Source organism: Pan paniscus, chromosome X (assembly GCF_029289425.2).
Source record: "Pan paniscus chromosome X, NHGRI_mPanPan1-v2.0_pri, whole genome shotgun sequence".
Taxonomy (NCBI): domain Eukaryota; kingdom Metazoa; phylum Chordata; class Mammalia; order Primates; family Hominidae; genus Pan; species Pan paniscus.
This window is the reverse complement of record NC_073272.2, coordinates 49,655,544-49,942,740: the sequence shown is the minus strand read 5'-3', so window position 1 is coordinate 49,942,740 and position 287,197 is coordinate 49,655,544. Positions and strand designations below refer to the sequence as shown.

Sequence of the window (287,197 nt, the reverse complement as noted above, 5' to 3'; positions counted from 1 at the left end):
ATAATGGTAACCTGAAATTCCAGCACCTGGCCTTAAAACTGCAAGTCTTGACTCATGCCTATAATCCGGGCACTTTGGGAGGCTAAGGAGGATGACTTGAGGCCAGGAATTTGAGACCAACCTGGGCAACATAGTGAGATCCTGTCTCTACACAATATTTATTTATTTATTATTTATTTATTTATTTATCTATTTATTTAGAGACAGAGTCTTGCTTTGTTGCTCAGGCTGGAGTGCAATGGCGCGATTTTGGCACACTGCAACCTCTGCCTCCCGGGTTCAAGCGATTTTCCTGTTTCAGCCTCCTGAGTAGCTGGGACTACAGGCATGCGCCACCGTGCCCAGCTAATTTTTGTATTTTTAGCAGAGACAGGGTTTCACGATGTTGGCCAGGCTGGTTTCAAACTCCTGACCTCAGGTGATCCGCCTGCCTTAGCCTCCCAAAGTGCTGAGATTACAGGTGTGAACCACCGCGCCCAGCCCCAATTTTTTTTTTTAATTAGTCGGGCATGGTGGTTTGCACCTGCAGTCCCAGCTACTCAGGGAGGCTGAGGTGGGAGAGTTGTTTGAACCTAGGAGTTCAGGGCTGCAGTGAGCTGTGATTGCACCACTCACTCCAGCCTGGGCAACAGAGTGAGACCTTGTCTCAAAAAGAAAAAAAAGCAAGTCTTCATATTTAACAGAAACCCCAAAAAGAGATGAGGGCAATGTCCCTACTCCTAGCATCAGCAGAAGATGAATTTTTCATTTTGATTATTACACTTTTAAACTCCAGAAATTTCTATTTGGTTCATTTTTTATATTTCTATGTCTGTATTGATACTCTCTATTTGGTGAGATATTGTTTCTATACTTTAGTTCTTTAGACATAGTTTCTTTGAGGTTTTTGGACGTATTTTAAATAGCTAATTTAAAGTCTTTTTATTAGAAAACCCAGCATCTGGCTGGGCGTGGTGGCTCACACCTGTAATCCCAGCACTTTGGGAGGACAAGGCGGGTGGATCACTTGAGGTCAGGAGTTCAAGATCAGCCTGGCCAATATGGTGAAACCCTGTCTCTACTAAAAATACAAAAAGTAGCCAGGTGTGGTGGTGGGTGCCTGTAGTCCCAACTACTTGGGAGGCTGAGGCAGGAGAATTGCTTGAGTCTGGGAGGCAGAGGTTGCAGTGAGCCGAGATTGCACCACTGCACCCCAGCCGGGGCGACAGAGCGAAACTCTGTCTCAAAATAAATAAATAAATAAAATAAAATAAAATACATTAAGAAAAAAGGAAAACCCAACATCTGGGCTTTCTCAGGGACGGTTTCTATAGGTGGTCTTTTTTCTTTATTCTGTGGATGGGTCGTATTTTCTTCTTTCTTTGCATGTGTCATAATTTTTTATTGAAAACTGGACATTTCAAATAATATAATGTGGCAACTCTGGAAACCAGATTCTGTCCCTTCCCTAGGGTTTCTTGTTGCTGTTTTGTTTGTTTGTTTTCAATGTTTGTTTAGGCTGAGCTCGGTGGCTCATGCCTGTAATCCAAGCACTTTGGGAGGCCAAGGCAGGAGGATCATTTGAGCCTAGGAGTTTGAGACCAGCTCGGGCAACAGAGTGAGACCCTGTCTCTTAAAAAAGAAAAAAAAATTGGCCGAGCGCGGTGGCTCACGCCTGTAATCCCAGCACTTTGGGAGGCCGAGGCAGGTGGATCGTGAGGTCAGGAGATTGAGACCATCCTGGCTAACACAGTGAAACCCCGTCTCTACTAAAAATACAAAAAAATTAGCCAGGCGTGGTGGTGGGCCCCTGCAGTCCCAGCTACTCGGGAGGCTGAGACAGGAGAATGGTGTGAACCCGGGAGGCGGAGCTTGCAGTGAGCTGAGATCGCACTACTGCACTCCAGCCTGGGCGACAGAGTGAGACTCCATCTCAAAAAATAAATAAATAAATAAATAAATTAAATTAGCTTGGCGTGGTGGCGCATGCCTATAGTCCCAGCTACTCAGAGGCTGATGCTGGAGGATTGCTTGAGCCTGGGAGATCAAGGCTGCAGTGAGCCGTGTTAGTGCCACTGTACTCCAGCCTGAGAGACAGAGCAAGACCCTGTCTCAAAACACAAGTTTGTCTAGTTTTTTTCCTGAACAAATTCTGTAGTCTCTATTCCTTGTCCTCTGTGGCCACTGAAGTCTCTTGGTTAGCTTAGTGGCCACTAATGATTGAACAGAAATTTCTTTAAATGCCTGGAACCAGTATGTCTCCCAGTCTTTGCCAAGGGGATCTGTGTATGTGTTGGGACATACCTTCTGCACTCAGCCTGGCAGTTTACAACGTTGCCTTATCTTTCTCTTCCTGCTTGCTCAGAGCCTCGAGGTCTGCAGAGGTGAGAGATTAAAGCCTACTTAGTTCTTCTGTGGGCATTCGCCTAGCTGCGGCCCAGGGCGTATGTGTGTGGCCTTCTAGATTCCCAGGCATGTGTTGGAGTTATTCAAGCCCCATTTTCCAGCCTTTCCTTCTTCTTCTTCTTCTTCTTCTTCTTCTTCTTCTTCTTCTTCTTTTTTTTTTTTTTGAGATAGAGTCTTGCTCTGTTGCCAGGCTGGAGTGCAGTGACGCGATCTCGGCTCACTGCAACCTCTGCCTCCTGGATTCAAGCAATTCTCCTGCCTCAGCCTCCTGAGTAGCTAAGATTACAGGTGCACACCACCACACCTAGCTAATTTTTGTATTTTTAGTAGAGATGGGGTGTCTAGTAGAGACCATGTTGGCCAGGATGGTCTCGATCCCTTGACCTCGTGATCCACCTGCCTCAGCCTCCCAAAGTGCTGGGATTACAGGCATGAGCCACCATGCCTGGCCTCCAGCCTTTCCTTTTAAGCTTGCTGGTTGATGTATTGTTTGCCCCAACTGCTATTCACTACCCCAGGTTGTAGCGTCAGTTTGAGTGAGGTCAAATGAAGACAAGCCTTTCAAGTGGGTTCTTCCAGGGAACCACCAGACAAGTCAAAGCAAACAACTGTAATTCTTTGTGAATAAGGTCCATTCTTTTCTCTCTGGTACTGGTACCTGTACTGGGAATGCGGATCATTGTCTTCAGGGCTACCACCAAGCTGGGAGCAGGAGATGGGACAAGGGTAAGTTAAAATACCACAAAGCTTACTGTTCTTATGGAGATTCAGCTGGTTTTTCTCCTTCCTTCCTTCCTTTCTTTCTTTCTTCCTTCCTTCTTTCCTTCCTTCCTTCCTTCCTTTTTCTTCCTTTTTCTTTTTTGACAGTCTTGCTCTGTTGCCCAGGCTGGAGTGCAGTGGTGCCATCTCAGCTCACTGCAACCTCCACTTCCCGGGTTCAAGCAATTCTTGTGTCTCAGCCTCCTGAGTAGCTGAGATTACAGGCACGTGCCACCACGCCTGGCTAATTTTTGTATTTTTAGTAGAGACGGGGTTTCACCATGTTGGCCAGGCTGGTCTCGAACTCCTGACCTCAGGTGATCTGCCTGCCTTGGCCTCCCGAAGTGCTGGATTACAGGCGTGAGCCACTTAGCTGGTTTTTCTTGATTAAACATTCCTCTGCTTGTTATAAGCTTTCGGTTAGTTTTCAAAGTTCTGAAAAAGTTGATCCTGACAGTTTTTGCCAGTTTTTTCACTGATTTTTATAGAGGCATAGATTTTTGGAGTTCTCTATTCCACCATTTACTTTGTGTTAGCAACATTAAACATTTTAAATATCATTACTTGACATTAAAAGGTTTAAATTTGATGATAACTTTAGTTTCCATTTTCACATGTCCTTTGATTACTTTAACTCTAATCTCCTTCTCTTTCAGTGTTTGTGTTGTTGTGGCCTAGAACTTTATTTTTGTTGCTTTTTCTTTCTTTTTCCACATGTTCTAATGTGGCCTAGTATTTTAGTACCACTTCAAATTTATGATCCCCAAATGCTCCCAATCAATATTTTTCCAAATGACATCATCTTTATGAACACTGGATTATAATTAAACTACATTAAAGCAGCATGTGTTTTAGCGAATAATTCCTTAAATAATAAAGTAATAGGTCTGGGTGAGCTCACATAAGGAGCATTGGTGCTTTTTACCAAAGCTGGAAAATTCTCAGCCATTGTTCCTTTGAACATTGTTCTCCATAAATCTTTCTATTCTCCCTTTCTAGAATTTGTGTTCAATATATGTGAGCTCTTTTCATTCTATCCTCCATATCTTTATATTTTCCATTTCTTTTTTTTTTTTTTTTGACACGGAGTTTCACTCTTGTCCAGGCCGGAGTGCAATGACACAATCTCGGCTCACTGCAACCTCCGCCTCCCAGGTTCAAACAATTCTCGTGCCTCAGCCTCCTGAGTAACTGGGATTACAGGCATGCATCACCATGCCTGGCTAAGTTTTGTATTTTTAGTAGAGATGGGGTTTCACCATGTTGGTCAGGCTGGTCTCGAATGCCTGACCTCAGGTGATCCACCCGCCTCAGCCTCCCAAAGTGCTGGGATTACAGGCTTGAGCCACCATGCCTGGCCTATTTTCTGTTTCTTTATCTCTAATGGTGTGTTTTCCTCAGAGCTATATTTTCGTTCGCTAATTATTTCTTCGTTTGTGTCTAATCTGCAGTTTAATAAGTTTATTAATTATTTAAATCACCATTTTCACTTCTAGAAGTTGTATTTGGTTATTGTGCAGGTGTTCAGATAAGCCTGTTGTTTCTCATCCTGATCTTTCATTAAGAAATGTATTTTTAGCTTGGGCAATATAGTAAGACCCCATCTCTAAAAAAAAAAAAATAGGTGGGTATGGTGGCATGTGCCTGTAGGCCTAGCTACTTGGGAGGCTGAGGCAGGAGGATTGCTTGAGCCCAGGAGTTTGAGGCTGCAGTGAGCTATAATTGCCCCACTGCACTCCAGCCTGGATGACAGGGCGAGACCCTGTCTCAAAAAAAATTGTATGTTTTTCCCTTTTTACTTGGGAATAATATAGATTTATGGGAAATTGCAAAAATAGTACAGAGATGTCCCATATACCCTTTACTGAGTTTCCTCTATATTATAGTAGTGTAAAAATACTATAGTACAATATCAAAATCAGGAAATTGACATTGGTGCAATAGTGTGTATAGTCCTATGCCTTTTTATCCCATGTGTAGACTCCTGTAACCAACACCGTAATCAAGATACAGAACATGGCTGTGCTTTGTAGACAGTGTGTGTCCCGGGTGGTCCTCAGGCACTGTCAGGAGATTTTGGACTCTCTGAAGATCATCCTTGGATCTTGGGTTAAAAATCTGTATTCTAGTCTGAACCATGGGAAGAAAAAAATAGTCTATCTGTGGTTTTTCTACTTGAAGGACACAATGTTTTCCAAACTAGCACCTTTGCAGAGGTTTGCTGTACTTAGTCGTGGAGCTCATTCTTCAGTGGCTTCTGCTACATCTGTTGCAACTAAAAAAAAAATCCAGACCGGGTGTGGTGGCTCACGCCTGTAATCCCAGCAATTTGGGAGGCCAAGGCTGGTGGATCACCTGAGGTTGGGAGTTCGAGACCAGCCTAGCCAACATGGAGAAACCCCATCTCTACTAAAAATACAAAATTAGCCCGGCATGGTGGTGCATGCCTGTAATCCCAGCTACTTGGGAGGCTGAGGCAGGAGAATTGCTTGAAACCGGGAGGCAGAGGTTGCAGTGAGCCGAGATTGTGCCACTGCACTCCAGCCTGGGCAACAAGAGCAAAACTCCATCTCAAAACAAAAAGCAAACAAAAAAAACCCAAAGAAAACAGTCCAAGGCCCTCCAACCTCTGACTACATTTTTGAAAGGGAATCTAAGTGTGGTGCGCACAATTACCATCCTTTACCTGTAGCCCTGGAGAGAGGAAAATGTATTTTCTTATGGGATGTAGAAGGCAGAAAATATTTTGACTTTCTGAGTTCTTACAGTGCTGTCAACCAAGGGCATTGTCACCCCAAGATTGTGAATGCACTAAAGAGTCAAGGGAAGAAATTGACCTTAACCTCTAGAGCTTTCTATAATAACGTACTTGGTGAATATGAGGAGTATATTACTAAACTTTTCAACTACCACAAAGTTCTTCCTATGAATACAGGAATGGAAGCTGGAGAGACTGCCTGTAAACTAGCTCATAAGTGGGGCTATACTGTGAAGGGCATTCAGAAATACAAAGCAAAGGTTATTTTCGCAGCTGGAAACTTTTGGGGTAGGACGTTTTCTGCTATCTCCAGTTCCACAGACCTGACGAGTTATGATGGTTTTGGACCGTTTATGCCTGGCTTCGACGTCATTCCCTGCAATGATCTGCCTGCACTGGAGAGTGCTTTTCAGAATCCAAATGTGGCTGCATTCATGGTAGAACCAATTCAGGGTGAAGCAGGTGTTGTTCCAGATCCAGGTTACTTAATGGGAGTGTGAGAGCTCTGCACCAGGCACCAGGATCTGTATATTGCTGATGAAATACAGTCAGGATAGGCCAGAACTGGTAGATGGCTGGCTGTTGATCATGAAAATGTCAGACCTGATATAGTCCTCCTTGGAAAGGCCCTTTCTGGGGGCTGATACTCTGTGTCTGCAGTGCTGTGGGACGATGACATAATGCTGACCATTAAGCCAGGGGAACGTGGGTCCACATACGGTGGCAATCCACTAGGCTGCCAAGTGACAATTGCAGCCCTTGAGGTTTTAGAAGAAGAAAACCTTGCTGAAAATACAGAAAAAAAATGGGTATTATCTTGAGAAATGAACCCATGAAGCTACCTTCTGATGTTGTAACTGCCGTAAGAGGAAAATAATTATTTATTTATTTATTTATTTATTTGAGTCAGAGGTTCACTCTGGTTGCCCAGGATGGAGTGTAATGGCACAATCTCGGCTCAATGCAACCTCCACCTCACGGGTTCAAGCGATTCTCCTGCCTCAGCCTCCTGAGTAGCTGGGATTACAGGCACGCACTGCTATGCCCAGCGAATTTTTGCATTTTTAGTAGAGATGGAGTTTTGCCATGTTGGTCAAGCTGGTCTCGAACTCCTGACCTCAGGTGATCCAGCTGCCTTGGCCTCCCAAAGTGTTGGGATTACAGGCACGAGCCACTGCGCCTGGCGAGGAAAGGAATTATTAAACGCTATTGTTATTAAAGAAACCAAAGATTGTGATGCTTGGAACGTGTGTCTACGACTTCAAGATTATGGACTTCTGGCCAAGCCAACCTGTGGCGACATCATCAGGTTTCACCTCTGCTGGTGGTCAAGGGGGATGAGATTCGAGAGTCCAGTGAACTCATTAACAAGGCCATCTTAGCGTTCTGAGGGTAGCAGCTGTTTTCAATGGTCCCTGGGAGCCGGCTGGAGACAGGTGGTCCTGTAAAAGCTCTGCTCTAAATGTAGGCACATTCCACTCCCATGTGCCGTCAAAATCTTTTTGTGTATATATGTTTTTTTCAGTTGATACATAATAGAAGAACGTTTATGAACCTGCCGTTTGCTTTTGTAATATAAGTAAGAGAATGTAGTGGCATCTATATTCAATGAAAGTGTTTTGATGTGCATATGTACTTTCTAAGGTGAAATGCATCTATGTATACAAACAGCCTTTAAATCACATCCTTCAGTATAATTTATATATGCTTTCATAATTTCCTTGCTGGTATAAATGTTTTGTATTTGAAAAAGTTATCTCTAGCATATTACATAAAAGGCTTCACCTTATAAAGTCAAATCTTTGTTATCATTGAATTTTAGGAAGGATGAATGGTTAAGCATATATAAAATACTAATATTAAGTAAACTTCCTGTTGGCCAACATCAGGATGTATTCTACGGATGTCATTATTTTCAATTAAGAATTAGTGTTTAAAATTCCTAAATTGTTTGAGTGCTTGATTATAATTTGTAAAAGAAAGTTTAATATTTCTTTGAATTTAAAATAAAGCTTATATTTCAGAAAAAAAAAGATACAGAACATAGCTGGGTGCAGTGGTTCATCTCTGTAATCCCAGCACGTTGGGAGGCTGAGGCAGGCAGATCACTTGAGGTCAGGAGTTTGGGACCAGCCTGGCCAACATGGAGAAACCCCGTCTCTACTAAAAATACAAAAATTAGCCAGGCATGGTGGCACGTGCTTATAATCCCAGCTACATGGGAGGCTGAGACAAGAGAACCACTTGAACCCGAGAGGCAGAGGTTGCAGTGAGCAGAGGTCATGCCACTGCACTCCAGCCTGGGAGACAGAGCAAGACTCTGTCTCAAAAAAAAGTTACAAACCATTTTCATCACCACAATGCTATCCCTTGTGCTACTCATTTTTAGTAATACCCACTCTCCTCCCATCCACCATCCCTAACCCCTGGAACCACTAATCTGTTTTTCATTTCTACAATTTTGTCTTTTCTACAATGCTGTACAAATGAAATCTTATAGTATATAACATTTTAGGGGCTTATTTCACTCAGCATAATTCCCTGGAGATTCATCCAAGGCATTAATATTTATGTATCAATAGTTCATTTTTATTGGTGAGTAGTAATTCGTGGTATGGATGTACCACAGTTTGACCATTCACTTATTGTTGGACATATTGATTATTTCGAGCTTCTGGCGATTACAAGTAAAGCTGCTATGAACAATTATGTATAAGTTTCTGGATGGGCATAAATTTTAATTTCTCTGAAGTGTAATTGTTGAATTGTGTGCTCATTGCATGTTTAGTTTTATAAGACACTATCAAACAGTTTTCCATAGTGGCTGTAAGATTTTACCTTCCCAGCAGCATTTTACAAGGTGTCCAGTTTCTCTGCATCTTTGTCACCATTTCGTGTTGTCACTATGTCTTTTATTTTAGCTGTTGTAATAAGTGTGTAGTGATACCTCATCATGGTCTTAATTTGCATCTAGTGAAGCAAATTAGTGTTGAACATCTTTTCATGAGCTTATTTGCTTATTTCCTCTTCAGTGAAATGTATGTTCATATATTTTGATCATTTTCTAATTGGATTGTTTGTTTGTTTTTTACCGTTGAGTTTTTTTTGTTGTTGTTTGTTTTTGAGAGAGCCTCTCGCTCTGTTACTCAGGCTGGAGTGCAGTGGCATGATCTTGGCTCACTCCAACCTCCGCCTCCCAGGTTCAAGCGATTCTCATGCCTCAGCCTCCCACGTAGCTGGGATTACAGGCGTGAACCATCATGCCTGTCAATTTTTGTATTTTTAGTAGAGATGGGTTTTTGCCATGTTGCTCAGGCTGATCTCAAACTCCTGCCCTCAAGGGATCTGCCCTCCATCCACCTCGACCTTTCAAAGTGCTGGGATTACAAGCGTGAGCCATGGCCTACTGTTGAGTTTTGAGAGTACTATACATATCCATTATACATTCTGGATGTGAGTCCTTTCTTGGATATGTGGTTTGCAAACATTCTCTCCCATTCCATACCCTGTTTTTTCATCCTTTTAACAGGGTTTCTTGCAGGGCAAAAGTTTTAAATTGGATGAAATCTAATTTTTTTCCCTTATGGATTATGCTTTTTGAACTGTTTACTATGCCCTAGATCTCAGATGTTTCTCCTATGTTTTCTTGTAAAAGTTTCTGTTTAAGTTTTATATTTTAGATTTAAATCTATGATCCACTTGAGTTTTTTTTTTTGTATAAAGGTATGAAGATTAGGTCTTTTTTTATTAGCTTATGGCTCTGCAACTTCTCCAGCACCATTTGTTGAGCAGACAATCCTTCCTTCTTTTTGTCACTTTGTAAAAAGTCAGTGTGGGGCTATTTCTAGGTTCTCTATTTTGTTCCAGTGATCTGTGTGTCTATTCTTCGCCCCATACGACACAGTCTTGATTCCTGTAGCTATATAAGAAGTATTGAAATATGGTAGAGCCATTCCTCCCACCTTATTCTTCTTTTTCAAAAAGTGTCTTAGCTATATATATATATATATATGCATATGTATATATATTTTTGAGATGGAGTCTCACTTGTGTCGCCCAAGTTGGAGTGCACTGGGGTAATCTCGCCTCACTGCAACCTCTGCCTCCTGGATTCAAGCGATTCTCCTGCCTCAGCCTCCTGAGTACCTGGAATTTCAGGCGTGAGCCACCACACCCGGCTAATTTTTATATTTTTAGTGGAGACGTGGTTTCTCCATATTGGCCAGACTGGTCTTGAACTCCTGACCTCAAGTGATCTGCTAGTCTCGGCCTCCCAAAGTGCTGGGATTATAGGTGTGAGTCTTAATGGTCTCCATTCACACACAATGATTTTAAAATAACTCCCCTCTGCCTTTCCCTTCCCCAGAAATGTTCCCCTCTGCACCGTGCAGTGGGACCTGTGAGAAAGAACTGTCCCATTCCCAAATCACTGTCCCCACCCCAGCCCCCAGGCCCTTCGTTGGTGAGACCCTCGATGGGCAGTCTCATGCTTCTGTCCAGGGGACTTTCCCACCGTTGCTCCCCTGCATGGAGACTAAGTGGACTCTTCTATTCCCTGGCCATCACAGAGTCTACAGTGCACACATCTGCCTGATTCCTCCACGTTCCCCAGATGACGATTTCATCTGTGTCTCCTCCCACATACTCCCAAATGGACCATCCCAGACCTTGAACCCGAAAATGGTTCAGAGAGTGAAGGCCAAGATGCCCAACCACATGCTGCAGAATCCTGCTCCAGGACTGAAGTGTATAGTCTCTATCAAAATAAAAACTGGAGGCCAGGCACAGCAGCTCACCCCTGTAATCCCTGCATTTTAGGAGGCCAAGGCGGGAGGATCGCTTGAGCCCAGGAGTTTGAGACCAGCCTGGGTAACATAGCGAGACTCTCTTGACAAACCTAAAAAAGTTAGTGGGGTGTGATGGTGCATGCCTGTAGTCACAGCTACTCCGGAGGCTGAGGAGGGAGGATCGCTTGAGCCCAGGAGTTCAAGGCTGCATTGAGCTATGATCATGCCACTGCACTCCAGCCTGGACAGAGCACGACCCAATCTCTAGAAGAAACAAACAAACACCCAGCAACTGGAAACATCCTCCTCTAGAATGGTGGTCAGGAACATCTGTCTGCCTTGTTCCCTGATGTCTCTCCAGCACCTAGAATAGCGCTCAGCACGAGGACACACTCATTAGGGTTTTGTTGAATAAATGACTCCTTTGACACATCAATTCCACTTCTAAGAATCTTTCCTAAAGAAATATTCACACACGTGCACAGAGCTGTGTGCACAATAATGAGAGGAGCAAACAACTGGGGAAAGTTTGCAAAGGTTTATTAACTGGCAGTGACTGCTACAGGGGAATCGGATGAGGGGAGTACATGCTGAACAGGAAACAGAGTGAGGGGGGCTTGACCAGGACGCGTGGCAATGGAGAAAAGCAGATGGGAGATGCTTATACTGGTACTTGGTGTGTGTGTGTGCATGTGAGGTGTGTGTGTAAATGCAGAGGAAAAAATCAGAAATTAAACACTCAGACCTGATCTCAGTAGTCACATCTGGGAAGAGAGGAGGGTAGTGCTGTTCTATGGAGAGAATACCTGACAATACTTGTTTTCTGAGGTAGGTGCATGGATACACAAGCCGAAATATGCATTAAGCATGTCTTGCTCATCAATGAAAACGCTGTCTAACAGAATGGCACACTGCAAGAAAATACAGCGGAAACGCCAACATCGAACTCTTGGCACACTAAGAAAAATGACGCTCAACTTTTCACTGTTGTGAACACTTGCTTTCACTTGCTATGCACCTGATGACGAGGGGTCCGCAGCCATGCCCATGTTCGTGAAAGGTCACCACGTTCTGCTTCTCATCATGGGCATGTGTCATATTCCCTGAGGCTGAGGCAAGAAGAGGGAAGGAAAGTAAGTGGCAGTGAGTTCCCACCACGTGACAACTCAATCTCAACTCCTCCTGACCTGCAGACCCTGCCCACTCCGATTCTGCCCTACCTCAGGACCTGCACACACCTTCCACGGTTCCTCGAAGTGAACCATCTGTTCATGCCACAGTGACTTCCTCGCCTAGGGTATCAATTCCTAGGCTAGAGGAAGGTGTGGCCTGCATATCAGGGCTGACCTGGGGTTTGGGAGCCCACAGCATCCTGGGTAGGGAGCATCCCTGGACCTACAGGCCAGGGAGTAAAAAGAGAATGTGAAATCGGCCGGGCGCAGTGGCTCATGCCTGTAATCCCAGCACTTTGGGTGGCCGAGGTGGGCCGATCACGAGGTCAGGAGATCCAGACCATCCTGGCTAACATGGGGAAACCCCGTCTCTACTAAAAATACAAAAAAATTAGCTGGGCGTAGTGGCAGGCCCCTGTAGTCCCAGCTACTGGGGAGGCTGAGGCAGAATGGCGTGAACCCAGGAGGTGGAGCTTGCAGTGAGCCGAGATCGCACCTGGGCGACAAAGCGAGACTCCATCTGAAAAAAAAAAAAAAAATACGAAAGAGCATGGGAAATCTCATCATTCAGCCTCAATGCTGTACCCTAGAAAATTATGAGAAGGGAATGGTTTGGGGAACAAGTGATAAGATGGGATACCAGTATCATAACAGAATAGCACATCTGCAGGGATGTGAGGGGTGAGCCGAAGGTTCACTTATGGAGTTACTCGTCATCTTCCTCAGGGTCGCTGATCTCTTCATAAATCACCAGCTGCTTTCTCTCACGCAGTCTGTGGGTCCAGTCATGTTTCCGCCTTTTGGGTCCTATGATGAATAGTTGGGAGATGAGGGTTGGGTAGATTGGAGAGTGTTAGGCTCTGTTTTCTCCAAAAAAGGAGATGCCTCCCCCCTCCCAAGTGCCCAGGGCCTTCTTTATCCAGTTTTTCACATTCTCTGGCTTAGAGAGGCTGAGACCTTAGATCCACACCAATACAGGCCAAATGCAAACTAAAATTTTAGCTTCTGGCTCCTTCCATTGTGAGGTTTAGATTCCCAACCTCTTCACTTACGGGAACATTCACCGATACCTCCTTTCATTCAGCAAGCATTTGTTAAGGGCACACAGGCACACTTTTTTTATTGCTCCTCATTTTTATAGTGCTTCACAGATGCTGCAATTTTTTTTGGAAATTCTCACCAATTTTATACTTTTCCATTATTATTATATCTGTTATGGTGATCTGTGATCAGTGAGCTTTGACATTATTACTGCAATTGTTTTTGTTGCTTTTTAGTCTTTTAAAATAATTTTTGTTCTTTATTTTGTGGGTACGCAGTAGGTGTATATTCTTATGGGGTACGTGAGATGTTTTGATACAGGCATGCAAATGCGTAGTAATCACATCGTGGAAAATAGGGTATCCATCCCCTCAGCCATTTATCCTTGTGTTACAAACAATCCAATTACACTCTATCAGTTCTTTTTAAACACACAATTAAGTTATTATTGACTATAATCACCCTGTTATGTGTAATTGTTTTGGGGGTACCATAAACTGCACCCATAGAAGATGACAAACTTAATGGATTAATGTTGTGTGTGTTCTGACTGCTCCACCGATGAGCTCTTCCCCATCTCTCCTCCTTTTCTTGGGCCTCCCTATTTCCTGAGACACAGCAACACTGAAATTAGGACGATTAAGAACCCTACAATGGCCGCTAAGTGTTCAAATGAAAGGAGGAGTCACATGTCTCTCACTTTAAATCAGAAGCTAGAAATGGCTAAACTTAGTGAGGAAGCATGCTGAAAGCCAAGACAGGATGAAAGCTCGGCCTCTTCCACCAAACAGCCAAGCTGTGAATGCAAAGGAAAAGTTCTTGAAGGAAATAATAGTATATAATGTAAAGGAAAAGTTCTTGAAGGAAATAATAATACTAATACTCCAGTGAACACACGAATAAGAAAGCAAAACTGCCTTACTGCTCAAATAGAGAAAGTTTGAGTGGTCAGGATAAAACATGACACCAGCCACAACATTCCCTTAAGCCAAAGTCTAATTCAGAGCAAGACCAGAACTCTCTTCAAGTCCATGAAAGCTGAGAGAGGTGAAGAAGCTGCAGAAGAAACATGTGAAGCTAGTAGAGGTTGGTTCGTGAGGTTTAAGGAAAGAAGCCGTCTCTATAACATAAAAATGCAAGGCGAAGCAGCAAACCCTGATGGAGAAGCTGCAGCAAGTTATCTGGAAGATCTAGCTAAGGTCACTGATGAAGGTGGCTACACGAAACAACAGATTTTCAGTGTAGATAAAATAGCCTTCTATTGGAAGGAGATGCCATCTAGGACTTTCATAGCTAGAGAGGATTGACTCCAACTTTGAAAGAAGTTCTACTGTGGGTAAAATGCTATCCAATAGCATCACATACTACAGAGAAATCCTTCATGAAAGGGAGAGCTAATTGATGTGGCAAATTTCATTGTTGTCTTCTTTTATGAAACTGCCACAGCCACTCCACCCTTCAGCAACCACCACCTTAATCAGCCAGCAGCCATCAACACCAAGGCAAGACCCTCCACCAGCAAAAAGAGTGTGACTCACTGAAGGCTCAGAAGATTGTTAGCATTATTGACAATGAATTATTTTAAAATTAAGGTATATATATTTTTAGACATAACACTATTGCACACTTAGTAGACTACACTGTAGTGTAAACATAATGTTTTATGCACTGTCAAACAAAAAACAATGTGTGTGACTCACTTTATTGCAGTGGTCTGGAACCGAACCTGCAATATCTCTGAAGTACACGTGTATTGGGTATCAGGCATTGAGCTGAGTAAGATATGATCCCAGGTTATCACAGATAGAATTGCTTGAGCACCTTTCATGTCATCAGGCCTTCTAGATTAAATTTAATGCTTCCAAACAATTTATGAACTATGATTCTTTATTTCCATCTTATGGACTAGGAACCTGGAGCTGAGGAAATTTGGGAGACTTGCCCCAAGTCACATGTTTTTTTTTAAATTACACTTTAAGTTCTAGGGTACATGGTCACAACGTGCAGGTTTGTTACATATATATACATGTGCCATGTTGGTGCGCTGCACCCATTAACTCGTCATTTACATTAGGTATATCTCCTAATGCTATCCCTCCCCCCTCCCCCGACCCCATGACAGGCACCAGTGTGTGATGTTCCCCACCCTGTGTCCAAGTGTTCTCATTGTTCAATTCCCACCTATGAGTGAGAATATGAGGTGTTTGGTTTTCTGTCCTTGCGATAGTTTGCTCAGAATGATGGTTTCCAGCTTCATCCATGTCCCTACAAAGGACATGAACTCACCCTTTCTTATGGCTGCATATTATTCCATGGTGTAGATGTGCCACATTTTCTTAATCCAGTCTATCATTGATGGACATTTGGGTTGGTTCCAAGTCTTTGCTATTGTGAATAGTGCCACAATAAACATATGTGTGCATGTGTCTTTATTGCAGCATGATTTATAGTCCTTTGGGTACATACCCAGTAATGGGATGGCTGGGTCAAATGGTGTTTCTAGTTCTAGATCCTTGAGGAATCCCCACACTGGCTTCCACAATGGTTGAACTAGTTTACAGTCCCACCAACAGTGTAAAAGTGTCAGATGGGTAGATTGCAAAAATTTTCTCCTAATCTGTAGGTTGCCTGTTCACTCTGATGGCAGTTTCTTTTGCTGTGCAGAAGCTCTTTAGTTTAATTAGATCCCATTTGTCAATTTTGGCTTTTGTTGCCATTGCTTTTGGTGTTTTAGTCTTGAAGTCCTTGCCAATGCCTGTGTCCTGAATGATATTGCCTAGGTTTTCTTCTAGGGTTTTTATGGTTTTAGGTCTAACGTTTAAGTCTTTAATCCATCTTGAATTAATTTTTGTATAAGGTGTAAGGAAGGGATCCAGTTTCAGCTTTCAACATATGGCTAGCCAGTTTTCCCAGCACCATTTATTAAATAGGGAATCCTTTCCCCATTGCTTGTTTTTGTCAGGTTTGTCAAAGATCAGATGGTTGTAGATATGTGGCATTATTTCTGAGGACTCTGTTCTGTTCCATTGGTCTATATCTCTGTTTTGGTACCAGTACCATGCTGTTTTGGTTACTATAGCCTTGTAGTATAGTTTGAAGTTAGGTAGCATGATGCCTCCAGCTTTGTTCTTTTGGCTTAGGATTGTCTTGGCAATGCAGGCTATTTTTTGGTTCCATATGAACTTTAAAGTAGTTTTTTCCAATTCTGTGAGGAAAGTCATTGGTAGCTTGATAAGGATGGCATTGAATCTATAAATTACCTTGGGCAGTATGGCCATTTTCACGATATTGATTCTTCCTATCCATTAGCATGGAATGTTCTTCCATTTGTTTGTGTCCTCTTTTATTTCATTGAGCAGTGGTTTGTAGTTCTCCTTGAAGAGGTCCTTCACATTCCTTGTAAGTTGGATTCCTAGGTATTTTATTCTCTTTGAAGCAATTGTGAATGGGAGTTCACTCATGATTTGGCTCTCTGTTTGTCTGTTATTGGTGTATAAGAATGCTTGTGATTTTTGCACATTGATTTTGTATCCTGAGACTTTGCTGAAGTTGCTTATCAGCTTAAGGAGATTTTGGGCTGAGACGATGGGGTTTTCTAGATATACAATCATGTCATCTGCAAACAGGGACAATTTGACTTCCTCTTTTCCTAATTGAATACCCTTTATTTCTTTCTCCTCCCTGATTGCCCTGGCCAGAACTTCCAACACTATGTTGAATAGGAGTGGTGAGAGAGAGCATCTGTGTTTTGTGCCAGTTTTCAAAGGGAATGCTTCCAGTTTTTGCCCATTCAGTATGATATTGGCTGTGGGTTTGTCATAAATAGCTCTTATTATTTTGAGATACGTCCCATCAATACCTAGTTTATTGAGGGTTTTTAGCATGAAAGGCTGTTGAATTTTGTTGAAGGCCTTTTCTACATCTAGTGAGATAATTATTTGGTTTTTGTCTTTGGTTCTGTTTATGTGATGGATTACGTTTATTGATTTGCATATGTTGAACCAGCCTTGCATCCCAGGGATGAAGCCAATTTGAGCATGGTGGATAAGCTTTTTGATGTGCTGCTGGATTCGGTTTGCCAGTATGTTATTGAGGATTTTTGCATCGATGTTCATCAGGGCTATGGGTCTAAAATGTTCTTTTTTTGTTGTGTCTCTGCCAGGCTTTGGTATCAGGATGATGCTGGCCTCATAAAATGAGTTAGGGAGGATTCCCTCTTTTTCTATTGATTGGAATAGTTTCAGAAGGAATGGTACCAGCTCCTCTTTGTACCTCTGGTAGAATTTGGCTGTGAATCCATCTGGTCCTGGACTTTTTTTGGTTGCTAGGCTATTAATTATTGCCTGAATTTCAGAGCCTGTTATTGGTCTATTCAGGGATTCAACTTCTTCCTGGTTTAGCCTTGGGAGGGTGTATGTGTCGAGGAATTTATCCATTTCTTCTAGATTTTCTAGTTTATTTGCATAGAGGTGTTTATAGTATTCTCTGATGGTAGTTTGTATTTCTGTGGGATCGGTGGTGATATCCCCTTTCTCATTTTTTATTGCGTCTGTTTGATTCTTCTCTCTTTTCTTCTTTATTAGTCTTGCTAGTGGTCTATCAATTTTGTTGATCTTTTCAAAAAACCAGCTCCTGGGTTCATTGATTTTTTGAAGGGTTTTTTGTGTCTCTATCTCCTTCAGTTCTGCTCTGATCTTAGTTATTTCTTGCCTTCTGCTAGCTTTTGAATGTGTTTGCTCTTGCTTCTCTAGTTCTTTTAATTGTGATGTTAGGGTGTCAATTTTAGATCTTTCCTGCTTTCTCTTGTGGGCATTTAGTGCTATAAATTTCCCTTTACACACTGCTTTATATGTGTTCCAGAGATTCTGGTGTGTTGTATCTTTGTTCTCATTGGTTTCAAAGAACATCTTTATTTCTGCCTTCATTTCGTTATGTACCCAGTAGTCATTCAGGAGCAGGTTGTTCAGTTTCCATGTAATTGAGCGGTTTTGAGTGAGTTTCTTAATCCTGAGTTCTAGTTTGATTGCAGTGTGGTCTGAGAGACAGTTTGTTATAATTTCTGTTCTTTTACATTTGCTGAGGAGTGCTTTACTTCCAACTATGTGGTCAATTTCGGCAAAAGTTCAATGTGGTGCTGAGAAGAATGTATATTCTGTTGATGTGGGGTGGAGAGTTCTGTAGATGTCTATTAGGTCCACTTGGTGCAGAGCTGAGTTCAATTCCTGGATATCGTTGTTAACTTTCCATCTCATTGATCTGTCTAATGTTGACAGTGGGGTGTTAAAGTCTCCCATTATTATTGTGTGGGAGTCTAAGTCTCTTTGTAGGTCTCTAAGGACTTGCTTTATGAATCTGGGTGCTCCTGTATTGGATGCATATATATTTAGGATAGTTAGCTCTTCTTGTTGAATTGATCCCTTTACCATTATGTAATAGCCTTCTTTGTCTCTTTTGATCTTTGTTGGTTTAAAGTCTTTTTTATCAGAGACTAGGATTGCAACCCCTGCCTTTTTTTTGTTTTCCATTTGCTTGGTAGATCTTCCTCCATCCCTTTATTTTGAGCCTATGTGTGTCTCTGCAAGTGAAATGGGTCTCCTGAATACAGCACACTGGTGGGTCTTGACTCTTTATCCAATTTGCCAGTCTGTGTCTTTTAATTGGAGCATTTAGCCCATTTACATTTAAGGTTAATATTGTTATGTGTGAATTCGATCCTGTCATTATGATGTTAGCTGGTTATTTTGCTCGTTAGTTGATGCAGTTTCTTCCTAGCATCGATGGTCTTTACACTTTGGCATGTTTTTGCAGTGGCTGGTACCGGTTTTTCCTTTCCATGTTTAGTGCTTCCTTCAGGAGTTCTTATAAGGCAGGCCTGGTGGTGACAAAATCTCTCAGCATTTGTTTGTCTGTAAAGGATTTTATTTCTCCTTTTGCTTATGAAGGTTAGTTTGGCTGGATATGAAATTCTGGGTTGAAAATTCTTTTCTTTAAGAATGTTGAATATTGGCCCCCACTCTCTTCTGGCTTGTAGAGTTTCTGCCAAGAGATCCGCTGTTAGTCTGATGGGCTTCCCTTCGTGGGTAACCTGACCTTTCTCTCTGGCTGCCCTTAACATTTTTTCTTTCATTTCAACTTTGGTGAATCTGACAATTATGTGTCTTGGAGTTGCTCTTCTCGAGGAGTATCTTTGTGGTGTTCTCTGTGTTTTCTGAATTTGAATGCTGGCCTGCCTTGCTAGGTTGGAGAAGTTCTCCTGGATAATATCCTGCAGAGTGTTTTCCAACTTGGTTCCATTCTCCCTGTCACTTTCAGGTATACCAATCAGACATAGATTTGGTCTTTTCACATAGTCCCATATTTCTTGGAGGCTTTGTTCATTTCTTTTTACTCCTTTTTCTCTAACCTTCTCTTCTCACTTCATTTCATTCATTTGATCTTCAATCACTGATACCCTTTCTTCCACTTGATCGAATCGGATCCTGAGGCTTCTGCATGCATCACGTAGTTCTCGTGCCGTGGTTTTCAGCTCCATCCATAGAGAAGGTCTTCTCTATGCTGTTTATTCTAGTTAGCCATTCGTCTAATGTTTTTTCAAGGTTTTTAGCTTCTTTGCGATGAGTTTGAACATCCTCCTTTAGCTCAGAGAAGTTTGTTATTACCGATTGTCTGAAGCCTTCTTCTCTCAACTCATCAAAGTCTCCATCCAGCTTTGTTCCGTTGCTGGCAAGGAGCTGCGTTCCTTTGGAGGAGAAGAGGTGCTCTGATTTTTAGAATTTTCAGTTTTTCTGCTCTGGTTTCTTCCCATCTTTGTGGTTTTATCTACCTTTGGTCTTTTTTGATGGTGACGTACAGATGGGGTTTTGGTGTGGTTGTCCTTTCTGTTTGTTAGTTTTCATTCTAACAGTCAGGACCCTCAGCTGCAGGTCTGTTGGAGTTTGCTGGAGGTCCACTCCAGACCCTGTTTTCCTGGGTATCACAGCAGAGGCTGCAGAACAGCAAATATTGCAGAACAGCAAATGTTGCAGCCTGATCCTTCCTCTGGAAGCTTCGTCTCAGAGGGGCACCCAGCTGTATGAGGTGTCAGTTGGCCCCTACTGGGAGGTGTCTCCCAGTTAGGCTACTCGGGGATCAAAGACCCACTTGAGGAGGCAGTCTGACTGTTCTCAGATCTCAAACTCTGTGCTAGGATAACCACTACTCTCTTCAAAGCTGTCAGACAGGGACGCTTAAGTCTGCAGAAGTTTCTGCTGCCTTTTGTTCTGCTATGCCCTGCCCCCAGAGGTGGAGTCTACAGAGGCAGGCAGGCTTCCTTGAGCTGCGGTGGGCTCCACCCAGTTCAAGCTTCCTGGCCACTTTGTTTACCTACTCCAGCCTCAGCAATGGCGGGCGCCCCTCCCCCAGCTTCACTGCCGCCTTGCAGTTCGATCTCAGACTGCTGTGCTAGCAGTGAGTGAGGCTCCGTGGGCGTGGGACACTCTGAGCCAGGCACAGGATATATTCTCCTGGTGTGCCGTTTGCTAAGACCACCGGAAAAGCGCAGTATTAGGGCGGGAGTGTCCCGATTTTCCAGGTGCCATCTGTCACGGCTTCCCTTGGCTAGGAAAGGGAATTCCCCAACCCCTTGCACTTCCCAGGTGAGGCGATACCCCGCCCTTCTTCGGGTCATTCTCCATGGGCTGCACCCACGGTCCAACCATTCCCAATGAGATGAACCCGGTACCTCTGTTGGAAATGCAGAAATGCGTCATTCATGCTGGGAGCTCTAGACTGGAGCTGTTCCTATTTGGCCATCTTGGAACCTCTCCCCTGTCACGTGGTTTTTTATATGGATGACAACTCCACCCTGTGTCTCTGGAAGTCAAGTCTAACATCTCATCTGGAGCTGAGCAAGCTCCTCAGCCCAGGCTGGACCCAGGCTTGTCTGGGGTCCATGCCACACACCCAGTCCACACACCTGAACATAGCCAGGGAAGCCAGAGGGGTTGTTCCCAAATTGTTTGCTCTTACCAGATGTCTTGTTAATCTTCTCAGGGGTACTTGGTTTTCCTGGGGGCACAGCTGTTTCCCATCGTTTTGTGGGATCCCATATAAGCTTGTAGACAGCTGCTGGGAGAGTAAATGTAAAAACATAGGGAGGGGACAAAACACTGTGGGGAAAGATGGTGTGGGGAGATGAATACAGGGACTGGAGAGGTAAAGAAATGGTTTGCTGAAATTAAACTAGGCAGCAAAGAAAGCAGTACCAGATCTGGCATACCACACTACCGAGGCATCAACATTGAATGTGGAATTAAGTGAGATGGTACCCATACCAATTCTGGTTGCATTGGGATATGTCACTGACCAACAATCTTAAGCTAGTTTTTTTTTTCTTTTTTTTTGAGATGGAGTCTTGCTCTGTCGCCAGGCTGGAGTGCAGTGGCACGATCTTGGCTCACTGCAACATCCGACTCCTGTATTTAAGTGATTCTCCTGCCTCAGTCTCCAGAGTACCTGGGACTACAGGCAGGTGCTGCCACGCCAGGCTAAGTTTTGTATTTTTAGTAGAGACGAGGTTTGACCATGTTGGGCAGGACGGTCTCGATCTCTTGACCTCGTGATCTGCCCACCTCAGCCTCCCAAAGTGCTGGGATTACAGTTGTGAGACACCGCGCCCAGCCCTTAAGCTACTTTTTATTCAGCTTCCTCACTTATGAAATAGTGAATAATACATGTAAAATAGGCTAAGGGAAAGTCCTCCCTGAGCTTGTAAACACTGTTTATGTGTAGTAATAGTAACAATTAATACCTTTCATGATCCTTCTTTGAATTTGGCCTCCATACTGGCAACCCAATCCCAGATCCCTTTACCCTCTAAACCAGAGTTGAATCTGCACTTGTGGGGTCACTCATTCAGGGGCCTCCGAGGATCCCCTGGGCTGGGACTGGGGCTTCTCAGATGCCCCAGGTGCAGACAAGGCCCTCAAGGAGCTCACAGTAGGGAGGGGCCAACAGTCAAAGCGATTCCTAAGCCATGTGAGTGGCCCCGGTAACAGAGCAGAGGCCAGCTGGTCCTTCTTGTTGCGAGAGTGGGTGTCTCAATGGAAGCACCAGGAGGCCCTATGGGGTGAAGCCCTAGTGAGCAACATCTGAACTTCATAAATAAATGCAAACGTGAATGAGCTTTAAATGGCTTGGAGCTCTGGATTAGACTACCACTGCCACTGTGCCCCAGGAAAATTCTTTAACATCTCTGTACAATGATAGCCTCATTTTATTATTATGCTGCTGATAACTATGATCTAAAACATGTCCAACATGGTGAAACCCTGTCTCTACTAAAAATACAAAAATTAGCCAGGTGTGGTGGTAGGTGCCTGAAATCTCAGCTATGTGGGGGGCTGAGGCAGAAGAATCACTTGAACCCAGGAAGCGGAGCTTGCAGTGAGCTGAGGTCCTGCCGCTGTACTCCAACCTGGGTGTCACAGCAAAACTCCGTCAAAAATGAAAAAAAAAGTAACAACAACAACAACAAAACAATAGAAAGACTGGAGAGAAGGCACTACTTAAAGAAATAACATTCTAGAATTTTCTGAACTGAACAAAGACATGAATCTTCAAACTGAAAAGAGCCATCTAGTTCTGAGCCTGATTAACACACATGTGCACACACACCTGCGTGCATGCACACACACACACACCCTCGGAGTAAAATTTCTAGGATAGAGATAAAATCCTGAAAGGTCCCAGAGAGAAAGAGAGAACAGAGAATGCAATGGAGAAGTTTTTCAAGGAGCTGATTAAAAATAAGTTTGGGCCAGGTGCAGTAGCTCACGCCTGTAGTCTCAGCACTTTGGGAGGCTGAGACGGGAGGATTGCTTGAGCTCAGGAGTTTGAGACCAGCCTGGCCAACACGGCGAAACCCATCTCTACAAAAAATACAACAAGTAGCTAGGTGTGGTGCCACGTGCCTGCAGTCCCAGCTACTTGGAAGGCTGAGGCAGGAGAATCGCTGAGTCCAGGAGGTGGAGATTGCCATGAGCTGAGATGGTGCCACTGCATTCCAGCCTGGGTGACAGAGCCAGGCACTGTCTCAGAAAAACAAAACAAAACAAAAACAAACAAAAAAAGTTGAACCTAGATATCTGTATACAGCCAGGATAATCCAGAATGAGGGAAAAAATAGTTCAGAAAATTAATGACACATATACCCTTCAGAAATAATTATTGGTATACAGCCCTATGAGAAAAGAAAAGTAAATTTAAAAGGAAGGTGATTTCAATAAGCAATTGTTAGAAGAAAAATAGTAAAATTTATTAAACAGTGTAAACTTTTGATTGTAAACTTAAAAAATTATAGTCTTGAAATAAAATTCCCCAGTATTATAAACATGGAAGATGGGACGAGGGACAGGAAAAAAAAAGAGAAGTTCTTTTGTTGTTCAAGGAATGGATACCGACGCTAATGAATGATAGAATGGTAGAGTGGCTAAAAGCATTAGCATTTTATTTAGTTTTATTTTAGAGACGGCCTCACTCTGTTGCCCAGGCTAGAGTTCCATAGCACAATCATGGCTCACTGTAGCCCCAGCCTCTTCAGCTCAAGTGATCCTCCTGCCTCAACCTCCCATGTAGCTGGGACTACAGGCGTGCACCACCAAGGCTGGCTAATTAAAAATTTGTTTTTTTGGTAGAGAGAGTGTTTTCCTATGTTGCCCAGGATGATCTTGAACTCTTATCCTCAAGCAATCCTCCCACCTCAGCCTCTCAAAGTGGTGGGATTATAGGAGTGAGTCACTGTGCCCACTTACCGCTAGTATTTTAGAGTGCAAACTCTGGAGCCAGACAGCTTGGGTTCAGTTTCTGGCTTCTCAACTTATTAAGGTATGTGACCTTGTGTAACTCATATAACCTTTCCGTGTTTCAGGCTACTCAAGAGTAAACTGGGGATAACCACACTATCTAACTCACTTGATTGCTATGATTAAATGGGTAAGTATGTGTAAAGCACTTAGAATAGCGCCTGTCATGTGGTTAAGTTAGTATATATCTTTTAGGTGTTGTTAGTAATGACTTCAAATTACTTTTAAAATGTAAAGGCATATCTGGTTCAAGAAGAAGATGGTGAACCAGGAATAGCTGCTGGCTTCCTTCCCAAACCCAACCCTGCAGATGCCACAGAAGAGGTGGGAAGTGGTTGGAGTTCAGAACAGTTCCCAGTAACAAAACCCTTGATGGTTTAGCCCCACTGGGGGATGAGATGGCTTAGAGTGGGAAAAGGTCAGAGGCCACAGATGGAGGATCAGCCCAGGTGGAGCCTTCTAAGTTGCATTCTTTTTTTCTCCTTATTTTCTAGAAGGCTTATTACCTGTTCTGTAAACATACAGAGCAGAAACTTGGCAGGGCTGGCCCAGTGCTAGCCCAAAGTGGCCTGATAACATTAAAGAATAAGGGGCTTGGGAAGCTCCTAGAAAAAGTGCAGACTCATCAAAGCTGGTCAGTAACTGAGCATTCCTTTCCTACCTCTCCCTCTGCCCTCTGAGATACGCAATTACAACCAGTATCACTCACCCGTAGACTCCCTCCACGCTGTAAGGCAGAAATCCTGTAAGGGTCTCTGGGGGCTCATAGGCTAGGGACTGGAAAGAATTGGCTCAGCTCAGCTCTAGAGGCTCCCTATCCTACGACCTATCAATCTAGAAACCCTAAAACTCACATGGAGTGTCTGGGCTTACACATCTTCCCAGGAAGAAAGGGTTATATAGAAAAACTATCTGACAGCCCAGGCAGGGTGGCTCACGCCTATAATCCCAGCATTTTGGAAGGCTGTGGCGGGAGGATCACCTGAGGTCAGCAGTTTAAGACCAGCCTGGCCAACATGGTGAAACCCCATCTCTACTAAAAATATAAAAGTAGTTGGGTGTGGTGGTGCACACCTGTAACTCCAGCTACTCAGGAGGCTGGGGCAGGAGAATCACTTGAACCTGAGAGGCGGAGGTTGCAGTGAGCCGAGATCACACCATTGCACTCCAGCCTAGCCAACAAGAGTGAAACTCTGTGTAAAAATAAATAAAGAAAAAAAGGCCAGGTGCGGTGGCTTACGCCTGTAATCCCAGCACTTTGGGAGGCTGAGGCGGGTGGATCACCTGAGGTCAGGAGTTCGAGATCAGCCTGGCCAACAAGGTGCAACCCTGTCTGTACTAAAAATACAAAAATTAACCTGGCATAGTGTCACATGCCTGTGGTTCCAGCTACTCAAGAGGCTGAGGCAGGAGAATTGCTTGGACTCGGGAGGCAGAGGTTCAGTGAGCCAAGATCGCGCCACTGCACTCCAGCCTGGGTGACAGAGCAAGACTCCATCTCAAATGAATAAATGAATAAATAAATAAATAAATAAAAAGAAAAACTATTGGATAGATTGGATATGAAAACATTAACTGCTCAAATAAATTATTCGGTGGAATAGATTGGATATTAAAACTGATAGAGTTGAAAAAGCAATTACTGAGCTGAGGAAATGCGTCTAAAGAATTCATGAAAGTAATCGGTAATGGATAGAGAAGAAGTAAATGAAAGAAAAGTTAATTAATAGGGAGGATAGAAGAATAAATGTCAAAACACATCTAATAGTAGCCTTATAAGAAGAAAATATAGTCATTAAAAAGGAGAGTGTACTTAAATAAGTAATCAATGAGAATTCCTCAGATTTAAAAAAATGACTTAAGATTTAAAGGTATTATAGTACACACACAGGAACAGTGAAATGTAAAATTGTGAAAGACAAGGAAAAAATATTTTAAAATGATCGGAGAGAAATAGCAGGTTACTTACAGAGGAAAATACAATGTCAAGCATGTAAGACTTCAGGAGATTGAAGACACAGGGAAATGTTAAAGCAAACAAGTATTTATTGCACTTATTAAAGACTGTAAGGAAGAGTCAGCTGCAGTGGCTCATGCCTGTAATCCCAGAACTTTGGGTGCCCGAGGCAAGAGGATTGGTTGAGCCCAGGAGTTCAAGACCAGCTTGGGCAACATGGTGAAACCCTGTCTCTGCAAAAAATAGAAAAATCCGCCGGGCACATCAAGTTCCTGCATCTGTAGAGAACTGAAAAAAAAAATACCTGGGTGTGGTGGTGCGTACCTGTAGTTCCAGCTACTCAGGAGGCTGGGGCCGGAAGATTGCTTGGGCCCTGGAGTTTGAGGCTGCAGTGAGCTAGGATTGGGTCACTGCCCTCCAGCCTGAGTTACAGAGTGAGACTTTGTCTCTGAAAAAAAAAAAAAAAGATCGTAAGGACGATTTTACTCAGAGGGGGGACTACTGTGATAGGCACAGGGACCACCGTAATGGGGTCTTGCGGTGGGAGAGTGATATTGGGATCGACTTCAACTCCACAAGGACAAGTGGGGATTTGTAGTCAGGGAGTAGGAGCCGGGGGTCAGAAGATGGGAAATTACTTGGAGGAAGCCTCAGGTGCAGGGGGATTCTGGCTAAACCGACTTGACAGGTTTTTTGCTGAAACAGGCTAAATGGGCAGAGTCCCTGGATGAAGGACAGAGCCTGAGGTTGAGACCTAGTCAGAAACAGGACTCAGAGGAGCCCGATTCAAGTTTGGTCAAAGGAGAGTGTCTCTGTCTGAAAGCATAAGCAAGAAAGTCAACAGCAGTAAAATGAATGGATCACAAAGGAGAATTTTTGTGCATTGCTAAGCAGGACTCTGCTTTAACCATTGTGAAAGAAGTGAGTCATTCTTTTTTTTTTTTTTTTTTTTTTTTTTTTTTTAGATGAAGTCTCGCTGTGTCACCCAGGCTGGAGTGCAGTGCGTGATCTCGGCTCACTGAAACCTCAGCTTCCTGGGTTGAAGCGATTCTCCTGCTTCAGCCTCCCGAGTAGCTGGGACTACAGTCATGTGCCTCACACCGGACTAATTTTGTATTTTTACTAGAGACAGGGTTTTACCATGTCGACCAGGCTGGTCTCGAACTCCTGACCTCAAGCCATCTGCCCGCCTTGGCCTCCCAAAGTGCTGAGATTTCAGGCGTGTGCCACTGAAACCCACCTGAATTGAGTCATTTTCCACATACACAACTAGGTCAGAGTTGAGTGGCTAGGGGAGAAACCAATCAGGGCACATTGCACCTGCTCCAAGAATTGAATTTTCCGCAAAGCTGGTGGCTGAAATGGCCTGCTGCCACCCTAAGAGCACTTTTACCTAGTAACTGCTGAAACAACCTGCAATGACTCTAAGGCTTGTTTTACCTATTGTCCACACTCACCAATCAGAGCTTCCAGCTCCTGAAAGCTTCTCTGGTGCCAAGGGACTTGCTTTAAAAAATATAGGTAACATTTCTGTTTCTAATAAAACTCTCAACTTTCTCGTTGTTCTTTGGACATACCAAAGACCAGCCAGTTTGTGTGTATGCTTCAGATTACAATTCTATGATTCTCAAATAAAATGTTTAGAGATTCACGGGCGTGGTGGATCACGCCTGTAATCCCAGCCGTTTGGGAGGCTGAGGCCGGCGGATCACTTCAGCCCAGGGGTTCGTGACCTGCCTGGGCAACATGGTGAAATCCTGTCTCTACAAAAATTACAAAAAATTAGCTGGATGTGGTGGTGCATGCCTGTAATCCCAGTTATTCCAGAGGCTGAGTCGGGGAGGCAGAGGTTGCAGTGAGCCGAGATTGTGCCACTGCACTCCGGGGTGGGCGACAGAGTGAGACCCTGTCTTAAAAAACAAAAACAAAAACCATAATATAACATCCTTAATATTGCGATTTAAAAAAGAGATTCATCTCCATAGGTTTTGACTTTGATATTTGTGGTGTCAGAAATCGGGTCCGAAGCTGACTCACCTTGGAGATATCAATGACCTCTGGAACTATGGCGTGAGGTCTGCACACTTGGTCCCCTTGAGCTTTTGCTTTTCTGGTTGCCTCTTTCCCCCCGGTGAGACTTTCTTGGATCAAACTGCCATTTGTTGGGGAGTTGAGTTCAGTTTTATTTGGGAATTTGTTAGGAAGGGTCTTTCTCTGTCTCCTGGTTATGAAACCTCCTCTTTTCTTTTCCTTTCTTTTCTTGTCTTGTCTTTTTTATCTTGTCTTTCTCTTTTCTTTCTTTTGTTTTTTTTTTTTTTTTTGAGACAGTGTTTTGCTCTGTCGCACAGGCTGCAGTGCAGTGGTGTGATCTGGGCTCACTGCAACCTTCACCTCCCAGGCTCAAGTGATTCTCGTGCATCGTCCTCCCGAGTAACTGGGATTACAGGTGTGCGCCACTACGCCTGGATAATTTTTGTGTTTTTTAGTAGACATGTGGTTTCACCCTGTTAGCCAGGCTGGTCTTGAAGTCCTGAGCTCAAGTGATCTGCCCGCCTCGGCCTCCCAAAGTGCTGGGATTACAGGCGTGACCACTACACCCAGCCAGAGACGGCCTGTTTAAGAGGGATTTTCTCCCTCCTGGTTATGAGGCCGGGTTACAGAGATTTTTCTGTTAGAGAAGGCTTCTCATGCTTCCTGGTAAGTTTGTACTTTATTTTCTGAATCGTTTGCATGCTTAGAGTTTAATTTGGCTTTTGTGTATTAGGCATTAAACCGAATCACCTAGATTAATTTATTTACACACAGGCTCTCAAAGTTCAAAGGCATGCCAACATAGTTCCCTCTTTCTGGGACGCCAGCTGGTAATATGTGCCAACATTATGGGGATCATTCACGCAGTCTGTTTTCCTCAAACTGAACTAAAATAATACAGTCCAAATGGGACTCCTATCTCAGTTGGTATCTTGAGGCTCCAGAACACATTCAAGACTCAAAGGCTGCCTCACTGCAAGATACTGTCTAAAGCTAGCTGAGATTTTCTTCTCCAACACCTTCCCCTCTCCTTCGTTTACCTCTTCCTCTTTATCCTTCTTTAAGCAAAACTCTTTTTCCAAAACTCCTCAGCTACTCTGGCATACTGACTATTAAAATAAAGACAGTTGAAAGACATCAGATACAAATAAAATAAAATCACTGACCTTTGTAGTGTTTCTTAAAAGCAAAAGATGAAATTCCCATGTAAAAGATCTCCTTCCTATACTAAAAGGGAAGACAACACTCTTATCTTCAAGGATGAGGAATTGAGACCAAGAGAACATTATACAAAGCTTATTGGAATACCTCTTATCTTTTGGGCCTCCTCACATAATTCAGTCACATTTTTACAGTTAACAATTCTTTGTCTAATTCAACATGTTGGTAACTGACTCAAACTGCTTTACCCAAAATTTGGGTCACCACCTTCATAAGATTACCTATTGAGGAGAAAAATCTTAAATAAAGTTTAGCCTTCTTCCATTTTGTCAGAAATATAATTTAGATCCAACGTCTTTTATAAATCGGTGAGTTTGTATGGTTTACTGTCCCATAATCAAAATTCTAAAATGAAAGTTATCTTTGTTTATGTACGTATCTGTGTTTGGGCGTATTCCTGCGTATGTACATGTGTTATGTTAAATGTGTCTACATGGTAAAATCCGGAATCGTTGGCAAACAATTATTTAAAGAATCCTATTCAGATTGGCTTAAATAGGTACTCATATAAATACACAGTAATTAACTAAAACGCATTTAGTTCATGCAACTTAATTAAGTAGTTGAAAAATAAGCTGGTTTTAAAATTGTTGGTAAAATAAAATGAGAAATGTTTTCAAAATTGTGACCACACATTTTTGGCTGAGTTTACTGGTTCTATATTTGTCTCTGTTGGATGTGTTAAGGTTATGAAACATAAACCTAACCTAAAAACAGAATGGTCTTTTATGTGAAATTCTTTGATAAGTAAGACTAATTTAATATTGTGAGTGTAATAAAACAGCTGTATTTTCTGAGTTATTGGCAAAATACTCATATATTTAAGGTTTTTGCTCGGGTGGATACCTGACATTTACAGGCTATAATAATGTTTTAATAGGAAAATAACTCCAAATGACTAGCTTTATTTATTTATTTATTTATTTAAAAAATTTTTTTTAGAGCAGAGTCTCCCTCTGTTGCCCAGGCTGGAGTGCAGTGGTGCTATCTCGGCTCGCTGCAACCTCTGCCTCCCAGGGTCAAGAGATTGTCCTGTCTCAGCCTCCCAAGTAGCTGGGACTCTAGGCGTGCGCCCCCATGCCTGGATAATTTTTGTATTTTTTTTTTTTCTTTTTTTTGAGACGGAGTCTCGCTCTTTCACCCAGGCCAGACTGCAGTGGCCCTATCTCGGCTCACTGCAAACTCCGCCTCCTGGGTTCACACCATTCTCCTGCCTCGGCCTCCCGAGTAGCTGGGACTACAGGCGCCCGCCACCACGCCCGCCTAATTTTTTGTATTTTTAGTAGAGTTGGGGTTTCACCTTGTTGGCCAGGCTGGTCTTCAACTCCTGACCTCAAGTGATCTGCCCTTCTTGGCCTCCCTAAGTGCTGGGATTACAGGCGTGAGCCACCGACCCCGGCCGACTGGCTTTGTTTAATATGTCAGTTTTCATAGGTAATCTAGGTATAACTGTTAAAATGAATAAATGAGGTAACTGTGAGATACATGTTTATAAGTGAACTTTTCATGTAATTTGAAATGTTTTTTCTCTTGCTCTTACCATATGGAGATGAAATATTAAAGTTGTGTTATGTTAGATTAAGTAATAGGTACTCACTAAATGCTGGGATCATTTCCAACTAAGAAAACAATGGATCCACCTGCCTAGGCCTCCCAAAATGCTGGGATTAGAGGCGTGAGCCACCATGCCCAGTGAGGAAAAGAAGTATTAAACGCTATTGTTATTAAAGAAACCAAAGATCGTGATGCCTGGAAGGTGATTTTAAGACTCGAGATAATGGACTTCTGGCCAAGCTAACCCATGGTGACATCATCAGGTTTGCGCCTCCACTGGTGATCAAGGAGGATGAGATTCGAGAGTCCAGTGAAATCATTAACAAGACCATCTTGTCTTTCTGAGGGTAGCAGCTGTTTTCAGTGGTCCCTGGGAGCTGGCTGGAGACAGGTGGTCCTGTAAAAGCTCTGCTCTAAATGTAGGCACATTCCACTCCCATGTGTCTTCAAAGCCTTTTTGTGGAATATCCATTTTTTTCAGTTGATACACAATAGAACAACGTTTATGAAACTGCCTTTTGCTTCGTAACGTAAGTAAGAGAATGTAGTGGCATCTATATTCAGTGAAGGTGTTTTGATGTGCATCTGTACTTTCTAAGGTAAAACATATCTATGTATACAGAACAGCCTTTAAATCACATCCTTCAGTATACTTTATATATGTTTTTATAATTTCCTTGCTGGTATAAATGTTTTGTATTTGAAAAAGTTATCTATGGAGTATTACATAAAAGGCTTCACCTTGTAAAGTCAAATCACTGTTATCATTGAATTTTAGGAAGGATGAATGGTTAGTCATATGTAAAGTACTAATATTAAGTAAACTTCATATTGGCGAACACCAGAATGTATTCTATGGTTGTCATTATTTTGAATTAAGAATTAGTGTTTAAAATTCCTAAATTGTTTTGAGTGCTTGATTATAATTTGTAAAAAACGTTTATTTTTAATATTTCTTTAAATTTAAAATAAAGCTTATATTTCAGAAAAAAAAAAAAAAGATACAGAACATGGCCAGGTGCAGTGGTTCACGCCTGTAATCCCAGCACATTGGTAGGCCAAGGTAGGCAGATCACTTGAGGTCAGGAGTTCGAGACCAGCCTGCCAAGACGGTGAAACCCCGTCTCTACTAAAAATACAAAAGTTAGCCAGGCGTGGTGGCACGTGCCTGTATACCCAGCTACATGGGAGTCTGAGACAGGTGAATGGCTCAAACCTGGGAGGCAGAGGTTGCAGTGAGCCGAGAGCCTGCCACTGCGTTCCAGCCTGGGTGACAAAGTGAGACTCAGTCTTGGAATTAAAAAAAACAAAAAGGTACAGACCATTGCCATCACCACAATGCCATCCCTTGTGCTACTCATTTTTAGTAATACTCACTCTCCTCCTATCCACCATCCCTAACCCCTGACAACCACTAATCTATTTTTCATTTCTACAATTTTATCTTTTCTACAATGCTGTACAAATGAAATCTCATAGTATATAACATTTTAGAGGCTTGTTTCACTCAGCATAATTCCCTGGAGATTCATCCAAGCTATTAATATTTGTGTATCAACAGTTCATATTTTTGTTGTTGTTGTTGTTGTTGTTGTTGTTGTTGTTGTTGTTGAGATGGAGTCTCACTATGTCGCCCAGGCTGGAGCGCAGTGGCGCGGTTTTGGCTCACTGCAACCTCTGCCTCCCGGGTTTAAGCGATTCTCGTGCCTCAGCCTCCCAAGTAGCTGGGACTACAGGTGCACGCCACCACGCCCAGTTGATTTTTGTATTATTAGTAGAGACAGGGTTTCACCATATTAGCCAGGCTGGTCTCGAACTCCTGACCTCATGATCTACTTGCCTCCTGACCTCATGATCTGCCTGCCTCGGCTTCCCAAAATACCGGGATTACAAGTGTGAGTCACCGCGCACGGCCAATGGTTCATTTTTATTACTGAGTAGTATTACATGGTATGGATGTACCACAGTTTCACCATTCACCTATTGTTGGACATATTGATTATATCCGGCTATTTGGCTATTACAAATAAAGCTGCTATGAACAATTATGTACAAGTTTCTGGATGGGGATAAATTTTAATTTCTATGAAGTGGTAATTGATGAATTGTATGGTCACTGCATGTTTAGTTTTATAAGAAACTACCAAACTGCTTTCCAGAGTGGCTGTAAGATTTTACCCTCCCAGCAGCATTTTACTAGATGTCCAGTTTCTGTGCATCCTTTCCAGCATTTCGTATTGTCACTATGTCTTTCATTTTAGCTGTTGTAATAAGTGTGTAGTGATGCCTCATCGTGGTCTTAATTTGCATCTAGTGAAGCAAGTAAGTGTTGAACAGCCTTTCATGTGCTTATTTGCTTATTTCCTCTTCAGTGAAATGTATGTTCATATATCTTCATAGTTTTCTAATTGAATTATTTGTTTGTTTGTTTTTACCGTTGTTTTGTTTTTGAGACAGAGTCTCGCTCTGCTACCGAGGCTGGAATGCAGTGGCATGATCTTGGCTCACTCCAACCTCTGCCTCCTAGGTTCAAGCGATTCTCATGCCTCAGCCTCCCGCGTAGCTGGGATTACAGGTGCGAACCATCATGCCTGTCTAATTTTTGTATGTTTAGTAGAGATGGGTTTTGCCATGTTGCCCAGGCTGGTCTCGAACTCCTGGCCTCAAGGGATCTACCCCCCATCCACCTCGACCTCCCAAAGTGCTGGGATTACAAGCGTGAGCCACCACGCCTGGCATACCGTTGAGTTTTGAGAGTACTATACGTATCCGTTATATATTCTGGATGTGAGTCCTTTCTTGGATACGTGGTTTGCAAACATTTTCTCCCAGTTTACACCCTGTTTTTTCATCCTTTTAACGCGGTTTCTACAGAGCAAAAGTTTTAAATTGGATGAAATCTAATTTATTTTTTTCCTTATGGATTATGCTTTTTGAACCGTTCACTATGCCTAGATCTCAGACGTTTCTCCTACTCTTTCTTGTAAAAGTTTTTTTAGTGTTATATTTTAGATTTAAATCTATGAGCCACTTGAGTTTTTAATATATGTGTGTATATATATATATATATATATATATGAAGATTAGGTGTTTTCTTATTGTTGTTTGTTTGTTTGTTGTTGTTGTTGTTGTTGTTTTGTCTATGGATATGCAACTGCTCCAGCACCATTTGTTAAGCAGACGATCCTTCCTTCTTTTTGTCTCTTGGGGAAAATCAGTGTGGGGCAATTTCCAGGTTCTCTATTTTGTTCCAGTGATCTATGTGTCTATTCTTCTCCCAATACTACACAGTCTTGATTCCTGTAGCTATATAAGAAGTATTGAAATATGGTAGAGCCATTCCTCCCACCTTATTCTTCTTTTTCAAAAATTGTCTTAGCTACATATACATTTTTTGAGAAGGAGTCTCACTTTTGTCGCCCAAGCTGGAGGGCAGTGGGGTGATCTCGGCTCACTGCTGTCTCTGCCTCCCGTGTTCAAGCGATTCTCCTGTCTCAGCTTCCCAAGTAGCTGGAATTTCAGGTACCCGTCACCACACCCAGCTAATTTTTGTATTTTTAGTAGAGACAGTGTTTATGTTAGCCAGGCTGGTCTCAAACTCCTGACCTCAAGCGATCCACCCATCTCGGCCTCCCAAAGTGTCTTTGTTCAGTTCAGAAAATTCTAGAACATTATTTCTTCAAGTACTGCCTTCTCCCCAGTCTTAATATTCTTTTTTTTTATTTTTTTCATTTTTGTGACGTAGTTTTGCTCTGTCACCCAGGGTGTGGTGCAGTGGCAAGACCTCAGCTCACTGCAACCTCCGCTTCCCAGGTTCAACTGATTCTCCTGCCTCAGCTTCCCAAGTAGCTGGGATTTCAGACGCCCGCCACCACACCGGGCTAATTTTTGTATTTTTAGTAGAGACAGGGTTTTGCCATGTTGGACAGGCTGGTCTCGAACTCCTGACCTCAGGTGATCTGCCTGCCTCAGCCTCCCAGAGTGCTGGGATTACAGGCGTAAGCCACTGCGCCCGGCCCAGTCTTTCTATTCTGTATGTCTGGAACTTCTACTAGATGAACGGTGAAACTTCTGGGATCTATTCTCCATTTCCTTTATTATTTTACTTTCATACTTTCTATTTCGTAATCGTTTTCTACTATACAGTGAAGTAGTGCCGTGCCTGAAGTTTTCCACTGGGTTGTTCCAATTTCTCTTATGATATGCAAAAGCTTTGTCATATATTAGAGATGGTTACTTTTACTGCGGATGCTTCACCATTTTCTCCAAAATTTGCCTCTTTACACAGTTGTTTATGGTGTCTTTTGACTTAGATGATACTTTAATTTTTACATCTTTAAGTATGTCAGATTCATTGTTCATAGCCTTGGTGTAATGTCAGGAAGTGCCTATGCCAACTCAAAATGTCTTACACTGTAATATTTTCCTAAATTTTCGTCTAGTTCTTTATGGCTTCACGTTTTCACATTTAAGTCAGTGAATTTTTAGAATTTATTATTTTATGTGGTTTAAAGTAAGTATTTTAATATTTATTTTTTCAAATGGATAGACACTTGTCAAGCAATCGTTTATTGTACAACCCATCTTTTGCCCAGTGTTTGGAAATGCATGCTGAATTTTGCACATAACTTAGTCTGTTTCTTGACTTTCTATTTTTTTTTTCACTAATCTGTTTCTATATGTATTCATTTTTTATTGTTGCTGTAACAAATTGTCAATAGCTAAGACAACGCTGGGCTGGGCACGGTGGCTCACGCCTGTAATCCCAGCACTTTGGGAGGCCGAGACGGGCGGATCGCTTGAAGTCAGGAGTTCGAGACCAGCCTTGCCAACATGGCGAAACCCCGTCTCTACTAAAAATACAAAAATTAGCCGGGTGTGGAGGTGCACGCCTGTAATGCCAGCTATTTGGGAAGCTGAGACAGGAGAATCCCTTGAACCCGGGAGGCAGAGTTTGCAGTGAGCCGAGATCACCCCACTGCCCTCCAGCTTGGGTGACACGAGTGAGACTCCATATCAAAAAAAAAATTATATAGCTAAGACAATTTTTGAAAAAGAAGAATAAGGTAGGAGGAATGGCTCTACCGTATTTCAATACTTCTTATATAGCTACAGGAATCAAGACTGTGTAGTATTGGCAGAAGAATAGACACATAGATCACTGGAGCAAAATAGAGAACCTAGAAATAGCCACACACTGATGTTTTACAAAGAGACAGAAAGAAGGAAGGATCGTCTGCTTAACAAATAGTGCTGGAGCAGTTGCATATCCATAGGCAAAAAAAAAAAAAAAAGACCTAATCTTCATAACTTTATACAAAAAAGTAACTCAAGTGGATCATATATTTAAATCTGAAATATAAAACTAAAAAAAAAAGCTTTTACAAGAAAACATAGGAGAAACGTCTGAGATCTAGGGCATGGTGAACAGTTCAAAAAGCATAATCCATAAGGAAAAAAAGTAAATTAGATTTCATCCAATTTAAAACTTTTGCTCTGCAAGAAACCCTGTTAAAAGGATGAAAAAACAAAGTATGGACTGGGAGAAAATGTTTGCAAACCACATATCCAAGAAAGGACTCACATCCAGAATATATAATGGATATGTATAGTACTCTCAAAACTCAACCGTAGGCCGGGTGTGGTGGCTCAGTCGTGTAATCCCAGCACTTTGAAAGGTCGAGGTGGATGGAAGGCAGATCCCTTGAGGCCAGGAGTTTGAGACCAGCCTGGGCAACATGGCAAAAACCCATGTCTACTAAAAATACAAAAATTAGACAGGCATGTTGATGCATGCCTGTAATCCCAGCTACGCGGGAGGCTGAGGTACAAGAATCGCTTGAACCTGGAAGGCAGAGGTTGGAGTGAGCCAAGATCATGCCACTGCACTCCAGCCTGGGTAACAGAGAGAGACTCTGCCTTAAAAAAAAAAAAAAATAATAATCATAACTCAAAGGTAAAAAAAACCCAAATAATCCAATTAGAAAATTACGAAAAGATATGAGCATACATTTCACTGAAGAGGAAATAAGCAAATAAGCACATGAAAAGATGACCAACACTCATTTGCTTCACTAGATGCAGAATAACACCACGATGAGGTATCACTACACACTTATTACAATAGCTAAAATAAAAGACACAGTGACAACACCAAATGGTGACAAGGATGCAGAGAAAATGGACACCTCATTAAGTGCTGCTGGGAAGGTAAAAGCAGTTTGGTAGTTTCTTATAAAACTAAACATGCAGTGACCATACAATTCAACAATTACACTTCAGAGAAGTTAAAATGTATGCCCATCCAGAAACTTGTACACAATTGTTCATAGCAGCTTTACTTGTAATAGCCAAAAGCTGGAAATAATCAATATGTCCTGCAATAAGCGAATGGTTGAACTGTGGTACATCCATACCATGGAATACTACTCCGTAATAAAAATGAACAATTGGCCGGGCGCAGTGGCTCACGCATGTAATCCCAACACTTTGGGAGGCCGAGGCGGGCGGATCACGCGGTCAGGAGATCGAGACCATCCTGGCTGACACGGTGAAACCCCATCTCTACTAAAAAATACCAAAAATTAGCCGGGAGTGGTGGCGGGCGCCTGTAGTCCCAGCTACTCAGAAGGCTGAGGCAGGAGAATGGCATGAACCCAGGAGGCGGAGCTTGCAGTGAGCAGTGATTGCGCCACTGCACTCCAGCCTGGGCGACAGAGTGAGACTCTGTCTCAAAAAAAAAAAAAAGAATTACCCGGTCGTGGTGGCACGCGCCTGTAGTCACAGCTACTCGGGAGGCTGAGGCAGTAAAATCTCTTGAACCTGGGAGGCAGAGGTTGCAGTGAGCCGGGATCGCACCACTGCACTCCAGCCTGGGCAGCAGAGTGAGACTCCGTCTCAACAACAAAAACAACAATGAACTACTGATACAAAAATATTAATATCTTGGATGAATCTCCATGGAATTATGCTGAGTGAAATAAGCCTGTAAAATGTTATATACTATAAGATTTCATTTGTACAGCATTGTAGAAAAGACAAAATTGTAGAAATGAAAAAGATTAGTAGTTGCCAGGGGTTAGGGATGGTGGATGGGAGGAGAGTGGGTATTACTAAAAATGAGCAGCACAAGGGATAGCACTTTGGTGATGGAAATGTCCTGTACCTTTTTTTTTCTTTCTTTCTTTTTTTTTCCCGAGAGGGATTTTCACTCTGTCACCTAGGCTGGAGTGCAGTGACACGATCTCAGCTCACTGCAACCTCTGTCTTCCTGGTTCAAGCTATTCTCCTGTCTCAGCCTCCCATATAGCTGGGATTACAGGTGCGTGCCACCATGCTTGGTAAGTTTTGTATTTTTAGTAGAGACGGGGTTTCTCCTTGTTAGCCAGGCTGGTCTCAAACTCCTGACCTGAAGTGATCCACCCACCTCGGGCTCCCACAGTGCTGGGATTACAGGCGTGAACCACCGCACCTGGCCATGATCTGTATCTTATTTTTTTCTGAAATATAAGCTTTATTTAAAATTTAAAAAATTATTAAAAATAAACATTCTTTGGCCAGGCGCGGTGGTGGCTCATGCCTGTAATCCCAGCACTTTGGGAGCCCGAGGCGGGTGGATCACGAGGCCAGGAGATCGAGACCACGGTGAAACCCCGTCTCTGCTAAAAATAAATAAAAAAATAAAAATAAAAATAAAAAATAAACAAACATTTTTCTACAAATTTTAATCAAGCACTCAAAGCAATTCAGGAATGTTAAACCCTAATTCTTAATTGAAAATAATGACATCCATAGAATACATCCTGGTGTTAGCCAACATGAAGTTTACTTAATATTAGTATTTTATATATGCTTAACCATTCATCCTTCCTAAAATTCAATGATAACAATGATTTGACTTTATAAGGTGAAGCCATTTATGTAATACCCCAGAGATAACATTTTCAAATACAAAACATTTATACTAGCATGGAAATTATAAAAACATATATAAATTATACTGAAGGATGTGATTTAAAGGCTGTCAATACACATAGATGCATTTTACCTTAGAAAGTACACATGCACATCAAAACATTCATTGAATATAGATGCCATTAAATTCTCTTACTTACGTTACAAAGCAACGGGCAGGTTCATAAACGTTGTTCTAGTATGTATCAACTGCAAAAAACATATATTCCACGAAAAGGTTTTGAAGACACATGGGAGTGGAATGTGCCCACATTAAGAGCAGAGCTTTTACAGGACCACCTGTCTCCAGCCGGCTCCCAGGGACCACTGAAAACGGCTGCTACACTCAGAACGACAAGATGGTCTTGTTAATGATAACAATTGACCCTGGAATCTCATCCTCCTTGACCACCAGCAGAGGTGAAACCTGATGATGTCGCCATGGGTTGGCTTGGCCAGAAGTCCATTATCTCGAAGTCTTAGACACACACTTTCCAAGCAGCACAATCTTTGGTTTCTTTAATAACAATAGCATTTAATAATTCTTTTCCACACCGGGCGTGGTGGCTCACACCTGTAATCCCAACACTTTGGGGGGCCAAGGTGGGTGGATCACCTGAGGTCAGCAGTTCGAGACCGGCCTGGCCAACATGGTGAAACCCCCGTCTCTACTAAAAATACAAAAGTTAGCTGGGCATAGCGGTGCGTGCCTGTAATCCCAGCTACTCAGGAGGCTGAGGCAGGAGAATCACTTGAACCCAGGAGGCAGAGGTTGCAGTGAGCCAAGATCGCACCATTGCAATCCAGCCTGGGCAACCAGAGTGAACCTGTGACTTAAGCAAATGAATACATAAATAAAATAATTATTTTCTTCTTACAACAGTTACAACATCAGAAGGTAGCTTCATGGGTTCATTTCTCAAGAGAATACCCATTTTTTCTGCATTTTCAGCAAGGTTTTCTTCTTCTAAAACTTCAAGGGCTGCGATGGCCACTTGGCAGCCTAGTGGATTGCCACCGTATGTGGACCCACGTTCCCCTGGCTTAATGGTCAGCATTATGTTATCATTCCACAGCACCGCAGACACAGAGTATCAGCCCCCAGAAAGGGCCTTTCCAAAGAGGACTATATCAGGCCTAACATTTTCATGATCAACAGCCAGCCATCTACCAGTTCTGGCCACTCCTGTCTGTATTTCATCAACAATAAACAGAACCAAGCTGGGATCATGAGATGGGACGAGGGTAAGTTAAAATACCACAAAGCTTACTGTTCTTACGGAGACTCAGCTGGTGTTTCTTTCTTTCTTTCTTTCTTTCTTTCTTTCTTTCTTTCTTTCTTTCTTTCCTTCCTTCCTTCCTTCCTTCCTTCCTTCTTTCTTTCTTTCCTTCCTTCCTTCCTCCCTCCCTTCCTTCTTCCCTTCCCTTCCTTCTTCCCTTTCCTTCCCTTCCTTCTTCTCTTCCCTTCTTCTCTTCCCTTCTTCCCTTCCCTTCTTCCCTTCCCATCTTCCCTTCCTGTCTTCCCTTCCCATCTTCCCTTCCCTTTCTTCCCTTCCTTCTTCCCTTCCCTTCCTTTCCCTTCTCCTTTCGCTTCCCTTCTCCCTTCCCTTCCCTTCCCTTCCCTTCCCTTCTCCTTTCCCTTCCCTTCTCCCTTCCCTTCTCCCATCCCTTCTCCCTTCCCTTCTCCCTTCCCTTCTTTTTCTTTTTGACAGTTTTTCTCTGTCACCCAGGCTGGAGTGCAGTGGTGGGATCTCAGCTCAATGCAACCTCCCCTTCCCGGGTTCAAATCATTGAGTGAACCCAGGAGGTTGAGACCAGCCTGGGAAACATAGCAAAAGGCAGGGTGGTGCAGGCCTGCAGTCCCGAGGCCGAGGCGGGAGGATCACTTGAACCCAGGAGGTAGAGACCAGCCTGGACAACATAGCAAAACTGTCTCTACTAGAAAAATTAAAGATATTAGTGGGGGCTGGGTGGTGTGTGCCGGTGGTCCCGAGGCCGAGGCAGGAGGATTGCTTGAGCCCAGGAGGTCAAGGCCAGCCTGGCCAACATAGTGAAACCCCATTTCTACTAACAAGAAGAACAACAAAAAATAGCATGGGCAGGGTGGCTCACCCCTGTAGTTCCCAGGCTGAGGTGGGAGGATTGCTTGAGCCCAGAAGGTCGATACCAGCCTGGTCAACATAGCGAAAGCCTGTCTCTCCTAAAAAAAATTATCAGGGCAGAATGGCACACGCCTATGGTCCTGAGGCTGAGGTGGAAGCATTGCTTGAGCCCAGGAGGTTGAGGCCAGTCTGTGCAACATAGCAAAACCCGGTTTCTACTGAAAAACAAAAAAAATACCGTGGGCAGGGTGGTGCATGCCTGTGGTCCCCAGGCTGAGGAGGCGGGAGGATCCCTTGAGCCCAGGAGGTTGAGGCCAGCCTGGCCAACATAGAGAAACCCAGTTTCAACTAAAAAATAATAATAATAATAACAAAAACAAACCTGGGCAGGGTGGTGCATGCCTGTAGTCCCGAGAACGAGATGGGAGGATTGACCAAGGCGGATGTAACCAATACCACAATCACATCCCATAAGTAAATACATTTTCCTCTCTCCAGGGCTACAGGTAAAGGATGGTAATTGTGTGCACCACACTTAGATTCCCTTCCAAAAATGCGGCACTATTCACAATAGCAAAGACTTGGAACCAACCCAAATGTCCAACAATGATAGACTGGATTAAGAAAATGTGGCACATATACACCACGGAATACTATGCAGCCATAAAAAATGATGAGTTCATGTCCTTTGTAGGGACATGGATGAAATTGGAAATCATCATTCTCAGTAAACTATCGCAAGAACAAAAAACCAAACACCGCATATTCTCACTCATAGGTGGGAATTGAACAATGAGATCACATGGACACAGGAAGGGGAACATCACACTCTGGGGACTGTTGTGGGGTGGGGGGAGGGGGGAGGGATAGCATTGGGAGATATACCCAATGCTAGATGACGAGTTAGTGGGTGCAGCGCACCAGCGTGGCACATGTATACATATGTAACTAACCTGCACAATGTGCACAGGTACCCTAAAACTTAAAGTATAATAATAAAAGAAAAAAAAAAAAAAAGAAAACTACAAAAAAAAAAAAAAGAAAAAAAAATAAGAATAAAAGAGGTTGGAGGGCCTTGGACTGTTTTTTTAGTTCCAACAGATGTAGAAGCCACTGAAGAATGAACTCCACGACTAAGGACAGCAAACCTCTGCAAATGTGCTAGTTTGGAAAACATTGTGTCTTTCAAATAGAAAAATCACAGATCGACTATTTTTTCTTCCCACGGTTCAGACTAGAATCCAGATGTTTAACCCAAGATCCAGGGACGGTCTTCAGAGAGTTCAAAATCTCCTGATGGCGCCTGAGGACCACCCACTTTGTCGCACAAAGTGTGGCTGGAGGAGGCGACAACATTCTGCAATGTCACTGCCCAAGGATGATGGAGCAATCAGGGCAGTCAGTGAACTCCATCTGGCCAATTAGAAGTCAGAACAGTAGGCGGAACAAGCGAAGCTGATGTGGCGTCTGTCAGTCCAGGCTCTAGGGACAGAACCTTCCCAAGGCGGGGGGGAGGGGAGACTCTGATTTTCCCGCCGAAAGCGTCCCCTTGGATTGGCTACTTTAAATTCGGAGTACGCACACTCCGATTTGCTCTTTTGATTCTTCCACAATCAGGGTAAGCATGCGCTGATTTTCTCTTTCCATTCTTCCTACCCCTCCCCTCCCCCGTGGTGCATTTCTTATCTAATTTTAATAATGTATTTATGTGAGGCAGGTCGCCATCTCAAATTCTTCCTGTCAGTTTCTAACTTTTTCAGGTATGGGATTTTTCCTAGGAGCTCTGTAGTAACTTAAAAAATCTGGGCTGGGCGTGGTGGCTCACGCTTGTAATCCCAGCACTTTGGAGGCCCACAGGTGGTGGATCGCTTGAACCCGGGAGGCGGAGGTTGCAGTGAGCCACGATCGCACCACTGCAACACAGCCTGGGCAACAGAGCGAGACCCTGTCTCAAAAAAAAAAAAAAGCTCACTCAAATCATTCCTCCTGGGCTCAAGCGATCCTCTCGCCTCGGCCCCGGGACTACAGGGGTGCACCACCCCGCCCAGAGCACCAAAGGTCCTGAGGCTGGAAAGACTCAGGCTGTTTCTCTCGCAGGTGAGACTGCTCCCAGTGCCATGAACGGAGACGACGCCTTTGCAAGGAGACCCAGGGATGATGCTCAAATATCAGAGAAGTTACGAAAGGTGAGGTGACCTGGAGGGGGCAGGGTAGTGGCCCAGGAGACAGTGTGGGGTGACCAGGTTTCTGAGGAGGGGAGGACAGAGGTACTAGGGACAAGGAGCAGGGTCTCAGGGGAGATTTGGACCCTTGGGAGCCTCCCACCCTCGCTCTGTCATCACCTAGCATCCCTGGAGACAAGTCTCTGACCTTGCACTTCATTTGGTGACTCCCACTCCATTCTGGAAGGTGGGAAGAGAGCCAGCCAGCAGCATTAAAGCCCTACTGTGTGGCGGGGGAGAAGCTAGGGAAGTTCCCTCATGTTCTGTCAGTTAGCCATGGCATCAACCAGGACAGACTATCATCCCCACTTCTCAGATCCCGCACACAGGAAGCGGCTCCAGCTGAATGGCAGACATGCCTAGCTGAGTCACTGCCAGAATTCCTTTTTTTTTTTTTTCCAGGCCTTCGATGATATTGCCAAATACTTCTCTAAGGAAGAGTGGGAAAAGATGAAATCCTCGGAGAAAATCGTCTATGTGTATATGAAGCTAAACTATGAGGTCATGACTAAACTAGGTAACAGAAAGTTCTAGAAACAGACAAGTCTGGGGACACATGAGCATCCCTTTTCCTGTTTTGGCTACTTCTTAGGCTGCAGAAAGTACCCCACATTTTCCTTTTGTGCAGGGAAAAATCACAAGGCAGCTTCTGGGTGTTCTCCTCTTCTGTATCCTGTCAGGGCTGAGGGCAGGGACTGGCCACAGTGGAGCTCATACCTGGATCCTGCACGTTTCTCTCCCATAGGCGTCTTTTCTGATGAGCCCAACTGTCTCTGTGGCATCCCGGCACCCCCTCACCCAACACGCACACCGTCCCTTCCTTCTCTTGGCTTGTCTCTCTCTCTCTCTCTCTCTCTCTCTCTCTTTTTAAGTCAGAGTCTCACTCTGTCACCTAGGGAAGAGTGCAGTAGTGCAAGCATAGCTCACTGCAGCCTCGAACTCCTGGGCTCTAGCAATCCTCCTGCCCAGCCTATGGAGTAGCTGAGGCTACAGGCACGTGCCACTATGCCCAACTAATTTTATTTTATATTTTGTAGATATGTGGGTCTCTCTATGTTGCCCAGGCTAGTGTTGAGCGCCTCGCCTCAAGCAATCCTCCAGCCTCAGCCTCCCAAAGGGCTGGTACTACAGACATGAGCCACCGTGCCAGGCCCAAGCTTGTCTCTTAAGAAATAAACATTTTGCTCCTTTCTAGGTTTCAAGGTCACCCTCCCACCTTTCATGTGTAGTAAACGGGCTGCAGACTTCCACGGGAATGATTTTGGTAACGATCGAAACCACAGGAATCAGGGTGAGTAGACTGGAAGGGGCTGGAAAGGGTCTCCTCAAGCCCAATTGCTTTTCAGCTCAGCTACCTGGGAAAGATCCTCAGGCATTTGTTCCCTCATACACATCGGGGCTGAGTGAAAAAAAAAATTGCATGCAGAAAGTTAACTACAGAGGCCAATCACATAAAATTCTAAAACATGCAAAACAAGAAAATATATTTTTATGGATAATAAGTAAATGGTAAATGTATACAAACATGAATGTGAATAAAACGCCATCAAATTAAGGTGACTGGCTGTAAGTGGAGGAGGGAGGGAGGGCAGGGATTGACGAGTGCTGCACAGACAGCTTCAGCTGTGACTTGCTGATAGTGTGTTTTGTGTTTTTTGTTATTGTTATTTTTTTTTGAGACAGAGTTTCACTCTTGTCACCCAGCCTGGAGTGCAATAGCAAAATCTGAGCTCACTGCAACTTGCACCTCCCAGGTTCAAGCAATTCTCCTGCCTCAGCCTCCCGAGTAGCTGGGATTACAGGCGCTCGCCTCCACACCCAGGTAATTTTTGTATTTTTGGTAGAGACGGGGTTTCACCATGTTGGCCAGTCTGGCCTCAAACTACCTGACCTCAGGTGACCCACTCGCCTCAGCCTCCCAAAATGCTGGGATTACAGGCGTGAGCTACCACTCCTGGACTGTTTATACTATTGCTAATATTCTGAATAAATAAATCAGATCTAAGATAACTGTGGGGTAATGTTGAGACCCGACTGTACTCAGTTTTGTTCCCCATACTTTTCTGTGTTTTTGAAATATTTCTTTTTTAAATGACATGTTGTTCTTCCTAAGCACTGTTAATGAATCAAAGGACATTTAAGAAAATGTGAAAAGTGAAAAAATAAAAAAAAAGAAAATGTTAAAACTGTAGATCCGCCAAAAACTTCCAGAGTTTGTTTCATTAACAGCATGTAGGTATTGGATAAGTATCTTAGGAGTGAGGGTGATGAACACATTATGTAATAAGCACTGCTGTTTCCCTGTATTTTATCAAAACCAAATGGTCCTCACATTCCCCAACAACCCCAATTCTCCGTGATGAGCTTGGAAGAGAGTTTGAAAGAGTGATCTCTCATCCAACACACAGAGAGCTTTCCCACTTCTCAGTGAGCAGAGATAATATAGGGTGAAAAAAAGACAAGTTTCGCGTAGAGATCTTTGTGCATTTCAGGAATATAAAGGGGACATATGTGTTTACTTGCTCTTCTGCTCTGAGAACACAGTTACAAGACAAGGTCAGAATGTCCAAACTGTCTCCCATAGACCTATTACTTCCCAACTAAACAGGCCAGATTCTACGATCTCCCACAATCACTATAAGAGGTCTGAAAATCCAGTGCTTGAGTATCTGCCAAGTTTTTGACATTAAATGAGTGCCAAATATTTATACTGAAAATATTTCAGAGCCACTGGACTAAATCATCGATGGTTCATCACACAGTTAACAGCTTAATTGACATACCATAAGATTCACCCATTTGAAGTGTACAGTGATTTTTAGTTGTTGCACATCTTGAGTGATTACAGTTTAGATTCCCAACCAATCAATTTAACTATTTGGGAAAAAGTAAAAGATATGTAATGGAATAAGATGAGACTGTGATGGGGTTTAATACCCATGTGATAAACCACGAGATGGAAAATTCTGAATTGATGCCACAGATAAATGCACCAACCATGACTAAACATAATTCAGAAGCAAATCTCAAATAACTCCTCAACAACGAGTGGACTCACAACCTCTGCTGCAGAATGCCCTCATGCGACAGAAGTCTCTCTAGAGTTTGGAAATCTTTACCAACAAAGAAAAATTCTGATGTATTCTCTTTCAGTTGAACGTCCTCAGATGACTTTCGGCAGCCTCCAGAGAATCTTCCCGAAGGTGAGTGTCTCTCAAATCTAAAGGACCAGAGAACGTTTGTCCCTGCACGGATGCGAACACTGATAAGAGTGGGAGAATATCAAACATGCCCTCACTGCCTCCTTCTGCCCATGTCTATCACAACAACTTATGTGGCACCGACGGCTTGCTAATATTAACAGTTGTGATCCTTAATACTTCTTTGGTTTTCATAGTGATGCCAGATTACTATTTTAAGCAGTTCACATGGGTTAATTTATTTAATCCTTAAGAAGACCTCTATGACGATGTTTCTATTACTATCTCCAAATACTATCAAGCCACACACTTCAATTGTCACCCATATAAAAGACATGTAACTTGGTGCAAATCTTCTAAGTTCTCTGAGATCCAGACTCCTGGTCCATGAAATGGAAGTAAAGAATCATAGTTCATGTTTTAGATCATAGTTATCAGCAACATAATAATAAAATGAGGCTATCGGGGTACAGAGATGTTAAAGAATTTTCCTGGGGCGCAGTGGCAGTGGTAGTCTAATCCAGAGCTCCAAGCCATTTAAAGCTCATTCACGTTTGCATTTGTTTATGAAGTTCAGATGTTGCTCACTAGGGCTTCACCCCATAGGGCCTCCTGGTGCTTCCATTGAGACACCCACTCTCGCAACAGGAAGGACCAGCTGGCCTCTCCTGTTACCGGGGCCACTCCCATGGCTTATGAATCGCTTTGACTGTTGGCCCCTCCCTACTGTGAGCTCCTTGATGGCCTTGTCTGCACCTGGGGCATCCGGGCAGCCCCTGTCCCAGCCCAGGGGATCCCTCGAAGGCCCCTGAATGAGTGATCCCACAACTGCAGATCCAACTCTGGTTTGGAGGGTAAAGGGATCTGGGAGTTGGGTTGCCAGTGTGGAGACCAAATTCAAAGAAGGATCATGAAAAGTATTAGTTTTTTATTATTACTACATTTAAACAGTGTTTACAAGCTCAGAGAGCACTCTCTCTTAGCCTATTTTACATGTACTGTTGACTATTTCGTAAGTGAGGAAGCTGAATAAAAAGTAGCTTAAGGGCCGGGCGCAGTGTCTCACGACTGTAATCCCAGCACTTTGGGAGGCTGAGGCGGGTGGATCACGAGGTGAAGAGATGGAGACCATCCTGCCCAACATGGTGAAACTTTGTCTCTACTAAAAATAGAAAACTTAACGGTGCGTGTTAGAGCCTACCTGTAGTCCCAGCTACTCTGGAGGCTGAGGCAGGAGAATGGTTGAACCTGGGAGATGGAGGTTACAGTGAGCTGAGATCGCGCCACTGCACTCAAGCCTGGCAACAGAGCAAGACTCCGTGTCAAAAAAAAAAAAAAAAAAGGAAAAAGAAGTAGCTTAAGGTTGTTGGTCAGTGACACATCCCAATGCAACCAGAGTTGGTATGGGTACCACCTCACTTAATTCCACATTCAATGTTGGCGCCTCGGTAGGGTAGTATGCCATGTCTGGTACTGCTTTCTTTGCTGCCTAGTTTAATTTCAGCAAACCATTTCTTTACCTCTCCTGTCCCTGTATTCATCTCCCCACACCATCTTTCCCAGCAGTGTTTTATCGCCTCTCTATGTTTTTACATTTACTCTCCCAGCAGCTGTCTACAAGCTTATATGGCATCCCTTGTATTTTATAGAAGCTCTTTCTTTTCTAGACCTTGTGAATTCTTAGAATGCTATTCTCCAAATCTTCTGTATACCAAACTCTCAATTAAATGGAGATTTTTGCTGTTTGCAAGAATGTGAGTCTTAAAAGAGTGTGAAGATAAGCATTCTAGCCCTGGAAAGCCCATTCATTTAGGCCACTCCTTTCCCTTCTAACCTCCCAGGTTTCTCCTAATTTAGGCCTGTGTAACTCTCCCAGTCTTGCTGAGAGCACTGAATAAGCTAATGCACGTGAAGACCCTTTGTAAGCTCTAAAGCACTGTAGAAATGTCACTGATACTGTTTATCTGCGACCTTCACATTGTAAAGATCATGCCCAAGAAGCCAGCAGAGGAAGAAAATGGTTTGAAGGAAGTGCCAGAGGCATCTGGCCCACAAAATGATGGGAAACAGCTGTGCCCCCCGGGAAATCCAAGTACCTTGGAGAAGATTAACAAGACATCTGGTAAGAGGAAAGAATTCGGGAACAACCCCTCTGGCTTCCCTGGCTGTGTTCGGGTGCGTGGACTGGGTGTGTGGCATGGACCCCAGACAAGCCAGGGTCCAGGCTGGGCTGAGGAGCTCGCCCAGCTCCAGATGAGATGTTAGACATGACTTCCAGAGACACAGACTGGAGTTGTCATCCATATAAAAAAAACCACGTGACTTGGGGAAAGTCTTCCAAATTTCCTCAGCTCCAGGTTCCTAGTCCATAAGATGGAAATAAAGAATCATAGTTCATAAATTGTTTGGAGACATTAAATTTAATCTAGAAGGCCTGATGACATGAAAGGTGCTCAAGCAATTCTATCTGTGATAACCTGGGATCATATCTTACTCAGCTCAATGCCTGTTACCCAATACAGGTGTGCTTCAGAGATATTGCAGGTTCGGTTCCAGACCACTGCAATAAAGTGAGTCACACACATTTTTTTTTTGTCTTGCAGTGCATGAAAACATTACGTTTACATTATACTGCAGTCTACTAAGTGTGCAATAGCATTAAGTCTGAAAATGCACGTACCTTTATTTTAAAATAATTCATCGATAAAAAATGCTAACAATCTTCTGAGCCTTCAGTGAGTCACACTCTTTTTGCTGGTGGAGGGTCTTGCCTCGGTGTTGATGGCTGCTGGCTGATCAAGGTGGTGGTTGCTGAAGGGTGGAGTGGCTGTGGCAGTTTCTTAAAAGATGACAACAATGAAATTTGCCACATCGATTAGCTCTCCCTTTCATGAAGGATTTCTCTGTAGTATGTGACGCTATTGGATAGCATTTTACCCACAGTAGAACTTCTTTCAAAGTTGGAGTCAATCCTCTCTAGCTATGAAAGTTCTAGATGGCATCTCCTTCCAATAGAAGGCTATTTTATCTACACTGAAAATCTGTTGTTTCGTGTAGCCACCTTCATCAGTGACCTTAGCTAGATCTTCCGGATAACTTGCTGCAGCTTCTCCATCAGGGTTTGCTGCTTCGCCTTGCACTTTTATGTTATAGAGACGGCTTCTTTCCTTAAACCTCACGAACCAACCTCTACTAGCTTCACACGTTTCTCCTGCAGCTTCTTCACCTCTCTCAGCATTCATGGACTTGAAGAGAGTTCTGGTCTTGCTCTGAATTAGACTTTGGCTTAAGGGAATGTTGTGGCTGGTTTCACGTTTTATCCTGACCACTCAAACTTTCTCTATTTGAGCAGTAAGGCAGTTTTGCTTTCTTATTCGTGTGTTCACTGGAGTATTAGTATTATTATTTCCTTCAAGAACTTTTCCTTTGCATTATGTACTATTATTTCCTTCATGAACTTTTCCTTTGCATTCACAGCTTGGCTGTTTGGTGGAAGAGGCCGAGCTTTCAGCCTATCTTGGCTTTCAGCATGCTTCCTCACTAAGCTTAGCCATTTCTAGCTTCTGATTTAAAGTGAGAGACATGCGACTCTTCCTTTCATTTGAACACTTAGCGGCCATTGTAGGGTTCTTAATCGTCCTAATTTCAGTGTTGCTGTGTCTCAGGAAATAGGGAGGCCCAAGAAAAGGAGGAGAGATGGGGAAGAGCTCATCGGTGGAGCAGTCAGAACACACACAACATTAATCGATTAAGTTTGTCATCTTCTATGGGTGTAGTTCATGGTACCCCAAAAACAATTACATACAACAGGATGATTATAGTCAATAATAACTTAATCGTACATTTAAAAAAACTAAAAGAGTGTAAATGAATTGTTTGTAACACAAGGATAAATGTTTGAGGGGATGGATACCCTATTTTCCATGATGTGATTATTACGCATTGCATGCGTGTATCAAAACATCTCACGTACCCCATAAGTATATACACCTACTGTGTACCCACTAACATAAAAAACAAAAATTATTTTAAAAGACTAAAGAGCAACAAAACAATTGCAATAATAATGTCAAAGCTCACTAATGACAGATCCCTATAACAGATATACTAATAATGGAAAAGCATAAAATTGGTGAGAATTCCCCCCAAAAAATTGCAGTATCTGTGAAGCACTATAAAAACGAGGTGCAATAATACAAGGTATGCCTGTGTGCCCTTAACAAATACATGCTGAATGAAAGGAGGTATCGGTGAATGTTCCCATAAGTGAAGAGGTTGGGAATTTAACCTGACAACGGAAGGAGCCAGAAGCTAAAACTTTAATTTGCATTTGGCCTGTATTGGTGTGGATCTAAGGTCTCAGCCTCTCTAAACCAGGGAATGTGAAAAACTGGATAAAGAAGGTCCGGGGCACTTGGGAGGGGAGAGGCATCTCCTTCTTTTGAGAAAACAGAGCCTAACACTCTCCAATCTACCCAACCCTCATCTTCCAACTCTTCCCCATCATAGGACCCAAAAGGGGAAGACATGCCTTCACCCACAGACTGCGTGAGAGAAAGCAGCTGGTGATTTATGAAGAGATCAGCGACCCTGAGGAAGATGACGAGTAACTCCGTAAGTGAACCTTCCGCTCATCCCCCACATCCCTGCAGATGTGCTATTCTGTTATGGTACTGGTATCCCATCTTATCACTTGTTCCCCAAACCATTCCCTTCTCATAATTTTCTAGGGTACAGCATTGAGGCTGAATGATGAGATTTCCCATGCTCTTTCTTTCTATTTTTTTTTCCTTTTTGAGAGGGAGTCTTGCTCTGTCGCCCACGCGGGAGTGTAGTGGCGCGATCTTGGCTCACTGCAACTTGTGCCTCTCAGGTTCAAGCAATTCTCCTGCCTCAGCCTCCTGAGTAGCTGGGATTACAGGTGCACACCACCACACCAGGGTAATTTTTGCATTTTTAGTAGAGACGGGGTTTCACCATGTTGGTCAGGCTGGTCTTGAACTCCTGACCTCGTGATCCACCTGCCTCGGCCTCCCAAAGTGCTGGGTTTACAGGCATGAGCCACCGTGCTCTTTCTACTCCCTGCCCTGTATATCCAAGGTTGCTCCCTACCCAGGATGCTGTGGGTTCCCAAACCCCAGGTCAGCCCTGATATGCGGGCCACACCTTCCTCTAGCCTAGGAATTGAAAACCCAGGCGAAGAAGTCACTGTGGCATGAACAGACGGTTCACTTCGAGGAACCGTGGAAGGCGTGTGCAGGTCCTGAGGTAGGGCAGAATCAGAGTGTGCAGGGTCTGCAGGTCAGGAGGAGTTGAGATTGAGTTGTCACGTGGTGGGAACTCACTGCCACTTACTTTCCTTCTCTCTTCTTGCCTCAGCCTCGGGGATATGACACATGCCCATGATGAGAAGCAGAACGTGGTGACCTTTCACGAACATGGGCATGGCTGCGGACCCCTCGTCATCAGGTGCATAGCAAGTGAAAGCAAGTGTTCACAACAGTGAAAAGTTGAGCGTCATTTTTCTTAGTGTGCCAAGAGTTCGATGTTGGCGTTTCCGCTGTATTTTCTTGCAGTGTGCCATTCTGTTAGACATTAGCGTTTTCGTTGATGAGCAAGACATGCTTAACGCATATTTCGGCTTGTGTATCCATGCACCTACCTCAGAAAACAAGTATTGTCAGGTATTCTCTCCATAGAACAGCACTACCCTCCTCTCTCCCCAGATGTGACTACTGAGGGGAGGTCTGAGTGTTTAATTTCCGATTTTTTCCTCTGCATTTACACACACACCACACACGCACACACACACACACCAAGTACCAGTATAAGCATCTCCCATCTGCTTTTCTCCATTGCCACGCGTCCTGGTCAAGCCCCCCTCACTCTGTTTCCTGTTCAGCATGTACTCCCCTCATCCGATTCCCTTGTATCAGTCACTGACAGTTAATAAACCCTTGCAAACGTTCCCCAGTTGTTTGCACCTCTCATTATTGTGCACACAGCTCTGTGCACGTGTGTGAATATTTCTTTAGGAAAGATTCTTAGAAGTGGAATTGATGTGTCAAAGGAGTCATTTATTCAACAAAAAACTAATGAGTGTGTACTAGTGCTGAGAACTGTTCGAGGTGCTGGAGAGACATCAGGGAACAAGGCAGACAGATGTTCCTGACCACCATTCTAGAGGAAGATATTTCCAGTCGTTGGTATTGTTTGTTTGTTTGTTTCTTCTAGAGATGGGGTCTTGCTCTGTCCAGGCTAGAGTGCAGTGGCACGATCATAGCTTAATGCAGCCCTGAACTTGTGGGCTCAAGGGATCCTCCCACCTCAGCCTCCAGAGAAGCTGTGACTACAGCCACGCACCATCATGACCCACTAATTTTTTTAGGTTTTGTCAAGAAAGTCTCGCTATATTACCCAGGCTGGTCTCCAACTCCTGGGCCCAAGCAATCCTCCCACCTTGGCCTCCTAAAGTGCTGGGATTACAGGAGTGAGCCACTGCGCCTGGCCTCCAGTTTTTATTTTGATAGAGACTATACACTTCAGTCCTGGAGCAGGATTCTGCAGCAGGTGGTTGGGCATCTGGGCCTTTGCTCTCTGAATGATTTTCAAGTTCAAGGGCTGGGACGGTCCATTTGGGAGTATGTGGAAGGAGACACAGATGAAATCGTCATCTGGGGAACGTGGAGGAATGAGGAAGATGCGTGCACTGTAGACCGTGATGGACAGGGAATAGAAGAGTCCACTCAGTCTCCATGCAGGGGAGCAACGGTGGGAAAGTCCCCTGGACAGAAGCATGAGACTGCCCATCAAGGGTCTCACCAACCAAGGGCCTGGGGGCTGGGGTGGGGATGATGATTTCGGAAGGGGCCAGTTCTTTCTCACATGTACCATTGCACAGTGTGGAGGGGAAACAGGTCTGCGGAAGGGGAGCGCAGATGGGAGTCTATTTTCGAACCAACCATTGTGTGTGAATGGAGACATCAAGTCCTCCCGGTTCTCCCCAGCCTTGGAAGGAGGACACTATCATCTTTATGCTTATATGTTAGATGAGAGACGGAGTCCCAGCCAGATGGTAGGCGTCTTGTCTGAGGTCCCACAGCTGGCAGGTGCAGGAGGGGCTGAGTTTGGAGCTCACTGACTTCAGAAACATTAAGGAGGACAGGTGTGTGTGGTGGAGGGAGGGAGAATTGAACAAGCCCCGGCTTCTGTCCCCAGTCACAAGGTAGAGGTTGTGGGTTCATTTTCCCAAGACAAGGAGCCCTGGGAAAGAGAAAGTGCAGGGAGGGAGAGGCAGTCGTGATCACAGCAGGGACAGTGGGAGACAGAGATATGCAGGGTGGGCAGAAGAGGGGCAGGCAAAGAAGCAGGGGAGACCCAAGGCCAAGTGGGGGCTGCCACAGCCACCAGAGGGAGAGGGTGCCAGGAAGGAGGTTTTGGGGCTCCAGGAGCAGTAGAGGTTCCCCAGGTCTGTGAGCATGCCCTGCCTGGCACTGCAGGAAAAGGTGGCTGCCACTCAGGTCAGTGTGGACGTACCTCTACCTGTGTCTCAGAGGAAACAAATTCTATTTTATCCCAGTATAGTTCTGTATTACACAAATGTAACATTCGGCTACTAGATATTGAGTGCCTTATCCTCCATGCAAATACAGCAGAGGATACCCTAAAAGAGATACTGAAGCTTTTGATTTTTCTTTCTCCCTGGGATGATGGGATCCATAAGTTGGGTCCCCCAGCCCACAAGACAGGTGCAAGGAAGGGTGGTTGGAAGATTGTGAGTTATGACAGGGAACATTATTTCTTAGGTTCCTTGGGTATATAAAGCTCCCGACTATCTGTCTATCATGGATAAAGAGTGAACATGGTCCCCTCTCCACAAATGTGTTTTTCTCCTCGATTATTACTGTAAAGGGCTGAAGTTACACCAAGTTCTGATACATTACTTTTTCGTGTTATTTTTGAGACAGGATCACAGTCTGTCGCCCAGGCTGGAGTGCAGTGATGCAATTACAGCTCACTGCAGCCTCGATCTCCCAGGCTTAAGGGATTCACCCACTTCAGCTTCCGATCTAGCTGGGACTACAGGCACACGCCACCACACCCAGCTAGTTTTTGTATTTTTTTGTAGAGACGGCATCCACTATGTTGCCCAGGCTGGTCTCGATCTCCTGGCCTCAGGCAATCCTCCTGCCTCAGCCTCCCAAAGTGCTGGGATGACAAGTGTGAGCCACCTCGCCAGGCCTTCACTTTCTTTAATGAACAATTATCAGAGTTTCATCTTAGAGGCAAAAGTGGCTACTGCCAGCCAATCTGTCTGTGGTGTTGGAGGGGAATCTGGCTGATTCAGACGTTTCAGATGAACTTTTAAATTAACCTACATGATGATTATCCTAAGGCCGTTTCCTCCTCCGTGTTTTTCTGATTCAGGGTTTGGAGTTTTTCAGAGGCTTTGTTACAAAGAGCATCTCCTGGTCGGGCACAGTGACTCACGCTGTAGTGCCAGCACTTTGGGAGGCCGAGGCAGGCAGATCACTTGATGTCAGGAGTTTGAGACCAGCCTGGCCAACAGGGTGAAACCCCCGTCTCTACTAAAAATACAAAAATTAGCCAGCCGTGGTGGCGGGCTCCTGTGAATTCCAGTTACTGCAGGGGCTGAGGCAGGAGAATCCCTTGAATCTGGGAGACGGAGGGTGCAGTGAGCCGAGATCACGCCACTGCACTCCAGCCTGGGCGACAGAGTAAGTCTCTGTCTCAAAAAACAAACAAACAGCATCTCTCGCCTACAGTGATTTGAGCTGTGGTCTTGTCTCCTTGGGTTTCTCTATCAGTCTGACCCCATTTACTCTATCTCCCAGGAATGCCTCAATATTTCTGGTGGACCGCTGACACGCTTTCCTATTTTCCTCTACTGTCAAGAATTGACCCTTGAAAACATTTTCTTCCCAGTTCGATGGAATGTTGAGTAGGGCACGGGATCTATCTGCCATCTTGCTCCAATCATCTGGTTTTAGATATTGTATGTACTTTTGTCACTATATACGTGTAATTTTTCTCAATTTGGTTTTCTAAATGGTTATTATTGGTATGTAGAAAACCTATCTATTACTGTATATAATATTTTGTTACCTGTCTAGGTGCAGCCTCCCCTGCATTTTGGCACAAGACTCAATCTGTTTTATTCTCCAAAAGAAAACTGACAGGCTGGGCGCGGTGGCTCACGCCTGTAATTCCGCACTTTGGGAGACTGAGGAGGGTGGAACACCTGAGGTCAGGAGTTCGCGACCAGCCTGGCCAAGATGGTGAAACCCCATCTCTACTAAAAATACAAAAAATAAATTAGCCATGCGTTGTTGGTGCGCGCCTGTAGTCCCAGCTACTAGGGCAGCTGAGGCAGGAGGATCACTTGAACTCAGGAGGTGGAGATTGCAGTAAGCCGAGATCACCCCACTGCACTCCAGCCTGGGCGACAGCAATTCTATCTCTAAAAAATAAAAAAAAGAAAAGAAAAAGGAAAAAAGAAAATTCACATCACAGGCAATAGATAGCTATAAAAGGATACTTTATGAAAGATTTCACAGGAGAGACTGATGGAAAGAAAGAAGTATATATTTTACAGAGCTAAGCAGTTCACTGCAAAAATCAACAGAACTGCCTTTTTCTCCAAAAATAGTACCCCTAAGCTATATTACTACTGGTTCTTCTAGTCCTTCCCCCTATTCCAAATCCTCAAATTGTCCATTTCCTTATTGGGATAATTTTCCTCTGCCCAGATCTAGGTCCTCCACAACACTTAACACTGTCTTTGGGTGTTTGAATGCCCATTGTTTTTAGCTCAGGTTTCCAAGGAAACAGGCTTTGGGCCATACAGGACACATCTAGGCAGACTATACTGAGAAACCATGCCTGGAATGGTGCAGGGGGAGAGGAGAGGAGAGGCAATTTATGTAACTGACTCTCACTCCTGGTTCCTTTTCTTATTGGTCAAAATTTACCCCACAGGCATGAACTCCCCCACACTTCTAGACTGCATCATCTGCCCCTTTGACAGCTGTCTGGGAAGCCAGATCCCACACTTTGAAGTATAGTGTTTCATACAATCCCAAAGTGGTAGCAGAGGCCAGGCATGGTGCCTTACTCTGTAATTCAATGCCATCCCCATCAAGCTACCAATGACTTTCCTCACAGAATTGGAAAAAACTACTTTAAAGTTCATATGGAACCAAAAAAGAGTCCGCATTGCCAAGTCAATCCTAAGCCAAAAGAACAAAGCCGGAGGCATCAGACTACCTGACTTCAAACTATACTACAAGGCTACAGTAACCAAAACAGCGTGTTACTGGTACCAAAACAGAGATATAGATCAAAGGAACAGAACAGAGCCCTCAGAAATAATACCGCATATCTACAACCATCTGATCTTTGACAAACCTGACAAAAACAAGCAATGGGGAAAGGATTCCCTATTTAATAAATGGTGCTGGGAAAACTGGCTAGCCATATGTTGAAAGCTGAAACTGGATCCCTTCCTTACACCTTATACAAAAATTAATTCAAGATGGATTAAAGACTTAAACATTAGGCCTAAAACCATAAAAACCCTAGAAGAAAACCTAGGCAATACCATTCAGGACATAGGCATGGGCAAGGACTTCATGACTAAAACACCAAAAGCAATGGCAACAAAAGCCAAAATTGACAAATGAGATCTAATTAAACTAAGGAGCTTCTGCACAGCAAAAGAAACTACCATCAGAGTGAACAGGCAGCCTACAAAATGGGAGAAAATTTTCACAACCTACTCATCTGACAAAGGGCTAATATCCAGAATCTACAATGAACTCAAACAAATTTACAAGAAAAAAACAAACAACCCCATCAAAAAGTGAGCGAAAGATATGAACGGACACTTCTCAAAAGAAGACATTTATGCAGCCAAAACACACATGAAAAAATGCTCACCATCACTGGCCATCAGAGAAATGCAAATCAAAACCACCATGAGATACCATCTCACACCAGTTAGAATGGCAATCATTAAAATGTCAGGAAACAACAAGTACTGGAGAGGATGTGGAGAAATAGGAACACTTTTACACTGTTGGTGGGACTGTAAACTAGTTCAACCATTGTGGAAGTCAGTGTGGCGATTCCTCAGGGATCTAGAACTAGAAATACCATTTGACCCTGCCATCCCATTACTGGGTATATACCCAAAGGATTATAAATCATGCTGCTATAAAGACACATGCACACATATGTTTATTGTGGCACTATTCACAATAGCAAAGACTTGGAACCAACCCAAATGTCCAACAACGATAGACTGGATTAAGAAAATGTGGCACATAGACACCATGGAATACTATGCAGCCATAAAAAATGATGAGTTCATGTCCTTTGTAGGGACATGGATGAAACTGGAAACCATCATTCTCAGCAAACTATTGCAAGGACAAAAAACCAAACACCGCATGTTCTCACTCATAGGTGGGACTTGAACAATGAGAACACATGGACACAGGAAGGGGAACATCACACTCCGGGGCCTGTTGTGGGGTGCGGGGACGGGGGAGGGGGAGGGGGAGGGAAAGCATTAGGAGGTATACCTAATGCTAAATGACAAGTTAATGGGTGCAGAACACCAACATGGCACATGTATACATATGTAACAAATCTGCACATTGTGCACATGTAACCTAAAACTTAAAGTATAATAATAAAAAAATTAAAAAAAATAAAGAAAAGGTTTTCAAGGGTCAATTTGTAACAGTAGAGGAAAATAGGAAAGCGTGTCAGCGGTCCACCAGAAATATTGAGGCATTCCTGGGAGATAGAGTAAATGGGGTCAGACTGATAGAGAAACCCAAGGAGACAAGACCACAGCTCAAATCACTGTAGGCGAGAGATGCTGTTTGTTTGTTTTTTGAGACAGAGACTTACTCTGTCGCCCAGGCTGGAGTGCAGTGGCGTGATCTCGGCTCACTGCACCCTCCGTCTCCCAGATTCAAGGGATTCTCCTGCCTCAGCCCCTGCAGTAACTGGAATTCACAGGAGCCTGCCACCACGGCTGGCTAATTTTTGTATTTTTAGTAGAGACGGGGGTTTCACCCTGTTGGCCAGGCTGGTCTCAAACTCCTGACATCAAGTGATCTGCCTGCCTCGGCCTCCCAAAGTGCTGGCACTACAGCGTGAGTCACTGTGCCCGACCAGGAGATGCTCTTTGTAACAAAGCCTCTGAAAAACTCCAAACCCTGAATCAGAAAAACACGGAGGAGGAAACGGCCTTAGGATAATCATCATGTAGGTTAATTTAAAAGTTCATCTGAAACGTCTGAATCAGCCAGATTCCCCTCCAACACCACAGACAGATTGGCTGGCAGTAGCCACTTTTGCCTCTAAGATGAAACTCTGATAATTGTTCATTAAAGAAAGTGAAGGCCTGGCGAGGTGGCTCACACTTGTCATCCCAGCACTTTGGGAGGCTGAGGCAGGAGGATTGCCTGAGGCCAGGAGATCGAGACCAGCCTGGGCAACATAGTGGATGCCGTCTCTACAAAAAAATACAAAAACTAGCTGGGTGTGGTGGCGTGTGCCTGTAGTCCCAGCTAGATCGGAAGCTGAAGTGGGTGAATCCCTTAAGCCTGGGAGATCGAGGCTGCAGTGAGCTGTAATTGCATCACTGCACTCCAGCCTGGGCGACAGACTGTGATCCTGTCTCAAAAATAACACGAAAAAGTAATGTATCAGAACTTGGTGTAACTTCAGCCCTTTACAGTAATAATCGAGGAGAAAAACACATTTGTGGAGAGGGGACCATGTTCACTCTTTATCCATGATAGACAGATAGTCGGGAGCTTTATATACCCAAGGAACCTAAGAAATAATGTTCCCTGTCATAACTCACAATCTTCCAACCACCCTTCCTTGCACCTGTCTTGTGGGCTGGGGGACCCAACTTATGGATCCCATCATCCCAGGGAGAAAGAAAAATCAAAAGCTTCAGTATCTCTTTTAGGGTATCCTCTGCTGTATTTGCATGGAGGATAAGGCACTCAATATCTAGTAGCCGAATGTTACATTTGTGTAATACAGAACTATACTGGGATAAAATAGAATTTGTTTCCTCTGAGACACAGGTAGAGGTACGTCCACACTGACCTGAGTGGCAGCCACCTTTTCCTGCAGTGCCAGGCAGGGCATGCTCACAGACCTGGGGAACCTCTACTGCTCCTGGAGCCCCAAAACCTCCTTCCTGGCACCCTCTCCCTCTGGTGGCTGTGGCAGCCCCCACTTGGCCTTGGGTCTCCCCTGCTTCTTTGCCTGCCCCTCTTCTGCCCACCCTGCATATCTCTGTCTCCCACTGTCCCTGCTGTGATCACGACTGCCTCTCCCTCCCTGCACTTTCTCTTTCCCAGGGCTCCTTGTCTTGGGAAAATGAACCCACAACCTCTACCTTGTGACTGGGGACAGAAGCCGGGGCTTGTTCAATTCTCCCTCCCTCCACCACACACACCTGTCCTCCTTAATGTTTCTGAAGTCAGTGAGCTCCAAACTCAGCCCCTCCTGCACCTGCCAGCTGTGGGACCTCAGACAAGACGCCTACCATCTGGCTGGGACTCCGTCTCTCATCTAACATATAAGCATAAAGATGATAGTGTCCTCCTTCCAAGGCTGGGGAGAACCGGGAGGACTTGATGTCTCCATTCACACACAATGGTTGGTTCGAAAATAGACTCCCATCTGCGCTCCCCTTCCGCAGACCTGTTTCCCCTCCACACTGTGCAATGGTACATGTGAGAAAGAACTGGCCCCTTCCGAAATCATCATCCCCACCCCAGCCCCCAGGCCCTTGGTTGGTGAGACCCTTGATGGGCAGTCTCATGCTTCTGTCCAGGGGACTTTCCCACCGTTGCTCCCCTGCATGGAGACTGAGTGGACTCTTCTATTCCCTGTCCATCACGGTCTACAGTGCACGCATCTTCCTCATTCCTCCACGTTCCCCAGATGACGATTTCATCTGTGTCTCCTTCCACATACTCCCAAATGGACCGTCCCAGCCCTTGAACTTGAAAATCATTCAGAGAGCAAAGGCCCAGATGCCCAACCACCTGCTGCAGAATCCTGCTCCAGGACTGAAGTGTATAGTCTCTATCAAAATAAAAACTGGAGGCCAGGCGCAGTGGCTCACTCCTGTAATCCCAGCACTTTAGGAGGCCAAGGTGGGAGGATTGCTTGGGCCCAGGAGTTGGAGACCAGCCTGGGTAATATAGCGAGACTTTCTTGACAAAACCTAAAAAAATTAGTGGGTCATGATGGTGCGTGGCTGTAGTCACAGCTTCTCTGGAGGCTGAGGTGGGAGGATCCCTTGAGCCCACAAGTTCAGGGCTGCATTAAGCTATGATCGTGCCACTGCACTCTAGCCTGGACAGAGCAAGACCCCATCTCTAGAAGAAACAAACAAACAAACAATACCAACGACTGGAAATATCTTCCTCTAGAATGGTGGTCAGGAACATCTGTCTGCCTTGTTCCCTGATGTCTCTCCAGCACCTCGAACAGTTCTCAGCACTAGTACACACTCATTAGTTTTTTGTTGAATAAATGACTCCTTTGACACATCAATTCCACTTCTAAGAATCTTTCCTAAAGAAATATTCACACACGTGCACAGAGCTGTGTGCACAATAATGAGAGGTGCAAACAACTGGGGAACGTTTGCAAGGGTTTATTAACTGTCAGTGACTGATACAAGGGAATCGGATGAGGGGAGTACATGCTGAACAGGAAACAGAGTGAGGGGGGCTTGACCAGGACGCGTGGCAATGGAGAAAAGCAGATGGGAGATGCTTATACTGGTACTTGGTGTGTGTGTGTGTGCGTGTGTGGTGTGTGTGTAAATGCAGAGGAAAAAATCGGAAATTAAACACTCAGACCTCCCCTCAGTAGTCACATCTGGGGAGAGAGGAGGGTAGTGCTGTTCTATGGAGAGAATACCTGACAATACTTGTTTTCTGAGGTAGGTGCATGGATACACAAGCCGAAATATGCGTTAAGCATGTCTTGCTCATCAACGAAAACGCTAATGTCTAACAGAATGGCACACTGCAAGAAAATACAGCGGAAACGCCAACATCGAACTCTTGGCACACTAAGAAAAATGACGCTCAACTTTTCACTGTTGTGAACACTTGCTTTCACTTGCTATGCACCTGATGACGAGGGGTCCGCAGCCATGCCCATGTTCGTGAAAGGTCACCACGTTCTGCTTCTCATCATGGGCATGTGTCATATCCCCGAGGCTGAGGCAAGAAGAGAGAAGGAAAGTAAGTGGCAGTGAGTTCCCACCACGTGACAACTCAATCTCAACTCCTCCTGACCTGCAGACCCTGCACACTCTGATTCTGCCCTACCTCAGGACCTGCACACGCCTTCCACGGTTCCTCGAAGTGAACCGTCTGTTCATGCCACAGTGACTTCTTCGCCTGGGTTTTCAATTCCTAGGCTAGAGGAAGGTGTGGCCCGCATATCAGGGCTGACCTGGGGTTTGGGAACCCACAGCATCCTGGGTAGGGAGCAACCTTGGATATACAGGGCAGGGAGTAGAAAGAGCACGGTGGCTCATGCCTGTAAACCCAGCACTTTGGGAGGCCGAGGCAGGTGGATCACGAGGTCAGGAGTTCAAGACCAGCCTGACCAACATGGTGAAACCCCGTCTCTACTAAAAATGCAAAAATTACCCTGGTGTGGTGGTGTGCACCTGTAATCCCAGCTACTCAGGAGGCTGAGGCAGGAGAATTGCTTGAACCTGAGAGGCACAAGTTGCAGTGAGCCAAGATCGCGCCACTACACTCCCGCGTGGGCGACAGAGCAAGACTCCCTCTCAAAAAGGAAAAAAAATAGAAAGAAAGAGCATGGGAAATCTCATCATTCAGCCTCAATGCTGTACCCTAGAAAATTATGAGAAGGGAATGGTTTGGGGAACAAGTGATAAGATGGGATACCAGTACCATAACAGAATAGCACATCTGCAGGGATGTGGGGGATGAGCGGAAGGTTCACTTACGGAGTTACTCGTCATCTTCCTCAGGGTCGCTGATCTCTTCATAAATCACCAGCTGCTTTCTCTCACGCAGTCTGTGGGTGAAGGCATGTCTTCCCCTTTTGGGTCCTATGATGGGGAAGAGTTGGAAGATGAGGGTTGGGTAGATTGGAGAGTGTTAGGCTCTGTTTTCTCAAAAGAAGGAGATGCCTCTCCCCTCCCAAGTGCCCCGGACCTTCTTTATCCAGTTTTTCACATTCCCTGGTTTAGAGAGGCTGAGACCTTAGATCCACACCAATACAGGCCAAATGCAAATTAAAGTTTTAGCTTCTGGCTCCTTCCGTTGTCAGGTTAAATTCCCAACCTCTTCACTTATGGGAACATTCACCGATACCTCCTTTCATTCAGCATGTATTTGTTAAGGGCACACAGGCATACCTTGTATTATTGCACCTCGTTTTTATAGTGCTTCACAGATACTGCAATTTTTTGGGGGGAATTCTCACCAATTTTATGCTTTTCCATTATTAGTATATCTGTTATAGGGATCTGTCATTAGTGAGCTTTGACATTATTATTGCAATTGTTTTGTTGCTCTTTAGTCTTTTAAAATAATTTTTGTTTTTTATGTTAGTGGGTACACAGTAGGTGTATATACTTATGGGGTACGTGAGATGTTTTGATACACGCATGCAATGCGTAATAATCACATCATGGAAAATAGGGTATCCATCCCCTCAAACATTTATCCTTGTGTTACAAACAATTCATTTACACTCTTTTAGTTTTTTTAAATGTACGATTAAGTTATTATTGACTATAATCATCCTGTTGTATGTAATTGTTTTTGGGGTACCATGAACTACACCCATAGAAGATGACAAACTTAATCGATTAATGTTGTGTGTGTTCTGACTGCTCCACCGATGAGCTCTTCCCCATCTCTCCTCCTTTTCTTGGGCCTCCCTATTTCCTGAGACACAGCAACACTGAAATTAGGACGATTAAGAACCCTACAATGGCCGCTAAGTGTTCAAATGAAAGGAAGAGTCGCATGTCTCTCACTTTAAATCAGAAGCTAGAAATGGCTAAGCTTAGTGAGGAAGCATGCTGAAAGCCAAGATAGGCTGAAAGCTCGGCCTCTTCCACCAAACAGCCAAGCTGTGAATGCAAAGGAAAAGTTCATGAAGGAAATAATAGTACATAATGCAAAGGAAAAGTTCTTGAAGGAAATAATAATACTAATACTCCAGTGAACACACGAATAAGAAAGCAAAACTGCCTTACTGCTCAAATAGAGAAAGTTTGAGTGGTCAGGATAAAACGTGAAACCAGCCACAACATTCCCTTAAGCCAAAGTCTAATTCAGAGCAAGACCAGAACTCTCTTCAAGTCCATGAATGCTGAGAGAGGTGAAGAAGCTGCAGGAGAAACGTGTGAAGCTAGTAGAGGTTGGTTCGTGAGGTTTAAGGAAAGAAGCCGTCTCTATAACATAAAAGTGCAAGGCGAAGCAGCAAACCCTGATGGAGAAGCTGCAGCAAGTTATCCGGAAGATCTAGCTAAGGTCACTGATGAAGGTGGCTACACGAAACAACAGATTTTCAGTGTAGATAAAATAGCCTTCTATTGGAAGGAGATGCCATCTAGAACTTTCATAGCTAGAGAGGATTGACTCCAACTTTGAAAGAAGTTCTACTGTGGGTAAAATGCTATCCAATAGCGTCACATACTACAGAGAAATCCTTCATGAAAGGGAGAGCTAATCGATGTGGCAAATTTCATTGTTGTCATCTTTTAAGAAACTGCCACAGCCACTCCACCCTTCAGCAACCACCACCTTGATCAGCCAGCAGCCATCAACACCGAGGCAAGACCCTCCACCAGCAAAAAGAGTGTGACTCACTGAAGGCTCAGAAGATTGTTAGCATTTTTTATCGATGAATTATTTTAAAATAAAGGTACGTGCATTTTCAGACTTAATGCTATTGCACACTTAGTAGACTGCAGTATAATGTAAACGTAATGTTTTCATGCACTGCAAGACAAAAAAAAAATGTGTGTGACTCACTTTATTGCAGTGGTCTGGAACCGAACCTGCAATATCTCTGAAGCACACCTGTATTGGGTAACAGGCATTGAGCTGAGTAAGATATGATCCCAGGTTATCACAGATAGAATTGCTTGAGCACCTTTCATGTCATCAGGCCTTCTAGATTAAATTTAATGTCTCCAAACAATTTATGAACTATGATTCTTTATTTCCATCTTATGGACTAGGAACCTGGAGCTGAGGAAATTTGGAAGACTTTCCCCAAGTCACGTGGTTTTTTTTATATGGATGACAACTCCAGTCTGTGTCTCTGGAAGTCATGTCTAACATCTCATCTGGAGCTGGGCGAGCTCCTCAGCCCAGCCTGGACCCTGGCTTGTCTGGGGTCCATGCCACACACCCAGTCCACGCACCCGAACACAGCCAGGGAAGCCAGAGGGGTTGTTCCCGAATTCTTTCCTCTTACCAGATGTCTTGTTAATCTTCTCCAAGGTACTTGGATTTCCCGGGGGGCACAGCTGTTTCCCATCATTTTGTGGGCCAGATGCCTCTGGCACTTCCTTCAAACCATTTTCTTCCTCTGCTGGCTTCTTGGGCATGATCTTTACAATGTGAAGGTCGCAGATAAACAGTATCAGTGACATTTCTACAGTGCTTTAGAGCTTACAAAGGGTCTTCACGTGCATTAGCTTATTCAGTGCTCTCAGCAAGACTGGGAGAGTTACACAGGCCTAAATTAGGAGAAACCTGGGAGGTTAGAAGGGAAAGGAGTGGCCTAAATGAATGGGCTTTCCAGGGCTAGAATGCTTATCTTCACACTCTTTTAAGACTCACATTCTTGCAAACAGCAAAAATCTCCATTTAATTGAGAGTTTGGTATACAGAAGATTTGGAGAATAGCATTCTAAGAATTCACAAGGTCTAGAAAAGAAAGAGCTTCTATAAAATACAAGGGATGCCATATAAGCTTGTAGACAGCTGCTGGGAGAGTAAATGTAAAAACATAGAGAGGCGATAAAACACTGCTGGGAAAGATGGTGTGGGGAGATGAATACAGGGACAGGAGAGGTAAAGAAATGGTTTGCTGAAATTAAACTAGGCAGCAAAGAAAGCAGTACCAGACATGGCATACTACCCTACCGAGGCGCCAACATTGAATGTGGAATTAAGTGAGGTGGTACCCATACCAACTCTGGTTGCATTGGGATGTGTCACTGACCAACAACCTTAAGCTACTTCTTTTTCCTTTTTTTTTTTTTTTTTTGACACGGAGTCTTGCTCTGTTGCCAGGCTTGAGTGCAGTGGCGCGATCTCAGCTCACTGTAACCTCCATCTCCCAGGTTCAACCATTCTCCTGCCTCAGCCTCCAGAGTAGCTGGGACTACAGGTAGGCTCTAACACGCACCGTTAAGTTTTCTATTTTTAGTAGAGACAAAGTTTCACCATGTTGGGCAGGATGGTCTCCATCTCTTCACCTCGTGATCCACCCGCCTCAGCCTCCCAAAGTGCTGGGATTACAGTCGTGAGACACTGCGCCCGGCCCTTAAGCTACTTTTTATTCAGCTTCCTCACTTACGAAATAGTCAACAGTACATGTAAAATAGGCTAAGAGAGAGTGCTCTCTGAGCTTGTAAACACTGTTTAAATGTAGTAATAATAAAAAACTAATACTTTTCATGATCCTTCTTTGAATTTGGTCTCCACACTGGCAACCCAACTCCCAGATCCCTTTACCCTCCAAACCAGAGTTGGATCTGCAGTTGTGGGATCACTCATTCAGGGGCCTTCGAGGGATCCCCTGGGCTGGGACAGGGGCTGCCCGGATGCCCCAGGTGCAGACAAGGCCATCAAGGAGCTCACAGTAGGGAGGGGCCAACAGTCAAAGCGATTCATAAGCCATGGGAGTGGCCCCGGTAACAGGAGAGGCCAGCTGGTCCTTCCTGTTGCGAGAGTGGGTGTCTCAATGGAAGCACCAGGAGGCCCTATGGGGTGAAGCCCTAGTGAGCAACATCTGAACTTCATAAACAAATGCAAACGTGAATGAGCTTTAAATGGCTTGGAGCTCTGGATTAGACTACCACTGCCACTGCGCCCCAGGAAAATTCTTTAACATCTCTGTACCCCGATAGCCTCATTTTATTATTATGTTGCTGATAACTATGATCTAAAACATGAACTATGATTCTTTACTTCCATTTCATGGACCAGGAGTCTGGATCTCAGAGAACTTAGAAGATTTGCACCAAGTTACATGTCTTTTATATGGGTGACAATTGAAGTGTGTGGCTTGATAGTATTTGGAGATAGTAATAGAAACATCGTCATAGAGGTCTTCTTAAGGATTAAATAAATTAACCCATGTGAACTGCTTAAAATAGTAATCTGGCATCACTATGAAAACCAAAGAAGTATTAAGGATCACAACTGTTAATATTAGCAAGCCGTCGGTGCCACATAAGTTGTTGTGATAGACATGGGCAGAAGGAGGCAGTGAGGGCATGTTTGATATTCTCCCACTCTTATCAGTGTTCGCATCCGTGCAGGGACAAACGTTCTCTGGTCCTTTAGATTTGAGAGACACTCACCTTCGGGAAGATTCTCTGGAGGCTGCCGAAAGTCATCTGAGGACGTTCAACTGAAAGAGAATACATCAGAATTTTTCTTTGTTGGTAAAGATTTCCAAACTCTAGAGAGACTTCTGTCGCATGAGGGCATTCTGCAGCAGAGGTTGTGAGTCCACTCGTTGTTGAGGAGTTATTTGAGATTTGCTTCTGAATTATGTTTAGTCATGGTTGGTGCATTTATCTGTGGCATCAATTCAGAATTTTCCATCTCGTGGTTTATCACATGGGTATTAAACCCCATCACAGTCTCATCTTATTCCATTACATATCTTTTACTTTTTCCCAAATAGTTAAATTGATTGGTTGGGAATCTAAACTGTAATCACTCAAGATGTGCAACAACTAAAAATCACTGTACACTTCAAATGGGTGAATCTTATGGTATGTCAATTAAGCTGTTAACTGTGTGATGAACCATCGATGATTTAGTCCAGTGGCTCTGAAATATTTTCAGTATAAATATTTGGCACTCATTTAATGTCAAAAACTTGGCAGATACTCAAGCACTGGATTTTCAGACCTCTTATAGTGATTGTGGGAGATCGTAGAATCTGGCCTGTTTAGTTGGGAAGTAATAGGTCTATGGGAGACAGTTTGGACATTCTGACCTTGTCTTGTAACTGTGTTCTCAGAGCAGAAGAGCAAGTAAACACATATGTCCCCTTTATATTCCTGAAATGCACAAAGATCTCTACGCGAAACTTGTCTTTTTTTCACCCTATATTATCTCTGCTCACTGAGAAGTGGGAAAGCTCTCTGTGTGTTGGATGAGAGATCACTCTTTCAAACTCTCTTCCAAGCTCATCACGGAGAATTGGGGTTGTTGGGGAATGTGAGGACCATTTGGTTTTGATAAAATACAGGGAAACAGCAGTGCTTATTACATAATGTGTTCATCACCCTCACTCCTAAGATACTTATCCAATACCTACATGCTGTTAATGAAACAAACTCTGGAAGTTTTTGGCGGATCTACAGTTTTAACATTTTCTTTTTTTTTATTTTTTCACTTTTCACATTTTCTTAAATGTCCTTTGATTCATTAACAGTGCTTAGGAAGAACAACATGTCATTTAAAAAAGAAATATTTCAAAAACACAGAAAAGTATGGGGAACAAAACTGAGTACAGTCGGGTCTCAACATTACCCCACAGTTATCTTAGATCTGATTTATTTATTCAGAATATTAGCAATAGTATAAACAGTCCAGGAGTGGTAGCTCACGCCTGTAATCCCAGCATTTTGGGAGGCTGAGGCGAGTGGGTCACCTGAGGTCAGGTAGTTTGAGGCCAGACTGGCCAACATGGTGAAACCCCGTCTCTACCAAAAATACAAAAATTACCTGGGTGTGGAGGCGAGCGCCTGTAATCCCAGCTACTCGGGAGGCTGAGGCAGGAGAATTGCTTGAACCTGGGAGGTGCAAGTTGCAGTGAGCTCAGATTTTGCTATTGCACTCCAGGCTGGGTGACAAGAGTGAAACTCTGTCTCAAAAAAAAATAACAATAACAAAAAACACAAAACACACTATCAGCAAGTCACAGCTGAAGCTGTCTGTGCAGCACTCGTCAATCCCTGCCCTCCCTCCCTCCTCCACTTACAGCCAGTCACCTTAATTTGATGGCGTTTTATTCACATTCATGTTTGTATACATTTACCATTTACTTATTATCCATAAAAATATATTTTCTTGTTTTGCATGTTTTAGAATTTTATGTGATTGGCCTCTGTAGTTAACTTTCTGCATGCAATTTTTTTTTTCACTCAGCCCCGATGTGTATGAGGGAACAAATGCCTGAGGATCTTTCCCAGGTAGCTGAGCTGAAAAGCAATTGGGCTTGAGGAGACCCTTTCCAGCCCCTTCCAGTCTACTCACCCTGATTCCTGTGGTTTCGATCGTTACCAAAATCATTCCCGTGGAAGTCTGCAGCCCGTTTACTACACATGAAAGGTGGGAGGGTGACCTTGAAACCTAGAAAGGAGCAAAATGTTTATTTCTTAAGAGACAAGCTTGGGCCTGGCACGGTGGCTCATGTCTGTAGTACCAGCCCTTTGGGAGGCTGAGGCTGGAGGATTGCTTGAGGCGAGGCGCTCAACACTAGCCTGGGCAACATAGAGAGACCCACATATCTACAAAATATAAAATAAAATTAGTTGGGCATAGTGGCACGTGCCTGTAGCCTCAGCTACTCCATAGGCTGGGCAGGAGGATTGCTAGAGCCCAGGAGTTCGAGGCTGCAGTGAGCTATGCTTGCACTACTGCACTCTTCCCTAGGTGACAGAGTGAGACTCTGACTTAAAAAGAGAGAGAGAGAGAGAGAGAGAGAGAGAGACAAGCCAAGAGAAGGAAGGGACGGTGTGCGTGTTGGGTGAGGGGGTGCCGGGATGCCACAGAGACAGTTGGGCTCATCAGAAAAGACGCCTATGGGAGAGAAACGTGCAGGATCCAGGTATGAGCTCCACTGTGGCCAGTCCCTGCCCTCAGCCCTGACAGGATACAGAAGAGGAGAACACCCAGAAGCTGCCTTGTGATTTTTCCCTGCACAAAAGGAAAATGTGGGGTACTTTCTGCAGCCTAAGAAGTAGCCAAAACAGGAAAAGGGATGCTCATGTGTCCCCAGACTTGTCTGTTTCTAGAACTTTCTGTTACCTAGTTTAGTCATGACCTCATAGTTTAGCTTCATATACACATAGACGATTTTCTCCGAGGATTTCATCTTTTCCCACTCTTCCTTAGAGAAGTATTTGGCAATATCATCGAAGGCCTGGAAAAAAAAAAAAAAGGAATTCTGGCAGTGACTCAGCTAGGCATGTCTGCCATTCAGCTGGAGCCGCTTCCTGTGTGCGGGATCTGAGAAGTGGGGATGATAGTCTGTCCTGGTTGATGCCATGGCTAACTGACAGAACATGAGGGAACTTCCCTAGCTTCTCCCCCGCCACACAGTAGGGCTTTAATGCTGCTGGCTGGCTCTCTTCCCACCTTCCAGAATGGAGTGGGAGTCACCAAATGAAGTGCAAGGTCAGAGACTTGTCTCCAGGGATGCTAGGTGATGACAGAGCGAGGGTGGGAGGCTCCCAAGGGTCCAAATCTCCCCTGAGACCCTGCTCCTTGTCCCTAGTACCTCTGTCCTCCCCTCCTCAGAAACCTGGTCACCCCACACTGTCTCCTGGGCCACTACCCTGCCCCCTCCAGGTCACCTCACCTTTCGTAACTTCTCTGATATTTGAGCATCATCCCTGGGTCTCCTTGCAAAGGCGTCGTCTCCGTTCATGGCACTGGGAGCAGTCTCACCTGCGAGAGAAACAGCCTGAGTCTTTCCAGCCTCAGGACCTTTGGTGCTCTGGGCGGGGTGGTGCACCCCTGTAGTCCCGGGGCCGAGGCGAGAGGATCGCTTGAGCCCAGGAGGAATGATTTGAGTGAGCTTTTTTTTTTTTTTGAGACAGGGTCTCGCTCTGTTGCCCAGGCTGTGTTGCAGTGGTGCGATCGTGGCTCACTGCAACCTCCGCCTCCCGGGTTCAAGCGATCCACCACCTGTGGGCCTCCAAAGTGCTGGGATTACAAGCGTGAGCCACCACGCCCAGCCCAGATTTTTTAAGTTACTACAGAGCTCCTAGGAAAAATCCCATACCTGAAAAAGTTAGAAACTGACAGGAAGAATTTGAGATGGCGACCTGCCTCACATAAATACATTATTAAAATTAGATAAGAAATGCACCACGGGGGAGGGGAGGGGTAGGAAGAATGGAAAGAGAAAATCAGCGCATGCTTACCCTGATTGTGGAAGAATCAAAAGAGCAAATCGGAGTGTGCGTACTCCGAATTTAAAGTAGCCAATCCAAGGGGACGCTTTCGGCGGGAAAATCAGAGTCTCCCCTCCCCCCCGCCTTGGGAAGGTTCTGTCCCTAGAGCCTGGACTGACAGACGCCACATCAGCTTCGCTTGTTCCGCCTACTGTTCTGACTTCTAATTGGCCAGATGGAGTTCACTGACTGCCCTGATTGCTCCATCATCCTTGGGCAGTGACATTGCAGAATGTTGTCGCCTCCTCCAGCCACACTTTGTGCGACAAAGTGGGTGGTCCTCAGGCGCCATCAGGAGATTTTGAACTCTCTGAAGACCGTCCCTGGATCTTGGGTTAAACATCTGGATTCTAGTCTGAACCGTGGGAAGAAAAAATAGTCGATCTGTGATTTTTCTATTTGAAAGACACAATGTTTTCCAAACTAGCACATTTGCAGAGGTTTGCTGTCCTTAGTCGTGGAGTTCATTCTTCAGTGGCTTCTACATCTGTTGGAACTAAAAAAACAGTCCAAGGCCCTCCAACCTCTTTTATTCTTATTTTTTTTTCTTTTTTTTTTTTTTGTAGTTTTCTTTTTTTTTTTTTTTCTTTTATTATTATACTTTAAGTTTTAGGGTACCTGTGCACATTGTGCAGGTTAGTTACATATGTATACATGTGCCACGCTGGTGCGCTGCACCCACTAACTCGTCATCTAGCATTGGGTATATCTCCCAATGCTATCCCTCCCCCCTCCCCCCACCCCACAACAGTCCCCAGAGTGTGATGTTCCCCTTCCTGTGTCCATGTGATCTCATTGTTCAATTCCCACCTATGAGTGAGAATATGCGGTGTTTGGTTTTTTGTTCTTGCGATAGTTTACTGAGAATGATGATTTCCAATTTCATCCATGTCCCTACAAAGGACATGAACTCATCATTTTTTATGGCTGCATAGTATTCCGTGGTGTATATGTGCCACATTTTCTTAATCCAGTCTATCATTGTTGGACATTTGGGTTGGTTCCAAGTCTTTGCTATTGTGAATAGTGCCGCATTTTTGGAAGGGAATCTAAGTGTGGTGCACACAATTACCATCCTTTACCTGTAGCCCTGGAGAGAGGAAAATGTATTTACTTATGGGATGTGATTGTGGTATTGGTTACATCCGCCTTGGTCAATCCTCCCATCTCGTTCTCGGGACTACAGGCATGCACCACCCTGCCCAGGTTTGTTTTTGTTATTATTATTATTATTTTTTAGTTGAAACTGGGTTTCTCTATGTTGGCCAGGCTGGCCTCAACCTCCTGGGCTCAAGGGATCCTCCCGCCTCCTCAGCCTGGGGACCACAGGCATGCACCACCCTGCCCACGGTATTTTTTTTGTTTTTCAGTAGAAACCGGGTTTTGCTATGTTGCACAGACTGGCCTCAACCTCCTGGGCTCAAGCAATGCTTCCACCTCAGCCTCAGGACCATAGGCGTGTGCCATTCTGCCCTGATAATTTTTTTTAGGAGAGACAGGCTTTCGCTATGTTGACCAGGCTGGTATCGACCTTCTGGGCTCAAGCAATCCTCCCACCTCAGCCTGGGAACTACAGGGGTGAGCCACCCTGCCCATGCTATTTTTTGTTGTTCTTCTTGTTAGTAGAAATGGGGTTTCACTATGTTGGCCAGGCTGGCCTTGACCTCCTGGGCTCAAGCAATCCTCCTGCCTCGGCCTCGGGACCACCGGCACACACCACCCAGCCCCCACTAATATCTTTAATTTTTCTAGTAGAGACAGTTTTGCTATGTTGTCCAGGCTGGTCTCTACCTCCTGGGTTCAAGTGATCCTCCCGCCTCGGCCTCGGGACTGCAGGCCTGCACCACCCTGCCTTTTGCTATGTTTCCCAGGCTGGTCTCAACCTCCTGGGTTCACTCAATGATTTGAACCCGGGAAGGGGAGGTTGCATTGAGCTGAGATCCCACCACTGCACTCCAGCCTGGGTGACAGAGAAAAACTGTCAAAAAGAAAAAGAAGGGAAGGGAGAAGGGAAGGGAGAAGGGATGGGAGAAGGGAAGGGAGAAGGGAAGGGAAAGGAGAAGGGAAGGGAAGGGAAGGGAAGGGAAGGGAGAAGGGAAGCGAAAGGAGAAGGGAAAGGAAGGGAAGGGAAGAAGGAAGGGAAGAAAGGGAAGGGAAGATGGGAAGGGAAGACAGGAAGGGAAGATGGGAAGGGAAGAAGGGAAGGGAAGAAGGGAAGAGAAGAAGGGAAGAGAAGAAGGAAGGGAAGGAAAGGGAAGAAGGAAGGGAAGGGAAGAAGGAAGGGAGGGAGGAAGGAAGGAAGGAAAGAAAGAAAGAAGGAAGGAAGGAAGGAAGGAAGGAAGGAAAGAAAGAAAGAAAGAAAGAAAGAAAGAAAGAAAGAAAGAAAGAAAGAAAGAAACACCAGCTGAGTCTCCGTAAGAACAGTAAGCTTTGTGGTATTTTAACTTACCCTCGTCCCATCTCATGATCCCAGCTTGGTTCTGTTTATTGTTGATGAAATACAGACAGGAGTGGCCAGAACTGGTAGATGGCTGGCTGTTGATCATGAAAATGTTAGGCCTGATATAGTCCTCTTTGGAAAGGCCCTTTCTGGGGGCTGATACTCTGTGTCTGCGGTGCTGTGGAATGATAACATAATGCTGACCATTAAGCCAGGGGAACGTGGGTCCACATACGGTGGCAATCCACTAGGCTGCCAAGTGGCCATCGCAGCCCTTGAAGTTTTAGAAGAAGAAAACCTTGCTGAAAATGCAGAAAAAATGGGTATTCTCTTGAGAAATGAACCCATGAAGCTACCTTCTGATGTTGTAACTGTTGTAAGAAGAAAATAATTATTTTATTTATGTATTCATTTGCTTAAGTCACAGGTTCACTCTGGTTGCCCAGGCTGGATTGCAATGGTGCGATCTTGGCTCACTGCAACCTCTGCCTCCTGGGTTCAAGTGATTCTCCTGCCTCAGCCTCCTGAGTAGCTGGGATTACAGGCACGCACCGCTATGCCCAGCTAACTTTTGTATTTTTAGTAGAGACGGGGGTTTCACCATGTTGGCCAGGCCGGTCTCGAACTGCTGACCTCAGGTGATCCACCCACCTTGGCCCCCCAAAGTGTTGGGATTACAGGTGTGAGCCACCACGCCCGGTGTGGAAAAGAATTATTAAATGCTATTGTTATTAAAGAAACCAAAGATTGTGCTGCTTGGAAAGTGTGTGTCTAAGACTTCGAGATAATGGACTTCTGGCCAAGCCAACCCATGGCGACATCATCAGGTTTCACCTCTGCTGGTGGTCAAGGAGGATGAGATTCCAGGGTCAATTGTTATCATTAACAAGACCATCTTGTCGTTCTGAGTGTAGCAGCCGTTTTCAGTGGTCCCTGGGAGCCGGCTGGAGACAGGTGGTCCTGTAAAAGCTCTGCTCTTAATGTGGGCACATTCCACTCCCATGTGTCTTCAAAACCTTTTCGTGGAATATATGTTTTTTGCAGTTGATACATACTAGAACAACGTTTATGAACCTGCCCGTTGCTTTGTAACGTAAGTAAGAGAATTTAATGGCATCTATATTCAATGAATGTTTTGATGTGCATGTGTACTTTCTAAGGTAAAATGCATCTATGTGTATTGACAGCCTTTAAATCACATCCTTCAGTATAATTTATATATGTTTTTATAATTTCCATGCTAGTATAAATGTTTTGTATTTGAAAATGTTATCTCTGGGGTATTACATAAATGGCTTCACCTTATAAAGTCAAATCATTGTTATCATTGAATTTTAGGAAGGATGAATGGTTAAGCATATATAAAATACTAATATTAAGTAAACTTCATGTTGGCTAACACCAGGATGTATTCTATGGATGTCATTATTTTCAATTAAGAATTAGGGTTTAACATTCCTGAATTGCTTTGAGTGCTTGATTAAAATTTGTAGAAAAATGTTTGTTTATTTTTTATTTTTATTTTTATTTTTTTATTTATTTTTAGCAGAGACGGGGTTTCACCGTGGTCTCGATCTCCTGGCCTCGTGATCCACCCGCCTCGGGCTCCCAAAGTGCTGGGATTACAGGCATGAGCCACCACCGCGCCTGGCCAAAGAATGTTTATTTTTAATAATTTTTTAAATTTTAAATAAAGCTTATATTTCAGAAAAAAATAAGATACAGATCATGGCCAGGTGCGGTGGTTCACGCCTGTAATCCCAGCACTGTGGGAGCCCGAGGTGGGTGGATCACTTCAGGTCAGGAGTTTGAGACCAGCCTGGCTAACAAGGAGAAACCCCGTCTCTACTAAAAATACAAAACTTACCAAGCATGGTGGCACGCACCTGTAATCCCAGCTATATGGGAGGCTGAGACAGGAGAATAGCTTGAACCAGGAAGACAGAGGTTGCAGTGAGCTGAGATCGTGTCACTGCACTCCAGCCTAGGTGACAGAGTGAAAATCCCTCTCGGGAAAAAAAAAGAAAGAAAGAAAAAAAAAGGTACAGGACATTTCCATCACCAAAGTGCTATCCCTTGTGCTGCTCATTTTTAGTAATACCCACTCTCCTCCCATCCACCATCCCTAACCCCTGGCAACTACTAATCTTTTTCATTTCTACAATTTTGTCTTTTCTACAATGCTGTACAAATGAAATCTTATAGTATATAACATTTTACAGGCTTATTTCACTCAGCATAATTCCATGGAGATTCATCCAAGATATTAATATTTTTGTATCAGTAGTTCATTGTTGTTTTTGTTGTTGAGACGGAGTCTCACTCTGCTGCCCAGGCTGGAGTGCAGTGGTGCGATCCCGGCTCACTGCAACCTCTGCCTCCCAGGTTCAAGAGATTTTACTGCCTCAGCCTCCCGAGTAGCTGTGACTACAGGCGCGTGCCACCACGACCGGGTAATTCTTTTTTTTTTTTTTGAGACAGAGTCTCACTCTGTCGCCCAGGCTGGAGTGCAGTGGCGCAATCACTGCTCACTGCAAGCTCCGCCTCCTGGGTTCATGCCATTCTCCTGCCTCAGCCTTCTGAGTAGCTGGGACTACAGGCGCCCGCCACCACTCCCGGCTAATTTTTGGTATTTTTTAGTAGAGATGGGGTTTCACCGTGTCAGCCAGGATGGTCTCGATCTCCTGACCGCGTGATCCGCCCGCCTCGGCCTCCCAAAGTGTTGGGATTACATGCGTGAGCCACTGCGCCCGGCCAATTGTTCATTTTTATTACGGAGTAGTATTCCATGGTATGGATGTACCACAGTTCAACCATTCGCTTATTGCAGGACATATTGATTATTTCCAGCTTTTGGCTATTACAAGTAAAGCTGCTATGAACAATTGTGTACAAGTTTCTGGATGGGCATACATTTTAACTTCTCTGAAGTGTAATTGTTGAATTGTATGGTCACTGCATGTTTAGTTTTATAAGAAACTACCAAACTGCTTTTACCTTCCCAGCAGCACTTAATGAGGTGTCCATTTTCTCTGCATCCTTGTCACCATTTGGTGTTGTCACTGTGTCTTTTATTTTAGCTATTGTAATAAGTGTGTAGTGATACCTCATCGTGGTGTTATTCTGCATCTAGTGAAGCAAATGAGTGTTGGTCATCTTTTCATGTGCTTATTTGCTTATTTCCTCTTCAGTGAAATGTATGCTCATATCTTTTCGTAATTTTCTAATTGGATTATTTGGGTTTTTTTTACCTTTGAGTTATGATTATTATTATTATTATTTTTTTTTAAGGCAGAGTCTCTCTCTGTTACCCAGGCTGGAGTGCAGTGGCATGATCTTGGCTCACTCCAACCTCTGCCTTCCAGGTTCAAGCGATTCTTGTACCTCAGCCTCCCGCGTAGCTGGGATTACAGGCATGCATCAACATGCCTGTCTAATTTTTGTATTTTTAGTAGACATGGGTTTTTGCCATGTTGCCCAGGCTGGTCTCAAACTCCTGGCCTCAAGGGATCTGCCTTCCATCCACCTCGACCTTTCAAAGTGCTGGGATTACACGACTGAGCCACCACACCCGGCCTACGGTTGAGTTTTGAGAGTACTATACATATCCATTATATATTCTGGATGTGAGTCCTTTCTTGGATATGTGGTTTGCAAACATTTTCTCCCAGTCCATACTTTGTTTTTTCATCCTTTTAACAGGGTTTCTTGCAGAGCAAAAGTTTTAAATTGGATGAAATCTAATTTACTTTTTTTCCTTATGGATTATGCTTTTTGAACTGTTCACCATGCCCTAGATCTCAGACGTTTCTCCTATGTTTTCTTGTAAAAGCTTTTTTTTTTAGTTTTATATTTCAGATTTAAATATATGATCCACTTGAGTTACTTTTTTGTATAAAGTTATGAAGATTAGGTCTTTTTTTTTTTTTTTGCCTATGGATATGCAACTGCTCCAGCACTATTTGTTAAGCAGACGATCCTTCCTTCTTTCTGTCTCTTTGTAAAACATCAGTGTGTGGCTATTTCTAGGTTCTCTATTTTGCTCCAGTGATCTATGTGTCTATTCTTCTGCCAATACTACACAGTCTTGATTCCTGTAGCTATATAAGAAGTATTGAAATACGGTAGAGCCATTCCTCCTACCTTATTCTTCTTTTTCAAAAATTGTCTTAGCTATATAATTTTTTTTTTGATATGGAGTCTCACTCGTGTCACCCAAGCTGGAGGGCAGTGGGGTGATCTCGGCTCACTGCAAACTCTGCCTCCCGGGTTCAAGGGATTCTCCTGTCTCAGCTTCCCAAATAGCTGGCATTACAGGCGTGCACCTCCACACCCGGCTAATTTTTGTATTTTTAGTAGAGACGGGGTTTCGCCATGTTGGCAAGGCTGGTCTCGAACTCCTGACTTCAAGCGATCCGCCCGTCTCGGCCTCCCAAAGTGCTGGGATTACAGGCGTGAGCCACCGTGCCCAGCCCAGCGTTGTCTTAGCTATTGACAATTTGTTACAGCAACAATAAAAAATGAATACATATAGAAACAGATTAGTGAAAAAAAAAATAGAAAGTCAAGAAACAGACTAAGTTATGTGCAAAATTCAGCATGCATTTCCAAACACTGGGCAAAAGATGGGTTGTACAATAAACGATTGCTTGACAAGTGTCTATCCATTTGAAAAAATAAATATTAAAATACTTACTTTAAACCACATAAAATAATAAATTCTAAAAATTCACTGACTTAAATGTGAAAACGTGAAGCCATAAAGAACTAGACGAAAATTTAGGAAAATATTACAGTGTAAGACATTTTGAGTTGGCATAGGCACTTCCTGACATTACACCAAGGCTATGAACAATGAATCTGACATACTTAAAGATGTAAAAATTAAAGTATCATCTAAGTCAAAAGACACCATAAACAACTGTGTAAAGAGGCAAATTTTGGAGAAAATGGTGAAGCATCCGCAGTAAAAGTAACCATCTCTAATATATGACAAAGCTTTTGCATATCATAAGAGAAATTGGAACAACCCAGTGGAAAACTTCAGGCACGGCACTACTTCACTGTATAGTAGAAAACGATTACGAAATAGAAAGTATGAAAGTAAAATAATAAAGGAAATGGAGAATAGATCCCAGAAGTTTCACCGTTCATCTAGTAGAAGTTCCAGACATACAGAATAGAAAGACTGGGCCGGGCGCAGTGGCTTACGCCTGTAATCCCAGCACTCTGGGAGGCTGAGGCAGGCAGATCACCTGAGGTCAGGAGTTCGAGACCAGCCTGTCCAACATGGCAAAACCCTGTCTCTACTAAAAATACAAAAATTAGCCCGGTGTGGTGGCGGGCGTCTGAAATCCCAGCTACTTGGGAAGCTGAGGCAGGAGAATCAGTTGAACCTGGGAAGCGGAGGTTGCAGTGAGCTGAGGTCTTGCCACTGCACCACACCCTGGGTGACAGAGCAAAACTACGTCACAAAAATGAAAAAAATAAAAAAAAAGAATATTAAGACTGGGGAGAAGGCAGTACTTGAAGAAATAATGTTCTAGAATTTTCTGAACTGAACAAAGACACTTTGGGAGGCCGAGATGGGTGGATCGCTTGAGGTCAGGAGTTTGAGACCAGCCTGGCTAACATAAACACTGTCTCTACTAAAAATACAAAAATTAGCTGGGTGTGGTGACGGGTACCTGAAATTCCAGCTACTTGGGAAGCTGAGACAGGAGAATCGCTTGAACACGGGAGGCAGAGACAGCAGTGAGCCGAGATCACCCCACTGCCCTCCAGCTTGGGCGACAAAAGTGAGACTCCTTCTCAAAAAATGTATATGTAGCTAAGACAATTTTTGAAAAAGAAGAATAAGGTGGGAGGAATGGCTCTACCATATTTCAATACTTCTTATATAGCTACAGGAATCAAGACTGTGTAGTACTGGGAGAAGAATAGACACATAGATCACTGGAACAAAATAGAGAACCTGGAAATTGCCCCACACTGATTTTCCCCAAGAGACAAAAAGAAGGAAGGATCGTCTGCTTAACAAATGGTGCTGGAGCAGTTGCATATCCATAGACAAAACAACAACAACAACAACAACAAACAAACAAACAACAATAAGAAAACACCTAATCTTCATATATATATATATATATATATACACACATATATTAAAAACTCAAGTGGCTCATAGATTTAAATCTAAAATATAACACTAAAAAAACTTTTACAAGAAAGAGTAGGAGAAACGTCTGAGATCTAGGCATAGTGAACGGTTCAAAAAGCATAATCCATAAGGAAAAAAATAAATTAGATTTCATCCAATTTAAAACTTTTGCTCTGTAGAAACCGCGTTAAAAGGATGAAAAAACAGGGTGTAAACTGGGAGAAAATGTTTGCAAACCACGTATCCAAGAAAGGACTCACATCCAGAATATATAACGGATACGTATAGTACTCTCAAAACTCAACGGTATGCCAGGCGTGGTGGCTCACGCTTGTAATCCCAGCACTTTGGGAGGTCGAGGTGGATGGGGGGTAGATCCCTTGAGGCCAGGAGTTCGAGACCAGCCTGGGCAACATGGCAAAACCCATCTCTACTAAACATACAAAAATTAGACAGGCATGATGGTTCGCACCTGTAATCCCAGCTACGCGGGAGGCTGAGGCATGAGAATCGCTTGAACCTAGGAGGCAGAGGTTGGAGTGAGCCAAGATCATGCCACTGCATTCCAGCCTCGGTAGCAGAGCGAGACTCTGTCTCAAAAACAAAACAACGGTAAAAACAAACAAACAAATAATTCAATTAGAAAACTATGAAGATATATGAACATACATTTCACTGAAGAGGAAATAAGCAAATAAGCACATGAAAGGCTGTTCAACACTTACTTGCTTCACTAGATGCAAATTAAGACCACGATGAGGCATCACTACACACTTATTACAACAGCTAAAATGAAAGACATAGTGACAATACGAAATGCTGGAAAGGATGCACAGAAACTGGACATCTAGTAAAATGCTGCTGGGAGGGTAAAATCTTACAGCCACTCTGGAAAGCAGTTTGGTAGTTTCTTATAAAACTAAACATGCAGTGACCATACAATTCATCAATTACCACTTCATAGAAATTAAAATTTATCCCCATCCAGAAACTTGTACATAATTGTTCATAGCAGCTTTATTTGTAATAGCCAAATAGCCGGATATAATCAATATGTCCAACAATAGGTGAATGGTGAAACTGTGGTACATCCATACCATGTAATACTACTCAGTAATAAAAATGAACCATTGGCCGTGCGCGGTGGCTCACACTTGTAATCCCGGTATTTTGGGAAGCCGAGGCAGGCAGATCATGAGGTCAGGAGGCAAGTAGATCATGAGGTCAGGAGTTCGAGACCAGCCTGGCTAATATGGTGAAACCCTGTCTCTACTAATAATACAAAAATCAACTGGGCGTGGTGGCGTGCACCTGTAGTCCCAGCTACTTGGGAGGCTGAGGCACGAGAATCGCTTAAACCCGGGAGGCAGAGGTTGCAGTGAGCCAAAACCGCACCACTGCGCTCCAGCCTGGGCGACATAGTGAGACTCCATCTCAACAACAACAACAACAACAACAACAACAACAAAAATATGAACTATTGATACACAAATATTAATAGCTTGGATGAATCTCCAGGGAATTATGCTGAGTGAAACAAGCCTCTAAAATGTTATATACTATGAGATTTCATTTGTACAGCATTGTAGAAAAGATAAAATTGTAGAAATGAAAAATAGATTAGTGGTTGTCAGGGGTTAGGGATGGTGGATAGGAGGAGAGTGAGTATTACTAAAAATGAGTAGCACAAGGGATGGCATTGTGGTGATGGCAATGGTCTGTACCTTTTTTTTTTTTTTAATTCCAAGACTGAGTCTCACTTTGTCACCCAGGCTGGAACGCAGTGGCAGGCTCTCGGCTCACTGCAACCTCTGCCTCCCAGGTTTGAGCCATTCACCTGTCTCAGACTCCCATGTAGCTGGGTATACAGGCACGTGCCACCACGCCTGGCTAACTTTTGTATTTTTAGTAGAGACGGGGTTTCACCGTCTTGGCAGGCTGGTCTCGAACTCCTGACCTCAAGTGATCTGCCTACCTTGGCCTACCAATGTGCTGGGATTACAGGCGTGAACCACTGCACCTGGCCATGTTCTGTATCTTTTTTTTTTTTTTCTGAAATATAAGCTTTATTTTAAATTTAAAGAAATATTAAAAATAAACGTTTTTTACAAATTATAATCAAGCACTCAAAACAATTTAGGAATTTTAAACACTAATTCTTAATTCAAAATAATGACAACCATAGAATACATTCTGGTGTTCGCCAATATGAAGTTTACTTAATATTAGTACTTTACATATGACTAACCATTCATCCTTCCTAAAATTCAATGATAACAGTGATTTGACTTTACAAGGTGAAGCCTTTTATGTAATACTCCATAGATAACTTTTTCAAATACAAAACATTTATACCAGCAAGGAAATTATAAAAACATATATAAAGTATACTGAAGGACGTGATTTAAAGGCTGTTCTGTATACATAGATATGTTTTACCTTAGAAAGTACAGATGCACATCAAAACACCTTCACTGAATATAGATGCCACTACATTCTCTTACTTACGTTACGAAGCAAAAGGCAGTTTCATAAACGTTGTTCTATTGTGTATCAACTGAAAAAAATGGATATTCCACAAAAAGGCTTTGAAGACACATGGGAGTGGAATGTGCCTACATTTAGAGCAGAGCTTTTACAGGACCACCTGTCTCCAGCCAGCTCCCAGGGACCACTGAAAACAGCTGCTACCCTCAGAAAGACAAGATGGTCTTGTTAATGATTTCACTGGACTCTCGAATCTCATCCTCCTTGATCACCAGTGGAGGCGCAAACCTGATGATGTCACCATGGGTTAGCTTGGCCAGAAGTCCATTATCTCGAGTCTTAAAATCACCTTCCAGGCATCACGATCTTTGGTTTCTTTAATAACAATAGCGTTTAATACTTCTTTTCCTCACTGGGCATGGTGGCTCACGCCTCTAATCCCAGCATTTTGGGAGGCCTAGGCAGGTGGATCCATTGTTTTCTTAGTTGGAAATGATCCCAGCATTTAGTGAGTACCTATTACTTAATCTAACATAACACAACTTTAATATTTCATCTCCATATGGTAAGAGCAAGAGAAAAAACATTTCAAATTACATGAAAAGTTCACTTATAAACATGTATCTCACAGTTACCTCATTTATTCATTTTAACAGTTATACCTAGATTACCTATGAAAACTGACATATTAAACAAAGCCAGTCGGCCGGGGTCGGTGGCTCACGCCTGTAATCCCAGCACTTAGGGAGGCCAAGAAGGGCAGATCACTTGAGGTCAGGAGTTGAAGACCAGCCTGGCCAACAAGGTGAAACCCCAACTCTACTAAAAATACAAAAAATTAGGCGGGCGTGGTGGCGGGCGCCTGTAGTCCCAGCTACTCGGGAGGCCGAGGCAGGAGAATGGTGTGAACCCAGGAGGCGGAGTTTGCAGTGAGCCGAGATAGGGCCACTGCCGTCTGGCCTGGGTGAAAGAGCGAGACTCCGTCTCAAAAAAAAGAAAAAAAAAAAATACAAAAATTATCCAGGCATGGGGGCGCACGCCTAGAGTCCCAGCTACTTGGGAGGCTGAGACAGGACAATCTCTTGACCCTGGGAGGCAGAGGTTGCAGCGAGCCGAGATAGCACCACTGCACTCCAGCCTGGGCAACAGAGGGAGACTCTGCTCTAAAAAAAATTTTTTAAATAAATAAATAAATAAATAAAGCTAGTCATTTGGAGTTATTTTCCTATTAAAACATTATTATAGCCTGTAAATGTCAGGTATCCACCCGAGCAAAAACCTTAAATATATGAGTATTTTGCCAATAACTCAGAAAATACAGCTGTTTTATTACACTCACAATATTAAATTAGTCTTACTTATCAAAGAATTTCACATAAAAGACCATTCTGTTTTTAGGTTAGGTTTATGTTTCATAACCTTAACACATCCAACAGAGACAAATATAGAACCAGTAAACTCAGCCAAAAATGTGTGGTCACAATTTTGAAAACATTTCTCATTTTATTTTACCAACAATTTTAAAACCAGCTTATTTTTCAACTACTTAATTAAGTTGCATGAACTAAATGCGTTTTAGTTAATTACTGTGTATTTATATGAGTACCTATTTAAGCCAATCTGAATAGGATTCTTTAAATAATTGTTTGCCAACGATTCCGGATTTTACCATGTAGACACATTTAACATAACACATGTACATACGCAGGAATACGCCCAAACACAGATACGTACATAAACAAAGATAACTTTCATTTTAGAATTTTGATTATGGGACAGTAAACCATACAAACTCACCGATTTATAAAAGACGTTGGATCTAAATTATATTTCTGACAAAATGGAAGAAGGCTAAACTTTATTTAAGATTTTTCTCCTCAATAGGTAATCTTATGAAGGTGGTGACCCAAATTTTGGGTAAAGCAGTTTGAGTCAGTTACCAACATGTTGAATTAGACAAAGAATTGTTAACTGTAAAAATGTGACTGAATTATGTGAGGAGGCCCAAAAGATAAGAGGTATTCCAATAAGCTTTGTATAATGTTCTCTTGGTCTCAATTCCTCATCCTTGAAGATAAGAGTGTTGTCTTCCCTTTTAGTATAGGAAGGAGATCTTTTACATGGGAATTTCATCTTTTGCTTTTAAGAAACACTACAAAGGTCAGTGATTTTATTTTATTTGTATCTGATGTCTTTCAACTGTCTTTATTTTAATAGTCAGTATGCCAGAGTAGCTGAGGAGTTTTGGAAAAAGAGTTTTGCTTAAAGAAGGATAAAGAGGAAGAGGTAAACGAAGGAGAGGGGAAGGTGTTGGAGAAGAAAATCTCAGCTAGCTTTAGACAGTATCTTGCAGTGAGGCAGCCTTTGAGTCTTGAATGTGTTCTGGAGCCTCAAGATACCAACTGAGATAGGAGTCCCATTTGGACTGTATTATTTTAGTTCAGTTTGAGGAAAACAGACTGCGTGAATGATCCCCATAATGTTGGCACATATTACCAGCTGGCGTCCCAGAAAGAGGGAACTATGTTGGCATGCCTTTGAACTTTGAGAGCCTGTGTGTAAATAAATTAATCTAGGTGATTCGGTTTAATGCCTAATACACAAAAGCCAAATTAAACTCTAAGCATGCAAACGATTCAGAAAATAAAGTACAAACTTACCAGGAAGCATGAGAAGCCTTCTCTAACAGAAAAATCTCTGTAACCCGGCCTCATAACCAGGAGGGAGAAAATCCCTCTTAAACAGGCCGTCTCTGGCTGGGTGTAGTGGTCACGCCTGTAATCCCAGCACTTTGGGAGGCCGAGGCGGGCAGATCACTTGAGCTCAGGACTTCAAGACCAGCCTGGCTAACAGGGTGAAACCACATGTCTACTAAAAAACACAAAAATTATCCAGGCGTAGTGGCGCACACCTGTAATCCCAGTTACTCGGGAGGACGATGCACGAGAATCACTTGAGCCTGGGAGGTGAAGGTTGCAGTGAGCCCAGATCACACCACTGCACTGCAGCCTGTGCGACAGAGCAAAACACTGTCTCAAAAAAAAAAAAAAAACAAAAGAAAGAAAAGAGAAAGACAAGATAAAAAAGACAAGACAAGAAAAGAAAGGAAAAGAAAAGAGGAGGTTTCATAACCAGGAGACAGAGAAAGACCCTTCCTAACAAATTCCCAAATAAAACTGAACTCAACTCCCCAACAAATGGCAGTTTGATCCAAGAAAGTCTCACCGGGGGGAAAGAGGCAACCAGAAAAGCAAAAGCTCAAGGGGACCAAGTGTGCAGACCTCACGCCATAGTTCCAGAGGTCATTGATATCTCCAAGGTGAGTCAGCTTCGGACCCGATTTCTGACACCACAAATATCAAAGTCAAAACCTATGGAGATGAATCTCTTTTTTAAATCGCAATATTAAGGATGTTATATTATGGTTTTTGTTTTTGTTTTTTAAGACAGGGTCTCACTCTGTCGCCCACCCCGGAGTGCAGTGGCACAATCTCGGCTCACTGCAACCTCTGCCTCCCCGACTCAGCCTCTGGAATAACTGGGATTACAGGCATGCACCACCACATCCAGCTAATTTTTTGTAATTTTTGTAGAGACAGGATTTCACCATGTTGCCCAGGCAGGTCACGAACCCCTGGGCTGAAGTGATCCGCCGGCCTCAGCCTCCCAAACGGCTGGGATTACAGGCGTGATCCACCACGCCCGTGAATCTCTAAACATTTTATTTGAGAATCATAGAATTGTAATCTGAAGCATACACACAAACTGGCTGGTCTTTGGTATGTCCAAAGAACAACGAGAAAGTTGAGAGTTTTATTAGAAACAGAAATGTTACCTATATTTTTTAAAGCAAGTCCCTTGGCACCAGAGAAGCTTTCAGGAGCTGGAAGCTCTGATTGGTGAGTGTGGACAATAGGTAAAACAAGCCTTAGAGTCATTGCAGGTTGTTTCAGCAGTTACTAGGTAAAAGTGCTCTTAGGGTGGCAGCAGGCCATTTCAGCCACCAGCTTTGCGGAAAATTCAATTCTTGGAGCAGGTGCAATGTGCCCTGATTGGTTTCTCCCCTAGCCACTCAACTCTGACCTAGTTGTGTATGTGGAAAATGACTCAATTCAGGTGGGTTTCAGTGGCACACGCCTGAAATCTCAGCACTTTGGGAGGCCAAGGCGGGCAGATGGCTTGAGGTCAGGAGTTCGAGACCAGCCTGGTCGACATGGTAAAACCCTGTCTCTAGTAAAAATACAAAATTAGTCCGGTGTGAGGCACATGACTGTAGTCCCAGCTACTCGGGAGGCTGAAGCAGGAGAATCGCTTCAACCCAGGAAGCTGAGGTTTCAGTGAGCCGAGATCACGCACTGCACTCCAGCCTGGGTGACACAGCGAGACTTCATCTAAAAAAAAAAAAAAAAAAAAAAAAAAAAAGAATGACTCACTTCTTTCACAATGGTTAAAGCAGAGTCCTGCTTAGCAATGCACAAAAATTCTCCTTTGTGATCCATTCATTTTACTGCTGTTGACTTTCTTGCTTATGCTTTCAGACAGAGACACTCTCCTTTGACCAAACTTGAATCGGGCTCCTCTGAGTCCTGTTTCTGACTAGGTCTCAACCTCAGGCTCTGTCCTTCATCCAGGGACTCTGCCCATTTAGCCTGTTTCAGCAAAAAACCTGTCAAGTCGGTTTAGCCAGAATCCCCCTGCACCTGAGGCTTCCTCCAAGTAATTTCCCATCTTCTGACCCCCGGCTCCTACTCCCTGACTACAAATCCCCACTTGTCCTTGTGGAGTTGAAGTCGATCCCAATATCACTCTCCCACCGCAAGACCCCATTACGGTGGTCCCTGTGCCTATCACAGTAGTCCCCCCTCTGAGTAAAATCGTCCTTACGATCTTTTTTTTTTTTATTTTCAGAGACAAAGTCTCACTCTGTAACTCAGGCTGGAGGGCAGTGACCCAATCCTAGCTCACTGCAGCCTCAAATTCCAGGGCCCAAGCAATATTCCTGCCCCAGCCTCCCAAATAGCTGGGATTACAGGTACGCACCACCAAATCCAGCCATGTATATATATATATATATATATTTTTTTTTTTTAAATTCTCTACAGACCCAGGAACTTGATATGCCAGTCTAATTTTTGAATTTTTTGTAGCGACGGGGTTTTGCCATGTTGCCCAGGCTGGTCTTGAACTCCTGGGCTCAATGAATCCTCTTGCTTCAGGCTCCCAAAGTTCTGGGATTACAGGCATGAGCCACTGCAGCTGGCCCTTCCTTACAGTCTTTAATAAGCCCAATAAATACTTGTTTGCTTCAACATTTCCCTGTGTCTTCAATCTCCTGAAGTCATATGGCTGACATTGTCTTTACTCCACCGGTATAAAAATTCCTTTCTTTCATCGGGTGCAGTGGTTTGTGCCTGTAATCCCAGCACTTTGGGAGGCCGAGGCAGGCAGATAACCTGAGGTCAAGGGTTCCAGACCAGCCTGGCCAACATGGCAAGACCCCATCTCTACTAAAAGTACAAAAATTAGCCGGGTATGGTGGTGTGCGCCTGTAGCCCCAGCTACTCAGGAGGCTGAGGCAGGAGATTTGCTTGATCCCAGGAGGCAGAGGTTGCAGTGAGCTGAGATCATGCCACTGCACTCCAGCCTGGGTGAGAAAGCGAGACTCTGTCAAAAAAAAAATCATTTTTTTCAACACCTTGGAATTATTACACCATTGTATCCTTGCCCCCAGTGTAGTATTTGAGAGATCCGATGTCAGTTTAATTATTTTTCCTCTGTAAGTAACCTGCTATTTCTCTCTGTTCGTTTTTAAAATATTTTTTCTTTGTCTTTCACAATTTTACATTTCACTTTTCCTGTGTGTGTGTGTGTGTGTGTACTATAATACCTTTAAATCTTAAGTCATTTTTTTAAATCTGAGGAATTCTCATTGATTACTTATTTAAGTACACTCTCCTTTTTAATGAATATATTCTCTTCTTATAAGGCTACTATTAGATGTGTTTTGACATTTATTCTTCTATCCTCCCTATTAATTAACTTTTCTTTCATTTACTTCTTTATCCATTACCGATTACTTTCATGAATTCTTTAGACGCATTTCCTCAGCTCAGTAATTGCTTTTTCAACTATATCGGTTTTAACATCCAATCTATTCCGCTGAATTATTTATTTGAGCAGTTAATGTTTTCATATCCAATCTATCCAATAGGTTTTCTATTTACTTATTTATTTATTTATTTGAGACAGAGTCTTCTTCTGTCGCCCAGATTGGAGTGCAGTGGCACGATCTTGGCTCACTGAACCTCTGCCTCCCGAGTCCAAGCAATTCTCCTGCCTCAGCCTCTTGAGTAGCTGGAACCTCAGGCATGTGACACTATGCCAGGCTAATTTTTGTATTTTTGGTAGAGACGGAGTTTCACCTTGTTGGCCAGACTGGTCTCGAACTCCTGAACTCAAGGGATCCACCTGTCTCGGCCTCCCAAAGTGCTGGGATTACAGGCGTGAGCCACTGTGCCTGGCCTTTTATTTACTTATTTTTTCAGAGTTTCACTCTTGTTTCCCAGGCTGGAGTGCAATGGTGTGATCTCACCTCAATGCAACCTCCACCTCCCAGGTTTAAGTGATTCTTCTGCCCCAGCCTCCTGAGTAGCTCGGGTTACAGGCATGCACCACCAAATTCTATCATTCATTAGCATCTGTATCCATTCCTTGAACACCAAAACAGCTTATCTTTTCTTTCTTTTCCCTGCTCCCATCTTCCAAGTTTATAATACTGGGAATTTTAGTTCAAGACTGTAATTTTTAAATTTTTCAATCTAAAGTTTACACTTTTCAATAAATTTTACTATTTTTCTCCTCACCATTGCTTACTGAAATCACCTCCTTCCTCCTAAATTTAGTTTTCCCTTCTCACAGGACTGTATACCAATAATTATTTCTGAAGGGTATATGCGTCATGAATTTTCTGAAATATTTTTCCCCTCATTCTGGATTATTCTGGCTGTATATAGATATCTAGATTCAACTTTTTTATTGTTTGTTCTTGTTTTGTTTTTTTGAGACAGTGCCTGGCTCTGTCACCCAGGCTGGATTGCAATGGCACAATCTCGGCTCACTGCAATCTCCACCTCCCGGACTCAAGCAATTCTCCTGCCTCAGCCTCCCAAGTAGCTGGGACTACAGGCATGTGGCACCACACCTGGTTACTTGTATTTTTTGTAGAAGTGGGTTTCGCCTTGTTGGCCAGGCTGATCTCAAACTCCTGAGCTCAAGCGAGCATCCGGTCTTGGAGCCCAAAGTGCTGGGACTACAGGCATGAGCCACTGCGCCTGGCCCAAAGTTATTTTAAATCAGCTCCTTGAAAAACCTCTCCATTGCATTCTCTCTTCTCTTTTTCTCTCTGGGACCTTTCAGGATTTTATCTTTATCCTAGAAATTTTACCCCGAGGGTGTGTGTGTGTGTGTGTGCTCGTGCGTGCACAGGTGTGTGTGCACATGTGTGTTAATCAGGCTCAGAACTAGGTGGCTCTTTTCAGGTTGAAGATTCATGTCTTTGTTCAGCTGGGAAAATTCTAGAACATTATTTCTTCAAGTACTGCCTTCTCTCCAGTCTATTTTTTTTTTTTCATTTTTGAGATGGAGTTTTGCTCTGACACCGAGGTTGGAGTGCAGTGGCAGGACCTCAGCTCACTGCAACATCTGTTTCCCGGGTTCAAGTGATTCTCCTGCCTCAGCCTCCCAAGTAGCTGGGATTTCAGGTGCCCCCCACCACACTGGGCTAATTTTCGTATTTTTAGTAGAGACGGGGTTTCACCATGTTGTACAGGCTGGTCTCGAACTCCTGACCTCAGGTAATCTGCCTGCCTTGGCCTCCCAAAGTGTTGGAATAACAGGCGTGAGCCACCGCACCCGTCCCAGTCTTTCTATTCTCTACCTCTGGATCTTCTATTGGATGAACGTTGAAAGTTCTTGGATCTCTTCTCCATTTCCTTTATTATTTTCCTTTCATAATTTCTGTTTTGTAATCCTTTTCTGCTATACGATAAAGTAGTGCCATGCCTGAACACATTTTTTCATTGGGTTGTTCCAGTTTCTCTTATTGATATGGAAACGCTTTGTTATATATTAGAGATGGTTACTGTTAATTTATTGGGGATGCTTCATTTTCCCCAAAATTTGCCTTTTTTTTTTTTGAGATGGAGTCTTACTCTGTTGCTGAGGATGGAGTGCAGTGGTGCGATCTTGGCTCACTGCAAGCTCCACCTCCCAGGTTCACGCCATTCTCCTGCCGGGTTCATACCATTCTCCTGCCTCAGCCTCCCGAGCAGCTGGGACTACAGGCGCCCACCACCACACCCGGCTAATTCTTTGTATTTTTAGTAGAGACGGGGTTTCACCATGATAGCCAGGATGGTCTTGATCTGCTGACCTCGTGATCTGCCCGCCTTGGCCTCCCAAAGTACTGGGATTACAGGCATGAGCCACTGTGCCTGGCCTAAAATTTGCCTTTTTAAATAGTTTTTTATGGTGTCTTTTGACTTAGATGATACTTTAATTTTTACGTCTTTAAATATGTCAGATTCATTATTTATAGCCTTGGTGTAATGTCAGGAAATGCCTATGCCAACTCAAGATGTCTTACACTGTAATATTTTCCTAAAATTTCATCTAGTTCTTTATGACTTCACGTTTTCACATTTAAGTCTCTGAATTTTTATAATTTATTATTTTATGTGGTTGAAAGTAAGGATTTAATGTTTATTTTTCCAAATGGATAGACACTTGTCAACAATCCTTTATTACACAACCCATCTTTTGCCCACTGTTTGGAAATGCATGCTTAAGTTTGTATATAAATTAGTCTGTTTCTTGACTTATTATTTTGTTTCACTAATTAATCTATTTCTAAGTGTATTCATTTTTGATTGCTGCTGTAACAAATTGTCAATAGCTAAGACAACACTGGGCCCGGTGGCTCACACCTGTATTCCCAGCACTTTGGGAGGTTGAGACGGGCAGATCGCTTGAGGTCAGGAGTTTGAGACCAGCCTGGCCAACATGGCAAAACCCTGTCTCTACTAAAAATACAAAAATTAGCCGTTGTGGTGGCATGCACCTGAAATCCCAGCTACTCGGGAAGCTGAGACAGGAGAACCGCTTGAACACGGTAGACAGAGGTTGCAGTGAGCCGAGGTCACCCCACTGCCCTCCAGCTTGGACGACAAAAGTGAGACTCCATCTCAAAAAATATTTATATAGCTAAGACAATTTTTGAAAAAGAAGAATAAGATGGGAGGAATTGCTCTACCATATTTCAATACTTCTTATATAGCTACAGGAATCAAGACTATATATTATTGGGAGAAAAATAGACACATAGATCACTGTAACAAAATAGAAATCCTAGAAATAGCCCCACACTGATTTTTTACCAAGAGACAAAAATAGGGAAAGATCATCTGCTTAACAAATGATGCTGGGGCAGTTGCAGAGCCATAGGCCAAAAAGAAAAAAAAAAACCAAAAAGGCCTAATCTTCACACCTTTATACAAAAAAGTAAGTCAAGTGGATCATAGATTTAAATCTAAAATATAAAACTATAAAAGGCCGGGCACGGTGGCTCACGTCTGTAATCCCAGCACTTTGGGAGGCCGAGGTGGGCAGATCACGAGGTCAGGAGATCGAGACCACCCTGGCTAACACAGTGAAACCCTGTCTCTACTAAAAATACAAACAAGTTAGCCAGGCGTGGTGGCAGGCGCCTGTAGTCCCAGCTACTCGGGAGGCTGAGGCAGGAGAATGGTGTGAACCCGGGAGGTGGAGCTTGCAGTGAGCCGAGATCGTGCACTCCATCCTGGGCAACAGAGCAAGAATGCATCTCAAAAAACAAACAAACAAACAAAAAAACTTAAAAAAAAGTTTTACAAGAAAATATAGGAGAAGCGTCTGAGATCTAGGGCATAGTGAATGGTTCAAAAAGCATAATGCATAAGGAAAAAAATAAATTAGATTTCATCCAATTTAAAACTTTTGCTCTGCAAGAAATCTTGTTAAAAGGATGAAAAAATATGGTATGATCTGAAAGAAAATGTTTGCAAACCACATATCCAAGAAAGGACTCACATCCAGAATATGTAATGGATATGTATAGTACTGTCAAAACTCAACAGTAGGCTGAGCGTGGTGGCTCACATTTGTAATCCCAGCACTTTGAAAGGTCGAGGTGGACGGAGGGCAGATCCCTTGAGGCCAGGAGTTCAACACTAGCCTGGGCAACATGGCAAAAAACCCATCTCTACTAAAAATACAAAAATTAGACAAGCATGATGATGCGTGCCTGTAATCCCAGCTACTCGGGAGGCTGAGGCACGAGAATCACTTGAACCTGGGAGGCGGAGGTTGGAGTGAGCCAAGATCGTGCCACTGCACTCCAGCCTGGGTAACAGAGCAAGACTGTCTCAAGAAAAAAAATAATAAAAACCTCAATGGTAAAAAATACAAATAAATAATCCAATTAGAAAATCATGAAAAGATATGAACATACATTTCACTGAAGAGGAAATAAGCAAATAAGCACATGAAAAGATGTTCAACACTCATTTGCTTCACTAGATGCAGAATAACACCATGATGAGGTATCACTACACACTTATTACAACAGCTAAAATAAAAGACATAGTGACAACACCAAATGGTGACAAGGATGCAGAGAAACTGGACACCTCATTAAGTGCTGCTGGGAAGGTAAAATCTTACAGCCACTCTGGAAAGCAGTTTGGTAGTTTCTTATAAAACTAAACATGCAATGACCATACAATTCAACAATTACACTTCAGAGAAATTAAAATGTATGCCCATCCAGAAACTTGTACATAATTGTTCATAGCAGCTTTACTTGTAATAGCCAATAGGTGGAAATAATCAATATGTCCTAAAATAAGTGAATGGTCAAACTGTGCTACATCCATCCCCTGGAATACTACTCAGCAATAAAAATGAACTATTGTCAGGGCACAGTGGCTCACCCTGTTATCACAGCACTTTGGGAGGTCGAGGCAGGCGGATGATGATGTCAGGAGTTCAAGACCAGACTTGCCAGTATGTTGAAACCCTATCTTTACTACTAATACAAAAATTACCCGGGTGTGGTGGCGCGCACCTGTAGTCAGAGCTACTCGGGAGGCTGAGGCTGGAAAATTGCTTGAACCCAGGAGGCAGAGGTTGCAGTGAGCCGAGACACTGCACTCTAGCCTGGGTGACAGAGTGAGACTCTGTCTCAACAACAACAACAATGAACTATTGATACACAAATATCAATATCTTGGAGAAATCTCCATGGAATTATGCTGAGTGAAATAAGCCCATAAAACATGATATACTATAAGATTTCACTTGTACAGCATTGTAGAAAAGACAAAATTGTGGAAACGAAAAACAGATTTGTGGTTGCCAGGGATTAGGGATGGTGGATGGGAGGACAGTATTACTAAAAATGAGTAGAACAAGGGATAGCATTGCGGTGATGAAAATGTACTGTACATTTTTTTTTTTTCAAGAGGGATTCTCACTCTGTCTCCTAGGCTGTAGTGCAGTGGCACGCTCTCGAGCTCACTGCAACCTCTGCCTCCTGGGTTCGAGCTATTCTCCTGTCTCAGCCTCCCATGTAGCTGGGACTACAGGCGGGTGCCACCATGCCTGGTTAATTTTTGTACTTTTAGTAGAGACGGGGTTTCTCCATGTTGGCCAGGCTGGTCTCAAACTCCTGACCTCAAGTGATCTGCCCACCTCGGCCTCCCAAAATGCTGGGATTACAAGCGTGAACCACTGCACCCGGCCATGTTCTGTCTGTTTTTTTTTTCTGAAATATAAGCTTTGTTTAAAATGTAAAGAAATATTAAAAGTAAACTTTTTTTTACAAATTATAATCAAGCACTCAAAACAATTTAGGAATGTTAAACACTAATTCTTAATTCAAAATAATGACATCCATAGACTATATCCTGGTGTTGGTCAATATAAAGTTTACTTAATATTAGTATTTTAAAGGCCGGGCACAGTGGCTCACGCCTGTAATCCCAACACTTTGGGAGGATGAGGTGGGCAGATCACGAGGTCAGGAGATCGAGACCATCCTGGCTAACACGATGAAACCCTGTCTCTACTAAAAATACAAAAAATTAGCCAGGCGTTTTGGTGGGCACCTGTAGTCCCAGCCACTCGGAAGGCTGAGGCAGGAGAATGGCGTGAACCCAGGAGGCGGAGCTTGTAGTGAGCGGAGATCAAGCCACTGCACTCCAGCCTGGGCGACAGAGTGAGACTCCGTCTCAAAACGAAAACAAAAACAAAAACAAAACAAAAAAACTAGTATTTTTTATATGCTTAACCATTGATCGTTCCTAAAATTCAATGAAAACAATGATTTGACTTTATAAGGTGAAGCCTTTTATGTAATATGCTAGAGATATCTTTTTCAAATACAAAACATTTATACCAGCAAGGAGATTATAAAAGCATATATAAAGTATACTGAAGGATGTGATTTAAAGGCTGTCTGTATATACAGATGCATTTCACCTTATAAAGTACACGTGCACATCAAAACACTTTCACTGAATATAGATGCCATTACATTCTCTTAACACTACAAAGCAAATGTCAGGTTCATAAACATTGTCCTATTATGTATCAACTGAAAAAACATATATACACAAAAAGATTTTGAAGACACATGGGAGTGGAATGTGCCTACATTTAGAGCAGAGCTTTTACAGGACCACCTGTCTCCAGCCGGCTCCCAGGAACCACTGAAAACAGCTGCTACCCTCAGAACGACAAGATGGTCTTGTTAATGATTTCACTGGACTCTCGAATCTCATCCTCCTTGATCACCAGCAGAGGCGAAACCTGATGATGTCACCATGGGTGGGCTTGGCCAGAAGTCCATAATCTCGAAGTCATAGCCACACCTCCCAAGTATTACAGTCTATGGTTTCTTTAATAACAATAGCATTTAATAATTATTTTCCTCCCGGGCACAGTGGCTCACGCCTGTAATCCCAACACTTTGGGAGGCTGAGGCGGGTGGATTGCCTGAAGTCAGGAGTTCGAGACCAGCCTGGCCAACATGGCGAAACGCCGTCTCTACTAAAAATACAAAAATTAGCTGGGCATAGTGGTGCATGCCTGTAATCCCAGGTACTCAGGAGGCTGAAGTAGGAGAATCGCTTGAACCCGGGAGGCAGAGGTTGCAGTGAGCCAAGATTGCACCATTGCACTCCATCCTGGGCAACCAGAGTGAACCTCTGACTCAAATAATAATAATAATAATAATAATAATAATAATAATAATTCTGTTCCTTTTATGGCAGTTACAACATCAGAAGGTAGCTTCATGGGTTCACTTCTCACGATAATACCCATTTTTTTTCTGCATTTTCAGCAAGATTTTCTTCTTCTAAAACCTCAAGGGCTGCGATGGTCACTAAGCAGCCTAGTGGATTGCCACCGTATGTGGACCCATGTTCCCCTGGCTTAATGCTCAGCATTAAGCCATCATCCCACAGCACTGCAGACACAGAGTATCAACCTCCAGAAAGGGCCTTTCCAAGGAGGACTATATCAGGTCTGACATTTTCATGATCAACAGCCAGCCATCTACCAGTTCTGGCCAATCCTATCTGTATTTCATCAGCAATGAACAGAACCAAGCTGGGAGCACGAGATGGGACAAGGGTAAGTTAAAATACCACAAAGCTCCCTGTTCTTACGGAGATTCTGCTGGTCTCTCTCTTGCTCTTTCTTTCTTTTTTTTTTTTTCAGTCTTGCTCTGTCGCTCAAGCTGGAGTGCAGTGGTGTGATCTCAGCTCAATGCAACCTCGGCTTCCCAGGTTCAAATCATTGAGTGAGCCCAGGAGGTCAAGACCAACCTGGGAAACATAGCAAAAGGCAGGGTAGTGCATGCCTGTAGTCCCAAGGCCGAGGCGGGAGAATCACTTGAGTCCCGGAGGTAGAGACCAGCCTGGACAACATAGCGAAACTGTCTCTAATAGAAAAATTAAAAATATTAGTGGGGGCGGGGTGGTGTGAACCTGTAGTCCCGAGGCCAAGGCGGGACGATTGCTTGAGCCTAGGAGGTTGAGGCCAGCCTGGCCAACATAGTGAAACCCCATTTCTACTAACAACAAGAACAACAAAAAAATAGCGTGGGTGGGGTGGCTCACTCCTGTAGTTTTGAGGCCAAGGTGGGAGGATTGCTTGAGCCCAGGAGGTTGATACCAGCCTGGCCAACAAAGCGATAGCCTGCCTCTCCTAAAAAATAAATAAATAAATAAATAAATAAATAAATAAATAAATGAAAATAAAAATGAGCAGGGCAGAATGGCACACGCCTATAGTCCTGAGGCCGAGATGGAAGCATCATCTGAGCCTAAGAGATTGAGGCCAGCCTGGGCAACATATCCAAACCTGGTTTCTACTAAAACGAAACAAAACAAAACAAAAAATAGCTTGGGCAGGGTGGTGCGTGGCTGCGGTCCTGAGGCAGGAGGATCCCTTGAGCCCAGGAGCTTGATGCCGGCCTGGCCAACATAGGGAAATATGGTTTCTACTAAAAAAAAAAAAAAAAAAAAAAAAAAAAATCGTAGGCAGGGTAATGCATGCCTGTAGTCTCGAGGCCATGGTGGAAGAATGCCTTGAGCCCAGGACGATGAGACCAGCCTGGCCAATGAGACCAGCCTGGCCAACATAGCAAAACCTGGTTTCTACTTAAAAAAAAAAAAAAAAAAAAGCGTAGGCTGGGTGGTGAATGCCTGTAGTCCCGAGGCCGAGGTGGGAGGATCGCTTGAGCCCAGGACGTCAAGACCAGCCTGGCCAACACAGCAAAACCTTCTCTATTAAAAAATCAAAAAATAAAAAATATGAGTGGGGGTGGGGTGGTTCGCGCCTGTAGTCCCGAGACGGAGGCGGGAGGATTGGCCAAGGCAGATGTAACCAATACCACAATCACATCCCATAAGTAAATACATTTTCCTCTCTCCAGGGCTACAGGTAAAGGATGGTAATTGTGCACACCACACTTAGATTCCCTTTCAAAAATGTAAGCAGAGGTTGGAGGGCCTTGGACTGTTTTTTCAGTGGCAACAGATATAGAAGCCACTGAAGAATGAACTCCACGACTAAGTATAGCAAACCTCCGCAAATGTGCTAGTTTGGAAAACATTGTGTCTTTCAAGTAGAAAAATCACAGATTGACTATTTTTTTCTTCCCACAGTTCAGACTAGAATCCAGATTTTTAACCCAAGATCCAGGAACGGTCTTCAGAGAGATCAAAATCTGACGGCGCATGAGGACCACCCACTTTTTCGCAGTGGCGACAAGGTGTGGCTGGAGGAGGAGACATTATTCTGCAATGTCGCTGCCCAAGGATGATGGACCAATCAGGGCAGTTAGTGAACTCCATCTGACCAATTAGAAGTCAGAACAGTAGGCGGAACAAGCGAAGCAGATGTGGCTTCTGTCAGTCCAGGCTCCAGGGACACAACCTTCTCAAAGTGGGGGTGGAGACTCTAATTTTCCCGCCTAAAGCATCCCCTGGGATTGGCTACTTTAAGTTCAGAGTACGCATGCTCTGACTTTCTCTCTCTTTCGATTCTTCCATACTCAGAGTACGCACGGTCTGATTTTCTCTTTCGATTCTTCCAAAATCAGAGTAAGAATAAACTGATTTTCTTTTTCCATTCTTCCTACCCCTCCCCTCCTCCGTGGTGCATTTGCTATCTAGTTTTAATAAGGAGTGTATATGAGGCAGGCCGCCATCTTAAATCTTTCCTGTCAGTTTCTAACCGCCATCTCAAATCTTTCCTGTCAGTTTCTAACTTTTTCAGGTATGGGATTTTTCCTAGGAACTCTGTAGTAACTTAAGAAATTTGGGCCTGGCGTGGTGGCTTACACTTGTAATCCCTGCACTTTTGGAAGCCACAGCTGGTGGATCGCCTGAACCTAAGAGGCGGAGGTTGCAGTGAGCCGTGATCACGCCAGTGCACTCCCGACTGGGCAACAGAGCGAGACCCTGTCTGAAAAAAAAAAAATCACTCAAATCTTTCCTGCTGGGCTCAAGTGATCTTCTCGCCTAGGCCTTGGGACTACAGGCGAGCACCACCCCGCTTCTGCTAAATTTTGTTTGTTTGTTTGTTTTAGTAGAGATGGTTTTGCTACGTTTGTGAGCCTGGTCTCAAGCTCCTGGGCTAAGGGGATCCACCCACCTTGGCCTTCCAAAGTGCTGGGATGGTACAGGCCTGCTCCACCAACCCCAGCTAACTTTTTGTGTATTTTGTAGACGGGGGTTTTGCTGTGTTTCCCAGCTGGGTCTCGACCTCCTGGGCTCAAGTGACCTGCACGCCTCGGCCTCCCAAAGTGCTGGGATTACAGGCGTGAGCCACTGCGCCTGGCTGATTGCTGCATCTTGAAATGCCCCACATTCTCTCTAAGTGATGGCGGGCTCTTGTAGTCTCAGAAATTCTAGCTCTCTTCGTTCTAATAATTTACAAATCACCCAGTAATAGCCTCTGAACACGTTCATATTAGCGATGCTCATTTCTCTTCAGCAGAACAGAACCCCCCATCCCTCTGCCTGATCAGATCCATCACCAAAGAGACCACGTTATCTCTGGGACTAACTTCCCTTCCTTTATTTATTGAGCGGGGGTGTCAGCATGCCCCACTGAATAAAATTGCACAGTCATGTCCCTGCCTCCCCAACAAGGGTCCATACATCTTTCAGGGGAAGCCTAGCTCCAGGGAAACTACTAACAACATTAGCCAACCCCCTCCCAAAGACTCAAGGCTGCTTTGCCCATAGGAAACCTGTCATCCCCTATCAATACTTCTCCCAGAGACCCCTGGTTCCCGGTTTTCGTCTGATATCTCCCCATATCCTTACTCAGGGACAGATAAGCCCCGGATGGAGAAATGCAGCACCTGATTCCAGGTGACTGAGTGGCCGGCCTTCACTGATTTCTCCCTCCACAAGACCAAAGGTCCTGCGGCTGGAAAGTCTCATTCTGTTTCTCTTGCAGGTCAGACTACTCCCTGTGCCATGAACGGAGATGACACCTTTGCAAGGAGACCCACGGTTGGTGCTCAAATACCAGAGAAGATACAAAAGGTGAGGTGACCTAGAGGGAGCAGAGTAGTGACCCAGGGGACAGTGTGGTGTGACCCGGTTTCTGAGGTGGGGAGGACAGAGATACCGGAGACAAGGAGCAGGGTCTCAGGGGAGATCTGGACCCTTGGGAGCCTCCCACCCTCACTCTGTCATCACCTAGCATCCCTGGAGACAAGTCTGTGACCTTGCACTACATTTGGTGACTCTCAGTCCATTCTGGAAGGTGGGAGGAGAGCCAGCCAGCAGCATTAAAGCCCTACAGTGTGGCAGGGGTGAAGCTAGGAAGGTCCCTCATGTTCTGTCAGTTAGCCGTGGCATCAACCAGGAAGGATTATCCCCACTTCCCAGATCCAGCACACAGGAAGCGACTCCAGCTGAATCGCAGACATGCCTAGCTGAGTCCCTGCCATAATTCCTTTTTTTTTTTTGTAGGCCTTCGATGATATTGCCAAATACTTCTCTAAGGAAGAGTGGGAAAAGATGAAAGTCTCGGAGAAAATCGTCTATGTGTATATGAAGAGAAAGTATGAGGCCATGACTAAACTAGGTAACAGAAAGTTCTAGGTACAGACAAGTCTGGGGACACATGAGCATCCCTTTTCCTGCTTTGGCTATTTCTTAGGCTGCAGAAAGTACCTCACATTTTCCTTTTGTGTAGGGAAAAATCTCAAGGCAGCTTCTGGGTGTTCTGCTCTTCTGTATCCTGTCAGGGCTGAGGGCAGGGACTGGCCACACTGGAGCTCATACCTGGATCCTGCACGTTTCTCTCTCTTAGGCTTCTGTTCTGATGAGCCCAACTGTCTCTGTGGCATCCTGGCAATCACCCTACCCCCACCCCACACACACCCACTCTACCTTCTCTCGGCTTGTCTCTTTCTTTTTTTTTTTTTTTGTTTGAGTCAGTCTGAATCTGTCACCTAGGCTAGAGTGCAGTAGTGCAATCATAGCTTACTGCAGCCTTGAATTCCTGGCCTCAAGCAATCCTCCAGCCTTAGCCTCCCAAAGTGTTGGTACTACAGACATGAGCCACCGTACCAGGCCCAAGCTTGTCTCTTAAGGAATAAACATTTTGCTTCTTTCTAGGTTTCAAGGCCATCCTCCCACCTTTCATGCGTAATAAACAGGCCGAAGACTTCCAGGGGAATGATTTTGATAATGACCCTAACCGTGGGAATCAGGGTGAGTAGATGGGAAGGGGCTGGAAAGGGTCTCCTCAAGCCCAATTGCTTTTCAGCTCAGCTACCTGGGAAAGAGCCTCAGGCATTTGTTCCCTCATACACATCGGGGCAGAGTGAAAAAAAAATTGCATGCAGAAAGTTAACTACAGAGGTCATTCATATAAAATTTTAAAACATGCAAAAGAAGAATATATATTTTTATGGATAATAAGTAAATGGTAAATGTATACAAACATGAATGTGAATAAAAAGCCATCAAATTAAGGTGACTGGCTGTAAGTGGAGGAGGGAGGGAGGGCAGGGATTGCTGAGTGCTGCACAGACAGCTTCAGCTGTGACTTGTTGATAGTGTGTTTTGTTTGTTTTTGTTTTTGAGATGGAGTTTCACTCTTCTCGGCCAGGGTGGAGTGCAATAAGGCAATCTCAGCTCACTCCAACTTTCACCTCCTGGGTTCAAGTGATTCTCCTGCCTCAGCCTCCCGAGTAGCTGGGGTTACAGGCACGTGCCCCCACACCCAGCTCATTTTTTAATTTACGGTAGAGACGGGGTTTCACCATGTTGGCCAGGCTGGTCTCAAACTTCCTGACCTCAGGTGATCCACCCGCCTCAGCCTTCCAAACTGCTGGGATTACAAGTGTGAGCTACCACGCCCGGCCTGTTTGTAGTTTTTCTAATATTCTGAATAAATAAATCAGACCTAACATAGCTGTGGGGTAATGTTGAGATCCGACTGGACTCAATATTATTCCCCATACTTTTCTGTGTGTTTGAAATATTTCTTTTTTAAATGACATGTTGTTCTTCCTAAGCACTGTTAATGTATCAAAGGACAGTTAAGAAAATGTTACAAGTGAAAAAAAAAAAAAGAAAGAAAGTGTTAAAACTGTAGATCCGCCAAAAACTTCCAGAGGTTGTTTCATTAACAGCATGTAGGTATTGGATAGGTATCTTAGGAGTGAGGGTGATGAACACATTATGTAATAAAGATCGCTGTTTCTCTGTATTTTATCAAAACCAAATAGTCTTCTCATTCCCAAAGAACCCTGATTCTCTGTGATGAGCTTGGAAGAGAGTTTGAAAGAGTGATCCCTCATCGAAAACACAGAGAGCTTTCCCACTTGTCAGAGAACAGAGATAACATAGGATGAAAAACAGACAGGTTCTTGGGTAGAGAGCTTTGTGCATTTCAGGAATATAAAGGGGACATATGTGTTTACTTGCTCTTCTACTCCGACAACATAATTATAAGACAAGGTCAGAATGTCCAAACCGTCTCCAATAGACATATTACTCGCCAACTAAACAGGCCAGATTCTACAATCTCCCGCAATCACTATAAGAGATCTGAAAAGCCAGTGCTTGAGTATCTGCCAAGTTTTTAACGTTAAAGGAGTGTCTTTGTACTGAAAATATTTCAGAGCCACTGGACCAAATCATCCATGGTTCATCACACATTTAACAGCTTAATTCACATACCATAAGATTCACCCATTTGAAGTGTACAATGATTTTCAGTTGTTGCACATCTTGAGTGGATACAGTTCAGATTCCTAATCAATCAATTTAATTATTTGGGAAAAAGTAAAAGATATGTAATGGAATAAGATGAGACTGTGATGGGGTGTAGTCCCCATGTGATAAACCATGAGATGGAAAATTCTGAATTGATGCCACAGATAAATGCACCAACCATGACTAAACATAATTCAGAAGCAAATCTGAAATAACTCCTCAACAATGAGTGGACTCATAACCCTCTGCTGCAGAATACCCTGATGCGACAGAAGTCTCTCTAGAGTTTGGAAACCTTTACCAACAAAGAAAAATTCTGATGTATTCTCTTTCAGTTGAACGTCCTCAGATGACTTTCGGCAGGCTCCAGGGAATCTCCCCGAAGGTGAGTGTCTCTCAGATCTAAAGGACCAGAGAACCTTTGTCCCTCCACGGATTCGAACACTGGTAAGAGTGGGAGAATATCAAAAATGCCCTCACTGCCTTCTTCTCCCCATGTCTATCACAACACCTGATGTAGCACCGACGGCTTGATAGTACCAACATTTGTGATTGTTAATACCTCTTTTGTTTTCATAGTGATGCCAGATACTATTTCAAGCAGTTCACATGGATTAATTTATTTAATCTTTAAGAAGACATTGTTTCTATTATCTCCGAATAATAATGAGTCACACACTTCAGTTTTCATCCATATGATAGCCATATGACTTGGCACAAATCTTCTGAGTTCTCTGAGCTCCAGATTCCTGGTCCATGAAATGGAAGTAAAGAATTATAGTTCATGTTTTAGATCATAGTTATCAGCAACATAATAATAAAATGAGGCTATCGGGGTACAGAGATGTTAAAGAATTTTCCTGAGCCTCAGTGGCAGTGGTAGACTAATCCAGAGCTCCAAGCCATTTAAAGCTCATTCACGTTTGCATTTGTTTATGAAGTTCAGATGTTGCTCACTAGGGCTTCACCCCATAGGGCCTGCTGGTGCTTCCATTGAGACACCCACTCTCGCAACAGGAAGGACCATCTGGTCTGTGCTGTGTTACTGGGGCAACTCCCATGGCTTATGAATCGCTTTGATTGTTGGTCCCTCCCTACTGTGAGCTCCTTGAGTGCCTTGTCTGCACCTGGGGCATCCGGGAAGCCCCAGTCCCAGCCCAGGGGATCCCTCGGAGGCCCCTGAATGAGTGATCCCACAAGTGCAGATTCAACTCTGGTTTGGAGGGTAAAGGGATCTGGGAGTTGGGTTGCCAGTGTGGAGACTGAATTCAAAGAAGGATTGTGAAAGGTATTAATTGTTATTATTACTACATTTAAAGAGTGTTTACAAGCTCAGAGAGGACTTTCTTGTAGCCTATTTTACATGTATGGTTCACTATTTCATAAGGGAGGAAGCTGAATTAAAAGTAGCTTAAGATCAGGGCGCGGTGGCTCACGACTGTAATCCCAGCACTTTGGGAGGCTGAGTCGGGCAGATCACAAGGTCAGGAGATCGAGACCATCCTACCCAACATGGTGAAACCTCGTCTCTACTAAAAATACAAAACTTAGCGGGGCGTGGTAGTGCCTGCCTGTAGTCCCAGCTACTCTGGAGGCTAAGGAAGGAGAATCGCTTAAACGCGGGAGTCAGATGTTGCCTTGAGCCGATATCATGCCACGGCTCCCCATTCTGGCGACACAGCAAGACGCCGTCTCAAAAAAAAAAAAAAAAAAAAAAAAAAGAAAAAGAAAGTAGCTTAAGATTGTTGGTCAGTACACATCCCAATGCAACCAGAATTGGTATGGGTACCACCTCACTGAATTCCACATTCAGTTGGTGCCTCGGTAGGGTAGTATGTCATATCTGGTACCGCTTTGTTTGCTGCCTAGATTAATTTCAGCAAACCATTTATTTCCCTCTCCCTTCCTTGTGTTCATCTCCCCACACCATCTTTCCCAGCAGTGTTTTGTCGCCTCCCTATGTCTTTACATTTACTCTCCCAGCAGCTGTCTACAAGCTTATATGGGATCCCTTGTATTTTACAGAACCTTTTCCCTTTGTAGACCTTGTGAATTCTTAGAATGCTACTCTTCTCCAAATCATCTGTATATCACACTCTCAATTACATGGAGATTTTTGCTGTTTGCAAGAATGTCAGTCCTAAAAGAGTGGGAAGATAAGCATTCTATCCCTGGAAACCATATTCACTTAGGCCATTCCTTTCCCTTCTAACCTCCCCTCCCAGGTTTCTCCTAATTTAGGCCTGTGTAACTCTCCCAGTGTTGTTGAGAACATTGAATAAGCTAATACATGTGAAGACCCTTTGTAAGCTCAAAAGCACTATAGAAATGTCACTGATACTATTTATCTATGACCTTCACATTATAAAGATCATGCCCAAGAAGCCAGCAGAGGAAGGAAATGTTTCGAAGGAAGTGCCAGAAGCATCTGGCCCACAAAACGATGGGAAACAGCTGTGCCCCCCGGGAAAACCAACTACCTCTGAGAAGATTAACATGATATCTGGTAAGAGGAAGCAATTCCGGAACAATCCCTCTGGCTTCCCTGGCGATGTTCAGGTGTGCGGACTGGATGTGTGGCATGGATCCCAGATAACCCTGGGTCCAGGCTGGGCTGAGGAGCTTGCCCAGCTCCAGATGAGATGTTAGACATGACTTCCAGAGACAGACTGGAGTTGTCATCCATATCAAAAAAACCATGTGACTTGGGGAAAGTCTTCCAAATTTCCTCAGCTCCAGGTTCCTAGTCCATAAGATGGAAATAAAGAATCATAGTTCATAAATTGTTTGGAGACATTAAATTTAATCTAGAAGGCCTGATGACATGAAAGGTGCTCAAGCAATTCTATCTGTGATAACCTGGGATCATATCTTACTCAGCTCAATGCCTGTTACCCAATACAGGTGTCCTTCAGAGATACTGCAGGTTCGGTTCCAGACCACTGCAATAGAGTGAGTCACACACATTGTTTTTTGTTTGACAGTGCATAAAACATTATGTTTACACTACAGTGTAGTCTACTAAGTGTGCAATAGCGTTATGTCTAAAAATGTATATACCTTAATTTTAAAATAATTCATTGTTAAAAATGCTAACAATCTTCTGAGCCTTCAGTGAGTCACACTCTTTTTGCTGGTGGAGGGTCTTGCCTCGGTGTTGATGGCTGCTGGCTGATCAAGGTGGTGGTTGCTGAAGATTGGAGTGGCTGTGGCAGTTTCTTAAAAGAACACAACAATGAAATTTGCCACATCGATTAGCTCTCCCTTTCATGAAGGATTTCTCTGTAGTATGTGATGCTATTGGATAGCATTTTACCCACAGTAGAACTCCTTTCAAAGTTGAAATCAATCCTCTCTAGCTATGAAAGTCCTAGATGGCATCTCCTTCCAATAGAAGGCTATTTTATCTACATTGAAAATCTGTTGTTTAGTGTAGCCACCTTCATCAGTGATCTTAGCTAGATCTTCTGGATAACTTGCTGCAGCTTCTCCATCAGGGTTTGCTGCTTCACCTTGCACTTTTATGTTATAGAGACGGCTTCTCTCCTTAAACCTCACGAACCAACCTCTGCTAGCTTCACAGGTTTCGCCTGCAGCTTCTTCACCTCTCTCAGCTTTCATGGACTTGAAGAGAGTTCTGGTCTTGCTCTGAATTAGACTTTGGCTTAAGGGAATGTTGTGGCTGGTTTCATCTTCTATCCTGACCACTCAAACTTTCTCTATTTGAGCAGTAAGGCAGTTTTGCTTTCTTATTCGTGTGTTCACTGGAGTATTAGTATTATTATTTCCTTCAAGAACTTTTCCTTTGCATTATATACTATTATTTCCTTCAAGAACTTTTCCTTTGCATTCACAGCTTGGCTGTTTGGTGTAATAGGCCTAGCTTTCAGCCTGTCTTGGCTTTCAGCATGCTTCCTCACTAATCTTAGCCATTTCTAGCTTGTGATTTAGAGTGAGAGGCATGCGACTCTTCCTTTCATTTGAACACTTAACGGCCATTGTAAGGTTGTTAATAATCCTCATTTCAGTATTGCTGTGTCTCAGGAAATAGGGAGGCCCAAGAAAAGGAAGAGAGACGCGGAACAGCTCATCGGTGGAGCAGTCAGAACACACACAACATTAATCAATTAAGTTTGTCATATTCTATGGGTGCAGTTCCTGGTACCCCCAAAACAATTACACACAACAGGGTGATTATAGTCAATAATAACTTAATTGTACATTAAAAAAACTAAAAGAGCATAAATGGATTGTTTGTAAGGCAAGGATAAATGCTTGAGGATGGATACCCTATTTTCCATGATGTGATTATCATGCATTGCATGCCTGTATCAAAGCATCTCATGTACCCCATAAGAATATACACCTACTGTGTACCCACAAAATAAAGAACAAAAATTATTTTAAAACACTAAAAAACAATAAAAACAATTGTAGTAATAATAGCAAAGCTCACTGATCACAGATCACTATAACAGATATAATAATAATGGAAAAGTGTAAAATTGGTGAGAATTTCCAAAAAAAAAATTGCAGCATCTGCGAAGCAGTATGAACATGAAGTGCAACAAAACAAGGTATGCCTGTGTGGCTTTAACAAATACGTGCTGTATGAAAGGAGGTATGGGGGAATGTTCCCGTAAGTGAAGAGGTTGGGAATCTAAGCCTGAGAAGGGAAGGAGCCAGAAGCTAAAACTTTAATTGGCATTTGGCCTATATTGGTGTGGGTCTAAGGTCTCAGCCTCTCTAAGCCAGAGAATGTGAAAAACTGGATGAAGAAGGCCCATGGGCACTTGGGAGGAAGCAGGCATCTCCTTTTTTTGAGTAAACAGAGCCTAACACTCTCCAACCTACCCAACCCTCACTTTCCAACTATTCTCCATCATAGGACCCAAAAGGCGGGAACATGCCTGGACCCACAGACTGCGTGAGAGAAAGCAGCTGGTGATTTATGAAGAGATCAGCGATCCTGAGGAAGATGATGAGTAACTCCGTAAGAGAACCTTCCACTCATCCCCTACATCCCTGCAGATGTGCTATTCTGTTATGATACTGGTATCCCATCTGTCACTTGCTCCCCAAATCATTCCCTTCTTATAATTTTCTACTGTACAGCATTGAGGCTGAACGATGAGATTTCCCATGCTCTTTCTACTCCCTGCCCTGTATATATCCAGGGATCCTCCCTACCCAGGATGCTGTGGGGTCCCAAACCCCAGGTCAGCCCTGATATGCGGGCCACACCTTCCTCTAGCCTAGGAACTGATAACCCAGGTGAGGAAGTCACTGTGGCATGAGCAGATGGTTCACTTCAAGGAACCGTGGAAGGCGTGTGCAGGTCCTGAGATAGGGCAGAATCGGAGTGTGCAGGGTCTGCAGGTCAGGAGGAGTTGAGATTCAGTTGTCACGTGGTGGGAACTCACTGCCACTTACTTTCCTTCTCTCTTCTTGCCTCAGCCTCGGGGATATGACACATGCCCATGATGAGAAGCAGAACGTGGTGACCTTTCACGAACATGGGCATGGCTGCGGACCCCTCGTCATCAGGTGCATAGCAAGTGAAAGCAAGTGTTCACAACAGTGAAAAGTTGAGCGTCATTTTTCTTAGTGTGCCAAGAGTACGATATTAGCATTTCCGTTGTATTTTCTTGCAGTGTGTCATTCTGTTAGATATTAACATTTTCACTGATGAGCAAGACATACTTAATGCATATTTTGGTTTGTGTATCCATGCACCTACCTTAGAAAACAAGTATTGTCAGTTACCTCTGCATGGAACAGCATTACCCTCCTTTCTCCCCAGATGTGACTACTGAGGGCAGTTCTGAGTGTTTAATTTCAGATTTTTTCCTCTGCATTTACACACACACACAAACCACACCACACACACACAAACACACACACACACACACACACCAAGTACCAGTATAAGCATCTCCCATCTGCTTTTCCCATTGCCATGCGTCCTGGTCAGGCTTCCCTCACTCTGTTTCCTGGTCAGCATGTACTCCCCTCATCCGATTCCCCTGTAGCAGTCACTGACAGTAAATAAACCTTTGCAAACGTTCCCCAGTTGTTTGCTCGTGCCATTATTGTGCACACAGCTCTGTGCACGTGTGTGCATATTTCTTTAGGAAAGATTCTTAGAAGTGGAATTGCTGTGTCAAAGGAGTCATTTATTCAACAAAACACTGAGTGCGTCCTCGTGCTGAGCGCTGTTCTAGGTGCTGGAGCGACATCAGGGAACAAGGCAGACAGGAGTTCCTGACCCCGTTCTAGAGAAGGATGTTTGCAGTTGTTGGGTTTTATTTGTTTGTTTGTTTCCTCTAGAGATGGGAGTCTTGCTCTGTCCAGGCTGGAATGCAGTGGCACGATCATAGCTCAATGCAGCCTTGAACTCCTGGGCTCAAGCAATCCTCCCTCCTCAGCCTCCAGAGAAGCTGTGACTACAGGCATGCACCATCATGATCCACTAATTTTTTTAGGTTTTGTCAAGAAAGTCTCGCTCTGTTACCCAGGCTGGTCTCAAAGTCCTGGGCCAAAGCGATCCTCCCACCTTGGCCTCCTAAACTACTAGGATTACAGGAGTGAGCCACCATGCCTGACCCCCAGTTTTTATTTTGATAGAGACTATACATTTCAGTCCTGGAGCAGGATTCTTCAGCAGGTGTTTAGGCATCTTGGCCTTTGCTCTCTGAATGATTTTCGGGTTCAAGTTCTGGGACAGTCCATTTGGGAGTATGTGGGAGGAGACACAGATGAAATCGTCATCTGGGGAACATGAAGGAATGAGGAAGATGTGTACACTGTAGACCCTGTGATGGCCAGGGAATAGAAGAGTCCACTTAGTCTCCATGCAGGGGAGCAATCGGTGCGAAAGTCCCCTGGACAGAAGCATGAGACTGCCCATCAAGGGTCTCACCAACCAGGGGCCTGGGGGCTGGGGTGGGGACGATGATTTGGGAATGGGACAGTTCTTTGTCACATGTACCATTGCACAGTGTGGAGGGGAAACAGTTGTGGGGAAGGGAAGGGCAGAGGGGAGTCTATTTTAGAACAAACCATTGTGTGGGAATGAAGACATCAAAGCTCCATTCACACACAATGGACTTGAAACACCAGCCCCAGGTGGAGGCAGGATTGGAGCAGTTTTGACCGTGCATGGCCCATCACCTTGGCCTTCTGGTTCTCCCCAGCCTTCGAAGGAGGACACTATCATCATTATGCCAATATAATAGATGAGAGACGGAGTCCCAGAGAGATGGTAGGTGTCTTGTCAGAGGTCCTACAGCTGGCAGGTGCAGGAGAGGCTGAGTTTGGAGCTCTCTGACTTCAGAAACTTTAAGGAGGACAGGTGTGTGTGGTGGAGGGAAGGGGAATTGAACAAGCCCCGGGCTCTGTCCGCAATCAAAATGTAAAGGCTGTGGGTTCATTTACCAAAGACAAGGAGCCCTAGGAGAGAGAGTGCAGGGAGGGAGAGGCAGTCGTGGTCACAGCAGGGACAGTGGGAGACAGAGATATGCAGGGTGGGCAGAAGAGAGGCAGGCAAAGAAGCAGGGGAGACACAAAGCCACATGTAGGCTGTCGCAGCCACCAGAGGGAGAGGGTGCCTGGAAGGAGATTGTGGGGCTCCAGGAGCAGTAGAGGTTCCCCAGGTCTGTGAGCATGCCCTGCCTGGCACTGCAGGAAGAGATGGCTGCCACCCAGGAAGTACCTCTACCTGTGTCTTAGAGGGAACAAATTCTATTTTATCCCAATATAGTTCTGTATTACACAACATTTGGCTACTAGATATCGAGAGCCTTATCCTCCATGCAAATAGAGAAGAGGATACCCTAAAAGAGATACTTACTGAAGGATTTGATTTTTCTTTCTCCCTGGGATGACGGGATCCATAAGTTGGGTCCCCCAGCCCACAAGACAGGTGCCAGGAAGGGTAGCTGGAAGATTGTGAGTTATGACAGGGAACATTTTTCCTTAGATTCCATGGGTATATAAAGCTCCCGACTATCTGTCTATCATGGATAGATAAAGAGTGAACACGGTCCCTTCTCCACAAATGTGTTTCTCTCCTTCATTATTACTGTAAAGGGCTGAAGTTACACCAAGTCCTGATATATTACTTTTTTTTTTTTTGACATGATCGCAGTCTGTCGCCCAGGCTGGAGTGCAGTGATGCAAGTACAGCTCACTGCAGCCTCGATCTCCCAGGCTCAAGGGATTCTCCCACTGCAGCTTCTGATCTAGCTGGGACTACAGGCACACGCCACCACACCCAGCTAGTTTTTGTATTTTTTTGTAGAGACGGCATCCACTATGTTGCCCAGGCTGGTCTGGATCCCCTGGCCTCAGGCAATCCTCCTCCCTCAGCCTCCCAGTGTGCTGGGATGACAAGTGTGAGCCACCTCGCCAGGCCTTCACTTTCTTTAATGAGCAATGATCAGAGTTTTCATCTTAGAGGCAAAAGTGGCTACTGCCAGCCAATCTGTCTGTGGTGTTGAAGGGGAATCTGGCTGATTCAGATGTTTCTAATGAACTTTTTTTTTTAAAATTATACTTTAAGTTCTAGGGTACATGTGCACAACATGCAGGTTTGTTACATATGTATGCATGTCCCATGTTGGTGTGCTGCACCCATTAACTCATCATTTAACCTGAGGTATATCTCCTAATGCTATCCCTCCACCCTCCCCCCACTCCACAACAGGCCCTGGTGTGTGATGTTCCCCTTCCTGTGTCCATGTGTTCTCATTGTTCAATTCCCACCTATAAGTGAGAACATGCGGTGTTTGGTTTTTTGTCCTTGGGATAGTTTGCTGAGAATGATGGTTTCCAGCTTCATCCATGTCCCTACAAAGGACATGAACTCATCATTTTTGATGGCTGCATAGTATTCCATGGTGTATATGTGCCACATTTTCTTAATCCAGTCTATCATTGTTGGACATTTGGGTTGGTTCCTCTAATGAACTTTTAAATTAACCTACATGGTGATTATCCTAAGGCCCTTTCCAGCTCCGTGTTTTTTTTGATTTAGGGTTTGGAGATTTTCAGAGGCTTTGTTACAAAGAGCGTCTCCTGGGCGGTCACGGTGACCCACACTGTAATATCAGCACTTTGGGAGGCCGAGGCAGGCAGATCACTTGAGGTCAGGAGTTTGAGACCAGCCTGGCCAACAGGGTGAAACCCCCGTCTCTTCTAAAAATACAAAAATTAGGCTGTAGTGGTGGCTGGCCTGTGAATTCCAGTTACTGCAGGGGCTGAGGCAGGAGAATCCCTTGAACCTGGGAGACGGAGGGTGCAGTGAGCCGAGATCACGCCACTGCACTCCAGCCTGGCGACAGAGTAAGTCTGTCTCAAAAAGCAAACAGCATCTCTCGCCTATAGTGATTTGAGCTGTGGTCTTGTCTCCTTGGGTTTCTCTATCAGTCTGACCCCATCTACTCTATCTCCCAGGAATGCCTCAATATTCCTGGTGGACCACTGACACGCTTTCCTATTTTCCTCTACTGTTAAGAATTGACCCTTGAAAACATTTTCTTCCCAGTTCAATGGAATGTTGAGTAGGGCACGAGATCTATTTGCCATCTTGCTCCAATCATCTGGTTTTAGATATTTTATGTACTTTTGTCACTATGAAAGTGTAATTTTTCTCAATTTGGTTTTCTAAATGGTTATTATTGGTATGTAGAAAACCTATCTATGATTGTATATTATATTTTGTTACCTGTCTGGGTGCAGCTTCCCCTGCATTTTGGCACAAGACTCAACCTGTTTTATTCTCCAAAATAAATGTGACAGGCTGGGTGCAGTGGCTCACGCCTGTAATCCCAGCACTTTGGGAGACAGAGGCGGGTGGAACACCTGAGGTCAGGAGTTCAAGACCAGCCTGGCCAAGATGGTGAACCCCCTTCTCTACTAAACATACAAATGAAAAACTTAGCCAGGCATTGGTGTTGCATGCCTGTAGTGCCAGCTACCAGGGCAGCTGAGGAGGGAGGATCACATAAACTCAGGAGGCAGAGATTGCAGTGAGCCGAGATTGGGCCACTGCACTCCAGCCTGGGCGACAGAGACTCTGTCTCTAAATAAAAAAGAAAAAGAAAAAAAAGAAAATTCATTTCACAGGCAATAGATATCCTATAGGCATGAACTCCCCTACACTTCTAGATTGCATCACCCGCCCCTTTGGCAGCTGTCTGGGAAGCCAGATCCCACACTTGGAAGTGTAGTGTTTCATACAATCCAAAAGTGGTAGCAGAGGCCAGGCGTGGTGGCTCACACCTGTAATCCCAGCACTTTGGGAGGCCAAGGCAGGCGGATCATGAGGTCAGGAGTTGGAGATCAGCCTGGCCAGAATGGAGAAACCCCGTCTCTACTAAAAATACAGAAATTAGTTGGGCATGGTGGTACACGCCTGTAATCCCAGCTACTCGGGAGGCTGAGGTAGGAGAATCGCTTGAATCTGGGAGGCAGAGGTTTCAATGAGCTGAGATAACACCACTGCACTCCAGCCTGGGCAACAGAGGGTGACTCCGCCTCAAAAACAAAACAAAACAAAAAAAAAACAAAAAAAAGCAAAACAAACAAACAATAAAAAGTGGTAGCAGAAATCAGAAAGTCCAGATATGTAGGTAATTGGCCTGGCTGTACGGCAGCAGCCAAGGGTGAACACTAAATGCTCCCAGGCAAGTCCTAAGTTCACCAAGTAATTGGAGTACCCATCTGTGTTAGTTAATTGCCTTTATCTGAAGGAAAAATAAAACTCATGTCTCTATGACAACCAGGTGCTTACAGCTTGGAGCGAGGCACCTAGGTTAAACTCCCCTGGTGACAGGGAGACAAGGACATCATCTTCCTCAATGTTCATATTTCAAAGAGATGGCACCAAGGCCCTGAAGAAAGACATTCCTAAGGGACGGGCATGCTGGCTCATGCCTGTAATCCCAACACTTTTGGAGGCTGAGGCTGGAGGATCACTTGAGGCCTGGAGTTCAAGTTCAAGACATTCCTGGGTTCTAGGATGGCCAGAGGCTTACGTATCAAAGGAAGAATTTACAAATACAAATTTTCTAAAGGAAATGCTCTAAGGAAAGTGAAATGGAGACAGGTTTCTTCTTCTCTCTTGGCAACAGGAAAAATTCAATTTTATGTTTAGTTACCCTTACAATTTCCCCCTTTTGTTAATTGTTTTAGAGGAACACTACAATTTTCTAATTATCTCCACTGCTGTTTCTATCTTTCTCTGCATAGTTTGCAGCTACCTAGATATCCAACAAGTCCATAGTAAGATGCAAAGCTAAGCAATTATCAAGATTGTAATAGAATGATTTTTTATTTTTCGGGATGGAGTTTCGCTCTTGTTGCCCAGGCTGGAGTGCAATGGTGCGATGTCGGCTCACTGTAACCTCTGTTTCCTAAGTTCAAGCAATTCTCCTGCCTCAGCCTCCTGAGTAGCTGGGATTACAGGCATGTGCCACTACGCCCAGCTAATTTTGTATTTTTTTAGAGATGGGATTTCACCATTTTAGCCAGGTTGGTCTTCAACTCCTCACCCTAGGTGATCCACCCACCTCGGCTTCCCAAAGTGTTAGGATTACAGATGTGAGCCACCATGCCCTGCCTAGAAAGAATTTTTAAATTCAGTATAATATTCACCCTGTTAGGGGGTGGGGCAACCTTTAAGCACATCATATTGGTTAATTGTGTCAAAGTCAAAATAAACTGTAGAGACAAATCCCTAAATCAAATGCTGTATTTGGGAATCACAAAATTGCAATTCAGGGCATATACACGGACTAGGGTGGTCTTCAGTATGTCCAACGAACAAACAGAAGTTGGAAGCTTTATTAGAAAGAAAAATGTTACATATTGTTTTGAAATGAGGCTCATTGGTCCTGGAGAAGCTGGTTCATTCGCACAATCAGCTTTCACATTCCCTCTTTTGATCAACATCGTTCTTTCAAAACCTCACCGATCAGCCATCTTAAAGTGAGGCTTCATTGTCACTCCATGCCAGGATGGACCTGTGCCGGTTGTCTTTATCCCATGTCAAGGGAAAGGTAAGGGAGTCTAGATCAGGGACATGGGCCATATTTGAGCAACAAAGAGGACAGAAGGAAAAAAAATTTCAGGCAGGTTTGCCTGGAGTTCAGCATCAAGTTCCATCTTGTTAGTCCCATCTATATTAGCAATCATCTTGACGCACTGGGCTAACATTATTTTCTTGGGAGAACTGGCTTAACAAATATTAGGCAACAAGTATGGAGCTCAAAGATCATAATTCTAAAATAATTAGCAATTGTTTATTTTATTTTATTTATTTTATTATTTTACTTTATTTTATTGTATTTATTTTATTTTATTGCAATGGATTCTCGCTCTGTCGCCCAGCCTGAAGTGCAGTGGCGTGATCCCGGCTCACTGCAACCTACATCTCCCGGGTTCAAGCAATTCTCCTGCCTCAGCCTCCCCAGTAGCTGGGATTACAGGTGCCCACCAACATGACTGACTTATTTTTGTCTTTTCAGTAGAGACAGGGTTTCACCATGTTGGCCAGGCTGGTCTCGAACTCCTGACCTCAAATGATCGCCCCTCCTTGGCATCCCAAAGTGCTGGGATTACAGGTGTGAGCCACCACACCCAGCTATAATTAGCAATAGTAGAATAAATTTAGTTTTTATAATGGTTTTGAACCAAGATCCCAAGCCTAAGGGCCACCAGCTAAACAAATAAAAAAGCTATGGGGGAATTGAATGAGACCTCTTGTAGTCTTTGAGTAGCATTTGAGGACTGGGTCGAATTAAAGCAGAGTGCCAACTCTAAAGGGACCACTAGGTGAGGTAAAGGATTTGGGCGTCGGGTTCTGTCAAGTGAAAAATGTAGACATTCAGGGGGTAAGAGTCTCATTACGATATGAAGACTTATTCTGACGTCTTGGGAAAAGCTGTCTATAGTGTGGAAACGTCAGCTTCTCATCCTGATTTGTCGTTCGAATGTCTCCGGTTATGGCATTGGACAGTTTGGTGAACTTTTTGTGTGGTCCATACATCAGGCAGCAGACTTGTTCCTTAAAATTTATGCACTTTTATCTTATAGAACTTGTAGATCAAAAATAAAATCCTATTTCCCGCCACCCCGCAACCATTTGAATGGACTTCTTCCTCAGCCAGGGCTCTTTTAAAATTTAACCTGAGAGACGGTTTCAGGCCATGACAGGAAGTGGGGGTCAGGCATGCCTCATTATACCTCTCCGGCATCAACATCAACGCAGACTTTCAGTCTAATAACAAACATGTTACAACCTAGTCTCTCTGAAGCCTAGTACCTGAAGGCTTCCTCTGCAAATAAGAAATTGGGTCTCCACAATCCTTTATCTTAACCCAGGCATTCCTTTCTGTTGATCCTGGGGTTTTGTTTTGAGAGGGAGTCTCTCTCTGTCGCCCAGGCTGGAGTGCAATGGGTGGGATCTTGGCTCACTGCAACCTTTGTCTCCCGGGTTCAAGCAATTCTTTTGCCTCCTGTAGCTGGGACCACAGGCGCGGGCCACGACACCCAGCTAATATTTTGTCCTTTTAGTAGAAAAGGGGTTTTGCCATGTTGCTCAGCCTGGTCTTGAACTCCTGGCCTCAAGTGATCTGTCCACCTCGGCCGCCCAAAGTGCTGGGATTCCAGGGGTGAGCCAACACGCCCGGCCTACTAATTAGGTTTCTTCTTGCTTAGGAAAACTGAGCTTTGAAAGGGTAAGTTTTTAAGTCCGTGTAACTTTCTGTATTGCTTTTGAAGTCTGTGGACTATCACTCTGGTTAAATGAGTGACTATTATTTCCACAGTGACCCGTGATCCTGTTTTGCACAAGTGTTTTGAGACTTTTAACATCTTTGACAAACTTCCCCAAAATGCAATTCTTTTTTAATTTATCTATTGCTGTTGAACAAACTAATCAAATTCTAATTTAAGTCTTTTCAACCTAAAATTGACTTTGAGATTTACCAGTGAGGCCCCTGGAGAGCCTCAAAGAATGTGTCTCTCATTAGGCTTATTTGATATGTCACATTATATGAAAAACAATGTCAGATAATAAAAAATACTAATTGGTGTTTACATTTACATAGATATGTTATTGACGTTAATGTTCAGAAGATCATATAAAATTTACAGAGGTCTGATGGTCCTGGTGTGATGCTGTTAGTCATGATTCTGGTTGTTATCTTAAAATTCTCTCTATAATAGAAATAACTGAATTTCCTTGTCAATTATTGAACTTTCATCGGATTTTAATCGTTACTATTCTAAGCTTTATCATCTACAGTGCTGATTCTTCTCTAAAGGCATCCAGAATCAGATTCATAAAAAATATTTTAACAAGTACTGTTGAATATAGATTTGTAATAACTTTCAGATCAATGAACTAAATAAATAATTTTTGAAAACTCTAATGAAAACTGATGGGTTCATGCAACTGATTATCAAGATCAAGCAGAACAAACATTAATTATATGAGGCTAAATAACCAATAATGTTTTTATGACCTTTATTTAAAACTTTATTTATTCTTGGGCTGGGTGCAGTGGCTCACACCTCTGATCCCAGCACTTTTGGAGGCCGGAACAGGAGGATCCCTTGAGTGCAGGAGTTCAAGACCAACCTGGGAAATATAGGAGACCCGGTTTCTGAAAGAAATTAAGAAAATAAAACTTTATTTGTTTTTTACCTAAATGTTTTGTTTTCCACATTTAAGAAAATTTTCTGGTGGGATGTGGTGGCTCACTTTGGAAGCCAAGGCAGGAGGATCGCTTGAGCCTGGGAGTTCAAGACCCGATTGGGCAACATGGCAAAATCCTGTCTCTAAAAAACAAAAACAAAAATAAGAAGATTAGCTGGGCATTGTGGCATGCGCCTGTGGTCCCAGCTTCTTGCAAGGCCGAGGTGGGAGGATCACTTGAGTCGGGACGCAGAGGTTGCAGGGAGCCGTGTTTGCACCACTGCACTCCAGCCTGGGCGACGGGGCACAATCCTTTCTCAAAAAAATGAAAAAAAAAAGAGAAAATTTTCTCTGTTAAACTATCTATAGTTTATAATAATTTTGTGAAGTATACTTTTGTAAACTGAGATGGAAATGTTTGCTTTTTCTTACTACTCAATTCCTCCAGAATTGGAAAACTATTTGTAAATATTCCTATGGCAATATGGTTATTCACACAGGTCCAGTAAAAACCTGCTCTTGGTGCCTCATTCAACTCCAACATGGCAAAAGTCTCCAGCCCTACAAAGAGTCCCTGATTGCTATTTTCCAGAAATACGCTGGAAAGGATGGTTACGATAGCATTCACTCCAAGATGGAGTTCCCAAGCTTCATGAATACAGAACTGGATGCCTTCATGAAGAACCAGAGGCCCCCAGTGTCTTTGACCACATGATGAAGAAACTGGACCTCACTAGTGATGGGCAGCTAGATTTCCAAGAATGTCTGCATCTGATGGATGGCATGACTGTGGCTTACCATGACTCTTTTCTCAAGGCTGCCCATTCCAAGAAGTGGATCTGAGGATCCCCTGGGCCTGGTTTCCAAGCCAACCCCTTTCTTTCCAGCCTCACCATCACCATCTGCTCACAGCCCACACATACCCTGGGCCCAGCACACTTACCACCTCATGCAGGCCCTGCCTGCAGGTAGTAATAAAACCATTCCCTCCTCCATGCTGCTCCACCGCTCCCCCTCCCTCCCCTTCCTCCCCCTCCCTTTGCCCTTCTCCCCTGCTTTCCTCCCCTCCCCTCTCCTCTCCTCCTTTCCTCTTCTCTTCTCTCAAGTACACCCGCCGCCTCATGCAGGCCCTACCTGCAGGTAGTTATAAAACCATACTTCTTTTCTCTTTTCTATCTTTCTTTCTTTCTTCTTTTTTTTTTTTTTTTTAGCAACGGGGGTCTAGTTATGTTGCCCAGGTTGATCTTGAACTTCTGGGCTCAAGTGGCCTCCCAAAGCTCTGGGATTTTAGGTGTGAGCCATTGCACCTGACCCACTTTTTTCTAAACACACACAAAAAAATCTGCTCTCTCTTTATAGACAGATACAATTAAAAACATTGGTTATAAGGCCGGGCATGGTGACTCACACCTGTAATCCCAGCACTTTGGGAGGCTGAGGTGGGTGGATCACCTGAGGTCAGGAGTTTGAGACCAGCCTGGCCAACATGGGGAAACCACATCTCTACTAAAAATTATAAAGAAAAAATGTAGTAGGGCATGGTGGTGTACATGTGTAATCCTAGCCACTCAGGAGGCTGAAGCAGGAGAATTGCTTGAACCCAGGAGGCGGAGGCTGCAGCGAGCTGAGATCTCACCAGTCTGGGTGACAGAGCAAGACTCTGTCTCAAAAAGAAAACAAAATTGGTTATATTACCAAGGCTTTCATCAAAATGCATGGAATGCCTGACTTCAAGTGTTTTTAGCTTTAGAGTGGGTGAATAAAAACGGTCACTTTCTGTCAGGCCCAGGAACCTTAAGAAGGTAGGTGAAATCTAAAGTCGGCCTTGGTTTGACTTTCTATGCTCAAGAGGTTTTTAAATCTGAGATTCCTAAGTGATCAATGTATAGAGAAAAATTATGTTGCTAAAGAAAAGCTCTAATAGACCAGTTATTAGATTGTAGCTCTCTGCATTTTTTCGAGTTCTTGTGTTTTTTTTTCTTTTTGTGTTGTTGTTGTTGTTTTTGAGACAGAGTCTCGCTCTGTCACCAGGCTGGAGTGCAGTGGCGGGATCTCGGCTCACTGCAACCTCTGCCTCCCGCATTCAAGCGATTCTCCTGCCTCAGCCTCCCGAGTAGCTGGGACTACAGGTGCATGCCACCACGCCCGGCTAATTTTTGTATTTTCAGTAGAGACGGTGTTTCACCATGTTGGCCAGGATGGTCTCAATCTCTTGACCGCGTGATCCGCCTGCCTCGGCCTCCCAAAGTGGGGGGAATACAGGCCTGAGCCACTGCGCCTGGCTGAGTTCTTGTTATCTACATACAGACTAGACTAGATCCAACTTTTTCCCATAAAATTACTAAAAACAGAAATTGCTCTGTTCCTGAAGCCTGCTGATGAAAAGAGTCAAACTCTGGAAAACACTTGAAGAGACTTATTCTGAGCCAAATAGGAGCGACCACGGCCCATGACACAGCCTCAGGAGGTCCTGAGTTGCCCAAGGAGGTTGGGTGCAGCTTGGTTTTATAGATTTTATGAAGACTTAATCAAATACATTTAAGAAATACATTGGTTTGGTCCAGAAAGGCAGGACAACTTGAAGCAGGGGCTTCCAGTTTATAGGTAGATTAAAAAATTTTCTAGTTGACAATTGGTTGGGTTTTCTAAAAACCTACGATTGGCCGGGCCTGGTGGCTCATGCCTATAATCCCAGCACTTTGGAAGGCTGAGGCAGATGAATCACCTGAGGTCAGGAGATCGAGACCAGCCTGGCCAACATGGTGAAACCCCGTCTCTATTAAAAATACAAAAAAATTAGCTGGATGTGATGGCGGGTGCCTGTAACCCCAACTACTGGGTAGACTGAGACAGCAGAATTGCTTGAATCCGGGTGGCAGAGGTTACAGTTGGCAGAGAACACACCATTGCACTCCAGCCTGGGCAACAGATCTAGACTCTGTCTCAAAACAACAAACAAACAAACATGCCTAGGATCAACAGAAAGGAATGCCTGGGTTAAGATAAAGGATTGTGGTGACCCAAGTTCTTATTTGCAGAGGAAACCTTCAGGTACTAGTCTTCAGAGAGACTAGGTTGTAACACGTTTCTTGTGAGATTTAAGTCTGTGTTGATATTGATGCCAGAGAGGTATAATGAGGCATGTCTGACGAACACGTCCTGTCATGGCCTAAAACAGTCTCCCAGGTTAATTTTAACCCTTGCTGAGGAGGACGTCCATTCAGATGGTTAAGGGTGGGGGTGCTTAGGATGCTATTTTTGGTTTACAAATACTCTAAGATAAAAACACCATAATTTTTTTTTTTTTTTGAGACAGAGTCTCACACTGTCGCCAAGGCTGGAGTGCAGTGGTGAGATCTCGGCTCACTGCAACCTCCGCTTCCCGCGTTCAAGCGATTCTCCTGCCCAAACCTCTCAAGTAGCTGGGACTACAGGCACGTGACAACATCCCCGGCTAATTTTTTGTATTTTTAGTAGAGGCGGGGTTTCACCGAGTTACCCAGGATGGTCTCTATCTCCTGACCTCGTGATCTGCCCACCTCAGCCTCCCAAAGTGCTAGGATTAGAGGCATGAACCACTGCACCCATCCAAACTGCATAAATTTTAAGGAACAAGTCTCGTGTCTGATGTATGCACCACACAAAGAGTTCACCAAACTGTCGAATGCCATAACCAGAGACATTCGAACCACAAATCAGGATGAGAAGTTGACAATTCCACACTGTAGACAGCTTTTCCGAAGACATCAGAATAAGTCTTCATATCATAATGAGACTCTTATCCCCTTAATGTCTACATTTTTCACTTGACGGACCATGACTCCCAAATCCTTTGATTCACCTAGTGAATCCTTTTTATAGAGTTGTCCCTTTTATAGAGTTGGCACTCTGCTATAATTCAACCCAGTCCTCAAATGCTACTCAAAGACTATAAGAGGTCTCATTCAATTCCCCCATAGTCTTTTGATTTGTTTAGCTGGTGGCCCTCAGGCTTGGGATCTTAGTTCAAAATCATTGTACAAACTAAATTTATTCTACTATTGCTAATCATAGCTGGGTGCGGTGGCTCGCGCCTACCGTCCCAGCACTTTGGGATGCCAAGGAGGGCGGATCACTTGAGGTCAGGAGTTCGAGACCAGCCTGGCCAACATGATGAAACCCTGTCTCTACTGAAAAGACAAAAATTAGCCGGGCGTGGTGGTGAGCACTTGTAATCCAAGCTACTCGAGAGGCTGAGGCAGGAGATTTGCTTGAACCCAGGAGGTGGAGGTTGCAGTGAGCCAGGATCACGCCACTGCACTCTAGCCTGGGCGACAGAGGAAGACTGCATTGCAATAAAATAAAATAAAATAAAATAACGATAGCTAATTACTTTTGTATTATGATCTTTGAGCTCCATTCTTGTTGCCTGTCTAATATTTGTTAAGCCAGTTCTACCAACAGGAAAATGTTGGCCTAGTGCTTCAAGATGAATGCTAATATAGATGGGACTAATAAGATGGAATTTGATGCTGAACTCCAGACAAACCTACCTGAATTTTTTTCCTTCTGGCCTCTTTGTGGCTCAAATATGGCCCATGTCCCTGATCTAGACTCCCTTACCTTTCCCTTGACATGGGACAAAGACAACCGGCCCATGTCCATCCTGGCATGGAGTGACAATGAAGCCTCACTTTAATATGGTTAATCAGTGAGGTTTTCAAACAAAGATGTTGATCAAAAGAGGGAATGTGAAAGCTGATTGTGTGAATGAACCAGCTTCTCCAGGGCCAATGAGCCTCATTTCAAAACAATATGTAACATTTTTCTTTCTAATTAAATTTCCAACTTCTGTTTGTTCATTGGACACACTGAAGACCACCCTAGTCCTTGTATATGCCCTGGATTGCAATTTTGTGATTCCCAAATACAGCATTTGATTTAGGGATTTGTCTCTATAATTTACTTTGACTTTGACACAATTAACCAGTATGATGTGTTTAAAGGCCCCCCCACCCAAACAAGGGGAGTATTATACTGAATTTAAGAATTCTTTCTAGGCAGGGCATGGTGGCTCACATTTGTAATCCTAACACTTTGGGAGGCCAAGGTGGGCGGATCACCTGGGGTAAGGAGTTCAAGACCAGCCTGGCTAAAATGGTGGAACTGCATATCTACAAAAAATACCAAATTAGCTGGGCGTGGTGGCACATGCCTGTAATCCCAGCTACTCGGGAGGCTGAGGCAGGAGAATCGCTTGAACTCAGGAGACAGAGGTTGCAGTGAGCCAACATCGCACCATTGCACTCCAGCCTGGGCAACAAAAGTGAAACTCCGTCCTGAAAAAAAAATCATTCTATTATAATCCTGATAATTGCTTTGCTTTGCATCTTACTATGGATTTGTTGGATATCCAGGTGGCTGCAAACTACACAGAGAAAGATAGAAACAGCAGTGGAGATAATTAGAAAATTGCAGTGTTACTATAAAACAATAACAAAAGGGGGATATTGTAAGGGTAACTAAACATAAAATTGAATTTTTCCTGTTGCCAAAAGGGAAGAAGAGACCTTTCCCCATTTCACTTTCCTTAGAGCATTTTCTTGAGAAAATTTGTATTTGTAAATTCTTCCTTTGATCTGTAAGCCTCTGGCCATCCTAGAACCCAGGAATATCTTGAACTTGAACTCCAGGCCTCAAGTGATCCTCCAGTCTCAGCCTCCCAAAGTGTTGGGATTACAGGCATGAGCCACCAAGCCCATCCCCTAGGAATGTCTTTCTTCAGGGCCTTGGTGCCATCTCTTTGAAATGTGAACATTGAGGAAGATGATGTCCTTGTCTCCCTGTCACCAGAGGAGTTTAGCCTAGGTGCCTCGCTCCAAGCTGTAAGCACCTGGTTGTCATAGAGACATGAGTTTTACTTTTCCTTCAGATAAAGGCAATTAACTAACACAGATGGGTACTCCAGTTACTCGGTGAACTTAGGACTTGCCTGGGAGTATTCAGTTTTCACCCTTGGCTGCTGCTTTACAACTAGGCAAAGTAGCTACATACCTGGACTTTCTGACTTCTGCTACCACTTTTGTGTTTGTTTGTTTGTTTGTTTTGTTTTGTTTTTGAGATTGAGTCTCGCTCTGTCGTCCAGGCTGGAGTGTAATGGTGAGATCTCAGCTCAGTGCAACCTCTGCCTCTCGAGGTCAAGCGATTCTCCCACCTCAGCCTCCCGAGTATCTGGGATTACAGGTGCACGCCACCATGCCCAGCTAAATTTGTACTTTTAGTAGAGACGGGGTTTCACCATGCTATCCAGGCTGGTCTCGAACTCCTGACCTCATGATCTGCCTGCATCGGCCTCCCAAAGTGCTGGAATTATAGGCGTGAGCCACCACACCTGGCCTCTGCTACCACTTTTGGATTGTATGAAAAACTACACTTCCAAGTGTGGGATCTGGCTTCCCAGACAGCTGCCAAGGGGGCAGATGATGCAATCTAGAAGTGTAGGGGAGCTCGTGCCTGTGGGATAAATTTTGACCATTAAGAAAAGGAACAAGGAGTGAGAGCCAGGTATGTAAATTCCCTCTCCTCTCCTCTCCTCTCCTCATGCACCGTTCCAGGCATGGTTTCTCGGTATAGTCTGTCTAGAGGTGTCCGGAATGGCCCAAATTCTGTTTCCTTGGGAACCTGAGCTAAAACAATGGGCATTCAAACACTCGAAGAGAGTGCTAAGTGTTGTGGAGGACCTAGATCTGGGCAGAGGAAAATTATTGCAATAAGAAAATGGACAATTTGCGGATTTGGAATAGAGGGAAGGACTAGAAGAACCAGTAGTAGAATAGCTTATGGGTAATAATTTTGGAGAAAAGGCAGTTCTGGTGATTTTTGCTGTGAACTGCTCAGCTCTGTAAAATATACACTTCTTTCTTTCCATCAGTCTCCTCTATGAAATCTTCCATAAAGTATCCTTTTATAACTATCTATTGCCTGTGAAGTGATTTTTCTTTTTTCTTTTTCTTTTTATTTAGAGATAGAATGTCTGTCACCCAGGCTGGAGTGCAGTGATGCCACCTCGGCTCACTGCAATCTCTGCCTCCCGAGTTCAAGTGATCTTCCCGTCTCAGCTGCCCTAGTAGCTGGGAATACAGGCATGCGCCACCAGGCGTGGCTAATTTTTTTTTTATTTTGTATTTTTCGTAGAGATGCGGTTTCACCATCTTGGCCACGTTGGTCTCGAACTCCTGACCTCAGGTGATCTACACACCTCAGCCTACCAAAGTGCTGGGATTACAGGCATGAGCCACCACACCCAGACTATCAGTTTTTTTTTTTTTGAGAATAAAACAGATTGAGTCTTGTGCCAAAAGGCAGGGGAAACTGCACCCAGACAGGTAACAAAATATTATATAGAGTAATAGATAGGTTTTCTGCATACCAATAATAATCATTTAGAAATCCTAATTGAGAAAAATTACACGTATATAGTGACAAAGGTACATAAAATATCTAAAACTAGATGATTGGAGCAAGATGGCAGATAGATCCTGTGCCCTACTCAACATTCCTTCGAACTGGGAAGTGCAGTGGGAGATCTCGCCACTGCACTCCAGCCTGGGCGACAGAGTGACATTCTGTCTCAGAAAAAAGAAAAAAACGAAAAATAATAATAAAAGTAATGTATCAGAACTTGACGGAACTTCAGACCTTCACTGCAATAGTGAAGGAGAGAAACACATTTGTGGAGAGGGGACCATGTTCACTCTTTATCTATCCATGATAGACAGATAGTTGGGAGCTTTATATACCCATGGAACCTAAGGAAAAATATTCCCTGTCATAACTCACAATCTTCCAGCCACCCTTCCTTGCACTTGTCTTGTGGGCTGGGGGACCCCACTTATGGATCCCATCTTCCCAGGGAGAAAGAAAAATCAAATCCTTCAGTATCTCCTTTAGGGTATCCTCTCCTCTATTTGCATGGAGGATAAGGCACTCAATTTCTAGTATCGGAATATTACATTTGTGTAATACAGAACTATATTGGGATAAAATAGAATTTGTTTCCTCTGAGACACAGGTGGAGGTACGTCCACACTGACCTGGGTGGCAGCCACCTCTTCCTGCAGTGCCAGGCAGGGCATGCTCACAGATCTGGGGAACCTCTGTTTCTCCTGGAGCCCCACAACCTCCTTCCTGGCACCCTCTCCCTCTGGTGGCTGTGACAGCCCACACTTGGCCTTGGGTATCCCCTGCTTCTTTGCCTGCCCTTCTTCTGCCCAGGCTGCACATCTCTGTCTCCCACTGTCCCCACTATGTCCACGATTGCCTCTTCCTCCCTGCACTCTCCATCTCTAAGGGCTCCTTGTCTTGGAAAATGAACCCACAACCTCTACCTTGCAACTGGGGACAGAACCCAGAGTTTGTTCAATTCTCCCTCCCTCCACCACACACACCTTTCCTCCTTAATGTTTCTGAAGTCAGTGAGCTCCAAACTCAGCCCCTCCTGCACCTGCCAGCTGTAGGACCTGTGACAAGACGCCTACCATCTCTCTGGGACTCTGTCTATCATCTATCATATAGGCATAATGATGATAGTGTGCTCCTTCTAAGGCTGGGGAGAACCAGGAGGCCAAGGTGATGGGCTATGGACGGTCAAAACAGCTCCAATCCTGCTTCCACCTGGGGCTGGTGTTTCAAGTCTGTTGTGTGTGACTGGAGGTTTAATGTCTTCATTCACACACACTGGTTTGTTCTAAAACGGACTCCCCTCTGCCCTTCCTTCCCCACAACTGTTCCACCTCCGCACCGTGCAGTGATATATGTGAGAAAGAACTGTCCCATTCCCAAATCATCGTCCCCACCCCAGCCCCCAGGCCCTTGGTTGGTGAGACCCTTGATGGGCAGTCTCATGCTTCTGTTCAGGAGACTTTTCCACCATTGATCCTTTGCATGGAGACTAAGTGGACTCTTCTATTCCCTGGCCATCACAGGGTCTACAGTGCACGCATCTTCCTCATCCCTCCACATTCCTCAGATGACGATTTCATCTGTGTCTCCTCCCACATACTCCCAAATGGACCGTCCTAGCCCTAGAACCCGAAAATGGTTCAGAGAGCGAAGGCCAAGATGCCCAACCACCTGCTGCAGAATCCTGCTCCAGGACTGAAGTGTATAGTCTCTATCAAAATAAAAACTGAAGGCCAGGTGCAGTGGCTTACGCCTGTAATCCCAATATATTAGGACGCCAAGGTGGGAGGATTGCTTGAGCCCAGGAGTTGGAGACCAGCCTGGGTAACATAGTGAGACTCTCTAGACAAAACCTAAAAAAATCAGCGGGGTGTGATGGTGCATGCCTGTAGTCACAGCTAGTCTGGAGGCTGCTGTGGGAGGATCACCTGAGCCCAGGAGTTCAAGGCTGCATTGAGCTATAATCATGCCACTGCACTCTAGCGTGGATAGAGCAAGACCCCATCTCTAGAAGAAACAAACAAACAAACCAAGAAACCCAACAACGGGAAACATCCTCCTCTAGAATGGGGGTAAGAAACATCTGTCTGCCTTGTTCCCTGATGTCTCTCCAGCACCTAGAACAGCGCTCAGCACGAGTATGCACTCATTAGTTTTTTGTTGAATAAGTGACTCGTTTGACACAGCAATTCCACTTCTAAGAATCTTTCCTAAAGAAATATTCATACACATGCAGAGAGCTGTGTGCACAATAATGAGAGGAGCAAACAACTGGGGAACGTTTGCAAATGTTTATTAACTGTCAGTGACTGATAGAGGGGAATCGGATGAGGGGAGTACAAGCAGATGGGAGGTGCTTATAGTGTTACTTGGTGTGTGTGTGTGTGTGTGTGGGGTGTGTAAATGCAGAGGAAAACATCTGAAATTAAACACTCAGACCTCCCCTCAGCAGTCACATCTGGGGAGAGAGGAGGGTAGTGCTGTTCTGTGGAGAGAATACCTGACTATACTTGTTTTCTAAGGTAGGTGCATGGATACACAAACCGAAATATGCATTAAGCATGTATTGCTGAACAGTGAAAATGTTAATATCTAACAGAATGGCACACTGTAAGAAAGTACAACGGAAACGCTAACATCGAACTCTTGGCACACTAAGAAAAATGACGCTCAACTTTTCATGGTTGTGAACACTTGCTTTCACTTGCTATGCACCTTATGATGAGGGGTTCGCAGCCACGCCCATGTTCGTGAAAGGTCACCACATTCTGCTTCTCATCATGGGCATGTGTCATATCCCCGAGGCTGAGGCAAGAAGAGAGAAGGAAAGAAAGTGGCAGTGAGTTCCCACCACTTGACAAATCAATCTCAACTCCTCCTGACCTGCAGACCCTGCACACTCTGATTCTGCCCTACCTCAGGGCCTGCACACGCCTTCCACGGTTCCTCGAAGTGAACCATCTGCTCATGCTACAGTGACTTCCTCACCTGGTTTATCCATTCCTAGGCTAGAGGAAGGTGTGGCCCGCATATCAGGGCTGACCTGGGGTTTGGGAACCCACAGCATCCTGGATAGGGAGCATCTCTGGATATACAGGGCAGGGAGTAGAAAGAGCACGGGAAATCGGCCGGGTGCGGTGGCTCACACCTGTAAATCCAGCACTTTGGGAGACTGAGGCAGGTGGATCCGAGGTCAGGAGTTCGAGACCAGCTTGACCAACATGGTGAAAGTTCATCTCTACTAAAAATACAAAAATTAGCCGGGTGTGTGGGGTGCACACGTGTAATCCCAGCTACTCAGGTTGCTGAGGCAAGAAAATTGCTTGAACCGGGATGCGGAAGTTGCAGTGAGGCGAAATCGGGCCACCACATCCAGCCTGGGCGACAGAGCAAGAATCCCTCCAAAAAAAAAAAAAAAAAAAAAAGACAGAAAGAAAGAAAGAAAAGAAAGAAAGAGAATGGGAAATCTCATCATTCAGCCTCAATGCTGTACCCTAGAAAAGGGAATTATTTGGGGAGCAAGTGACAGATGGGATACCAGTATCATAACAGAATAGCACATCTGCAGGGATGTGGAGGGTGAGCCGAAGGTTCACTTACGGAGTTACTCGTCATCTTCCTCAGGGTCGCTGATCTCTTCATAAATCACCAGCTGCTTTCTCTCACGCAGTCTGTGGGTCCAGGCATGTTTCCCCCTTTTGGGTCCTATGATGGAGAATAGTTGGAAAGTGAGGGTTGGGTGGGTTGGAGAGTGTTAGGCTCTGTTTTCTCAAAAAAGGAGATGCTTCCCCACCACCAAGTGCCCATGGGCCTTCTTTATCCAGTTTTTCACATTCTCTGGCTTAGAGAGGCTGAGGCCTTAGATCCACACCAATACACGACAAATACCAATTAAAGTTTTAGCTTCTGGCTCCTTCCGTTGTCAGGTTTAGATTCCCAACGTCTTCACTTATGGGAACACTCACCCATACCTCCTTTCATGCTGCACGTATTTGTTAAGGGCACAAGGCAAACCTTGTTTTATGGCACCTCATTTTTATCCTGCTTCGCAGATACTGTACTTTTTTTTTGAAATTCTCACCAATTTTATACTTTTCCATTATTATTATATCTGTTATAGTGATCTGTGATCAATGAGCTTTGATATTATGATTGCAATTTTTTTGTTGTTCTTTAGTCTTTTAAAATATTTTTTTTTTATTTTTGTGGGTACACAGTAGGTGTATATACTTACGGGGTACGTGAGATGTTTTGATACACGCATGCAATGCATAATAATCACATCATGGAAAATAGGGTATCCATCCCCTCAGCCATTTATCCTTGTGTTACAAACAATTCATTTACACTCTTTTAGTTTTTTTAAATGTACAATTAAGTAATTATTGATAATAATCACCCTGTTGTGGGTAATTGTTTTAGGGGTAACAGGAACTGCACCCACAGAGGATGACAAACTTAATTGATCAATGTTGTGTGTGTTCTGACTGCTCCACCGATGAGCTCTTCCTTGCCTACCTTCCTTTTCTTGGTCCTCCCTATTTCTTGAGACACAGCAATACTGAAATTAGGACAATGAACAACCCTACAATGGCCACTAAGTGTTCAAAGGAAGGGAAGAGTCGCATGTCTCTCACTCTAAATCACAAGCTGGAAATGGCTAAGCTTAGTGAGGAAGCATGCTGAAAGCCAAGACAGGCTGAAAGATCGGCCTCTTCCACCAAACAGCCAAGCTGTGATTGCAAAGGAAAAGTTCTTGAAGGAAATAATAGTATATAATGCAAAGGAAAGGTCTTGAAGGAAATAATGATACTAATACTCCAGTGAACATACGAATAAGAAAGTAAAGCAGCCTTACTGCTGAAATAGAGGAAGATTGCGTGGTCAGGACAGAACATGAAACCAGCCACAACATTCCCTTAAGCCAAAGTCTAATTCAGAGAAAGACCTGAACTCTCTTCACGACCATGAAAGCTGAGAGAGGTGAAGAAGCTGCAGGAGAAACACGTGAAGCTAGTAGAAGTTGGTTCGTGAGGTTTAAGGAAAGAAGCCATCTCCATAACATAAAAGTGCAAGGTGAAGCAGCAAACCCTGATGGAGAAGCTGCAGCAAGTTATCCAGGAGATCTAGCTAAGATCACTGATGAAGGTGGCTACACGAAACAACAGATTTTCAATATAGATTAAATAGCCTTCTATTGGAAGGAGATGCCATCTAGGACTTTCATAGCTAGAGAGCATTGACTCCAACTTTGAAAGAAGTTCTACTGTGGGTAAAATGCTATCCAATAGCATCACATACTACAGGGAAATCTTTCATGAAAGGGAGAGCTAATCAATGTGGCAAATTTCATTGCTGTGTTCTTTTAAGAAACTGCCACAGCCACTCCACCCTTCAGCAACCACCACCTAGATCAGCCAGCAGCCATCAACACCGAGGCAAGACCCTCCACCAGCAAAAAGAGTGTGACTCACTGAAGGCTCAGAAGATTGTTAGCATTTTTTATAAATGAATTATTTTAAAATTAAGGTATGTACATTTTTAGACAATGCTATTGCACATTTAATAGACTACAGGATAGTGTAAACATAAAGTTTTTATGCACCGTGAAATGACAATAACAAAAAAAGTGTGACTCACTTTATTGCAGTGGTCTGGAACAGAACCTGCAATATCTCTGAAGTACACCTGATTGGTTATCAGGCATTGAGCTGCGTAAGATATGATCCCAGGTAATTACAGATAGAATTGCTTGAGCACCTTTCATATCATCAGGCCTTCTAGATTAAATTTAATGCCTCCAAACAATTTGTGAACTATGATTCTTTATTTCCATCGCATAGACTGGGAATCTGGAGCTGAGAAAATTTGAAAGACTTGCCCCAAGTCACGTGGTTTTTATATGGATGACAACTCCACTCTGTGTCTCTGGAAGTCATGTCTGACATCTCTTCTGGAGCTGGGCGAGCTCCTCAGCCCAGCCGGGACCCAGGCTTGTCTGGGGTCCGTGCCACACACCCAATCCACACACCTGAACATAGCCAGGAAAGCCAGAGGGTTTGTTCCCGAATTGTTTCCTCTTACCAGATCTCTTGTGAATCTTCTCAGAGGTATTTGCTTTTCCCGGGGGGCACAGCTGCTTCGGATCGTTTTGTAGGGCAGATGGTTCTGGCACTCCCTTCTAATCATTCCCTTCCTCTGCTGGCTTCTTGGGCATGATCTTTATAATATGAAGGTCACAGATAAACAGTATCGGTGACATTTCTATAGTGCTTTAGAGCTTACAAAGAGTCTTCACATGCATTACCTTAATCAATGTTCTCAACAATGCTGGGAGAGTTACACTTGCCTAAATTAGGAGAAACCTGGGAGGGGAGGTTAGAAGGGAAAGGATTGGCCTAAATGAATGGGGTTTCCAGGGTTAGATTGGTTATCTTCACACTCTTTTAAGACTCACATTCTTGCAAACAGCAAAAATCTCCATGTAATTGGGAGTGTGGTATACAGAAGATTTGGAGCATAGCATTCTAAGAATTCACAGGTCTACAAAAGGAAGAGCTTCTATAAAATACAAGGGATCCCATATAAGCTCATAGACAGCTGCTGGGAGGGTAAATGTAAAAACATAGGGAGGGGACAAAACACTGCTGGGAAAGATGGTGTGGGGAGATGAATACAGGGAAGGGAGAGGGAAAGAAATGGTTTGCTGAAATTAATGGTTTGCTGAAATTAATCCAGGCAGCAAAGAAAGCAGTACCAGATCTGGCATACCACCCTACTGAGGCATCAACATTGAATGTGGAATTCAGTGAGGTGGTACCCATATCAATTCTTGCTGCATTGGGGTGGGTCACTGACCAACAGTCTTAAGCTACACTTATTCAGCTTCCTCAATTATGAAATAGTGAACAATACATGTAAAATAGGCTAAGGGAAAGTCCTCTCTGAGCTTATAAACACTGTTTAAATGTAGTAATAATAACAATTAATACCTTTCATGATCCTTCTTTGAATTTGGCCTCCATACTGGCAACCCAATCCCAGATTCCTTTACCCTCTAAACCGGAGTTTAATATGTACTTGTGGAGTCACTCATTCAGGAGCCTCCAAGGAATCCCCTGGGCTGGGACTGGGGCTTCTTAGATGCACCAGGTATAGACAAAGCCCTCAAGGAGCTCACAGTAGGGAGGGGCCAACAGTCAAACCGATTCCTAAGCCATGGGAGTGGCTCTAGTAACGGATCAGAGGCCAGCTGGTCCTTCCTGTTGCGAGAGTGGGTGTCTCAATGGAAGCACCAGCAGGCCCTATGGGGTAAAGCCCTAGTGAGCAACATCTGAACTTCATAAACAAATGCAAACGTGAATGAGCTTTAAATGGCTTGGAGCTCTGGATTAGACTACCACTGACACTGTGCCCCAGGAAAACTCTTTAACATCTCTGTACCACGATAGCCTCATTTTATTATTATGCTGCTGATAACTATGATCTAAAACATAAACTATGATTCTTTACTTCCATTTCATGGACCAGGAATCTGGAGCTCAGAGAACTTAGAAGATTTGCGCCAAGTTACATGGCTTTTATATGGATGACAACCAAAGTGTGTGACTTGTTATTCTTTGGAGATAATAACAGAAACAACGTCATAGACGTATTCTTAAGGATTAAATAAATTAATCCATGTAACCTGCTTAGAATATCTGGCATCACTATGAAAACAAAAGAAGTATTAAGGATTACAACTGTCAGTGTTATCAAGCCGTCAATGCTACATCAGGTGTTGTGATAGACATGGGAAAAAGAGACAGTGAGGGCATTTTTGATATTCTCCCACTCTTACCAGTTTTCGCATCCATGGAGGGACAAAGGTTCTCTGGCCATTTAGATTTGAGAGATACTCACCTTCGGGAAGATTCTCTAGAGTTTGCCGAAAGTCATCTGAGGACATTCAACTGAAAGAGAATACATCAGAATTTTTCTTTGTTGGTAAGGATTTCCAAAAAGTGCTGGGATTATAGGCCTGAGCCACTGTACCTAGCGTTGTCTAAGCTATTGAAAATTTGTTACAGCTGCAATAAAAAATGAATGCACATAGAAACATTTATTAGTGAAACAAAATAGAAAGTCAAGAAACAGACTAATCTATACGCAAATTTCAGCATGCATTTTCAAACAGTGGGCAAAAGATGATGGATTGTATAATAAATGATTGCTTGACAAGTGTCTATCTATTTGAAAAAATAAAGATTAAATCCTTACTTTAAACCACATAAAATAATAAATTCTAAAAAATCAGTTACTTAAACGTGAAAATGTGAAGTCATAAAGAACTAGATGAAAATTTAGGAAAATATTACAGCGTAAGACATCTTGAGGTGTCATAGGCACTTCCTGATATTACACTAAGGCTATGAACAATGAATCTGACATAACGATGTAAAAATTAAAGTATCATCTAATTCAAAAAACACCACAAAACTGTTTAAAAAGGCAAATGTTTGGGAAATTGGTGAAGCATCCTCAATAAATTAACAGTAACCATCTCTAATATACAACAAAGCTTTTGCATATCAGTAAGAGAAACTGGAACAACCCAATGAAAAAATGTGTTCAGGCATGGCACTACTTCACCGTATAGGAGAAAAGGATTATGAAATAGAAAGTATGAAATGAAAATAGTAAAGGAAATGGAGGATAGAGCCCAGAAGTTTCAACGTTCATCCAATAGAAGTTGCAGAGGTAGAGAATAGAAAGACTGGACCAGGTGCCGTGGCTCACGCTTGTAATCCCAGCCCTTTGGAGGCTGAGGCAGGCACATCACCTAAGGTCAGGAGTTTGAGACCAGACTGGCCAACATGGCGAAACCCCGTCTCTACTGAAAATACAAAAATTAGCCCGGTGTGGTGGTGGGCGCCTGAAATCCCAACTATGTAGAAGCCTGAGGCAGGAGAATCACTTGAACCCAGGAGGCAGAGGTTGCAGTGAGCTGAGATTGTGCCACTGCACTCCAGCCTGGATGACAGAGCAAAACTCCGACTCAAAAAGGAAAAAAAAAAAAAAAAGAATAGAAAGACTGTAGAGAAGGCGGTACTTGAAGAAATAATGTTCTAGAATTTTCTCAACTGAACAAACACATGAATCTTCAAACTGAAAAAAGTCACCTAGTTCTGAACCTGATTAACACACAGGCGCGCACACACACACACACACACACGCTCACACACACACGCACACATATATACACACACACTCCCTAGGAGTAAAATTTCTAGGATAAAGATAAAGTCCTGAAAGGCCCCAGAGAGAAAGAGAGAAAAGAGAATGCAATGGAGAAGTTTTTCAAGGAGCTGATTAAAAATAACTTTGGGCCAGGCACAGTGGCTCACGCCTGTAGTCCCAGCACTTTGGTAGGCCAAGATGGGAGGACAGCTTGAGCTCAGGAGATTGAGACCAGCCTGGCCAACAAGGCAAAACCCATCTCTACAAAAAATACAACAAGTAGCCAGGTGTGGTGCCACGTGCCTATAGTCCCAGCTGAGTCCGGGAGGTGGAGATTGCTGTGAGCCGAGATGGTGCCACTGCATTCCAGCCTGGGTGACAGAGCCAGACACTGTCTCAAAAAACAAAACAAAACAAAACAAAACAAAAACAAACAAAAAAAGTTGAACCTAGATATCTATATACAGCCAGGATAATCCAGAATGAGGGAAAAAATATTTCAGAAAATTCATGACACATGTACCCTTCAGAAATCATTATTGGTATACAGGTCTATGAGAAGAGAAAAGTAAATTTAAGAGGAAGGAGGTGATTTCAATAAGCAATGATGAGAAGAAAACCAGTAAAATTTATTAAAAAGTGAAAAGTTTTGATTGTAAACTTAAAAAATTATAGCCTTGAAATAAAATTCCAGGTATTATAAACACGGAAGATGGGAGGAAGGACAGGAAAAAAAAGAGAAGTTCTTTTGGTGTTCAAGGAATGTATACAGATGTTTATGAATGATAGAACGGTAGAATGGTAAAAGGCGCTAGCATTAAATTTTGTTTTATTTTAGACAGGGCCTCACTCCGATGCCCAGGCTAGAGTTCCATTGCACAATCATGGCTCACTGCAGCCCCAGCCTCCTTAGCTCAAGTGACCCTCCTGCCTCAGCCTCCCATGTAGCTGGGACTACAGGTGTGCACCACCATGCCTGGGTAACTAAAAAAAATTTTTTTTTGGTAGAGACAGGGTCTGGCTATGTTGCCCAGGCTGACCTTGAACTCTGGACCTCGAGCAATCCTCCCACCTCAGCCTCTCAAAGTGGTGGGATTATGGGAGTGAGTCACTGTGCCCAGTTAACGCTAGTATTTTAGAGTACAAACTCTGGAGCCAGACAGCTTGGGTGCAGTTTCTGGCTTCTCAACTTATTAAGCTATGTGACCTTGTGTAAGTCATATAATCTTTCTGTGTCTCAGGCTACTCAAGAGTAAACTGGGGATAACCACACTAGCTCATTTGATTGCTATGATTAAATGGGCAAATACATGTAAAGCACTTAGAATAGTGCCTGTCATGTGGTTAAGTGGTATATATCTTTTAGTTGTTGTTAGTAATGACTTCAAATTACTTTTAAAATGTAAAGGCATATCTGGTTCAAGAAGAAGATGGTGAACTAGCAATAGCTGCTGGCTTCCTTCCCAAACCCAACCCTGCAGATGCCAGATGCCACAGAAGAGGTGGGAAGTGGTTGGAGTTCAGAACAGTTCCCAATAACAAAACCCTTGATGGTTTAGCCCTACTGGAGGATGAGATGGCTTAGAGTGGGAAAAGGTCAGAGGCCACAGATGGAGGATCAGCCCAGGTGGAGCTTTCTAAGTTGCATTCTTGTTTTCTCCTTATTTTCTAGAAGGCTTATTACCTGTTCTGTAAACATACAGAGCAGAAACTTGGCAGGGCTGGCCTAGTGCTAGCCCAAAGTGGCCTGATAACATTAAAGAATAAGGGGCTTGGGAAGCTCCTAGAAAAAGTGCAGACTCATCAAAGCGGGCCAGTAACTGAATATTCCTTTCCTACCTGTCCCTCTGCCCTCTGAGCTGGGTGATTACAACCAATATCATCCACCTGTAGACTCCCTCCACACTATAAGGCAGAAATCCTGTAAGGGTCTCTGGGGGCTCATAGGCTAGGGACTGGAAGAAGAATTGGCTCAGCTCAGCTCTAGAGGCTCCGTATCCTACGATCTATCAATCCAGAAACCCTGAAACTCACGTGGAGTGTCTGGGCTGACACACCTTCCCAGGAAAAAAGAGTTATATAGAAAAACTATCGGATAGGCCAGACGCGGTGGCTCACACCTGTAATCCCAGTACTTTGGAAGGCAGAGGCGGGAGGATAACCTGAGGTCAGGAGTTTGAAACCAGCCTGGCCAACATGGCGAAACCTCATCTCTACTAAAATTAGCTGTGTGTCGTGGTGCATGCCTGTAACCCCAGCTACTCAGGAGGCTGGGGCAGGAGACTCACTTGAACCTGGGAGGTGAAGGTTGCAGTGAGGTGAGACCACACCATTGCACTTCAGCCTGGGCAACAATAGTGAAACTGTAAAAAAAAAAAAAAAAAAAAAGACCGGGCACAGTGGCTCACACCTGTAATCCCAGCATTTTGAGAGGCTGAGGCGGGCGGCTCACCTGAGGTCAGGATTTCGAGACCAGCCTGGTCAACATGGTGAAACCCCGTCTCTACTAAAAATGCAAAATTCACCTGGCATAGTGTCACACGCCTGTGGTCCCAGCTACTCAAGGGGCTGAGGCAGGAGAATTGCTTGGACTCAGGAGACAGAGCTGCAGTGAGCCAAGATGGAGTCACTGCACTCCAGCCTGGGTGAAAGAACAAGACTCCATCTCAAATAAATAAATAAAAAGAAAACCTATTGGATAGATTGGATATGAAAACATTAATTGCTCGAATAAATAATTCAGTGAAATAGGTTGGATATTAAAATGGATATAGTTGAAAAAGCAATTACTGAGCTGAGGAAGTGAGTCTAAAGAATTCATAAAAGTAATCGGTAATGGATATAGATGAAGTAAATGAAAGGAAAGTTAACTAATAGGGAGGATAGAAGAATAAATGTTGAAACACATCTAATAGTAGCCTTATGAAAACAGAATATAGTCATTAAAAAGGAGAGTGTACTTTAAAAAGTAATGAATGAGAATTTCTCAGATTTAGACAAATGTCTTAAGATTTAAAGGGGTCATCATACACACGCACATACACACACAGGAACAGTGAAATAAAAAATTGTGAAAGACAAAGAAAAATATTTTTTAAATGATCTGAGAGAAATAGCAGGTTACATACAAAGGAAAAATATTTAAACCTTCATTGGGTCTCTCAAACACCACACTGGAGGCAAGGATACAATAGTGTAATAACTCCAAAGTGTTGAACGAAACGATTTTTTTTTTTTGAGACAGAGTCTTGCTTTGTAACTCAGGCTGGAGTGCAGTGGCATGATCTGCCTCCCAGTTTCAAGCGATTATCCTCCGCAGCCTTCTGAGTAGCTGGGGCTACAGGCGCACACCACCACACCCGGCTAATTTTTGTAGTTTTAGTAGAGAAGGGGTTTCACCATGTTGGCCAGGCTGATCTCGAACTCCTGACCTGAGGTGATCTGCCCACCTTGGCCTCCCAATATGCTGGGATTATAGGGGTAAGCCACTGCACCCAGCGAAAGAAAGGAATTTCTATATTTGGTGGAGTACGGCAATGTCAGGCATATAACACTTCAGGAGACCGAAGACACAGGGAAATGTTAAAGCAAACAAGTATTTATTGCACTTATTAGAGACTGTAAGGAAGGGCCAGCTGCAGTGGCTCATGCCTGTAATCCCAGCATGTTGGGAGCCCAAGGCAAGAGGATTGGTTGAGCCCAGGAATTCAAGACCAACCTGGGCAATGTGGCAAAATCCCCTCTCTACAAAAAATATAAAAATTAGACGGGCATATCAAGTTCCTGGGTCTGCAGAGAATTAAAAAAAAAGATAGCTGGATTTGGTGGTGCTTACCTCTAGTCCCAGCTACTCCGGAGGCTGGGGCAGGAAGATTGCTTGGGCCTTGGAGTTTGAGGCTACAGTGAGCTAGGATTGGGTCACTGCACTCTAGCCTGAGTTACAGAGTGAGACTTTGTCTCTGAAAATAAAAAAAAAGATCGTAAGGACGATTTTACTCAGAGCGGGGACTTCTGTGATAGGTATAGGAACCACCGCAATGGGGTCTTGTAGTGGGAGAGTGATATTGGGATCGACTTCAACTCCACCAAGGACAAGTGGGGATTTGTAGTCAGGGAGTAGGAGCCGGGGGTCAGAAGATTGGAAATTACTTAGAGGAAAACTCAGGTGCAGGGGGATTCTGGATAAACTGACTTGACAGGATTTTTGCTGAAACAGGCTAAATGGGCAGAGTTCCTGGATGAAAGACAGAGCCCGAGGTTGAGACCTAGTCAGAAACAGGACTCAGAGGAGCCCGACTCAAGTTTGGTCAAAGGAGAGTGACTCTGTCTGAAAGCATAAGCAAGAAAGTCAACAGCAGTAAAATGAATGGATCACAAAGGAGAATTTTTGTGCATTGCTAAGCAGGACTCTGCTTTAACCATTGTGAAAGTTGATTATGTGAAGTGAGTCGTTCTTAGTTTTTTTTAAATTCTTATTTGCAGAGGAAGCCTTCAGGTACTACGCTTCAGAGAGAACAGGTTGTAACTTTTTTTTTTTTTTTTTGAGATAGAGTCTCGCTATGTCACCAGGCTAGAGTGCAGTGGCTCCTTCTCCGCTCACTTCAACCTCCGGCTCCCAAGTTCAAGCGATTCTCTTGCCTGAGCCTCCTGAGTAGCTGAGACTACAGGCGCGTGCCACTACGCCCGGCTAATTTTTTTGTATTTTTAGTAGAGACGGGGTTTCACTGTGTTAGCCAGGATGGTGTTGATCTCCTGACCTCGTGATCCGCCCTCCTCGGCCCCCTAAAGTGCTGGGATTACAGGGGTGAGCCACCACGCCCAGCCAGAACAATTTTCAATGTAGAACAGGGCGTTTTATTAACGGATCCAAATATCTTTTGTGTTTTATAAAACTTAAGGGCCAAGAACAAACTTGTATTTAAGTTTAGCGATTTGTTTCAGCTGTTTTCTTAGTTGGAAATGATCCCAATATTTAGTGAGTACCTATTACTTAATCTAACATAACACAACTTTAATATTTCATCTTCGTATGATAAGAGCAAGAAAAAAAGATTTCCAATTATATGAAAAGTTCATTTATAAACATGTATCTCACATTTACCTCGTTTATTCATTTTTAACAATTATACCTAGATTACTTATGAAAACTGACATATTAAACAAAGCCTGTTGGTCAGGTGAGGTGGCTCACACCTCCCCATCCAGGGACTCTGCCCATTAAGCCTGTTTCAGCAAAATTCCTGTCAAGTCTGTTTAGCCAGAATCCGCCTGCACCTGATGTCTCCTCCAAGTAATTTCCCATCTTCTGATCCCGCTCCCCCCAACCCTACTCTTGACTATAAATCCCCACTTGTCCTTGGTGGAGTCCAAGTCGATCCCAATATCTCTCCTACCACAAAAACCCATTGCAGTGGCCCGTGTACATCTCATAGTACTCCCCCTTCTGAGTAAAATCGTGCCTACGATCTTTTTTTTTTTTAATTTTCAGAGACAAAGTCTCACTTTGTCACTCAGGCTAGAGTGCAGTGACCCAATCCTAGCTCACTGCAGCCTCAAACTCCAGGGCCCAAGCAATCTTCCTGCCCCAGCCTCCTGAGTGGCTGGGACTACAGGTACACACCACCAAATGCAGCTTTTTTTTTTTTTTTTAAATTATCTACTGAGGCAGGAGAATTGCTTGAACTGGGGAGGCAAGGTGCATTGAGCCAAGATCGCGCCACTGTACTCCAGCCTGGGCAACAGAGCAAGACTCCATCATAAATAAATAAAAAAATAAATAACCTATTGGATAGATTGGATATGAAAACATTAAATGCTCAAGTAAATAATTCAGTGAAATAGGTTGGATATTAAAACGGATATAATTGAAAAGGCAATTGCTGACCTGAGGAAATGAGTCTAAAGAATTAATAAAACTAATCGGTAATGGATACAGATGAAGTAAATGAAATAAAAGTTAATTAATAGGGAGGATAAAAGAATAAATGTCAAAACACATCTAATAGTAGCCTTATAAGAAGAGAATACAGTCATTAAACAGGAGAGTGTACTTAAATAAGTAATGAAAGAGAATTTCTCAGATTTAGAAAAATAACTTAAGATTTAAAGGTATTGTAAGTACACACACACACAGGATCAGTGAAATGTAAAATTGTGAAAGAAAGAAAAAGTATTTTTAAAATGATCAGAGAGAAATAGCAGGTTACTTACAGAGGAAAAATAATTAAACTGACATCGGGTCTCTCAAACACCACACTGGAGGCAAGGATACAATGGTGTAATAACTCCAAAGTGTTGAAAGAAAGGAATTTTTTTTTTGAGACAGAGTCTCACTTTGTCACTCAGGCTGGAGTGCAGTGGCATAATCCTGGCTCACTATAACCTCCGACTCTCGGGTTCAAACGATTCTACTGCCTCAGCCTCCCGAGTAGCTGGGGCTACCAGTGCACACCACCACATCGGGCTAATTTTTGTACTTTTGGAAGAGACAGAGTTTCACCGTGTTGGCCAGGCTGTTCTCGAACTCCTGACCTCAGGTTATCCCCCTGCCTTGGCCTTCCAAAGTGCTGAGATTACAGGCATGAGCCACCGCGCCTGACCTGTCTGATAGTTTTTCTATATAACTCTTTGTCCCTGGGAAGATGCGTAAGTCCAGACACTCCACATGAGTTTCAGGGTTTCTGGATTGATAGATCGTAGGATACGGAGCCTCTGGAGCTGAGCTGAGCCAATTCTTCTTTCCAGTCCCTAGCCTATGAGCCCCCAGAGACGCTTACAGGATTTCTGCCTTACAGAGTGGAGGGAGTCTATGGGTGGGTGATATTGGTTGTAATTGCCTAGCTCAGAGGGCAGAGGGAGAGGTAGGAAAGGAATGTTCAGTTACTGGCCAGCTTTGATGAGTCTGCACTTTTTTAAGGAGCTTTCCAAGCCCCCTATTCCTTAATGTTATCACGCCACTTTGGGCTAGCACTAGGCCAGCCCTGCCAAGTGTCTGCTCTATATGTTTACACAACAGGTAATGAGCCATCCAGAAAACAAGGAGAAAACAAGAATGCAACTTAGAAAGCTCCACCTGGGCTGATCCTCCGTCTGTGGCCTCTGACCTTTTCCCACTCTAAGCCGTCTCATCCCCCAGTGGGGCCAAACCATCAAGGGTTTTGTTACAGGAACTGTTCTGAACTCCAACCACTTCCCACCTCCTCTGTGGCATCTGCAAGATTTGGTTTGGGAAGGAAGCCAGCAGCTATTCCTGGTTCACCATCTTCTTCTTGAACCAGATATGCTTTTACATTTTAAAAGTAATTTGAAGTCATTACCAACAACAACTAAAAGATATATACTAACTTAACCACATGACAGGCGCTATTCTAAGTGCTTTACACGTACTTACCCATTTAATCATAGCAATCAAATGAGCTAGATAGTGTGGTTATCCCCAGTTTACTCTTGAGTAGCCTGAGACACAGAAAGGTTATATGACTTACACAAGGTCACATAGCTTAATAAGTTGAGAAGCCAGAAACTGCACCCAAGCTGTCTGGCTCCAGAGTTTGTACTCTAAAATACTAGCATTAACTGAGCATAGTGACTCACTCCTGTAATCCCACCACTTTGAGAGGTAGAGGTGGGAGGATTGCTTGAGGACAAGAGTTCAAGGTCAGCCTGGGCAACATAGCAAGACCCTATCTCTACCAAAAAAAATTAATTAGCCAGGGGTGGTGGTTCATACCTGAAGTCCCAGCTACATGGGAGGCTGAGGCAGGAGGATCACTTGAGCAGAGGAGGCTGGGGCTGCAGTGAGCCACGATTGTGCTAAGGAACTCTAGCCTGGGCATCAGAGCGAGGCCCTGTCTAAAATAAAACAAAATAAAATGCTCGTGTTTTTAACCATTCTACCATTCTATCATTCATTAGTATCTGCATCCATTCGTTGAACACCAAAAGAACTTCTCTTTTCTTTTCTGTCCCTCCTCCCATCTTCCATGTTTATAATACCTGCAAATTTAGTTCAAGACTATAATTTTTTTAATTTACAATCTAAACTTTACACTTTTCAATAAATTCTAGTATTTTTCTCCTCACCTTTGCTTATTGAAATCTTCTGCTTCCTCTTAAATTTACAACCTCTGCCTCCCGTGTTCAAGTGATTCTCCTGCCTCAGGTTCCCGAGTAGCTGAGACTACAGGCATGTGCTACCAGGCCTGGCTAATTTTTTGTATTTGTATTAGAGACGAGGTTTCATCATGGTAGCCAGGATGGTGTTGATCTCCTGACCTCGTGATCCGCCCTCCTCAGCCCCCTAAAGTGCTGGGATTACAGGCGTGAGCCACCGCGCCCAGCCTAAAATTTGCCTTTTTAAACAGTTGTTTATGGTGTCTTTTGACTTAGATGATACTTTAATTTTTACATCTTTAACTATGTCAGATTGTTTATATCCTTGGTGTAATGTCAGGAATTGCTTATGCCAATTCAAGATGTCTTACACTATAATATTTTCCTGAATTTTCATCTAGTTCTTTATGACTTCACGTTTTCACATTTATGTCTCCGAACTTTTAGAATTTATTATTTTATGTGGTTCGGCGTAAGGATTTCATCTTTATTTTTTCAAATGGATAGACACTTGTCAACAATCCTTTATTATACAACCCATCTTTTGCCCACTGTTTGTTTGGAAATGCATGCTGAAGTTGGTATATAAATTAGTCTGTTTCTTGACTTTCTATTTTGTTACACTAATCTGTTTCTAAGTATATTCATTTTTGATTGTTGCTGTAACAAATTGTCAATAGCTAAGACAATGCTGGGAGTGGTGTCTCACGCCTGTAATCCCAGCACTTTGGAAGGCGGAGATGGGCGGATCGCTTCAGGTCAGTTCGAGACCAGCCTGGCCAACATGACAAAACACCATCTCTACTAAAAATACAAAAATTAGCTGGGTGTGGTGGTGAGTGCCTGATATCCCAGCTACTCGAGGCGCTGAGGCAGGAGAATCACTTGAACATGGGAGGTGGAGGCTGTAGTGAGCCAAGATCACCCCACTGATCTCCAGCTTGGGCGACACAAGTGAGACTCCTTCTCAAAAAATATTTATATAGCTAAGACAATTTTTGAAAAAGAAGAATAAGATGGGAGGAATGGCTCTTTCATATTTCAATACTTCTTATATAGCTACAGGAATTAAGACTATGTAGTACTGGGAGAAGAGTAGACACATAGATCACTGGAACAAAATAGAGAACCTAGAAATAGCCCCACACTGATTTTTTACCAAGAGACAAAAAGAAGGAAGGATTGTCTGCTTAACAAATGGTGCTGGAGATGTTGTAGACATAGGCCAAAAAAAAAAAGACCTAATTTTCTTACCTTTATACAAAAAAGTAACTCAAGTGCATCACAGATTTAAATCTAAACTATAAAACTAAAAGAAAACTTTTACAAGAAAATATAGGAGAAACGTCTGAGATCTAGGGCACAGTGAATGGTTCAAAAAGCATAATCAATAAGGAAAAAAAATTAGATTTCATCCAATTTAAAACTTGTGCTCTGCAAGAAATCTTGTTAAAAGGATGAAAAAACAGGGTATGATCTGGGAGAGAATGTTTGCAAACCACATATCCAAGAAAGGACTCACATCCAGAATATGTAATGGATATGTATACTACTCTCAAAACTCAACGGTAGGCTGAGTTTGGTGGCTCACACTTGTAATCCTAGCACTTTGAAAGGTTGAGGTCGACGGAGGGCAGATCCCTTGAGGCCAGGAGTTCAAGACCAGCCTGGGCAACATGGCAAAAAACACATCTCTACTGAAATACAAAAATTAGACAGGCATGATGATGCGTGCCTGTAATCCCAGCTACTCGGGAGGCTGAGGCACGAGAATTGCTTGAACCTGGAAGGCGGAGGTTGGAGTGAGCCAAGATCATGCCACTGCACTCCAGCCTGGGTAACAGAGAGAGACTCTGCCTTAAAAAAAAATAATAATAATAATAACTCAAAGGTAAAAAAAAAACCCAAATAATCCAATTAGAAAATTATGAAAAGATATGAGCATACATTTCACTGAAGAGGAAATAAGCAAATAAGCACATGAAAAGATGTTCAACACTCATTTGCTTCACTAGATGCAGAATAACACCACAGTGAGGCATCACTACACACTTATTACAATAGCTAAAATAAAAGACATAGTGACAACACCAAATGGTGATGAGGATGCAGAGAAACTGGACACCTCATTAAGTGCTGCTGGGAAGGTAAAATCTTACAGCCACTCTGGAAAGCAGTTTGGTAGTTTCTTATAAAACTAAACATGCGATGACCATACAATTCAACAATTACACTTCAGAGAAATTAAAATGTATGTCCATACAGAAACTTGTACATAATTGTTCATAGCAGCTTTACTTGTAATAGCCAGTAGCTGGAAATAATCAATATGTCCTACAATAAGTGAATGGTCAAACTGTGGGACATCCATCCTATGGAATACTACTCAGTAATAAAAATGAACTACTGGCCTGGCACAGTGTCTCACCCTGTTATCACAGCACTTTGGGAGGCTGAGGCGGGTGGATCATGACGTCAGGAGTTCAAGACCAGCCTTGCCAATATGTTGAAACCCCATCTCTGCTAGTAATACAAAAATTACCCAGGCGTGGTGGCACGCACCTGTAGTCACAGCTACTTGGGAGGCTGAAGCTAGAAAACTGCTTGAACCTGGGTGGCAGAGGTTGCAGTGAGCCGAGACACTGCACTCCAGCCTGGGCGACAGAGTGAGACTCCGTCTCAACAACAACAACAACAACAACAACAACAACAACAACAACAACAGCAATGAACTATTGATACACAAATATCAATATCTTGGAGGAATCTCCATGGAATTATGCTGAGTGAAATAAGTCCCTAAAACGTTATATACTATAAGATTTCATTTGTACAGCATTGTAGAAAAGACAAAATTATAGAAATGAAAAACAGATTAGTGGTTGCCAGGGGTTAGGGATGGTGGATGGGATGAGAGTGAGTATTACTAAAAATGAGTAGCACAAGGGATAGCATTGTGATGATGGAAATGTTCTGTACCTATTTTTTTTTTTTTTCTGAGAGGGATTCTCACTCTGTCACCTAGGCTGTAGTGCAGTGGCATGATCTTGGCTCACTGCAACCTCTGCCTCCCGGGTTCAAGAGATTCTCCTGTCTCAGCCACCCATGTAGCTGGGAATACAGGCGTGTGCCACCATGCCCGGCTAATTTTTGTATCTTTAGTAGAGACGGGGTTCTCCATGTTGGCCAGGCTGGTCTTGAACTCCTGATCTCAAGTAATCTGCCCACCTCGCCCTCCCAAAGTGCTGGGATTACAAGCGTGAACCACTGCACCCAGGCATGTTCTGTATCTTTTTTTTTCTTCTGAAATACAAGCTTTATTTTAAATTTAAAGAAATATTAAACATTTTTAAACAAATTATAATCAAGCACTCAAAACAATTTAGGAATGTTAAACACTAATTCTTAATTGAAAATAATGACATCCATAGAATACATCCTGGTGTTGGCCAACATGAAGTTTACTTAATATTAGTATTTTATACATGCTTAACCATTCATCCTTCCTAAAATTTAATGATAACAATGATTCGACTTTATAAGGTGAAGTCTTTTATGTAATTCCCTAGAGACAACTTTTTCAAATACAAAGCATTTATACCAGCAAGGAAATTATAAAAACATATATAAAGTATACTGAAGGATATAATTTAAACGCTGTCTGTATATATAGATACGTTTAACATTAGAAAGTACACAACACATCAAAACACTTTCACAGAACATAGATGCCATTGCATGCTCTTACTTACGTTACAAAGCAAACAGCAGCTTCATAAACGTTGTTCTACTATGTATTAACTGAAAAAAATAGATACTCCACAAAAAGGTTTTGAAGACACACGGAGTGGAATGTGCCTGCATTAAAAGCAGAGCTTTTACAAGACCACCTGTCTCCAGCCGGCTCCTGGGGACCACTGAAAACAGCCGCTACCCTCAGAACGACAAGATGGCCTTGTTAATGATTTCACTGGACTCGAATCTCATCCCCCTTCACCACCAGCGGAGGCGAAACCTGATGATGTCGCCATGGGTTGGCTTGGCCAGAAGTGGATAATCTTGAAGTCGTAGACACACCTTCCAAGCATCACAATCTTTGGTTTCTTTAATAACAATAGAAATTAATAATTATTTTCCTCCCAGGCACAGTGGCTCACGTCTGTAATCCCAACATTTTGGGAGGCCGAGGTGGGTGCATCACCTGAGGTCAGGAGTTCAAGACCAGCGTGGCCAACATGGTGAAACCCAGTCTCTACTAAAAATATGAAAATTAGCTGGGCATAGTGGCACGTGTCTGTAATCCCAGCTACTCAGGAGGCTGAGGCAGGAGAATAGCTAGAACCCAGCAGGCAGAGGTTGCAGTGAGCCAAGATCACACCATTGCATCCTGGGCAACCAGAGTGAACCTCTGACTCTAAATACACGCATACATACATACATACATACATACATACATACATACACACACACAATAATTGTTTTCCTCTTACGGCAGTTACAGCATCAGAAGGTAGCTTCATGGGTTCATTTCTCAAGAGAATACCCATTTTTTTCTGTATTTGCAGCAAGATTTTCTTCTAAAACCTCAAGGGCTGCGATGGCCACTCGGCAGCCTAGTGGATTGCCACCGTATGTGGACCCATGTTCCCCTGGCTTAATGCTCAGCATTATGTCATCGTCCCACAGCACTGCAGACACAGAGTATCAGCCCCCAGAAAAGGCCTTTCCAAGGAGGACTATATCAGGTCTGACATTTTCATGATCAATAACTAGCCATCTACCAGTTCTGGCCAATCCTATGTGTATTTCATCAGCAATGAACAGAACCAAGCTGGGAGCACGAGATGGGATGAGGGTAAGTTAATATACCACAAAGCTTACTGTTTTTACGGAGATTCAGCTGGTTTCTTTCTTTCTTTCTTTCCTTCCTTCCTTCCTTCTTTTTCTTTCTTTCTTTTCTTTCTTCTTTCTTTCATGTATGGATGTATTTATTTATTTGACAGTCTTGCTCTGTCGCCCAAGCTGGAGTGCAGTGGTGTGATCTCAGCTCAATGCAACCTCGGCTTCCCAGGTTCAAATCATTGAGTGAGCCCAGAAGGTCAAGACCAGCCTGGGAAAAATAGCAAAAGGCAGGGTGGTGCATGCCTGTAGTCCCAAGGCCGAAGCGGGAGCATCGCTTGAGCCCAGGAGGTAGGGACCAGCCAGGACAACATAGCAAAACTGTCTCTACTAGAGAAATTAAAAATATTAGTGGTGGTGGGGTGGTGTGAGCCTGTAGTCACCAGGCTGAGGCGGGAGGATTGCTTGAGCCCGGGAGGTCGAGGCCAGCCTGGCCAACATAGCGAAACCCCATTTCTACTAACAACAAGAACAACAAAAAAACTGCGTGGGTGGGATGGCTCACCCCTGTAGTTCCGAGGCCAAGGTGGGAGGACTGCTTGAGCCCAGGAGGTCAATACCAGCCTGGTCAACAAAGCGAAAGCCTGTCTTTCCTATAAATAAATAAATAAAATTAAAATGAGCAGGGAGAATGGCACACTCCTGTATTCCTGAGGCCGAGGTGAAAGCATCATTTGAGCCCAGGAGATTGAGGCCAGCCTGGGCAACATAGCGAAACCCGGTTTCTACTAAAGAAAGAAACAAACAAAGAAGCAAAAAAAAAAAAAAAAAAAAAAAAAAAATAGGGTGGGCAGGGTGGTGCATGCTTGTAGTCCCCAGGCCAAGGCGGGAGGATCCCTTGAGCCCAGGCCAACATAGCGAAACCTGGTTTCCACTAAAAAATAAATAAATAAATAAAGCGTGGGCCGGGTGGTGCATGGCTGTAGTCCCGAGGCTGTGGTGGAAGGATCCCTTGAGCCCAGGAGGTTGAGGCCAGTCTGGTCAACATAGCGAAACATGGTTTCTACTTAAAAAAAAAAAAAAAAAAGCCTGGGCAAGGTGGTGCATGCCTGTAGTCCCGAGGCTGAGGCGGGAGGATCGCTTGAGCCCAGGACGTCGAGACCAGCCTGACCAACATAGCGAAACTGTCTCTTTTAAAAAATCAAAAAACAAAAAATATTAGTGGGGGTGGGGTGGTTCCCGCCTGTAGTCGCGAGACCGAGGCGGGAAGATTGGCCAAGGCGGATGTAACCAATACCACAATCACATCCCGTAAGTAAATACATTTTCGTCTCTCCAGGGCTACAGGTAAGGATGGTAATTGAGCACACCACACTTAGATTCCCTTTCAAAAATGTAATCAGCGGTTGGAGGGCCTTGGACTGTTTTTTCAGTGGCAACAGATATAGAAGCCACTGAAGAATGAAAGCCACGACTAAGTACAGCAAAGCTCTGCAAATGTGCTAGTCTGGAAAACATTGTGTCTTTCAAGTAGAAAAATCACAGATCCGACTATTTTTTTCTTCTCGCTCTTCAGACTAGAATCCAGATTTTTAACCCGAGATCCAGGCATGGTCTTCAGAGATTTCAAAATCTGACGGCGCCTGAGGACCACCCACTTTGTCCCAGTGGCAACAAAGTGTGGCTGGAGGAGGAGACAATATTGTGCAATGTCACTGCGCAAGGATGATAGACCAATCAGGGCAGTCGGTGAACTCCAACTGGCCAATCAGAAGTCAGAACAGTAGGCGGGATAAGCAAAGCCGATGTGGCGTCTATCAGTCCAGCCTCCAGGGACAGAACTTTCTAACTGGGGGTGGAGACTCTGATTTTCCCGCCTAAAGCATCCCCCGGGATTGGCTACTTTAAGTTCAGAGTATGCATGCTCTGACTTTCTCTCTCTTTCGATTCTTCCATACTCAGAGTACGCATGGTCTGATTTTCTCTTTCGATTCTTCCAAAATCAGAGTAAGCATGTGCTGATTTTCTTTTTCCATTCTTCCTACCCCTCCCCTCCTCCGCGGTGCATTTGTTATCTAGTTTTAATAAGGAGTGTATGTGAGGCAGGTCGCCATCTCAAATCCTTCCTGTCAGTTTCTAACTTTTTCAGGTATGGGATTTTTCCTGGGAACTCTAGTAACTTAACAAATTTGGGCCGGGTACGGTGGCTCACGCTTGTAACTCCAGTTTTGGAGGCCACAGCTGGTGGATCACTTGAACCCACGAGGCGGAGGTTGCAGTGAGCCATGATCACACCACTGCATCCCAGCCTGGGCAACAGAGAGAGACCATGACTCAAAACAAACAAACAAACAAACAAACAAACTCACTCAAATCTTTCCTCCTGGGATCAAGTGATCCTCTCACGTAGGCCTTGGGACTACAGGCGCACACCACTCCGCTTCTGTTAATGTGTGTGTGTGTGTGTGTTTTGTTGTTGTTGTTTTAGTAGAGATGGTTTCGGTATGTTGGCCAGGCTGGTCTCAAGCTCATGGACTCAAGCGACCCACCCTCCTTGTCCTCCCAAAGTGCTGGGATTACAGGCGTGAGCCACTACACCTGGCTGATTGCTGCATCTTGAAATGCTCCACATTCTCTCTAAGTGATGGCGGGCTCTTGTAGTCTCAGAAATTCTAGCTCTCTTCTTCTAATAATTTACAAATCACCCAGTAATAGCTTCTAAATCCGTTCATATTAGCCATGCTCATTTCTCTTCAACAGAACAGAACCCCCCATCCCTCTGCCTGATCAGATCCATCACCAGAGAGACCATGTTATCTCTGGGACTCACTTCCCTTCCTTTTTTTATTGAGTGTGGGTGTCAGCATGCCCCCACTGAATAAAATTACACAGTCACATCTCTGCCTTCCCAAAAAGGGTCTGTACATCTTTCAGGGTAAGCCTGGCCCCAGGGAAACTACTAACAACATTAGCCAACCCCCTCCCAAAGACTCAAGGCTGCTTTGCCCACAGGAAGCCTGTCATCCCAAATCAATACTTCTCCCAGAGACCCCTGGTTCCCTGTTTTCATCTGATTTCTCCCCATATCCTTACTCAGGGACAGATAAGCCCCGGATGGAGAAATGAAGCACCTGATTCCAGGTGACTGAGGGTGGCCGGCTTTCACAGATTTCTTCCTCCACAAGACTAAAGCTGCTGTGGCTGGAAAGACTCGGTCTGTTTCTCTTGCAGGTCAGACTGCTCCCGGTGCCATGAACGGAGACGACGCCTTTGCAAGGAGACCTAAGGCTGGTGCTCAAATACCAGAGAAGATACAAAAGGTGAGGTGACCTGGAGGGGGCAAAGTAGTGGCCCAGGGGACAGTGTGGGGTGACCAAGTTTCTGAGGAGGGGAGGACAGAGATACTGGAGACAAGGAGCAGGGTCTTGGGGGAGATCTGGACCCTTGAGAGCCTCCCATCCTCGCTCTGTCATCAACTAGCATCCTTGGAGACAAGTCTGTGACCGTGCACTACATTTGGTGAATCTCAGTCCATTCTGGAAAGTGGGAAGAGAGCCAGTCAGCAGCATTAAAGCCCTACTGTGTGGCAGGGGTGAAGCTAGGAAAGGTCCCTCATGTTCTGTCAGTTAGCCATGGCATCAACCAGGACGGATTATCATCCCCACTTCCCAGATCCAGCACACAGGAAGCGGCTCCAGCTGAATGGCAGACATGTCTAGCTGAGTCATTGACAAAATTCCTTTTTTATCTTTTCCTAGGCCTTCGATGATATTGCCAAATACTTCTCTAAGAAAGAGTGGGAAAAGATGAAATCCTCGGAGAAAATCAGCTATGTGTATATGAAGAGAAAGTATGAGGCCATGACTAAACTAGGTAACAGAAAGTTCTAGGTACAGACAAGTCTGGGGACACATGAGCATCCCTTTTCCTGCTTTGGCTACTTCTTAGGCTGCAGAAAGTACCCCACATTTTCCTTTTGTGCAGGGAAAAATCGCAAGGTAGCTTCTGGGTGTTCTGCTCTTCTGTATCCTGTCAGGGCTGAGGGCAGGGACTGGCCACAGTGGAGCTCATACCTGGATCCTGCACGTTTCTCTCCCTTAGGCTTCTGTTCTGATGAGTCCAAGTGTCTCTGTGGCATCCCGGCACCTCCACACCGTCCCTACCTTCCTTCTCTCGGCTTGTATCTCTCTTTCTTTTTTTTTTCTTTTTTTTTGAGTCAGAGTCTCAGTCTGTCACCTAGGCTAGAGTGCAGTAGTGCAATCATAGCTCACTGCAGCCTTGAACTCCTGGCCTCAAGCGATACTCCAGCCTCAGCCTCCCAAAGCACTGGTACTACAGATATGAGCCACCGTGGCAGGTCAAAGCTTGTCTCTTAGGAATAAACATTTTGCTTCTTTCTAGGTTTCAAGGCTACCCTCCCACCTTTCATGCGTAATACAGGGGCCACAGACCTCCAGGGGAATGATTTTGATAATGACCGTAACCACAGGAATCAGGGTGAGTAGATGGGAAGGGGCTGGAAAGGGTCTCATCAAGCCCAATTGCTTTTCAGCTCAGCTACCTGGGAAAGATCCTCAGGCATTTGTTCCCTCATACACATCAGGGCTGAGTGAAAAAAAATTGCATGCAGAAAGTTAACTACAGAGGCCATTCATGTAACATTTTAAAACTTGAAAAACAAGTATATATATTTTTATAGATAATAAATAAATGGTAAATGTATACAAACATGAATGTGAATAAAAAGCCATCAAATTAAGGTGACTGGCTGTAAGTGGAGGAGGGAGGGAGGGCAGGGATTCCTGAGTGCTGCACACACAGCTTCAGCTGTGACTTGTCGATAGTGTGTTTTGTTTGTTTTTGTTTTTGAGATGGAGTTTCACTCTTCTCGGCCAGGGTGGAGTGCAATAAGGCAATCTCAGCTCACTCCAACTTTCACCTCCTGGGTTCAAGTGATTCTCCTGCCTCAGCCTCCGGAGTAGCTGGGGTTACAGTTGCCCGCCCCCACACCCAGCTCATTTTTTATTTTTGGTAGAGACGGGGTTTTACCATGTTGGCCAGGCTGGTCTCAAACTTCCTGATCTCAGGTGATCCACCCACCTCAGCCTCCCAAAGTGCTGGGATTACAAGTGTGAGCTACCACGCCCGGCCTGTTTGTAGTTTTTCTAATATTCTGAATAAATAAATCAAACCTAACATAGCTGTGGGGTAATGTTGAGATCCGACTGGACTCAATATTATTCCCCATACTTTTCTGTGTGTTTGAAATATTTCTTTTTTAAACGACATGTTGTTCTTCCTAAGCACTGTTAATGAATCAAAGGACTGTTAAAATAATGTTACAAGAGAAAAAAAAAGAAAGAAAATGTTACTAGTGTAGATCCGCCAAAAACTTCCAGAGTTTGTTTCATTAACAGCATGTAGGTATTGGAAAGGTATCTTAGGAGTGAGGTTGATGAACACATTACGTAATAAATATCGTTGTTTCTCTGTATTTTATCAAAACCAAATAGTCTTCTCATTCCCAAAGAACCCTGATTCTCTGTGATGAGCTCGGGAGTGAGTTTGAAAGAGTGATCCCTCATCCAACACACAGAGAGCTTTCCCACTTGTCAGAGAGCAGAGATAACATAGGGTGAAAAAAAGACAGGTTCTTGGGTAGAGATCTTTGTACATTTCAGTAATATAAAGGGGGCATATGTGTTTCCCTGCTCTTCTGCTCTGACAACACAATTATAAGACAAGGTCAGAATGTCCAAACTATCTCCAATAGACCTATTACTCCCCAACTAAAAAGGCCAGATTCTACAATCTCCCACGATCACTACAAGAGATCTGAAAATCCAGGGCTTGAGTGTCTGCCAAGATTTTGACATTAAAGAAGTGTCTTTATACTGAAAATATTTCAGAGCCACTGGACTAAATCATCCATGGTTCATCACACATTTAACAGCTTAATTCACATACCATAAGATTCACCCATTTGAAGTGTACAATGATTTTCAGTTGTTGCACATCTTGAGTGGATACAGTTCAGATTCTTAACCAATCAATTTAATTATTTGGAAAAAAGTAAAAGATAAGTAAAGTAATAAGATGAGACTGTGATGGGGTTTAGTCCACATTTGATAAACTGTGAGATGGAAAATTCTGAATGGATGCCACAGATAAATGAATCAACCATTACTAAACATAATTCAGAAGCAAATCTGAAATAACTCCTCAACAATGAGTGGACTCAGAAGCCTCTGCTGCAGAATACCCTGATGCTACAGAAGTCTCTATAGAGTTTGGAAATCTTTACCAACAAGGAAAAATTCTGATGTATTCTCTTGCAGTTGAACGTCCTCAGATGACTTTCGGCAGGCTCCAGGGAATCTTCCCGAAGGTGAGTATCTCTCAAATCTAAAGGACCAGAGAACCTTTGTCCCTCCACAGATGGGAACACTGGTAAGAGTGGGAGAATATAAAAAATGCCCTCACTGCCTCCTTCTCCCCATATCTATCACAACACCTGATGTAGCACCAACAGCTTGATAACACTAACAGTTGTGATCCTCAATACATCTTTTGTTTTCATAGTGATGCCAGATACTATTTTAAGCAGTTCACATGGATGAATTTATTTAATCCTTAAGAAGACCTCTATGATGTTGTTTCTATTATTATCTCCAAATAATAACGAGTCACACACTTCTGTTGTCATCCACATAAAAGCCATGTGACTTGGCACAAATCTTCTGAGTTCTCTGAGCTCCAGATTCCTGGTCCATGAAATGGAAGTAAAGAATCATAGTTCATGTTTTAGATCATAGTTATCAGCAACATAATAATAAAATGAGGCTATCATTGTACAGAGATGTTAAAGAATTTTCCTGGGGCACAGTGGCAGTGGTAGTCTGATCCAGAGCTCCAAGCCATTTAAAGCTCATTCACGTTTGCATTTGTTTATGAAGTTCAGATGTTGCTCACTAGGGCTTTACCCCATAGGGCCTGCTGGTGCTTCCATTGAGACACCCACTCTCGCAACAGGAAGGACCAGCTGGCCTCTCCTGTTACCGGGGCCACTCCCATGGCTTAGGAATAGGTTTGACTGTTGGCCCCTCCCTACTGTGAGCTCCTTGAGGACCTTGTCTGCACCTGGGGCGTCCCGGAAGCCCCCATCCCAGCCCAGGGGTTCCCTCGAAGGCCCCTGAATGAGTGATCCCACAACTGCAGATCCAACTCTGGTTTAGAGGATAAAGGGATCTGGGAGTTGGGTTGCCAGTGTGGAGACCGAATTCAAAGACGGATCATGAAAGGTATTAATTGTTATTATTACTACCTTTAAACAGTGTCTACAAGCTCAGAGAGGACTTTCCCGTAGACTATTTTACATGTATTGTTCACTATTTCATAAGCGAGGAAGCTGAATAAAAAGTAGATTAAGAGCAGGGCGCGGTGGCTCGCGACTGTAATCTCAGCACTTTGGGAGGCTGAGGTGGATGGATCACTAGGTCAAGAGATCAAGACCATCCTGCCCAACATGGTGAAACCTCGTCTCTACTAAAAATACAAAACTTAGCGGGGTGTGGTAGCACCTGCCTGTAGTCCCAGCTACTCTGGAGGCTGAGGAAGGAGAATCACTTGAACGCAGGAGTTGGATGTTGCAGTCAGCCAAGATGGCGCCAGTGCACTCCAGCCTGGCAAGAGAGCAAGACTGTGTCTCAAAAAAAAAAAAAAAAAAAAAAAAAAGTAGCTTAAGATTGTTGGTCAGTGACACATCCCAATGCAACCAGAATTGGTATGGGTACCACCTCACTGAATTCCACATTCAATTGGTGCCTCGGTAGGGTGGTATGCCAGATCTGGTACTGCTTTCTTTGCTGCCTAGATTAATTTCAGCAAACCATTTCTTTACCTCTCCCGTCCCTGTATTCATCTCCCCACAACATCTTTCCCAGCAGTGTTTTGTCCCCTCTCTATGTTTTTACATTTACTCTCCCAGCAGCTAAGAGCTTATATGAGATCCCTTGTATTTTACAGAAGCTCTTCCTTTTGTAGACCTGTGAATTCTTAGAATGCTATTTTTCTCCAAATCTTCTGTGTACTACACTCTCAACTACATGGAGATTTCTGCTGTTTCCACGAATGTCAGTCTTAAAAGAGTGTGAAGATAAGCATTCTAGCCCTGGAAACTGCATTCATTTAGGCCATTCCTTTTGCTTCTAATCTCCCAGGTTTGTCTCATTTAGGCAAGTGTAACTCTCCCCGCGTTGTTGAGAACATTCATTAAGGTAATGCATGTGAAGACCCTTTGTAAGCTCTAAAGCACTGTAGAAATGTCACCGATACTGTTTATCTGTGACCTTCACATTATAAAGATCATGCCCAAGAAGCCAGCAGAGGTAGGAAATGATTCGAAGTAAGTGCCAGAAGCATCTGGCTCACAGAACGATGGGAAACAGCTGTGCCCCCCGGGAAAACGAACTACCTCTGAGAAGATTAACAAGGCATCTGGTAAGAGGAAACAATTTGGGAACAACCCCTCTGACTTCCCTGGCTATGTTCAGGTGTGTGGACTGGGTGTGTGGCATGGATCCCAGACAAGCCTGGGTGCAGACTGGGCTGAGGAGCTCACCCAGCTCCAGATGAGATGTTTGACTGGACTTCCAGAGATACAGACTGGAGTTGTCATCCATATAAAAAACCACGTGACTTGGGGCAAGTCTTCCAAATTTTCTCAGTTCCAGATTCCTAGTCCATAAGATGGAAATAAAGAATCATAGTTCATAAATTGTTTGGAAGTATTATATTTAATCTAGAAGGCCTGATGATATGAAAGGTGCTCAAGCGATTCTATCTTTGATAACCTGGGATCATATCTTACTCAGCTCAATGCCTGATACCCAGTACAGGTGTACTTCAGAGATATTGCAGATTCAGTCCCAGACCACTGCAATAATGTGAGTCACACACATTGTTTTTTTGGTTTGGCAGTGCATAAAAACATTATGCTTACACTATACTGCAGTCTACTAGGAGTGCAGTAGCGTTATGTCTAAAAATGTACATACCTTTATTTTAAAATAATTCATTGTTAAAAATGCTAATAATCTTCTGAGTCTTCAGTGACTCACTCTTTTTGCTGGTGGAGGGTCTTGCCTGGGTGTTGATGGCTGTTGGCTGATCAAGGTGGTGGTTGCTGAAGGGTGGAGTGGCTGTGGCAGTTTCTTAAAAGAACACAACAGTGAAATTTGCCACATCGATTAGCTCTCCATTTCATGAAGGATTTCTCTGTAGTGTGTGATGCTATTGGATAGCATTTTACCCACAGTAGAATTCTTTCAAAGTTGGAGTCAATCCTCTCTAGCTATGAAAGTCCTAGAAGGCATCTCCTTCCAATAGAAGGCTATTTTATCTACATTGAAAATCTGTTGTTTGGTGTAGCCATCTTCATCAGTGACCTTAGCTAGATCTTCTGGATAACTTCCTGCAGCTTCTCCATCAGGATTTCCTGCTTCGCCTTGCACTTTTAAGTTATGGAGATGGCTTCTTTCCTTAAACCTCATGAACCAACCTCTGCTAGCTTCACACGTTTCTCCTGCAGCTTCTTCACTTCTCTCAGCTTTCATGGACTGGAAGAGAGTTCGGGTCTCCCTGTGAATTAGACTTTGGCTTAAGGGAATGTTGTGGCTGGTTTCGTCAAATATCCTGACCACTCAAACTTTCTCTATTTGAGCAGTAAGGCAGTTTTGCTTTCTTATCGTGTGTTCACTGGAGTATTAGTGTTATTATTTCCTTCAAGAACTTTTCCTTTGCATTCACAGCTTGGCTGTTTGGCGCAATAGGCCTAGCTTTCAGCCTGTCTTGGCTTTCAGCATGCTTCCTCACTAAGCTTAGCCATTTCTAGCTTGTGATTTAGAGTGAGAGGCATGCGACTCTTCCTTTCATTTGAACCCTTAACGGCCATTGTAAGGTTGTTAATAATCCTCATTTCAGTGTTGCTGTGTCTCAGGAAATAGGGAGGCCCAAGAAAAGGAAGAGAGACGCGGAACAGCTCATCGGTGGAGCAGTCAGAACACACACAACATTGGTCGATTCAGTTTGTCATATTCTATGGGTGCAGTTCCTGGTACCCACCCCCCAAACAATTACACAGAACAGGGTGATTATAGTCAATAATAACTTAATTGTACATTTTAAAAAAACTAGAAGAGTGTAATTGGATTGTTTGTAACACAAGGATAAATGGTTGAGGGGATGGATACCCTATTTTCCATTATGTGATTATTACGCATGGCATGCGTGTATCAAAACATCTCATGTACCCCATAAGCATATACACCTACTGTGTACGCACAAAAATAAAAAACACGGACGGGCACTGTGGCTCACGCCTGTAATCCCAGCACTTTGGGAGGCTGAGGCAGGCCGATCGTGAAGTTGGGAGATCAAGACCATCCTGGCTAATACAGTGAAACCCTGTCTCTACTAAAAATAGAAAATATTAGCCAGGCGTGGTGACATGCTCCTGTAGTCCCAGCTACTTGGGAGGCTGAGGCAGGAGAATTGCTTGAACTGGAGAAGCAGAGGTTGCAGTGAGCTGAGATTGCTCCACTGCACTCCAGTCTGGGTGACAGAGCGAGACTTCGTCTCAAATAAAATAAAATAAAATAAAAATTAAAAATTAAAAATTTAAAATTATTTTAAAAGACTGAAAAACAACAAAAACAATTGCAGTAATAATATCAAAGCTCACTGATCACAGATCACCATAACAGATATAATAATAATGGAAAAGTGTAAAATTGATGAGAGTTTCCAAAAAAAAAATTGCAGCATCTGTGAAGCACTATGAAAATGTTGTGCGATTAGAAAAAAGTATGCCTCCGTGCCCTCAATAAAAACACGTGCTGAATGAAAGGAGGTATGCGTGAATGTTCCCATAAGTGAAGAGGTTGGGAATCTAAACCCCACAACAGAAGGAGCCAGAAGCTAAAACTTTAATCGGCATTTGGCCTGTATTGGTGTGGGCCTAAGGTCTCAGCCTCTCTAAGCCAGAGAATGTGAAAAACTGGATAAAGAAGGCCCATGGGCACTTGGGAGGGGGGAGGCATCTCCTTTTTTTGAGAAAACAGAGCCTAACACTCTCCACCCTCATTTTCCAACTATTCTCCATCATAGGACCCAAAAGGGGGAAACATGCCTGGACCCACAGACTGAGTGAGAGAAAGCAGCTGGTGATTTATGAAGAGATCAGCGACCCTGAGGAAGACAACGAGTAACTCCGTAAGTGAACCTCCTGCTCATCCCCCCACATCCCTGCAGATGTGCTATTCTGTTATGATACTGGTATCCTATCTTGTCACTTATTCCCCAAATCATTCCTTTCTCATAATTTTCTAGTGTACAGCGTTGAGGCTGAATGATGAGATTTCCCATGTTGTTTTTTGTTGTTGTTGTTGTTGACAGATTCTCCCTTTGTGGCCCAGGCTGCAGTGCAGCAGCATGATCTCCGCGTACTGCAAGCTCCGCCTCACGGGTTCACGCCATTCTCCTGCCTCAGCCTCTCCAGTAGCTGGGACTACAAGGGCCCGCCACCACTCCCGGGTAATTTTTTTTGTATTTTTGGTAGAGACGGGGTTTCACCGTGTTAGCCAGGATGGTCTCGGTCTCCTGACCTTGTGATCCACCCGCCTCGGCCTCCCAAAGTGCTGGGATTACAGGCGTGAGCCACTGCGCCTGGTCTTCGCAAGCTCTTTTTACTCCCTACCCTGTATATCCAAGGATGCTCCCTACCCAGGATGCTGTGTGTTCCCAAACTCCAGGTCAGCCCTGTATGTGGGCCACACCTTCCTCTAGCCTAGGAATGGATAACCCAGGCGAAGAAGTCACTGTGGCATGAGCAGATGGTTCACTTCGAGGAACCATGGAAGGTGTGTGCAGGTCCTGAGAGGGCAGAATCGGAGTGTGCAGGGTCTGCAGGTCAGGAGGAGTTGAGATTGAGTTGTCACGTGGTGGGAACTCACTGCCACTTACTTTCCTTCTCTCTTCTTGCCTCAGCCTCGGGGATACGACACATGCCCATGATGAGAAGCAGAATGTGGTGACCTTTCACGAACGTGGGCATGGCTGTGGACCCCTCGTCATCAGGTGCATAGCAAGTGAAAGCAAGTGTTCACAACAGTGAAAAGTTAAGCGTCATTTTTTAGTGTGCCAAGAGTTCGATGTTAGTGTTTCTGTTGTATTTTGTTACAGTGTGCCATTCTGTTAGATATTAATGTTTTCATTGATGAGCAAGACATGCTTAATGTGTATTTCGGTTTGTGTATCCATGCACCTACCTCAGAAAACAAGTATAGTCAGGTATTCTCTCCATAGAACAGCACTACCCTCCTCTCTCCCCAGATGTGACTACTGAGGGCAGTTCTGAGTGTTTAATTTCCGATTTTCTCCTCTGCATTTACACACACACACACACACACACAGACACACACACACACCAAGTACCAGTATAAGCATCTCCCATCTGCTTTTCCCCATTGCCATGCGTCCTGGTCAAGCCCCCCTCAAATCTGTTTCGTGTTCAGCATGTACTCCCCTCCTGATTCCCCGTATCAGTCACTGACAGTTAATACACCTTTGCAAACGTTCCCCAGTTGTTTGCTCCTCTCATTAATGTGCGCACAGGTCTCTGCACGTGTGTGAATATTTCTTTAGGAAAGATTCTTAGAAGTGGAATTGCTGTGTCAAAGGAGTCATTTATTCAACAAAACACTAATGAGTGTGTTCTCGTGCTGGACGTTGTTCTAGGTGCTGGAGAGACATCAAGGAACAAGGCAGACAGATGTTCCTGACCCCCATTCCAGAGGAGGATGTTTCCAGTTGTTGAGTTTCTTTGTTTATTTTTGCTAGAGAAGCGATCTTGCGCTTCCCAGGCTAGAGTGCAGTGGCATGATCATAGCTCAATGCAGCCTTGAACTTGTGGGCTCAAGTGATCCTCCCACCTCAGCCTCCAGAGAAGCTGTGACTACAGGAATGCACCATCATGACCCACTAATTTTTTTAAGGTTTTGTCAAGAAAATCTCTCTATGTTACCCAGGCTGGTGTTAACCTCCTGTGCCAAAGCGATCCTCCCACCTTGGTCTCCTAAAGTGCTGGGATTACAGGCGTGAGCTGCAGCACCTGGCCTCCAGTTTTTATTTTGATACAGACTATACACTTCAGTCCTGGAGCAGGATTCTGCAGCAGGTGGTTGGGCATCTTGGCCTTTTCTCTCTGAATAATTTTCGGTTTCAAGGTCTGGAAGGGTCCATTTGGGTGGATGTGGGAGGAGACATAGATGAAATTGTCATCTGAGGAACGTGGAGGAATCAGGCAGATGCGTGCACTGTAGACCCTGTGATGGACAGGGAATAGAGGAGTCCACTTAGTCTCCATGCAGGGGAGCAACTGGTGGGAAAGTCTCCTGGACAGAAGCATGAGAGCGCCCATCAAGGTTCTCACCACCCAAGGGCCTGGGGGCTGGGGTGGGGACGATGATTTGGGAATGGGACAGTTCTTTCTCACATGCACCATTGCATGGTGCAGAGGTGAAACAGTTGTGGGGAAGGGAAGGGCAGAGAGGAGTCTATTTTAGAACAAAGCATTGTGTATGAATGAAGACATCAAAGTTCCATTCACACACCATGGACTTGAAACACCAGCCCCAGATGGAAGCAGGATTGGAGCTGTTTTGCCGGTTGGTGGCCCATCACCTTGGCCTCCTGGTTCTCCCAGCCTTAGAAGGAGGACACTATCATCATTATGCCTATATGACAGATGAGAGACGGAGTCCCAGAGAGATGGCAGGCGTCTTGTCACAGGTCCTACAGCTGGCAGGTGCAGGAGGAGCTGAGTTTGGAGCTCACTGACTTCAGAAACATTAAGGAGGGCAGGTGTGTGTGGTGGAGGGAGGGAGAATTGAACAAGCCCCGGCTTCTGTCCCCAGTCACAAGGTAGAGGTTGTGGGTTCATTTTCCCAAGACAAGGAGCCCTAGGAGAGAGAGAGTGCAGGGAGGGAGAGGCAGTCGTGGTCACAGCAGGGACAGTGGGAGACAGAGATATGCAGGGTGGGCAGAAGAGGGGCAGGCAAAGAAGCAGGGGAGACCCAAGGCCAAGTGTGGGCTGTCACAGCCACCAGAGGGAGAGGGTGCCAGGAAGGAGGTTGTGGGGCTCCAGGAGCAAGAGATTCCCCAGATCTGTGAGCATGCCCTGCCTGGGACTTCAGGAAGAGGTGGCTGCCACCCAGGTCAGTGTGGACCTGCCTCTACCTGTGTCTCAGAGGAAACAAATTCTGTTTTATCCCAATATAGTTCTGTATTACACAAATGTAACATTCGGCTATTAGATATTGAGTGCCTTAAACTCCATGCAACTAGAGGAGAGCATACCCCAAAAGAGATAATGAAGGATTTGATTTTTCTTTCTCCCTGGGATGATGGGATCCATAAGGTGGTTCCCGGAGCCCACAAGACAGATACAAGGAAGGGTGGCTGGAAGATTGTGAGTCATGAAGGGGAACATTTTTCCTTAGGTTCCATGGGTATATAAAGCTCCGGACTATCTGTCTATCATGGATAAAGAGTGAACATGGTCCCCTCTCCACAAATGTGTTTCCCTCCTTGTTTATTACTGTAAAGGGCTGAAGTTACACCAAGTCATGATACATTACTTTTTTTTTTGAGACAGAATCGCAGTCTGTCGCTGAGGCTGGAACGCAGTGATGCAAGCACAGCTCACTGCAGCCTGGATCTCCCAGGCTCAAGGGATTCTCCCACTTCAGCTTCCGGTCTAGCTGGGACTACAGGCACACGCCACCACACCCAGCTAGTTTTTGTATTTTTTTATAGAGACGGCATCCACTATGTTGCCCAGGCTGGTCTGGATACCCTGGCCTCAGGCAATCCTCCTGCCTCAGCCTCCCAAAGTGCTGGGATGACAAGTGTGAGCCACCTCGCCAGGCCTTCACTTTCTTTAATGAACAATTATCAGAGTTTCATCTTAGAGACAAAAGTGGCTACTGCCAGCCAATCTGAGTGTGGTGTTGGAGGGGAATCTGGCTGATTCAGACGTTTCTAACGAACTTTTAAATTAACCTACCTGATGATTATCCTAAGGCCCTTTCCAGCTCCGTGTTTTTTTGATTCAGGGTTTGGAGTTTTTCAGAGGCTTTGTTACAAAGATCATCTCCTGGCCGGGCGCGGTGTCCCACGCTGTAATGTCAGCCCTTTGGGAGGCCGAGGCAGGCAGATCACTTGATGTCAGGAGTTGGAGACCAGCCTGGCCAACAGGGTGAAACCCCCATCTCTAATAAAAATACAAAAATCAGCTGGCGGTGGTGGCAGGCTCCTGTGAATTCCAGATACAGTGGGGAGTGAAGCAGGAGAATCCTTTGAACCTGGGAGATAGAGTGTGCAGTGAGCCGAGATCATGCCACTGCACTCCAGCCTGGGCGACAGAGTAAGTCTCTGTCTCAAACAGCATCTCTCGCCTACAGTGATTTGAGCTGTGGTCTTGTCTCCTTGGGTTTCTCTATCAGTCTGATCCCATCTACTCTATCTCCCAGGAATGCCTCAATATTTCTGGTGGACCACTGACACGCTTTCCTATTTTCCTCTACTGTTAAGAATTGACCCTTGAAAACATTTTCTTCCCAGGTCAATGGAATGTTGAGTGGGGCACGGGATCTATCTGCCATCTTGCTCCAATCATCTGGTTTTAGATATTTTATGTATATTTGTCACTATATAAGTGTATTTTTTCTCAATTTGGTTTTCTAAATGGTTAATATTGGTATGTAGAAAACCTATCTATATATATATAATGTTTTGTTACCTGTCTGGGTGCAGCTTCCCCTGCATTTTGGCACAAGACTCAATATGTTTTATTCTCCAAAAGAAAGTGACAGGCTGGGTGCGGTGGCTCACGCCTGTAATCCCAGCACTTTGGGAGACTGAGGCGGGTGGATCAACTGAGTTCGAGACCAGCCTGGGCGAGATGGTGAACCCCCTTCTGTACTAAAAATACAATAAAATTAAAAAATTAGCTGGGCATTGGTGGTGCGCGCCTGTAGTCCCAGCTACTAGGGCAGCTGAGGCGGGAGGATCATTTGAACTCGGGAGGCGGAGATTGCAGTGAGTCGAGATCGCACCACTGCACTCCAGCCCGGGCGACAGAGACTCTATCTCTAAATAAAAAAGATAAAGAAAAAAAGAAAATTCACTTCACAGGCAACAGATAGTTATAAAAGGATACTTTATGGATGATTTCATAGGGGAGAATGATGGAAAGAAAGGATATATATATATATGTGTGTATATATATATATATATATAAAACAGAGCTGAGCAATTCACTGGAACAATCACCAGAACTGCCTTTTTCTCCAAAAATAGTACCCATAAGCTATACTACTACTGGTTCTTCTAGTCCTTCCCTCTATTCCACATCCTCAAATTGTCAATTTTCTTATTGGGATAATTTTCCCCTGCCCAGACCTGGGTCCTCCACAACACTTAACACTGTCTTCGAGTGTTTGAATGCCCATTGTTTTAGCTCAGGTTCCCAAGGAAACAGGCTTTGGGCCATACAGGACACCTTTAGACAGACTATACTGAGAAACAATGCCTCCTGGAATGGTGCATGGGGAGAGGAGAGGAGAGGAGAGGGAATTATGTTCCTGACTCTCACTCCTAGTTCCTTTTCTTATTGGTCAAAATTTACCCCACAGGTGCGAACTCCCCTACACTTCTAGATTGCATCAACTGCCCCTTTGACAGCTGTCTAGGAAGCTAGATCCCACACTTTGAAGTGTAGTGTTTCATACAATCCAAAAGTGTTAGCAGAGGCCAGGCGTGGTGGCTCACGCCTGTAATCCCAGCACTGTGGGAGGCCAAGACAGGCGGATCATGAGGTCAGGAGTTCGAGACCATCCTGGCCAGTATGGTGAAACCCCGTCTCTACTAAAAATACAGAAATTAGTTGGGCATGATGGTACACACATGTAATCCCAGCTACTCGGGAGGCTGAGAAAGGAGAATCGCTGGACCCTGGGCGGCAGAGGTTGCAATGAGCTGGGATTGCACCAATGCACTCCAGCCTGGGCAACAGAGGGAGACTCCCTCTCAAAAACAAACAAACAAGAAAAAGCCAAACAAACAATAAAAAGTCGTAGCAGAAACCAGAAATTTCAGGTGTGTGGCTAACTGGCCTGGTTGTACAGCAACAGCCAAGGATGAAAACTAAATATTCCCAGGCAAGTCCTAAGTTCACCAAGTATTTGGAGTACCCATCTGTGCTAGTTAACTGCCCTTATCTGAAGGAAAAATAAAACTCATATCTCTATGACAAGCAGGTGCTTACAGTTTGGAGCAAGTCACCTAGGCTAAACTCCCCTGGTGACAGGGAAACAACGAAATCATCTTCCTCGATGTTCACATTTCAAAGAGATGGCTCCAAGGCCTTGAAGAAAGACATTTCTAGGGACTGGGCATGGTGGCTCATGCCTGTAATCCCAACACTTTGGGAGGCTGAGGCTGGAGGATCACTTGAGGCCTGGAGTTCAAGTTCAAGACATTCCTGGGTTATAGGGTGGACAGAGGCTTACAGATCAAAGGAAGAATTTACAAATACAAATTTTCTCAAGGAAATGCTCTAAGGAAGGTGAAATGGAGAAAGGTTTCTTCTTCCCTTTAGGCAACAGGAAAAATTCAATTTTATGTTTCGTTACCCTGACAATTTCCCCCTTTTCTTATTCTTTTATAGTAACACTACAATTTTCTAATTATCTCCACTGCTGTTTCTAACTTTCTCTGCATAGTTTACAGCCACCTAAATATCCAACAAGTCCATAGTAAAATGCACAGCAAAGCAATTATCAAGATTATAATAGAATGCTTTTTTTTTTTTTCGGGACAGAGTTTCTCTCTTGTTGCCCAGGCTGGAGTGCAACGGTGCGATGTCGGCTCACTGCAACCTCTGTCTCCTGAGTTCAAGCGATTCTCCTGCCTCAGCCTCCCAAGTAGCTGGGATTACAGGCATGCGCCACCAGGCCCAGCTAATTTTGTATTTTTTGTAGATATGGGGTTTCACCATTTTAGCCAGGCTGGTTTTGAACTCCTCACCCCAGGTGATCCACCCACCTCGGCCTCCCAAAGTGTTAGGATTACAGACATGAGCCACCATGCCTGGTCTAGAATGAATTTTTAAATTCAGTATAATACTCACCTTGTCAGGGGACGGGGCGACCTTTAAACACATCATACTGGTTAATTGTGTTAAAGTCAAAATAAATTATAGAGACAAATCCTAAATCAAATGCTGTATTTGGGAATCACAAAATTGCAATCCAGGGCATATACAAGAACTGGGGTGGTCTTCAGTATGTCCAACGAACACAGAGAAGCTGGAAGTTTTATTAGAAAGAAAAGTGTTACATATTGTTTTGAAATGAGTCGCATTGGCACTGGAGAAGCTGGTTCATTCGCACAATCAGCTTTCACATTCCCTCTTTTCAACAACACCTTTCTTTCAAAACCTCACTGATCAACCATCTTAAAGTGAGGCTTCATTGTCACTCCATGCCAGGTTTGCCTGGAGTTCAGCATCAAGTTCCATGTTATTAGTCCCATCTGCATTAGCAATCATCTTGACTCACTGGGCTAACATTATCCTGTTAGGAGAACTGGCTTAACAAATATTAGACAGGCAACAAGAATGGATCTCAAAGATCATAATATCAAAATAAGTAGCAATTGTTTTATTTTATTTTATTTTGATGGATTCTTGCTTTGTCTCCCAGGCTGAAGTGCAGTGGCGTGATCCCGGCTCAATGCAACCTCCATCTCCTGAGTTCAAGAGATTCTCCTGCCTCAGCCTCCCAAGTAGCTGGGATTACATTTGCTCACAACCATGCCTGGCTAATTTTTGTATTTTCAGTAGAGACAGGGTTTCACCATGTTGGCCAGGCTGGTCTCGCACTCCTGATCTCAAGTGATCCGCCCTCCTTGGCATCCCAAAGTGCTGGGATTACAGGCGCGAGCCACCGCACCCAGCTATAATTAGCAATAGTATAATAAATTTAGTTTGTACAATGGTTTTGAACCAAGATCCCAAGACTGAGGTAAACACCAGCTAAACAAATTAAAAGACTATGGGGGAAGTGAATGAGACCTCTTGTAGTCTTTGAGTAGCATTTTAGGACTGGGTTGAATTAAAGCAGAGTGCCAACTCTATAAAAGGGACCACTAGGTGAAGGAAAGAATTTGTGGGTCAGGTTCTGTCAAGTGAAAAATGTAGACATTAAGGGGATAAGAGTCTCATTATGATATGAAGACTTATTCTGATGTCTTCGGAAAATCTGTCTACAGTGTGGAAATATCATCTCCTCACCCTGATTTGTCTTTGGAATGTCTCTGGTTATGGCATTGGACAGTTTGGTGAACTTTTTGTGTGGTCCATACATCAGGCACGAGACTTGTTCCTTAAAATTTATGCACTTTTATCTTATAAGACTTATAAATCAAAAATAAAATCCTCAGCCCCCTGCCCCCCACCATCTGAATGGACGTCCTCCTAAGCCAGGGCTCTTTTAAAATTTAACCTGAGAGACGGTTTCAGGCCATGACAGGAAGTGTAGGTCAGGAATGCCTCATTATATCTCTCTGGCATCAACATCAACACAGACTTGTTGGATCACCAGGACTTGCGGATCACGAGGTCAGGAGATCCACACCATCCTGGCTAACACAGTGAAATCCGGTCTCTACTAAAAATGCAAAAAAGTAGCCTGGCATGGTGGCATGGGCCTGTAGTCTCAGCTACTCAGGAGGCTCAGTCAGGAGAATTGCTTGAACCCGGAGGCTGCAGTGAGCGGAGAAGGAGCCACTGCACTCTAGCCTGGCAACATAGTGACTCTGTCTCAAAAAACACCAAACAAACAAAAAGTTACAACCTATTCTCTCTGAAGCATAGTACCTGAAGGCTTCCTCTGCAAATAAGAACTTAAAAAACAACTAAGAATGACTCACTTCACATAATCAACTTTCACAATGGTTAAAGTAGAGTCCTGCTTAGCAATGCACAAAAATTCTCCTTTGTGATCCATTCATTTTACTTCTGTTGACTTTCTTGCTTATGCTTTCACACAGAGACACTCTCCTTTGACCAAACTTGAATCGGGCTCCTCTGAGTCCTGTTTCTGACTAGGTCCCAACCTCGGGCTCTGTCCTTCATCCAGGGACTCTGCCCATTTAGCCTGTTTCACCAAAATCCTGTCAAATCAGTTTATCCAGAATCCCCCTGCACACCTGAGTTTTCCTCCAAGTAATTTCCCATCTTCTGACCCCTGGCTCCTACTCCCTGACTACAAATCCCCACTTGTCCTTGATGGAGTTGAAGTCGATCCCAATATCACTCTCCCACCGCAAGACCCCATTGCAGTTGTCCCTGTGCCTATCAGAGTAGTTCCCGCTCTGAGTAAAGTCGTCCTTACGATCTTTTTTTTTATTTTCAGAGACAAAGTCTCACTCTGTCTCTCAGGCTGGAGTGCAGTGACACAATCCTAGCTCACTGCAGCCTCAAACTCCAGGGCTCAAGCAATCTTCCTGTCCCAGCCTCCCGAGTAGCTGGGACTATAGGTACACACTACCAAATCCAGCTATCTTTTTTTTTAATTCTCTACAGACCCAGGAACTTGATGTGCCTGTCTAATTTTTGTATTTTTTTGTAGAGACGGGGTTTCGCCATGTTGCCCAGGCTGGTCTTGAATTCCTGGGCTCAACGAATCCTCTTGCCTTGGACTCCCAAAGTGCTGGGATTACAGGCATGAGCCACTGCAGATGGCCCTTCCTTACAGTCTTTAACAATTGCAATAAATACTTGTTTGCTTTAACATTTCCCTGTGTCTTCAATCTCCTGAAGTGTTATATGCCTGACATTGCCTTACTCCACCAAATATAAAAATTCCTTTCTTTCGCTGGGCGCAGTGGCTTACCCCTATAATCCCAGCACATTGGGAGGCCAAGGCAGGCAGATCACCTCAGGTCAGGAGTTCGAGATCAGCCTGGCCAACATGGCGAAACCCCATCTCTACTAACTTTGCACTAAAAGTACAAAAATTAGCCAGGTGTGGTGGTGTGTGCCTGTAGCCCCAGCTACTCAGGAGGCTGAGGAGAATCGCTTGAAACTGGGAGGCAGAGGTTACAGTGAGCCGAGATCATGCCACTGCACTCGAGCCTGGGTGACAAAGCGAGACTCTGTCTCAAAAAAAAAAGAAAACAAATTCCTTTCGTTCAACAGTTTGGAGTTATTACACTATTGTATCCTTGCCTCCAGTGTGGTGTTTGAGAGGCCTGATGAAGGTTTAAATATTTTTCCTTTGTAAGTAACCTGCTGTTTCTCTCAGATCATTTAAAAAATATTTTTTCTTTGTCTTTCACAATTTTTCATTTCACTGTTCCTGTGTGTGTGTATCTGTGTGTGTACGAAGATCCCTTTAAATCTTAAGACATTTGTCTAAATCTGAGAAATTCTCACTCATTACTTGTTTAAGTACACTCTCCTTTTTAATGACTATATTCTTCTCTTATAAGGCTACTATTAGATGTGTTTCGACATTTATTCTTTTTTTTTTTTTATATGGAGATGGAGTCTTGCTCTTTCGCCCAGGCTGGAGTGCAGTGACTCGATCTTGACTCACTGCACCTCTGCCTCCTCCTGAGTCCAAGCAATTTTCCTGCCTCAGTCCCTTGAGTAGCTGGGACCACAGGCGTGTGACACTATGCCTGACTAATTTTTGTATTTTTGTAGAGACGGGGCTTCACCATGTTGGCCAGGCTGGTCTCCAACTCCTGATCACAGGCGAGCTGCCTGCATCAGCCTCCCAAGGTGCTGGGATTACAGGTGTGAGCCACCATGCCCGGCCTTTTATTTTTATTTATTTATTTATTTATTTATTTTTAGACAGTTTCACTGTTGTTGCCCAGGCTGAAGTGCAATGGTGTGATCTCACCTCACTGCAACCTCCGCCTCCCAGGTTCAAGTGATTCTCCTGCCCCAACCTGCTGAGTAGCTGGGGTTACAGGCGTGCACAACCACACCGGGCTAATTTTTGTATTTGCAGTTGAGATGAGGTTTCACCATGTTGGCCAGGCTGGTCTCTAACTCCTGACCTCAGGTGATCTGCCTGCTTTGTCCTCCCAAAGTGTTGGGATTACAGGTGTGAGCCATGGCGCCCGACCCAGTCTTTCTATTTTCTATCTCTGGAACTTCTTTTTTTTTCTTTTCTTTTCCTTTCTTTTTTCTTTCTTTTCTTTTTTTTTTTTTTTTTGAGTCGGAGTCTTGCTCTGTTGCCCAGGTTGGAGTGCAGTGGCATGATCTCAGCTCACTGCAACCTCTGCCTACCAGGTCCAAGTGATTCTCCTGCCTCAGCACCGCTAGTAGCTAGGATTACAGGCATGTGCCACCATGCCTGGCTAATTTTTGTATTTTTAGTGGAGATGGGGTTTCACCACATTGGCCAGGATGGCCTCAAACTCGTGACCTCAGGTGATCCGCCCACCTCGGCCTCCCAAAGTGCTGGGATTACAGGCGTGAGCCACTGCGCCTGGCCTATCTCTGGAGCTTCTATTGGATGAATGTTGAAACTTTTGGGTTCTATTCTCCATTTCCTTTATTATTTTTCTTTCGTACTTTCTATTTCATAATCCTTTTCTGCTATACGGTGAAGTAGTGCCATGCCTGAACACATTTTTTCATTGGGTTGTTCCAGTTTCTCTTATAGATAGGCAAAAGCTTTGTTGTATATTAGAGATGGTTACTCTTAATTTATTGGGGATGCTTCACCAATTTCCCCAACATTTGCCTTTTTAAACAGTTGTTTATGGTGTCTTTTGAATTAGATGATACTTTAATTTTTACATCTTTATGTCAGATTCATTGTTTATAGCCTTGGTGTAATGTCAGGAAGTGCCTATGCCAACTCAAGGTGTCTTACACTGTAATATTTTCCTAAATTTTCATCTAGTTCTTTATGATATCACGTTTTCACATTTAAGTCACTGAATTTTTAGAATTTATTATTTTATGTGCTTCAAAGTAAGGATTTAATCTTTATTTTTTCAAATGGATAGACGCTTGTCAAGCAGTCATATATTATACAACCCATCATCTTTTGCCCACTGTTTGGAAATGCATGCTGAAGTTTGCATACAGATTAGTCTGTTTCTTGACCTTCTATTTTGTTTCGCTATTAAATGTTTCTGTGTGTATTCATTCTTGATTGCTGCTGTAACAAATTTTCAATAGCTTAGACAATGCCGAGCACGGTTGCTCACGCCTGTAATCCCAGCACTTTGGGAAGCTGATACGGGTGGATTGCTTGAGGTCAGGAGTTAAAGACCAGCCTGGCCAACATGGCGAAACCCCCCCTCTACTAAAAATACAAAAATTAGCCAGGCGTGGTGGCACACAGCTGAAATCCCAGCTACTTGGGAGGCTGAGACAGGAGAATCACTTGAACCAGAGGTTGTAGTGAGCCGAGATCACCCCACTGCACTCCAGCTTGGGCAACACAAGTGAGACTGCATCTCACAATATATATATGTAGCTAAGACAATTTTTGGAAAAGAAGAATAAGGTGGGAGGAATGGCTCTACCATATTTCAATACTTCTTATATAGCTACAGGAATCAAGACTGTGTAGTATTGGGAGAAGGATAGACACATAGATCACGGGAACAAAATAGAGAACCTAGAAATAGCCCCACACTGATTTTTTTTACGAAGAGACAAAATAAGGAAGGATTGTCTGCTTAATAAATGGTGCTGGAGCAGTTTCATATCCACAGGCCAAAAAAAAAAAAAAAAAAAAAAGGCCTAATCTTCTTACCTTTATACAAAAAAAAAAAAAAAAAAACCTCAAGTCTATGATCATAGACTTAAATCTAAAATATAAAACTAAAAAAAGACTTTTACAAGAAAGCACAGGAGAAACATCTGAGATCTAGGGCATAGTGAACAGTTCAAAAAGCATAATCCATAAGGAAAACAAATAAATTGGATTGCATCCCATTTAAAAGTTTTGCTCCACAAGAAATCTTGTTAAAATGATGAAAAAAAGGGTATGACCTGGGGGAAATGTTTGCAAACCACATATCTAAGAAAGGACTCACATCCAGAATATATAATGGATATGTATACTACTCTCAAAACTCACCGGTAGGCTGAGCATGGTGGCTCAGGCTTGTAATCCCAGCACATTGAAAGGTCGAGGTCGATGGAGGGCAGATCCCTTGAGGCCAGGAGTTCGAGACCAGCCTGGGCAACATGGCAAAAAAACCATCTCTACTGAAAATAAAAAATTAGACAGGCATGATGATGCCTGCCTGTAATCCCAGCTACTCGGGAGGCTGAGGCATGAGAATCACTTGTACCTGGGAGGTGGAGGTTGGAGTGAGCCAAGATCATTCCACTGCACCCCAGCCTTGGTAACAGAGTGAGATTCTTTCTCAAGAAAAATAATAATAATAAGAAGAAGAATAAACCTCAATGGTAAAAAATATAAACAAATAATCCAATTAGAAAATCATGAAAAGATGTGAACATACATTTCACTGAAGAAGGAATAAGCAAATAAGCACATGAAAAGATGTTCAACACTCATTTGCTTCATTGGATGCAAATTAAGACCACAATGAGGTATCACTACACACTTATTACAATAGCTAAAATAAAAGACATAGTGACAACATAGTCACCAAATGGTGACAAGGATGCAGAGAAACTGGACAGTTCATTTAGTGCTGCTGGGAAGGTAAAATCTTACAGCCACTCTGGAAAGCAGTTTGGTAGTTTCTTATAAGACTAAACATGCAATTACCATACAATTCAACAATTACACTTCAGAGAAATTAAAATGTATGTCCATCCAGAAACCTGTACATAATTGTTCATAGCAGCTTTACTTGTAATAGCCAAAAGCTGGAAATAATCAATATGTCCTGCAATAAGCGAATGGTAGAACTGTGGTACATCCATACCATGGAATACTACTCAGTAATAAAAATGAACTATTTACTGGCCCCAGTGTCTCCCATAGGTAATCCCAGCACTTTGGGAGGCCGAGGCGGGTGGATCACGACATCGGGAGTTCGAAACCAGACTTGCCAATATGTTGAAACCGCGTTTCTACGACTAATACAAAAATTACCAGGGTGTGGTGGCGCACGCCTGTAGTCACAGCTACTTGGGAGGCTGAGGCAGGAAAATCACTTGAACCCAGGAGGCAGAGGTTGCAGTGAGCCGAGATCATGCCACTGGACTCCAGCCTGGGCGACAGAGTGAGGCTCTGTCTCAACAACAGCAACAATGAACTATTGATACATAAATATTAATATCTTGGAGGAATCTCCATGGAATTATGCTGAGTGAAATAAGCCCCTAAAACGTTATATACTACAAGATTTCATTTGTACAACATTCTAGAAAAGACAAAATTGTGGAAATGAAAAACAGATTAGAGGTTGCCAGGGGTTAGGGGTGGTGGATGGGAGAAGAGTGAGTATTACTAAAAATGAGTAGCACAAGGGATAGCATTGTGGTGATGGAAATGTTCTGTACCTTGTTTTCCTTTTTTTTTTTTTTCCCCAAGGGGATTCTCAGTCTGTCACCTAGGGTGGAGTGAAGTGGCACGATCTCAGCTCACTGCAACATCTGCCTCCCAGGTTCAAGTGATTCTCCTTTCTCGGCCTCCCATGTAGCTAGGACTACAGGCACCCACCAACTCTCCTAGCTAATTTTTGTATTTTTAGTAGAGACTGGGTTTCTCCATGTTGGCCAGGCTGGTCTCAAATTCCTGACCTCAAGTGATCTGCCCACCTCGCCCTCCCAAAATGCTGGGATTACAAGCATGAACCACTGCACCCGGCCATGTTCTGCACATCAAAATACTTTCACTGAATAGAGATGCCTTTACATTCTCTTACTTATGTTACAAAGCAAAAGGCGGTTCAAAAATGTTGTTCTATTATATATCAACTGAGAAAAACATAGATTTTTGTATCAACTGAAAAACACATATATTCCAGAAAAAGGTTTTGAAGACACATGGGAGTGGAATGTGCCCGCATTAAGAGCAGAGCTTTTACAGGACCACCTGTCTCCAGCCGGCTCCCAGGGACCAGTGAAAACAGCTGCTACCCTCAGAATGACAAGATGGTCTTGTTATTGATGTCACTGGACTCTCGAATCTCACCCTCCTTGACCACCAGCAGAGGCGAAACCTGATGATGTCACCATGGGTTGGCTTGGCCAGAAGCCCATAATCTGGAAGTTGTAGACATACCTTCCAAGCATCACAATCTTTGGTTTCTTTAATAACAATAGAAATTAATAATTATTTTCCTCCTGGGTAGAGTGGATCACGCCTGTAATCCCAACATTTTGGGAGGCTGAGGCGGGTGCATCACCTGAGTTCTGGAGTTCGAGACCAGCCTGACCAACATGGTGAAACCCCATCTCTACTAAAAATTCAAAAATTAGCTGGGAATAGGGGCACATGCCTGTAATCCCAGCTACTCAGGAGGCTGAGGCAGGAGAATGGCTTGAACCCAGGAGGCGGAGGTTGCAGTGAGCCAAGATCGTGGCATTGCACTGCAGCCTGGGCAACCAGAGTGAACCTCTGACTCAAAAAAATAAATAAATGAATACATAAAATAATCATTTTCCTCTTACGGCAGTCACAGCATCAGAAGGTAGCTTCATGGGTTCATTTCTCAAGATAATACCCTTGAGATAAAAACCTTGCATTTTCAGCAAGGTTTTCTTCTTCTAAAACCTCAAGGACTGCGGTGGCCACTCAGCCTAGTGGATTGCCACCGTATGTGGACCCACGTTCCCCTGGCTTAATGGTCAGCATTATGTCATCGTCCCACAGCACTGCAGACACAAGAGTGTCAGCCCCCAGAAAGGGCCTTTCCAAGCAGGTCTATATCAGGTCTGACATTTTCATGATCAACAGCCAGCCATCTACCAGTTCTGGCCAATCCTATCTGTATTTCATCAGCAATGAACAGAACCAAGCTAGGAGCACGAGACGGGACGAGGATAACTTAAAATACCACAAAGCTTACTGTTCTTATGGAGAGTCAGCTGGTCGCCCTTCCCTTCCCTTCCCTTCCCTTCCCTTCCCTTCCCTTCCCTTCCCTTCCCTTCCCTTCCCCTCCCCTCCCCTCCCTTCCCTTTTTCCTTTCCTTTCCTTTTTCCTTTCCTCCTCCTTTCCTTTTTCCTTTCCTTTCTTTCGTGTATTTATTTATTTGACAGTCTTGCTCTGTCGCCCAAGCTGGAGTGCAGTGGTGTGATCTCAGCTCAATGCAACCTCCGATTCCTGGGTTCAAATCATTGAGTGAGCCCAGGAGTTCAGGACCAGCCTGGGAAAAACAGCAAAAGGCAGGGTGGTGCATGCCTGTAGACCCAAGGCCGAGGCCAGAGGATCACTTGAGCCCAGGAGGTAGAGAACAGCCTGGACAACATAGCAAAACTGTCTCTACTAGAAAAATTAAAAATATTAGTGGGGGCTAGGTGGTGTGAGCCTGTAGTCCCAAGGCCGATGGGGGAGGATTGCTTGAGTCCAGGAGGTCGAGGCCAGCCTGGGCAACATAGCGAAACCCCATTTCTACTAAGAAGAACAACAAAAAAATAGCGTGGGCGGGGTGGCTCACCCCTGCAGGTCCCGGGCCAAAGTGGGAGGATTGCTTGAGCCCAGGAGGTCGATACCAGCCTGACCAACATAGCGAAAGCCTGCCTCTCCGAAAAAAAAAAGAAAATAAGAAAATAAATAAATAAAATAAAAATGAGCAGGGCAGAATGGCACACGCCTGTAGTCCTGAGGCCGAGGTAAAAACGTCACTTGAGTCCAGGAGATTGAGACCAGCCTGGGCAACATAGCAAAATCCGGTTTCTACTAAAAATGAAACAAACAAACAAACAAACAAATAAATAAAGCATGGGCCGGGTGGCACATACCAGTAGTCCTGAGGCAGTGGCAGAAGGAGCCCTTGAACCCAGGACGTTGAGGCCAGCCTGGTTAACATAGCGAAACATGGTTTCTATTTAAAAAAAAAAAATCATGGGCAGGTTGGTGCACGCCTGTAGTCCCAAGGCTGCAGCAGGAGGATCCCTTGAGTCCAGGACGTCGAGACCAGCCTGACCAACATAGCGAAACCGTCTCTATTAAAAAATCAAAAACCAAAAAATATGAGTGGGGGTGGGGTGGTTCATGCCTGTAGTTGCGAGACCGAGGCGGGAGGATTGGCCAAGGTGGATGTAACCAATACCACAATCATATCCCATAAGTAAATACATTTTCGTCTCTCCAGGGCTACAGGTAAAGGATGGTAATTGTGCACACCACACTTAGATTCCCTTTCAAAAATGTAAGCAGAGGTTGGAGGGCCTTGTACTGTTTTTTCAGTTGCAACAGATATAGAAGCCACTGAAGAATGAAAGCCACGACTAAGTACAGCAAAGCTCTGCAAATGTGCTAGTTTGGAAAACATTGTGTCTTTCAAGTAGAAAAATCACAGATCCGACTATTTTTTTCTTCTGGCTGTTCAGACTAGAATCCAGATGTTTAACACAAGATCCAGGGGAGGTCTTTGGAGAGATCAAAATCTCCTGACTCTGTCGCAATGGCAACAAAGTGTGGCTGGAGGAGGAGACAATATTGTGCAATGTCACTGCCCAAGGATGATGGACCAATCAGGGCAGTTAGTGAACTTCATCTGGCCAATCAGAAGTCAGAACAGTAGGCGGGAGGAACGAAGCTGATGTGGCGTCTATCAGTCCCGCCACCAGGGACAGAACCTTCTCAAACTGGGGGCGGAGACTCTGATTTTCCCGCCTAAAGCATCCCCCGGGATTGGCTACTTTAAGTTCAGAGTACGCATGCTCTGCCTTTCTCTCTCTTCCCATTCTTCCGCAGAGTACACACGCTCTGATTTTCTCTTTTGATTCTTCCAAAATCAGAGTGAGCATACACTGATTTTCTTTTTCCATTCTTCCTACCCCTCCTCTCCTCTGCGGTGCATTTGTTATCTAGTTTTAATAAGGAGTGTATGTGAGGCAGGTCGCCATCTCAAATCCTTCTTGTCAGTTTCTAACTTTTTCAGGTATGGGATTTTTCCTGGGAACTCTGTAGTAACTTAAGAAATTTGGGCTGGGCACAGTGGCTCACGCTTGTAATCCCTGCACTTTTGGAGGCCACAGCTGGTGGATTGCTTGAACCCACGAGGCAGAGGTTGCAGTGAGCCAAGATCATGCCATTGCACCCCAGCCTGGGCAACAGAGCAAGACTATGTATCAGAAAAAGAAAAAGCTCACTCAAATCTTTCCTCCTGGGCTCAAGTGATCCTCTCACCTAGGCCTTGAGACTACAGGCACAGGCCACCCCGCTTCTGCTAAGGTGTTTCTTCTTTTTTTTCTTTCTTTTTTTTTGTTTTTTTAGTAGAGATGGTTTCGCTATGTTGGCCAGGCTGGTCTCAAGCTCCTGGGCTCAAGCAATCTGCCCACCTTGGCCTCCCAAAGTGCTGGGATGGTACAGGCCTGCGCCACCACCCCCAGCTAATTTTTTGTAGACACGGGAGTTTTCCTCTGTTTCCCAGCCTGATCTCGACCTCCTGGGCTCAAGCGATCTGCACGCCTCGGCCTCCCAAAGTGCTGGGATTACAGGTGTGAGTCACTGCGCCTGGCTGAATGCTACATCTTGAAACGCCCCCACATTCTCTCTAAGTGTTGGTAGGCTCTTGTAGGCTCAGAAATTCTAGCTCTCTTCCTTCTAATAATTTAAAAATCACCCAGTAATAGCCTCTAAATTCATTCATAGTAGCGATGCTCATTTCTCTTCAACAGAACAGAAACCCCCATCCTTCTGCCTGATCAGATCCATCACCAGAGAGACCACGTTATGTCTGGGACTCACATCCCTTCCTTTATTTATTGAGTGGGGGTGTCAGAACGCCCCCACTCAATAAAATTGCACAGTCACGTCCCTGCCTCCCCAACAAGGGTCCGTACATCTTTCAGGGTAAGCCTGGCCCCAGGGAAACTACTAACAACATTAGCCAACCCCCTCCCAAAGACTCAAGGCTGCTTTGCCCATAGGAAACCTGTCATCCCCTATCAATACTTCTCCCAGAGACCCCTGGTTCCCTGTTTTCATCTGATTTCTCCCCATGTCCTTACTCAGGGACAGATAAGCCCCGGATGGAGAAATGCAGCACCTGATTCGAGGTGACTGAGTGTGGCCGGACTTCACTGATTTCTCCCTCCACGGGACCAAAGGTCTTGAGCCTGGAAAGTCTCAGGCAGTTTCTCTTGCAGGTCAGACTGCTCCTGGTGCCATGAATGGAGACGACGCCTTTGCAAAGAGACCCAGGGTTGATGCTCAAATACCAGAGAAGATACAAAAGGTGAGGTGACCTGGAGGAGATACAGTAGTGGCCCAGGGACAGTGTGGGATGACCAGGTTTCTGAGGAGGGGAGGACAGAGGTACTGGGGACAAGGAGCAGGGTCTCAGGGGAGATCTGGACCCTTGGGAGCCTCCCACCCTCGCTCTGTCATCATCTAGCATCCCTGGAGACAAGTCTCTGACCTTGCACTACATTTGGTGACTCTCAGTCCATTCTGGATGGTGGGAAGAGAGCCAGCCAGCAGCATTAAAGCTCTACTGTGTGGCAGGGGAGAAGCTAGGGTAGGTCCCCCATGTTCTGTCAGTTAGCTGTGGCATCAACCAGGAAGGATTATCATCCCCACTTCCCAGATCTAGCACGCAGGAAGTGGCTCCAGCTGAATGGCAGACATGCCTAGCTGAGTCACTGCCAGAATTCCTTTTTTTTTTTTTGTAGGCCTTCGATGATATTGCCAAATACTTCTCTAAGGAAGAGTGGGAAAAGATGAAAGCCTCAGAGAAAATCCTCTATGTGTATATGAAGAGAAAGTATGAGGCCATGACTAAACTAGGTAACAGAAAGTTCTAGGAACAGACAAGTCTGGGGACACATGAGCATCCCTTTTCCAGCTCTGGCTACTTCTTAGGCTGCAGAAAGTATTACAGACATGAGCCACCATACCAGGCCCAAGCTTGTCTCTTAAGGAATAAACATTTTGCTTCTTTCTAGGTTTCAAGGCCACCCTCCCACCTTTCATGTGTAATAAATGGGCCGCAGACTTCCAGGGGAATGATTTTGATAATGACTATAACCGTGGGCATCAGGGTGAGTAGATGGGAAGGGGCTGGATAGGGTCTCATCAAGCCCAACTGCTTTTCAGCTCAGCTACCTGGGAAAGATCCTCAGCCGTTTGTTCCCTCATACACATAAGGGCTGAGTGAAAAAAAAGTTGCATACAGAAAGTTAACTACAGAGGCCATTCATATAAAATTTTAAAACATGCAAAAGAAGAATATATATATTTTTATGGATAATAAGTAAATGGTAAATGTATACAAACATGAATGTGAATAAAAAGCCATCAAATTAAGGTGACTGGCTGTAAGTGGAGGAGGGAGGGAGGGCAGGGATTCCTGAGTGCTGCACACACAGCTTCAGCTGTGACTTGTCGATAGTGTGTTTTGTTTGTTTTTGTTTTTGAGATGGAGTTTCACTCTTCTCGGCCAGGGTGGAGTGCAATAAGGCAATCTCAGCTCACTCCAACTTTCACCTCCTGGGTTCAAGTGATTCTCCTGCCTCAGCCTCCCGAGTAGCTGGGGTTACAGGCACGTGCCCCCACGCCCAGCTCATTTTTTAATTTATGGTAGAGACGGGGTTTCACCATGTTGGCCAGGCTGGTCTCAAACTTCCTGACCTCAGGTGATCCACCCACCTCAGCCTCCCAAAGTGCTGGGATTACAAGTGTGAGCTACCACGCCCGGCCTGTTTGTAGTTTTTCTAATATTCTGAATAAATAAATCAGACCTAACATAGCTGTGGGGTAATGTTGAGATCCGACTGGACTCAGTATTATTCCCCATACTTTCCTGTGTGTTTGAAATATTTCTTTTTTAAACGACATGTTGTTCTTCCTAAGCACCGTTAATGAATCAAAGGACTGCTAAAAAAATGCTACAAGTGAAAAAAAGAAAAAAAGAAAGAAAGAAAGTGTTAAAACTGTAGATCCGCCAAAAACTTCCAGAGTTTGTTTCATTAACAGCATGTAGGTATTGGATAGGTATCTTAGGAGTGAGGGTGATGAACACATTATGTAATAAAGATCGCTGTTTCTCTGTATTTTATCAAAACCAAATAGTCTTCTCATTCCCAAAGAACCCTGATTCTCTGTGATGAGCTTGGAAGAGAGTTTGAAAGAGTGATCCCTCATCGAAAACACAGAGAGCTTCCCCACTTGTCAGAGAGCAGAGATAACATAGGGCGAAGAAAGACAAGTTCTTGCATAGAGATCTTTGTACATTTCAGGAATATAAAGGGGACATATGTATTTACTTGCTCTTCTGCTCTGACAATACCATTACAAGACAAGGTCAGAATGTCCAAACTGTCTCCAATAGACCTATTACTCCCCATCTAAACAGGCCAGGTTCTACTATCTCCCACAATCACTATAAGAGATCTGAAAATCCAGTGCTTGAGTGTCTGCCAAGTTTTTGACATTAAAGGAATGTCTTTATACTGAAGATATTTCAGAGCCACTGGACTAAATCATCCATGGTTCATCACACATTTAACAGCTTAATTCACATACCGTAAGATTCACCCATTTTAAGTGTGCAATGATTTTTAGTTATTGCACATCTTGAGTGGATACAGTTCAGATTCCCAACCAATCAATTTAATTATTTGAGAATAAGTAAAAGATATGTAATGGAATAAGATGAGACTGTGATGGGGTTTAGTCCCCATGTGATAAACCATGAGATGGAAAATTCTGAATTGATGCCACAGATAAATGCACCAACCATTACAAAACGTAATTCAGAAGCAAATCTGAAATAACTCCTCAACAATGAGTGGACTCATAACACTCTGTTGCAGAATAGCCTGATGCTACAGAAGTCTCTCTAGAGTTTGGAAATCTTTACCAAAAAGAAAAATTCTGATGTATTCTCTTTCAGTTGAACATCCTCAGATGACTTTCGGCAGGCTCCAGGGAATCTTCCCGAAGGTGAGTATCTCTCAAACCTAAAGGACCAGAGAACCTTTGTCCCTCCACATATACGAACACTGGTAAGAGTGGGAGAATATAAAAAATGCCCTCATTGCCTCCTTCTCCCGTGTCTATCACAAAACCTGATGTAGCACCGATGGCTTGATAATATTAACAGTTGTGATCGATAATACTTCTTTTGTTTTCATAGTGATGCCAGACACTGTTTTGAGCAGTTCACATGGATTAATTTATTTAATCGTTAAGAAGACCTCTATGACATTGTTTCTATTATTATCTCCAAATAATAACCAGTCATACACTTCAGTTGTCATCCACATGAAAGCCATGTGACTTAGCACAAATCTTCTGTGTCCTCTGAGCTCCAAATTCCTGGTCCATGAAATGGAAGTAAAGAATCATAGTTATCAGTAACATAATAATAAAATGAGGCTATCGGGGTACAGAGATGTTAAAGAATTTTCCTGAGGCACAGTGGCAGTGGTAGTCTAATCCAGAGCTCCAAGCCATTTAAAGCTCATTCACGTTTGCATTTATTTATGAAGTTCAGATGTTGCTCACAAGGGCTTCACCCCATAGGGCCTGCTGGTGCTTCCATTGAGACACCCACTCTCGCAACAGGAAGGACCAGCTGGCCTCTGCTCTGTTACTGGGGCAACTCACATGGCTTAGGAATCGATTTGACTGTTGGCCCCTCCCTACTGTGAGCCTGTCTGCATCTGGGGCATCCGGGAAGCCCCAGTCCCAGCCCATGGGATCCCTCAGAGGCCCCTGAATGAGTGACCCCACAACTGCAGATTCAACTCTGGTTTAGAGGGTAAAGGAATCTGGGAGTTGGGTTGCCAGTGTGGAGACCGAATTCGAAGATGGATCATGAAAGGTATTAATTGTTATTATTACCACATAAACAGCGTTTATAAGCTCAGAGAGGACTTTCCCTTAGCCTATTTTACATGTATCTTTCACTATTTCATAAGTGAGGAAGCTGAATAAAAAGTAGCTTAAGAGCCGGGAGCGGTGGTTCGCGACTATAATCCCAGCAATGTAGGAGGCTGAGGCGGGCAGATCACGAGGTCAAGAGATCGAGACCATCCTGCCCAACATGGTGAAACCTCATCTCTACTAAAAATACAAAACTTGGCGGGGCGTGGTAACGCCTGCCTGTAGTCCCAGCTACTCTGGAGGCTGAGGAAGGAGAATCACTTGAACGCAGGAGTTGGATGTTGCAGTGAGCCAAGATGGCGCCAGTGCACTCCAGCCTGGCAAGAGAGCAAGACTGTGTCTCAAAAAAAAAAAAAAAAAAAAAAAAAAAAAAGTAGCTTAAGATTGTTGGTCAGTGACACATCCCAATGCAACCAGAATTGGTATGGGTACCACCTCACTGAATTCCACATTCAATTGGTGCCTCGGTAGGGTGGTATGCCAGATCTGGTACTGCTTTCTTTGCTGCCTAGATTAACTTCAGCAAACCATTTCTTTACCTCTCCCGTCCCTGTATTCATCTCCCCACACCATCTTTCCCAGCAGTGTTTTGTCGTCTCCCTATGTTTTTACATTTACTCTCCCAGAAGGTGTCTACAAGCTTATGTGGGACCCCTTGTACTTTATAGAAGGTCTTCCTTTTGTAGACCTTGTGAATTCTTAGAATGTTATTTTTCTCCAAGTCTCCTATATACGAAACTCTCAATTACATGGAGATTTTTGCTGTTTGCAAGAATGCCAGTCTTAAAAGAAGTGTGAAGGTAAGCATTCTAGCCCTGGAAACCCCATTCATTTAGGCCATTCATTTCCCATCTAATCTCCCAGGTTTCTCCTAATTTAGGCACATGTGACCCTCCCAGCGTTGTTGAGAACATTGATTAAGATAATGCATGTGAAGATGCCTTGTAAGCTCTAAAGCACTATAGAAATGTCACTGATTCTGTTTCTCTGTGACGTTCCCATTATAAAGATCATGCCCAAGAAGTCAGCGGAGGAAGGAAATTATTCGAAGGGAGTGCCAGAAGCATCTGGCCCACAAAAAGATGGGAAACAGCTGTGCCCCCCGGGAAAACCAAGTACCTCTGAGAAGATTAACAAGACATCTGGTAAGAGGAAGCAATTCGGGAACCAACCCTCTGGCTTCCCTGGCTATGTTCAGGTGTGTGGACTGGGTGTGTGGCATGGATCCCAGACAAGCCTGGGTCCAGGCTGGGCTGAGGAGCTCGCCCAGCTTCAGATGAGATGCTAGACATGATTTCCAGAAACACAGACTGGAGTTGTCATCCATATAAAAAACCACGTGACTTGGGGCAAGTCTTCCAAATTTTCTCAGCTCCAGATTCCTAGTCCATAAGATGGAAATAATTATAGTTCATAAATTGTTTGGAGGCATTAAATTAAATCTAGAAGGCCTGATGACATGAAAGGTGCTCAAGCGATTCTATCTTTGATAACCTGGGATCATATCTTACTCAGCTCAATGCCTGATACCCAATACAGGTGTATTTCAGAGATATTGCAGGTTCGGTTACAGACCACTGCAATAAAGAGAGTCACACACATTTTTTTGTTTGGTTTCACAGTGCATAAAAACATTATCTTGTCCAGGCGCAGTGGCTCACACTTGTAATCCCAGCACTTTGGGAGGCCGAGGCGGGTGGATCACGAGGTCAGGAGATCAAGAGCATCTTGGCTAACATGGTGAAACCCCGTCTCTACTAAAAATACAAAAAATTAGCTAAGCACAGTGGCGGGCGCCTGTAATCCCAGCTACTCAGGAGGCTGAGGCAGGAGCATGGCGTGAACACGGGAGGCGGAGCTTGCAGTGAGCGGAGATAGCGCCACTGCAGTCTGGCCTGGGAGAAAGAGCGAGACTCCATCTCAAAAAAAAAAAAAAAAAAACCAGTATGTTTACCCTACACTGTAGTGTACTAAGTGTGCAATAGCTTTATGTCTAAAAATATTTATACCTTAATTTTAAAATAATTCATTGTTAAAAATGCTAACAATCTTCTGAGCTTTCAGTGAATCACAGTCTTTTTGCTGGTGGAGGGTCTTGCCTCGGTGTTGATGGCTGCTGGCTGACCAAGGTGGTGGTTGCTGAAAGGTGGAGTGGCTGTGGCAGTTTCTTAAAAGAACACAACAATGAATTACATCGATTAGCTCTCCCTTTCATGAAAGATTTCTCGGCAGTATTTGATGCTATTGGATAGCATTTTACCCACAGTAGAACTTCTTTCAAAGTTGGAGTCAATCCTCTCTAGCTATGAAAGTTTTAGATGGCATCTGCTTCCAATAGAAGGCTATTTAATCTATATTGAAAATCTGTTGTTTAGTGTAGCCACCTTCATCAGTGATCTTAGCTAGATCTTCTGGATAACTTGCTGCAGCTTCTCCATCAGTGTTTGCTGCTACACCTTGCACTTTTATGTTATGGAAACGGCTTCTTTCCTTAAACCTCACGAACCAACCTCTGCTAGCTTCACACGTTTCTCCTGCAGCTTCTTCACCTCTCTCAGCTTTCATGGACTAGAAGAGAGTTTGGGTGTTGCTCTGAATTAGACTTTGGCTTAAGGGAATGTTGTGGCTGGTTTCATCTTCTATCCTGACCACCCAAACTTCCTCTATTTGAGCAGTAAGGCAGTTTTGCTTTCTTATTCGTGTGTTCACTGGAGTCTTAGTATTATTATTTCCTTCAAGAACTTTTCCTTTGCATTATATAGTATTATTTCCTTCAAGAACTTTTTTTTTGCATTCACAGCTTGGCTGTTTGGTGCAAGAGGCCGAGCTTTCAGCCTGTCTTGGCTTTCAGCATGGTTCCTCACTAAGCTTAGCCATTTCTAGCTTGTGATTTAGAGTGAGAGACATACGACTCTTCCTTTCATTTGAACACTTAGTGGCCATTGTAGGGTTGTTCATTGTCCTAATTTCGGTGTTGCTGTGTCTCAGGAAATAGGGAGGCCCAAGAAAAGGAGGAGAGATGGGGAAGAGCTCATCGGTGGAGCAGTCAGAACACACACAACATTAATCGATTACGTTTGTCATCTCCTGTTACCCCCAAAACAGTTACACACAACAGGGTGATTATTGTCACTAATAACTTAATTGTATATTAAAAAAAACAGATAGAGTGTAATTGGATTGTTTGTAACACAAAGATAAATGGCTGAGGGGATGGATACCCTATTTTCCATGATGTGATTATTACGCATTTGCATGCCTGTATCAAAGCATCTCATGTACCCCATAAGAATATACACCTACTGCGTACCCACAAAATAAAGAACAAAAATTATTTTAAAAGACTAAAAAACAATTGCAGTAATAACCTCAAAGCTCAATGATCACAGATCACCATAACAGATATAATAGTAATGGAAAAGTGTAAAATTGGTTAGAGTTTCCAAAAACATATTGCGGTATCTTTGAAGCACTATGAAAATGAGGTGCAATAAAACAAGGTATGCCTGTGTGCTGTTAACAAACACGTGCAGCATGAAAGGAGGTATGCGTGAATGTTCCCATAAGTGAAGAGGTTGGGAATCTAAACCTCACAACAGAAGGAGCCAGAAGCTAAAACTTTCATTGGCATTTGGCCTGTATTGGTGTGGGTCTAAGGTTTCAGACTTGAAGCCAGAGAATGTGAAAAACTGGATAAAGAAGGCCCACGGGCACTTGGTGGTGGGGAGGGCATCTCCTTTTCTTTGAGAAAACAGAGCCTAACACTCTCCGTCCTACCCAACCCTCATCTTCCAACTCTTCTCCATCATAGGACCCAAAAGGGGGAAACATGCCTGGACCCACAGACTGCGTGAGAGAAAGCAGCTGGTGATTTATGAAGAGATCAGCGACCCTGAGGAAGATGACGAGTAACTCCATAAGTGAACCTTCGGCTCACCCTCCACATCCCTGCAGATGTGCTATTCTGTTATGGTACTGGTATCCCATCTTCTCACTTGTTCCCCAAATCATTCCCTTCTCCTAATTTTCTAGGGTACCCCATTGAGGCTGAATGAAGAGATTTCCCCTGCTCGCCCTTTCTTTTTCTTTCTTTCTTTCTTTCTTTCTTTCTTTCTTTCTTTCTTTCTTTCTTTCTTTCTTTCCTTCCTTTCTTTCTTTCTATCTCTCTCTCTTTCTCTTTCTTTCTTTCTTTCTTTCTCTCTCTTTCTTTCTTTTTCTTTTTTTTTGAAAGGGAGTCTTGCTCTGTCACCTAGGCTGCAGTGTAGTGGCGTGATCTTGGCTCACTGCAACCTCTGCCTCCCTCCTGGCTCAGCCTTCTGAGTAGCTGGGATTACAGGTGTGCACCACCACACCTGGCAAATCTTTGTGTTTTTAGTAGAGACGGGGTTTCACCATGTTAGTCAGGCTGTTCTTGAACTCCTGACATTGGGATCTGCGCGCCTCGGCCTCCCAAATTGCTGGGTTTACAGGCGTGAGCCACTGCGCCCAGCCTTCCCATGCTCTTTCTACTCCCTACCCTGTATATCCAGGGATCCTCCCTACCCAGGATGCTGTGGCTTCCCAAACCCCAGGTCAGCCCTTATATGCAGGCCACACTTTCCTCTAGCCTAGGAATGGATAACCCAGGCGAAGAAATCACTGTGGCATGAACAGATGGTTCACTTCGAGGAACCGTGGAAGGTGTGTGCAGGTCCTGAGGTAGGGCAGAATCGGAGTGTGCAGGGTCTGCAGGTCAGGAGGAGTTGAGATTGAGTTGTCACGTGGTGGGAACTCACTGCCACTTACTTTCCTTCTCTCTTCTTGCCTCAGCCTCAGGGATACGACATATGCCCATGATGAGAAGCAGAACGTGGTGACCTTTCACGAACATGGGCATGGCTGCGGACCCCTCGTCATCAGGTGCATAGCAAGTGAAAGCAAGTGTTCACAACAGTGAAAAGTTGAGAGTCATTTTTCTTAGTGTGCCAAGAGTTCGATGTTAGTGTTTCCATTGTATTTTCTTACAGTGTGCCATTCTGTTAGATATTAACGTTTTCATTGATGAGCAAGACATGCTTAATGCATATTTCGGTTTGTGTATCCATGCACCTACCTCAGAAAACAAGTATTGTCAGGTATCTCTGCATAGAACAGCATTACCCTCCTCTCTCCCCAGATGTGACTACTGAGGGCAGATTTCAGTGTTTAATTTCCGATTTGCTCCTCTGCATTTACACACACACCACATCACACACACACACACACAGAAACACACCAAGTACCAGTATAGGCATCTCCCATCTGCTTTTCTCCATTGCCATGCGTCCTGGTCAAGCCCCCCTCACTCTGTTTCCTGTTCAGCATGTACTCCCCTCATCCGATTCCCCTGTAGCAGTCACTGCCAGTTAATAAACCTTTGCAAACTTTCCCCAGTTGTTTGCTCCTCTCATTATTGTGCACACAGCTCTGTGCACGTGTGTGAATATTTCTTTAGGAAAGATTCTTAGAAGTGGAATTGATGTGTCAAAGGAGTCATTTATTCAACAAAACCCTAATGAGTGCGTCCTCGTGCTGAGTGCTGTTCTAGGTGCTGGAGAGACATCAGGGAACAAGACGGGCAGATGTTCCTGACCACCATTCTAGAGGAGGATGTTTCCAGTTGTTTGTTTGTTTGTTTGTTTCTTCTAGAGATTGGGTCTTGCTCTGTCCAGGCTGCAGTGCAGTGGCACGATCATAGCTCAATGCAGCCTTGAACTCCTGGGCTCAAGCGATCCTCCCACCTTGGCCTCCTAAAGTGCTGTGATTACAGGCGTGAGCCACCGCACCTGGCCTTCAGTTTTTATTTTGATAGAGACTACACACTTCAGTCCTGGAGCAGGATTCTGCAGCATGTGGTTAGGCATCTTGGCCTTTGCTCTCTGAATGATCTTCGGGTTCAAGGTCTGGGACGGTCCATTTGGGAGTATGTGGGAGGAGACAACAGATGAAATCATCATCTGGAGAACGTGGAGGAATGAGGAAGATGCGTGCACTGTAGACCCTGTGATGGCCAGGGAATAGAAGAGTCCACTTAGTCTCCATGTAGGGGAGCAACGGTGGGAAAGTACCCTGGACAGAAGCATGAGACTGCCCATCAAGGGTCTCACCAACCAAGGGCCTGGGGGCTGGGGTGGGGATGATGATTTGGGAATGGGACAGTTCTTTGTCACATGTACCATTGCACAGTGTGGAGGGGAAACAGTTGTGGGGAAGGGAAGGGCAGAGGGGAGTCTATTTTAGAACAAACCATCGTGTGTGAATGAAGACATCAAAGCTCCATTCACACACCACGGACTTGAAACACCAGCCCCAGGTGGAGGCAGGATTGGAGCTGTTTTGACCGTTCGTGGTCCAGCACCTTGGCCTCCTGGTTCTCCCCAGCCTTGGAAGGAGGACACTATCATCATTATGCCTATATGATAGACAAGATATGGAGTCCCAGAGAAATGGTAGTCATCTTGTCACAGGTCCTACAGCTGGCAGGTGCAGGAGGAGCTGAGTTTGGAGTTCACTGACTCTAGAAACATTAAGGAGGACAAGTGTGTGTGGTGGAGGGAGGGAGAATTGAACAAGTCCCGGGTTCTGTCCCCAATCACAAGGTAGAGGCTGTCGGTTCATTTTCCCAAGACAAGGATCACTTGGACAGAGAGAGTGCAGGGAGGGAGAGGCAGTTGTGGTCACAGCAGGTACAGTGGGAGACAGAGATATGCAGGGTGGGCAGAAGAGGGGCAGGCAAAGAAGCAGGGGATACCCAAGGCCAAGTGTGGGCTGTCACAGCCACCAGAGGGAGAGGGTGCTAGTAAGGAGGTTGTGGGGCTCCAGGAGCAACAGAGGTTCCCCAGATCTGTGAGCATGCCCTGCCTGGCACTGCAGGAAGGGGTGGCTGCCACCCAGGTCAGTGTGGACGTACCTCTACCTGTGTCTCAGAGGAAACAAATTCTATTTTATCCTAATATAGTTCTGTATTACACAAATATAACATTTGGCTGCTAGATATTGATTGCCTTATCCTCCATGCAAACAGAGGAGAGGATTCCCCAAAAGAGATACTGAAGCATTTAACATTTCTTTCTCCCTGGGATGATGGGGTCCATAAGTTGGGTCCCCCAGCCCGCCAGACAGGTGCAAGGAAGAGTGGCTGGAAGATCGTGAATCATGAAAGGGAACATTTTTCCTTAGGTTCCTTGGGTATATAAAGCTCCCGACTATCTGTCTATCATGGATAGATAAAGAGTGAACATGGTCCCCTCTCCACAAATGTGTTTCCCTCCTTCATTATTACCGTGAAGGGCTGAAGTTACAAGAAGTTCTGATACATTACTTTTTTGTGTTTTTTTTGAGAAAGGATCGCAGTCTGTCGCCCAAGCTGGGGTACAGTGATGCAATTACAGCTCACTGCAGTCTCGATCTCCCAGGGTCAAGGGATTCTCCCACTTCAGCTTCCGAACTAGCGGGTATTACAGACAAACGCCACCACACCCAGCTAATTTTTGTATTTGTTGTAGAGACGGGATCCACTATGTTTCCCAGGCTGATCTCGATCTCCTGGCCTCAGGCAATCCTCCTGCCTCAGCCTCCCAAGGGCTGGGATGACAAGTGTGAACCACCTCGCCAGGCTTTCATTTTCTTTAATGAACAATTATCAGCGTTTCATCTTAGAGAAAAAAGTGGCTACTGCCAGCCAATCTGTCTGTGGTGTTGGAGGGGAATCTGGCTGATTCAGATGTTTTAAATGAACTTTTAAATTAACCTACCTGATGATTATCCTAAGGCCCTTTCCTGCCCCGTGTTATTTTGAATCTGGGTTTAGATTTTTTCATAGGCTTTGTTACAAAGAGCATCTCTTGGCCGGGCATGGTGACTCATGCTGTAATCTCAGCACTTTGGGCGGCTGAGGCAAGCAGATCACTTGTGGTCAGGAGTTCGAGACCAGCCTGGCCTACATGGTGAAACCCCCATCTCTACTAAAAATACAAAAATTAGCCAGCCGTGATGGTGGGCACCTGTGAATCACAGTTACTTCAGGGGCGGAGGCAGGAGAATCCCTTGAGCACGGGAGATAGAGGATGCAGTGAGCTGAGATCACGCCACTGCACTCCAGCCTGGGCGACAGAGTAAGTCTCTGTCTCAAAAAACAAACAGCATCTCTCGCCTACAGTGATTTGAGCTGTGGTCTTGCCTCCTTGGGTTTCTCTATCAGTCTGATCCCATCTACTCTATCTCCCAGGAATGCCTCAATATTTCTGGTGGACCGCTGACACGCTTTCCTATTTTCCTCTACTGTTAAGAATTGACCCTTGAAAACATTTTCTTCCCAGTTCAATGGAATGTTGAGTGGGGCACGGGATCTATCTGCCATCTTGCTCCAATCATCTGGTTTTAGATATTTTATGTATATTTGTCACTATATAAGTGTATTTTTTCTCAATTTGGTTTTCTAAATGGTTAATATTGGTATGTAGAAAACCTATCTATTATTGTATATAATATATTGTTACCTGTCTGATTGCGGCTTCCTCTGCATTTTGGCACAAGACTCAATCTGTTTTATTCTCCAAAAGAAAACTGACAGGCTGGGCGCAGTGGCTCTCGCCTGTAATCACAGCACTTTGGTAGGCCGAGGCGGGTGGACCACCTGAGGTCAGGAGTTCGAGACCAACCTGGCCAAGATGGTGAAACCCCATCTCTACTAAAAATACAAAAAAAAAAAAAATTAGCTGGGCATTGTTGGTGAGCGCCTGTAGTCCCAGCTACTAGGGCAGCAGAGGCGGGAGGACCACTTGAACTTGGGAGGCAGAGACTGCAGTGAGTTGAGACCGCGCCACTGCACTCCAGCCCGGGCGACAGAGACTCTATCTCTAAATAAAAAAGAAAAAGAATAAAAGAAAATTCACTTCACAGGCAATAGACAGTGATAAAAGGATAATTTATGGAAGATTTCAAAGAGGAGACTGATGGAAAGAAAGAAAGTATCTATTTTACTGAGCTGGGCAGTTCACTGCAAAAATCACCAGAACTGCATTTTTCTCCAAAAATATTATCCATAAGCTATTCTACTACTGGTTTTTCTAGTCCTTCCCTCTATTCCAACTCCTCAAATTGTCCATTTCCTTATTGGGTTAATTTTCCTCTGCCCAGATCTGGGTCCTCCACAACACTTACCATTGTCTTTGAGTGTGTGAATTCCCATTACTTTAGCTCAGGTTCCCAAGGAAACAGGCTTTGGGCCATACAGGACACCTCTAGACAGACTATACTGAGAAAGTATGCTTGGACCGGTGCATGGGGAAAGGAGAGGAGAAGGAATTTATGTACCTGGCTCTCACTCCTGGTTCTTTTTCTTATTGGTCAAGATTTACCTCACAGGCACGAACTCCCCCACACTTCTAGATTGCATCACCTGCCCCTTTGGCAGCTGTCTTGGAAGCCAGATCCCACACTTTGAAGTATAGTGTTTCATACAATCCAAAAGTGGTCATAGAGGCCAGGTGTGGTGGCTCAATCCTATAATCCTAGCGCTTTGGGAGGCCAAAGCAGGTGGATCATGAGGTCAGGAGTTCAAGACGAGCCTGGTGAGCATGGTGAAACCCTGTCTACTAAAAATCCAAATTTAGCCTAGCATGGTGGCCCGTGCTTGTAATCCCAGCTACTCCGTGAGCTGAGGTAGGAGTATCATTTGAACCAGGAAGGCGGATGTTGCAATGAGCCGAGATCGCATCACTGCACTCCAGCCTGGGCAACAGAGGGAGACTCCCTCTCAAAAACAAACAAACAAGAAAAAGCCAAACAAACAATAAAAAGTCGTAGCAGAAACCAGAAATTTCAGGTGTGTGGCTAACTGGCCTGGTTGTACAGCAACAGCCAAGGTTGAAAACTAAATATTCCCAGGCAAGTCCTAAGTTCACCAAGTATTTGGAGTACCCATCTGTGCTAGTTAACTGCCCTTATCTGAAGGAAAAATAAAACTCATATCTCTATGACAAGCAGGTGCTTACAGTTTGGAGCAAGTCACCTAGGCTAAACTCCCCTGGTGACAGGGAAACAACGAAATCATCTTCCTCGATGTTCACATTTCAAAGAGATGGCTCCAAGGCCTTGAAGAAAGACATTTCTAGGGACTGGGCATGGTGGCTCATGCCTGTAATCCCAACACTTTGGGAGGCTGAGGCTGGAGGATCACTTGAGGCCTGGAGTTCAAGTCCAAGACATTCCTGGGTTGTAGGGTGGACAGAGGCTTACAGATCAAAGGAAGAATTTACAAATACAAATTTTCACAAGGAAATGCTCTAAAGAAACTGAAAAGGCGAAAGGTCTCTTCTTGCCCTTTTGGCAACAGGAAAAAATCAATTTTATGTTTCGTTACTCTTACAATTTCCCCCTTTTGTTATTGTTTTATTGGAACACTACAATTTTCTAATTATCTCCACTGCTGTTTCTATTTTTCTCTGGGTACTTTACAGCCACCTAGATATCCAACAAGTCCATAGTAAGATGCACAGCAAAGCAATTATCAAGATTATAATAGACTGATTTTTTTTTTCGGGACAGAGTTTCTCTCTTGTTTCCCAGGCTGGAGTGCAATGGCTCAATCTTGGCTCACTGCAACCTCTGTCTCCTGAGTTTAGTGATTCTCCTGCCTCAGCCTACCGAGTAGCTGGGATTACAGGCATGTGCCGCCACACCCAGCTAATTTTGTATTTTTTGTAGAGATGGGGTTTCACCATGTTAGCCAGGATGGACATGAACTCCTCACCCCAGGTGATCCACCCACCTCAGCCTCCCTAAGTGTGAGGATTACATACATGAGCCACCATGCCCGGTCTAGAATGAATTTTTAAATTCAGTATAATACTCACCTTGTCAGGGGACGGGGCGACCTTTAAACACATCATACTGGTTAATTGTGTCAAAGACAAAATAAATTATAGAGATAAATCCCTAAATCAAATGCTGTATTTGGGAACCACAAAATTGCAATTCAGGGCATACACACAGACTAGGGTGGTCTTCAGTATGTCCAACAAACAAACAGAAGTTGGAAGTTTTATTAGAAAGAAAAATGTTGCATATTGTTTAGAAATGAGGCTCATTGACACTGGAGAAGCTGGTTCATTCCCACAATCAGCTTTCACATTCCCTCTTTTGATCAACATCTTTCTTTGAAAACCTCACTGATCATCCATCTTAAAGTGAGGCTTCATTGTCACTCCATGCCAGGATGGACCTGTGCCAGTTGTCTTTATCCCATGTCAAGGGAAAGGTAAGGGAGTCTATATCTGGGACACGAGCCACATTTGAGCCATAAAGAGGCCAGAAGGAAAAAAAAATTCAGGCAGGTTTGTCTGGAGTTCAGCATCAAGTTTCATCTTGTTTGTCCCATCTGTATTAGCAATCATCTTGACCCAATGGGCTAACGTTATCCTGTTGGGAGAACTGGCTGAACAAATATTAGACAGGCAACAAGAACGGAGCTCAGAGATCATAATACAAAAATAATTAGCAATTGTTTTATTTTATTTTATTTTATTTTATTGCAATGGACTCTTGCTCTGTTGCCCAGGATGAAGTACAGTGGCATGATCCTGGCTCACTGCAACCTACAACGATTCTTCTGCCTCAGCCTGTTGAGTACCTGGGATTACAGGCGCTCACCACCACGCCTGGCTAATTTTTGTATTTTCAGTAGAGACGGGGTTTCACCATTTTGACCAGGCTGGTCTAGAACTCATGACCTCAAGTGATCCGCCGCCTTGGCATTCCAAAGTGCTGGGATTACAGGCGCGAGCCACCACACCCAGCTATAATTAGCAATAGTATAATAAATTTAGTTTGTACAATGGTTTTGAACCAAGATCCCAAGCCTAAGGACCACCAGCTAAACAAATAAAAAATCTATGGGAGAATTGAATGAGACCTCTTATAGTCTTTGAGTCTTTGAGTAGCATTTTAGGACTGGGTTGAATTAAAGCAGAGTGCCAACTCTATAAAAGGGACCACTAAGTGAAGGAAAGAAGTTGGGGTCAGGTTCTGTCAAGTGACAAATGTAGACATTAAGGGGGTAAGACTCTCATTATGATATGAAGACTTATTCTGACGTCTTGGGAAAAACTGTCTACAGTGTGGAAACATCAACTTCTCATCCTGATTTCTTGTTCAAATGTCTCTGGTTATGGCATTGGACAGTTTGGAGAACTCTTTGTGTGGTCCATACGTCAGGCACGAGACTTTGTTCCTTAAAATTTATGCACTTTTATAGGACTTGTAAATCAAAAATAAAATCCTAACCCGCACCACCCTACAACCATCTGAATGGACTTCTTCCTCAGCCAGGGCTCTTTTAAAATTTAACCTGAGAGACGGTTTCAGGCCATGACAGGAAGTGGGGGTCAGACATGCCTCATTATACCTCTCTGGCATCAACATCAACACAGACTTTCAGTCTAATAAGAAACATGTTACAACCTATTCTCTCTGAAGCCTAGTACCAGAAGGCTTCCTCTGCAAATATGAACTTGGGTCTCCACAATCCTTTATCTTAACCCAGGCATTCCTTTCTGTTGATCCTAGGGTTTTGTTTTGTTTTGTTTTGTTTTGAGATGGAGTCTCTCTCTGTCGCCCAGGCTGGAGTGCAATAGGGGGGATCTCGACTCACTGCAACCACCGTCTCCTGGGTTCAAGCAATTCTTGTGCCTCCAGTAGCTGGGACCACAGGCGCCAGCCACCATGCCCAGCTAATTTTTTGTCCTTTTAGTAGAGAAGGGGTTTTGCCATGTTGCTCAGCTTGGTCTTGAACTTCTGGACTGGTGATCCATCCGCCTCAGCCTCCCAAAGTGCTGGTATTCCAGGCATGAGCCAACACGCCCAGCCTACTAATTAGGTTTCTTCTTGCTTAGGAAAACTGAGCTTTGAAAGGGTTAAGTTTTTAAGTCTGTGTAACTTTCTGTATTGCTTTTGAAGTCTGTTGACTATAACTCTGGTTAAATGAGTGACTATTATTTCACAGTGACCCGTGATCCTGTTTTGAACAAGTGTTTTGAGCCTTTTAACATCTTTGACAAACTTCCCCAAAATCCAATTCTTTTTTATTTATCTATTGCTGTCGAACAAACTAATCAAATTCTAATTTAAGTCTTTTTAACCTAAAATTGAGTGAGATTTACCAGTGAGGCCCCCGGAGAGCCTCAAAGAATGTGTCTCTCATTAGGCTTATTTGATATGTTAGATGATATGAAAAGCAATTTCAAATAATAAAATACACTAATTGCTGTTTACATTTATATAAATATGTTATTGATGTTAATGTTCTGAAGATCATATAAATTTTACAGAGCTCTGATGGTCCTGGTATGATGCTATCAGTCATGATTCTGGTTCTTATCTTAAAATGTTCTACATAATAGAAATAATTGAATTTTTTTTCAATTATGGACCTTTGATCAGATCTTAATCATTGCTATTCTAAGCTGTATCATCTACAGTGTTGACTCGTCTCTAAATGTATCCAGAATCAGATTCATAAAAAAGATTTTAACAAGTACTATTGAATATAGATTTATAATAACTTTCAGATAAATGAACTAAATAATTTTTGAAAACTCTAATGAAAACTGATGGGTTCATGCACCTGATCATCAAGATCAAGCAGAACAAAATTACATGAGGCTAAATAACTGATGTTTTTATGGCCTTTATTTAAAACTTTATTTATTCTTCAGCTGGGCACAGTGGCTCACACCTGTAATCCTAGCATTCTCAGAGGCCAAGACAGAAGGATCCCTTGAGTGCAGGACTTCAAGACAAACCTGGGCAACATAGGAGACCTGGTTTCTAAAAGAAATTAAGAAAAAAAAGCTTTGTTTTTTACTTAAATGTTTGGTTTTGCACATTTAATAAAATTTTCTGGTGGGGTGTGGTGGCTCACTTTGGAAGCCAAGGCAGGAGGATTTCTTGAGCCCAGGAGTTCAAGACAAGTCTGGACAACATGGCAAAACCCTGTCTCAAAAAAAAAAAAATTAGCTGGGCATGGTGGCATGCGCCTGTGGTCCCAGCTACTTGGGAGGCCGAGGTGGGAGGATCACTTGAGTCAGGCTGCAGAGGTTGCAGGGAGCCATGTTTGCACCACTGCACTCCAGCCTGTGCAACAGGGCACAAACCTTTCTCAAAAAATGAAAAAAAAGAGAAAATTTCCTCTGTTAAACTGTCTATAGTTTATAACAATTTGGTAAAGTGTACTTTTGTAAACTAAGATGGAAAGATTTGCTTTTTCTTTCTGCTCGATTCCTCCAGAATTCGAAACTATTTGGAAATATTCTTACGGCAGTATGGTTATTTACACAGGTCCAGTAAAAACCTGCTCTTGGTGCCTCATTCTACTCCAACATGGCAAAAATCTCCAGCCCTACAGAGAGTCCCTGATTGCTGTTTTCCAGAAATAGGCTGGAAAGGATGGTTACAATAGCATTCACTCCAAGACAGAGTTCCCAAGCTTCATGAATACAGAACTAGATGCCTTCATGAAGAACCAGAAGGCCCCAGTGTCCTTGACCACATGATGAAGAAACTGGACCTCACTAGTGATGGGCAGTTAGATTTCCAAGAATTTCTGCATCTGATGGATGGCATGACTGTGGCTTACCATGACTCTTTTCTCAAGGCTGCCCATTCCAAGAAGCAGATCTGAGGATCCCCTGGGCCTGGTTTCCAAGCCACCCCCTTTCCTTCCAGCCTCACCATCACCATCTGCTCACAGCCCACACATACCCTGGGCCCAGCACACCTACCACCTCATGCAGGCCCTGCCTGCAGGTAGTAATAAAACCATTCCTTCCTGCCTGCAGCTTCCCACTCCCTCTCCCCTCTTCTCCTCCTCCCCCTCCCCTCCTCTGCCCTGTCTTCTCCTCCCCTCCTTTCCTCTCTTCTCTTCTCTCAAGCACACCTACCACCTCATGCAGGTAGTAATAAAACCATACTTTACTTTTCTCTTTCTTTTCTTTTTCTTTTTTTTTTTTTCAGAGATGGGGGTCTAGTTATGTTTCCCAGGCTGATCTTGAACTCCTGGGCTCAAGTACTCTCCCAAAGTTCTGGGATTATAGGTGTGAGCCATTGCACCTGACCCACTTTTTTTTTAACACACACACAAAAATCTGCTCTGTCTTTATAGACGGATACAATTAAAAACATTGGTTATAGGGCCAGGCACGGTGGCTCACACCTGTAATCCCAGCACTTTGGGAGGCTGAGGTGGGCAGATCACTTGAGATCAGGAGTTTGAGACCAGCCTGGCCAACACGGTGAAACCACATCTCTACTAAAAATACAAAAATATGTAGCAGGGCTTCGTGGCACACATCTTTAATCCTGGCTACTCAGGAGGCTGACACAGGAGAATTGCTTGAACCCAGGAGGTGGAGGTTGCGGTGAGCCGGGATCACGCCACTGCACTTCATCCTGGGCGACAGAGCAAGACTCCATTTCAATAAAATAAAACAAACAAAAAAAAGATTGCTAATTATTTTTGTATTATGATCTTTGAGCTCTGTTCTTGTTGCCTGTCTAATATTTGTTCAGCCAGTTCTCTCAACAGGATAATGTTGGCCTAGTGCTTCACGATGAATGCTAATATAGATGGAACTAATAAGATGCTGAACTCCAAACAATCATGCCTGATTTTTTTTCCTTCTGGCCTCTTTGTGGTTCAAATGTGGCCCATGTTCCTGATATAGACTCCCTTACCTTTCCCTTGACATGGGACAAAGACAACCGGCACAGGTCCATCCTGGCATGGAGTGACAATGAAGCCTCACTTTAAGATGGCTGATCAGTGAGGTTTTGAAAGAAAGATCTTCATCAAAAGAGGGAATTTTAAAACTGATTGTGCGAATGAACCAGCTTCTGCAGTGCCAGTGAGCCTCATTTCAAAACAATATGTAACATTTTTCTTTCTGATAAAGCTTCCAACTTCTGTTTGTTCGTTGGACATACTGAAGACCACCCAAGTCCGTGTATATGCCCTGAATTGCAATTTTGTGATTCCCAAATACAGCATTTGATTTAGGAATTTGTCTCTATAATTTATTTTGTCTTTGACACAATTAACCACTATGATGTGTTGAATGGTCGCCCCGCCCCCTGACGAGGTGAGTATTATACTGAATTTAAAAATTCATTCTAGACTGGGCATGGTGGCTCACGTCTGTAATCCTCACACTTTGGGAGGCCGAGGTGGGCGGATCACCTGGGGTGAGGAGTTCATGTCCATCCTGGCTAACATGGTGAAACCCCATCTCTACAAAAAATACAAAGTTAGCTGGGCTTTATGGTGCATGCCTGTAATCCCAGATACTTGGGAGGCTGAGGAAGGAAAATCTCTTGAACTCAGGAGACAGAGGTTGCAGCGAGCTGAGATCGCACCATTGCATTCCAGCCTGGGCAACGAGAGTGAAACTCTGTCCCGAAAAAAAAAGTCATTCTATTATAATCCTGATAATTGCTTTGCTTTGCATCTTACTATGGACTTGTTGGATATCTATGTGGCTGTACACTACCCAGAGAAAGATAGAAACAGCAGTGGAGATAATTAGAAAATTGTAATGTTACTATAAAAGAATAACAAAAGGGGGAAATTGTAAGGTTAACTACACATAAAATTGAGATTTTCCTGTTGCCAAAAGGGAAGAAGAGACCTTTTCCCATTTCCCTTTCCCTAGAGCATTTCCTTCAGAAAATTTGTATTGGTAAATTCTTCCTTTGATGTGTAAGCCTCTGGCCCCATATATCCCAGGAATGTCTTGGACTTGAACTCCAGGCCTCAAGTGGTACTCCAGCCTCAGCCTCCCAAAGTGTTGGAATTACAGGTGTGAGCCACCATGACCAGTCCCTAGAAAGGTCTTTCTTCAGGGCCTTGAGCCATCTCTTTGAAACGTGAACATTGAGGAAGATGACGTCCCAGTCTCCCTGTCACCAGGGGAGTTTGCCTAGGTGCCTTTCTCCAAGCTCTAAGCACCTGCTTGTCATAGAGATATGAGTTTTATTTTTCCTTCAGATAAAGGCAATTAACTAGCACAGATGGGTACTCCAATTCCTTGGTGAACTTAGAACTTGTCTGGGAGTATTTAGTTTTCACCCTTGGCTGCTGCTATACAACCAGGCCAATTAGCTACATACATGGACTTTCTGGTTTCTGCTACCACTTTTTTGTTTGTTTGTTTGTTTGTTTTGTTTTGTTTTTCAGATGGAGTCTTGCTCCGTCGCCCAGGCTGAAGTGCCGTGGTGCGATCTCAGCTCACTGCAACCTCTGCTTCCCAGGGTCAAGCGATTCTCCTGCCTCAGCCTCCCGAGTAGCTGAGATTACAGGTGTGTGCCACCATGCCGGGCTAATTTTTGTATTTTTAGTAGAGACTGGGTTTCACCATGCTCGCCAGGCTAGACTCGAACTCCTGACCTCATGATCTTCCTGCCTTGGCGTCCCAAAGTGATGGGATTACAGGCGTGAGCCACCACACCTGGCCTCTAGGACCACTTTTGGATTCTATGAAACACTACACTTCAAAGTGTGGGATCTGGCTTCCAAGACAGCTGTGAAAGGGGCAGATGATGCAATCTAGAAGTGTGGGGGAGTTCATGCCTATGGGGTAAAATTTGAACAATTAAAAAACAAACAAACCATGATTGAGAACCAGGTACGTAAATTCCCTCTCCTCTCCTCTCCCCATGCACCGTTCCAAGCATGGCTTCTCAGTATAGTCTGTTTAGAGGTGTCCTGTATGGCCCAAAGCCTGTTTCCTTGGGAACCTGAGCTAAAATAATGGGAATTCACACCCTCACAGACAGTGTTAAGTGTGGTGGGGGACCCAGATCTGGGCAGAGGAAAATTACCCCAATAAGGAAATGGACAATTTGAGGATTTGGAATAGAGAAAAGGACTAGAAGAACCAGTAGTAGAATAGCTTATGGGTAGCACTTTTGGAGAAAAAGGCAGTTCTGGTGATTTTTGCAGTGAACTGCTCAGCTCTGTAAAATGTATACTTCCTTTCTTTCCATCAGTCTCCCCTATGAAATCTTCCATAAATTATCCTTTCATAACTATCTATTGCCGGTGAAGTGAATTTTCTTTTATTCTTTTTCTTTTTATTAAGAGATAGAGTTTCTGTCCACGAGGCTGAAGTGCAGTGGTGCCACCTTGGCTCACTGCAATCTCCGCCTCCCGAGTTCAAATGATCCTCCCGCCTCAGCTGCCCTAGTAGCTGGGACTACAGGCGTGCACCACCAATGCCCAGCTAATTTTTTTTTTTTTGTATTTTTAGTAGAGATGGGGTTTTACCATCTTGGCCAGGCTGGTCTCGAAATCCTGACCTCAGTTGATCCACACACCTCGGCCTCCCTAAGTGCTGGGATTACAGGTGTGAGCCACCACACTCAGCCTGTCAGTTTTGTTTTGAAGAATAAAATAGATTGAGTCTTGTGCCAAAATACAGGGGAAGCTGTACCCAGACAGGTAACAAAATATTATTAACAATAATAGATAGGGTTTCTACATGCCAATAATAGCCATTTAGAAAACCAAATTGATAAAAATTACACTTATATTGTAACAAAAATACATGAAATATCTAATAACAGATTATTGGAGCAAGATGGCAGCTAGATCCCGTGCCCCACTCAACGTTCCATCAAACTAGGAAGAAAATGTTTTCAAGGGTCAATCCTTAACAGTAGAGGAAAATAGGAAAACGTGTCAGTGGTCCACCAGATATATTGAGGCATTCCTGGGAGATAGAGTAGATGGGATCAGACTGACAGAGAAACCCGAGGAGACAAGACCACAGCTCAAATCACTGTAGGCGAGAGATGCTGTTTGTTTTTTGAGACAGGGACTTACTCTGTCGCCCAGGCTGGAGTACAGTGGCGTGATCTCGGCTCACTGCACGGTGTGTCTCCCGGGTTCAAGTGATTCTCATGCCTCAGCCCCCGCAGTAACTGGAATTCACCGGTGCCCACCACCATGGCCGGCTAATTTTTGTATTTGTGGTAGAGGCAGGGTTTTTGCAATGTAGGCCAGGTTGGTCTCGAACTCCTGACCTCAAGTGATCTGCCTGCCTCGGCCTCCCAAAGTGCTGGGAATACAGCGTGAGTCACTGCGCCCAGTCAGGAGATGTTCTTTGTAGGAAAGCTTCTGAAAAACTCCAAACCCAGAATCAAAAAAACATGGAGCGAGAAAGGGCCTTAGGGTAATCATCAGGTAGGTTAATTTAAAAGTTCATTTGAAACGTCTGAACCAGCCAGATTCCCCTCCAACACAACACTCAGATTGGCTGGCAGTAGCCACTTTTGCCTCTAAGATGAAACTCTGATAATTGTTCATTAAAGAAAGCGAAGGCCTGGCGAGGTGGCTCACACTTGTCATCTTAACACTTTGGGAGGCTGAGGCAGGAGGATTGCCTGAAGCCAGTAGATAGAGACCAGCCTGGGCAATATAGTGGGATCCTGTCTCTACAGAAAATACAAAAATTAGCTGGGTGTGGTGGCAAGTGCCTGTAGTCCCAGGTAGTTCGTAAGCTGAAGTAGGAGAATCCCTTGAGCCTGGGAGATCGAAGCTGCAGTGAGCTGAAATTGCAGAACTGCACTCCAACCTGGGAGACAGAGTGCGATCCTGTCTCAAAAAAAAATAAAAAAATAAAAAAATAAATATAAAAAAACACAGACATAAAAAAGTAATGCATCACTGGGCGCACTAGCTCACGCATGTAATCCCAGCACTTTGGGACGCTGAGGCCATCAGATCACGAGGCCAGAAGATCAACCTGGCTGACACAGTGAAACCCCGTTTCTACTAAAAATACAAAAAATTAGTTGGGAATGGTGGCATGCGCCTGTGTTCCCAGCGACTCTGGAGATTGAGGCAGGAGAATCGCTTGAACCTGGTAGGCAGAGGTTGCAGGGAGCCGACATCTCGCCACTGCATTCCAGCCTGGACAACAGAGTGAGACTCTGTCTCAAAAAAAAAAAAAAAGTAATGTATCAGGACTTGGTGTATCTTCGGCACTTCACAGTAATAATGAAGGAAAGAAACACATTTGTGGAGAGGGGACCATGTTCACTCTTTATCTATCCATGATAGACAGTCAGGAGCTTTATATACCCAAGGAACCTAAGGAAAAATGTTCCCTGTCATGACTCACACTCTTCCAGTCACCCTTCCTGGCACCTGTCTTGTGGGCTGGGGGACCCAACTTATGGATCCCATCATCCCAGGGAGAAAGAAAAACCAAATCCTTCAGTATCTCTTTTTGGGTATCCTCTCCTCTGTTTGCATGGAGGATAAGGCACCTGATATCTAGTAGCCGAATGTTACATTTGTGTAATACAGAACTATATTAGGATAAAATAGAATTTGTTTCCTCTGAGACACAGGTAGAGGCACGTCCACACTGACCTGGGTGGCAGCCACCTCTTCCCGCAGTGCCAGGCAGGGCATGCTCACAGATCTGGGGAATCTCTGTTGCTCCTGGAGGCCCACAACCTCCTTCCTGGCACCCTCTCCCTCTGGTGGCTGTGACAGCCCACACTTGGTCTTGGGTATCCCCTGCTTCTTTGCCTGCCCCTCTTCTCCCCACACTGCACATCTCTGTCTCCCACTGTCCCCACTATGTCCACGATTGCCTCTTCCTCCCTGCACTCTCCATCTCTAAGGGCTCCTTGTCTTGGAAAATGAACCCACAGCCTCTACCTTGTGACTGGGGACAGAACCCGAGACTTGTTCAATTCTCCCTTCCTCCACCACACACACCTGTCCTCCTTAATGTTTCTGAAGTCAGTGAGCTCCAAACTCAGCTCCTCCTGGACCTGCCAGCTGTAGGACCTGTGACAAGACACCGACCATCTCTCTGGGACTCTGTCTATCATCTGTCATATAGGCATAATGATGATAGTGTGCTCCTTCTAAGGCTGGGAGAACCAGGAGGCCAAGGTGATGGGCTATGGACGGTCAAAACAGCTCCAATCCTGCTTCCACCTGGGGCTGGTGTTTCAAGTCCATGGTGTGTGAATGGAGCTTTGATGTCTCCATTCACACACAATGGTTTGTTCTAAAACAGACTCCCCTCTGCCCTTCCCTTCCCCACAACTGTTTCACCTCTGCACCGTGCAGTGGTACCTGTGAGAAAGAACTGTCCCATTCCCAAATCATCGTCCCCACCCCAGCCCCCAGGCCCTTGGGTGGTGAGACCCTTGATGGGCAGTCTCATGCTTCTGTCCAGGGTACTTTCCCACCGTTGCTCCCCTACATGGAGACTAAGTGGACTCTTGTATTCCCTGTCCATCACAGGGTCTACAGTGCACGCATCTCCCTCATTCCTCTGCATTCCCCAGATGACGATTTCATCTGTGTCTCTTCCCACATACTCCCAAATGGACCATCCCAGCCCTAGAACCCGAAAATCGTTCAGAGAGCGAAGGCCAAATTGCCCAACCACCTGCTTCAGAATCCTGCTCCAGGACTGAAGTGTATAGTCCCTATCAAAATAAAAACTGGAGGTCAGGCGCGGTGGCTCATGCCTGTAATCCTAGTACTTTAGGAGGCCAAGGTGGGAGGATCGCTTGAGCCCAGGAGTTCAAGGCTGCATTGAGCTATGATCGTGCCACTGCACTCCTGCCTGGACAGAGCAAGACCCCATCTCCAGAAGAAACAAACAAACAAAGAAACAAAGAAAGCCAACAACTGGAAACATCCTCCTCTGGAATGGTGGTCAGGAACATCTCCCCATCTTGTTCCCTGATGTCTCTCCAGCACCTAGAAGAGCGCTCAGCACGAGGACACACTCATTAGGGTTTTGTTGAATAAATGACTCCTTTGACACATCAATTCCACTTCTAAGAATCTTTCTAAAGAAATATTCACACATGTGCACAAAGCTGTGTGCACAATAATGAGAGGAACAAACAACTGGGGAATGTTTGCAAAGGTTTATTAACTGTCAGTGACTGATACAGGGGAATCGGATGAGGGGAGTACATGCTGAACAGGAAACAGAGTGAGGGGGGCTTGACCAGGACGCATGGCAATGGGAAAAGCAGATGGGAGATGCTTATACTGGTACTTGGTGTGTGTGCGTGCGTGTGTGTGTGTGTGTGTGTGTGTGTAAATGCAGAGGAAAAAGTCTGAAATTAAACACTCAGAACTGCCCTCAGTAGTCACATCTGGGGAGAGATGAGGATAGCGCTGTTCTATGCAGAGAATACCTGACAATACTTGTTTTCTGACGTAGGTGCATGGATACACAAACCGAAATATGCATTCAGTATGTCTTGCTCATCAATTATAAGGATAGTATCTAACAGAATGGCACACTGTAAGAAAATACAATGGAAACACTAACATCGAACTCTTGGCACACTAAGAAAAATGACGCTCAACTTTTCACTGTTGTGAACACTTGCTTTCACTTGCTATGCACCTGATGACGAGGGATCCGCAGCCATGCCCATGTTCGTGAAAGGTCAGCACGTTCTGCTTCTCATCAAGGGCATGTGTTGTATTCCCCCAGGCTGAGGCGAGAAGAGGGAAGGAAAGTAAGTGACAGCGAGTTCCCACTGCCCAATAACTCAACCTCAACTCCTCCTGACCTGCAGACCCTGCACACTCTGATTCTGCCCTACCCCAGGACCTGGACACGCCTTCCATGGTTCCTCGAAGTGAACCATCTGCTCATGCCACAGTGACTTCCTCACCTGGTTTATGCATTCCTAGGCTAGAAGAAGGTGTGGCCACATATCAGGGCTGACCTGGGGTTTGGGAACCCACAGCATCCTGGGTGGTGAGGATCCCTGGATATACAGGGTAGGGAGTAGAAAGAGCATGGGAAATCTCATCATTCAGCCTCAATGTTGTACAGTAGAAAATTATGAGAAAGGAATGATTTGGGAAACAAATGACAAGATGGGATACCAGTACCATAACAGAATAGCACATCTGCAGGGATGTGGAGGGTGAGCCGAAGGTTCACTTACGGAGTTACTCGTCATCTTCCTCAGGGTCGCTGATCTCTTCATAAATCACCAGCTGCTTTCTCTCACGCAGTCTGTGGGTCCAGGCATGTTTCCCCCTTTTGGGTCCTATGATGGAGAAGAGTTGGAAGATGAGGGTTGGGTACGTTGAAGAGTGTTAGGCTCTGTTTTCTCAAAAAAAGGAGATGCCTCCTCCCTCCCAAGTGCCCATGGGCCTTCTTTATCCAGTTTTTCACATTCTCTGGCTTAGAGAGGCTGAGGCCTTAGACCCACACCAATACACGACAAATACCAATTAATGTTTTAGCTTCTGGCTCCTTCTGTTGTGACGTTTAGATTACCAACCTCTTCACTTACGGGAACATTCACCGATACCTCCTTTCATTCAGCACGTATTTGTTAAGGGCACACAGGCATACCTTGTTTTATGGCACCTCATTTTTATAGTGCTTTGCAGATACTGTAATTTTTTGGGGGGAATTCTCACCAATTTTACACTTTTCCATTATTATTATATCTGTTATGGTGATCTGTGATCAGTGAGCTTTGATGTTATTATTGCAATTGTTTTTGTTGTTTTTTAGTCTTTTAAAATAATTTATTTTTGTGGATACACAGTAGGTGTATATACTTATGGGGTACGTGAGATATTTTGATACACGTATGCAATGCGTAATAATCACATCATGGAAAATAGGGTATCCATCCCATCAAGCATTTATCCTTGTGTTACAAACAATCCAATTACACTCTTTTCATTATTTTTAAATGTACGATTAAGTTATTATTGACTATAGTCACCCTGTTGTGTGTCAATGTTTTGGGGGTAACAGGAACTCCACCTAGAGAAGATAACGAACGTAATTGATCAATGTTGTGTGTATTCTGACTGCTCCACCAATGAGCTCTTCCCCATCTCTTTTCCTTTTCTTGGGCCTACTCATTCCCTGAGATACAGCGATACTGAAATTAGGACAGTTAACAATCCTAAAATGGCCACTAACTGTTCAAATGAAAGGAAGAGTCGCATTCTCTCACATTAAATCAGAATCTAGAAATGGCTAAGCTTAGTGAGGAAGGCATGCTGAAAGCCGAGACAGGATGAAAGCTAGGCCTCTTGCACCAAATAGCCAAGCTGTGCATGCAAAGGAGAAGTTCTTGAAAGAAAGAATAGTATATAATGCAAAGGAAAAGTTCTTGAAGGAAATAATAATACTAATACCCAGTGAACACAAGAATAAGAAAGCAAAACAGCCTTACTGCTGCAATAGAGAAAGTTTGAGTGATCAGGATAGAACATGAAACCAGCCACAACATTCCCTTAAGCCAAAGTCTAATTCAGAGCAAGACCTGAACTCTCTTCAAGCCCATGAAAGCTGAGAGAGGTGAAGAAACGTGTGAAACTAGCAGAGGTTGGTTTGTGAGGTTTAAGGAAAGAAGCTGTCCCCATAACATAAAAGTGCAAGGTGTAGCAGCAAACACTGATGGAGAAGCTGCAGCAAGTTATCCAGAAGATCTAGCTAAGATCACTGATGAAGGTGGCTACACTAAACAACAGATTTTCAATATAGATTAAATAGCCTTTTATTGGAAGTAGATGCCATCTAAAACTTTCATAGCTAGAGTGGATTGACTCCAACTTTGAAAGAAGTTCTAAAGTGGCTAAATGCTATCGAATAGCATCACATACTACAGAGAAATCTTTCATGAAAGGGAGAGCTAATCCATGTGGCAAATTTCACTGTTGTGTTCTTTTAAGAAACTGCCACAGCCACTCCACCCTTCAGCAACCACCACCTTGATCAGCCAGCAGCCATCAACACCGAGGCAAGACCCTCCACCAACAAGAAGAGTGTAACTCACTGAAGGCTCAGAAGATTGTTAGCATTTTTTAACAATGAATTATTTTAAAATTAAGTTATGTACATTTTTAGACATAATGCTATTGCACACTTAGTAGAGTACACTATAGTGTAAACATAATGTTTTTATGCACTGCGAAACAAACGAAAAACAATGTGTGTGACTCACTTTATTGCAGTGCTCTGGAACCCAACCTGCAATATCTCTGAAGTACACCTGTATTGGGTAACAGGCATTGAGCTGAGTAAGATATGATCCCAGGTTATCAAAGATAGAATCGCTTGAGCACCTTTCATGTCATCAGGCCTTCAGGATTTAATTTAATGCCTCCAAACAATTTATGAACTATGATTCTTTATTTCCATCTTATGGACTAGGAATCTGGAGCTGAGAAAATTTGGAAGACTTGTTCCAAGTCACGTGGTTTTTTATATGGATGACAACTCCGGTCTGCATCTCTGGAAGTCATGTCTAACATCTCATCTGGAGCTGGGCGAGCTCTTCAGCCCAGCCTGGACCCAGGCTTGTCTGGGATCCATGCCACACACCCAGTCCACACACCTGAACATAGCCAGAAAAGCCAGAGAAGTTGTTCCCAAATCATTTCCTCTTACCAGATCTCTTATTAATCTTCTCAGAAATATTTGCTTTTCCTGGGGAGTGCAGTTGTTTCCCATCCTTTTGTGGGCCAGATGCTTCTGACACTCCCTTCGAATCATTTTCGTCCTCTGCTGGCTTCTTGGGCATGATTTTTATAATGTGAAGGTTACAGATAAACAGTATCAGTGACATTTCTATAGTGCTTTAGAGCTTACAAAGCGTCTTCACATGCATTACCTTAATGAATGTTCTCAACAACGCGGGGAGAGTTACACACTTGCCTAAATGAGACAAACCTGGGAGATTAGAAGCAAAAGGAATGGCCTAAATGAATGCAGTTTCCAGGGCTAGAATGCTTATCTTCACACTCTTTTAAGACTGACATTCGTGGAAACAGCAGAAATCTCCATGTAGTTGAGAGTGTAGTACACAGAAGATTTGGAGAAAAATAGCATTCTAAGAATTCACAGGTCTACAAAAGGAAGAGCTTCTATAAAATACAAGGGATCCCATATAAGCTCGTAGACAGCTGCTGGGAGAGTAAATGTAAAAACATAGGGAGGGGACAAAACACTGCTGGGAAAGATGGTGTGGGGAGATGAATACAGGGAAGGGAGAGGTAAAGAAATGGTTTGCTGAAATTAATCTAGGCAGCAAATAAAGCAGTACCAGATCTGGCATACCACCCTACCGAGGCACCAACATTGAATGTGGAATTCAGTGAGGTGGTACCCATACCAATTCTGGTTACACTGGGATGTGTCACTGACCAACAATATTAAGCTACTCTTTTTTTTTTTTTTTTTTTTGAGAAAGTCTCGCTCTGTCACCAGGCTAGAGTGCAGTGGCGCGATCTTGGCTCACTGAAATCTCCTCCTCCCCGGTTCAAGCGATTCCCCTGTCTCAGCCTCCCGAGTAGCTAGGATTACAGGCAGGCGCTACCACGCCCTGCTAAGTTTTGTATTTTTAGTAGAGATGAGGTTTCACCATGTTGGCCAGGACGGTCTTGATCTCTTGACCTCGTAATCTGCCCGCCTCGACCTCCTAAATTGCTGGGATTACAGTCGTGAGCCCCCGCGCCCGGCCCTTAAGCTACTTTTTACTCAGCTTCCTCACTTATGAAATAGTGAATAATACATGTAAAATAAGCTAAGGGAAAATCCTCTCTGAGCTTGTAAACATTGTTCAAATGTAATAATAATAACATTGAATACTTTTCTGGATCCTTCTTTGAATTCGTTCTCCATACTGGCAACCCAACTCCCAGATCCCTTTACCTTCTAAACCAGAGCTGAATCTGCACTTCCGGAATCACTCATTCAGGGGCCTCTGAGGGATCCCCTGGGCTGGGACTGGGGCTTCTCGGATGCCCCAGGTGCAGACAAAGCCCTCAAGAAGCTCAAGGAGGGGCCAACAGTCAAAGCGATTCCTAAGCCATGGGAGTGGCCCCGGTAACAGGAGAGGCCAGCTGGTCCTTCCTGTTGCCAGAGTGGGTGTCTCAATGGAAGCACCAGTAGGCCCTATGGGGTAAAGCCCTAGTGAGCAACATCTGAACTTCATAAACAAATACAAACGTGAATGAGCTTTAAATGGCTTGGAGCTCTGGATTAGACTACCACTGCCACTGCACCCCAGGAAAATTCTTTAACATCTCTGTACCCCGATAGCCTCATTTTATTATTATGTTGCTGATAACTATGGTCTATAACATGAACTATTATTCTTTACTTCCATTTCATGGACTAGGAATCTGGAGCTCCGATAACTTAGAAGATTTGTGCCAAGTCACATGGCTTTTATATGGATGACAACCGAAGTGTGTGACTCATTACTATTTGGAGATAATAAAAGAAACAATGTCATAGAGGTCTTCTTATGGATTAAATTAATTAATCCATGTGAACTGCTTAAAATAGTATCTGGCATCACTATGAAAACAAAAGAAGTATTAAGGATCACAACTGTTAGTATTATCAAGCCGTCGGTGCTACATAAGTTGTTGTGATAGACATGGGGAGAAAGAGGCAATGAGGGCGTTTTTGATATTCTCCCTGTCTTATCAGTGTTCACATCCATGAAGGGAAAAAGGTTCTCTGGTCCTTTAGATTTGAGAGATACTCACCTTCGGGATGATTCTGTGGAGCCTGCCGAAAGTCATCTGAGGATGTTCAACTGAAAGAGAACACATCAGAATTTTTCTTTGTTGGTAAAGATTTCCAAACTCTGGAGAGACTTCCGTTGCATGAGGGCATTCTGCAGCAGAGGTTATGAGTCCACTCATTGTTGAGGAGTTATTTGAGATTTGCTTCTGAATTATGTTTAGTCATGGTTGGTTCATTTATCTGTGGCATCAATTCAGAATTTTACATCTCATGGTTTCTCAAATGGGGGTTAAATCCCATCACAGTCTCATCTTATTCCATTACATATCTTTTACTTTTTCCCAAATAATTAAATTGATTGGTTGGGAATGTAAAGTGTAATCACTCAAGATGTGCAACAACTAAAAATCACTGTACACTTCAAATGGGTGAATCTTATGGTATGTGAATTAAGCTGTTAAATGTGTGATGAACCATGGATGATTTAGTCCAGTGGCTCTGAAATATTTTCAGTATAAAGACACTCCTTTAATGTCAAAACTTGACAGATACTCAAGCACTGGAGTTTCAGATCTCTTATAGTGATTGTGGGAGATGGTTGATTCTGGCCTGTTTAGTTGGGGAGTAATAGAGATATTGAAGACAGTTTAGATACTCTGACATTGTCTTATGATTGTATTGTCAGAGCAGAAGAGCAAGTAAACAAATATGTCCCCTTTCTATTCCTGAAATGCACAAAGATCTCTACCCAAGAACCTGTCTTTTTTTCATCCTATGTTATCTCCGCTCACTGACAATTGGGAAAGCTCGCTGTGTGTTGGATGAGGGATCACTCTTTCAAACTCACTTCCAAGCTCATCATGGAGAATTGGGGTTGTTTGGGAATGAGAAGACTATTTGGTTTTAATAAAGTATGGAGAAACAGCAATCTTTATTACATGTGTTCATCACCCTCTCTCTTAAGATATTTATCCAATATCTACATGCTGTTAATGAAACAATCTCTGGAAGTTTTTGGTGGATCTACACTTTTAATAGTTTCTTTTTTTTTCACTTTTAAAATTGTCTTAACTGTCCTTTGATTCATTAACAGTGTTTAGCTATCTGTTTGTCTGTTGTTGGTGTATAAGAATGCTTGTGATTTTTGTACATTGATTTTGTATCCTGAGATTTTGCTGAAGTTGCTTATCAGCTTAAGGAGATTTTGGGCTGAGACAATGGGGTTTTCTAGGTATACGATCATGTCGTCTGCAAACAGGGACAATTTGACTTCCTCTTTTCCTAATTGAATACCCTTTATTTCCTTCTCCTGCCTGACTTCATGTCTAAAACACCAAAAGCAATGGCAACAAAAGCCAAAATTGACAAATGGGATCTAATTAAACTAAAGAGCTTCTGCACAGCAAAAGAAACTACCATCAGAGTGAACAGGCAACCTACAGAATGGGAGGAAATTTTTGCAACCTACTCATCTGACAAAGGGCTAATATCCAGAATCTACAATGAACTCAAACAAATTTACAAGAAAAAAACAAACAACCCCATCAAAAAGTGGGCAAAGGACATGAACAGACACTTCTCAAAAGAAGACATTTATGCAGCCAAAAAACACATGAAAAAATGCTCACCATCACTGGCCATCAGAGAAATGCAAATCAAAACCACAATGAGATACCATCTCACACCAGTTAGAATGGCAATCATTAAAAAGTCAAGAAACAACAGATGCTGGAGAGGATGTGGAGAAATAGGAACACTTTTACACTGTTGGTGGGACTGTAAACTAGTCCAACCATTGTGGAAGTCAGTGTGGAGATTCCTCAGGGATCTAGAACTAGAAATACCATTTGACCCAGCCATCCCATTACTGGGTATATACCCAAAGGACTATAAATCATGCTGCTATAAAGACACATGCACACGTATGTTTATTGTGGCACTATTCACAATAGCAAAGACTTGGAACCAACCCAAATGTCCAACAATGATAGACTGGATTAAGAAAATGTGGCACATATACACCATGGAATACTATGCAGCCATAAAAAATGATGAGTTCATGTCCTTTGCAGGGACATGGATGAAATTGGAAATCATCATTCTCAGTAAACTATTGCAAGAACAAAAAACCAAACACCGCATATTCTCACTCATAGGTGGGAATTGAACAATGAGAACACAAGGACACGGGAAGGGGAACATCACACTCTGGGGACTGTTGTGGGGTGGGGAGAGGGGGAAGGGATGGCGTTGGGAGATATACCTAATGCTAGATGATGAGTTAATGGGTGCAGCGCACCAGCATGGCACATGTATACACATGTAACTAACCTGCACATTGTGCACATGTACCCTAAAACTTAAAGTATAATTAAAAAAAACAGTGTTTAGCAAGAACAACATGTCTTTTAAAAAAGAAATGTTTCAAACACACAGAAAAGTATGGGGAATAATATCGAGTTCAGTCGCATCTCAACATTACCCCATGACTATGTTAGATCTGATTTATTTATTTAGAATGTTAGAAACACTAGAAACGGCCTGGGTGCAGTAGCTCACACCTGTAATCCCAGCACTTTGGAGGCTGAGGAGGGTGGATCACCTGAGGTCAGGAGTTTGAGACCAGCCTGGTCAACATGGTGAAACCCCATCTCTACTAAAAATACAAAAATTAGGTGGGCATGGTGGCGGGCGCCTGTAATCCCAGCTAGTCAGGAGGCTGAGGCAGGAGAATCGCTTGAACCCGGGAGGCAGAGGTTGTAGTGGGCTGAGACTGTGCCATTGTACTCCAGCCTGGGCAACAAGAGCAAATCTCCAGTTCAAAACAAAAACAGAAACAAAAACAAAACAAAACGAAACAAAACAAAACAAAACACGCTATCAACAAGTCATGACTGAAGCTGCCTGTGCAGCACTCACCAATCCCTGCCCCCGACCCTTCTCCATTTACAGCCAGTCTCCTCAATTTGATGCCTTTTTATTTGCATTTATGCTTTTATGCATTTACCATTTACTTATTATCCATGAAAATACATATTACTGTTTTGCATGTTTTAGAATTTTATGAATGGCCTCTGTAGTTAACTTTCTGTATGCAATTTTTTTTTTCACTCAACCCTGATGTGTATGAGGGAACAAATGCCAGAGGATCTTTCCCAGGTAGCTGAGCTGAAAAGCAACTGGGCTTCAGGAGACCTTTCCAGCCACTTCCCATCTACTCACCCTGAATCCTGCGGTTATGGTCATTATCAAAATCATTCCCCTGGAAGTCTGTGGCCTGTTTATTACACATGAAAGGTGGGAGGGTGACTTTGAAACCTAGAAAGAAGCAAAATGTTTATTCCTTAAGGGACAAACTTAGGCCTGGCATGGTGGCTCATGTCTGTAGTACCGGCACTTTGGGAGGCTGAGGCAGGAGGATTGTTTGAGGCCAGGATTTCAAGATGAGCCTGTGTAACATAGAGAGACCCCCATATCTACAAATTATAAAATAAAATTAGTTGGGCATGGTGGCAGGTGCTCATAGCCTCAGCTACTCCATCGGCTGGGCAGAAGGATTGCTTGAGCCCAGGAGTTCGAGGCTGCATTGAGCTATGATTGCACTACTACACTCTAGCCTAGGTGACAGAGTGAGACTCTGACTCAAAAAAAAAAAAAAAAAAAAAAGGGAGGGAGAGAGAAAGAGACAAGCCGAGAGGAGGAAGGTAGGGTGGGAGGTGTGCTGCAATGCCACAGAGACAGCTGGGCTGATCAGAACAGACGCCTAAGGGAGAGAAAAGTGCAAGGTCCAGGTACAAGCTCCACTATGGCCAGTCCCTGCCCTCAGCTCTGACAGGATACAGAAGAGCAGAACCCCCAGAAGCTGCCTTGCGATTTTTCCCTGCACAAAAGGAAAATGTGGGGTACTTTCTGCAGCCTAAGAAGTAGCCAAAGCAGGAAAAGGGATGCTCATGTATCCCCAGACTTGTCTGTTCCTAGAACTTTCTGTTACCTAGTTTAGTCATGGCCTTATAGTTTCTCTTCATATACACATAGCTGATTTTCTCCGAGTATTTCATCTTTTTCCACTCTTTCTTAGAGAAGTATGTGGCAATATCATCAAAGGCCTAAAAAAAATAAAATAAAATTTGTCAGTGACTCAGCTAGGTATGTCTGCCATTCAGCTGGAGCCGCTTCCTGTGTGCTGGATCTGGGAAGTGAGGATGATAATCCGTCCTGGTTGATGCCATGGCTAACTGAGAGACCATGGGGAACCTACCCTAGCTTCTCCCGTGGCATACATTAGGGCTTTAATGCTGCTGTCTGGCTCTCTTCCCACCTTCCAGAATGCACTGAGAGTTACCAAATATAGTGCAAGGTCACAGACTTGTCTCCAGGGATGGTAGGTGATGACAGAACACAGGTGGGAGGCTCCCAAGGGTCCAGATCTCCCCTGAGACCCTGCTCCTTGTCCCCAGTACCTCTGTCCTCCCTTCCTCAGAAACCTGGTCACCCTACTCTGTCCCCTGGACCACTGCTATGCCCCCTCTAGGTCACCTTACCTTGCTTCTCTTCTTTGATGTTTTAGCACCATCCCTGGGTCTCTTTGCAAAGGTGTCGTCTCCGTTCATGGCACCAGGAGCACTCTGACCTGCAAGAGAAACAGTCTGAGACTTTCTAGCTACAGGACCCTTGGTCCTATGGAGGGAGAAATCAGTGAAGCCCGGCCACACTCAGTCACCTGGAATTAGGTGTTGCATTTCTCCATTCGGGGCTTATCTGTCCGTGGGTAAGGACATGGAGAGAAGTCAGATGAAAACAGGGAGCCTGGAGTCTCTGGGAGAAGTATTGCTTGGGGATGACAGGTTTCCTAGCAGCCTTGAGTCTTTGGGAGGGGGTTGGCTAGTGTTGTTAGTAGTTTTCCTGGGGCTAGGCTTACCCTGAAAGATGTACAGACCCTTGCTGGGGAGGCAGGGACGTGACTGTGTAATTTTATTGAATGGGGGCGTTCTGACACCCCCATTCAATAAATAAAGGGAGGGAAGTGAGTCCCAGACATAACGTGGTCTTTCTGGTGATGGATCTGATCAGGCAGAGGGATGGGGGGTTCTGTTCTGTTGAAGAGAAATGACCTTCACTAATATGAACAGATTTAGAAGCTATTACTGGGTTATTTGTAAATTATTAGAAGGAAGAGAGCTAGAATCTCTGAGACTACAAGAGCCTGCCATCACTTAGAGAAAATGTGGGGTGTTTCAATTTGCAGCAATCGGCCAGGCGCAGTGGCTCATGCCTGTAATCCCAGCATTTTGGGAGGCCGAGGCGTGCAGATCTCTTGAGCCCAGGAGGTTGAGACCAGCCTGGGAAACATAGCAAACCCCTCATCTCTACAAAAAAAAAAACAACAAAAAAAAAACCCACACAAAAAATTAGCTGGGGGCGGTGGCACAGGCCTGTAACATCTCAGCTCTTTGGCCAAGGGGGGGCGGATCGCTTGAGCCCACGAGGTCGATACCAGCCTAGCCAACCTAGAAAAACCCTCTACTAAAAAAAATAAAATAAAATAAAAAGTATTAGTGGGGGCGGGGTGGTGCTCGCCTGTAGTTCCGAGGCCGAGGCAAGAGGATCTCTTGAGCTCAGGAGGTTGAGGCCAGCCTGGCCAACATAGCAAAACCCCATTTCTACTACTAATAATAACAACAAAAATAATAACATCAGCGAGGTGGTTCTTGCCTGTAGCTCCGAGGCCGAGGTGGGAGGATCACTTGAGCCGAGGAGGTCAAGCCCATTTCGGCCAACATAAGGAAACCCTGTCTCTACTAAAAAGAACAACAACAAAACTAGCAGGGGCGGAATGGCACACATCTGTAGTCCTGAGGCCAAGGTGTGAGGATCGCTTGAGCCCAGGAGGTTGAGGCCAGCCTGGACAACATAGTGAAACCTGGTTTCTACTAAAAAAAAAAAAAAAAAAAAAAAAAAAAAAAAAAAAAAAAGCGTGGGCAGGATGGTGCACTTCTGTAGTCCCGGGGCTGAGGCGGAAGGATTGCTTAAGCCCAGGCGGCAGAGGCCAGCCTGGCCAACATAGCAAAACCGTCTGTACTAAAAAAATAAAAAATAAAAAAAATTATTGAGGGTGGGGTGGTTCGTGCCTGTAGTCCCGAGGCCAAGGCGGGAGGATTGCTTGAGCCCAGGCGGTTGAGGCCAGCCTGGTCAACATAACAAATCCCCGTCTCTACTAAAAAAAAAAAAAACAAAAAAAACAGGGGTGGGATAATACAGGCCTGTAGACCCAAGGCCGAGGCGGGAGGATCCTCCATGATGATCGTCCTGAAAGGCATTAGTTGTCTTTCAGTCCTCAAGATTTTCGGAACCCCAAGCACTTGACGGCCCTACAGAGGCTTCCTCCTTTTCTATCTGCCCCGATTAGCCCATCTAGGGTGTCCCTTAAAGAGAACCTACTTCAGAGACAAAGCAGTGGTTGCGAGGTCGGCAGCAGTGGTGGCGAGTTGGCAGCAGTTGGTGACAAAGTGTGGCTGGAGGAGGAGAAAATATTCTGGAATGTCACTGCTCCAGGATGATGGACCAATCAGGGCAGTTAGTGAACTCCATCTGGCCAATCAGAAGTCAGAACAGTAGGCAGGACAAGCCAAGCTGATGAGGAGTCTATCAGTCTAGGCTCCAGGGACAGAACCTTCTCAAAATGGAGGCAGAAACTCTGACTTTCCCGCCTAAAGCATCCCCTGGGATTGGCTACTCCAAGTTCAGAGTACGCATGCTCTGATTTTCTCTTTGGCGTCTTCCCAAATCAGAGTACGCATGTGCTGATTTTCTCTTTTCATTTTTCCTATCCCTCCCCACCTCCTCGGTGGTGCATTGTTATCCAGTTTTAATAAGGAGTGTATATGAAGCAGGTTGTCATCTCAAATCCTTCCTGTCAGTTTCTATCTTTTTCAGGTACGGGATTTTTTCCTAGGAACTCTGTAGTGACGTAAGAAATTTGGGCTGGCGCGGTGGCTCACGGTTGTAATCCCAGCACTTAGGGAGGCCACAGCTGGAGGATCACTTGAACCTGGGAGGCAGAGGTTGCAGTGAGCCATGATCATGCCACTGCACCCCACCCTGGGCAACAGAGCAATACCCTGTCTCTTTTCTCTACAAAAAAAATAAATAAAATTAGCGAGGTGGGGTGGTGTGCCTGTAGTCTGTTACTCAGGAGGCTGAGGTAGGAGGATCACTTGAGCCCAGGAGTACGAGGTTGCAGTGAGCCATGATCTGGCTACTCCTGCCTACCTGGGCCACAGAGCGAGATCTTGTCTTTAAAAAGAGAGAGAGAGAGAAAGAGAAAGAAAGAAAAATTTCAATGAGCCAGTCCCAGTGGCTCATGCCTGTAATCCCAACACTTTGAGAGGCTGAGGCAGGAGGTGGAAGGATCACTTGAGGCCAGGAGTTACAGAACAATCTGGGATACATAGTGAGACCCCCATCTCTATAAAAAATTTTTAAAAAAGAAATTTAAACAAAAAAAAAAACACTTCTACACTTCCATATATGTTTTTTTCTAGAAGACCAAAGAAGCAGAAATATATTTTACCCATTGATATTAATAATATTTATAATAATAGTATTAAAAAGAGTATGTAATTAAGGCCCACTGTGTTCATCAGGGAGCTCATAAGTCAATTTGTCTAAGAAGTTTCCCCTACCCCCATCCCTAGTACCTCCAACAAGTCCCCATTCCTCTCTGGGCTTTCCATCTACAGCCCTGATCTCTCTAAGATCCTCCCAGGATTACAGCAAGCTCTCTTAGGGCAGGAACAGGGCAATGGCCCTTGAACCCAGCACAAAGCCTTTTATGTGCATCTTCCCATTAATTTTCACAATCTTCTCTGGAGTTAAATACTATTATCATCCCCAGTATGCAGATGTTGAGACTGAGGCTCAAGAGAATTAAGCAGTCTGCTCAAAGTCACATAGTCAGTGGGTGACAGAGCTGGGATTCACCCCCAAGATAGAATTGAGTCCAAAGTCTGTGCTTTTATTTATGTATTTATTTATTTTTAATTAAAATAATTTTTTTTTTAGAGATGGGGTCTTGCTATGTTGTCCCCGCTGATCTGGAAGGAACTGCTGGCCTCAAGCAATCCTCCTGCCTTGGCTTCCCAAAGCACTGGGATTACAGGAGTGAACCATCCCACGCCCGGCCTCAAAGTCGGTACTTTTAATTACTCTTCTATATTGCCTCGACTATTTGTTGAATGAATGAATGCATCTTACAACTGCAAAGGTTCTTTAACATAATTTACATAACTCCTTACAATCACCCCAAATTCCCTCTGACTGCTGTAACAAATTACCGCAAACTTTGTGGCATAAACAACATCAATTTATTCTCTCACAATTCTGGAGCCCAGAAATCTGAAATCAGTTTCACTGAGTTGAAATCAAGTTGTCGGCAGGGCTGTACACCTCCAGAGGCTCTAGGAGAGAACCTGTTCCTTGCCTCTTCCAGCTTCCCAGCATTTCTTGGCTTGTAGCTTGATATGGATTGGCTCTGTGTCCCCACCCAAGTCTCATCTCGAATTGTAATCCCCACAGATTACAAATCCCCACGGGGGTGGTTTTCCCCATGCTGTTTTTGTGACAGTGAGTTCTCATGAGGTCTGATGGTTTTACAAGCGTCTGGCATTTCCCCTGCTTGCATTTCTGTCTCCTGCTACCATGCGAAGAAAGTCTTTGCTTCCTCTTCACCTTTGGCCATGATTGTTTCCTGAGGCCTCCCCAGCCATGCGGAACTGTGAGTCAGTTAAATCTCTTTCCTTTATAAATTACCCAGTCTCGGGCAGCTCTTTATAGCAGTGTGAGAACGGACTAATACATGGCTGCATCACTCTAATCTCTACCTCCATGGTCATTGCCTTCGTTTGTTTTCTGTTACTATAATGGAATACCACAAACTGGGTAATTTATAAAGGATAGAAGTTCATTTGGTATACAGTTCTAGAGGCTAGGAGTCCAAGAACATGGCGCTGGCATCTGGTGAGGGTTGTGTCATGATGGAAGGATGAAAGGCAAAAGCAAGTGCAGGAGACAGACAGAGAAAATGTGACTAAGCTCCCTTTTATAACAAACCCAATCTCGTGATAACTAATCCACTCTTATGATAATGGCATTAATCACTTCCTAACAGCCCCACCTCTTAATATTGTTAACAATGGCAATTAAATTTCAACACAAGTTTTGGTGGGGACGTTCAAACCATGGCAGGCTTACTGCCTTCTTCTCTTCTGTCTGTGTCAGATCTCCCTGCCTTAATCTGATAAAGGCACTCATTATTACATTTAGGGCCCACCCAGATAATCCAGGAGAATCTCCCCATCTCAGGATTTTTAACATAATTACTTTTTTTTTTTTTTTTGAGACGGAGTCAGACTCTGTCACCCAGGCTGCATTGCAGTGGCGTGATCTCGGCTCACTGCAACCTCTGCCTCACCCTCTTGAGTAGCTGGGATTACAGATGCCCGCCACCATGCCCAACTAATTTTTGTATTTTCAGTAGAGATGGGGTTTCACCATCTTGGCCAGGCTGGTCTTGAAATCCTGATCTCGTGACCCACCCGCCTCGGCCTCCCAAAGTGCTGGGATTATAGGCGTGAGCCACCATACCTGGCCAACATAATCACATTTTTTGTTGTAAGCTAACACTCACAGGTTCCAGGGGTTACTATATCGCTATCTTTTGGAGGGGCGTTGTTCAGTCTACCACAGCCTGCCCTCTGGCCCCCAAGTATTCACATCTCTCCCACATGCAAAATACATGCACCCCATCCCCAAATCCTCAAATGTCTCAAACCGTGCAACATTAGCTGAAGTCCATCTTATCCATATAAGATCAGCTCAAAAGTACCAAGTCTCCTCATCTAAAACAGATATGGATGAGACTCTGGTTATGAAACATCCTGGGGCAAAATTCTCCTGCTGTGAATTTGTGACACTAGAAAGCAAGTTATCTGTTCCAAAAATACAGTGGCGGGACAGGTGTAGGATAATAGTTACAGATATTTCCATTTCAAATGAGAGAAACTGGAAGAAAGGAAGGAGTCACTGCTCCCAACCATTTTGAAATCTAGCGGGACAAATTCCATTTGGTTTCAAGGACTCAGAATAATCCCCTGTAGCTTGAAGCTCTCCCCTCTCCCATAGCCCTCCTCTCAGAATGTATGTCATAGTGATTCACACCCTTAGATCAGCAGGTCCTTCTGTATCTTTCCCAGATAATATCATTTCTATTACCAGCTATGGCTGAGCATAGTGGAAGAGCTCCTTGAGTCATGTGCCTAATCTCCTCAGTACTAGCAAACATAGCCACATTCTTGACATTGTCTCTAGAGCATACCTTCCCATACCTTCCTGACAGTGCCTCTCCTAATTTTAGTGTCTTTTGCAACCTTGATAGGCTGAGAATTTCCCAAATCATCAAGTCCTGGATCCTTTTTGCTTAACAGTCTTTTCCTCAGTGTATCTCTTTCCTCTCACATTTTACTAAAAGCAGTAAGATGGAATCAGGCCATACCCTTAACACTTTGCTTGCAATACCTCTTTAGGTAAATATCCAAGTTCATTGCTTACAATCTCTCAATCTCTCTGTTTCTCTCTCTCTCTCTCTTTTTTTTTTTTAGTTTGGGTTTCAGATAAATAACACACATTGCTTGCAATTTCTATTTTCCACATAACTGGAGGACACAATTCAGTTAAGTTTTCTACCAGTATGTAACTAGAATTGCATTTCCTCTAGTTTCCGATAACATACTCCTCATTTCCTTCTGAGCTCTTACTAATGGCACCTTTTTTAGGGGGGTATGGAGTTTCGCGCTTGTTGCCCAGGCTGGAGTGCAATGGCATGATCTTGGCTCACCGCAACCTCCACCTCCCTGGTTCAAGAGATTCTCCTGCCTCAGCCTCCTAAGTAGCTGGGATTACAGGCATGCACCACCATGCCCGGCTAATGTTTTTGTATTTTTAGTAGAGGTGGTGTTTCTCCATGTTGGTCAGGCTGGTCTTGAACTCCCGATCTCAGGTGATCCGCCTGCCTCGGCCTCCCAAAGTGCTGGGATTACACGCGTGAGCCACAGTGACCGGCCACTAATGGTAACTTTAATGTTTATATTTCTACCAGCATTCTGCTTAGGATGGTATGATGATATATGTATTCTCGAAGATGACATTGGCTTTCTCTCCCATGTTCCTCACTTCTTTCTGAGCCCTCATCAGAATTGCCTTCAATGTTTACATTTCTCCCAACAGTCTGTTCACGTAAATCGAGGCTTTTTCTATCAAGTTCTTCAACATTCTTCTGGCACCTACCTACCTATTATTCAATTTTAAAGCCACTTTCACATTTTTAGGTATTTGCTACAGCAGCACTCCCCCTCTAGGTGCCAAAATTGGTATGAACTTCCGGTGGCTGTTGTAACAAATTGCCGCAAACTTGGTGGCAGAAAACAACACACATTTATTCTCTCGGAGTTCTGGAGATCAGGTCTGAAAACAGTATTACTAGGCCAAAACCAAGGTGTCAGAAGGGCCATGCTCCCTTCTCAGGCTCTAGGAAGAATACTTTCTTCTCTTTTTTTATTTTTTTTTGTTTATTTTTTTTGAGATGGGGGTCTCACTCTGTCACCCAGGTTAGAGTGCAGTGGCACAATCACGGCTCACTGCAACCTCTGCCTCCCAGGCTCAAGCGATTTTCCCACCTCAGCCTCCTGAGTACCTGGGACCGCAGACATGCACAAACACATCAGGCTAATTTTTTGTATTTTTGGTAGAGACAGGGTTTTACCATGTTGCCCAGGCTGGTCTCAAACTCTTGAGCTCAGGCAATCCACCCACCTCCACCTCCCAAAGTGCTGGGATTACAAGTGTGAGCCACCATATGCCTGGTGAGAATCCTTTCTTGCCTTTTCCAGCTTTTGATGGCTGTTGGCATTCCTTGGCTTCTGGTGGCATTACCATATTAGTCCATTTTGCATTGTTATAAAGGAATACTGAGACTGGTTAATTTATAAAGAAAAGAGGTTTATTGATGCTCACAGTTCTGCAGACTGTGCAAGCATAGCACCAGCATCTGCTTCTAGTGAGGGCTTCAGGAAGCTTCCAATCATGGTAAAAGGTGAAGGGGAGGAGGCATGTCACATGGCAAAGAGAGGGAGCAAGAGAGATGCCATGCTCTTTTAAACAACCAGCTCTCGTGTGAACTAACAGAGTGAGAACTCACTCATTACCATGGGGAGGGCACCAAGCCAGTCATGAGGGATCTGCCCCCATGACCCAAGCACCTCCCACTAAGCCCCACCTCCACCATCAAGATTCACATTTCAGCCTGAGATTTGGAGGGGACAAACATCCAAACTATATCAATGACTCCAATCTTGATGGCCAAATTTCTCTCTCCTCCATCTTCATGTTGTCTTCTCCTCTGTATAGCTCTTCAAATCTCCCTCTGTCTCTTTTTTTTATAAGGATACACGTGATTACATTTAGAACCCACTGTCATGGTTATTAACCGTGGTTAATAACCATTAACCATTAGGTGTCACCTTGACTGGATTGAGGGCTGCATAGATGGCTGGTGAAGCATTGTTTCTGGGTGTGTCTGTGAGGGTGTTGCCAGAAGAGATGACATTTGAGTCAGTGTTTGACTGTTAGAGGAAGATCCACCCTCAGTGTGGATGGGCACCATGCAATTGACTGCCAGCGCGGCTAGAACAAAGCAGGTGGAAGAACAGCAGCTTTCTTGCTGAGTCTGTTTGCTTTCTCTCTTCCTGTCTGCTTCCTCTCCTCCTGCCTTTGGACACCAGACTTCAGGTTTGTTGACCTTTGGACTCTGGAACTTGCACCAGCAGCCTCTCAGGGGCTCTTGGACCTTTGGCCTCAGACTAGGGCTTGTACTGTCAGCTTCTCCAGTTTTGAGGCTTTTGGATTTGGACTGAGCCACACAACTAGCTTCTCTCTTTCCCCAGTTTGCAGACGGCCTATCGTGGGACTTCACCTTGTAATCATGTGAGCCAATTCTCCCTAATTAACTCCCTTTTTATATACATATATCCTATTGGCTCTGTCCTCTGAAGAACCCTGACCAATACATCCACCCAGATAGTCTAGATAATCTAAGATAATCTCTGCATCTCAATATCCTTAACTCAATCACATCTGCTAAGAACCGTTTTCCAAATAAGGTAATATTTATAGGTTCTGGGAATCAAATCCTAATATCTTTGGGAGCCATTATTTAGCCTATTACAAGGAGTAACTCAGAAACTTTGTTCTAAAGTTCTGGAGTGATTGGGTTCGTAAAGGAGTGACTGGAGCTCTTTGAGGCCACATGGGGTGGTAAGCAGTCCAGCCTATTGGGAAGTGATATGGTTTGGCTGTGTCCTCATCCAAATCTCATCTGGAATTGTAGCTCCCATAATCCCCATGTGTTGTGGGAGGGACCCAGTGGGAGGTAATTGAATCAAAGGGGGCAGGTTTATCCTGTGCTGGTCCCATGATAGTGAATAAGTCTCACAAGGTCTGATGGTTTTATATAGGGGAGTTCCCCTGCACATGCTCTCTTGCCTGCCACCATATAAGATGTGACTTTGCTTCTCCTTCCCCTTCCACCATGATTATGAGGCCTCCCCAGCCATGTGGAACTGTGAGTCAATTAAACCTCTTTCCTTTATAAATTATCCAATCTCAGGTATGTCCTTATAGCACTGTGAGAACAGACTAATACAGGAGGGATATGGGCTCTGTAGTCACACAGACTTGAGTTCACTTCCCAGCCCCAACACTTGATGACCTTGGACAGGTCACCTGACCTCCTAAGCCCTCCAATTCCTCCTCTGAAATGAGGTAATGATTGTACTTCCTACACAGGGCTGTTGTAAGGTGTGCTTGCAAAGCACTTAGCATAGGGCTGGGCACATTGTGAGTGATCAAAAAACAATTAGCTGTTGTTAAACCACAAACATGATGAGAATAATACTACGCATTTACTCTGTGCCTGCTCTGTTCCAGGTTCACAGGGAGTCGTAAAACATACTCCCCAGAAACATGCAATGTAGATGGCCTTATTGCCCCATGCCACAGATATAGACTCAGAGGCTAAGATTTGTCCAAAGTCAGACAGTCAACAAATAATAGAGGAAGGACAAAGACCCTGTCTGGCTGATCCTTCCCCACAGCTCTGCTCTCCACCATAGGAGATTCTAAATGCCAGTCCTGCAGAGAACACGTGTAAATGACAGGGACACATCTGCAGGCAGGAAAGTCTGTGGCCAGCTGTATGGAGGGACTTGCTGACTGTCAGAGCTGCAGACTGTGGTGTGAGGAACCAGAATGGTGGAGGTCTGTGTGTGCAGCACTTTTTCACGGAGAACAGCAAAGACCCTCTGCACTGGTGGTGGCAACAAATCTCTGTGTGAGGGCAGGACCTACCCTGGGATGCTGTGGACCTTCTGACCCAAGGTTGGGTGGATGAAAAGGCCAGCATTAGCTGGGCATGGTGGCTCATGCCTGTAATCCCCTAGCACTTTGAGAGGCCAAGGTGGGCAGATCACTTGAGCCCAGGAGTTCGGGACCAGCCTGGCCAACATGGCGAGACTCCAACTTAAAAAAAAAAAAAAAAGAAAGAAAGACCAGCATTATGTGGCTCCTGGGGTTCCCCATGATTACCCAAGAATATTGTTTATTGAGCCCTAAATTATTTCACTCCATAGTATATTTTCAGTTCTTTTTTTTTTTTTTTTTAAGAAGTAAACTTTGGCCAGGCACGGTGGCTCACACCTGTAATTCCAGCACTTTGGGAAGCCGAAGCAGGTGGATCACCTGAAGTCAGGAGTTTGAGACCAGCCTGGCCAACATGGCGAGACTCCATCTTTAAAAAAAAAAAAAAGAAAGAAAGACCAGCATTATGTGGCTCCTGGGGTTCCCCATGATTACCCAAGAATATTGTTTATTGAGCCCCAAATTCACTCCATAGTATATTTTCAGTTCTTTTTTTTTTTTTTAAGAAGTAAACTTTGGCCAGGCATGGTGGCTCACACCTGTAATTCCAGCACTTTGGGAGGCCAAAGCAGGTGGATCACCTGAAGTCAGGAGTTTGAGACCAGCCTGGCCAACATGGTGAAGCGCTGTCTCTACTGAAAATACAAAAATTAGCCCAGTGTGGTGGTGCACGCCTGTAGTCCCAGCTACTTGGGAGGCTGAAGCAGGAGAATCGCTTTAACCCGAGAAGCAGAGGCTGCAGTGAGCAGAGATCGCACCACTACACACCAGTCTAGGCGACAGAGCAAGACCCTGTCTCAAAAAAAAAAAAAAAGTAAACTTTACATTGATGAAATATTGCACAAATCACAACTATATCACTTGAAAAGAGTGGGAAAACCCAAGATGTGGGAGATGGTGTTATCTTCCTCAAGGTGAACCATTGCTGTTGAGCATGACATCAGAAAAATATCTCTGTCATGCCAGGCACAGTGGCTCACACCTATAATCCCAGCACTTTGAGACGCCGAGGTGGGCAGATCACCTGACGCCAGGAGTTTGAGGCCAGGAGTTTGAGGCCAGGAGTTTGAGACCAGCCTGGCCAACATGGTAAAATCCCGTCTCTACTAAAAATATAAAAATTAGCCGGGTGTGGTTGCGGGTGCCTGTAATCCCAGCTACTCGGGAGGCTGAGGTAGGAGAATTGCTTGAACCTGGGAGGCAGAGGTTGCAGTGAGCCGAGGTCGTGCCACTGCACTCAGCCTGGGCCACAGAGCAAGCCTCTGTCTCAAAGAAAAAAAAAAAAAGAAAAGTAAAAGAAAAATATATCTGTCGGTTTTATGGTTCAATAACTTAGACTTTCATCTTTTTTTCACATAAATTTTTATTTTTTGTAGAGATAGGGTCTTGCTATGTTGCCCATGCTCATCTCAACTCCTGGCCTCAAGGAATCTTCCCTCCTCAGCCTCTGAAAGTGTTGGGATTACAGGTGTGAGCCACCACGCCTGGCCAACTTAGACTTTCTTGTATGTATTTCTGGCGTAACAGACCATTGCTGGAGAGACTTTGTTACTGTCTATAAAGATTTTTTTAAATAACTTTATTGAGATATAACCGACATACAATAAACTGTGCATATTAAGAGTATACAATTGATATAGATATATATTTCCCTAAAATCAAGATAGTAAACATATCCATGATTCCCTTCCTCCCATCCCCACCCCCACTCTCCCATCTCCATGCAACCACCAATCTTCTCTCTGTCAGTAAAAATTAAGTTGCATTTTATAAAGTTTTAATAAGAGGCCGGGCTCAGTGGCTCGTGCCTGTAATACCAGCACTTTGGGAGACTGAGGCAGGCAGATCGCTGAGCTCAGGAGTTTGAGACCGCCCTGGGCAACATGGTGAAACCCTGTCTGTAATAAAAATACAAAAATTAGCGGGCATGGTGGTGCCTGCCTGTAATCCTAGCTACTCAGGAGACTGAGGCATGAGAATCACTTGAACCTGGGAGGCGGAGGTTGCGGTGAGCCGAGAGTGCGCCATTGCTCTCCAGCCTGGGCGACAGAGCGAGACCCCATCGCAAAAATAAAAAATAAATAAATAGGGTTTTATGTAAGAGAGTCATATAGTCTGTGCCCTTATTTTCCTGGCTTCTTCGCTCAGCATAACTATTTTCAGATTCATCTATGTTGTTATGTTGTATGAATATACACCAATTTATTTATTAATTCACCTGCTGATGGAAATTTGAGTCCTTCCCAGTTTTTGGCTATTATAAATAAAGTTGCTAGGCAAATTTTTGTTCAGGTCTTTGTATGGACATGTATTTCCTTTCTTCCTAGGTAAAAATCAGCGTGGAATAGCTGGCTCATATGCTAGGTGCATGCTTAAATTTTTAAAGAAACTACCAAACTGGTTTCCAAAGCAGTTGTACCATTTTACATTCCTAATAGCTGCATATGAGAATTCCAGCTCCTGCACATCTATGCCAACATTTGCTATGGTTGGCCATTTTTTTTTTTTTGAGACAGAGTCTCGCTCTGTCACCCAGGCTGGAGTGCAGTGGGTCACTCCCTACTGGATTCAAACGATTCTCCCATCCCAGCCTCCTAAGTAGATGAGACTACAGGCACGAGCCACCTTGCCCAACTAATTTCTGTATTTTTGGTAGAGATGGGATTTCACCATGTTGCTCTAGGCTGATCTTGAACTCCTTGACTCAAGTGATCCTCCTGCCTTGGCCTCCTGAAGTGCTGGGATTATGGGTGTGAGCCACCTCTCCTGGCCTAATTTTAGCTATTTTAATGAGTGTATAGTGGTATATCATTATATTTTTATATATCCCTAATGACAATGATGTTGAGCACCTCTTCATGTACTTATTTGCTATCTGCATATTTTCTGCTCATATCTTTTCGGCTTTTTCATTGGGTTACTATTTTTTTTTTTTGACAGAATTTTTGCTCTTGTTGCCCAGGCTGGAGTGCAATGGCACAATCTCGTCTCACTGCAAACTCTGCCTCCTGGGTTCAAGTGATTCTCCTCCCTCAGCCTCCTGAGTAGCTGGGATTACAGGCGTGCGCCACCATGCCCGGATAATTTTGTATTTTTAGCAGAGACGGGGTTTCTCCATGTTGGTCAGGCTGGTCTCAAACTCCCGACCTCAGGTGATCTGCCCACCTCGGCCTCCCAAAGTGCTGGGATTGTAGGTATGAGCCACCGTGCCTGGCCCCTGGGTTACTTTCTTATACTTGAGTTTTGAGAGTCTTTTCTATATTGTGGATAGAAATCCTTTAACAGATACATCCTTTACACATTTTTTTCCTAATATGTGGCTTGTTTTATTTTTTATTTTTTTTTCATTCTCTTAACGGTGTCCTTTAAACAGCAGATTTTTTAGTTTCGATGAAATCCAATTTTTCAATTCGCACCCGACCTGCTGATCTCTTTCTGATGCATTCTCTCCATCCCCATCTCTCTAAACCCTCTCTAACAGACTCTCAGACTTTCCTCTCCCTCCTATATTCTCTTCCTTTTCTTTTGTCTCTCTCTGCTCCTCACCTCTTGACTAAAGATGTTGGCGGCTGCATCTCTAGCCAATGTCCAAATCCTAATACTACAACAAACATGGCCAGTGACATCTGCCTTTAAGCACTTGTCACAGAGGTCACCTGTGCATCGTCCACTTCCAGCCTCCAAAGAAACAATTCACTACAAACCACTTCTGGAGACGTGGCACCAACTACCAGGGAGGCAGCCAGGGAAGGATGAGGAACTCTCATCATCATATTTCTGCTCGGGACCAAGGTTCCTGAACTGGAAAGGGCCCATCTGCTCAGCCCTCCCCATCACCCCTAACCCCTGCAATGCTGCAGGTTTTCATAAAGTTGTTTTTTTCTCTACTGACATCTACAAGCTTCTCACTTTTGGGAAACAAAGATTGTAAAGGTTTTTTTTTTTCATAATTAACTAAATTTAATTTAGAGCAAATTTTTTATTAACTCATGTGTTTTAGTTAGTAAAACACCATCTTGGGCCAGGCATGGTGGCTGTAATCCCAGCAGTTTGGGAGGCCGAGGTGGGCGGATCACCTGAGGTCAGGAGTTCAAGACTAGCCTGGCCGATATGGTAAAACCCCGTCTCTACTAAAAACACAAAATTTAGCCAAGCGTGGTGGCACACGCGTGTAATCCCAGCTACTCGGGAGGCTGAGCCAGGAGAATTGCTTGAACCTGGGAGGCAGAATTCAGTGAGCCGAGTGCAGTGAGTCGAGATCGTGCCACTGCACTCTGGCCTGGGCGACAGAGTGAGACTCTGTCAAAAAAAAAAGAAGGAAAGAAAGGAAGAAAGGAAGGAAGGAAGCAAAGAAGGAAAGAAGGAAGAAAGAAGCAGATAAAAGGCAGAGACAGAGTGGGCCACTTGATGAGGCGGGGATGGAGAGTCGCCTGCCTGAGGCACACCCACCCAACTCACAGGTGAAACTGGAGCGGAATCAATGAGGAACTAAGTCAGGGATCTGGCTACTCTTGCCTCTCTCTAGAGGACCCCTTGCCCTGCCATCAGTCCCACTGAGAACCCTCACTGTGCTTCCTCCAGGACAAATTCACATGTCTAGTGGAATCCATGGAGAGCCCTCCCAAGGCAAAAAGTCAGGAACTGCAGGCTAATGCTTCCCTCCCACTGGACAGGCCTGGGGAAGACTGGGAAGGGGCTAAGGGAAGCAGAGAAACTGCCTTCTCTGCCCAAGAGCAACAGACATATCTGCAGGGCAGGAATGAGGGACCCACATCTGATATACTTGGGACCGGGCTTCAGAAAGTGTCCCCTCCCTATGTTGTTTGTGTCTCAGCAGGTGATTTTGTCCAATCAGCAGATGATTTTGTCCAGCCCTCTTCCCCCAGGTACCAGGAGGTACCAGCTGCACTAGCAGGTTCAAAGGCCTCAGGGGACGACCCTGTGTCCCAGATTTCTGAGCAGATGGCCTAAGCTACTTTGCTTTGCAGCTCTGCAGACTAAAAGGAATTAGCTCCAGAGGCCAGGGACCAATGGGGCTGTGGGAACTTCTGGGCCAAAGGTGGAAGAGCACTTCATGAATTATTCAAGATTTGATAGATAGTGGCATCTGAATTTCGCTACCAGCAGGCAGTGCAGATCTCAACATCCACCTGGAAAAGATGTTGAGCCTGAGCACCAGTGCCACCACCTTTCAAGAATGCTATGCTTGGTGGTCCGGCTGGGTTGGGCTGCTGTCATAGGAACCCAAGTTACACAGCCCCCCTAACACATCAATTTTGCCAGAAGGTTCAGGCCACAGGGCTGGGCCATCATCTGGACATTAATCCGCCAGGTGCTGAGGAAGTTGCTGAGGCAAAGAAAGGAGCAGCAAGGTCACTGCAAGTAGAGGGTGTTTCAGCCAAGGATGCTCATAAATTCCATCCTTTACTCAGCTCACCCTGCCTATCCTTCAGAGGCTCAGCTGAGAAGCTATTCACCTCCACTCCCATTCCTCCAGAGTCTCCGGACTAGCCCAGTTTCACAGAAACGCCCCTTAAAATGGAGAATCTGATTCTACACCATGAATTTATCCTAGCTTGATAAATCAGCTAGAGAGCCTGATTTATTGGCCTAGGAGCACCCAGAACAAACCTGTAATCTGGCAATGACAAGTTTATTAACCCTTTGCAATGACAGAAACTTCACACCAGAAGGACTATAGAATGTCTCACCAAACAAGGAAAGGATAGAGATTTTATAGGATCTGAGGAAAGAATGAAACTTATGTGAAATTATACAAACCCTGCCATATTGGTCCATGCCATGTTGTCTACCAAGTATATTAACTGTGAGGAGCACATCTGTGTATCTACTTCTAACGCAGAGTTTCTCAACCTCAATGCTATTGACATTTCATGCTGGATAATTCTTTGTTGTGGGGGCTGTCTTGTGCATGGTTGGATGTTTAGCAGCAACCCTGACCTCTATCAACTAGATGCCAGTGTACTCCCAGTCCCAGCTGTGACAAATGAAAATTTCCTAGACATTGCCAAATGTCCCTTGGAAAGCAAAATTACCTCTGGTTGAGAACCACTGCTCTAATAGTTTATCGACAGTGGAAGTGAATACAAAGTAAAAGGTTTTGTGGAATGGCTTTTATTTTTAGGAAAAAAGGTATTAAATGAGGGGCACATTAAAACGACAAATCTGTGGTTAATGGTAAGCTCATTGTTAAAATTAAAAAATAATGTCAGAGGCCAGGCGCAGTGGCTCACTCCTATAATCCTAGAACTTTGGGAGGCCAAGACGGGAGGCCAAGATGGGTGGATTGCCTGAGGTCAGGAGTTTGAGACCAGCGTGGTCAACATGGGGAAACCCCCCATCTCTACTAAAATACAAAAAAATTAGCCAAGTGTGGCAGCGTGCACCTGTAATCCCAGCTACTCGGGAGGCTGAGGCATAAGAATTACTTGAACCCAGGAGGTGGAGGTTGCAGTGAGCCGAGATTGTGCCACCGCCCTCCAGCCTGGGTGACAGAACGAGACCTTGTCTCAAAAAACAAAACAAAACAAACAAACAAACAAATAAACATAGCCAGCCCAGCACAGTGGCTCACACGTGTAATACCAATACTTTGGGAGGCCAAGACAGGTGGATCACTTGAGGTCAGGAATTTGAGACCAGCCTGGGCAACATGGTAAAACCCTGTCTCTACTAAAAATACAAAAATAAGCCAGATGCAGTGGCACTCACCTGTAGTCCCAGCTACTTGAGAGGCTGAGGCACTAGAATCACTTGAACTTGGGGGCGGAGGTTACAGTGAGCCGAGATCACGCCACTGCACTCCAGCCTGGGCCACAGAGCTAGACCCTTTCTCAAAAAAAAAAAAAAATAGCATTTACGATATCATAAAAAATGTTAAATATTTAAGGGTAAATTTGACAAAGGATGTGAAAGACCTGTACACTGAAAATTACAGAATTGCTGGGAGAAACTAAGACCTACATAAATGAAGAGATATACCTTGTTCATAGATTGGAAGAGTCAATATTGTTTAGATGTCAATTCTCCCCAGATTTAATCTATAGGTTTAACACAATATCAATCAGAACTCTACCAAGATTTTTGGTAAAAAAATGGCAAGCTGATTCTAAAATTCATATGGAAATGCAAAAGATCTAGAATAGACAAAACAACTCTTAAAAAAGAAAAACAAAGCTAGAGTGCTTAACACTGTCTGTTAAACTAGTGTTTAACACTGTCTGACCCAATAATTATTATAAAGCTGCAAAGCAAAGTAGCTTAGGCCATCTGCTCAGAAATCTGGGACACAGGGTCGTCCCCTGAGGCCTTTGAACCTGCTAGTGCAGCTGGTACCTCCTGGTACCTGGGGGAAGAGGGCTGGACAAAATCATCTGCTGATTGGACAAAATCACCTGCTGAGACACAAACAACATAGGGAGGGGACACTTTCTGAAGCCCGGTCCCAAGTATATCAGATGTGGGTCCCTCATTCCTGCCCTGCAGATATGTCTGTTGCTCTTGGGCAGAGAAGGCAGTTTCTCTGCTTCCCTTAGCCCCTTCCCAGTCTTCCCCAGGCCTGTCCAGTGGGAGGGAAGCATTAGCCTGCAGTTCCTGACTTTTTGCCTTGGGAGGGCTCTCCATGGATTCCACTAGACATGTGAATTTGTCCTGGAGGAAGCACAGTGAGGGTTCTCAGTGGGACTGATGGCAGGGCAAGGGGTCCTCTAGAGAGAGGCAAGAGTAGCCAGATCCCTGACTTAGTTCCTCATTGATTCCGCTCCAGTTTCACCTGTGAGTTGGGTGGGTGTGCCTCAGGCAGGCGACTCTCCATCCCCGCCTCATCAAGTGGCCCACTCTGTCTCTGCCTTTTATCTGCTTCTTTCTTCCTTCTTTCCTTCTTTGCTTCCTTCCTTCCTTTCTTCCTTTCTTTCCTTCTTTTTTTTTTGACAGAGTCTCACTCTGTCGCCCAGGCCAGAGTGCAGTGGCACGATCTCGACTCACTGCACTCGGCTCACTGAATTCTGCCTCCCAGGTTCAAGCAATTCTCCTGGCTCAGCCTCCCGAGTAGCTGGGATTACACGCGTGTGCCACCACGCTTGGCTAAATTTTGTGTTTTTAGTAGAGACGGGGTTTTACCATATCGGCCAGGCTAGTCTTGAACTCCTGACCTCAGGTGATCCACCCACCTCGGCCTCCCAAACTGCTGGGATTACAGCCACCATGCCTGGCCCAAGATGGTGTTTTACTAACTAAAACACATGAGTTAATAAAAAAATTTGCTCTAAATTAAATTTAGTTAATTATGAAAAAAAAAACCTTTACAATCTTTGTTTCCCAAAAGTGAGAAGCTTGTAGATGTCAGTAGAGAAAAAAACAACTTTATGAAAACCTGCAGCATTGCAGGGGTTAGGGGTGATGGGGAGGGCTGAGCAGATGGGCCCTTTCCAGTTCAGGAACCTTGGTCCCGAGCAGAAATATGATGATGAGAGTTCCTCATCCTTCCCTGGCTGCCTCCCTGGTAGTTGGTGCCACGTCTCCAGAAGTGGTTTGTAGTGAATTGTTTCTTTGGAGGCTGGAAGTGGACGATGCACAGGTGACCTCTGTGACAAGTGCTTAAAGGCAGATGTCACTGGCCATGTTTGTTGTAGTATTAGGATTTGGACATTGGCTAGAGATGCAGCCGCCAACATCTTTAGTCAAGAGGTGAGGAGCAGAGAGAGACAAAAGAAAAGGAAGAGAATATAGGAGGGAGAGGAAAGTCTGAGAGTCTGTTAGAGAGGGTTTAGAGAGATGGGGATGGAGAGAATGCATCAGAAAGAGATCAGCAGGCTGGACATGGTAGGTCACACCTGTAATCCCAACACTTTGGGAGGCCAAGGCGGGAAGATCGCCTGAGGTCAGGAGTTCCTGACCACCCTGGCCAACATGGTGAAACACCGTCTCTACTAAAAATACAAAGATTGGCTGGACATGGTGGTGGGCACCTATAATCCCAGCTACTCGGGAGGTTGAGGCAGGAGAACGACTTGAACCTAGGAGGTGGAAGTTGCAGCGAGCCGAGATCACAGCACTGCACTGCAGCCTAAGCAATAAAGTGAGACTCTGTGTTGGAAGAAATGAAGAAGAGAGAAAGAAAGAAAGAGAGAAAGAAAAGAAAGAAAGAAAGAAAGAAAGAAGGAAAGAAGGAAAGAAAGAAAGAAAGGAAAGAGAGAGGGAGAGAAAGAGAGAAAGAAAGAGAGAAAAAAAGAAAGAAAGAAAGACAACACCTCGTAACATTTTATTTCCTACTGTTGTAGTAATTGCTCTAGAAAGAAAGACAATATATTGGGCACATTGGTATTGTTCCGTGGTGAGCAGTTCTATGTAAACTTACCCTCAAAGGCCAAGGGCACTGAGAGGCCAAAGAAAGAGGCTGACAAATCGAGTTTCTCAGAAATAAACAATTAATGGGGACCTTTGAACAGAAGCTATGTGTCCAGTGGCTGCAAGAGGGTGGAACCCACACCCGTCCTCCAGAAGGTTTACTTTCTATAGCAAATTTTTATGCTAAAACATGAGCACCTGGCCATGTCTCACACTTTCTTGCAGAAACTCTTGACCACTGGAGAGGTTAGATAAGCATCTTTATGAGACATTATCTATGCTACGGCCAATGTTTAAAGACCTTGTTGCCAAATACCTTGGTATGCGGGAGTCAAACATCTGTCATCATGATATTTTCCCTTCAAGATGAAATCACTCTGGCCACGCAGCAGGCTGTATACCTACACTCCACTCCTCAGTACTGGTCCTTGCAATCTCACGTGCCCACCTGTTCCTTGATAGTCCCTGGGTCTAGAGGGAGGGTGCTTGATATTGTATAGCTATAGCAGCAGCTCGTTGGCTTTATTGGAGGAAAATGCTGCAGCAACAGTAAAGGCAAAACCAGGACAGTAAGGAACATAGGAGCACAACACCTAAACCAAGAAGCAGCTTCTGCCACCAGGTGCCCCAGGACCGAAGCCAGCTATGAAGCCAGTAACAACTACAGCATTCAACGCAGGGGTTCAGTCTGAGAAATTGGTCATTTGTGTTATATAGTCTCTCCAATCTCATCCTTGGAAAGGAGATACCCACCACGGCAGGCCAGAAGCATGGGAGAGTGGCATGAGGCCGCATACCAAACCAATGTTTTTCTTTTTTTCTTTCTTTCTTTTTTTTTTTGAGATGGAGTCTTGCTCTGTTGCCCAGGTTGGAGTGCAGTGGCGTGATCTCAGCTCACTGCAACCTCCGCCTCCTGGGCTCAAGCGATTCTCCTGCCTCAGCCCCCTGAGTAGCTGGAATTACAGGCGCCTGCCACCACACCCGGCTAATTTTTGTATTTTTAGTAGAGACGGGGTTTCACCATGTTGGCCAGGCTGGTCTCAAACTCCTGAGCTCCAGTGATCCACCTGCCTCAGCCTCCCAAAATGCTGGGATTACAGGTATGAGCCACTGTGCCCGGCCCCAACAGATGTTTTTCTGTAAGCCAACAGCATACTCTTGGGCCCGTTGTAGGAAAAGGTTTGCTTCATAGGTGGCAGCTAGTGATAGTATTGACAGAACATGACAACGAAGGATGAAAGGAAACAAACTTAGTGGGTATTTGCAAGGAAATTTATTTTCCATCTGTCAGAATACACCAGTCCATTCATTTAGAGTAGTTAGTATAGAGTCAGCTCTTGGCTTTTGTAAAGGGAAAGGGGCCATATACCAACCATGTTGCCCAAGGATGAAGTGTCAGCAGCCGTGGTCAAAGTAATTTGATTGAGAGTACACCATATTAGAGAGCTCACCACCATGCCATGGGGTATATGTGCTTCCCCTGACCATTTATAACGAGTGATCGGGGACCAGTATTCAATAAGATCAATGCAAACCACTCTAACTGTTGAGGATATTCCCCCCTCTCTGGCAGGAAATAGCCGATCCAGCCTGGGTGTATTTGCCATTCTAAGCCCCAGTGCAGTGTCCCCTCCTCTGGTAGAATGTCTGTCACTGTCTTCATGCAGAAAATATGGTGGGTGTCAACTAGGTCTGAAAGTAAAGCAGTCCTCTCAGTTACCCGTATGTGAAAAATAGTAGGCTTGGGGAATGGTGGTCCCAACCTATCACATGGGGCAGGCACCTCATCCCTTTGGCTGAAGTTAAAGAAATAAGGGCTTCAGATCACACATTCATCCACCTTTGCAAGGTAGGTTTCTCCAGGAAAGTTTGAATTTGTGCTTCTTTTTTTAAAAAAAACTTTTATTTTAGGTTCAGGGGTACATGTGCAGGTTCCTTATATAGGTAAATTGCATGTCACAGGGGTTTGGCGTACAGATTATTTCATCACCCAGGCAATAAGCTTAGTATCCTATAGGTAGTGTTTCGATCCTCCCTCCCTCCACTCTCAAGTAGGCCCTGGTGTCTCTTGTTCCCTTCTTTGTGTCCATGTGTACTCAATGTTTTGCTCCCATTTACAAGTGAGAACGTGCAGTATTTGGTTTTTTGTTCCTGTGTTAGTTCGCTTATAATACTGTTTCCCCTAACCATTTATAGCGGGTGATCATGGGTCCAGTATTCAATAGGAGCAATGGGAACCACTCTAACTGTTGAGGATATTCCCCCATCTATGGCAAGAAATAGCCTATCCAGCCTGGGGGTATTTGCCATTCTAAGCCCCAGTGCAGTGTCCTCTCCCCTGACAGTATATCTGTCAGTGTTGTTATGCACAAAATATGCTGGTTGTCAATCAGGTCTGGAAGCAAAGCGGTCTTCTCAGTTACCCATATGCAAATAGTGGTAGGCTTGGGGTACGGTGGTCCCAACAAGTCATATGGAGCAAGCATCCTGCTTTGGCTGAAGTTAAATACATAAGCCCTGCAGATAACACATTCATCCACTCTAGCAAGGTAGGTGATAGGTGATATGGTTTGGATCTGTATCTCCACCAAATCTCATGTCAAATTGTAATCCCCAATGTTGGAGGTGGGGCCTGGTGAGAGGTGATTGGATCAAGGGGGTGGATTACTCATGAATGGTTTAGCACCACCCCCTTCGTACTATCCTCACAATAGTGCGTGAGTTCTTGTGAGATCAGGTTGTTTAAAAGTGTGTAGCACTTCCTCTCTGACTCTCTTTTGCTCCTGCTCCTGCCATGTGAGATGCTTGTTCCCCCTTTGCCTTCCACCATGATCAGAAGCTTTCAGAGGCCTCTCCCAAAGCAGAAGCTGCTGTGCTTCCTGCATAGCCTGTAGAACGGTGAGCCAATTAATCCTCTTTTCCAGTTACCCAGTCTCAGGTATTTCTTTGTAGCAATGTGAGAACGGATTAATACTGTAGGTTTCCCTAGGAAACTTTTTTTTTTTTGAGACAGAGTCTCGCTCTGTTGCCCAGGCTGGAGTGCAGTGGTATGCTCTTGGCTCACTGCAACCTCTGCCTCCCAGGTTCAAATAATTCTCTTGCCTCAGCCTCCAGAGTAGCTGGGATTACAGGTGTGTGCTACCACGGCCAGCTAATTTTTGTATTTTTTTTTTAAATAGAGATGGGGTTTCGCCATGTTGGCCAGGCTAGTCTCGAACTCCTGACCTCAAGCGATCCTCCCACCTCAGCCTCCCAAAGTGCTGGGATTACAAGTGTGAGCCACCATGCTCAGCCTCCCCAGGAAACTGAATTTGTGCTTTCAGAAGACCAGTTTTCTTTTTAGTGAGCCCTGATGTTTGGAGGTTACATGGGAGATGAAAATGCCATGATCTGTTGTGTTCCCTGGCCCAGTCCTGCACATCATGTCCACCAAAATGGGTCTTTTGGTTACTGTCAATGTGTCAAAGATATCCATACATAGTACTGAGAGCCTCTAAACCTTTAATAGTACTGGCTTGATTAGCTCACTTACAAGGACAAACTTACAGCAGTTAAGTAGCAGTATCTACACAGGCCAATACATACTTTTTGTCTTGACTTACAAAAAGAAGCCCTATATAATTCATTTGCTGATCTGTTATAGGGTGGACAGCCCTATGAGTGTGTCCTGCATGGTATGGTATATAGTGTGGATGAAATCAAGAATGTGGTATACATTTGTATTAGTCCGTTTCTACACTGCTATAAAGAACTACCTAAGACTGCGTAACGTGTAAAGGAAAGAAGCTTAATTGACTCACAGCTCCATGTGGCTGGGGAGGCCTCAGCAAACTTACAATCATGGCAGAAGGCAAAGGGGAAGCAAGGACCTTCTTCACATGGTGGCAGGAGAGAAAGAGAGCAAGGAGGGAACTGCCAAACACCTTTAAACCATCAGATCTCATGAGAACTCACTCACTATCATGAGAACAGCATAGGGGAACCGCCCCCATGATCCAGCCACCTCCCCTGACATGTGTGAATTACAATTCAACATGAGATTTGGGTGCAGACACAGAGCCAAACCATATCAACATTTTTAACAGCTATTGGGAGGTCAGTATATTTTAAGGGCAATCCTGCCTTCTTGGCTATCTCCAAGCCTACTCTTGCACTCCTATGACTACTACTTTTGTTATGTACACAGGTCTCTATTCATTGGCCTGGGACAGAGCACAATGCTTCTAATTGTTCTTAGGGTGTCAGCTTCTATACTTCCTGGAACTGAGTCCTATTGTGTACCACTACATGAAATACCAACTATTTCATCAGCTGCAAGGTGTTGCAGCTTCTCTATGTGTCTTGCCACATGTTCATGCCTTATATGGGTTTGTGCATAAACACCCATTTTTCTTGTTGCCACTGGGCTAGCCACATAATTAGGCCTTTGAATGTAGCCCAGCTATCAGCACAAAGAGCCAGGGGCCAGGGCTTATGTGTGATTATTAACCAAGCAGCTTGCAACTCAGCCCACTGTCTACTGTGATGGGTACTTATATCAAGCCAGATTGTATCAGTTTGTGGTCATATAGCAACAGCGGTCCAAGTACAGGGGTTTCCCTTGCTGGAGCCATCTGTATACCAAGCATGATCAGGGATGCATAACACTCCTTTGCTTATTGAGTCACGCACTGGAGTAGGAAGGGGCAAAGGGATGTCCTTTGGTTGCTCACATATAACAAAGCCTAACACAGCATGCAATTCTCGGCTTAAGGGATTGGTTACCAGGACACTTCATTGTTGCAAACAGGCATGCCATTTATTCAAGATAGGTGTTTGGGATTTAAACGGAGGTGGGTGATTTAAATAATCCTTCTATCCATCCCTTGATTGGTAGACCAGTTCTCACAGTCATGGGAAGGGTCTTTGCTAATTATTCCACCTTCTGTAAAGCATACACTGCTAGCACTTGTTCAATGGGAGAGTACTGATAGGGACAGGAGGCAGATAAATTCTAGGCAGAAGAAGTGGAGTCCCTGACGAGGGCCCCACCTTCAAGCCTGGAACCGCAGCCCAAAGTGAGAACTTCACATCCCTGTTTTCCTGCTCGAATGTTGCCTTTTCCAAAACCACCCCTGGCCCACCATGCTTTCCATCCTGTACATATAAAAACCCCAGGCTCCACTGGCAGAGAGCAGAGAAGGAGAGAAGAAAAGAAGCAGCTGAACATTGGAGAGGTGCAGTTTGACTTCAGAGGGATGGCTTGATGGCAGGACTTTGGAGAACAGTCTGGCTGAAGATGGCCAGACTTCAGGGGAAGAATACTCTCCTGCTCCTTCCTCTTTCCAGCTCCCTTTCCTGCTGAGAGCCACTTCCATCGGCAATAAAATCCCCTGCATTTGTTATCCTTCAATTGGTTCGTGCAATCTGATTTTTCCTGGATGCTGGACAAGAGCTCGGAATACAAAAAGGCTGTCACACTGACCCTTTGCCCTCACGAAAAGGCAGAAGGTCAACTGAGCTGTTAAACACTTACTTAAGCCATCCTTGGGCAGTAAAGCTAAAAGAGCTCACTGTAATGCATGCCCTGGGGTTTTGGGGGCCCACGGGAGTTTTATCCTCCTTAGATGCTGCCTTGGGGCACGCACAGAGTTTTGCTCCTGCCAGCACCCTAAAGCACTTTCCCTGGCTCTTACACGAGCTCACCTGCATGCTTCCCATCCCACAAGGGGTTGAGAGCTGTGGGCTGAGTAAGCGAGGCACCCCTGTCATGAGGCCTGTGAAGGGGTCAGGGAAAATTTCCTTTCAGTATCTGGCTTCGCTCCTTTCCATAATTGCAACCAAAATCTTAAAGGGATTGATTTACCATACTGTGGTTGCCATAAGGCCCAACTCCTGCCCACAGGAGTAGCAGTAACATCCAAAGTCATCTCTACTCCCTCTAAAGGGGTGCCTGAGGCTTGCACCTGCTATACTAGCACTTTAGCCTGTTCAAAGCTCCCTGCTGTGACGTGTCTCAGTCTCAATGTTTCCTTTCTCTAATAAGTCCATATAGTGGCCTCAAACATTGGGCTAAGGGTGGGACAAATGCTCTCTAATATCCTAAAAGACCCACAGATGTTTGGATTTCTCTTTTGTTTTCAGAGTTGGATATTACTGGATTTTGTCCATTAATGTACCCAATATAAAAGGAATCTCACCCCACCATGTAACCCCTAAAACTTCACTGCAGGCCCTGGGCCCTAGATCTTCTGAAGGGTTGATTTCCCACCCTTGTTCCAGAAGATGATTGCACAATGCCCTCAGACTTTCATAATACACATGAACATCTCAGAGGTTAACACCATATTATAAATATAAGAAGACTAAAAAAGAGAAGTCAGGAGTGAGAGCAAAGACAAGTCTCTAGCTATCATTGGGTGACGAATTGTAGGAGTGTGAAATAGCCCTAGGGCAGCACTTGAAAGGTCCACTGGAAACCTTGCCAGGTAAAAGCAATTGGTTTTGTGATTATTTGGACAGTAGAATGCAGAAAAAGGTATTAGCCAAACCTAAGACAGCATGATGTGTACCCAGGACAGACACGATGTGGTTGACTACCTAAGTAATTTAAGAAACTGCAGCTTGTATGGCCAGGGTTACCTTGTTCAATTTCTGGTAACCCGCAGTCATCAGCCAGGCCTGGTCAGGTTTGCATGCAGGCCAGATGGAACTGATAATCTTGCTTTGAGTTGGCCGGATAATATGTACCTTTTAAGTTCCTCAATAGCTGCACTTATTACAGCATGCCCCTCAGGCAATTTGTATTGTTTAACGTTGACAACCTACCTGGGGCTAGAGAATTGTACGGGTTTCCATTTTGACCTCTCCTGAGAATACCTGTACTATACCCACCTTTAATCTGAATTCTTCCACTGAAGTTTACAGTCTTTCCTAACAGAATATCCATGCCTAAAATATTTTATGGAATAGAGGAAATAAGCACCATATATGGGGCAGAGGACACTTTCCCCAAACCGAGATGTATTAAAGTTCTTTTTACCGGGATCATTTGTCCCCCATAACCATCAATGGCAGACCATTGACCAAAGGGTCTTTCTGAATGTGTCCATGGATTAAAGTACATTCTGTCCCTAGTAAGGCAATAGTCTTAATTCTCAGTACCAGTAAGTGATGAACTCAATATGGGGCCTCTGGTCGCCCTCTATTGTTCAAACATGGGATTAACCTCGGCCCTAGTAATTTCGGAGCCCGGATGGGAGCCACCCTGATAGGCTGGGGCATTACAAGAAGGGGTCTAGTCTTCCTCTTCTGCAGGAGGGGCAGAAAGGAAGCAACAAAATTGCTGTTTAGGCGGTAGTTCCCTCTATGTGACTGCTAATACAGCGTTAGGTTGTTTGTCTATTTTTTATTGGGGTGTTTCTGCTCCCAATAAATCATGCCACATTTACTTACATGTGCCTCTTATCTATCCCTTTCCCTTTTTTTCCTCCTTCTTTCTGTGGGATTTTCTTTTTCCCTTTTGCTAACCCTCGTCGGGTTCCCAAGCTTACCCTGTCCCTGGTTTGCTCAGTTTTTTCCAAATTTGCAATGCCTTGTCCCACATCATATACATCTTGTTCCACTCCAGGCCGCAACAAAGACAGAAAAGGGCCCTGCCATTCTCTTCATGCGTGCTGTAGCAATTTATTTTTCACCCTGGCAGTAAAAACTGCTATATCAGTTCCTGTGAAAACCCAGGTATAGATGGCTTGCCTCATTCCTAATTCCCAGAGAAGCCCCAGGGCCTCTTTGATTGACCACCAGCAGGTTGTCCCTCCTGGTAAATCTTTCTCATTAGGCCAAGCCTCTCTCATAGCTAGAATAATCCATTCCATAAGGCTATTCTTCCTGGGTTATGAAGGCATTGCTGCAGGACCAGGTGGGTGATGATATTAATCATTTTTCTCTGCTTGATTCCCAGCTAAAGAAAAACCCTGTGTCCCACAATTGGACCATCTAAGAGGTCAGTGGTTCCTTAGGTGGTTGTTTAAACGTCTTTGCAATCTTTAAGAGTTCTGTAGCAGTGAGATAGTGATAGTGAGAGTGATATACACTGATTGTGAGATTCTCCTGGATCGGCCAACTCCAATTTTGCTGGAGTTGTTCAGCTTTCACTTTCCTGTGCACGAGGGGCGAGCTTGCCAAAGATCTTCATTCCCCTCTTCAGCTATGACTTCTATGTCATCGAAATATTCCTCTCCACAACATTCCCAGGGATTCCAAATTTTCATATCCCAATCGGGCTTAGTTATGACAGCTTTAATTTCTGGTCATTTCCATTTCATTCCCCCTAGGCGGACCAATCTATCTACATGCTAAGGTTTCAATTTTTGTTCTCTTGGTCGTCAATTTTCTTCATTATGTTGGATGCAAGGAGAAAAGTCAAAAGTCACGTGTCTTTTTCTTGTTGCAATTCCTTCCCCAGCCATTTAATTTTCATCTCTGCTGCTAGCTGGGCCTCCAATGCCAAATGAACAGCCCAGAGAAGTGGCCAGCCCACTGGATAGGTTATCCACCACCCTTCCCTATCGCAGTGCACTATATGGCTTTCAGTTAATAACTCCTTTTGAGTTTTCGGGATGTCCCATTACTCATGCGGAGGTCCACAAGCAGCTAACAGAGGTGTCACACCACCCCACATAGATGTTCCTGGCCACCCTGGAGTTTCACGCACAGATGCTTCATTCCCCTTACCCATTTCTTTTTTTTTTTTCATATCAGATGAATAATGTGCTGATGTCATAACAAGGTTCGAGAAAGGCACATCTCACATAAGCACATGAACACCTAATCATCATGCTTAGGAACTACAAAAGGATCAATTTCTTAGTTCTTCAGCTCCTGCCTGGCTCAGCAAATGTTCCACAGTAGCTGGTATATGCAAACCCACCCCTAAAGGCCAAGGGAACTGAAAGGCAGAAGAATAAGACTGACAAACCCAGTTCTCAGAAAGGAATATTTAATAGGGACTTAGGAATGCAAGCCATCTCAGGGAGCTCTAAGAGGGTGGAACCCCACACCCACCCATCAGAAAGTATTCTTTCTATAGCATGCTTTTAGAGTAAAGACACGTCCAGCCAGTCTGGTCTTAGACTTGCTTGCCAAAACTCTGGAAAACTGGGGAGGCCGGGCACAGTGGCTCACACCTGTAATCCCAACACTGGGAGGCCGAGGCGAGCAAATCACTTGAGGTCAAGAGTTTGAGACCAGCCTGGCCAACATGGTGAAACCCTGTCTCTACTAAAAATGTAAAAATTAGCCAGGTGTGGGTGGCAGGCACCTGTAATCCCAGCTACTCTGGAGGCTGAGGCAGGAGAATTGCTTGAACCCGAGAGGCAGAGGTTGCAGTGAGCCAGGATCGCACCACTGCACTCCAGCCTGGGTGACAGAGCGAGACTCTGGAAGAGAAAGAAAGAAAGAAAGAAAGAAAGAGAGAGAGAGAGAGAGAGAGAAAGAAAGAAAGAAAGAAAGAAAGAAAGAAAGAAAGAAAGGAAGGAAAGAGAGAAAGAGAGAAAGAGAGAGAGAAAGAGAGAGAGAAAGGAAAGAAAAGAAAAAAAGAAAAGAAAAGAGAAAGAAAACTGGGCAGGTTAAACAAGCTTATTATTAAGGTTATCTATACTGCAGGAACTGTTTAAAAACCTTACTGCAGAACACTTCGGTATGCAGGAGTCAAACGTTGATCATGATGGTGGATTTGCTTCAAGATAGCACCGTTTTTGCCATAAACTGGCTGTTTTCTTGCAGGTATATGGAACACACTTTACCTTTTTAAACCCTAAATTAAATAAAATAGTGAAACTCCTCAATTTCTGGGTGATCCCACAACCATGAGCTCAGGTGAATTCCCCCACCCTCTTCAATACATTACACCCAGGAAATCTAAGAAGCACGGTCAGGCCTTTGGATACATTTACTGCAGAAGGGAACCGGAGCATGGAATCATGGGAATGCACCTCCCAAGGCCCAACACTTTCATCCTGAGCTTGCACATGAAACAATAATGAACGAGATTTTTACCTAAAGGGGATGGGTAGGAACATGGTGGAAAGGAGGGGATGGGAAGTAGGGATGAGCAGGGAGGAACACTTTTATTCTTTTGGTATAGTTTTGCCTCTTTTAAAAGCATAGTAGTGTTTCACATATTGCAAAAATAGATATAGAAAAGTGAGGAAGTAGGTGAAAAAATAAATACATTAAAATAAACTAGGCTTGGGGGGACCCAAAATGGAACATAAATAGAAACAAAGGAACCTAAGCATATTACAAATGAATAACATAACCACGCTAATGGGCGTGAGGAAGAAAATAGCTAATCTGAGTAACTTTGGGAAACAGTTATTTTGACTGGATACTATAAGACAAAAAGCAAAAATGACTGTATGCAAATATTGTACTTTTTTATTTTTATTTTTTAAATAGTGATGGGGTTTCCCTATGTTGCCCAGGCTAATCTTTAACTCTTGTGCTCAAGTGGTCCTCCCACCTCGGCCTCCCAAAGTGCTCGGATTACAGTCATGAGCCACCATGCCCAGCCAAATTTTGTAATTTAGTTAGTGATTTTTTTTTTAACACAGGGGTATGGTTAGGAATTCTGAGACTACTTTATGTGTATATGAGGATTGAACAAATGAGTAAAATAGAGATAATGAGAGCCATGTTTCTCACTGTCTGAGAAAGGCATTACAAATCTGGAAAGGAGGTAGGGCTAAAATAATCCTGAGACCTTGAACTGGAATCAGAGATGTCAGTATGAACCCAAGGTACATTCTGCAAAACAACCTGCCTATGTCCTTCAAAAAAGGCCAATGTCATAAAAGATGAAGAAAGGACAGATTAAGGGAGACTGAAGAGATGAGACAGGTAAATGCAAAGCAGAATCTAGACTGGATCCAGGAACAGAAAAAAAGTTGTCTTTTGCTGTAAAGAACATTATTGGGACTATTGGCATATTTTGAAAAGGTTTTGTTTTTGTTTTGTTTTTGTTTTTTGAGACAGAGTTTCACTCTTGTCACCCAGCCTGGAGAGCAATGGCATGATCTTGGCTCACTGCAACCTCTCTGCTTCCCGGGTTCAAGCAATTCTCCTGTCTCAGCCTCCCAAGCAGCTGGGATCACAGGCACCCACCACCACACCCAGCTAAGTTTTGCATTTTTAGCAGAGATGGGATTTCACCACGTTGGCCAGGCTGGTCTCCAACTCCCGACCTCAAGTGATCCACCCACCTCGGCCTCCCAAAATGCTAGGATTACAGGCTCAAGCCACCGCACCCAGCCCAAAAAGGTTTAAAGATTAGATAATTGTGCTGTATCAATGTTAATTTCTTGACTTTGATTATTATATTGTGGTTATATAAGGCAATGTCCTGTTTTCTCTGTTTTTCTTTAGCAAAAACACACTAGTATTTAGGGACATTTATTGTTTCTGTTTGTTTGTTTGTTTTTTGAGACAGAGTCTCACTCTGTTGCCCAGACTGGAGTACAGAGGCATGATCTCGGCTTACTGCATCCTCCACCTCCCAGGTTCAAGCAATCCCCCCACCTCAGCCTCCTGAGTAGCTGGGACCACAGGTGTGTGCCACCACACCTGGCTAATTTTTTGTATTTTTGGTAGAGATGGGATTTTGCCATGTTGCCCAGGCTTGTCTCGAACTCCTTAGTTCAAGTGATCATCCCACCTTGACTTCCCAAAGTGCTGCAATTATAGGCCTAAGCCACCTTGCCAGGCTGACATTTATTGGGGAACCTACCCCGATATTCACATAGGTTCTTTTCTATTTTCCTTAAGCATCGGCCAGCTTGAGAAATAAAGGGACAGAGTACAAAAGAGAGAAATTTTAAAGCTGGGCGTCCGGGGGAGACATCACATGTCGGTAGATTCTGTGATGCCCCACAAGCCGTTAAACCAGCAAGTTTTTATTAGGGAGTTTCAAAAGGGGAGGGAGTATACGAATAGGGTGTGGGTCACAGACATCAAGTACTTTACAAGGTAATAGAATATCACAAGGCAAGTGGAGGCAGGGTGAGATCACAGGACCACAGGACCAAGGTGAAATTAAAATTGCTAATGAAGATTCGGGCACCATAGTCATTGATAACATCTTATCAGGAGACAGGGTTTTGAGAGCAACCGGTCTGACCAAAATTATTAGGTGGGAATTTCCTCTTCCTAATAAGCCTGGGAGTGCTATGGGAGACTGGGGTTTATTTCACCCCTGCAGTCTTGACCATAAGAGACAGGTGCACCTGGGGGGGCCGTTCATAGGCCTATATCTCCAGGTGCGTATTCTCTTTCTCAGGGATGTTCCTTGCTGAGAAAAAGAATTCAGCCATATTTCTCCCATTTGCTTTTGAAAGAAGAGAAATATGGCTCTGTTCAATCCGGCTCATCGGCAGTCAGAGTTTAAGGTTATCTCTCTTATTCCCCGAACAATTGCTGTTATCCTGTTCTTTTTTCAAGGTGCCCACATTTCATATTGCTCAAACACACATGCTGTACAATTTGTGCAGTTAACGCAATTATCATATTGTCCTGAGGCGACATACATCCTCCTCAGCTGACAGGATTAAGAGGTTAAAGTAAAGACAGGCATAGGAAATCACAAGGGTATTGATTGGAGAAGTGATAAGTGTCCATGAAATCTTTACAATTTATGTTTAGAGATTGCAGTAAAGACAGGCATAAGAAATTATAAAAGTATTAATTTGGGGAACTAATAAATGTCCATGAAATCTTCACAATTCACGTTCTTCTGCCATGGCTTCAGCCAGTCCCTCCGTTTGGGGTCCCTGACTTCCTGCAACAGACATTTATATTTAAATGATTCAGAAAAAATTATGTGTATATATATATAATATGCACCATATATATGTACATATATGTTATATATATGTAAATAAAATAGGATAAAATAATCACATTTGGAGAATCTGGATGAAGGGTATATGAGAGTTCTTTGTACTATTTTTGCAACTTTTTCTGTAAGTTTGAAATTATTTCCAAATAAAGCATTAAAATAAATGCAGAGTATTGGACCTCATCCTTGACTTATTGGATCAGAAGCTCTGGGTCTAGAGTCCAGGAGTATGCATGAAAGGCATTACTTACTGCATCAGAAATTTTTGTAAAGATTATTTTATTTTTTATTATTATTATTTTTACATTTTTTGTAGAGATGGGATCTCACTAGGTTGCCCAGGCTGGTCTCCAATTCCTGGGCTCATGCTATCCTCCTGCCCTGGGCTCCCAAAGAGTTGGAATTATAGGCCTGAGCCACTGTGCTCTGCCTAAACATTTTATTTTTAAAAATTCCTGTGGACATGTCTAGAGAGAAGCATCAAAAAATTACTGAGAAGGGCTTTGATCATCATGAAAATTCTTAACTTCCAGGGGTCCTGTCATACATAGTTTCCCACATATTTGAGAGAAATCTTAAAGATGTACATAGCTACTGTATTAGTCTGCTTAGGTTGCCATAACAAAATACTATAGACTAGATGGCTTAAACAATAGAAATTTATTTTCTCACAGTTCTGGAGGCTGGAAAGTCCAAGATCAAGGTTCCAGAAAGGTTTGGTTTCTGGTGAAGCCTCTCTTTCTGGCTTGCCGATGGCTGCCTTCATGCTGTGTCATCACATGGCGGAGAGAGAATCTCTTGGGTCTCTTACACTTGTCTCCAATCAGGGTTCCACCTTCTGACATCATTAACCTTAATCATCTTCTTATAGGCCGTATCTCCCATGCAGTCATGTAGGGTGTTAGGTCTTCAACATACAAATTTTGAGGGAACACAATTCAGTGCACAGCAGCTACTGCATAACACTGATGAAGTCTAGACATGATTGTGGCTTTAGTTAGGGCTACACAGCAGATTATGTGTCCTCTCTTCTCCACACTGAATCTAGGCCTTGGGTCACATTTCTGCCATCTATGGCCTTCAGATCTGAGCCTTGATCTTGGTCCTGTGTTAACTCTTCCACTTTCACTGCCACTCAGGCCTGACCTTGCACCTGGTTCTCTGTTCAGTTTTCTCTCTTTCTTTCTTCCTTTTTTTTTTTTTTTTGAGATGGAGTTCCACTCTGTTGCCCAGGCTGGAGTGCAGTGGTGCGATCTCTGCTCACTGCAACCTCCCCCTCCCGGTTTCAAGTGATTCTTATGCCTCAGCCTCCTGAGTACCTAGGATTACAGGCATGTGCCACCACGCCTAGCTAATTTTTGTATTTTTAATAGAGATGGGGTTTCACCATGTTGGCCAGGCTGGTCTCAAACTCCTGACCTCAAGTGATCTGCCTCAGCCTCCCAAAGTGTTGGGATTACAGGCGTGAGCCACTGTGCCTGGACTGTTCAGTTTTCTCTTTATGCCTACTTCTGTTAATGCTTCCACCCCTAATGCCCCACTTGTTGGGGCGTCTCTGTTAACTATTTCATCATCAACTCATTTCTAGCATGAAAACCAAACCTGACTTCTTTTTATTTTTCCTCCATCAATGCCTCTTCTGATCTGTGAATTAAATCCAGGTTTCTTAACACCATTAGTTTTCCCACTCTGATTTATATATTAAACCTAGAGCTCAGTTATAGATTTTAGCATTAATGCTCCCATTTTTTGATATTGAATCTGGCTGGCTGTTAAATTTTTTTTTAGGGGTCTTGCTCTGTCACCCAGGCTGAAGTGCAGTATCACAATCAGCCCACTGCAGCCTCGAAGTCCTGGGCTCAAGCGATCCTCCTGCCTCAGCTTCTGGAGTAGCTGAGATTACAGGCATGTACCACTGCACCCAGCTAATTATTTTTTTATTTGTAGAGATGGGTTCTTGCTATGTTGCCCAGGTTGGTCTTGAACTTCTGGGCTCAAGTGATCCTCCTGCTTCAGCCTCCCAAAGTGCTGGGATTACAGGTGTGAGCCACTGCACCCAGCCCTGTTAAGTCTTTAATCATCAATGACCCTCAGATTTTTTGTTTTGTTTTGTTTTGTTTTGTTTTTTGAGATGGAGTCTCGCTCTGTCACCAGGTGGGAGTGCAGTGGCATGATCTCGGCTCACTGCAACCTCTGCCTCCCGGGTTCAAGCAATTCTCCTGCCTCAGCCTCCCGAGTAGCTGGGACTACAGGAGTGCACCACCATGCCCAGCTAATTTTTGTGTTTTTAGTAGAGACGGGATTTCAGCGTGTTGGCCAGGATGGTCTTGATCTCTTGACCTTGTCATCCGCCCACCTCGGCCTTCCAAAGTGTTGGGATTACAGGCATGAGCCACCGCACCCAGCCCACCCTCAAACCTGTTAATTATTCCACCATCAATGTGTCTATATTGTAGATCTTAAACCTGGGCCTCTGTTAACTTTTTTTTTTTTTTTTTTAACCACCAGTGCTCCTGGGGCTTTGATCCAGAGCTCAGGATCTCTGTTGAGATTCCATCAATTTCCTTTGAAATTTGAACTTTGACTTTGAACTTCCTTTAACTTTGAACTCAGGCCCTTGATGCAATTCTGACGTAACAGCCTGGACCCCTCATCTAGGCCCATCCTATGTGAACTTAAATCTGATTCAAACCATTGATCGTTTTCTCTTGTTAATACCCTATGCTTCAATCAAATCCTCCGCCCCCATTGGCCCTCTGGTTTGACTTAAACATTGGGCATTGTGGTAGACAGATTAATAGTCCCCCCAAAGATATCCCTCTCCCAACCCCTAGAACCTGTGAATATGTTACCTTACATGGCAAAAGGAACTTTGCAGATGTGATTAAGAATTTTAAGATGAGATTTTCCTGGATTATCTAGATGGGCCCAATGTAATCAAGGGTCCTCCCTCTATGAGGGAGCGCTTTGGGAGGCTGAGTTGGGAGGATTGCTTGAGGCCAGGAATTGGAGTCCAGCCTGGGCAACCTAGCAAGACCCTGTCTCTACCAAAAGTTAAAAAATGGCCAGGCATGGTGGTTCACGCCTGTAATCCCAGCACTTTGGGAGGCTGAGGCAGGCAGATCAGGAGGTCAGGAGATCAAGACCATCCTGGCTAACATGGTGAAACCCTGTCTCTACTAAAAATACAAAAAATTAGCCGGGCGTTGAGGCGGGCACCTGTAGTCCCAGCTACTTGGGAGGCTGAGGCAGGAGAATGGCGTGAACCCAGGAGGCAGAGCTTGCAGTGAGCCGAGATTGCGCCACTGCACTCCAGCCTGGGCGACAGAGTGAGACTCTGTCTAAAAAAAAAAAGAAAAGTAAAAAAATTAGCTGGGCGTGGTGGCGTGTGCCTGTAGTCCTAGCTACTCCAGAGGCGGAGGTGAGAGGATCGCTTGAGCCCCGAAGTTAAAGGTTACAGTGTCTGATCACACCACAGCACTCCAGCCTGGGTGACAGAGCAAGATCCTCTCTCTCTCTCTCTCTCTCTCTCTCTCTCTCCATATATATATAAAACAGGGAAGGAGAAGGGTTTGAGTTAGAGAAGGAGACGTGATGATGGAAGCAGGTTACCGTCAGAGAGCAATGTGAAGATGCTACACTGTCAGCTTTGAAGATGGAGGAAGGGACCATGAGTCAAGGAATACAGGTGGCTTCTAGCAGAAGCTAGATAAAGCAAATAAACGGAGTTTCTCATAAGCCTCTGTAGGGAGTGCCCAGTGAAACCCATATCATATTTCTGACATGTAGGACTGTAACATAATAAATTTGTGTTGTTTTGAGCAAGTAAGTCTGTGATAATTTGCTATAGCAACAACAGGAAATGAATACAGGCATCTTTGAAATATTCCACCATTGATGGCCCGTCTGGTCTATACTCAAACCATGTCCTTCTTAACTCTTCCACCATCCCTATCCCTCTGACCTCACCTCAAACCCCAGCTGTTGTTAGCAATTCCACCATCAAAGTCTCTTATCTGTGCTCTCCAACCTGGGCTTCTATTAACTCTTCCAACCTAAATCAACCCTTAATTTTACCTTGAACTGGGGAATCTGTTATCCATTCCACTATTAATGGGTTTGGATCTAGAGAGAGAATTCAGGGCTTTGAGGGTGGAAAATTAATAATCCTGGGTCTATGTGTTAAGCTTGAGTTTCTGTTCACTTTTCCATCACCAGGGCAATTTACATGTGAATCTTTTTGCATGTCTGTTAACTGTTTCCCCATTACTGCCCCTCAGTTCTTGCTCACTGCAACCTCCTCCTCCCAGGTTCTGGTGATTCTCATGCCTCGGCCACCCAAGCAGCTGGAATTACAGGCATGCACCACCACGTCTGGGTAATTTTCGTATTTTTAGTAGAGACAGGTTTTCGCCAAGTTGGCTATGCTGAGTCCTGGCTTCAAGTGATCTGCCTGCCTCCACCTCCCAAAATGCTGGGATTACAGGAGTGAGCCACTACACTCTGCATCCCTCAGATCTTTACACTGACTGCAGGCCTCAGTTGAGTCCTCTCCATCTATGATCCTTTGGTATGTACAGAAAATCAAGGCTGTACTAACTTTTTAGCTACTTGTGCCCCTTCTCCTGTATCCACCAGCCCCAATCCTCAGTTAACATTTATTTTTATAGAGATGGAGTCTCACTATGTTGCCCAGGCTGGTCTTGATCTCCTGGGCTCACATGATCCTCCCACCTCAGCCTCCCAAAGTCCTGGGATTACAGGTGTCAGCCACTGTGCCCGGCCCTCAGTTAACATTTTTTTCTTATTTTTATTTTTTGAGACAGAGTTTTGTCTGTCCCCCAGGTTGGAGTGCAGTGTCACAGTCTTGGCCCACTGCAACCTCCACCTCCCAGGTTCAAGCGATTCTCATGCCTCAGCCTCCCAAGCAGCTGAGACTACAGGCATGTGCCACCACATCTGGCTAATTTTTGTATTTTTAGTAGAGATAGGGTTTTGCCATGTTGGCCAGGCTGGTCTCTAACTCCTGGCCTCAAGTGATCCTCCCGCCTTGGCCTCCCAAAGTGCTGAGATTACAAGTGTTAGCCACTGTGCCCGGCCCTCAGTTAACATTTTTATCATGAATGCCATTTGGTTTGACTTTGAAGTCAGACCTTGATTAATTCTTCCACCATCATTACCCCTTTGGTATAGGCTGTGAATTCCGGGGCTCTGTTAACCACATCACGTGACTTTAATGGGTCTCTGGTCTTGGCTCAGACTTGGGTCTAAGTTAACCTTCCATTTAAGGCCTCTCTGAAATAACTTTGGAATTGGGTTACTATTGCACCACCAGTGCCCCTCTGATTTGATCTTCAAGCAGGATATTTGTTAATGTTTTCTCCATCCATACACCCTGATAGAGGTCTTGAATCCTAGGACTTTCTTAACTATTGTAACCATCAGAGTTCCCGTTTTGTATCGAACATGAACCTTTGTTAACTCTGCAATCCTGTTCCGGGCTGACTTCCAATCCAGCCCTTTGTTAAGTCGTCTAAAACCAATGTCCCTTAGGTTTTACCTCGAACCTCTGACTCTATGAACTCTTTTAGTTTTGATACGGGCTGCAAAAGGCCATATAAGCCTACTTGAACTAGGGCAGGCAGAAGTCCAGGCTGTAAATGACAGGTGAAGGTGGGCCCTTCCGTGTTCAAAGGAGCCAATGGAGGACCGGTGGGCAGTGAGTGACAGATGGGGGCGGGTCCTGACGCCAAGCAGGAACAATAGGAAGGCGGCAGGGCGCCGAGGCCAGGTGGGGAGAAGTGGGCGGGTATGTGTGAGCCCCCTGAAAGGCTGCATGATGTCAAAGGTCTCTTCCCTTTCTCCAGACGTTTTAGGAATTCACTTCTGCGGAGGAATCTCCCGGGGGGTGCTCTGTCCAGCCTTCCCACTTTCCCCGCTTCCCACCCTGCCATGTCGCCACGCCTTTGCTCAGGCCGTGCTTCTTCTGGTGGCCGGGAACGCCCACTCACCCGGACAAGTCGCGGCCCTTCCAAGCCTCACACTGCTTTCGTAGGATCAATTCCGAATACCCAAACTCGGAGATATCACGAGGACTTCCCCGGGCCCCCAAACGCACCTCTCCTCTGGCTGGAATGGGAGCCTCCAGAAGCAGTGCGAGACCACGGCCAGCGACAGAGGTCCTGGCGCTGGCGGAATGACGCCATTTTTGTTACTGGTAGAGCTCGGCTTCGCGGCTGTTTCGGAGCCAGCGAAAGATAAGCTCCCTCGTCACCCTGACATCTCTCCGGGAAGACTGGAAGGGAAATGGCCTTTCGGGGGATGTTGAACGCATTTGGGCAGGCGGGGAGCCAAGCCCGGCTTGAGAGCAGAGCCGGGGTGAGGGGCCTGGCTGAGTGCTGCGGGTCTATGTGATCAGTGACGGATGGAGATAAGTGGAGGGCCTGAGGAGGGGATTGAGTGACGTGGAGAACAGTGATAGGGGAGCCTGTGGGACCAGGGGTAACAGTATGTGGGTTACGCAAATGGGAGTTTGTGGGGTGATGGGGGATCTGTGCGGTGTTTGATGATGTCTGTAAGGGTGAGTGATGGGGCTTCTATGGGATGGGTGAAGGGAGTCTGGGGTGAGTGATGGGTGGTCTGTAGGGTGAGGGATGCTGGTCCGTGGGGTGAGTGGATAGGGGGATCTGGGGTGAGGGATGAGGGTCTATGAGGACAAGAATGGGAGTGTGTGGGGTCAGTGTTGACATTCTGTGGGGTCCATGATGGGTGGCTCTTTCAGATCAATCATATGTGCATGAATGAACAAAAATCTCTGCCCCTGTGGTGTCCACATTCCGATGGAGAAGTCCGACTTGGTGGTTTGATTTGTATTTCCCTCATGACCAATAAGTTTGAGCACATTTTCTTATATGGATTCATCACTTGGAGATCTTCTTTTGTGAGGGGCCTGTCTTTTGTTCATTTTTCTGTTGGACTCTCTGCCCTTTTCTTAATGATTTGTAGGAATTTTTTTTTTTTTTTTTTAAGACGAAGTCTCACTCTGTCGCCCAGGCTGGAGTGCAGTGGAGAAATCATGGTTCACTGCAACCTCCACCTCCTGGGTTCTAGCAATTATCCTACCTCAGCCTCCCGAGTAGCTGGAATTACAGGCGCCTGCCACCACGCCTGGCTGATTTTTTTGTATTTGTAGTAGAGACGGGGTTTCGCCATGTTGGCCAGGCTGGTCCCGAACTCTTGACCTCAGGTGATACACCCACCTCGGCCTCCCAAAGTGCTGGGATTACAGGTGTAAGCCACCGTGCCCGGCCAGGAATTGTTTTTATATATTCTGATACCACTCCTTTAGTAGTGGTATGTGTTTTGCAAATATCTCCTTCCAGCTTTTGGCTTCTCTTTTCATTTTATGGCTTTAAATATGAAGATTTTCAGTTAATTTTGAACTGTAAAGCACATTCTTCGGTTAAAAAGCAGACAATATCGGCTGGGCGTGGTGGCTCACACCTATAATCCCAGCACTTTGGGAGGCCGAGGCGGCCGGATCACGAGGTCAGGAAATCGAGACCATCCTGGCTAACACGGTGAAACCCCGTCTCTACTAAAAATACAAAAAAATTAGCTGGGCGTGGTGGCGGGCTCCTGTAGTCCCAGCTACTGGGGAGGCTGAGGCAGGAGAATGGAGTGAACCAGGGAGGCGGAGCTTGCAGTGAGCCGAGATCGCGCCACTGCACTCCAGCCTGGGCGACAGAGCGAGACTCCATCTCAAAAACAAAAAACAAAAAAAAAACCAGACAATGTCCTGTGGAATTTAGGAGGATAACTAATTTTTTAGGGCATCCAGAAGCAAGGGGTGTTGCCTGAAAATCTTAGTGCTAGGACAGCTTGGGAGGAGTTCTTTACTTTTTGTTCCTCTACCACCTCGCTCTAAATCACTGGCAGTGTGATCTTAGACAACTCATGAAACCTCTCTAGGCATCAGTTTCCCACTGCGAAATGAGGATAATAGCAGGGCCTACCCTGTGAGGCTTGGGATGAGAAGTGAGTTAATACCTGAATGTTACCTATTCGCCATAGTTTTGCAGCACTGATTTTGTATATATTTCATGGATCTTCCTTGAACTCAAGGTTACTGCTGCTCATGTAATACCAAAATCTGGTGAAGGAAATTAAATACCAAGAAATAAGGTTTTGTCAGCTAGGGTTGCTTTGGAGGGTCACAAACCATTGTAATATCTAAGAAGTTTTTTTTGTTTTTGTTTTTGTTTTGTTTTGCCTCCAAGAACTAATTTTTGTCCCCTTGGGGGCAGTATCAACCCCCAGTGAGAATGTGTGATCTACATGGTATTTTTTCTTTTGTTTTCTTTTCTTTTCCTTTTTTTTTTTTCTTTGACAGGGTCTCATTCTGTTGCCCAGACTGGAGTGCAATGGAGTGATCTCAGCAAATTGCAACCTCCGCCTCCCGGGTTCAAGTGACTCTCCTGCCTCAGCCTGCCAAGTAGCCGGGACTACAGGTGTGCACCACCACGCCCGGCTAATTTTGTTTATTTTTTGTAGAAACGAGGTCTCACTATGTTGCTCAGGCTGGCCTCGAACTCCTGGACTCAAGCAATCCTCCTGCCTTGGCCTCCCAAAGTACTGGGATGACAGGTGTGAGCCACCACCCCTGGCCTGTTATTCTGTTATTAAACAATTAGGAATACATTCTTGTGTTCTGCCTCTTCTTCATTTTACAGTGATGTTTCCATGCCATTAACTTAATTCCCATAGTACGACTTAGTTTATTTCTATGGTAATACTTAAATATAAACCTTTCTTGTGGAAATTTTCAAGCATCCACAAAAATAGAGGGAATTGTATAACGGACCCCCATTATGCCCACCACCCAGTCTCATCAGTCATCAACTCATGGCCCATCTTGTTTTATCTAGACCAGGGGCTGGAAAACTGGGCAGTGGGCCAAATCTGACATGCTGCTTTTTAAAAAAAAAATACAGCCATGAGCTAAGAAATGGTTTTTTCACACTTTTTATCATTGGAAAAAAATCAAATGGAGAATATTTTGTGACCCATGAAAATGATATAAAATTCAAATGTCAGTGCCCAAAAATGATGTTTAATTGGAACACAGCCAGTGAACACCTTTAGTTTATGTATTGTCTAGGGCTACTTTCAACCTGCAATAGCAGGGCTGAGTAGTTACAGCAGAGACCACAGAACCCACAAAATTGAAAACATTTACCATATGACCCTTTTACAGAAAAAGTTTGCCAAGTCCTCATCTAGGCCACCCCCTCACTTCTTCCTCCCGGAATGCCCTTCCTCCCTTTCTTCCTTCCTTCCTTCCTCCCTCCCTCTTTTCTTTTCTTTTCTTTTTTCTTTTCTTTTCTTTTCTTCCTTCCTTCCTTCTTCCTCCCTCCCTCCCTCCCTTCCTTCCTTCCTTCCTGCCTTCTTTCCTGCCTTCCTTCCTCCCTCCCTCCCTCCCTCCCTTCCTTCCTTCCTGCCTTCTTTCCTGCCTTCCTTCCTGCCTTCTTTCCTGCCTTCCTTCCTGCCTTCCCTCCTGCCTTCCTTCCTGCCTTTCTTGCCTTTCTTTCCTCTTTCCTCACTCGCTCGTTGCCCAGGCTGAAGTGCAGTGGCTCAATCTCGGCTCACTGCAAATGCCACCTCCTGGGTTCAAGTGATTCTCATGTCTCAGTCTCCCTAGTAGCTGGGAATACAGGCGCCCACCACTACGCCTGGCTAATTTTTGTATTTTTAGTAGAGGCGAATTTTGCCATGTTGACCAGGTTGGTCTTGAACTCCTGGGCTCAAGCCATCTGCCTGCCTCAGCCTCCCAAAGTGCTGGGCTTACAGCTGTGCACTGCCACGCCAGGCTAATTTTTTGTAGAGATGGGTCTCCCTATGTTGCCCAGGCTGGTCTTCAACTCCTGGGCTCAAGCAATTTGCCCACCTCCGCCTCCCAACATGCTGGGATTACAAGCATGCACCACCACGCCTGGCTGATTTTTGTATTTTTTTAGTAGAGATGGGGTTCGCCATGTTGCTCAGGCTGGTCTCCAATTCCTGAGCTCAGGCAATCCACCCGCCTTGGCCTTCCAACGTGCTGACCCACCGCACCCGGCCTGTATGCAGTTCAATGACTTTTTACATGGGTAGTCTTTATTATTTTGAAACAAATCCCAGACATATATTTTCATCCATACATGCTTCATTATGTAAAAGATAAGGCCTTAAAGGTTGATGCTGTTACCCTAAGGTAAAATAATTAGCAATAATATCTTCAGATAATCAATGGTTAAATTCCTTAATGTTATCAAATATCTAGTCAGGGTTCAAACTTTCATGATTATCTCAAAAATTTCTTTTGTTTATTCAAGTAAAGAGCCAGACAAGACCATACTTTACATTTGCTGGTGGTGTTTCCTGAACCTTTTTTAATCATCTGGAGTGTTGCTTTTAAGGGCTGTCTGCCTTTGCAGCAGTCTTTAGTGCTGGGCATTTGTGTTATTTTCAATAATATGGTGTTAAAGACAAAACTGGGTTGAAGGTTTCTGTGGTTAAATATCTGCACATATCCATGATTATTACCTTAGGACGAAGTTCCAGAAATGGAATTACCGAGTCAGATGAGAAACACAAGTCATCAATGAATTAACAAGCAACACATTGTCACATCCAGCTGTTGAAGAGTGGTTAACTCAGCTTGATCTCCGAAGACTCTTCTGCACCCCACCCCGCCCCCAACTGCTTTCCAAAGAGAAACAGAAAATGATTGAGTCCCAGGTAAGTTATTTGTTTGCCACTTGGTTTTCCCACAACAAAATGAGAAAGGGCAATTAGTTGAAAATAAGGATTAGAGAAATTTAGAGAGAATAGATGATCAACAGGCAAAATTGCTGTGAAGATACACAGATCACCTGGCCTTACTTCATAGAAACTTAGCTAAAATTTTGACTATAAGCAAAACATTTTGACTGGCAGCTTCAGTGAAAAGGGTACCATAACATGATCAATAATGTGATTTGCATTCTCCACAGAAATCAGTCCAACTCCTTAGCAAGTCAAGATTTCTGGGACTTTAACTTGAGGAATTTTATTACTGAGTTTTCCTGAAGGTCAGTGGTTTTCAGTCCAGGGTGGTATTGTCAGTAGTTGTTCTAAAGAGACTGTTTTTAGTTAAAGTTCTCTGGCAGGGGCTTGGAGAGTGGGATAGTTTCCTTGTTTTCCATGGCTCCTTTGCTGTCATCTCAGAGTTTGTGGGGTCTCAACCCAACTCAAGGCAGTTCCTTCTCTGCTCTTCCAATTTTAGTCGTTTTTTTTTTTTTTTCTCCCTGAAAAGGTAATCTATACATGGGGCAAAGAATGTAAACAATATAGTTTAAAAAAAAAAAGGAAGTGAAATATCTCCAATCTTACTTCTTCCTCCTTCCCCGACATAACTAGGATTATCTGGTTTGAGGAGGATCTCTTTTCTTTATGCATTTATAACTCCATCTATGTGTGTAGATGGATGTGTAAATGTGTGAAAGTGATCTCATTATTGTCATGTATTTTTTCTTTACCACACACAAAAAATACACACACTGTTTCTATTCCGTTCTGCTACTTTCTTTTCTTGCCTAATATAAAATATATACGAAAGTAGACATTTTAGTGAACCCTTTTGTAATTACCCATCTGCAAATATTATCAACTGATAACCAAGCTTGTTTTATCTATCTTTTATCCCCACCTACTCCTATCGTCATCATCATCATGATCTAGCCAATCCCTTGTTAATATTTTGTTTAGGGTTTATACTACTGTGTTCATAAGACATAAGGGCCTGTAATTTTACTTTCTTCTATTGTTTCTGTCACCTTTTGGTATCATGTTACATTGGCCTCATGTTGGAAAGTATTCTCTTTATATTCTCTGGGAAAATTTGGGTAATATTGGTATTATTTCCACCTTAAATTTTTTTTTTTTTTTTTGAGATGGAGTTTCACTCTTGTCACCCAGGCTGGAGTGCAATGGCACGATATCTGCTCATTGCAACCTCCGCCTCCCAGGTTCAAGTGATTCTCCTGCCTCAGTCTCCCAAGTAGCTGGGATTACAAGTGCCCGCCACCACGCCCAGCTAACTTTTGTATTTTTAGTAGAGATGGGGTTTCACCATGTTGGGCAGGCTGGTCTCGAATTCCTGGCCTCAGGTGATCCACCCACCTCGGCCTCCCAAAGTGTTGGGATTACAGGCATGAGCCACTGTGCCCGGCCTATTTCCTTCTTAAATGTTTGAAAGAGCTCCCCAGTGAAGCCATCAGGGTATGGAGTTTTCTTTGTGGGAAGGTTTTAAATTACATATTCAATTTATTTAAAAGATATACTACCATTCAGATTTTCTATTTCTTTTTATGTCTGGTTTGGTAAATTGTAATTTTCAAGTAATTTGTCCAGTTCCTCTAAGTCAGGGGTCAGCAAACTTTTTCTGTAGAGGGACAGATCGAAGTATCTGAGGCTTTGTGGGCCATACGGCCCCTGTTGCAACTATTCAAATCTGCTTTTTTAGGTAGAAAGCTGCTATTGACAATATGTAAACCAATGAGCCTGGCTGTGATTCAATAACACTTTATTTATGGATGCTGAAGGTTGGATTTCATATAATTTTCATGTGTCATAAAATATTCTTCTTTTGACTTTTTTTCCAATCATTAAAAATGTAAAAACCAGACCAGATACAGCTAGCTATTCACGCCTATAATCCCAGCACTTTGGGAGGCCAAGGTGGGCGGATTGCTTGAGCTCAGGAGTTCTAGACCAGCCTGGGCAGCATGGCGAAACCACATCTCTACAAAAAAATACAAAAATTAACCAGGCATGGTGGCATGCGCCTGTGGTCCCAGCTACTCAGGAGGCTGATGTAGGAGAACCACTTGAGCCCGGGAGGAGGAGGTTGCAGTGAATCAAGACTGTTCCACTGTACTCCAGCTTGGCTGATAGAGCAAGACTGTCTCAAAAGAAAACGTGTAAAACCAGTTTAGCTTGTGGGCCATTGAAAAACACATGATGGGCTAAATTTGGCCTGCAGGCTATAGTTTGCTATGTCCTGATCTACATTGTCTACTGATCTACATTGTCAAATTAATGTCCATTAAATGTCCATTTAATGTTTGCAGGATACCAGAACCTTGTTGATGGGCTGTAAAAAAGTTATTTCTAGTTTTTCTTTTATATACAGTAGTAATAATAATAAGAAGAATCATAGCTACTATTTACTCAGTGCTTATCATGTGCCAGGCACTGCTATTATAAAATATCATGGGATTAACTTATTTAATTCACCCAGGAACCCTCTGTGCTAGGTACCATTGTTATTCCCATTTTTCAGATGAAGAAAATGAGGCACAGAGATCACACAGCTAGTACATGACCTAACCAGACCTCTCAAGCAGTGAAGTCACAAATAAAGCAACCATATAAAGATATCTTTTTATATTTGTGAAGTATTTGTGTAGGCCACATTCTCAGACATGAGTGTGCTAGGTCAGAGGCACACAGACTTATAAATTTAAAGAGTATTTTTCAAATCGTATATATATATTTTTTTTGAGACAAAGTCTCACTCTGTCCCCCAGGTTGGAGTGCAGTGGCATGATCTCAGCTCACTGTAACCTCCACCTCCCAGGTTCAAGCGATTCTCATGCCTCAGCCTCCCGAGTAGCAGGGATTACAGGTGCCTGCCACCACGCCCGGCTAATTTTTGTATTTTTAGTAGAGACTGGGTTTCACCATGTTGGGCAGGCTGGTCTCGAACTCCTGACCTCAAGTGATCTGCCCACCTTGGCCTCCCAAAGTGCTGGGATTACAGGCGTGAGCCCCCCTGCCCAGCCCAAATTGTATTTCAATACTGTGTAATCAGCTGAACATGTGGCCACAAATTGTTTACAAGAAAGCCCACCTGTTTCCCAAGGTTCCCCCTCCCTCCTGCCACCATTAGCCATCATCTGTATTTTTCATTCTTCTTGTTTTTATGATTAAGCATTATATCTCATTTTCATTTGCTTTTCTATAGGGATTAAATAAGCTTCAGCATCTTTTCACATATTTATTTTCCATATTGTATTTCTCTGTGAATCCCTCTTTCCTTGTCTTTGCTTATGGTTTCCCAGGAGCTTTTTGTATATGAGTGATTTTGAAGTGCACATTGCAAACTTTTTTTTTTTTTTTTTTTTTTTTTTTTGGCCAGGTAGTGATTTTTCTCTCAACCTTTTTGTCTGTCTCCCCTCACTAGAATACAAACTCCTTCAGGGAAGGTATTTTTGCCAGGTTTTTTTTTCCTGCTGTATCCCCAGTTCCTAGAATAGTGCTTGGTATTCGCTAGGTACTCAATAACTGCTTGCTGAGTGAATGAATGTTTATTTTCACTTAACAGTGTATCTTAGATATTGTGGCATATCAATTAATATAGATCTTCCTTGTTGCCTGCCTCCCTCCCTCCCTCCCTCCCTCCCTCCCTCCCTCCCTCCCTCCCTCCCTCCCTCCCTCCCTCCCTCCCTCTCTCTTTCTTTCTTTCTTTCTTTCTTTTTGAGACAGGGTTTCACCCCAGTTGCCCAGGCTAGAGTGCAGTGGCACTATCTTGCCTCACTGCAGCCTTGACCTCCCAGGCTCAGGTAATCCTCTCACCTCAGCCTCCCTAGTAGCTGGGACTATAGGTGTGTGCCACCACACCCGGCTAATTTTTTGTAGAGACAGGGTTTTGCCATGTTGCCCAGGCTGGTTGTTTGTTTGTTTTTGAGACAGAGTCTCAGTCTGTCGCCCAGGCTTGAGTGCAGTGGCACAGTCTCGGCTCACTGCATCCTCCGCCTCCTGGGTTCAAGCAATTCTCCTGCCTCAGCCGCCTGAGTAGCTGGGACTACAGGCATGCACCACCATGCTCGGCTAATTTTTGTATTTTTAGTAGAGACGGGGTTTCGCCATGTTGGCCAGGCTGGTCTTGAATTCCTGACCTCAAGTGATCCACCTGCCCCTGCCTCCCCAAGGGCTGGGATTACAGGCGTGAGCCACCACATCTGGCCCCTTCTTTGTTGCTTTTTATAATTGCATATAGTATTCCCTTATGGAGATTGTAGCATTATTTATTCATCCAATCTCCCATGAGGTGGTTTCCATTCTTTTGCTATTATAAATAGTACTGTAGAGCAGTGTCTTCACACATGTCATTTGCTCACATATGTGAATGTTTATGTAGAATAACTTCTAGAAACCAAATTGCGAGTCAGAGGATGTATACATTATAAATTTTGATAGATATTGCCAAATTAATTGCCTTCAAAATATACCGTACACCACAGACAATTTGAGTATGCCTGCTTCTTGACATCTTCACTAACTTACCCTAAGTCACTGTGACTTATCCCTAGTCATAGCATTTGACCAGTGACTTATCAAATGCCCATCTTTGATAATATGTAAGGGAAAAATGCTGTCTTGTCTTAGTTTGCATTTATCTTCATGTGAGTGAAGTTGAGCATCTTTTTACATGTTTAAAAAACATTTGCATTTTATTTTCTGTGAAATGATGGTCATGTCCCTTGACCATCGTATTAGTCTGTTCTCATGTCACTATAAAGAAATACCCAAGACTGGGTAATTTATAAAGGAGAGAGGTTTAATTGACTCACAGTTCCACGGGGGTGGGGAGGCCTCAGGAAACTTGCAATCATGGTGGAAGGGGAAGCAAGGACCTTCTTCACATGGTAGCAGGAGAGAGAAGTGCCAGCAAGGGAAATGCCAGACGCTTATAATACCATTAGATCTTGTGAGAACTCACTCACTATTATGAGAACAGCATGGGGGAAACTGCCTCCATGATTCAATCACCTCCTTCACTTGACAAGTGGGGATTGCAATTCAAAATGAGATTTGGGTGGGGAAACAGAGTCAAACCATATCAACCATTTTTTAAAAAGTTATTGGTCTTTTTCTTCTTGCTTTGTAGGAGCTCTCTCTATACATGGAGGAAATTAACTCTTTGTCCATCCTATCTGTTATGTGTATATTTTTTCCCTAGTTAGTCATATCCTTTGAGTTTGTTTGATATATTTTGCCATGTAATACATAAAGTAGTCACATTTATCAGTGTTTTCATTTGTGGCATCTGGGTTTTGGGGCATGCTTAGAAGAGTCTTCTCCACTCAAAGATTAGTTTTTAAAACCTCTCCTGTCTTTATTTTATAGTTTCTCTTTTTTCATTTAAATTTTTGTCATGAATATATTTTTGTATATAGTGTGAGGTAGGGAATCCAGTTACTTTTTTTTCTGATAGCTCTCCAGTTTTGAATAGTCTGTTTTTCCATTCCTGTTTAAAATGCTACCTTTATTATATATTAAATTTCCCATTTTTATTTGTATCTATTTCTAGACTGTCTGTTCTGTTCCACTAACTATTCTTGCTAATGGCAGGGTTTTACATTGTTTCTCTCATAAAGTATGCTGGGCAAAGTGCAAAGTAGGCATCCTACATGTACTGCTATGGTAAAAATGACCAGAACGAGCAGATTGTACAGGAATGTGCTGTTATAGGAACCAGTGACATTTGAGGATGTGGCTGTGGACTTCACGCAGGAAGAGTGGCAGCAGTTGAATCCTACTCAGAAGACCCTGCATAGGGATGTGATGGTGGAGACCTATAATCACCTGGTCTCCATGGGTAAGGGCAGATTCCCTGTGTACCAATGAATCAAATCCTCCTCATCCTTCCTTTAGCGCTGTCAATACCATGACCTTTATGATATTCCTTTAATAGAGTGTGTTCTTTTATAGTTTTGGTTTTTCATGTTTATACTTTTGTTATATCTAGAATTTATTTTTATGTTACGGTGTGAGTTAAGGATCCAACTTTGCTGGGAGGCCCCTGCAAGTGCTTCTCTTCATGAATTTCTGAGCTGCCAAGGCCAAAGCCACTACAATTTTCTCTTAACAGGGTGTTCAGGTATAAAACCAGATGTAATCTTTAAGTTGGAACATGGAAAGGACCCATGGATCATAGAGAGTGAGTTGTCAAGGTGGATCTACCCAGGTAAGTGAGAATTGGGTACATGGTCAAGCGGGCATCTTCTTCTTCCTTGACATCTCTGACATCTGTTATCTTTTTTCTTCCTTAAAATTTATCAGGCCTCCTTTATAACATTCATTCTACAACAGCCACCTTCCTAGTACCTCTGTTCATTGCCAACTGTTGTGTGTGTGTGTGTGTGTGTGTGTGTGTGTATTTGATTTTCCCTCTTTCTTCTTCCTTCAGACAGAGTGAAAGGCCTTGAATCTTCCCAGCAGATCATTTCTGGAGAACTTTTATTTCAAAGGGAGATACTAGAAAGAGCCCCAAAGGATAATTCATTGTACTCTGTTTTAAAAATCTGGCATATTGATAATCAGATAGATAGATATCAAGGAAATCAAGACAGAGTTTTGAGGCAGGTCACAGTCATCAGTCGTGAAACATTGACTGATGAGATGGGTTCCAAGTACAGTGCATTTGGGAAAATGTTCAATCGGTGCACAGACCTTGCTCCTTTAAGTCAAAAATTCCATAAGTTTGATTCATGTGAAAATAGCTTGAAGTCTAATTCAGACTTACTAAATTATAACAGGAGCTATGCAAGAAAGAACCCCACTAAGAGATTTAGATGTGGGAGACCACCTAAGTATAATGCTTCCTGTTCTGTGCCTGAGAAGGAAGGCTTCATTCATACTGGAATGGAGCCCTATGGAGATAGTCAATGTGAAAAAGTTCTCAGTCATAAGCAAGCCCATGTTCAGTATAAGAAATTTCAAGCCAGAGAGAAACCCAATGTTTGTAGTATGTGTGGGAAAGCCTTTATCAAGAAGTCACAGCTCATTATACATCAAAGAATTCATACTGGAGAGAAACCATATGTATGTGGAGATTGTAGGAAAGCCTTCAGTGAGAAATCACACCTCATTGTGCATCAGAAGATTCATACTGGGGAGAAACCCTATGAATGTACTAAGTGTGGAAGAGCATTCTCCCGGAAGTCACCTTTCACTGTTCATCAGAGAGTCCATACTGGAGAGAAACCCTATGAGTGTTTTGAGTGTCCAAAAGCTTTCTCCCAGAAGTCACATCTAATTATACATCAGAGAGTTCATACCAGAGAGAAGCCCTTTGAATGCAGTGAATGCAGGAAAGCCTTCTGTGAGATGTCTCACCTTTTTATACACCAGATAACTCATACTGGGAAGAAGCCCTATGAATGTACTGAATGTGGGAAGACCTTCCCTCGGAAAACACAGCTCATTATACATCAGAGAACGCATACTGGAGAGAAGCCCTATAAGTGTGGTGAATGTGGGAAAACTTTCTGCCAACAGTCCCACCTCATAGGACATCAAAGAATTCATACAGGAGAAAAACCTTATGTGTGTACTGACTGTGGGAAGGCCTTTTCCCAGAAGTCACACCTCACTGGCCATCAAAGACTTCATACTGGAGAGAAACCTTATATGTGTACTGAATGTGGAAAATCCTTCTCTCAGAAATCACCTCTTATCATACACCAGAGAATTCATACAGGGGAGAAACCTTATCAGTGTGGTGAATGTGGCAAAACCTTCTCCCAGAAATCACTCCTCATTATTCATCAGAGAGTTCACACAGGGGAGAAACCCTATGAGTGTACTGAGTGTGGGAGGGCCTTTTCCCTGAAGTCACATCTCATTCTACATCAGAGAGGTCATACTGGAAAGAAACCCAATGAATGTAGTGAATGTGGAAAGGCCTTCCGTGGAAAGTCTCCACTCATTATACATCAGAAAACTCATCCTAGGGAGAAAACCCCTGAATGTGCTGAGTCTGGAATGACTTTTTTCTGGAAATCACAGATGATTACATATCAGAGAAGACACACTGGGGAGAAACCCTCCAGATGCAGTGACTGTGGGAAGGCCTTCTGCCAGCATGTATACTTTACTGGGCATCAGAATCCATATAGGAAAGACACCTTGTATATATGGTGATTGTGGGAAGGCCTGTTCCCAGAAGTCAGTCCTCATTGTCTATGGGAAAACTCACATTGAATAGAAATAGTGACAACTTCTCAACTGTAGAATAGACCAATATGTTCCTCAGTATACATGATTACCCTTCCACAGAATGATCTGCTTAGGCCCTCAGAATATTTTCAACACCACAAATATGGAATCAATTTGCTCACCCTCAAACTGTCTCAGCCCCCTTCACAGAATAAATGTATCTGGAAGAATTAGCACTACTTTGGTGTTGTTTGGTCATTAAATGCTTTATAGAATTCTCTTGTGAATTTATTTGGGCATGGTGCATTATTTGAAGGGTATCTCTTTGTCATCTTTCTCTATTTTTTCCATATTTTTCTGTTTAGATTATATATGCATTTATGTATTTATTTGTTTTGAGATGGAGTCTCGCTCTGTTACCCAGGCTGGAGTGCAGTGGCGTGATCTTGGCTCACTGCAACCTCCACCTCCTAGGTTTGAGTGATTGTCCTGCCTCACCCTCTCGAGTAGCTGGGATTATAGGCATGCACCACCAGGCCCGGCTAATTTTTGTATTTTTAGTAGAGATGGGGTTTCACCATGTTGGCAAGGCTGGTCTCGAACTCCTGACCTCAGGTGATCCACCCACTTCGGCTTCCCAAAGTGCTGGGATTATAGGCATGAGCCACAGCACCTGACCTATATATGCATTTAGATTGAGATATTGATATATCAATATATAGATGTAGAAATATGGACTCTTTGTAATTTTTAAAAATCATGTATTTCCTCAAGGTTCTTAATATATTTGCATAATTTTGGGTAAAGTAGTCTCATGATTAATTTCCTTTATATCTGTGGTTATTTCTCCAACATAGTTCTCATAGAGTGTATTTGTGATTTTTTCCCTCAATTAGGTAAATAAATGCTAATATTTTATTTCTTTTACTCTCCCTCACCTGTGTTGCAGTTCATGCATTTTTTGCCATTTTTCTATTTTCTAATTATGCATTTATGCTTTTATTTCACTAAAATCCTTCCATCTGCTTTTAATTTTTTTTCTTTTTCTAACTTCTTTAGTTTAATGTATAATTCAATTAATCTCACTCTTTCTGGTTTATTATAGGTATATTTGGATTATGTATCTTAATCTGAGAACTACTTTAGACATTGTGGTCCAATCTGAGAGTATTCTGTTTTTCAGTAGGTAAATCCTATTGTTCAGCCCAATTTTGTTTGTCAGTATAACAAATCTATTTGGTCTTAGGACTCCCAGCATATTTCCTGTTGTGCATCCTGTTTTCATTGTTTTATTGTCTTTTGACCCTTCATCTTGTGGTCCTGATTTCACTTGTACTGTTTTAGATGTGTTACTTTTGTTCCAGGGTATAACAAAGAGAGGGAGTCTCCCAAAGGGTTTTCAGGAAGCTAAGCATAATCCTGATATCCTTAATCTTGATAACCCATAATACCTGGAAGGTGGGAGTTTAAGCTGCAAAGAAGCATGATGGTAGGCCAGTGGCTATAAATGTTCAGAGGGCATTTTTACCTTTCCACTTAGTGCCAAGATTTTAGATGGATGATTCCCTTATCGTTTATCTCAGTTCACTTTGTACCTCTACAACAGAATGCCTAATATTGGTAATTTATGAAGCATAGAAGTTTATTTCCTACTATTGTGGAGGGTGGGAAGTCCAAGATCAAGACACTAGCATTTGGGCTGGTGAGGGCCTTCTTGCCATGTCCTCACATGGCAGAAGGCAGAAGGGCAAGCTAATAAGCTAGTGAGCTAACTGAACACTTCGTGAATCTTCTTTTAAAAGGGCATTAATCCATTAATGAGGGAGCAGCCCTTGTGACCCAATCACCTCTTAAAGGCCCATCTTAATACTAGCACATTGACAGCATCTGAATTTTGGAAGGGACACATTCAAACCATAGCACAGTCCCTTGGGCAGAGGTGGTTTTATTTCAAGCTCATTCTTTCACTGAAACTGAAGCCATTTTTGTTCCCAGATTTATGTCAGCAGTCTTTACCCACCTTGAGCAGGCCATGTTCTTGAGAATTGCAGCTTCAGTAATCTTGGTTTGGCAGATACTCTCAAAGTGAAGGGGTAGCAATAGTGGATGCGTTTGTGTACTCCCAAAATTCATATTTTGAAACCTAATTACCAAAGTGATGATATTAGAAGGTGGGGCCTTTGGGAGGTGATTTGATCTCAAGGGTTCTGCCCTCATGAATGGGATTAGTGACCTAATAATAGAGGCCTGACGGAGCTTGTTTGCCCCTTCCACCATATGAGGATACATCAAGGAGATGCCATCAATGATAAATGGGCCCTCGCCAGACACCAAATCTGCTGGCACCTTGATATTGGATTTGTCAGCCTCTAGAGTCGTAATAAAGAAATTTCTGTTGTTTATAAGTTACTCAGTTTATGGTATCTTTGTTATAGCAGCCTGAGCAGACTCAGACAGTGGAGTGTCTGTTTTGTTGAGGTTGCTGTGGCCGAGCTTCTGCAGTCTGATTTCCTGTGAAGTCAGTGCTTTGCAGCAAGCCACAGGAACAGTGAAGAATTTCCTAAAAATCTCCCAGAGTGTGGATGGACATTGTTTTTTTGTTTGTTTGTCTGCTTGTTTTTGAGACGGAGTCTTGCTCTGTCACCCAGGCTGGAGTGCAGCGGCACGATCTCAGCTCACTGGAAGCTCTGCATCCCGGGTTCATGCCATTCTCTTGCCTCAGCCTCCTGAGTAGCTGGGACTACAGGCGCCTGCCACCATGCCTGGCTAATTTTTTTTTGTATTTTTAGTAGAGATGGGCTTTCACCGTGTTAGTCAGGATGGTCTCGATCTCCTGACCTCGTGATCCGCCCACCTTGGCCTCCCAAAGTGCTGGGATTACAGGCGTGAGCCACTGTGTCCGGCCAGACATTGTTTTTTCATGTTCAGCAAACCTTTGTTGAGCATGTACTGCATGGCAGACCCTATTGAGTTGTTTTTTTTTTTTTTTTTTTTTTTTTTTGAGACGGAGTATCTCTCTGTCGCCAGGCTGGAGTGCAGTGGCATGATCTCAGCTCATCTCAACCTCTGCCTCCCGGGTTCAAGCGATTTTCCTGCCTCAGCCTGCTGCGTAGCTGGGACTACGGGTGCACGCCACCATGCCTGGCTAATTTTTTTGTATTTTAGTGGAGACGGGGTTTCACCATGTTGGCCAGGATGGTCTCGATCTCCTGACCTTGTGATCCGCCCACCTCTGCCTCCCAAAGTGCCGGGATTACAGGCGTGAGCCACCACGCCCAGCCTATTTTGAGTATTCTACAGTGAACAAAGCAGAAAAAATAGTTCCTGCTTTGTGGGGACATGGATAATAAAAAGGTGATATATAGATAGTTATACGTTTCTGTTGTGTGCATGTGTGTGTCTGTGTGTATAAGTATTCATCCTCTGGTGATGACTGAAAGTAAATCAAGATAGGGGAACAAGGAATCACCTGTGGATGTGGGGTGGGCAGGGAAGGTCTCAATAATAGGGTGCCATTTGAGCAGAGATCCAAAGGAAGTGAAGGAGGATTTGAAGTAGGTCATGCCAGGCAGAGGGAATAGCAAGTACAAAAGCCCTGAGCCAGAGGAATAGCTGCCATCATGCTTCTTTGCAGCCTCAAGTCACATCTCCAGTGTATCAGCAAAACACCTCAAGGATTTACTTGAAATGGTCCCAGGTTGTAGTGACCCAAGATGCCTGAGAGAAGTAAACATAAATCCACTTTGGTGTAAGCCACCTTTCAACCCACAGATAAAATTTCAAAATATAGGAACCCACAGTGTAAAAAATCATAGTGCACACAAGATAACAAGACACAAAACACTATTAGCAAGATTCATAAAAAACGACAGTCAAACCTATACAACTTCAGATATAGAAGTTATTAGACATAGACCGTTTAGTATAGGCTGGGTGTGGTGGCTCACACCTGTAATCCCAGCACTTTGGGAGGCCAAGGTGAGAGGATGACTTGAGGCCGGGAGTTCAAGATCAGACTGGATAACATAATGAGACCCCATCTCTATGAAAAATAAAAAAATTAGCCAGGCCTGGTGGTATGCACCTGTAGTCCTAGCTACTCAGGAGGCTGAGGTAGGAGGGTTGCTTGAACCTGGGAAGTTAAGGCTGCAGTGAGCCATGATTGCACTCCAGCCTGGATGACAGAGTGAGACTATGTCTCAAAAAAAAAAAAGTACACATTTAAAGTAACAAAAGAAGGTGTGCTTGTTTGCTAGGGCTGCCATAATAAAGTACCATAGACTGAGTTGTTTAAAAGATAGAAATGTATTATCTCACAGTTCTGGAGGCCAGAAGTCTAAAATCAAGGTTTTGGAAGGGCTAGTTTTTTCTGAGGCTGTTAGGGAATGACTACTCTGCCATTAGCACTGCAGAGTCAATTGAACCTCTTTCCTTTATAAATGCCATTAGCAGAGTAGTCATTGAAAGAGAATAGAGACCAGAAAGAGAACCAAATACAAGTGAGAATTTACAAACATAAGTGACTGATATGGTTTGGCTGTGTTCCCACCCAAATCTCATCTTGAAGTGTAGTTCACATAATCCCCATGTGTAGTGGGAGGGACCTGGTAGGAGGTAATTGAATCATGGGGGCGGTTACCTCCATGCTGTTTTCATGATAGTGAGTTCTCATGAGATCTGATGGTTTTATAAGGGGCTTTCCCCTCCACGCTGCACTCCTCCTTGCTGCTGCCATGCAAAGAAGGATGTGTTTGCTTTCCCTTCTGCCATGATTGTAAGTTTCCTGAGGCCTCCCCAGCGCTGCAGAGTCAATTGAACCTCTTTCCTTTATAAACGACCCAATCTTGGGTATTTCTTCATAGCAGTGTGAGAACAGACTAATACAGTGACATTTCATGTACCTGGAAGAAAGATTATTCAATACTGAGTAGCCATCAGAAAAAAATAGTTGGAGCCTTACCCACTGGGCCTTCTACCTATTTCATACCATACATGAAATAAATTCCAGATGTAACAAAAAGGTAAACATTTTAAAAATCCAGAAACTACAGAAGTTGTAATGTAGCAGGACGAGCCACAGACAAAACTCCTCAGACACCGGGTTAAAGAAGTAAGGGGGCTTTATTCGGCTGGGAGCTTCGGCAGACTTACGTCTTGAGAGCTGAGCTCCTCAAAAAAGAAATTACTGGCCTTTTTAAGGGCTTACAACTCTAAAGGGTCCACGTGAAAGGGTCATGATAGATCAGGCAAGCATGGAGAATGTGATGATTATTATTTTTAACCACCAAGGCCAGATGGTGGTGCCAAGGTCGTCTGGCCATTTATCTTACTTTTGTTTCTTTCCAACTTTTTGTTTTCTCCCTTTCCTCTTGTCTTATAAACTAGGCAAGACAAGGGGAGAGGAAGGCAGCAGGAGAAGTGGTGGTCTCTTTCCTTAGTAAAAGAAGAAACCTTACATAAAAAGTTCCACATGACAAAAATTTAAACCTAACATATTGAAACTGTAAAAGTAATAAGAGAAACACAAGAGAAACAAGATAATCTTTTGCTTATAAATTCTTTGTGGGGAAGCCCTTTTAAAGCATTACAGAAAATCTAGATTTCATAAGAGAGAAGATTGGTAGGTTTTCCTTTATAAACTTTTTTTTTTCAAATTATGCTGAAATCTACCATGAACGAAGCAAATTGCAAGACACAGTATATAGCAGATTTTTTTTGTCAAGGAAAATACAGAATATAATGAACAGCACACTCATTTTACACAAAACAACATACAGATAGACAGGATTATATGTGTAGTAAATAAAGCCTGTTAGGCTTTATTTCAAGCCAGATAATCATGGTTAGGTTGAGTTGGGAGTCAGAAGTTAGATTATGGAGGATTTTCCTTGTCCATTTATAGAGGCTTTTCCTTTCCTAGTGTTTACGTATTTATGTTGTTTACATATTTTGCTCCACATGTAGATCATATTTGTAGGGAGAAAATAATAATAAAGACTTTTCTAGTGGAAGAGTATAGGAGAAGGAATTTGCCTTGAGTTGGGTATGAACTCACATACAGAGACAACAGCAAAGAAGCCATAGAAAACCAGGAAATCCCACTCTCTGCTCTGCAAGCATCTACCAGAAAAATTTAAAAACAGTTTCATTGGGAGAATCCTGAGCTGAAAATCACTACTGACCTTTAGAAAGAATCAACAATAACATTTATTAGGCCTAAGTGCCTGTTTTTTTGGGGGGGGGGGGGTTTGTTTGTTTGTTTTTGCTTTTTTTTTTTTTTTTTTGAGATGGAGTCTCACTCTGTTGCCCAGGCTGGAGTGCAGTGACTCAATCTTGGCTCACTGCAACCTCCACCTCCCAGGTTCAAGTGGTTCTCCTACCTCAGCCTCCTGAGTAGCTGGGATTACAGGCGCATGCCACCACACCCGGCTAATTTTTTGTATTTTTAATAGAGATGGGGTAGTCTCTAACACCTGACCTCAGGTGATCCGCCTGCCTAGGTCTCCCAAAATGCTGGGATTACAGGCATGAGCCACCACACCTGGCCTGGAAATTTTTACTTCCTAAGAAGTTGACCTATTTTCTCTTTATGGAGAATGAAATCATGTAGCTGATGATGTTTGCCCTTTTCACAGACAAATGTGCAGTTTATACAGAAGTAAGGTCATATGAGCTATTAATCTCTCTCTCTCTCTCTCTTTTTTTTTTTTGAGACAGAGTCTCACTCTGTCACCCAGACTGGAGTGCAGTGGTGCAATCTCAGCTCACTGCAACCTCCACCTCCCAGGTTCAAGCAATTGTCCTGTCTCAGCCTCCTGAGTAGCTGGGTTTATAGGTACCTTCTACCACGCTTGGCTAATTTTTGCATTTTTTAGTAGAGACGGGGTTTCACCATGTTGGCCAGGCTGATCTTGAACTTGTTGGCTGGGCTGGTCTCGAACTTATTAATCTCTTTATTCTCTCTAAATTTCTCTGATGCATGTTTTTCAATTGTTTTCTTTTTTCTATTTTGTTTGTTGTGTGGAAAACCTAGTAGGGAATACTGTGTTGGGGGTCCCCTAAACCACTCTCAGACTTGATAATTCACTAGAAGAACTCACAGAACTCAGAAGAATGGTTCTATTCATGGTTATGGTTTATTATAGCTAAAGATACAGATTAAACCAGCAAAGGAAAAAGGTGCATAGAGCAGAGTTCAGGAGAAACCAGGCAGAAGCTTCTGGTTATCCTTTCTGAGTAGAGTCAAGTGAATAGCACTTAATTTTCCCAGCAATGATATGTGACAACACATATAAAGTATAGCCAACCAGGGAAACTCACCTGAGCCTTGACGTCTAGGGCTTTTTATTGAGGGCCAGTTCTGTAGGCTCAGAATGCATATGACTTGACCTTAGCCATTTAGACCCCAGCTCGCCAGAGGTCAAACTGATACAGTGTGACCCAAAGTCCCAAGCATACAAAAATAGGCATTCACATAGATCACATGTTAGCATAAACTATTTGTCTTGCCCCAAGGTTTCAGGTATACAAAGACACTCTTATCAGGCAAGATATTCCAAGGGCTCAGAGATTATTTTTAGGAGTTGGTCCAGGGTCAATTCTAAAGACATTTGGAATGTGCAGGGTTTGGGCAGCCTAGGCCTGCTGAGTTAACACTTTACTGCATAGTCCACTCTTCTGGCCCTTGGCCTAGGTTTTCTTACAGCAAAATGATAAAATTTGTTTGAGCATCTACATTTAGTGTAGTATTTAACACAGCATATACCAGACACAGCGATAGTATCAGTTTGCATATTCCTAACATTTGGAAGAGCCAGTGTAGGGTAGGGGTAGATTTAAAGAAACAACTAATCCATCTTACAAAACCATTACATTTCATACTAATTTGATTATTTATTTATTTTGAGACACAGTCTTGCTCTATTACCCAGACTGGAGTGCACTGGCACAATCTTGGCTCACTGCAACCTCTGCGTCCTGGGCTCAAATGATCCATCCGCCTCAGCCTCCCAAAGTGCTGGGGTTACAGGCATGAGCCACTGTGCATGGTCTAATTTGATTATTCATTTACCCTCTCGATCTACTGCTATTTGTACCTTATGATAAATCTGTACAGAACTATTTAGGATAAACATTAGCTGATGGCTAGCTAAATCTAATTCTTCCTCAGACTAGTGATTCCCCACCAGTATTACATCCTGAATAAGCTTTAACTCAATCTTCCAATAAATTTCATTATTAATATCTGTATTATCACATGAGTTATTTATATAAGGCAATTTAATCTTACTAACAATGCCAGTGTTACACCCTATCACAGTATGGTCAGAGTATGATTCAAGTCAGTAAGAATTATAGAGGTATTTGCTAAGCCTTCCTAACAGAATCAGCACTTGTGCATATACCAGATATTATTCCTGTCAAGTATTATTACGATTAGCTACAACTTGATTCTTGGTTATTTCTGGGTTCTAAGACAATTGAGGACAAAACCCGCCATCTATCTCAATCCACAGGCTTGTACTGAGACTGAGACTGATTTCCATTATGTGCTGTTATAAATTAGGGCCCATCTCCCTTCTATGGGGAGGACACAGGAGTCCTTATGGCCATTTCAGCCTCCATCTGTATTAAAATAGTCAAGAGGCCTTGCTGGGTCTAGGTACAAACCCTTTCCCAGTACTGGATCCTAGCATTACCCAGCATTATTTGTTGAGTCTGCCTGCCCCACTTCACTAAAGCTTTGTTATCCCAGGCTGACACTCATCCTTTGTCTTTCTCCTGGAAGAGAATCTCTCTAGTCTACTTATTCTAATTAATACATCTTTTCCTCTGAATGCTGCTTCTCCTTAAAAGCAAATTGAACTTGTCCCACAATCTCTAGACCAGCATCTATCTCCCCTAAAGCTCTTTTCTGTTCTGTGGTCAATGTTGTTTAATCCACTATGCATGCTGTTGCCATTGTGCACTGCTGGCCTGAGTGCAGCTAGGACACACGTTGTGTATCCCAAAATGTTGGGACCCCCATAACAGGGTTAGATGAGTGGTAATCACATCTAGATGTAATTTAGTCTGGGCATGACACATGGCCTTCCTCATTTCAGGGTGGGGCATTTCCCTAGGGAATTTGAGCCTACCACCTGATGTCTACTGCTTTAATCCCATCTGAAACCCATTGTTTTTTCTATTCTGGTTAATATTAGGTTGGTGCGAAAGTAACTGCGGTTTTTGCCATGACTTTTAATGTAATGTAAAACTGCAATTACTTTTGCATCAACCTGATAACTTTCTGTCCACAAAACAAGGGTGATATACATTTGTGCATGGCTAACTGTAGCATGTCAGACATGCTGCTGCTGTATTTTGCCTCTTAAAACCAGGGACCTTTCTAAGCATTCTATCATTAAGGTCTATAGTTACACAGTAATCAGTCTGCTCAGAATTTTACACCACACAGTCCGATGGCGTGGCAAGGTGTAGCTCCTAGAAACTCCTTCCCAAATGATATCCTTTTTTTTTTGAGACAGAGTCTCACTCTGTTACCCAGGCTGGAGTGCTGTGGTGGCGATCTTGGCTCACTGTAACTGCCACCTCCCAGGTCCAAGTGATTCTCCTGCCTCAGCCCTCCTGAGTAGCTGGGATTACAGGCACCTGCCAGATGCCAGGCTAATTTTTGTATTTTTAGTAGAGACAGGGTTTCTCCATGTTAGCCAGGCTGGTCTTGAACTCCTGACTTCAGGTGATCCGCCCCCCTCAGCCTCCCAAAGTTCTGGGATTACAGACATGAGCCACTGTGCCTGGCCCCAAATAATATACTTTTGACAAGAGTCTAAAGATACTGTCATGTAGAGTTTCACTCAGTCATCAACAATTGGTCCAGTTCATCATCATATGATGTACCCAAAATGTCTCCCAGAATGATGTTACTCAGGTTTGCAGGCTTCCATTCAACCTTGTCAGGTTCCAAAAAGAGAAGTAGTTTCAGCAGACATATGGCCTCACCTTTCAGGGATCTGGCATAATCGTGCTAGAAGGCAATATAATTCTCTTGATCTGAGCCTCTCTCGAGGCACCAATGTAATACTGGATTTCCCCTATTGCATAAACCATTTATTCATTCATTTCCCCTGAACTACCATATTTCTTCTTCTCTCCATTTGTCAATTATTTCTATCCAAACATTTTGGCCTTTGGAAAGGATGTTAGGTTCAGTCACTGTACTGACTCAGATTTCTGTCAGTAATGCCAAGCTAGCAAGTGCTTCCCCCTCAGTCCATTCCCATTCATATGGGGGTAGGGTTACATAGGTATAGAACTACTGAGCTATTAATATTTTACCACTAGGTAATACAGCTGTATTCACTGTCAACTCCAATTTTGCCAGAGATGTAGGAGGTTTGAGGGATTTGGGGACTGACGGAGGAATGATATTATCATGAGGTGGCAGTAGCATACACAACTTTAGTGGGTGGTGCATCGACAGGCTTGTATGTGGCAGAAGTCCCTCACAGCAGGAGTCTGTATAGAGGTTACTCAGAAGGGAAGGAAGGCAAGGAATTCTTAGGGGAGATGGGGGTCAGAGAGGGGACTTACGTGTCTAGGTGATGTTGCTCAGCCCGCAGTGTGGAGTTATTGGGTCAGAGAGCTCAGAAGGGCAGCAGAGGCTTGGGGTCTTTATGGCCCAGGGCTTATCTATTGTCAACAGATGTGGGGTGAGATTTTGTGGAGTATGCAAAACAGGCAGGATGTAAATTGCTAAAAAGTCTGCCTCTTTGGTCTAGTTTAAAAAATAATCTGGGCTGGGCGCGGTGGCTTACGCCTGTAATCCCAGCACTTTGGGAGGCTCAGGAGGGCGGATCACGAGGTCAAGAGATCGAGACCATCCTGGCCAACTGATGAAACCCCATCTCTACTAAAAACACAAAAATTAGCTGGGCGTGGTGGTGAGCGCCTGTAGTCCTAGCTACTCGGGAGGCTGAAGCAGGAGAATCGCTTGAACCTGGGAGGTGGAGGTTGCAGTGAGCCGAGATCGAGCCATTGCGCTCCAGCCTGGCTACAGAGCAAGACTGTCTCAAATAAAAAATAAAAATAATTGGATGTGCAAATATTTAAGTTTGGCACTGGTGGGCATTTGAACTAATGGATCTCAGCCTGCAAGGAAGAAATAACCTAGGGGTTAATACATTGACATTGGGAAAAGGGCTTGTGGGGTGCCTGCATAAATTGGCATTGTGTATCTGTTTATACAGGCACCCCCGCCCTTTTCCCAACACATAGAGGTCATGTTTGGCTCATTTATATATGAAAAAAACCATCCTGGGCCGGGCACGGTGGCTCATACCTGTAATCCCAGCACGTTGAGAGGATTGCTTGAGGCCAGGAATTTGAGACCAGCTTGGGTGACATAGGTGCAGTGAGCTATGATTGTGCCACTGCACTCCAGCCTGGGTGACAGAGAGACTATGTCTCAACGAATAACTAAATACATAAAAATAAAAATCCATGCCCTGGACCCAGGTGGCTTTATAATCTTAGTTGTATGTTATTTCATAATAACTGATTTTGGTGTCAGTGATAAAGCAACCTATAAGAGTTGTATAAGATTCTTGGTCTTATAGGCCACAAACTAAGATTTCAGCCAGTTTGCAGCCAGTCTGCCCATTTAGTGGGGGAAAGCCAGGAGAAAAGATCAGAAAGGGAGAAGACTGTGATTTGTTTGTCCCTTTGGTGCACCTGGCTAGCTATAAGCCTTGGAGAGTGTCATCTGCCCCGATCAAGGGTTCACAGTTGCCCATTGCTTACCCTCTGCTTGTCCTTAAACCCGAACACAAAGACCCAGGGCACGCCCCTTGCTTGTCCAGCTTCCTTTCCAAAGATTATTTATCCCTGCTTGCTTCCTCCTTCCTCTATAAAAGAAAAATCTTTTTCTGTTTGGCTTTGAGAATCTTGCAGACCTTATAGTCACAGCATTCTCCCTATTGCAGTCATCCTCCTCTCCCGATTTCAATAGTCCTTTTCCCTCCCTTGTAATAATCCTTTTAAATAAAATCTCTCCTTACTAAATCCTGATTTGTGTTTCTTTGAATACTAATGGCGCTGTGACTCAGATGGAGTGCTGGCTGTTCCTCGGAACCTGTGTCTTCACCCAGGTATTCATGCTGGCTTCCTGGACCCTTTGTGTCTTTTTCTGCCTGGAAAAGTAGGAATCCATGGTGGTGAGTCACACTTCCTTATCTAATCCAGTGCTTTGGACGTTTATCTGCTGTAATGTGGTAGTCAGGAGTTACGTTTATTCTTTCTGGCAAAGTGATTTCTTTATCCCTTTCTGTGAAGCCTCTTCTGTTTTTTTCTTGGCTCTCTAAACTGGGGGATTATGCATAAGAATTTTCTTGGCATCTCAAACATGGGGATGGCGTGTGGGAATTTCCTCAGCTCCTCAATCCCTGGTGATTGCATGGGGCAGGGGGTTCACTTGACTCCACCCCAGAAATTGTGCGTGGGAGTTCTCTGGGCTTTCTGCCATGGAGATTACATGAAGTGTTCCCTTGGCTCTTCAATCTTGGCTTAACTATCTGTTAATCCCATGGGGAACTCATTCTCTCAGATGCCTTCCCTCCTCTTCTTTCCTGTTTACTACATGTCTTCCCGCTGGGGCACTGATTCAGTCTAATGTATTCATAAATGGCCAAAAAATTACCAGAGGGAATTTGGAACTTCAGTAGCCTCTTTAGGGAACTTGCGATCTCCCCAGATTAGCTCATCTAAGACCTTTCCCTTCCCATGGCCTCTACTCCTCCTTCCTTCCCTTACCACCTTTGATCTTCCTTTCAGTTTCCTTGGATCCTTTGATGTTGTCCCCATTCATACACCTACCTCCTCCACCTCTCTGTCTACCCCTGCAAGACCTTTCCCTTCTCAAACCAGTACCTCAACTCCCTATAGTCATTAGCGCTTTGGTCCTTCTGCCACCACAGGGGGACTCTTGAGGGGTTCAGGGGCTCCAAAAGCAAGCATCAGAGGCTGAAAGCTAGCTGGAAACAGACTGGATATTTTAGCTACTCAGATGGTCTTTGGAGATACCCAGATGGCTGCTGGGTGTCTGTTCAGTCCCTCACCAAACATTTGGTCCACAACATCCATCAAATTACACATCAGGGCAAAGAAAATCTTAAAAGTCTCCTCCATGCCGGGCGCGGTGGCTCACGCCTGTAATCCCAGCACTCTGGGAGGCCGAGGCGGGCGGATCATGAGGTCAGGAGATCGAGACCATCCTGGCTAACACAGTGAAACCCCGTCTCTACTGAAAAATACAAAAAATTAGCCTGGCGTAGTGGCGGGCGCCTGTAGTCCCAGCTACTGGGGAGGCTGAGGCAGGAGAATGGCGTGAACCCGGGAGGCGGAGCTTGCAGTGAGCCAAGATCACGCCACTGCACTCCAGCACTCCAGCCTGGACAACAGAGTGAGACTCCGTCTCAAAAAAAAAAAAAGAAAAGAAAAGAAAAAAAAGTCTCCTCCAGAAATATTGATGGGAAGCTTTAGCCCTCATGTTGAATAGGTAAACCTCAACTTGTCCCATCTGCCAGAAACAGAATTCTGATAAAAATACAAAGTGGGGCAAAGACAATGAGCCAACTCTGTTGTATTGACTAGTGAGTTTTGTATTTCTGTGTTTATGCCTGAATCGTGGCTAAAATTTTAGAATGAAACCTGTAAGATCTTTATTTGCATCTGCCTGTATGTTTATGTATTTATTTTATGCATATGTGATATTTTTCTACCTCTGGATGATACTATCAAATTAATTTATAAAATTCCTTAAAAACCCTAAAACTGTCAGAAAAAAAAAATCTGAACTTCTAATACTTCCAGTGTGGGGGAAAAAGTATTCTCTAAAACCTAACATAAATGTTTTAAAAATTCAATTTACGGCCGGGCGTGGTGGCTCACACCTGTAATCCCAGCACTTTGGGAGGCTAAGGCGGGTGGATCACCTGAGGTCAGGAGTTCAAGACCAGCCTGGTCAACGTGGTGAAACTCCATCTTTACTAAAAATACAAAATTAGCCGGGCGTGGTGGTGCATGCCTATAATCCCAGCTACTCGGGAGGCTGAGGCAGGAGAATTGCTTGAACCCAGGAGGCGGAAGTTGCGGTGAGCCATGAGCACACACCACTGCACTCCAGCCTGGGCAACAAGAACGAAATTCATCTAAAAAAAAAAAAAATTCAAGTTACATAATTTGGGTAAATCTTTGGCAAACAAAATTAGCTTAATATTGTTGGCTTAATAAAAATAGCTATGTTTTATGAGTTATTACCATTAAGTATAACAGAAGTATACACTTCTTTCTACTTGGTATGTTCTTCCTAAATGTGTACAGGTTTGCTAGTCGAATAAGCCAATATTGTATCAACTAGATTGTGAGATATATATTCATAAGCTTGCTAGCCTGCTCTATGATAGACAGTTCATAGTTATCTACTTCCTAGTTTTCTCTGCAAAGTAAAAGTCATTAGTGGATAAAATTATAATCAATATATGTAAATGAAACTACTAGAAGCAATGGGGCAAAGATAAACAACTTTGTATGTAAGATATGCTCAGTATGTTTCCTCAACATTTTTCATAATTAAATCTTCAAGCATACAGAAGATACAAAGAATTGTTTGGTAAGTGCCAATATACCCTACACCCAGACTGTTACATGTTATTAACCTGGCTTTATCTCATCTCTTTTCATCTATCCATGTTTCTATCTGTCCATCAATACATGTTATTTTTTGGTGCAATTCAAAGTAAGTTGCAGATTTCAGTGCACATCGCTTCTGGATAATTCAGCGTACATATCATTAACTAGAGTTCAATATTTACAGTTTTAAGTAAAATTGTATACAGTGAAATGTATAAATCTCAAGTGTACCATTCAAAGAATTTTGACAAATGTAAACCCCTATCAAAACATTAAACATGACCATCACCTGAGACAGTTCCCTCATGCCCTTTCCTTATCAATCCCTGCTGCCACCCCCTCCAGAGGCAAGCATTGTCCTGACTTTTCTCACCATAGATTAGTTTAGCCTCTTCTAGAAACTTCACATAAATCGAGCCATGCTGAGCTGGCTTGTGCCAGTTCGCTGGGGCCAGCTGTTATCAGCACACCACTGATTGCAACCCAGGATTTTATACCTCAAGGCTGATCCCCTTCTGCTGCCAGACAGGAATGTGTTGTGCTAAAGTCTTCCAGCACAGTTTTACTTGATCCTCATGGGAATCCCACGTAAATGAGCCCTGGCTTCATTTTACAGATGGTGAAGGAGAGTCCCAGAGAGCGTAAAACTTTAGTTCATTGGAGATTGGGTTTTTCCATCAGTTTACTAAGATTTATTGTTTGTTTGTTTTTGGTTTAGTTTTGTCTTTTACAGATGGGGTCTCACTATGTTGCTCAAGCTGGTCTTGAACTCCTGGTGCCTTGACCTCCCAAAGTGCTGGGATTACAGGCGTAAGCCACTATGTCCAGTTTAGCAAGCTTTAATTTTAATAGTCTGTTAGGTCTGTCTATCATTACAGGAGAGAGAGATGATAAAAATATTCTGTTCTAATATTTGGTCTTTGACCCCAGTTTCTGATACAAAGCTCTTAAGACCGTTGTAATTTCTTGTGTGATAGGAGTGTCTGACACAGAGCTTCTAAATCCCTTGGAATTTCCTGGGTGATAGAAGCATCTTTTGCTCTAATGAGGTGACCTCTTAATGTCCTCCTGGATAGCCTCAGGATGGGAGCTGGTTGCCAGGGGAATCAACCATGTGATTAGAAGGTTGGGACCTCCAGCCCCATCCCTCAACTCTGGGGCTGAAGGTTGAATTGATCATCAGTGGCTAATGATGTAATCAATTACATCTAGGTAATAGAGCCTCTATAAAAACCCAAAAGGACAGGGCTTGGGGAGCTTCCAGATAGCTGGAAATGTGTGGGTTCTTGGAGGGTGGTGCTCTGGAGGCGGCATGGGAACTCCACACCCCTTCCCTCATGCCTTGCTCTATGCATCTTCGCTATCTGGCTGTTAATCTTCATCCTTCATTATATCCCTTATTAATAAACCAGTAAACATAAGTAAAGTGTTTGCCTGGGTTCTGTGAGCTGCTCTAGCAAATTAATTGAACCTCAGGGGGGTCGTGGGAATCCTGACTTACAGCCAGTTGGTAAGAAGTACAGGTCTCAATATGTGCTTGCAACTGGCATCTCAAATGGGAGACAGTCTTGTGAGACTGAGTCCTCAACTTGTGGGAGCTGACTCTGTCTCCAAGTAGATAGTCAGTAGTGGATTGAATTAGAGGACACCCAGCTCTTTATACCTGTGCTTTATGTTGACTTTTTCATATCCTTAGTTATTTAAGAGAATCAAGTTTTTTCACTTTTTAAAGAGCTATTTTTACAACCACGTTACCTCCTATATTTACTTTAAAATCACTTTAGTTAAATGGTAGCCAAGTATTGTTTATCAGTGACCCATGACCCTATTTAACCAAATTTTCAAGTATCCTAACAATTTTTGACATTTTGCCTTCCTCAAATCTAATCTTTTTTCTTTTTTCTTTTTGAGACGGAGTCTCAATCTGTCGCCCAGGCTGGAGTGCAGTGGCTCCATCTCCGGTCGCTGCAACCTCTGCCTCCCGGGTTCAAGCGATTCTCGTGCCTCAGCCTCCCGAGTAGCTGGAATTATAGGTGTGTGCCACCATGCCTGGCTAATTTTGTATTTTTTAAGTAGAGACGGGGTTTCACCATGTTGGCCAGGCTGGTCTCAAACTCCTGACCTCAGGTGATCCGCTGGTCTCGGCCTCCCAAAGTGCTGGGGTTACAGGCATGAGACACTGCGACCAGCTCCAAATCTAATATTAAATGGTATGTTTTATACCTAAATCTGCCTTTGAGATTTTCCAGAGGGTCCCAAGGAAATCACAAAATGATTTGTTCTTTCACTTTTTAAAAGGAGGTACTAAAATAATTAGATTTAGTTAATATTATATAAAGTGTATGGGAAGTGTTGTAAAAAAAATACTTAGCCTTCCCTAAATTAACAGGGCAAGTGTTTTGCACATGGACAATTCCATTAGCTCTTTTTAAGTGGCTGAGGGACCCATTTCACCAGTAAAGTAATCTAAGAAATCCAAGTCGTTCTTCCTGTATCACAAAAATATGTAGTCCTTATTATCTCTCCGGATCATCCCTTATCACCTATCTTTCCTGTAATAATAGACAGACCTAATGGACTATTAAAATTAAAACTGCTAAAGTGGGTATGGTGGCTCACACCTGTAATCCCAGCACTTTGGGAGGCCAAGGCAGGAGGATCACTTGAGGCCAGGAGTTCAAGACCAGCTTGGGCAACAAAGCAAGATCCCATCTCTACAAAAAAAACAATTAAAAATTAGCTGGGTGTGGTGGCACATGCCTATGGTCCCAGCTACTTGGGAGGCTGAGGTGGGAGGATTGCTTGAGCCCAGGAATTTGAGACCAGCCTGAGCAACATAGTGAGATCCTATCTGTAAAAAAAACAAAACCAAACCAAACAAACAATAAAGCTTGCTAAACTGATGGAAAAACTCAATACGCAATGGCCTAAAATTTTACCCTTAGCCCTGATTGCCTTCTGATCCTCTCCTGCCAGATCACACAAACTATACCCATATACAATAATAACTGGCAAGCCCCATGAGAATTTCCTATTCTATTTAGGCTTTCAAATATCCTAACCTGGTCAATTCAGACAATCTAAATTACTTCAAAATATTTATCAATTATACTCAAACTTACCTTCAATAGGTTGAGGCTGATTTTCCTCCAATTTTCCTATCCAAACCATTGTACAACCTAGAAATTGGAGACCTTGTTCTCTAAAGTCAACATCACCAGAAAACTAATCTTAAACCCTGTTAAAAGGGCCTCTGCATTGTCCTCTGTACATCACTAACACTGCTGCCAAGGTTACAGTAACCAAAACAGCATGGTACTGGTACCAAAACAGAGATATAGATCAATAGAACAGAACAGAGCCCTCAGAAATAATGCCGCATATCTACAACTATCTGATCTTTGACAAACCTGAGAAAAACAAGCAATGGGGAAAGGATTCCCTATTTAATAAATGGTGCTGGGAAAACTAGCTAGCCATATGTAGAAAGCTGAAACTGGATCCCTTCCTTACACCTTATACAAAAATTAATTCAAGATGGATTAAAGACTTACATGTTAGACCTAAAACCATAAAAACCCTAGAAGAAAACCTAGGCATTACCATTCAGGACATAGGCATGGGCAAGGACTTCATGTCTAAAACACCAAAAGCAATGGCAACAAAAGCCAAAATTGACAAATGGGATCTAATTAAACTAAAGAGCTTCTGCACAGCAAAAGAAACTACCACCAGAGTGAACAGGCAACCTACAAAATGGGAGAAAATTTTTGCAACCTACTCATCTGACAAAGGGCTAATATCCAGAATCTACAATGAACTCAAACAAATTTGCAAGAAAAAAACAAACAACCCCATCAAAAAGTGGGCAAAGGACATGAACAGACACTTCTCAAAAGAAGACATTTATGCAGCCAAAAAACACATGAAAAAATGCTCACCATCACTGGCCATCAGAGAAATGCAAATCAAAACCACAATGAGATACCATCTCACACCAGTTAGAATGGCAATCATTAAAAAGTCAGGAAACAACAGGTGCTGGAGAGGATGTGGAGAAATAGGAACACTTACACTGTTGGTGGGACTGTAAACTAGTTCAACCCTTGTGGAAGTCAGTGTGGTGATTCCTCAGGGATCTAGAACTAGAAATACCATTTGACCCAGCCATCCCATTACTGGGTATATACCCAAAGGATTATAAATCATGCTGCTATAAAGACACATGCACATGTATGTTTATTGCGACGCTATTCACAATAGCAAAGATGGAACCAACCCAAATGTCCAACAATGATAGACTGGACTAAGAAAATGTGGCACATATACACCATGGAATACTATGCAGCCATAAAAAATGATGAGTTCATGTCCTTTGTAGGGATATGGATGAAATTGGAAATCATCATTCTCAGTAAACTATTGCAAGGGCAAAAAACCAAACACCGCATGTTCTCACTCATAGGTGGGAATTGAACAATGAGAACACATGGACACAGGAAGGGGAACATCACACTCTGGGGACTGTTGTGGGGTGGGGGGAGGGGGGAGGGATAGCACTGGGAGATATACCTAATGCTAAATGATGAGTTAATGGGTGCAGCACACCAGCATGGCACATGTATACATATGTAACTAACCTGCACATTGTGCACATGTACCCTAAAACTTAAAGTATAAAAAAAAAAAAAAAAACACTGCTGCCAAAACCTGGAAGGTCTAACCCTGGATTGATGTTTCTCAACTGAAAATATATTAAAAGCTACTCTAAATGGAAATCTGCCCCAACCAGAGACTTTAAACTGAGGCTGTCTCGAGAGTCCCAAGAAACAGTGTCTTGAGGTAGACAGCTCTCCCAAGAACTTCAGACCAAGTAGATGACATCACGAGGTGGTTAATTTCCACCCAAGACGCTGGAACATTACCCTGTAGGAATTCTTTGCCAACGTCCTATTCTTACCCTTTTTACTGTCCTTTGCTGTGTCCTCTTTTTTCTCTGTCCCCTCCAGCATCACCTTCACTCTCTGCATAACTTCCTCCATTGCGACTGCAGTTTTCCATGATGAGGGTTGCTTTGTGTAATCTCCTCTTCCTCTTCACCCAAGTTATTCTCCCTCTTAACAATTCCACCATCTCTGCAAGGACCCCAGAATCTAAGACATTCATTCATTCAACTCATCTCAACCTCAGTCTCACAACCCTGCTTTTCATTGCAGGCTGTGTGTTTCCTTCCCTTTGGCAGCCTGCAGTTTTCCCTAAGTTCCTATACCTGTCTCAGATTTAAAGGCATCCTTTTGCTATCACTCAGGTTCCTTTAGCTTTTCTCCACAGCACCTTTTTAAAATTTTTTTTAATTTTACTTAAAGTTCTGGGATACATGTGCAGAACGTGCAGGTTTGTTACATAGGTATACGTGTGCCGTGGTGGTTTGCTGCACCTATCCACCCATCATCTAGGTTTTAAGCCCCGCATGCATTAGGTATTTGGCTTAATGCTCTCCCTCCCCTTGCCTCTCACCCCTGGACAGGCCCTGGTGTGTGATGTTCCCTTCCCTGTGTCCATGTGTTCTCATTGTTCAACTCCTACTTATGAGTGAGAACATGTGGTGTTTGGTTTTCTGTTCCTGTGTTAGTTTGCTGAGAATAATGGCTTCCAGCTTCATTCATGTCCCTGCAAAGGACATGAACTCATTCTTTTTTATGGCTGCATAGTAATCCATGGTGTATATGTGCCACATTTTCTTTATCCAGTCTATCACTGATGGGCATTTGGTTGTTTCCAAGTCTTCAAAAGGAAGCTTTTTTCAACTTCAAAACTTTTCGAAAAGGACAATCTATGCTTAACCAGACTGGCTTATTCTCTCACCTCAACTACTCTATTACATCTAAAGTTTTCCAGACACTAGATGAGCCAAAGGGTCTATGGAAACATGTTACAAGTTTAGGCAGAAAGAACCCCAGCCCTAGAGGGAGGCTGTGACCTTCCTTTCTCATCAGGTTTTCAAGAAGGCTTAGAACAAGAGGCTAAGAGATTGGGAATAAACCAAAAAAATCTTGATTGCTGCAACAGATCATGTATGGGCAACTTTAATGCCTAGAGCCACTGCTGTGTGGGCCACTCAGTTCACTGGAACTCCTCCATGTTCCATGTTCTGCTACATGAAATAACCATGACTATGGACAATCTTACCAAAACCACCACCATCATTGCCAAAGGATGATAAGTACTTCTGCAAGCAGAGTGATTCTTCATAATCAACTGGCATAGGACATGATCTTGGCTTCTCGAGGGGGCACCTGTGAAATGATCAGAAGCAACTGGTGTACATATGTTCCCAGAAACCTCTCTGATGTCTCTGCCATCATGAAAAACAGGCTGCAAACTTGGAAATTTGTCAGATTTCTACTGTCATCCTCATTCCACTATATGAATACACTTTAGACCAAGGGCTAGGAATCTTCTTGACTGGCTCCCTCCAAACCTCAAATCTCAAATTTTGGTTTTACTCCCTTATTCTACCTTTTTTTTTTTTTTTTTTTTTTTTTGAGACAGAGTCTGGAGTGCAGTGGCACAATCTCAGCTCACTGCAGCCTTTACCTCCCAGGTCAAGTGATCCTCCCACCTCAGCCTCCCAAGTTGCTGGGACTACAGGCACGTGCCACCACGTCCAGGTTTGTTTGTTTGTTTGTTTGTTTGTTTGTTTTGAGACAGAGTCTCCTTCTGTTGCCTAGGCTGGAGTGCAGTGGAGCGATCTCAACTCACTGCAACCTCTACTCCCCAGGTTCAAGCGATTTTCATACCTCAGCCTCCCAAGTAGCTGGAATTACAGGCGTGTGCCACCATGCCCTGCTAATTTTTGTATTTTTAGTAGAGACCGGGGTTTTGCCATGTTGGCCAGGCTGGTCTTGAACTCCTGGCCTCAAGAGATCTGCCCACCTTGTCCTCCCAAAGTGCTGGGATTACAAGTGTGAGCCACCGTGCCTGGCCTTTTTTTGTATTTTGTTTTGTAGACATGGGGTCTCACCATGTTGCCCAGGCTGGTCTCAAACTCATGGGTTCAAGCAATCTGCCTGCCTCAGCCTCCCAAAGTGGTGAGATTACAGGCATGAACCACCATGCCCAGCCTTATTCAACTTTTCAAAACTATTATTTTTATCCTATTCTCATTAAGTGCCTAGTCTCAAAGTCCTTCTGACAGCTGTCAGTCTGATAGCATACTCAACAGATAATACAGTCGTCCTTCAGTAACAAGAATGTGAAGGCTAATACACTCATGGACACTCTTTGGAGAAAATTCAACCTCACAATGCCTCTTATTCCATCCCTAATAGAGTTTCAGGATAGACTTTGCACTTATTAATACATCTTGCTGTATGTGAGTTGTCAAAGAAAAACACTTAAAACAACAGAGGAAACAGATCAAGGGTTCACAGTCATGCATTGCTTACCGTCTGCTTAGTCTTGACCAAACTTGAGCCAGGCTTCTCTCTCTTCTACAGGCCCCCAAACTCTGATTGTCACTAAGCCTGTGCAAACACACGAAAAGGAGGAGTGTGCCCCTGCTTCTCAGCCTTTCCTGGGAATGGGCCAATCACGGTGGGACATTTTCCTGGCAGGCCCCACTGGACATTCCCTCTTATTTGTGCAGCTTCCTCTCCACAGATTCTGCTTATCTCTGCCTGCCTCCTTACCCTCTACAAGAAAAGCCTTTTTTTCCTGCCTGGTTTTCATCGCCTTGGAGACCTTATGGTCACAGCATACTCCCTATTGCAATCATCCCCCTCTCCCTGTTGCAATAGTCTCTTCTCCTTCCCCACAAAAATCTTTTTGAACAAAAGTTTCTCCTTAATAAGCCCTGATTTGTTTTTCTTTGACAACTCACATACAGCAAGATGTATTAATAAGTGCACAGACCTCTCCTTCAGCAGCCAGTGGGTAATCTAGGACTATGCAGTTATCTTACACCATGGCCCCCATGGTTGGACAGTACAGCAGGATTTGACCAAGAGCTCTTGGTTCTTGGGCCATCATCTAATTCACGTAGACAACTCCTTGGACATAGCTATCTGCATTTCTTTTTAAATTGTGGTGTGGTGTCCCGCACATATGCTGTTCCTACTGCTCCTAAAATTGGTGATTCTAAGGTGGTTAGTTCCAGGGGAGGTATTTGGAAAGCTCGTTTATGGCATCAGAGAATTGCAGCCAGCGTGGTTTATAGAGGCGAGTCCTCAGAGAATTCCATTGCTGAGTAAAAATCTACTGAAATTTTGAGCCAAATCCAAATGCAGGAAATATTTTACAGTGTCAGATAAGCGGGAGCTTGTAATAAGCCCTTTGATTCCCTTACAGACCCACCAGGGTCCTTCTCCTGCCTGCATTCTCTATGTTCCTATGAAGGGAAGTTTGTGTGGCTTAGGACAAATCCAGGTGGTGTTAATAGGAACTTATAATGTTACAGGGAAACAAATGTGCATGTTATCCACCCCATATTCAGCACCTGGGTCAACTCAGTTGGTTATGGGCTCAGCCCACCATTGTCCACATATTTGCATGAGATTAACCTCTGGATATTGCTGTTGGATGTCTATAGCCAGGGAATTAGGCTCATCTTGATGAGTGAGGTTTGTTGGGGAGCTTGGCTGGGAGAGAGGAATTACACTATGTGGATTAAAATCAGGTTGGCAGAAGTAAGCACGCAGTTAAATTTGCCATTTGTGGATGACTGTGGCTAAGGCTATATATATGCATGCTAGGTTTGGTGGGCAATTATTATGTTCCTCTTCGTTCTGATTGGTGTGCATTGGTATTCAAGTTTCTTGCCAATTGCCCATATTAAATAGCATCTTTGTACTTCCATGGGTATGGGATAAACTTTGCAGGTGTTCTGAGCATTTTTTTAAAAGTTGTTAATTTAGCCCCATACCAAAGTAGATTCTGTACTAAGGGGCACTCACATATGGGATCTTCACAGGGGCATCCAAGTTATTTCAAACGTAGACATCAATTGTATTCTATGTTTGAGCCATATCTGTCCTGTGTTTAAAAGATTGGGAATTCCCAATTGTGGGGGACAGTTGCTCCATTCCTTTCATCCTTGGGGAAACTGTTCTAGGGCAGCCATTTGTACAGTTTTTTTTTTAGATGGAGTCTCACTCTATCGCCCACGCTGGAGTGCAGTGGTGCCATCTCAGCTCACTGCAATCTCTGCCTCTTGTGTTCAAGCGATTCTCTGGCCTCAGC

General features: G+C 43.9%; 8 protein-coding genes, 1 non-coding gene and 7 pseudogenes across 24 annotated transcripts; 8 read left to right on the top strand and 8 right to left on the bottom strand.

Annotated features, from left to right (window-relative positions):
- Nucleotides 1-5,208: 5,208 nt before the first annotated feature.
- On the top strand, nucleotides 5,209-30,924 carry LOC100974148 (ornithine aminotransferase, mitochondrial-like; annotated as a pseudogene).
- An 8,096-nt stretch (nucleotides 30,925-39,020) lies between these two features.
- SSX4B (SSX family member 4B) lies at nucleotides 39,021-51,951 on the top strand. 2 transcript variants are annotated; one of them, XM_034949755.3, is made up of 7 exons: nucleotides 39,021-42,747; nucleotides 43,186-43,300; nucleotides 43,979-44,074; nucleotides 45,937-45,986; nucleotides 47,970-48,105; nucleotides 50,493-50,597; nucleotides 51,363-51,951. In XM_034949755.3, the coding sequence occupies exons 1-6, from the start codon at nucleotides 42,679-42,681 to the stop codon at nucleotides 50,591-50,593; spliced, it is 567 nt and encodes a 188-aa protein (XP_034805646.1). In that variant the 5' UTR covers nucleotides 39,021-42,678; the 3' UTR covers nucleotides 50,594-50,597; nucleotides 51,363-51,951. The 2 variants fall into 2 exon arrangements, with proteins under 2 accessions (XP_034805646.1, XP_054962308.1); XM_055106333.2 differs by lacking the exon at nucleotides 51,363-51,951 and adding an exon at nucleotides 49,649-49,803 and having other exon boundaries at nucleotides 50,493-51,230.
- Nucleotides 51,952-60,688: 8,737 nt separating this feature from the next.
- On the bottom strand, nucleotides 60,689-73,627 carry LOC117974339 (protein SSX4). Of its 3 annotated transcripts, none has more exons than XM_034949752.4 (7): nucleotides 69,897-73,627; nucleotides 69,344-69,458; nucleotides 68,570-68,665; nucleotides 66,658-66,707; nucleotides 64,539-64,674; nucleotides 62,047-62,151; nucleotides 60,689-61,282 (listed from the first exon to the last, which is right to left on the bottom strand). In XM_034949752.4, the coding sequence occupies exons 1-6, from the start codon at nucleotides 69,963-69,965 to the stop codon at nucleotides 62,051-62,053; spliced, it is 567 nt and encodes a 188-aa protein (XP_034805643.1). In that variant the 5' UTR covers nucleotides 69,966-73,627; the 3' UTR covers nucleotides 60,689-61,282; nucleotides 62,047-62,050. The 3 variants fall into 3 exon arrangements, with proteins under 3 accessions (XP_034805643.1, XP_054962310.1, XP_063457924.1); XM_055106335.2 differs by adding an exon at nucleotides 62,841-62,995 and having other exon boundaries at nucleotides 60,760-62,151; XM_063601854.1 differs by having other exon boundaries at nucleotides 60,760-62,151.
- A 20,779-nt stretch (nucleotides 73,628-94,406) lies between these two features.
- On the bottom strand, nucleotides 94,407-97,320 carry LOC100973490 (ornithine aminotransferase, mitochondrial-like; annotated as a pseudogene).
- On the top strand, nucleotides 95,282-107,505 carry LOC100995951 (protein SSX3). Its single transcript, XM_034949753.3, has 8 exons — nucleotides 95,282-97,291; nucleotides 98,658-98,746; nucleotides 99,179-99,293; nucleotides 99,830-99,925; nucleotides 101,773-101,822; nucleotides 103,808-103,943; nucleotides 106,326-106,430; nucleotides 106,895-107,505. The coding sequence occupies exons 2-7, from the start codon at nucleotides 98,678-98,680 to the stop codon at nucleotides 106,424-106,426; spliced, it is 567 nt and encodes a 188-aa protein (XP_034805644.1). The 5' UTR covers nucleotides 95,282-97,291; nucleotides 98,658-98,677; the 3' UTR covers nucleotides 106,427-106,430; nucleotides 106,895-107,505.
- Nucleotides 107,506-116,015: 8,510 nt separating this feature from the next.
- Nucleotides 116,016-117,582, top strand: LOC117977595 (protein S100-A11-like; annotated as a pseudogene).
- A 9,022-nt stretch (nucleotides 117,583-126,604) lies between these two features.
- LOC106634293 (putative protein SSX6) lies at nucleotides 126,605-131,963 on the bottom strand (annotated as a pseudogene).
- Nucleotides 131,964-144,848: 12,885 nt separating this feature from the next.
- On the bottom strand, nucleotides 144,849-147,722 carry LOC103785061 (ornithine aminotransferase, mitochondrial-like; annotated as a pseudogene).
- Nucleotides 147,723-149,002: 1,280 nt separating this feature from the next.
- LOC100968329 (putative protein SSX9) lies at nucleotides 149,003-157,104 on the top strand. The gene is given in 7 exon segments (XM_008964562.2): nucleotides 149,003-149,071; nucleotides 149,510-149,624; nucleotides 150,153-150,248; nucleotides 152,090-152,139; nucleotides 154,115-154,250; nucleotides 155,749-155,826; nucleotides 156,918-157,104. Coding segments are annotated over 7 exon segments (645 nt in total). The 3' UTR covers nucleotides 157,019-157,104.
- Nucleotides 157,105-171,886: 14,782 nt separating this feature from the next.
- On the bottom strand, nucleotides 171,887-174,329 carry LOC103785060 (ornithine aminotransferase, mitochondrial-like; annotated as a pseudogene).
- A 160-nt stretch (nucleotides 174,330-174,489) lies between these two features.
- Nucleotides 174,490-184,908, top strand: LOC100967520 (protein SSX2-like). Of its 4 annotated transcripts, none has more exons than XM_008964563.4 (7): nucleotides 174,490-176,240; nucleotides 176,677-176,791; nucleotides 176,950-177,045; nucleotides 178,899-178,948; nucleotides 180,903-181,038; nucleotides 182,882-182,968; nucleotides 183,705-184,908. In XM_008964563.4, exons 1-7 carry the CDS (start codon nucleotides 176,172-176,174, stop codon nucleotides 183,803-183,805), a joined length of 654 nt encoding a protein of 217 aa, XP_008962811.1. In that variant the 5' UTR covers nucleotides 174,490-176,171; the 3' UTR covers nucleotides 183,806-184,908. The 4 variants fall into 4 exon arrangements, with proteins under 4 accessions (XP_008962811.1, XP_003812204.1, XP_003812203.1 ...); XM_003812156.5 differs by having other exon boundaries at nucleotides 182,882-183,012; XM_003812155.4 differs by lacking the exon at nucleotides 182,882-182,968 and adding an exon at nucleotides 176,400-176,522.
- Nucleotides 184,909-194,290: 9,382 nt separating this feature from the next.
- Nucleotides 194,291-195,330, top strand: LOC100969016 (protein S100-A11-like; annotated as a pseudogene).
- A 6,526-nt stretch (nucleotides 195,331-201,856) lies between these two features.
- LOC100968671 (protein SSX1) lies at nucleotides 201,857-216,094 on the bottom strand. Of its 3 annotated transcripts, none has more exons than XM_055106346.1 (8): nucleotides 213,916-216,094; nucleotides 212,019-212,107; nucleotides 211,469-211,583; nucleotides 210,700-210,795; nucleotides 207,498-207,547; nucleotides 205,390-205,513; nucleotides 202,916-203,020; nucleotides 201,857-202,453 (listed from the first exon to the last, which is right to left on the bottom strand). In XM_055106346.1, exons 2-7 carry the CDS (start codon nucleotides 212,085-212,087, stop codon nucleotides 202,920-202,922), a joined length of 555 nt encoding a protein of 184 aa, XP_054962321.1. In that variant the 5' UTR covers nucleotides 212,088-212,107; nucleotides 213,916-216,094; the 3' UTR covers nucleotides 201,857-202,453; nucleotides 202,916-202,919. The 3 variants fall into 3 exon arrangements, with proteins under 3 accessions (XP_054962321.1, XP_054962322.1, XP_034805815.1); XM_055106347.1 differs by having other exon boundaries at nucleotides 205,390-205,510; XM_034949924.3 differs by lacking the exon at nucleotides 201,857-202,453 and adding an exon at nucleotides 207,355-207,362 and having other exon boundaries at nucleotides 202,797-203,020; nucleotides 207,494-207,547; nucleotides 212,019-216,094.
- A 24,011-nt stretch (nucleotides 216,095-240,105) lies between these two features.
- On the bottom strand, nucleotides 240,106-240,209 carry LOC112438613 (small nucleolar RNA U13). Its single transcript, XR_003027016.1, has one exon. It is a non-coding gene; the product is annotated as a small nucleolar RNA U13 (small nucleolar RNA).
- Nucleotides 240,210-243,217: 3,008 nt separating this feature from the next.
- LOC129395222 (uncharacterized) lies at nucleotides 243,218-254,738 on the bottom strand. The gene is made up of 3 exons (XM_055106197.1): nucleotides 254,640-254,738; nucleotides 250,362-250,839; nucleotides 243,218-244,183 (listed from the first exon to the last, which is right to left on the bottom strand). The coding sequence occupies exons 1-3, from the start codon at nucleotides 254,736-254,738 to the stop codon at nucleotides 244,122-244,124; spliced, it is 639 nt and encodes a 212-aa protein (XP_054962172.1). The 3' UTR covers nucleotides 243,218-244,121.
- Nucleotides 245,997-263,502, top strand: ZNF630 (zinc finger protein 630). 8 transcript variants are annotated; one of them, XM_055106693.2, is made up of 6 exons: nucleotides 245,997-250,621; nucleotides 252,797-252,889; nucleotides 254,833-255,022; nucleotides 260,801-260,927; nucleotides 261,201-261,296; nucleotides 261,519-263,502. In XM_055106693.2, the coding sequence occupies exons 3-6, from the start codon at nucleotides 255,008-255,010 to the stop codon at nucleotides 263,252-263,254; spliced, it is 1,974 nt and encodes a 657-aa protein (XP_054962668.1). In that variant the 5' UTR covers nucleotides 245,997-250,621; nucleotides 252,797-252,889; nucleotides 254,833-255,007; the 3' UTR covers nucleotides 263,255-263,502. The 8 variants fall into 8 exon arrangements, with proteins under 8 accessions (XP_054962668.1, XP_054962666.1, XP_008962807.1 ...); XM_055106691.2 differs by lacking the exon at nucleotides 252,797-252,889 and adding an exon at nucleotides 252,636-252,753; XM_055106690.2 differs by having other exon boundaries at nucleotides 250,494-250,621; nucleotides 252,636-252,889.
- The last annotated feature ends 23,695 nt before the right edge of the window (nucleotides 263,503-287,197 follow it).

Coding starts and splice junctions, on each gene's coding strand:
- SSX4B (XM_055106333.2), top strand. CDS start 42,679: ATGAACGGAGACGACGCCTTTGCAAGGAGACCCAGGGATGATGCTCAA. Junction 44,075..45,936: donor TCGAAACCACAGGAATCAGG/GTGAGTAGACTG, acceptor ATTCTCTTTCAG/TTGAACGTCCTCAGATGACT. Junction 48,106..49,648: donor GAAGATTAACAAGACATCTG/GTAAGAGGAAAG, acceptor GCTGTGTCTCAG/GAAATAGGGAGGCCCAAGAA.
- LOC117974339 (XM_055106335.2), bottom strand. CDS start 69,965: ATGAACGGAGACGACGCCTTTGCAAGGAGACCCAGGGATGATGCTCAA. Junction 69,459..69,896: donor TATCAGAGAAGTTACGAAAG/GTGAGGTGACCT, acceptor TTTTTTTTCCAG/GCCTTCGATGATATTGCCAA. Junction 62,152..62,840: donor CATACAACAGGATGATTATA/GTCAATAATAAC, acceptor TCCCCATCATAG/GACCCAAAAGGGGAAGACAT.
- LOC100995951 (XM_034949753.3), top strand. CDS start 98,678: ATGAACGGAGATGACACCTTTGCAAGGAGACCCACGGTTGGTGCTCAA. Junction 99,294..99,829: donor TGAGGCCATGACTAAACTAG/GTAACAGAAAGT, acceptor GCTTCTTTCTAG/GTTTCAAGGCCATCCTCCCA. Junction 101,823..103,807: donor TCCAGGGAATCTCCCCGAAG/GTGAGTGTCTCT, acceptor CACATTATAAAG/ATCATGCCCAAGAAGCCAGC.
- LOC100967520 (XM_003812155.4), top strand. CDS start 176,172: ATGAATGGAGACGACGCCTTTGCAAAGAGACCCAGGGTTGATGCTCAA. Junction 176,792..176,949: donor TGAGGCCATGACTAAACTAG/GTAACAGAAAGT, acceptor GCTTCTTTCTAG/GTTTCAAGGCCACCCTCCCA. Junction 178,949..180,902: donor TCCAGGGAATCTTCCCGAAG/GTGAGTATCTCT, acceptor CCCATTATAAAG/ATCATGCCCAAGAAGTCAGC.
- LOC100968671 (XM_034949924.3), bottom strand. CDS start 212,087: ATGAACGGAGACGACACCTTTGCAAAGAGACCCAGGGATGGTGCTAAA. Junction 211,584..212,018: donor CATCAAAGAAGAGAAGCAAG/GTAAGGTGACCT, acceptor TATTTTTTTTAG/GCCTTTGATGATATTGCCAC. Junction 207,548..210,699: donor CCATAACCGCAGGATTCAGG/GTGAGTAGATGG, acceptor GTTCTCTTTCAG/TTGAACATCCTCAGATGACT.
- LOC129395222 (XM_055106197.1), bottom strand. CDS start 254,738: ATGCCCAGCACTAAAGACTGCTGCAAAGGCAGACAGCCCTTAAAAGCA. Junction 250,840..254,639: donor ACACCACCAGCAAATGTAAA/GTATGGTCTTGT, acceptor CCCATCCCATAG/AAGCCCCATCACTCACCCTT. Junction 244,184..250,361: donor CCATTCCAGCCAGAGGAGAG/GTGCGTTTGGGG, acceptor TGTCTGTTGCAG/GAAGTCAGGGACCCCAAACG.
- ZNF630 (XM_008964559.5), top strand. Junction 260,928..261,200: donor TAATCACCTGGTCTCCATGG/GTAAGGGCAGAT, acceptor TTCTCTTAACAG/GGTGTTCAGGTATAAAACCA. Junction 261,297..261,518: donor GTCAAGGTGGATCTACCCAG/GTAAGTGAGAAT, acceptor TTCTTCCTTCAG/ACAGAGTGAAAGGCCTTGAA.